The 288,358-nt window shown below is 26.9% G+C and overlaps 14 protein-coding genes across 20 annotated transcripts; 6 read left to right on the top strand and 8 right to left on the bottom strand.

Moving 5' to 3' along the window:
• Positions 1-14,143: 14,143 nt before the first annotated feature.
• LOC135926340 (small nuclear ribonucleoprotein-associated protein B-like) lies at positions 14,144-15,057 on the bottom strand. The gene is made up of 5 exons (XM_065462181.1): positions 14,923-15,057; positions 14,755-14,878; positions 14,572-14,711; positions 14,353-14,530; positions 14,144-14,309 (listed from the first exon to the last, which is right to left on the bottom strand). The coding sequence occupies exons 1-5, from the start codon at positions 14,923-14,925 to the stop codon at positions 14,281-14,283; spliced, it is 474 nt and encodes a 157-aa protein (XP_065318253.1). The 5' UTR covers positions 14,926-15,057; the 3' UTR covers positions 14,144-14,280.
• A 21,506-nt stretch (positions 15,058-36,563) lies between these two features.
• On the top strand, positions 36,564-39,168 carry LOC135926986 (replication factor C subunit 3-like). Its single transcript, XM_065462919.1, has 8 exons — positions 36,564-36,650; positions 36,695-36,900; positions 36,942-37,039; positions 37,083-37,264; positions 37,313-37,449; positions 37,492-37,590; positions 38,865-38,934; positions 38,986-39,168. Exons 1-8 carry the CDS (start codon positions 36,564-36,566, stop codon positions 39,166-39,168), a joined length of 1,062 nt encoding a protein of 353 aa, XP_065318991.1.
• Positions 39,169-50,634: 11,466 nt separating this feature from the next.
• Positions 50,635-63,649, bottom strand: LOC135925884 (uncharacterized). 5 transcript variants are annotated; one of them, XM_065461443.1, is made up of 9 exons: positions 62,850-63,649; positions 62,657-62,806; positions 56,612-56,751; positions 55,975-56,063; positions 54,915-54,997; positions 54,191-54,408; positions 52,029-52,209; positions 51,017-51,750; positions 50,635-50,932 (listed from the first exon to the last, which is right to left on the bottom strand). In XM_065461443.1, exons 4-8 carry the CDS (start codon positions 55,988-55,990, stop codon positions 51,715-51,717), a joined length of 534 nt encoding a protein of 177 aa, XP_065317515.1. In that variant the 5' UTR covers positions 55,991-56,063; positions 56,612-56,751; positions 62,657-62,806; positions 62,850-63,649; the 3' UTR covers positions 50,635-50,932; positions 51,017-51,714. The 5 variants fall into 5 exon arrangements, 4 of the variants coding, with proteins under 4 accessions (XP_065317515.1, XP_065317512.1, XP_065317513.1 ...); XM_065461440.1 differs by having other exon boundaries at positions 51,017-52,209; XM_065461441.1 differs by having other exon boundaries at positions 51,017-52,209; positions 54,203-54,408.
• Positions 63,650-69,493: 5,844 nt separating this feature from the next.
• LOC135926985 (intracellular coagulation inhibitor 2-like) lies at positions 69,494-72,469 on the top strand. The gene is made up of 4 exons (XM_065462918.1): positions 69,494-69,631; positions 71,203-71,656; positions 71,786-72,164; positions 72,231-72,469. The coding sequence occupies exons 2-4, from the start codon at positions 71,270-71,272 to the stop codon at positions 72,467-72,469; spliced, it is 1,005 nt and encodes a 334-aa protein (XP_065318990.1). The 5' UTR covers positions 69,494-69,631; positions 71,203-71,269.
• Positions 72,470-75,776: 3,307 nt separating this feature from the next.
• On the bottom strand, positions 75,777-76,748 carry LOC135926001 (large ribosomal subunit protein eL18-like). Its single transcript, XM_065461631.1, has 6 exons — positions 76,674-76,748; positions 76,545-76,631; positions 76,393-76,500; positions 76,259-76,351; positions 76,092-76,215; positions 75,777-76,049 (listed from the first exon to the last, which is right to left on the bottom strand). Exons 1-6 carry the CDS (start codon positions 76,674-76,676, stop codon positions 75,904-75,906), a joined length of 561 nt encoding a protein of 186 aa, XP_065317703.1. The 5' UTR covers positions 76,677-76,748; the 3' UTR covers positions 75,777-75,903.
• A 12,715-nt stretch (positions 76,749-89,463) lies between these two features.
• LOC135926984 (polypeptide N-acetylgalactosaminyltransferase 1-like) lies at positions 89,464-96,122 on the top strand. Its single transcript, XM_065462917.1, has 12 exons — positions 89,464-89,550; positions 89,892-89,960; positions 91,614-91,779; positions 91,966-92,132; positions 92,178-92,391; positions 92,521-92,691; positions 92,774-92,891; positions 94,254-94,434; positions 94,843-94,982; positions 95,394-95,489; positions 95,802-95,933; positions 95,985-96,122. The coding sequence occupies exons 2-12, from the start codon at positions 89,897-89,899 to the stop codon at positions 96,120-96,122; spliced, it is 1,587 nt and encodes a 528-aa protein (XP_065318989.1). The 5' UTR covers positions 89,464-89,550; positions 89,892-89,896.
• Positions 96,123-107,206: 11,084 nt separating this feature from the next.
• On the top strand, positions 107,207-115,559 carry LOC135926313 (palmitoyltransferase ZDHHC6-like). The gene is made up of 9 exons (XM_065462142.1): positions 107,207-107,435; positions 107,477-107,568; positions 107,616-107,772; positions 110,815-110,931; positions 110,995-111,048; positions 111,090-111,248; positions 113,714-113,901; positions 114,703-114,752; positions 115,299-115,559. Exons 1-9 carry the CDS (start codon positions 107,208-107,210, stop codon positions 115,385-115,387), a joined length of 1,134 nt encoding a protein of 377 aa, XP_065318214.1. The 5' UTR covers position 107,207; the 3' UTR covers positions 115,388-115,559.
• On the bottom strand, positions 115,084-117,724 carry LOC135926314 (trans-1,2-dihydrobenzene-1,2-diol dehydrogenase-like). Of its 2 annotated transcripts, none has more exons than XM_065462143.1 (8): positions 117,622-117,724; positions 117,532-117,577; positions 117,329-117,492; positions 117,134-117,286; positions 116,738-116,837; positions 116,568-116,692; positions 116,374-116,524; positions 115,084-115,613 (listed from the first exon to the last, which is right to left on the bottom strand). In XM_065462143.1, exons 1-8 carry the CDS (start codon positions 117,697-117,699, stop codon positions 115,525-115,527), a joined length of 906 nt encoding a protein of 301 aa, XP_065318215.1. In that variant the 5' UTR covers positions 117,700-117,724; the 3' UTR covers positions 115,084-115,524. The 2 variants fall into 2 exon arrangements, 1 of the variants encoding a protein (XP_065318215.1); XR_010571834.1 differs by having other exon boundaries at positions 115,509-115,613; positions 116,579-116,692.
• A 4,794-nt stretch (positions 117,725-122,518) lies between these two features.
• Positions 122,519-131,416, bottom strand: LOC135927521 (MOB kinase activator-like 1). Its single transcript, XM_065463546.1, has 5 exons — positions 131,342-131,416; positions 131,129-131,295; positions 124,327-124,554; positions 123,161-123,271; positions 122,519-122,851 (listed from the first exon to the last, which is right to left on the bottom strand). Exons 1-5 carry the CDS (start codon positions 131,353-131,355, stop codon positions 122,721-122,723), a joined length of 651 nt encoding a protein of 216 aa, XP_065319618.1. The 5' UTR covers positions 131,356-131,416; the 3' UTR covers positions 122,519-122,720.
• A 5,550-nt stretch (positions 131,417-136,966) lies between these two features.
• On the top strand, positions 136,967-164,970 carry LOC135927294 (polypeptide N-acetylgalactosaminyltransferase 13-like). The gene is made up of 12 exons (XM_065463259.1): positions 136,967-137,192; positions 142,491-142,610; positions 144,173-144,326; positions 152,188-152,357; positions 157,248-157,461; positions 157,686-157,856; positions 158,733-158,850; positions 160,248-160,428; positions 160,602-160,741; positions 162,018-162,116; positions 163,491-163,625; positions 164,097-164,970. Exons 1-12 carry the CDS (start codon positions 136,970-136,972, stop codon positions 164,229-164,231), a joined length of 1,860 nt encoding a protein of 619 aa, XP_065319331.1. The 5' UTR covers positions 136,967-136,969; the 3' UTR covers positions 164,232-164,970.
• Positions 164,971-165,887: 917 nt separating this feature from the next.
• LOC135926404 (2-oxoglutarate dehydrogenase complex component E1-like) lies at positions 165,888-197,212 on the bottom strand. Of its 2 annotated transcripts, none has more exons than XM_065462271.1 (23): positions 193,288-193,427; positions 189,359-189,491; positions 188,804-188,895; positions 187,820-187,922; positions 186,671-186,771; positions 185,647-185,801; positions 181,653-181,799; positions 181,392-181,479; positions 180,789-180,897; positions 180,025-180,095; positions 179,615-179,743; positions 179,284-179,463; positions 178,910-179,062; positions 177,998-178,100; positions 177,775-177,894; positions 177,227-177,377; positions 176,379-176,506; positions 172,709-172,959; positions 172,041-172,166; positions 171,807-171,879; positions 168,688-168,851; positions 168,384-168,538; positions 165,888-166,352 (listed from the first exon to the last, which is right to left on the bottom strand). In XM_065462271.1, the coding sequence occupies exons 1-23, from the start codon at positions 193,378-193,380 to the stop codon at positions 166,247-166,249; spliced, it is 2,931 nt and encodes a 976-aa protein (XP_065318343.1). In that variant the 5' UTR covers positions 193,381-193,427; the 3' UTR covers positions 165,888-166,246. The 2 variants fall into 2 exon arrangements, with proteins under 2 accessions (XP_065318343.1, XP_065318342.1); XM_065462270.1 differs by lacking the exon at positions 193,288-193,427 and adding an exon at positions 196,965-197,212 and having other exon boundaries at positions 165,889-166,352.
• A 4,401-nt stretch (positions 197,213-201,613) lies between these two features.
• On the bottom strand, positions 201,614-213,030 carry LOC135926405 (ADP-ribosylation factor 6). The gene is made up of 4 exons (XM_065462272.1): positions 212,877-213,030; positions 203,165-203,268; positions 202,462-202,660; positions 201,614-202,305 (listed from the first exon to the last, which is right to left on the bottom strand). Exons 1-4 carry the CDS (start codon positions 212,956-212,958, stop codon positions 202,163-202,165), a joined length of 528 nt encoding a protein of 175 aa, XP_065318344.1. The 5' UTR covers positions 212,959-213,030; the 3' UTR covers positions 201,614-202,162.
• Positions 213,031-218,405: 5,375 nt separating this feature from the next.
• LOC135926502 (A disintegrin and metalloproteinase with thrombospondin motifs 2-like) lies at positions 218,406-239,793 on the bottom strand. The gene is made up of 21 exons (XM_065462404.1): positions 239,725-239,793; positions 239,598-239,678; positions 239,492-239,543; positions 239,036-239,172; positions 237,672-237,828; positions 235,306-235,451; positions 234,933-235,016; positions 232,789-233,039; positions 231,776-231,910; positions 230,731-230,869; positions 224,678-224,797; positions 221,246-221,393; positions 220,995-221,069; positions 220,366-220,477; positions 220,100-220,272; positions 219,759-219,913; positions 219,487-219,610; positions 219,350-219,427; positions 219,103-219,260; positions 218,763-219,054; positions 218,406-218,631 (listed from the first exon to the last, which is right to left on the bottom strand). The coding sequence occupies exons 2-21, from the start codon at positions 239,640-239,642 to the stop codon at positions 218,510-218,512; spliced, it is 2,703 nt and encodes a 900-aa protein (XP_065318476.1). The 5' UTR covers positions 239,643-239,678; positions 239,725-239,793; the 3' UTR covers positions 218,406-218,509.
• An 18,311-nt stretch (positions 239,794-258,104) lies between these two features.
• Positions 258,105-283,811, top strand: LOC135926983 (protein regulator of cytokinesis 1-like). The gene is made up of 15 exons (XM_065462916.1): positions 258,105-258,186; positions 258,896-259,097; positions 267,873-268,128; positions 268,176-268,406; positions 268,453-268,623; positions 268,665-268,814; positions 270,496-270,643; positions 278,960-279,096; positions 279,584-279,679; positions 280,096-280,242; positions 280,544-280,708; positions 281,163-281,279; positions 281,390-281,647; positions 283,076-283,420; positions 283,595-283,811. The coding sequence occupies exons 1-15, from the start codon at positions 258,105-258,107 to the stop codon at positions 283,688-283,690; spliced, it is 2,601 nt and encodes an 866-aa protein (XP_065318988.1). The 3' UTR covers positions 283,691-283,811.
• Positions 283,812-288,358: the final 4,547 nt, after the last annotated feature.

Genomic DNA, 288,358 nt, shown 5'->3' with positions numbered 1-288,358 from the left:
ATCAATTTATCTAACATAATAAATACTGATATGGGTTACTATGACCTTTTGTCAATGTAACTTGCTAAAATTATATATCCTTATGTGGTTTTTAAAAACCATTACATTATCAATTGAGGCATATGTATGAATTAATTAACCTTTTTTTACTCAAAATTTTTTTATATCAGCAATGGAAAATATTTTATACTGTAATAAATAGATTTTGTATTAAAAAATATTATTTTTAGAAATTTATTGTATTGTTTTAATTATTTATATGCTAGTTTATTTTGTATGCAAAATATTATAAATGACAATATAATTCAGAATAATTGTCTAGAGTTAGCATATTTTAAAAATGTATAATAAATTAATATAAAATCCGGCCGAAGGCCGGGCAAAAGCAGACCAAAGGCCCCCAAATTGGGGGGTATGCGGGGCGAAGCCCTCCATAATTTTTTTTTAGCTGAGCCCCCTGAGATTATAAAGGCTAATGACGCCCCTAACAACAGTTGCTGTACTGCTGGTTTATTTGTAAGTATAAATTAAATTTTCTAATAACAATTTAATCATAAATTAATAATATGGTACGTGATAGTTAGGCATCTAGTCTTAAATAAAAAGAAAAACACATCAGATTATATAAATAAAAAAGTTGCTAAAAATAATATTAAACATATATATATGAATAAATAATTTTACTATCACTTTATTGCATGTTCCAACTTAATTATAAAATAACTAGCTAATAACCCGTCAAGAATGACGGGGTTGAGGGGTAATTAGTTAGTTTTTATCCCTACTTTTATTATAGTTGTTACCTGTTACTTGAAAATATTCTTTATAACCTCCTCCCCCCCTTCAGGCCAGGTCGCTAGGCCTGCTAAAAAATTTGTTTTAGGTAAATGTCTGATCCATAGTTTATAATAGAATTCCCAATCCAAGCTGATAATAATTTTGAAAATTTTTCCCTAAGCGTAGTCCAATATATTTCATAAAAATATTTTCCAAGCCCAGCCCCACCCATAATAATTTTAAAATTTTTTTCTCAAACCTGGCCAACGCGTAATAATTTTGAAATTTCAAGCCTGAAACCATATTCATTTTTATTTTTTTTAATCCCGCTCAATCCTACTTCACACCAAGACCAACTCATTAGGACTAATAGTGAATACTATTTTTTGAGTAAAAATATATTTAAATTAGCTTTTACCTGAGACCCATATAAATATTATGCCTAATATCTAATATAAAAAAACTCCCAGCAGGTTCATGCTCATAATCATGTTGAGAAAATTTCATCAAGCCCGCCAAAGACCATAATAATTTTGGTAGTTAAGAACTGAAATAAAATAATAATATTTTGATATCTTAATATTTTATGTTTAATCGTATATACGCAATGTACTATGGATTTTATGGAAGAAAAATGGTATGTTAATTGTGGAAGTATATGAGTATACGGGGCAAAGTGTTTGAGGTTTATGTATTTTCATTTTTGAATGAGTATTTAAATAATTTTAATTCATACATTATAGGGGAGCTATAGTTGTTCATTTTAATATTTGTATTAAAATTTTTAATTTATATCTTTATATTGGGGAACTGTAGATGTAAATTTTTATGAATTTAGAAGTAGGGGAGATTAAGTGTTAAGTAAATAATAATAAGATTGAAAGTATGTAAGGGTCACTAGGTGGCAGGATTGCATTTAATTAAAATAAGTTACACCAACATAAGAGGTGGGGGGTGTAACAGATATTGCTATCTCGTGTCAGCTAACTCTTTATTGTGTCAGTTTTTGTGTCAGCTACCATTAGATATGGTCAAATACCTATTACCTGACAATTTGGTGTCAGGTATTTTGGGAATAGGTTTTATTGGTGATTATTTTAAGCCTTAAGACTCTTTGAATGGAGGTAAAGGTCTTCCGTCAGAGGAAAATTCAGGACCTAATGATATGCAGGACAGAAAAGATTACTTAATATTTGAATTTTGGGGATTTTAATTAGCAGGAATAAATTTGGGTCTTGCAATGTAAATAAAGAAAAATAAGATACATATATATATATCTATACATAAATAATTACTTTTATATGGGTGATTTTTGTTTAAAAAAGAAGCAAATGTTGTTACATAAATTGGTAGAGTCAGAGTTTTTGTAACAAATATGTTTTGGATGATTATTGGAAATTTAATGAGAGGAAATAATTTGTAAATGGTGTACAAATTATGTGAAAAAGAAAATAGGTTTCAGTTGGATACTGGACATGTTTTTTTTTTAAATTTTATTTTATAAAATATACTTTCATAGTTTTATAACACATCACATTTTATTATATATATTCAATATAACAATAAGAGATTTTTGTTTGGTCTCACATTTTTTTAAATATATTTTTTCACATTGTAAATATTAAATGTATATGAAGGAAGTTTTATGATTAGGTTATTGAGTTGAATGAAGTTTATGGAATAATGTGGATGGACAATGGGTAAATGTGGGAAGGGATCCATTTACAGGTTGCATTGTTTTTGAACATTATTGGTGATGATATTAGCATGATTAATAGAATTTTTTTTATATTTTATTTTCACAATAAATATGTAACAATTTTTGATACTTATTTTATTTGTTTCAAAATTTAAATTTTAGGTTGTAATAAATATTTTCATTATGTTTATGTCAGACAATCATATATTTTAATATTTCCACCAATGTTAATAATTGAGTGAAATATTTTGCACTTTATTTTTAAAATCCAAGAGTTTATTGAGATAAACCATCACATTAATAACATATATATTAATCTTCAATGAAATGATATGTTGATATTGTTGTTTTCCTTGCATTATTCAAAAATATTTTTGTAAGTTGGGTAGTCATAATTCATTTAAAAATACAACCAGAATATGAAAGTTGCATGAGCCTTGGTTTTTTGATCAGGCCTAGCTATGTCTGCAAAAAAAAATTTCAGGCCAATGTCTAACCCATGTTTAAAATTCAAAAATCTTCAAACATTTCTATTTTAAATTTTATCCAATCTGGTTTCCATCATAAATTTAAATTTTAATATTTCTAATACTCTTAATGCTCACTTTATTGCAACAATTTTACCTCTTTTTCTGCTAAATTTTAAATATTTATTAATATTTAGTATACCATACACACAAACTAAATAATTATCCTTCAACACCGTCAGCTAGTTATGGTAATAAACGGCAGAATTTTAAAAATATCAGCTATTAATTAATATATATATAATTAATATTTTAAATATAATTATATTCGCCTTTGAAACGGGAGGTTTGTGGTTCGGCTCTCGTAGATAGCAAAAAATTAACATTACATTATATAGTCTCCTTAAATTTTAAATACATTAGGGAGATACGAAAATGATCGTGTTTTGATTATGAAGATTATATATATTAGATAAGAATCAAAAATATAAGTAATAAAAATTCTTTACCCTTCCCCTACCCCCCCCCCCCTTCCAAAAAAAAAAGAAGAAAAAAAGAGTAAAATTATATATATATTCTTTAAAATAGATATCTTCAAAATATCCTTATTTATAGAGTCTATAATATGAAATTAACCAACATCACATATAAATAATTTTTCTAATTTGAATAAGACATTTTTTGTCTAAAACTATTCATCTGATTACAATAGTGACAATAAGTAGATGGAACAAAAATTCAATAAAAACAAAATCTCATTAAAAAAGTGAAGAAATCAGTTGCCTTAAGATTCATAACAACGGATTTTGAAGATTTAATCAGTATCGAAAATAAGAAATGCTTTATCGGATATTTTAGATTTGGATGATAATGATTTTTTTACGAAGATCGTTCTGGGTTTGATGATGATAATGCAAATTAATAATCATGCGATAAAAAACATAAAACCTTAAAATTAATTACGCCTACACCTTGGCATAGTATTTTAATAATGCTAGGAAGTATGAGTGGTAATAACATCATCGATAATCTCATATTAATTTAGCCCATCTATTTCAATTGTGCATAATACTCGGATATTTTATTCTCTTGAAATGAGGTAAAACTTAATTGAAGGTCTCTTTCCAAAAAGTGTTTATCCATAGTGCGAAATAATATGGACAATAAACCCTTAAATTATTAAATAAAATGGCCTGCTCACAAATTATTTAACTCCGATTGGGAATTAGTGCATAAACTTTAAAATTTATCTAGAACCTTCAAAATCACTGTTGAAATTTTATCCGCCCAAAAAAGATATACCATAAATTTATCCTTGTTATTTCGTAGTGAAACTAAAAATCATTTAATCGTAAAAGAAAATAAGTTATTCCTTAAACAAAATATTCTTAATAAATTTGATCATAGATTTCCAATAACCGATCTTCAGGTAGTATTTAAAAAATTCGTTTTTTTATTTTTTTACTTAAGTGTTAGGGGCACTTTTGGATTCTAGCTTTCAGTCTATAAACATAGCAAATAAATATTTAAAGGAAAAAAATATTACTTAGATGAAATTTTTATGTCAACACGCTACCACTCTGTTGCCTTACACAGTAACTGAATGTGAAGTTGCTTCAGAATTCGACTATCTTAAGATATTATCTATCAAACATTCTTCACAAGAATCTGGAAGAATAAGACTATTACTAGCCTAGAAAAAGAGTTTTATTCATTGTTTTTGCCTTATAAAAATAAAAGATGTCTTAGATTTTTGGAAGATAAGAAATTTAGATCTTCATAGACTTTCAATAGTAACTAGAAAGTTCTATGTGTTCCAGCTATGAGCACACCCAACGAGAGCGTATTTTCCTTAGCTGGGCTCAGTGGCCCTACAACGGGGGGGGGGGGTCCGAAGCAACTGCTTCAGTAAATTTGAGTGGGGGTACTAATTTTTTATTTTAAAATTTTAAGTGGGGGTCCTTTTTTTTAAAAAATTTTATTTTAATATTTAAAAATTTTTTTTTTATTGTTTTGCTACATCCATCCATAACCAATTGATTTTTGGTTTATATATGTAATAATAAGACCCCCCCCCCCCCACTTATTTATTAATTTAATATGTATTGACGGAAATTTTAGATCGATGTTTAGTAATTTAGGTTGTTATCCGAGATTTCTTGCCATAAATTATTTTTCCAATTTCAAAATATGCCTAAAAATATTAACCAAAAATAATAAAATGTGTTAGAAAAAAATATAATATCTGACTCTTTTAATGATCATAAAATTTAATAGTGATATTATTGTCCATGAACACAGACAAATATGATGGCCGATTATGGAAAGCTTTCACACAACAAAAATTCCATATTACAATTTATAATACCCCAGAAAGAATGTGTGGATAATAACCGTTCTATCATAAGAATATTAATAAGATGTCTAGGTTATTTAATATCTCGTAACCAAGCCTTCTGGGGAACAGGCTACAAGAAGGCAATATGACGGGCCTTATTAAACTCATTCAGATTCTGAACCTGTACTGGGAGAAAAACAATAAGGGATTAAAAACGAAATCATATGCAAATATATTAACATATAATAACAAATATTCTCATTAAACCATGAAAAATATGGTTATAAAAAAAATTCAAAATGAGATTGAATTTAACAGGTGCTTTTCAATCATAGTTGATGGCACATATGATGTTTCGAAATCAGAAGCAATAGCTTTGACTAAGATATGTTGAAAATAGTGAGACGCCGAAGCTGTTGAAAGACTGATTGACATATATTATACGGGAAATACCACAGGTCTCGATATTAAGCATAATATAATGTCCAAACTTGGCTCGATGAATTTACCCCTTGAATTCCTAGTTGGGCAAAGTTATGATGGCGCCTCAAACATGAGTGGAAGTATCAATGGTGTGCAGGCCTTGATTAGAGCAGAGGCGCCAAAGGCAGCTTTTATTTGGTGTTATTGTCATTGATTAAATTTAATCATTGTTCAATTATGCCAATCAATTAAAGAACTTCAAATGTTCTAGGAATACTAGATGAGATTTATACCTATTTTAATGGTGTAAAAAGATATGAGGTACTCAAAAAATTTCAGTGTAATGATCTGAAAAAATCGCAACGATTTCTACGCATCAAGAATACCACTCGGTAATAGTACCTTATTTATTTATATTTAAAATATTTTTTTATTTAGAAGCTGGCTATCGTCATATAAAGCTATTGTAAATTTTTTTCTACTTTATGATGCCTTGAGGGCAACCTTAACAAATTTAAAGGATTCTGAAGATCTTGCCACTTCCACTATGGATAGTGCTATAGTCTTTAGAATAGAAAAATTTGATTTTATCTTATCACTTTGTGTTTTGGATAAAACATTGTTGATAACAAGTTTGGCTTGTACAAAATTGCAAACCATTTCGATGGATATAGGGTTTGCAATAAATCAAATTCAATTGGTAAAAGATTGCTTGATTAATTTGAGAAGTATAATATAAATTATTGTCAAGTATTTTTTAATCTAATAAATAATAACACTGAATTTTTGGATGTTTTTTCAAAGGCACAAGATTTTATGAAGAAGAGAAATCTACCTTTTGATTTTAAAAGTTCTAAACTTCAAACATTACAATCCAAAAAGCAGAGAAGGTATATATACTTTCATCATTAAATATAGAAATTTTTTTTAGCTTTAAAATAGGTGTGTTTTATGCTGCACTCTATTTAATTATTATGCAGTTTAACGAAAGATTTAATGATGATTCGATGAAGTTTTTACATCAAACATCATTTTTTACGCCAAATAATGTGGCAGAAAAATCATTTATTAAAGAAGATATCGAGGATATCTGTGAATTTTACAATTTAAATTCAAGTCAAATTTTCGAAGAAATGTTGAAGTTTAGAAATATTTATAAGATGGCCAAAATAGGGAATGTAATTATTACTCATAACCTAGAGGTTCAAGAATCTAAAGATTTGTCAGATTCTGATAATTGTAAATTTATTTAATTAAAATATTTTTACTAATACATTATTTAGCTTCTTCTGATGATGATGATAAATCAGGGACTTACGATTCAGATTGGAAAAACTATTCATTTATTTTACATTGTCGTCTACTTTAAAATTTTTCTGCTTTCCCTAATTTAAATTTATTAACCATTCCTACAACCTCATGTACTGCCGAAAGAGTCATGAGTAAAATTAAATTAATTAAAACATTAATTTCTCAATAATTTAACCATATTATCAATGGGAAAAATTTATTTAAACAATTAAATATTGATGAAATTATAAATTCTTTCGCTTTCTCTTTCCCTAATTTATCTAAATTACTAATTTAAAAATAATATTTATAAAGTATATATTTTTTGCATTTTATTTATATATATTAAAAATTTATAAAAAAATTATTTTTGAAATTTATGGGTGTCATAAAATAATTATAATTTTTTCGAGAGGGGGGGGGTACTTTTCAAGGGGGTACTTTTCAGGGGGGTATTCTGCTTCATTCGCTCAGAAAGTGTAGGGGCCACTGGCTGGGCTCATCTGAACTCTAAAAATCATGATTATGTCCTATAAATCTAAATAAAATAATATTATGCATGATAATTATAACTTAATAAAACCGTAAATTATAGTTATAATTTAATTCAAAATTTGCATAAAGAATTAATTTTATTTTAAAAGTGCTTCCAGTATATTTATAATTTTAATTAAAAAATTATATTTGACGTTGCCAATTTTTGTGGAGCGTCTAAATCGATTCGCCGCCGCCCGCCGATAGTTTTAAGAAAAGAAACGCCGCCCTCGATAATGCTGTCGACGCACAGGTCTACTTATTAGATAAAAAAATATTTGATTTATTTTGTATTTCATTGTTTCAATTTTTAACATAATTGTTAATTGTATAATTCTAATCTCAATGTAAAGAATTATTATTCAAAAAAAATAATTAGAAATTCAGGGCTTTGAACCTTCCTTATGAAAATAGGTTCGGTTCAGAACCTGGTTCGAAGTAAGGGTTTGCAGTCCATAAATATATAATATTATAAAATCTAGTAAAAAAATAACAGAAACATTAGTTTTTTTTTAAATTTATTTTACTATATTTAGAATTTACCATAAAATTAATTTTATCATTGTAATTAGAATACAAAAAAAAATATTTTATTTGTTTTTTAAAATTTTATAAGAAAATAATAACAATCGATGCTATTTGTGCCTAACTTTGACTGCAATGCAACTTTTCATGAACTCTACATAGGTATTTGTATTTTTAAAAGAAAAATAGTTTCTATAAGTTTAGAATAGATTCCATATGACGAAAATACTCCCTACTGAAGCTGTTGATTGTTTTACTAATTATGGTTCAGATGACCATCAATATACTTTTATTATTTCATCGGAAACCATATTTTATTAAACGGGTCAGAGGTAGCTTGAAATTTTACCATGATCGATAGATAAGAGAAAAATTAGCCACGCTCTAATTTTGATTTTATTATTCGAAAAATTTGGAACATATTAGGGGTTAAAAAAAATAGGATAAGAAATGTGTCGATGAAAGTATGTTGATTTTCGGGATGGTAGATTATAAAAATAACCATATAATAAGCTAATCTAATTTAGATGTAATTAAATTTTCTTAAATTTTGTCAAATAACCCAACATAATGATTAGATATCTTATTTGATTTGTGTAATAAACAATTTATTCTCAGAAAAGGGTTAATTAAACCATATTATCATAATATAATTTAAAAACTAGTTTCTATAAGAAAAAGAGAGGAGAGGAAGAGTTTTAAAAATGTTAATTTGGGACATACCAAACAATTGCCACAAACTAATATTAAAGATTATTTTAAATTAAGGGTATTACCGAATATTTTAAATTTGGCTAATGCATCAGGACACCTAATTTGGAAATAACAATTGTTAAATTAAAACCACCATTATTTGTAAAAAAAATAAATTTTTAAATTTGATTTAAGTTATATTTAAAGATATTCATAATAGTATTTGTTTAAGAAAATGAATGATTTTCTTTTCGACTCACTAATATCGATTAGATAAATTTTTTTTTAATAGTTTGCAGCACAAAGCGAATTTTTATTGAAAGTCGGCTTTTCATTTGACAAAATATCAAATTATCTCATGACTTATTAATATATAATTTTCTTACAAATAAATATTATATTAAGGTAAATAGATTATGGTTTTAAAAAAATTTAACCCGCCCGACCATAGTTTTCAAAAAAATATATACCCACCCGCCCCGACCATTTGTCTAAAATTTTTTACCCGCCCGCCCATTATTTATAAAAATTTTTAACCCAAACCCGCTTATAAATTTAATTATGGTCAATTTTTTAAGCATCTAATAAAAATATTTCAGCATTACACCTCTACAAAAAGTTTATAATTTAGGAAATTAATTTAATAAAAAAAATAATCAATTTAAATTATGGACAATTTATTTGATCAAATAGAATATTTATGAAAAAAATATAAATATAAAATTGATATTATATATAATTATAATACAAAAATAATAATGAATCGACATTTTATGGATTCAAACACGTTCTTCTTTCTTCTAAAAATCTTCCAACAATGCTAAATCCTCGTTCAGAAGAAGCACTAGTTGCAGAAATTGCCAATATTTTTCTTGCTAATCTTGATAGTTTTAGCAAATCTCTTTCTTGTCGTTTCCACCAAAGTAGTGTTGCATGTGCGCTATTATATATTTAAATACTTAAATAATTTATATTTTAAACTATTATATATTTAAATACTTAAATAATTTATATTTTAAACTATTATATATTTAAATACTTAAATAATTTATATTTAAAGTTCAGTGAAATTTATTTGTATATCTCAAGGCAACAAAATACATATACAAATTAATATATATTTTCATTTTGTTATTACTTGTTTTTCTTTCATGATAATAACTTGTTTTTTTCTGATTTTTAAAATAAATTATAAAAATATATTGGAATTCCTCCGTAACTTATTTAATACAATCACACACTTTATTCTATTCTATTCGTATTTTTATATTATTCATTATGGAGGAGGATAGGAATGATGTAAAGATCAAGGTATTATTGAAGACGTTGGATCTGATATTTCTTGCGGAGAATATTATAGATGAAGCTACAAAAAAATATAAATTATTCGAAACATTGGATAAAGAAATGGCTGTGAGTATCATGGATAACATTGATAATTTATCATATCAACAAATGAAAGATTTAGTACAAAAGAAAGTTGAAAAGAACAAGATCACGCGTATTTTGGAGTTGTTCAATACAAAACCGGACAGACTTGAGTCTTCCAGAGAGTATTTCGATAGACTGAAAGGGTGTTCGGGGCTCAATCCTGAATTTTTGTCGGTGCATTTTATGTTGAATTGTCGTAATGAAAAGCTAAAAACAAGGTTGATTGAAGAAAATCAGAGATTAATATTATAGAGGACATTGTTGTCAAATTTCAATCGTTGGAGATCAACAATAATAAAACATATGTAGAGAAAGATTCTTGGAGAAGAGAGGATAGAACCGATTGGCAAGGCTATTCGTCTTGGAAAGAGAACAAGCAGACTTTTAAGGCCAACACCAACAATTACAACAGCAACAACAACAGCAGCAACAACAACAGCAGCAACAACAACATCAATTACAACAATTTCAAAAAGACGGAGATGATACAAACCCCTTATAATTTAAGGCCAAGAAATAAAATTAATTTTATTAATGATATTATGATTGACCTTCAAGTTAATAATTAATTGAGCCCCGAACCATACCCTTTCAGTCTATCGAAATACTCTCTGGAAGACTCAAGTCTGTCCGGTTTTGTATTGAACAACTCCAAAATACGCGTAATCTTGTTCTTTTCAACTTTCTTTTGTACTAAATCTTTCATTTGTTGATATGATAAATTATCAATGTTATCCATGATACTCACAGCCATCTCTTTATCCAATGTTTCGAATAATTTTTATTTTTTTGTAGCTTCATCTATAATATTCTCCGCAAGAAATTTCAGATCCAACGTCTTCAATAATACCTTGATCTTTACATCATTCCTATCCTCCACCATAATGAATAATATAAAAATACGAATAGAATAGAATAAAGTGTGTTATTGTATTAAATAAGTTACGGAGGAATTCCAATATATTTTTATAATTTATTTTAAAAATCAGAAAAAAAACAAGTTATTATCATGAAAGAAAAACAAGTAATAACAAAATGAAAATATATATAGAGGTAAGGGGATCGATGCCCCTATCCTCCACCATAATGAATAATATAAAAATACGAATAGAATAGAATAAAGTGTGTGATTGTATTAAATAAGTTACGGAGGAATTCCAATATATTTTATAATTTATTTTAAAAATCAGAAAAAAACAAGTTATTATCATGAAAGAAAAACAAGTAATAACAAAATGAAAATATATATTAATTTATATATATATATTGTTGCCTTGAGATATACAAATAAATTTCACTGAACTTTAAATATAAATTATTTAAATATATAATAGTTTAACTGAATTTTAAATATAAATTATTTAAGTATTTAAATATATAATAGCGCACATGCAACAGTAGGTTATCCGGAAGTATATCCTATTCCTCAAGTGAAATGCGGATGTCCGGTATGTAATATACGTAAAACTCTTTTTTGAAGTGAGTACGGAATGATTAATCTGCCATTCCAAAATAAAATACCGTGCTATTTTTGTAATCATTTTTATGCTATTCGGAATAGTAATAGAACAAAATACTATAGTTTTATTAACTGGACTTCGAGTTAATATTAGAAACAGATGCATCCAAGGATTTGGAGCTGTACTCATGCATATGATAATGGTAATGAATTTCCAATAGCTCACACCTCAAGAACTTTAAAAGATGCTGAAAAGAATTATTCTACAATAGACAAAGCAATAATAAACGGCGTAGAAAAATTTCATAACTATTTGTATGGACGAAAATTTAAAATACGAGCTGACCACAAACCTTTAATAAAGATATATGGTAATAGCAGAGATTTAAGCTCATTAATAAACCAAAGATTATTACGTTGGGCTTTAAATGATCTGCATATGTTTATGATATAATGTACAAGAATGGCATTAATAATATAATTGCAGATGCTTTATAGCGAAACCCAATAGAGAAATGATGTTAGAATAACAATCGAAAATAAAACAGTGAAATATATAAGAAATCTAACTTACGACATATTAACTCTATCAAGAAGAGAACTTAAGAGGAAACCCCAAAAGATCGAATTATGAAATGTAAAAATATTAATAAATGGTACAAATATACAAAATCAAGCACCAGAATTACAAGCTTTTAGAACAAGAATAGATGAGAAAATGATGACGGTATTTTATTTTGGAATGGCAGATTAATCATTCCGTACTAACTTCAAAAAAGAGTTTTACATATATTGCATACGGGACATCCGGGTATTACATCAATGAAATCCAATATGAGACATTATATATGGTGGGAACAATTAGATAAAGATGTCGAAAAACTAGTAAAGTTTTCTTCACTTAAAAAAAACAATTGGTACAATAAAAAATCATTTAATTAATTATGATTTTTCTTTAGTTTGTTTTTGAACAAAAAATTTAAATTTCCTAAACCCACCTGCCAATTGTATAAATTAACCCGCCCGTAGTTTCAAAATTTTTTTTAACCCATCCATTTGACTGCCCATTCTCGAAAATTTTTTTACCCGCAGACCTATAATGTGTCTCATACCTAGATTTTTATTTTTTTAAAAAAATAATTTCCACTTTTTAAAATAAAAAAAATATGGATATTTAAAATTGTCTCATGTTGATGGCAGGAAAGAGTACAAATCCAAAATTTCAGTGTCAAGTAATTAGATTTGAATAATATATAACTATGAAAAACTTTGTTGCATAAAATTATAATACGATCTCTAATTTTTAGATATTATTTGCACTAATTTTTGTATCATCTGTTTGCCACAAAACTTATTAAAGAATAAAACAATTAAAAAATAGGAAAAAAAGCAAAAATTAAAGCCCAATAGTCATTAAAAAAATTAAGTTTTCTACTGTACTGCTTAACAAAAAAAAATTTTCATCCAATTATCAATCTTTTACTTAGACATTTATATATCTAATACAATATTAATTAATAACTATTTTAAATCTGAAAAGGGGAAAAATAGCGTTTTTAAAACATTTAGAACCCTCCATATCTTGGGTAATATAAAAGCTAGCAAGTTGAAATTTTGTTTGTTTTTGCTAAAACTCATATAATTGCTATATAAATTTTTGTCAGAATTGAAATAGTCAGCTAATTATGCTTTCTTTTGTCAGTTTGACATGTAATGACACTTATAATTTAAAAAAATGATAAGGAAATATGAAATGGAATGTCAGATGATGAATGATTTTATGCCCATTATAATTTTTAATCTAAATGATAATAAAGCTGTAATGAAAATATAAGTATATAATGCTACAATTTTTCATAAGAGATCTGCAATGCTCAGACAAGCCTTGAAATCTTTTTATTTGGACCAGATAAAACAAAAAAATACAGGCCACACTGGGCAAAATATAGATGACCAGTATACTTAATAGAAAAAAATTATTCTATATACTAATTTTGTTTAAAAAACATTTTTCATTTTGTTTATAATTTTAATGATTAAATGACCTCTACTATGTTGATTAATTCGTAAATGAAGTTTATTTTTCCTATATTCTGTCTCTAATGCTATAAATAAATCATAAAACCTCAACATCCTCGATCATTTTTTCATAATATTTCTGAATTTAAAAAATGATGGGGAGAGGGGCAGGAAACCTTAGTAAAAAAATTGAAGCCAGTCAATATAAATTTGGACCAGTCAGTCTGAGCAAAATCTAAATTTAGAACAGGCCTATACATTTTGCTATTTACAGAATTCTATTCTCCACTCACAATTAATTTATTATGTTTACCAAGTATAAAAACTTGTATTTTAAGGAAAATTTGAAAGAATAGATTCATGCATATCTTTATTATACTTTTTATAACACAAAACTCATTTTAAACAAATTTTGCTCAACATGCTTGAGCCTTGAAAAGAATCAAATTTAAAAATATTAACTCATTTATTAGATTATTCTTTATTATCATTTAAATGGCCATTCTATATATAATTTAAAATAATAGATTGCTTTTATTAACTAATTTAATATCATAAAGTATGGTACTACTATAATTATACAAAATTTACAATAAATGAATATAAATGATAATATATAATTAATTCACATTCCTATGCCTGGAGGTGGACCAGCTAAAAAATAAATTGTACATTATATTATGATAATAATATTAACCTCTTGCTTGTGGCATCATCATTTGTGGTGGTGGACCACCTAATCCAGCCACAGGACCTTGAAGGCCCATCATTGGTGGTGCACCCGGCATTGGTGGAATAATACCTCTGCCAGCAGCTCTACCCATTCCAGGTCCAGGTGGAACAACACCAGCAATAGGAACTTTTGGCCTACTGTCCTAAAATAAATGATTTATTATATATTAAATGTAAAATAAACTTCTGGAGGAGGAGGGCCATGAACTGTAACAGAGACGATATTTTCTCCTCTAAGCAAAACCAATCCTAAAGTGCGCTTTTCTTCCTTCTCAGGTTGATTTTCATCTTTCGTTTTAATAATTCTGAATTCCTCACAATCGCCTTAAATATATATTTATATAAAATTACCAGATGTGGATTAAACCTAATATCACATTCATGTGCTTATCGAATGCCTTAAAGGTTCCTATGAAGGATCGAGAATCCTGGAAGGTAATTCTCATCCTGTAGTTGATATAATTTATCATTTTATTTCCACGTCCTCCGCCCTACATAATTTTAAATATGTATATAATTGTAAAAGTTTAGTTACCATTCTTTTAAATTTTAAATATACTGGACGAAAAAAAAAATGTCAGACTAAGATATTATATTTTAGTAATAAATTTAATTTTAATATTTTTATCTTTTTAATTATATTGAACATACAGTAATATTATTTAATATTTTATTTATTTTTTTAAATTGAAATACTTTATTGATACAATATATTATAATATTTTTAATTAACTAATATATACTCAAATATTCCATATTCTTTTTTTATTCTGTAATTTGATAATCAAAAAAAAGTGTAAATAAACCTATGCACAACGTTTGTAACTAACTCAATACTTAGTAAAAGTTAATCTCATAGTATCTCAAACCTTTGTGATTACGTTTTATTCTCACAAGTTAAACATTCATATATTCTTAATAGCCTTATTCAATATTAAAAATTCTTAAGTAGAAAATGCTATACATTCCAAAGTCCTGAGCCATCTAGACCACTCTAGGCTAATAATGACACGGAGGCCCCCTGATTTGATGACTAGAATATAATTGTAATAATGAGTAATATTTTAAAAAACCAAACATTTTAGAAATTGATTATCATAATAATCTTAAATGTAAAAATTATTATATTTTATTAATTGTGAAGTTAAATACATTTATTTTTCATAATTTCGAAACTAACAAATTTACATAATAATCATTTAATATCATTCTAGAATATTAATAATATACTATATTATATATATTTCCCCCAAATTAATTTATATCATTCCGATCATTCCTCAATGGGTTATCATACTTAAGGAATCTTATCCTACATTACCACTTGAATCAGTAGTCTGCATTACCACTTGAATCAATAGCTTCTTTTCATCGTAGGGTCGCTTGCAGGTCCATCCAGGGAGTTATTAGGTGTCAACTCTTGGTGTTGTATAATAGGTGCGGGTTGACTCTGATTTCGTAAATTACGAGACATTTTGAGGACGTATAATTTTTATATCACAAATATAATGTAGTAATACCAACTACTAATTTATAAACAATACGACTACTAATTTATATTTCAATTTATTTTTAACATCAAATTTATATTAATTTATTTTCGAATATTCTATTCTATTTTTTATATAATATCTATAAATAATATTTTTTAATTTATTACATTTCCTTCAAACATTTTAAAATTAGATTTCTTCAATAAACCTCTTTGTAGGTTTACGGTTTCTTGATGAACAACGTAATGTGGTATTTGTATTTGTGTTTGTATTTGCTTCATTCACTGGCATAACCATTTCTGTAACTTCCAAAGAACTTTCATGATTTGGGATAACTAAACGATTTCTTAACTGATCTGCATGCTTCCGTAATGTTTTCCCGGAAGATTCAACAATATAAGAATAAAGTCCTATTCTTTCTTTAATTACTCCCTCTCTCCAACCATTGGTATTTTCATTATTTAACCATATAGGTTGTGAGATTTCAAATTCTCTTTCCTTTGAATGTAAATCATGATGAAGGCTTTGTTTATCATTGGCCCTTACTATTTCGTGTTCGGCATTTGGTCGGACCCAATCCAGACTTGTTTTCAATTGCCTCCCAAACATAATTTTAGCAGGAGATCTCCCTGTGGAACTATGCTCTCCCAATCGGTAGGTTGTTAAAACCTGTGTCATAGCTTCTTCGGGATCGCTAATTGAATCTCTCGTCGCATAATAACGACCTTTCAAAGTTCGTACTGTACGTTCAGCTAATCCATTAGTTTTTGGATGATATGGTGCCGAACGTATATGACGTATGTTATTTAAATCACAATACCTACGGAATTCCCCAGATAAGAATTGTGGTCCATTGTCTGACACAATGTACTTGGGTATTCCAAACCTAGCAAACCATATTTTTAGTCGTTTTATCATAGCATCAGCAGAGGTATTTTGCATTAGATCAACTTCTAACCATTTGGAGTAGGAATCGACACCTATTAGCCAATATCGCGAATCTACTGGTCCAGCAAAATCAATATGGATTCGCTCCCAAGATTCCTTCCGAACAGTCCAAGAATATAGAGGTACTTCTTGAATACTAGGTCTATTTTTCTGGCATCCAGAACATATTTTGATAAAATTTTCTATATCAACATCACATCTGGGCCACCAGCAATACAATCTAAAAATAGATTTCATTACATTTTCCCCAGGATGTCCCCGGTGAATCATTCCTAATACTGCATTTCTTAATTTATTAGGAATAACCAATCTCCCATTCCATTCTATAATATCACGATCGACAGAAAGCTCTTCCCGTCGATTATAAAAATTGACTATTTCTTTATCTTTATGACGATCAGAGTTTCGCCAACTTTGCTGAATATGTATTGCTACTTTTTTTAATATTAAATCTTGCTTCGACTCTTTTCGCAGAATATTTTCTGACAATTGAATATCATCCAAATTTATACTTCGAATATCCAAAGCATGTTTAGAATCTTGATTCTCTTCCGTGTCTAATATCGGAAGCCTTGATAATGCGTCGGCGATTACATTTTTATTACCAGGTCTATATTCTATTGTAAAATCATAAGAAGCCATCTTCCAGGCCCAACGTGTCAAACGATTATTAGAAATTTTAGGTAAATCGCGTTTCTCCCCAAATAATCGCTCTAATGGTTTATGATCAGTTCGAAGTAAAAATTTTCTACCATAAATAAATGAATGAAATTTTTCAATACCAAATAAAAGTGCTCGAGCTTCTTTATCAATCGGAGCGTAGTGTTTCTCTGATTCTAATAAAGTACGTGACGCGAACGAAATAGGTTTTGTTCTTCCGTCTACTAATTGATGTAACAACACAGCCCCTAATCCTGAATCAGATGCGTCGCATTTCAAAATTATAGGCAACTGCGCGTTATAAGGAATTAACGTTTCTTCGGATGACAATAATTTCTTAACCTCATCGAAGGAATTTTGTTCATCTTTCGACCACTGCCAAGGTACTTTCACGCTAGTTAATCTATGTAATAGAGCCGCTTTAGAATGTAGATTGCGAATAAAACGTTCATGATAATTAACTAGTCCTAGGAAAGATCTAAGTTGTTGTATATTTTTAGGTTTTGGTGCATTTCGGATAGCCTTCACCTTTTCCGGGTTAGGATGTATACCGAATTTATCAATTATCACCCCTAAAAATGAAACCGATTTTTGTAAAAATCTCACTTTTGTTAATTTCGCCTTAAGACCTGCTGCATGTAATCTGTCTAACACTATTCGCAAATTATTTAAGTTCTCCTCATCATTTTGACCAGAAATAATTACGTCACCTAAATAGACACCAGTCATTTGGCAATCTTTTAGTAACTCATCCATATATCTTTGAAATATAGTTGGTGCACTTGCCAATCCAAAGGGCAATCGTCGGTAACGGAAATAGCCCTTATGAGTCACTATCGTTAGTAGTTCCTGGGATTCCGATTCTACTTCCATCTGTAAATACGCATCTTTCAGATCTATCACGGTAAATTTATCACCACCTTGGATTTTCTCTAACAAATCATCTAAGGTAGGAATAACATGATGGTCATATAATAAACACGGATTGAGTGTAACTTTGAAATCAGCACAAATTCGAATATCGCCATTACTCTTGCGTACATTTACGGTTGGCGTTGACCACTGTACCCTGGTTATAGTCGAATCAATCTTTTCGATAATTCCTGCAGCTACTAATCGGTCTAATTCCATTTCAATTGCTTTGCGAAGTGGAAATGGTACCCTACGGGCTGGAAACGATCTTGGTACAGCGGTATCCTTTAAATGTATTCGCACTGCAAAATCACGTATATGTCCCATCTTATCATCAAAAATTTCTTGATGTTTATTAATCAAATCTCGAATTCTAGAATCTAGTGTTATGCAACATTTTTCTTTTTCAATATTGTTGACCAAATTGCGTACTTGTTTAATCATAACCTGACGAGGCATTTCTAAATTGAATGCTATAATCCATGGTAATCCGAAAAGAGGCACCCCAGTTGTATTCATTATTACCACTGGTAGAGTCCTTGTCTGTGATCCAATCCTAACATTGACTTGGGTCTCGCCCTTAACGTTTAACGGATGATCACCATATGCAGTCAATGGACTGGTTGGCCTAATTTTTGGTAGCCCAATATTTGTCCATATATCAATTCCTATCAATGACGCTTGTGCACCAGTGTCAAAATCAAATTCAACATCTAACCCATTTATCTCTGCAGTTAGTTTTGCTCGATTCTCTCGATTTTGTTGAATCTTCCAAATATTATGAATAGAATCACTTGATGACACTCTTATATAATTTAAATTCTTTGATTTACAGCAAACTGCAAAATAACCAATTTTTTTACATTTATTACATGCCGCATTTGTAGCTGGACATCTCACTTCTCGGTTATGAATAAAACCACATTTATAACATTTAAGTTTATTATAATCTTTATCATTATTATATTTGTATTTATTATCAAATGTAGTAGTCGTTTTAATTAGATGTTTATAATTATTATCATTATCATTTCTTTTTTTATTATCATTTATCTTATTAATAACAGGCATATTTTTATTTGCCATTTCTTTATCTGCTCGCTCAGAAGCTAATGCCAGATCAAGAATAAATTGAAAAGTCAGTACATTATTATCTCTATCAAGACCGTCGGGATATAGAGCTCTAAGATCTCTTTCCAATCCCGGTTTCCATGCCAACCATAAACTGATCACGTAAACGCTCGTCAATATCATTAAGATAATGACAACGCTTGCCAATTGTTCTAATTTTATCTGCAAATTCAGTTATGGTTTCAGTTGTTCTCCGTAATCTAACGAAATCAAATCTAGAAGCAAAAGCTGTTGACGTCGGTTTAAATAGTTTAAAACATATTGACTTAATTTCCTTAAAAGATAAAGTTTCGATCGAATCAGGATAACAAAAACGGTCCAATATTCTTATTGCCAAAAAATGTTAAAAATGTATCTTTATATTGACATTCAGATGGGCTTACGTTTTTTAACCGAAAACTGGCTTCCCATTGAGAAAAATATCTGTGGATTGAAGTGTCCAACTCGAATTTATCAAATTTAATCGTAGATAAATCCGCTATTTTTTTTGAATCTCCATTTAAGGAATTATTTTCTCCATTTAAGGAATTATTATCTCCATTTAAGGAATTATTTTCTCCATTTATCGTCGCCATTTGTAGTAATACCAACTACTAATTCATAAACAATACGACTACTAATTTATATTTCAATTTATTTTTAACATCAAATTTATATTAATTTATTTTCGAATATTCTATTCTATTTTTTATATAATATCTATAAATAATATTTTTTAATTTATTATACTTTTCATCTGTTTTATCAAGTTGTGATAAAACCACTCGTTCCTGCAACTGATCAGCGTGTTACCTAACCATCCTCAGAATCAACAATATATGAATAATTAGAACTTTTTGACTTATGCATTCCTTTCCGCCAGCCCTACATACTTTCTTTCTGTACCAACTCTGTTCCGAATCTTTAAAATCTTATATCTTACATTTTAAATAGTGATTAGTTTTGGTTAATTTTCCGACATCTACTCAATTGCGGGGACCCCTTATCTAAAAAACTAGATATTTTCTGCCTGCCTAACCTCATCTTAGCAGGATTTCGACCAGTGGTACTATGTTCACTCATAGGATATGTATCCAAAACATCTCTTAGATGAATCTGTTCCACTTTCCTTGAGTATGCAAATCATTCTTCTAAATTAGCCATTCGTCTTAGGATGATAAGTTGTTGACTTAATATAAATAATATTTTTTGATTGGCAAAACAACTCAAATTATGTCATATGAATTAGGGACCATTGTGGGGCACAATTAGCCTAGGTACCCCAAATCTTCTGAAAATAGTATCAGCCGTCGTCGTTTTCAACCCGGCTACCTCTACCCATTTTGAATAAGAATCAACCCAAATCTATGTACAATCTTTCCCATGGTTCTTGACATAAGTTCCAAGAAAACAAATGCAATTCCGCTATTTTAGGCTTATGAGTCTAACAACCAGCCAACCATTGATATACAACTATTTTTCATCGTCAAAATCCTGCCACCAACAATATAATCGAAAAATCGATTTCATAGCTCTCATTTCCGGATGACCTCAATGAGTATTACCTAAGACAATTTTCCGGAGTATTCTCATAACCATCCTGTAGTTCCACACAACAATATCTCGATCCACTGCTAATTCATTCCGGTGATAAAGTTTAATAGCTCGGGCTCACTAATTTTATCAAATGACTAGGATTAAAGAATTAGAAATTTGGACCGGGCATAAAAAGTGAAACAAAATAATCTTAACTCCTATACTTTGGCAAGTTGCTATTGTTTAAAATCTAGATATAAAGTAAGTTAAGAAAAATTATTAATTTGTCTAACTCCTATGGTTGTTCTCCCTATTATTCGATTTATTTCTCAAAAAATGGAGACATTAAAACATATTTTTAAATATAGCGGTTTATCATGTAAAAAGAATTGTCATATGACTAAATGTTAATAATAATCATCATCATGGGCGTACGGCCAATAAATTAAGCCATAGAAGTTGTGATAAGGACAACGTATTGAATGGTAAAGAGTTGAAGAATTATATCATAGAGAATAAATGTAAATTTTATATGTTTCTTTACTTTAATACTTCATTCTTACCTATTCTGATAGGAAAATTAAATATAAAAAGGTGAATAGTGTTTTTGGTTTCATTTTAAAAGTTTGAATCTTTATTTATTTTTGAATTTTTAATTGAATTATTTAAGAATTAAATAGTATCCTTTTTAAAAAAAATGTGAGCATTTTAACAGAATCGTATGGAGAAAGGCAATATTCCAAATAAAGTATACGAAAAGGAAGATGAATCTTCGATAAGATATCAGTTCAGAGTAAAAAGATTCAAAAATTAAATTTTATGTTAAAATTTTGTGATAAATTGTTTCCTTTGCATTAATAATTCAAAAACATAGAAAGAGAAAGTATTGTTAATATACTAGTCAGTTGTTCTTAATTCCTTGTTTATGATAAATTACCATTTAAAAGCAAAATTAAAGTTTATCAACTATTAGAACATAATTGGGTTCAAAAATTGGTATGGCTCATTATTTATTAACACATTATGATTCACATAGGGTATATTTATTACGTGATGCATTCTTCGAAATTATATTTAAAAACGAATTATACAGTTTTTTTTAAATATTCCTAACGCTTTTTTTATAAATATTTATAAAATATAAATAATTTGTAAATTTATTTTTCTAGGTGGCTAAACTCCAGAAACATGTATAATAATTTTCCAGAAAAATTTATCTACAGGTAGATGATATAAAACCTATAATTCCAAAATTATTTAACATTAATATAGATGGTTAAAGTAAACTCATCATTTCAGCAATGTTGTTAAAAATCTCTTTTTTTAAAAAAAAAATATATATAATAAAAATAATTTGAAATATTTAAAATCTCTGTTTTGAGCAAAGGTTTTCGGATCAAGAAAATTCAATTTTTTAAAATATTAGCTTTAATTATCCGATATTATAGGAAAATAAATACTACATATGGGATATTATTTTATTTTAGATAAAAAAAATGGATTTTGGCCAAAGTTTGTGCTTAACCCCAATAGATTGGGCTGATTACTTCCTATGGGTTTCTATTTAAATTATTAAAAATCAATTTGGTCTAAATGCATTAAGGTTTGTCTTTCCCCGATTCAATATATTTTTGAATCTTATGATTCTATGATCTTCATAGATGTTATTTTTTTCTTTCCAATTTGTTTAATAAATAGATAAGTAATTTTAAACAAGATAGAATGAAGTTCTAGAGACACAAAGCAATTAAAAAAATTAAATAAGCGAAATATCTAAAATAAGTTTTACTATTATTATCATTATAAAAATATCATTATTTTAAAATATGACTTGATATGGTTGCAACATTGATACTTTTATAAACAACTCGACTTGAGCCTATTTTTAAGAAAGGCTAACCAAATATACTACTTTTATATTTAATAGCGACATAACAAGGTAATCAAATAGACTTGTGGCTATCTGTGCTTAACATTTGTTGAAATAGGAATAAATTGATTGTTTATTCATAATGAAATTGTCAAAGTATATTTTTTTTAAAAGGAATATGACAAACTAGACAGGTTTTTCGCTCAATTGAAATTTATTATATAAATATTCAAATACTGTAGATCAAAATTCATAAAAATAGTTGTTCTTAAAATTTAAGCATTTATAATATCAATTTAATTAATTAAAGTAAAAAATTTTTAAAAAAATGTTTTCATTAGTATTCATGCCTTTGCCACAAGTTGTAAACAAAATAAAAATTATTTTATAAATAAAAAATAAAATGTTATCTTTGTTTATTTGATAAAATATCTTTCATTTGCATAGGGCCAGATAGTCTTCTTTAAATCTACGAATATTGCGAACAGTACATACATAAGTATTAAAACTTTTACCACATTCTCTTTGAGTATGATGATTTAGAAAACTCAGCCTAAATTTCTTTAATAAACGATAACTCGTTATATTCTTTTGAAATTTAATAATATAAATGAATACAACAAAAACATCAATGCCAACTTTATATAGGTCTTATCCAAATAGACAAAAAATTAAAAATCTGTCTCAAAGTAGATTGTTGGCAAATTTCTAAAGATATTTTTTAATAGTACTTAATATGAATTAGATTGGGTCTCAAAATTTTGGTTAAATTAGGGAGTTGCCTCAATTATCAAGAATCCAAATAAGACAGGTTTGATTTTATTTGTTGTAATGAAAAGAACGGTGCGGCACCTTTATTTAAACTCTACTTTATAGAATTAAGGCCATCATTAGCGCCAAAGCCCACGTAACGAAGTATTAGATTAGGCTGTCCGATATATCAATATAATCTTATCCGACATTAGTCATTTTTGAGTAAAATCAGATCGACGCATTATCATTTTAAAATCAATCTTTTTAAACGAATAAAAAATTGTATAATTATTTAAATTTGATTTGAAAAAATATTTCTATAAATAAACACTCTTTCCTTTATTTTCTTATTATATTTTATTTCTTTAAGATTGAATGAGAGTAGATAAGTAAAAAAACATTTAAAAAACTGTTTTTTAAACCTTATTTAACAAAATATGTCTGTTCCTAAAATTGTTAAACATAATTTTGTATCATTTAAATAATATATTCATGATAATAATTAGTATGTTGAGACAGCGTATACATGACAGGATTTTCACTGGATACAAACCCCCTTCAAAAACCTATGCCTACCCCCCTAAAAAATCTCCGCCACCTTCGGCGGCGATAGTTCCCCATTATTATTTTTACCCTTTAATTATAATGATACTCTTTTCAGAGAATTTATAAAGGGTAACTTAAATTAATTTATCTATACTATCAACTATCGATATTTTGTGAATATAACGGATTTATTTTTTAGATAATAAATTCAATTAAATCCTCCATTATTTACAATGAATTCATTATTATAACTTTATGAGCTTGCTGAAATATCTAAACCTTATAGCAGAAAGTTTTATTTGGAAAACAATGTGTATGATGGTTTGCAATATATAGATTTGGTCGATGAATTGTATTATAATAGTTCTATAATAAAAGTATTAATTTTTACAGTTGTCCTATTTCATCTCAAAATTCAATAGATAATCCCCCAAAAAATTTATCCTAAACCCTACCCCCTACCCTCCTCAAAAAAATACAAACTCTTCCTACCCCTCCCGCTTATGTAGACGCTGTGTTGAGATAAACCACACCGTAAAACTAAAATATGCTTATAATTTTCTTAACCAAAATTGACAGACCATTATAAGAAAATCTCAAAAAAAGAGAACCGAATCGTTATTAATACATCCGAACCCATGCATAACTACTTTAGAATTTAATTTATTTATTATAAATGAAGAGATAATTTCAATTATTTATATTCATTTTAATGAAATATATTTATAAAAATAATAGCACAAATTTATATGTGGTTATGTTACTTATTATATTTTATAATAAAATAAAGAAATGCAGTTTAATTTTCTTAAATTTTGATCAAAAATTAGATATCTACTGAATTTATTGCAACGTGATTTATGCTAAGGCTTGATAAATCTAAGTACTCGATTATGAGGAATAGTATGTTTTATTAAACATTCAACCCAATACATTCGGTAAACTTTAACAGATACTCAGGGCTGCTAAGGAGCGTTAAACAATATTGAATAGTAGTCACGAAATTGTTAAAGAATGTCTGGTGGTGGTGATGGCGTGACGCGGCGGGGCACAGTTCCAACTAAATAATGGTGAAATGGAACTTGTTAGAATATTTTAGATAAAATCTTTTTGAGAAAAGATTTGAAACTAAGAGCCTCTCTACAAATACTCAACTCGGCTATGCCAAAATTTTTATTTCAGGCTCAAGTCCTGCCAGAGATTTTAATTAAAAAATATAAATTAAATATTTATGAAGATATGGCAAATTTTTGTGTCCTTATCACATATACGTTTTATTTATCATTTTCTTTTGAAAAAAAGGAGAAATTTTTATGAGGTATTCCTTAATTTAAATATCTACTAGGACCGCTGGCCCGATTTTCATAAAAAAATTTACGCTTATGATTAGTCCTAAAATATTTTATTATATTTAACCCTAGCCAGGCCTAAATCCCTTTCCCTGCCCCCTCTTGATCTTGGATTTGGGTGGAGCCGGGCTTCGGGTCAACTTACAGGGTTTTAGTGTGAACTTTTGGCAATAATTAAAGATGGAAGTTGTTAAAAGGTTTTTAAATACATTTTAGAAAAGAATATTTGTAAGTGCAGAGAAAATCCTTGACAAAAAAATATAAGGTGAAAGTTCATAGAAAATTACTGGTAGATTCTATATTCAAATGCAAAAAAAATGTGGGGTAGATGTGACGTGAACCCATAAATGCAATGCAGGTTTGTTAATCGATCCTTTTAAAATGATCGAATCACGATCTTTTCAATAAAAGAAGATCGAATCCCAGGATCGACATTTTTTTAAATGCAGAATTAAATACAGTGAAACGAGAGTGTTAAAAATCAACTAACAATAAAAGGGGATAAATATAATAAAATTATATTTTAATTTAATACATATTGAAATTAAATATGGACAAGCAATTAATTAACAAGATTAATCGTTTTTAAATTAATAAAAAGAAATTATGTTGTAAATAGAAATTTGTGATAAAAAATGGAATTTTTTTTTGATCTTCTTTGAGAATGATCAAATAAGATTTTTGATTAAATTTCATCTAAAATTCTAAATCATTTTTTGTAAAAAGTTTTTTTGATATTTGAAAATATTTTCGAATTTCTTAAATGTAATCTATTTTAAAATTTTGCACCCATTTATTTCGATAAAAATATGATAATACTATAAATTTTTATAATAACTTCGATAAAATAATTAATACATAAAAAATATAATTATAATTTATCAAAATATTCTATTGTTCCACAAATTTGTTGATGGTACCTTTTTAGAAATTAAAAGAGTTAATATTATAATTATTAATACAAATCAATTAAAAGGATTACCTAATTAATCAGTTGCCCGCGATAACCCAACTCCAAATAGTTTTGCATGTGATTGTAAAAGTTAGTAAAATCATAAGGAATAAATCCGTGTAAGAGCTGAATAATATTCCCAATAATTTCATCTCTTGAGTTAGGGCGGGGGTTTATTGCTCGATATTTATTTTTCAGGACTCCAAAAAAATTTCCGATGGGATTTAGCTGAGGTGAAATATGGTGGTAGATATTTAATCCTATCTTTATATGCATCGATAAGATGGTTTCTATGGATAGATGCATTATCCATTACAATAATTGCATCTGGTGGTAAGACACTGATAAGCTCTGTCATAAAATTACGGAATAACAACCCATTATAAGCTCATTCGATTATTATGGATTACCCCTCCAATTCCAATTGTACAAAGTATGCTTACATTTTTACCCTTAGAGGATGGAATTTTTATTACTGGACGGACATTATATGGTGTCCAGGCGTAGATTGGTACAACGTACAAGTTTATTCCAGTTTCATCTAAGAAATATAATTTTTCTCTTGGGGTATTTAAGATCTTTACACAATAGATTTGATGAATATTGATTGCCCCAAGAGTATTTCTTCTATCAGGCTCCTTGCCAGTTTTTTTTTGACCAACCTATATTTTTAATATATTTACTAATCGTTGTTTTCGTTTTTGGACTAGGAGGTAAATTTTATATTATCTGCTGGATAGTAAGAGTATTATTATCCATATAAATATATGATGAGTCTTTCAATTATGGAAGTAACTTTTTTTTACTTCCTCTTTTTTGAATATTATATTCTTTTAAAGGTTCTCCATTTATATCTGGGAATGTGTCCCGTCTAAATGTATGAACTGATGCTGTAGACATTTCGGAGTATTTTTCAATGTCTTTAATTTTCATCTGTTCTCTTTCAGGCATTGATAACATTTTAGTAACTATATCTATTTATTCCAATATTTGTGTATTCTTTTTGGTCTTTGAATTCTCGACGAAGATTGGGAGTTTTCATTTAAATTGGAAAAATTAATATTATTATTGGATAATAAAGATTCTATATTAAACATTTTTTTTTATTATTTAAGAAAAATTTAAAAAATTAATTAATATTTTTTTTTACTTATTTAAGAAAAATTTAAAAAATTAATAAATGTATAACACATTTTTTTATTTTTAATTAAATTTCCAACACAACGATTAATCTTGTTAATTAATTACTTGTCCATATTTAATTTCAATATGTATTAAATTAAAATAAAACTTTATTATATTTACCAATTTTTATTGTTAGTTGATTTTTAACACTTGTTTCACTGTAATATAAAAATAAATTAAATATGATATAAATTTATTGTAATTGAATAATATAATATAAATATAACTGTTGTTGCAAATGATTATTATTATGCAAATGATTATTTTTAATATTTAAGCAAAAAAGAAAATATATTTGATAAAAGATAAGTTCAAGCATAGATGATTAAATTAAGAAAAGTATTATATTTTAGGAATTGTTATATGAACAAGTATAGAAATTATATTTTATAATATTATTATTCAAATTTAAAAGATTATATTTTATGCATAGATATATAAAGCAGAAAAAAATCAGAAAACGACCATTAAATTTTTTCTTATATACAAAATCTAATTTTATAAATTTAGTAATCGATTGTATTTTACATTAATTAGATTCATTATATATTATCTTTAAATAAATCAATTATTCTCAACCTCGTAGTCCTTCTCTAACACACACGACTCTTAAAAGTGGTGCCGGAGAGAGGAAAATATAAAATAAAATTGAACCAGGGAAGGAAAAGTTCACAAAGGAAAATTTAAGGTAAAAAATATTATAAATCAATGAAATATTTATATTATACGGTATTATTAATAATTATAGTTTTTCTATATTCGTTTAATGTCAGTAGAATAATTAAATTTTTTTAATTAAATTTTTATGAAGTACTCTGTAATGTATATTGCACAGATAAATATTGAAATTTTTTAATAGATAACATTTTGTTAATAGTTCTTGTTTTGATGTTTTTAGTTTTTGCATTAGGTATAACAATAGGAAGATTTACGGCTTATATTAAAATAGATAGTAGAGAAATAGAAAAATTGAGGGATTTAATAAGAGAAGAAGATAAGGTAAGACATATAGATAATTACTGACAGATAAGGTGCTATAGTTGTGATCAGCCGGGTCACATGTCGCGACAGTGTGAATTAACCAAAGATTTAAAATGCGCGAGATGTGGCAAGAATGGCCACGTAGCAATAAGATGTAGAATGAATAATTTGATCATGAGATGTACTAATTGTGGTCAGGAAGGACACACACAGGAAAGGTGTAAGATTTGACTAGAAAAGAATTTTGATTATTATGATAATTTTGTTAATAGTAATTTTTTTAATAAATCATGTAATAATAATAGAAGTAGAGATAAAATGAGAGATATAAAGATAGAAAATGGAAATTTTGAAATATATAGAACAAATATGTGATTGATGAAGAGGTATGAAATATAGAATTAGAAGGTTTTTTAAAGAAGAATAGACGCCCGAGAATTAATATAAAGATTAAGGAAGTAGAAATATGTTTTTTATTGGATACAGGAGCGGAGATTAGTCTGATGAGTATAAAGGATTTCAATAAATTTTGGCCAGAAGAAGAATTTGTTGTAAGAAAGATAAGAGCCAAACAATTAGATGGTAGCATTGTGAAAATTTTAGGTTATTTTAGGATAAGGTTGTCTGGAATTAATAAAGATATAACGTTATGGATAACTTCCTTAAAGATCGAGCCAATTTTAGGTTGGTGTGACATAAAAACGATAGGTCCTATTTATAATTGGTGGAATTTTTTTGGAACAGTTTCTGAAATTAATGAGACAAATAGCAATATAATAAAGAGTGATTTTTATAAAATTAAGTTATGATAAAAGATAAACAAGATGTAGTTCTCGATAAACTTAGAAATCGATCTCCAGAAATTTTGATTAGATATAGAGACAAAATAGAAGAGAATAAAGTATTAAAAGATATTAAATTAATAGAGGTAACTTCAGCTGAAAAAAAAGATAATGGTGAATAAAGTAGAACAGGATGAGACTGTTGAAGAGAAATGAATAAGGAAATATACATTATCTTAGATAAGTACAAGGAAGTTTTTAAAGAAGAATTAGGTACTCTAAAAAATGTTGAAATAGATATAAAGTTATTAGAAAATTACCAGGCTAAATTTTGTGGATTAATAAGATTACCGTTTTCTTGGATAGAAGAAATTGATAAGGAATTAAATATAGGTTAAAAGAAGGTATAATACGGCCAATAGTGCATAGTGAATGGGCCACACCTTTAGTCCCCGTAAGAAAACCAGATAATAGCTTAAGGTTATGCATAGATTATAGAATTTTGTTAAATCCTTGGATTATCAAAGTAAGGTATCCTTTACCGAGAATAGAAGAACTATTGGCAAATTTAAAAGGAGCAACATATTTTTCGAAGATAGATTTCTCTAACGCATATTTACAGATTAAGGCGAGTGAGAAAACAAGTAGAATGCTAACAATTACAACACATAGAGGTTTATTTGCTTTTTGTCGTTTACCATTTGGATCGAAAGCATCGGCTCCGATATTTCAAAGAACTATGGCTGCGTTATTTCAGGGATTAAAAGGAATTATTTAATATCTGGTAGAACAGAAGAAGAGCACAATACTAGATTAGTTAAAGTGTTAGGTATTATATTAGAAAATGGTTTAAAAGCTAATATGAATAAGAGTGTTTTTGGAGTAAGAGAAATAAAGTATTTAGGACATATTATAAAGGGAAATGAAATTACTCCAATTACAAAGAATATAGATAAGATAATGAACATGAGAGCACCAAATAATAAAACTGAATTACAGGCGTTTTTAGGAGCAACGAATTATTATGTTTTGTTCAAAATTTTGCAGAAATTGCCGCACCGTTGTATGAATTATTAAAAAAAAATAAAAGGTTTGAATGGGGAGAAGTACAGGAGGGAAGTTTCGAAAAATTGAAAATAAAGATGGTAGAGAATTCGATTTTAAATTGTTTTAATGAGAATTTAGATATTATATTAACAGTAGATGCTTCTAATGAAGGTATAGGAGGAGCTTTATTACAGATGAAAGATAATATTGAGAAACCGATTTTATTCTTATCGAGACGGTTTAGTAGCACTGAGAAAAATTACTCCACGATCGAGAAGGAGGCTCTTGCTGTGAAATTCGGGCTAGGGAAATGCAAAGAATATCTGATTGGAAGAAGGTTTGTCTTATATACCGATCATAAGCCTTTGGTAGATTTATTCAAGAAGGAAAATAAGAAACTTATGATTTCACCAAGGTTACAAAAATGGTTAATTTTAGTTGGTAATTTCAATTTTGAGATAAGATTCAGAGCGGGTAAACAAAATTGCTTACCAGATATATAATCGAGATTGTTTAATAAAGATATTGAAGACAAAGATCCAGTAATCAATAGTTTAGAATATATAGAAGAAGAAGAAGAATTAAATAGTAATGTTATAAGAGTTTTGAAGATAGATACAAAAGAAAAACCCATAACTTTTGAAATAGTAGGGGAGATATCCAAAAAAGATGAAGAATTTATAAGAATTAGAACTTGTTTGAAAGGAGATGCAGAATGGAAAAGTGAAGACAAAACATTTAAGAATATAAGGAGTGAATTAAATATAGATGACAATTGTTTATTGAGAGGATATCGATTAGTGATACCCAATAAGTTAAGAAAAGATACATTAGCTGTAATACATACAGGACATCAAGGCATAGAAAATATGAAGAATAAAGCAAGAGAATACATTTAATGGCCCAAGATGAATAGTGAAATAGAAGAATTAGCTAAGAGTTGTTAAACATGTAATATGGGGGCAAATTTACCAGCAAGAAATAAGGAAGATAAATGGCCAGAAATGTGCCTTGTGAAAGAATATACATAGATTTTTTAGAATATGAAAGAAAGAAATATTTTATTATGGTAGATGCAGGTGCAAAATATAAATTGCCAACAGGTATCAGGTCTATCAACAAAAATAGCTTTGGATAAAATAAAAGATTTTGTAAGTAAATATGGATTAATGAAGACTTTAGTATCCGATGGTGGTCCATTCAGAGGCAGAACATTTGATAAGTTATGTGATAGATGAAAAATTGAACATTTATTATCTCCACCACATTATCCAAGAAGTAATGGACAAGCTGAACGAATGGTAGCTATAGTGAAAAATTGGTTAAAAAAAGAAAAATACGGAGAGGGAAAATGGTGGTTATTATTATTAGCATATAACAATACTAAGACTAGCAAAGGGAATTCACCAGCAGAGATGTTTTTAGGTAGAAAAACAAGAACTGAAATAGATTTTTTGAAAGAAAAAATAAAACAAAAGGATTATACATATGAGGAGAAATTTAAAGTTGGAAGTTTAGTATGGATTCTACTTTTTGATGGTCCAATTAAATGGGGGAAGGATATAGTAAGTAAGAATATAGGAAGGAAAAAGGTAGAAATAGAAATTGAAGGACAAGAAGGAACATATGCAAGGCATATTAAGCAATTAAGACCTAGGTGTGTAGGTTAGGAACGATGAGTCTTAAAATTGATGATAAACATAATGGATTTGTTTGGTATATTAAGTGATAATTATGAGAATCTTAATTTTAAGTGTTGATGATAGACATAATTAATTTGTTTTAACAAGTTGGGTTAAATTATGAGAATCATAACTGAGGGTATTTGAAAATCGATGATAAACATAATACATTTGTTTTAGGTATAACAAGTGATAATTATGAGAATCATAATTTTGTGTTTTAAAATTGATGATAAATATAATTAATATGTTGATGAACAAGTGACAATTATGAGAATAATAATTTTAAATGTTAAAGATATACATAATGGATTAGTTTTGGTGTTAACAAAACTGAAAGAATTATGAGAATCATAGATGTGGAGAGTTTAAATTTTAAAAGAAAATCAGATTTAAGTGTATAAATAATATGTGGTATGATTATAGGGTAATATATATACGTATAGTTTAATTCTGTTTTAGATGGCTTCCTATTTTAAAGTAGGAAATAGGATTATAAAAATAGAGATTAGAGAAATCAATGGTTCAGTAGAATCTAGGAATTGGTTAAATGCAGCAAGGGAAGAAACTCAACATAGATATGGAGAGATTCTACAGGAACCCACAAAACGAATGATGGTCGATAAAAGATGGTACTCAGACATGGTGAAATAAAAACTAGAATGCTGGTTATGTGGAGGAAACCACATGATGTGCGTGCGCCTGAATATTTATGTGACTAATAATAATGCTTTATTATCATTATCGGCAGAAACAGGAGACAATAATACAATTCTAGATAAGGACTCAGGAAGAGGTGGAGGACTTCCTTAAGTGCGGGGGTGTTGTATTATGCAAATGATTATTTTTAATATTTAAGCAAAAAAGAAAATATATTTGAAAAAGATAAGTTCAAGCATAGATGATTATTCAAAATTAAGAAAAGTATTATATTTTAGGAATTGTTATATGAACAAGTATAGAAATTATATTTTGTAATATTATTATTCAAATTGAAAAGATTATATTTTATTCATAGATATATAAAGCAGAAAAAAATCAGAAAACGACCATTATGTTTTTTCTTATATACAAAACAATATCATTGATACAAAATCTAATTTTATAAATTTAGTAATCGATTGTATTTTACATTAATTAGATTCATTTTATATTATCTTTAAATAAATCAATTATTCTCAACCTAGTAGTCCTTCTCTAACATACACGACTATTAAAAATAACAATTAGTATAAATTTATTTATAGTTAAAATTAGCCTTTAATAATAAAAATTTTTCTAATTTATTATCATTTAAATATCCACGTCTTTCATTAAGCACATGTTTAGCTTTATTAAACAAGCGCTCCATATGAGCGCTTGATGGCAAATATTTTTTTAATTAGCATAAGTATTAAAAATATCTATTGAATCAGTTGCTTAGCTACGGGGGTGGTTTTCGGGTTTGGACCCCTCCCAGAGCAAAAATTTATTTTTAGATTATACGTTCAAAAGACTTATAAGTGGTGACTTTATATCAAATAAATACCAATAATATTTATATTTTTCTGGTTTTGATGTTTGTGAAAGAATATTATATTACTATTGAAACTATTCTGGATAGTATTATTATAAAGTCATTGAGAATAATCTACTAAATTATAAAACAAATTATTGATTAAAAATATATTTATTATATATTGTCGAAGATATGGTTATGATTTGTAAGATAAACCCAGCCGAAGGCCCGTTAAAGGGGGTCTGGGGGCGAAGCCCCCAGGCTTTTATATGTATGGACCCCTTCTAAGGAAAATTCCTAGCTACGCCACTGTATTGAATCATCATTTGAATAAAAAAAAATTATTAATAGAACAAGCATTTTGTGAAGAATTTTTCCCAAAAAATATATATTTCATCCATACATTTATTTGAAGCATCTGCTGCATGTGCTTGACCCTGCATATTTTCCAAATGGACAATTAACCTTTCTTTTACCAACAGATTTTGTTGCAGATTAATATAAGGCCAACATAGCTTAAATTTTGGGTGAATTAGTGCTGCCAATATGTTACTGTCATCACACAGTGAAGGAAATTTATATTAAGAAATGATAATTAATTTATTATTAAATAAGTGTTCATTCATATAAATCAGGTATCTGCAAAACTTAGCATTTTCAAATTTAACAGTCAGGCCTGGCCCATCATCTGTATCGTATTTATGGTCATAACATAAATATTGATCAAATTTAATATTTTTAGTCTTTTATGTTTAAAATACTAATCCTTGAAGATATTTTGTTCTTACATAAATATATTTTGCACCTATCATTGTATAGTTACTTCCATCCATTTCACATACAGAGTTGTGATGATTTAATGAAACATATTGACGATTAAATTTAAACCCATTCATATAAAATGATAATATTTGCAAAAATAATTAAAATATAGACAAAGCATTATTGAAATTTCTTTTATATTTCTTTTGTTGTACATTTGTAAAAATTATAATTATATATGCATGTGTTTAAATTAAATCGTCAATATGCTTCATTAAATCATCACAACACTGTAAAGTAAAATACATACGTAAATTATGAAATGGTAAAAGATACTCATTTTCACTTATATCTGCTGTCCATAGGCGTAGCTAGGGTTTTCCTAAGAAGGGAGGGAATTAAAAAATTAATGGGGTGCTTCACTCCAAGACCCCTTTTGGGCAGGCCTTTGGCCCCCTTTTGCCCGGCCTTCAACCGGGTTACCTTAATCTATATTATAGTTATAAAATATTTTTACAAGATAGGAGGTTAATTTTAATTTAAAAAAAGCCTGGAACAAATATGGAATATATTTTCATTAGTTTATATAAAATATAATGAATTACTTGTATATACATTAATATAAAAGCATGATAATAATTTATTCCAAACAAGTATAAGAAATTTATTTAAAAAAATTAGGGGTCATATAGTTGATATTCCTCTATTATATAAAATTAGTTACAAAAAACTAGGTAAAATTTCACTTATTTGACAGTTAGAGAATATATTACAGTTAATATTTTATCAAATTTTACTTCAATGCTCTTGATAATAAATATAGCAACAATTCGCATTTATTTATTTAACGCCTTATTTAAATAAAAAATGATATTAAAAATTAATCTTCATATTATTCATCCCACAATGTCTTTAAAAGATATTTTCTGATGTCCTTATCAATATTTTATAGTTTTCCGTAAAATATATAATTCGCTATATTGGTAAAAATTACTTGATTGTCATATGATAATTGATAAAATTAGATATACTGTAAATCTACGACATATAATATTCCACTGTTTGTATTGTGCTTTAATTTTTTTATTTAATTTATGATTTAATTTTATCAATAGTTTTATAATTATATTTTACTTTTATGAATAAATTAAAATTACTCACTTTATAAAAAATTATATTTAATATATAGCTTAAAATGATATTCACAAAAAGTGATAAATTTCTGAAGGGGGAGGGGAATTTCCCCTTCCCCCCTTCCCCCCACTGGCTACGCCTATATCGGTATATGATGTATTATATCTTTTAAATCTAAAAGGGACGACATTATTAAAACCTAAATTTATTTATATTATATAAAATATAATTAAATAAATAAAACTTGAAGGCTATAAATCACGTTTTAGATAAAATTTAGGAAAATAGAAATATATAATATGGTGCAATGGAATTCGATGAAATATGATGTAGATAGATATTTTTTTAAAAAATAATATTTTAATTTAATTTTCACAATTTTTATTTTATTATTGCTTTTTAAGTAAAAGATAAATTTGTATAAGGATCGGGATCGATTAAAAAAAAATGATCTCGATCACGATTACGATTCTCAATTTAAATCAGGATCATAAATCCAGGAAAATTGACAAATTTAGGATTGAATCCAGGTTCGGCGATCTTTTGATTTGATCTTTAACAAACAACTCTGCAAATAAATAACCGATATATAGGAAATCAATTCAAAAATATAAATAATTTATCTCAATTTAAACTCAAGAGATTACGCATTCTTTTTCTCCTAATTTTCCTTCTTGGCTACCCTATGAACTAAAAATATAAACTTGAATATCTAGGATAGATTTAAAATTTGAAATATAGGAGCGAAATTTATTTTAACTAAATTAAGTTTTAAAATAAAAATTAATTTTATCAATTATTGTAAGTTGAGCAATTTTATTTGCAAAATATCATGCCAACAACGTAAAGAATTTAATAAATTCACAAAAACTATCAACACTCTCAATAACTCTAATTTCGGTTAATTTAGTTAATCCCACTGACCAAAACCGCTAAATTTTCAAAATTCTGGTTGGATTTTATTAATATATTTTATATGGCACTCTGGGTTGATTATTATAGACCAAAATATTTTTCTGATTTAGATTATCATAAAGAAAAATCTCTTAAACTAAAAACTCTGGTTAAATATAATATAATTGTAATTTAATATAAATTTATTTCAAGATTGATTCTGGAGATTTCCCACATCTCTTATTTCATGGCCCATCTGGTGCAGGGAAAAAAACACGTATATCTTGTTTACTAAGGGAAATCTATGGGTTAAACGTTGATAAATTAAAATTAGAACAGTTCTCATTTACTACACCTTCCAATAAAAAATTAGAAATTGATACATTGTCTAGTAATTATCATATTGAATGCAATCCTAGGTATTTAACTATTATTCGTTTTAATTTAACCTTAAAATAAGTGAGGTTGGAATTTACGATAGAATTGTTATTCAAGAGCTAATTAAATCAACTGCTCAAACACAGCAATTAGATTTAGGAAAACAAAAATCATTCAAAGGTTTACATTAAATCTTCATATATATAAAATTATTATTATATAGTAATAGTTTTATCAGAAGTTAATAAATGCACTAAAGATGCACAATATGCTTTACGAAGGACTATGGAAAAATATATAACAACATGTAGAATGATATTGTGTACTAACTCACTAAGTAAAATTACACCTGCAATTAAGAGCCGGTGCTTATGTATTAGAATTTCATCACCTACCATAAATGAAGTTATTTATATTTCATTTTTTTTTTAATTGAAAATAAAAAACAAACAGATAAAAGATATTCTTTATAAAATAGCACAAAATGAAAATATTGAAATACCAGATGAATTTGCTATATCACTGGCAAAAAAATCTAATGGCAATCTAAGGAAATGTATACTTACTTTACAGGCTTGTAAAGTCCAAAAGTTATACCATTAATATAAAACATATTAATAATTATTTACAAGGTATCCATTTAAAAGTGCTCAACATATTGAATCTTTAGATTGGGAAATTTATATTGAAGAGACTGCAACTTTGATATTAAGTGAACAAACCCCTAAGAGGTAAGGTAATGTTTATTTTGCCATAGTTTTAGGTGGTAAATTTTCAGTTATTTATTGTAATCTAGATATTTAACAAATGTTGTTTTATTTTAAACTCATGATAGAAATGTAAAAATATCTGATGAAGGACATTTTTTAATTTTTATTAGTGATCTGCCTCTAATTTTACAGGCCTAGCTCAAAGTTATTTTGGAAAAAATTTTCAGGCCTGATCCAGAACAATTTTTTTAAATTTGATTTATTTAAATATAGAAAAAATTTATTATTTTTTAATTAATAAAGGAATATCCATGTTTCTTGCAAAATTTTTAAAATATATCAATTTATTTCCCAAAATTATATTATATTTAAAAATTTAAGCATGGCCTAGCCTGGTTCAAATTTTTAAAAAAATATAAGATCCAACCCTGACCAAGCCAATTTGTTTAAATATCTGGCTCGAAGCTTTGTACATCTCTAGCTCCTATTATTAATAGAGCTATAGATGTGACTTTAATTTCATTTTATTTTACATTACTTTGTAAGTAATACCATTACTAAAGTAACCCTTACCCACAACATTCATTTAAAAAAAATAATATCAAAGAATTGATTATTTGATTCATATTCGTTTTTGAATAGACAGAATAACAAGTATAGTTGGGTAGTAGCTAATTTTTTTTGGCTGAGGCTAAGCCTAAGTCTAATTTTTTGGCTACCAATTTATTTGCTTATCCTGAGCTGATATTTTGGCTAAGAAAGTTCTAAAATGTTGAATATGACAATTGTCACCCTTCTGAATTACATTATTATTGAATCCACTAAAACAAATTTTTTATTACCTATTTTCATTAAAAACAATGGAAAAGTTTTATAATGACAAATACAAAAATTATATTTAATTTTCAATATAGCAGATTTAAAATTCATTTTTACCTAATTTCATAAAAAAAATATTGGAAATTTTAAAATGATGATTATGACAATTGTCACCATTCTGAATTAAATTATTATAAAATTTACAGTAAAGCAGGCTAGCCAATCAAAATCGGCTTAAACTTAGTATTAAACTAAAAAAGAAATTTCTAGGCTGAAATAATTACCCAATATAGCAGCAATTAATAATAAAAAGCATCAACATTACTTTGTATTGTGTTGTGTTAGTATAGGGAACAAATTATTGATTCATTTTAACGTTTGGTATATAGAATAATCTTTTTAACATTTTTTAGATAAAATATACACTATTTTACTTGCAAATTATCAATAATTTTTTTTCTTATATTTATTATCAGATTGCTAGAAGTAAGGGATAGACTTTATGAATTACTTGTTCATTGCATACCTTCAGAAATAATAATTAGGGTAATTTATTTTAAACTACTACTTTTTATTTATAATATTTAAAAATTTCAGGAATTGTTAAAGCATTTAATTTTGAGCTGTGATGATTTAACAAAAGAAGAAACAATCAAATGGGCTGCTTTTTATGAACATCGATTGCAAAAAGGAAATAAAGCTATATTTCATTTGGAAGCATTTGTTGCAAAGTTTATGAGTTATTATAAAAAATTTATAGAGTCTTCATTTTTTGCTTAAATCTCTTTAAATTGATGATATAAAAATAATATGTTTTATTAAAAAATAATATTTGTAAATATAAGCCTGTATATATCTTTTTATATATAAATTGATTTATAAATGATCGTTTTATATAAAGGGCATCTTATGTTCCTTGTAGACTTCTAGTTGTTCTCACCTCAGGTAATATAATAAAGTTTAATTGTAACATCTATATATATTAAATTCAATCCAAAGTTAGGAATACCTCTATTTTATCCAAGGAAAAATTTTTATTTTTAACCTTGGATTCATTAATGGCTTGCGCTTTTATATTTAAAGTAAATAATTTAATTAGAATTTGGTAAAATATATCTTTAGATGTTAACTCCAACTTCTTATTTACTATTTCAAAATAGCTCAGTTACATTTTAATTTGTATTTACAGCAATGGCTATTCTAAGCCACAAAACAGATGCACTAATAGGGCTGTGCCAATATTTAATATTTTTGTAATGTTTAAAAAAATAGTTTAAAATTTTACACAATTTTTTGTTTCATTATCTGCAAAAAGGCAAGGATCTTAAAACATTTAACGAGTCACATTCAGTTGGTGTTTCTAAACGGCTCGATTTATCCAAGAATAAATTATTCATGCTTATTGATTTTTCCCACAGATATCAATAAGGTTTGGACTTCTATTGGCGAAATTTCGAGGCATATAGGCAATAATATTTTTGTTAAAATTTTGTTTGGCCCTTTTTTAAAATCGTCTAAATGAAGCTGTTTAACAAAATTACATTCACCCATAAACATTGCAAATATTTTGAATAGTATTTAACTTATGAAAAATATTCATTCATGAAAGTTAGTTAGTTTTTTTAAAGTAGAAAATATTGATATATTTATGACATTGACACAAAGATAGATGGTAAATAAAAATCAATATAAATATCAGAGTCGGATCGGTTTTTTTAGAATATCAGAAAATATCGGATCGGTGTAAAATTTGTGGATCGACACAGCCCTATGTTACTAATAACTTTATTTTATTTATATTGATATTAAAAATTTTTAATCCAAAAACTTTTTTTAAAGAAATTTTGTGGAAAATTGAAAGTATAGGTCTATACTAGGCCTATTCAAAAACGAATTCGAATCGAATAGTGCATTAAACGAATCGAATAATTTACTATTTGAATTCGTACGAATAATAAAATCTACTATTTGTATTCGATTCGAATTAATATAATAAATCATACTCAAATATATTGACAAATTTCTTCATTACAAATTTGATTTTGAACAGAAAAAATTATAATAATATGTAATCAATAATCTGATAATAAATAATATATAATCAAGTTATAAACAAAATTAAAATGTATATTATTAATTTAATTTATAATTTAAGCCAATTTTTAAGGCAAAGAGTTTTTCTTATATTTTCTTCCTTATATGACATGCGGTTTTTTGACAATAATTTAGTTCAAAATGAGAAAAGCCTTTCACAAGCAGTTGATGTTCCTTGTATAGATAGATAATCCCTTGCCATTTTCGAGAGTATGGGGATCCGATATGCATTTGCCTTCCACCACATTAACGGGTCAGTATCACTCTTTGCTCTTGGTTCACCCAGATAAAAATCTATTTCACACAGTTGAATATTATTTTGTTTAAAAACAATGTCTAGCCTGTTTTGTTGAATTTTATCCTTATTTGTTTGACAGTTATAATTATGAGCTTATAAAATAAAATCATATTTAAATGGGGGTAAATTAAATACCTGTATATCTATTGTAAATCTCGTTAAATTTGTCCATTAACTTGGATATATCAATATCATAATCAACAGATATTGATTTAAAATATTCTACTTTAAGCCTGGGATCTAATATTGTGGTTATTATTGCATCATCGGCAGTTAAATTATAATAGCCCAACAATTTATCACATGCTACTTTGAAACTATTGTTAAAGGATTTATGGAAACCAGGTTTTTTATTTTTTTAGATGTTCAAGAATTAAAATATAATAAGGTATAACCAAATTATAAGTAGGATAATTCTCCCCATATACCATATTTGTAGTTTCATATAAAGGCAATAGGATAGCTTTAATTTTTATAAGATCCTCCCATTCTTCCTATATGTTATCAAAGTATTATATTATTACCTAATTATAAATTTTAGTTTACCTCTGATATTTGTTTTTCTTGATGAATTTTAATGTTAGTTATTACTTCATTAACTAATTTTGTTATAGCAGGCTTTAACAATAAGCCCCTTTCAATCATTTGATAGGTGCTATTCTACCTTATTTCACAATCCAATTTTGGTTTTAAAAAATTTTGGGGAGCGTGTAGGGAACTACATATATTTTTTAATAAATTTAATTTTTTAGGGGAATTACGAATCATTCTAATAATGTTTCTTAGTTTTAGAATTGAAGGATCTAAAATTTTTAAAATTTCTTTCGATATTAAATTAATTACATGGGCAAAGCATCGGATGTGCCCTATTTTTATTCATGGATATTTCAAAGAAAATGTATCAATAAATGTTTTATTATTAGTTGCATTATCTAAAGTTATATAAAAATTTTATTCTCTAAATTATAATTTTTAATTATTTTAACAAAGGCTTTAAATATATTTTCACCTGAATGTGTTTCATTTATTGGGCTGACATCCAAAATTATGTTATTTATTTTAAAATTATCTTCAATAAAATGGGCTGTTAGCCCTAAAAAAGGAACCTGTGTTGGGCTAGTCCAAATGTCAGATGAAAAATTAATCTGACTTTTATTTTTAGATATTATTTCCTTTACCAACTGTTCTTTTTCTGCGAATGTATTATACATGTGCAATTTAAGAGTGGAGCATAATGATTTTACAGAACAATCAAGATCACTTATAAAATTTTAAAAATCATTTGAATTAATAATTTTAAAAGGTATATTATTATTTATAAATAATTTTAATAAATTATCCTTAAAATTAATTTTTTTTTGAAGAATTTGGTGTAGACTATAAAAAAATGTCAATTTTATTCTTTGTTTTATAAAGGTGTGAATGAAACCTATTATAATGATTATTAAGAGATGTTGGCCTTTACATTTTATAATACTGTTGCAATGATTGCATGCGCCTTTTCACCGTCTTTAAGGATTTGATATTGATCCCATATGATTGCTCACTTTTGTGAGGAAATTTTCTCATCTTCAACATCAAGCATAATTTTATCAGAAGCATTCTCCTCTAACATAATTAGGCTAGCTAACAATAATTATTGTAGAGATGTAATATATTTTTATATACCTCTGGTTTATGTAATTTTTAATATAATTTATTATGAGATTCAAAAAATAAACTTTTCGTGAGATTCGAAAAATGTGGCAAATAAAAATTTAAATTTTCACTAGAAATTTTTGAATTTGTGCTAGAATTTTTATAAACACAAACACATCACCTGTCAGATTGGCAGGTCAACAAATAGAAATGACAAATGTTAGATTTAATAAACAATTTATTAAATATTACGAATAATTCGTTTTATTCGAATCGAATAAATGATTATTCGTATTCAGATGAAACAAATAATTTATTATTCGTATTCGTAATTATTCGATTAGATTCGAATTATTTTTGAATAGGCCATACGGTGATACCATTTATGTGATCTTATGTGAATCCACGCTCCATCTTTTAGAATTCTTTTTAAGTTGGAAACTGACAATTATAAAATTTATTAGCACTCGCTGTAGCAATATCCCTTTTGGGCGAGTAAAACTTAAGTTCTATACCACAGAACCAATTATCAAAACACAATTTAAAATTGGAATGTAGTGGTACCAATAGTTGAAATACCATATTTCCTTTAGAATCAACTTTGATCTTGAATCAAGAATTTCTTCATCTGATGAGCCACTATGATTTGAATCAGAACTATCTTCTGGAATACAGTACATTTTGCCTATAGATAGCGAATAAAGAACATTTATTAATATAAAAAAATAATCAAAAAAGCCCTACCTTAAAATTTAAACACTATTAATGAATATAACAATCTATTATATATAAAACATTTCTTTTGCCTTTATTTAATAGGATTTTTAACTACCTGTTCCTTAAAAATTTGCACAAGAGAAATGACATAATTTATAAAATGGAAAAAATGCCACTATTCGAAAGTTGTAAACTATGTATTTTAGAATTTTTATATTGATAGCTGTCTTTCATTTTTGACAAAATTAACTATAGAAATAAATAAAAATGTGTATCTATTATACATCATGTGTATTAAACTGTAAAAAATTTCATATTATTTATTCCTTTTTATGGTATGTGTATTCAAATATGATATATGTAATAGAGGGTTAAAGCCTACCATTCACAGAGTTATATGTGTTATCACAAAATATTGAGTTTTTTAGCTCATCTAAATTTAAACTCGCAGCTTAACGAGCTGTTGCAAAAATTTCGGAATATAATGGTGGATAAATTTTAAATAGATTTATTCCACCAAATTCCGACATTTTTGGGCCCAAAATTTCAAGATATGAAAATTTTATCCCGAGAACATTATAAAAATTTGTGCGAACATATTAACACGTTGATGAATGCTGAGACGATCAATAGATATGATTGGACAAAAATCTATAAATACCAACTCACCATATTCATTAAATTAATAATAAAATTATCAATTAAAAAATAACAAAGTAAATATATATCTTTTAAAATTATTATTATATTATGAATATATTTTTTCTTAAGGAATAAGCAGATACGTTTTTGGATTTCTCTCTATGGGAGGCTGACAATGCGTTTTCTGTTGCTAGCGTTGAAGCTGGCGAACTTCAAAGATACCTAGATGCTAAATTGTATATTGAAAATGATAATATTTTAAATTGGTGGAAGACAAACCATAATGACTTTCCAAATTAGTGGGCTCGGGTCGGGTTGTGCTCGGGCTGCGAAAAAATCACTTTGCAGACTTCTAATTTTACTATCAATTTTATTTCCAAACAAAGGATAACAATTTGTCGAATTAATTTTTTTTATAAAATATAGTATTTGAAAAAAAAATCAGGATATAAATTTCAGACGTCATTTTCAAATATTATATTTTATAAAAAAATTAATTCGACAAATTACTATCATTTTGGAAATAAAAAAAATTGCCTGTTTACCCTAAAACCGCTTTGAAAAAACGTTCTGTCTGGAAATAGCCTTTTAATTAATAATTGTGTATTGCGTTTTTGGGACTTAATATTACTATATATGGGTTTGTAGTAGAAGCCAGGAAATTTTTTAAAGGGGTGGGGGTGGCAATTTTTGTTAGATATTTTTTTTATATTTCTAATTATTACATAAAAGCCAAATTATCTATGCTATAAATTTTATTATAATAAATTTTTTTTAAAAATATATATATATCTATATATAATGCGTATAATTAAGAATATTGAATAAGAACATTTAAAAAAAATTAAAATAAAGATTTATAATTTGTGTATAATGGAAATAAATTGAATAGATATAAATATCGCGTTGTATAATTTTATTGCAATTTTTTTAAATACTATATAATATAAATGACGTTATAAGAGATCTAGAGGTAATGAATGGCATTATTTAAATTTTGCATATCTTTAAAATGTTAAGTAGGCATTGATGATATCTGATGATTATTTATAAATTTATTAACAAATAATACCTACTACATTTGAATTTGAGAAGAAATTTATATAACTAATTTATGCTTATTTATTAAAGAAAATATTCTTATAATTAAATTCACAAATTATTACCTATTGACCTAGATAATTTATTATTTCCAAAGTATTGATTGATTCCGTTATTGGTAATCACTTAGTCTAGTATTCAGCTCTATTAACTTAGTATCATTCAATTCTATTTAATTATTTCTTCCTTATTTACAGCAATCATCATCGTTTATTTTGAACTGATTGGAATTAAATTTACATCCCTCTTTTATATGATAGTTTCTTATCTCTTCAAACAATAATCACCAAAAACCTTATTTATATCCGTAGGTTATGTTTTAAATGTTACCTTTTAAATCTGTTTAGGAACCATATAAACCAGACTGAGTTTTAAGTGATATAATGCCTTTTTAGTATTCCAATTCAACCTCGCCATTTCCTTTATAAAAAATTTCCTCTCATTATCTGAAGATCTCTTGGAAAGCTGAGAATCGAAATCTCAAGATTTTATTGAACTCGAGTCCATTTTTAAAATTTAAGGATTGAATCAGGAATTGTTTTTCTATTTTTACTATTAAAAACATGTTCATTGAATTATTTTTAATAGATTTTATGTAAAAAATTTTTAATTTAATTTTTACCACCATCATTTTGTAAAACTTTATATCATAAATAATATTTAGGAATATTTATTTTTGTTCGTTAAATTATTAAATTAAAAGTAAACCAAATAAAATAACAAAATCAAAGGGAAAAATTTATTAAAAACAAGTTGCCCTGCCAGCTAGGTTTTGGGCATCTAGAATTTATTTTAATTTTAACATTTAGCGTTTTTTTAAAGGTAGATTTCTTTAAAAGAGTGAATTGCTGGTATATCTACGATTTTTAAGTAATGTATGCTAATGATTTTTTAAAATGCCTTCCATTTTTAATTCACATAATAAAACAATTAACATATATTCGTTTTTACCAGGGATGTGAACCCTTCAACAAAAAAAAGGGTCCGGGTTCGGGTCCTGTAATAAATTTTTAAAGGACCCGGGTCCAGGGTTCGGGTCCGGGTCCAGGGAACATAAAAATAATGACTCAAAATAAGACTTTTTTTTCATTCATTTTTATTATACTTCAATATATATACACATTCATAATTCAAAATGAAATAATTTAAATTTTAAATATTTTATTCAATCGAACGATCATAATATCTTCTAAAATATCATCCTTGAGATTTCCACATAAATTAGACAATATGTATTTCAAAGAAGAAAATCCACGTTCTACGCTGACCTAAAATAGATAGTTATCTTTATAATATATAAATTATTGTACCTGTGTCGCCGGTACAGCCATGACGAATCTAGACAAGGTATACAATTCAGGATATATTAGAGAATTTTCCTCCCAGAATGTTAAAATATTTTTATCCCTATTAATTCTCTTAACTTCTGAGAATTTTTCAATTAAAGATACAATCGATATTTTTTTCACCTTTCTATCTGATCCTGATGATAATTTTATTTTTTTTTCTCTATCTAATAATATAATTTCGAGATCGTCAATATTACTATCATCATTACTATCGCTACAACCATTAGATGTTGAAGCCTCCAATATATTGTTAATAATAGAGTTATGGTTATGCCATAAATCGTCGAGATGGTCTATTGCCATTTGCTTTTGCTCAATACTTAATAGAACTTGATATCGAGGATCTAAATATATTGAGGCATACACAACACTATTTTTCAAATATTGTTGCTCTCGTATTTTCATGTTTTCTAATATTTCGTATGAAAAGGAACTTGTAAATTTTTCTAATTCTAATCGACATCTCACCCATATGCCATAAAAATCGGATAAACACAACTGTTCTGACTGCAATCATAATGTAGTAATTTTCAAAGGAACCAACACCCTAGTAAGGTCTTTGATTTGATTTCAATCATCCTCTGACAAAATGATTTCACATGATCCTATAATAAAATCATCACAGAAATCTTTTAAACTTATTAATCGCTCTAGCATCATACAGATAGAGGACCAACGGGTTGTGCAATCTAATATTGCCATTTGCCTTTCATGGATTTTAATATTCGTACAATTGTAGGAGTTCTTAAATATTTTGCAACATCCCTTGCTTTGTCAATTATAGTTTTAAAGATATTATTTTTGAGGGAATCATTAATAGCTAATTGTAGTGTGTGGGCTGCACATCTGATACAGTATATCTTCGTGGAAAAATCTTTTATTATCTCCGGTATGTCAAATTCACTTATGTCCTCAAAATTATTATCATCATTATTTATATCTATATCATCCATTTCGTCCAATGAACATTCATTTAATAATTTAATAGATTTGACTAGATTAGCACCATTATCCGTAGTAATGGTATAAACGTTTCTTAAAGGAATATGGAATTTATTTAAAGTTTCTATTATCATTCTTTTTATATTTTCAGAAGTTGAACTTTCTTTAATCTCCTTCATTGCTAAATTTCTTAAGATTATATTATTTCCTTTAATATATTGTATATTTATTCCTAAAATATTTTTCCCTAATCTTTGGGCGGAATCCATTTTTAATGAAATTAATTTGTTTTTTGTTTCTTTATAATTTTTGCTTGCATTTTTTTCGATTCATCAACCACTAAGTTCTTAATAAACGGTTAATTGATGTTCCAATTGCCTTACTAATAGGATCAATAATTTTTTTAAACCGGAATCCTCAATAATATTGAAAGGTCTTCCATTTATTGTAACAAGCTCAACTAAAGCATTCTTCAAATTTTCCTCAGACATTTGAATATGAATGCTTTTTTTTAGGCAAAAAGCATATTAATAAATTTACATAATAAAATATTATTACTTACACTAGAAAATAATTTATGGTATCAATCTCTAAATAAAATGAAATGAAGTTTAGGAAGAAAATCAAAAGAAAAGCGCGAATATAAAATAAATGATTCCACGAAAAAAATTAATAAAATTATAAAAATTTTATATTATTTTTTAAAAATAATATTTTTACATTATTTAAAAAAAAAAATTTATATGTTAAAATTTTTACCCTGAACCCTTGAACCCTCCACTTTTTAAAAGGGTTCGGGTCCGGGTTCGGGTTCAGCCAAAATACGAGGGTTCAGGGTCCGGGTCCGGGTTCACATCCCTGGTTTTTACATTCAAAAATTGTAGGAATAAATTAATAATATACCAAATATAATATTTGTTAATTTAAATAATATTTTTCTGTGCTCTCAACCAGGTTCAGGGATACTGAACCCAACCCAAACCTTTTTTATTGCATGGATTCACAACCCTAGGCGAAAGTGTAGAATAAGTATCGGAAATCATTATACATTTCTAATCCCACGTCAAATATTATACATTCAATAAACTATCAATTACTATGCCACTTGAAAAAAATACAATAAATATTTCTTTTAAAAATTAATCATTACATAATTTAATAATATTGTTTTGACGGGAAAGATTAAAAAGGATACTTTCTAAATAATTCTTAATAATTCGTAAATCATGAACGAAGTCGAAGAATTACTTGGGTGAGATTGAGCGAAAAATTCGCTATCTGTTATATTCACAAAAGTATACTTTTTATTTCGTAATTTTATTAATATCATAGGTCGTTGTTTTTGGAAAAGCGTCAGTCAAGACTAAAAATGTAATAGAATATTATTTCTTGGAATAGAACGAAAAGTATTTAGAAGGTGTACTAATTGGTAAATTCCCAAAAGGACAAATTCAGAATAAAATAATTACACATAATGATAATAACATTAGGAATCAGCCGAAAATTTACAAACTTCCTCAGCCGTTGGTCTTAGCAGTTTTAGCTTACAACTCAGTGTGGAGAGATTAATTTTTCCTTCATAATTTATGTAATTATCACCATAAAGATATAAAAGAATAATAATTTATAGGGAAGAAATCTCGTAACCGTAAATAAATTTCTAATTGCGGGGATTGGGGGAAAGTGGCTGATGAGGTAACAATATTTTTAATCTGTTTATTATATTTAAAATTTTTCAAATAAAGTTTGTGATTCTTTAATTTATGCGATCGAATACAGAATTCAAATCATATTTCCGTAAAAGATTTTCATTTTTTTACCCAATAAAAGTTAAATTTTCACAAAATGATCCGAATATGTTAATATTTTTACATTTAAGTGGCCAGCATATAGTCATTTAAAAGGTTCCACGTCAATTCGGCGCGGAAAATTCGGCGCACGACAATTCGCGCAGAAAACTCAGCGCATCGTCAATTCAGCGCGGCGACAATTCAGCGCAACGTCAATTCAGCGCGGCGACAATTCGGCGCAACGTCAATTCGACGCGTATCTAATACAGTTGCAATTTATTATAAATTTATTAGTATAAAAAAAAGGATGATTAAATAGAAATGATTTTGAATGTTGATCATTATTTCTTCGTATTTTTTTTTTACAAAAATCTCAATTTTATTTACTAAATGTGTAATATCAATAAAAAAAATTAACAACCAATATTTATACCGATTTCCTTGCTGGACCAATTTTCCACATTATAAGGTAGGGGAGACTGGGGTTAGTCGGACCGATTTTTACAAAATTTAGCTCCTGATTTTTTTAGATAATATAAAAAATAATATATGATTAGATACCTCCTAAAACTATACTCTATAAAGGTACCTTATAAAAATTTTAAGAATATAATCATTTTTTTTAAATTTTACTTTTTGAAAAAGAACAATTTTGTCCAACAAGCCCCAATAGCGGGTAAATTAAGGCAAGTTATATATAAAAATTGAAACTTAATTTTGGTTAATTAAATAAACATTTTGTATTTTTTTCATTATTAACTGCCATAATTGACGTGTATGGTTTAGCAAGCCCTGCTAACTCTAAATTTCTGGATATAATAAATACTCATAAAACTTTCCCAAATTATAAAAACTTCATCAATATTTTATTTCTTAAATAAAATTTTTAATAATTATTTCAAAAGATTTTTTGTCTATAGACGTAAACTAATAAAAACTATATTATGATAAAATTTTAACCTTCTGTTGTAATTAATTTTAAGAAGAGATTAAGTGGTTTGCCAAGCCCCTGATTAGTAGGCAATATTATGTAAGCCTGGAGATTTTGCGTGAACCTTTATCTCGATAAACATTTTGTATTTTTTTCATTATTAACTGCCATATATGGTTTAGCAAGCCCTGCTAACTCTAAATTTCTGGATATAATAAATACTCATAAAACTTTCCCAAATTATAAAAACTTCATCAATATTTTATTTCTTAAATAAAATTTTTAATAATTATTTCAAAAGATTTTTTGTCTATAGACGTAAACTAATAAAAACTATATTATGATAAAATTTTAACCTTCTGGTGTATTTAATTTTAAGATGAGATTAAGTGGTTTGCCAAGCCCCGGTACCTAACCCCAGTCTCCCCTATTTTGATTAGTAGCCAATATTATGTAAGCGAGATTTTGCGCTAAATGTAAGAAAAGTTTGGACTTCTATCTCTAATCTTACATGTTATTATGGCTAAAATCTTAATCGACCCAAAAAATTCAAATTAAGACTGATTCATTTTTTAGATTTATTAAAAATCCTTAAAATAATTCTATTAATCATTTTAAATATATATTATGTTTAACTAATTTTTTCTATTATAAAATAATCAAAAACGAATTAACGCACAATTTTTTTATTTATATATATAATGACAATAGAAAATACAAATATACTATATAAAACATGCCAAAAATATGTTTAAAAGAACATTTAAAAAAAATAGATAACATTAATTTGTTTGTAAATTAAAATTATATGCGATCCCTCTTAAATAATCATTAATCGGGCGATTTACATAGTCAGATACAATTAATATAATATTTTCAGCTGTATCCCGATACACCTTTCTTGATCTCGGGGGTTGCGTACCAGAAATATATTGTTCAATTTTTGCTTCGGTTAACGATTGTTCTAAACGTAGAGCATCTAAAAATTTCCAAATAGAGGGATGGTGCGATGATAGCAGAGATGAGAATGCTCTGTGCCAACCTTTAGAAAATAATTGCAAAGTAAATTATAAAAAATATTGTGTAATAATGATTAAAAAGATAGCAAATTTTAAAAATTTTTTACCTTCAACTGCATTATTTATCTTTGATTCCCTCCAATGTAGCAGCGTATTGATTCCAAAGGGGAATTGGAAACCTTGGTTCTTGTCTATCTCCATTACGAAGAATCTTGCCAATCCAGGTGGTCGTAATATGTTATAAGTTTGTCCAAGACACTTTCATTGTCTTGATAGAATTGTGTGTGTAATAGCCCATAAAAGGCATCAAACACGTCCTCCACGGGAACAAATGCAAGTGACACCATTTGTCTAATTTTTATAGACCAATCACTTCCCGCATCTCTATCTAAATAATGAGATAATAATTCGCTATCACTTTGGATGTGCCTCCAAATTGCTTGAGTCATATGAAAAAAACAGCCTCTTACTGTTATCGATGGAAATGAATGTGTAAAGGCATTTATTTCAGCCTACTCAAAATCGATCATTACCGATATAGGATTTACATTGTTTTGTAATCTTTTTATCTCACCCAAAGACCCTTATGTATGTAATCTGGGTTTTATTCGGTAATAGCGCAAAAATTGTGGGTATAACTGTTTTATTATATAGGACATGGAGGGTCCAAAGTTGGTAAAAAATTAAGGGGGTTGTCTTAAACGTGCCATCTGCATACCAGTGACTGCTTTCCGCCATCAATCTAAGGTTTTGGGCAGTGGCGAATATCAAAATTCTTGGTAGTTCCGGTAGCAAATGCTTGCTATCATATTGAAGGAATGGCAACCCCGAACATGTTTTTCTATAGATATCAGGTAAATCTAGATCATAAATGTTTGTCGGGGTAGGTAATGGAGAACTCATGAGCGATCTAGCTCGCTGGATGGTTCGTTTTATTGATGTGATGGGCGGAAGGGCAGCATGAAGGGATGGGGAACCCTCTGCTATTGCAATGCTTATAATTTTTTGAGGTGTATCAGTCACCTCAATAGCCCGTTTTTTAATGTTATTTAGGCATTCGGTTTTTAAGACCTTTATACCATCTATCACATGATTATGATTATCAATATGAAGAATTACCTCTTCATTTAATGTGTGGCATCGTCCTTTGCAACGGGTAGGTCTACTTTCCAATAATTTATAAGCCTCTACACATTTCCATATTGTTTTTTGATTTATAATTCTTTCTTTCCTGAATATGTATTGATCATGAACTAATTGTTTTGATCCACGTTCACTTATGACATAATTTAAAGGCATTCTTAAAAATAAAAGTAAACTATAATATAAAAAATTATAAATGATATACAAAAATAAGATTATTAATATTTACCTTTAAATAGGAATTCTCAATTTACAATGATTAAATTATGGAAAATAAAGATTAAATTACGGAAGGAAATGAAAAATATTAAAGTTTTTTTTACAGACTTTTAAAATGAAAAAAAAGGACAAAATTTTAAGATAAATAATTCTATTTATTAATTTGTTGTTCTTAAGTTAGGCGGGGAAAAAAAGAAAAAGGAGATTTGGATTTTATGTTTAATTTAGATTATAAAATTTATTGAGAAAAATAACGATTGAATTCTTTAAAATTATTGAACAAAAGGAATAAATCCGAAAATAAAATATATATTAATTTATTTTTGTTTCTAAAAATAGGCGGGAACAAGGGGAATTAAGATTTAACATAATTTTGAATCCGAAAATAAAATATATATTTATATATTTTTGTTGTCTAAAAATAGGAGGGAAAAAGGGGAATTAAGATTTAACATAATTTTGAATCTAGGAAATTTATTCCCCGGAAAAAAAATCCCCGGAAGATTAATCCCCGTAAAAAAAATCCCATGGAAAAAAATTCCCGGGAAAATAATCTCCTAATTTTTGATCCATATAAAATATTAAATTATTTTTAGAAAATTAACAAAATAGGAAAAAAAATCGCCCAAAAAAATCTTCGGAAAGAAATAATTATTAAAAATTTTATTTAAGAAATAAAATATTGATGAAGTTTTTATAATTTGGGAAAGTTTTATGAGTATTTATTATATCCAGAAATTTAGAGTTAGCAGGGCTTGCTAAACCATACACGTCAATTATGGCAGTTAATAATGAAAAAAATACAAAATGTTTATCGAGATAAAGGTTCACGCAAAATCTCCAGGCTTACATAATATTGCCTACTAATCAGGGGCTTGGCAAACCACTTAATCTCTTCTTAAAATTAATTACAACAGAAGGTTAAAATTTTATTATAATATAGTTTTATTAGTTTACGTCTATAGACAAAAAATCTTTTGAAATAATTATTAAAAATTTTATTTAAGAAATAAAATATTGATAAAATTTTCAAAAGATTTTTACATGACAGAAATTTTATTAAAATATATAATCATTTATATGTAAATTAAATTTTATAGCAAAGTTTAAACACTCTTCTATAATTTGGGAAAGTTTTATGAGTATTTATTATATCTAGAAATTTAGAGCTAGCAGGGCTTGCTAAACCATACACGTCAATTATGGCAGTTAATAAAAAAAATTACAAAATCTTGAAAAGGCAATTTCATGGCTGTTTATGATTGGTATTTAGGATTTATGCTAAGAAATCATAATATCTCCTTTATGTCCAAAATGTTTATTAAATTAACCTAAATTAAGTTTCAATTTTTATATATAATTTGCTTCAATTTATAAGTATTATGATATTTTTAACAATAAAACAATAAAATTATTCTATCCGTATCATTATTAATAAATAAAAATGCATTTCAATTTATTATGGCTAAAAAAACCAATGATTTAGGAAGCCCCTTGAATTTGCCTCACCCGGCTATTGGGGCTTTTTGGATATTATTTTTACTTTTTCAAAAAGTAAAATTTAAAAAAAATGATTATATTCTTAAAATTTTTATAAGGTACCTTTATAGAGTATAGTTTTAGGAGGTATCTAATCATATATTATTTTTTATATTATCTAAAAAAATCAGAAGATAAATTTTGTAAAAATCGGTTCGACTAACCCCAGACTACCCTACCTTATAATGTGGTAAATTGGTCCAGCAAGGAAATCGGTATAAATATTGGTTATTAATTTTTTTTATATCCTACACATTTAGTAAATAAAATTGAGATTTTTGTAAAAAAAAATACGAAGAAATAATTAATATGACCAACATTCAAAATCTTTTCTTAATCATCCTTTTTTGTATACTAATAAATTTATAATAAATTGCAACTGTATTAGATACGCGCCGAATTGACGCCGCGCCGAATCGACGTTGCGCCGAATTTCGCCGCGCTGAATTGACGATGCGCCGAATTGACGTTGCGCCGAGTTGTCGCCGTGCTGAATTGACGTTGCGCCGAGTTGTCGCCGCGCTGAATTGACGATGCGCCGAATTGTCGCCGCGCCTAGTTTTCTGCGCCGAATTGTCGTGCGCCGAATTTTCCGCGCCTAATTGACGTGTTACCCATTTAAAAGTATACCATTAAAATTTTTATAACTTTAAATTAGATGCACATTTAAAGAGATCAATTTACCAGGTTGTAGTTAATCAGATCAATCAATATATAATGAGCGGAAAAAGTATTTAATCCAATGAGATCATTTAGTTTTTATAAATTAATGAAATCCAAAATATTTTCTTATACACATATCTAAAAAAATTCTATTCTTTTTCTGCTGGACATTTAACAAGTTTGAAATAATAGACTTTAAGTTTAAAATGTTTCCAATGAAAGAATACACTAAGCTTAAAAGTGATGACACCACATCCTATTTTCGACCCTACTTCACATTATGAAAAAGCTCTGTAAAAGCAACCTAGGTTCTTGTAACTCGTCAATAACCACTTATTCAAATATCTAGTAATCTTTAAAGTCGATTTAAAACAACTTCCGTCATGATAATGCCTTTGAATATGCTCGAAACTCACCAAAACGATGTTTAAAGATATTTACCAACGTAAAAATAAATTCTTCTTGAATACGAATGTCCAATACAGATAAATCGAGCGTCTCACTTTCCTCACGGTACATGTTTACTATCGATATTTTAAGTTTGAAATGATATTATAAGGTATTATGCTATAAAAGTTGAATATGCCCAATATTATTTTTTTTATCTAAACTATTAAAATATAATGATAAACGAGTGCCAATTTTGTAAGACTATAAAATAAAATTGATCCTATTGTATAATGGATTAATATTGTGTTCCCTAAAATTTAATTAGTACAACATAATAAGACAGGGTTTGCCAAATAAGAATCTAAAGAATTAACTTTATTAACTTAATATTATACAAAAGAACAGCAATTACAAAATTAAAAACTTTAATTTAATTTTATTTAAAGGTGAAAAGTTAATAACAATTTTTTAAAACAATCGCGCTATATATATTAGTTTTTTTTATATATTGGCAAGAAACCAACATTTTTTCTTCTTTAATTTCGTTTAATATAACTATTGAATTTTTTTTATTAAAAAATTAATATATATATTAAAAATTTACATATAAAATTTAATAAAATCTATGTTAAAAAAGAACATGAAAATTATTTTAAAAAAATAATAAATATATAAAATTTTAAAAAAATTCAAAAAGGAATTTTTAACAATTTTTAATCGACCTTTCTTTTTTTCATTTTCAATTAACTCTACCAAAATAAAATTCACATACAAAACTTTTTTGTCGATGATAATAACGACATTCTTTTCCTTAATGTTTATCATAAGGCCCCGTATTTGTTCCTTGTTGATTCATTATATGTGGTACCCCCCCCCCTCCTCCATTACCGATTCATTGTTTATTGCCATCACAATCAACTTTTAAATCTAAGTTTTGCCGATAACCGCGTGGAGTATAGTTGATTATTATTCCAATATTTAAGTTAAAAATGAGTAAATTCAGGGGAGATCTAAGTTTGAAGCGAGAACGGAACGGGAAAGGTGATTTAGAAACAGTTCCATAAGATTTATTACATAGTTATAAATATAATATTTACACATAATAATATACTATTTTCCAATGTCATTTGCCGATCATGAATTGGAGTGCTTCACTTGACATTTAAATTTGTTGTGAGTGGATTTGAAATATAATTTCCACTAAATATATAAATAAAAACTTGATTTAAAAATATAAATTATAGGCCATGTTGTCAATTTTGGGCTATTTTAATAATTTTTGTTATATATGCATCATATGATATTAGCATATTTTATAATTACCCGTTGGGCACCTTTTTTAAATTTTATAAAAAAAATTACATTAAAATATATATTGGAAAAAATTATCAGTTAAATATTGGCATAATTTTTTAAAGTACTCATTTTGCTCTAATTACATTTTGATTATATATAAAATTCTCACCAAAAATTTTTGAGTAAATTTTTTCGAGGCTATCATTTGGAAAAATTTTTAATTTTTTACTTATATTAATCAATAAGTTTTTCTTATATTTGAATCTAAACTAATAAATTTTGACTATTGTTATAAAAATTAAGTGTTGAAAGATGTTATTCAACGGGCAATGGCATGTGTCGAACGTTATTGATTTTTCATATATTTTTATAAAAAATTTAAACAATCAGAAATTATTCTTATATACAAAGAAAGATTGTTTTAAGTAGAGTACAACTCAGACACTGGAAACCTTGATTAGGAATCACTCATAGCTTCGATCTCTATTGGAATTTAGGTAGAACTTGTTTTTTTCTGAAGTCAAGCTAGGTATTTCCGTGCCATTAGGTAGTAAATTAAAATCCAGAGAATAATTTGAACGAAGTATCCATCCTTTAATATATGTATATTAAAAATGGTTCTTATAGCATTTTAATAAAAATTTTGCTTTGCTTATCAAATTTCCTCGATTTTGAAATACACATTTCCTTGGTCGGACGGAAACGGAACACAATATTTCTTTTGTTAAGGGGTCCATGGTAAAAATGTAACTTCCACCAAAAGCCATTTAATTATCAAATTTTATTGTTTCATATTTTTATAATTCAAAAAACATTTTATCCAATGGATATTTCCTTTCCGATAATTTTTTTTATCTAATCAATAATATTTAAAAATATTTATGCAAAAATATTGGTTCACAATCTAATTAAAAAACCACAATTTAATAAATCTTGTGATAATTATAATTTGGAATGGAACATTCACTATAACCTTGAACGGAATTTATGATTATTTATCTAGATATTTTGATATAAAACCAGCCCATATTTACTTTTTCGATGAAAAAATTTATTTAATATTAATAGATTTTTTTCTTATCTAATTATTCATTTTTGCATTACAGATCAAAAACTAATTTTGGAAATTTTACAAAAAAAAACAGAAATCTAAACATACAAATTTCGATTATCCAGATGAAAAGAATATTTATCTCAAGTAAAATGATTTTTATATTGTTATTTATTTGTGGGTAAAGTTAAACAATTTTGAGAAAATAGGGACTTTTAACATTGATTAGCAGTTCCATAGAAGTAGAATAATTTTAATCAACATTAAAATGGATGGATAAATAAGATGACATTTTACGAAACTAATTTATAAAGAGCTATTTTTAAAAAAATTGTTGTAATTTTTTTTCAGGTGCATTCTTGTTAGCTTTTTGGGGAGTATCATTTACCCAAATGCAAGACGTACATTTTACCGATGAATACAAAGAAGTCATCGACGCCAATTGGAAGATAGCCATAGATTTATACAAGTTTGAATATTTTTTTTCCCTTCGCTCTCAATCAGAAAATGAGTAGTATGTCGTAGGGTTATAGTAAAATCCAGGACTGCGCTTTATTAATGGAAAGAAGGGAAGGGAGGTCACTTAAATTTTTTATAGCGTAATTTTTTTCTCTTAAGTTTTGAAAGATCCGATTTCATCGGAATTGTATTCCAATATGCATAGAGTATACTTACACATTCAGACAATTTAACCAATAATTTTTATGACCGCGCCCCTGTTCGTCTTATTTTTGAAACTTATATCTGTTTAGCACAGGGCTAAAAATTTAGAACTAGGACACCCTATTTTGGGTTTGTTTTAATTGTGTACATTAATTAAATATTATTTGTTATTTATATATTTTCTCGACAATATTTTTTATTTAAAATGATGATTTAACGTTGAATAAGAGAATATTTCTTTTTTTGGGGCTGTTTAGAGGAAGCTAATAAGAAGGTTAAACATAATACATATGGCCGTTTAGAAATGACACGACCTATGTTTTTTTTAAACAAAATTTATAATCAAAAAATATGAATATAAAAAAAATTGATCTAAATTTGAAAGAGTTCAAAGGTTTTATGACAGAATTGTTTGAAATTGCAGGGTACTCCATACATATTGAAATACAACTCTGATAAAATAAGGTAGATTAAAAGAAATCACATGATATGAAATGATATAAGTTTTATAAATTTGTTAAAGAAAATTTCGGTGTATAAAAAATAACCTTAAAATTTGATTATTTTGAAATCTTTATAAGGCTAAAACTTCTCATTCTTGTTTTTTTTATGAAATCTGTATTTTATTTAAATAAAGAATATAATATTCTTTAATAAATTATGGAATTTGATTATTAAAGAAAACTAGAGGTACGTTTTCTAGTCTAGGGGCAGAAATAAAAAAAACACACGAACATAACTACCATGCTCGAAAATTTAATTTCGTAATCTGACAGCGGCAGTTATTGTGTTTTTTGGTATTACAATTATGATTAAAAAGTTAAAAATTCGATAAAATCCCAAGGACCCGGAGTAAACCTAACCTAACTGTTATACCAGAGATAACCTTTATAATTTTTTGAACTCTAGCCGTAATTTATATTCTAAATCGTTAAAAGGAGCGAACCAAACCTTTGTAATTTTTTATACCGGGTTAAAATCGTTTTGATATATATATCTCTAGCATTGAAGAGTGTCAAAGTTTATATAAATATTTAAAGGGCCCAAAGGAATCTAATATTAAATTATTTGATTTTTTTCAGAGATTGTCTAGAAATATTGATCTAAAAATTATATCTATTTTTTTTAAATGAATATAAATAAAATAATTTATAATTTAAAATTTGTTATGTTGTGGTCATCCCATCCCGTAAAATAAAACTTATCTGGTATGTTTTTGTAATGGAATAAGCTCCGACATATTATTAAATGACTATTTTTTTGAATCTATTTTTAATAATAAATTTTTAGAAATTTTAAATAAAAATTATAATTATAAATTAGTATAATTTAATTTAATAAAATATATATATAACATTAATAATTTAAGTAAGCGAAAATTTGTGAATTCTTCACCTAAAAAGTAGTATTGACTTTTCTTTGATGGCCACTGATCTTCTGGACTTCTGCGCATCTTTATTCACGTTTTTCTGTCTTTTATCGCTTGAGATCTAAGTTCCTTTTTAGCGTCAACGTTATAATTAGGAGCAAAATAGCCTAAGCATATCCTATGCATATAATGTTCTATTAGGGGGTTTCGATCATTGAAAGTTAAAGCTGAGATGATTGCCCTTTATTATGTTTAGGGCCAACCTCTGACGCAGGTAGTATCCCTTGTTGGGATCCTCGGTCTTAACAGAGATCCCGTGCCCCAGCTCTTTAAAAAAGGCCAGGGCATGAGAGCCTAACGATATTAAAATCGTAGCGATTAATGGTAGGAATGCATAGTTGACAGGTAGCTATGGCGAATATTTAGAGAATTTATTCTGAGCTTCCAGTGGAGCATCCCTATTTATATTGAAAGGGGTAAAAGGATCGATGCATGAAAAATCCAAGGTTAGGAATTCCCCCCTCTTCCAGGAGATTATGGTAGAATTATCAGGCCATTTACTATCAAAATTGTAAAGGCCAGTGGGCTAGGGGTTGATGGGATCCCAAGAATTATAAAAATCACCCTCTAGTTTTTATTATTTAGACACAGAAATTTAAAAAAATTTGTATACATGTTCCTTAAAGTCGTAGCCATAAAATGAAATTTATCGGAAATTTATAGCTTGACTAGAAGTCAGCAATAACGATTTACACAATATATATATCACCTTGAGGTAAGGTTGCTATGGGTAAAACGGTTAAAATATTCCATCTGATTTAAGCTGTAAAAAAATATTTTTTAATTATTAACATCTATACTATATACATTTGTACTACTATGAACATTAATAAATTGTGTGTGTTCTTTGGAATAAATTTTGAATTGTTTGTGTGTTCTTTGGAATAAAATTTTATGAATAGTCGCAAAGGGGAAGAATAATTGAAATGCATGATGTGCCTAAAATAGGCAAAATGATTAAAAGTGATGAATAGATGTCAAAATTGCAATATTTTGTCCAATTTAACACTATAAAATTATGTTTAACCACTTTGCCTTGATGCTTGTCCACTTTAACCAAGGTATACAGTAAAATGGGGAAGATGGCATACTTCCCATAATTAATAACAGCTTCAAAAGTATTCTAGGTAGAGAGCTACACTTTTTTTATTTTGTAGATGAGGGATTTGACAACATATAAAAATAATTTGTTCCGTATTGTTAATTTTTCAAAATATTATGGTAAAAGTGCAAAATACCAATCGTTTTCGGTCTCCCTTACATATACTTTTTATAAGTGTATCAAGGTACCTATACCATATTTTTTATCTAAATACTTTAACAACTCTTGTTGAATATGTTTTTAAAGATTCTAAATCAAACATTATTAGAAAAAACTTTGAATATTTCTTGTATTTGAAGCGTTGCAGGGTAAGTTTGTCAAAATCTTAGCCTCATATTAAATTTTAAAAAATGAACATATTCGAAATAGAAATAGGGGAGACCGGGGTTATATTGTCCATAAAAAATTGAGAGGCTGTGTAAAGGAGGAGAAATAATTTATCAAAATAATTTTGATGTTATTTTATTCTTTATATAATTATCTACGGTAGAAATTAATATCTAATAAAAAAATATTATATATTTTTTTAAATTTAAATTTTAAAAAAATGAAAATTTTTGAGTTTTGTGGGGCATGTTTTAGACTATGATTTTCTAAGCATTTTATTCATATAAAAATCATAACAAACATATAATATTAACATACAACACATTTATTACATATAAAAAATGGATTAAAATAACAACATGATCCATGTGCCCATAAATGACAATCCAATCTTCATTATGGTGGTGAGTTTGATAGTTTTTGTGGCACACTAAACAAAATTCTTTTTTGCCAGCATTCATATTTAAACTTTTTTTATTATTGGTTTGATTTTTTTTTTCAGATTATTAGCCCTAGATCTGGCTATTTTTTTGTAAGGTGAAGAGGGGAGGGAGAGTCAATAGAACTATACCACTGTCAGAGCCCAGCTCAATGACTTCAATAGATTGGTGAGATTTATGATTATCTAATATAAGCAAAACTTTTTTATCTTGACTGGGCTTAGTGTATTTTATAAAATGATTTTAAAAATATATAAAATCTTCAGCCAGCATCCACCCAGAACCATTAGACACGCCAATGCATCCTACAGGGCCATCTCTTAAATAATGATCATAAAATTTTTTCCTGGGATATATAAACATAGGTGGAATAGAATTTCCTAGAGCATTGACAGCAATTGCCAAGGTCATAAGTGTACCACATTCTGATGTAGTAATTGCCACAACCTGTTTTTCGCCTTTCCTTGCAATAACTTTATTAGGCCGTTGAACTGTTGTTAATCCTATGAAAATATTAAAGATTTACTATCATATATATTTTAATTAACCAGTTTCATCCATATTATATATATCACATGGTAGAAAGTTATTTTCCCTTGTGACAGTCAAATAATTATTAAAAAATAAATCAACCATTTTCATATTAAAATTGGTAGCCCTGGCTATACTTGTAGCCACTGGTGTTCTCAAAGAAATAGTTGGATTTCTTTTAATAAATGCTCCAACCCAGTCTTCACCAGCTGATTGAGTTATTTCCCAAGATTTTGGTATTGTAAACTATACCTCTTGGCCATTTGATAAGCTAAAACTCTAACCTACATTTAAACATAAGTCATTAAATTATTTATATATTAAGGCAATCTAATTAAAATCCTAATTCTTAAATTTTATTCTGAATTTATTTAATAATTAATATAATAAAATATATCATACATAATTAAACCTCTAATGTATAGGTAAGAACCAAAATATGTTTTAATGCATGATATAATTTAATGCTAAACCAATGAATAAATCATTTTAAAATTAATATACATGGCAGCATCATTTTATTTTAAATATATATCATACACACATAATTAAATCTTTAATATATAGGTAAGATATGATTTAATGCATGATATAATATATATAATGCTACATTGAATAAATCATTTTAAAATTAATATTAATACATGGCAGCATCATTTTAAAATTAATATATATAGATGGCAGCATCATTTTATACATAAATGGCAGCAACATTTTATTTACATATATATCATACACACTTAAATAAATATCATTCTAATGTATAAGTTAAATTCTTACTTTAAAGTATTTTAAAATTAATAAAGATGTTTCATTAACATATAATGTAAATAATTTTAAAAAATTTTCTCAAGTTTATTATTATTTAACTAAAAAAATACCATGGCATAAATTTAAAGATTATAAAAAAAATCATTTTACAGAGATATATGATATAACAAAGGATTAAAATACTTGATTAGGGCATAATCCTGAAAATAATCTTGATCCTTTAATTAAATAATCTGTTAATTTAGCTTCTTGAATAGGAGAAAATACTGATCTGTGAATATATCGCTCTTGAAAATCTTCATTTCTTTTGAACAATTTATTATACCCCTAATGCTTAGTTTCTTAAATATATACTAATTTAAATATATAAATATACTTCCCATAACTTAAATTCGTATTCATGGTTATAACTGTCAAAGGTATCTTATATTTCAGCATTTGAAGAATACTTGCCTTTTGATTATCATTATTTTCTTTGTTAGTTTTTCTAATATATGTTCGAACCATTTTACAAAAACAGAACCAATATTTTAATGAATGTATGTAAAAGGAAAAGACGCACCCCGCTAATACCTTCCCCAGGTCCACAGGATCATTTAAAAATTAAATTTAGAATATTAAATTAACATAATGATTGTCAATATTTTTATATATGATAAAATGGAGATTTTTTTATCATTTAGAATTTATATTAAGTCTGAACAACTTTTATAAAAAAAGTTATTCGTGAAAATGTAAAATTTAAAAAAGTTACTTTGGGTATGTTGAAACTTAAATTTGCATTTAAAATTTTTCATGAGCAATTTTGTCCGAAACAATTTTGGACCTACTTAAGCACTTTATTATAATACATATTTGGCTTAAATTACAAATCTTAAACTTTATTAATTTTTAAATTATTTGAGAAGGAAATACCTACCCCGGGAACACACTATCCCCGGTCTCCCCACATCTGATATTGAATATAAAAATTTTATAGGAGATTAGCTGAAACCTTTAAAGGAAAAAGTATTTTCTTCTCACCTCAATGCGTTACATCGTCACTCATGCTTCTTTACGCCGGAGTTAGGAAAGAGACAGCGACTCAAATATTAAAGGTATTAGGATTTACTAAAGAGATTAACAGCAAGCATCATGATATACAGGACATCTTGTTCAAAAATAATACAAACAGTTCTGAAAGTATGTTTTATCGTGTTAAGGCAATATTCTTACAAAATGGCGCAAATGTAGAATACCAAATTAAAAATTTAACCATACAACACTATCAAACTAAAATTGAAATGATGGATTTTGATAAAAACCCTAAAGGATCCGTCGAAAAGATTAATAAATGGGTGGCTACCCATTCGAATGATCAAATGAAAGATTTGATTTTCAAGGATGTTACCATATACACCAATTTTTTGTTGGTTTCGGCTATTGAATTTCAGGTTTCATAATTTATAGTTTTTTCTTTTTAGTTTTTTTTTACTATAGAATAAATTATGCCGTCTCTTAAGAAATGTTTTGATTTTTGATATAATATTATATCGTCTTTTTTTCTGTATTTTAAGAAATAAATTATTTCAAAAAGTTTTTGTAGAATAATAAAACTTTATTTGTAATTAATATTATAATGGAATAAGAAGTTTATATAGTATATAAGTTATATATGGGATTAACTGATTATTGTAATATGTCTCAAAATCTGAACGTATATATATATTTGTAGAATTATATAATTATGGTAAATGGTGTTTTAACTTTTATATTGGATACAAGTAAAATATATTGAATATGTAATATGTTCGATTAAAATTATGATTATAGTATGTCCTGAAGTCTTAATTTTTTTTAAAGATAACATTACATTTAACGATGATTGGTATTATATAGTATTACTGCAGTTTTATACTATAAAATATATGATCGCTTGAGTAATATTTTACTCCTGAATATTACACAATGAGCTCAACAGATTAAAATTAGTTTTTTCTAGATAAACTCTTTATTTAATATTATAATGATTAATGAAAATATTTAATTTGGGAAAAAATTACAGAAACTTAGACTACTACGTAATTTAGTTGTAAATGATGAAACACTATAATAATTAACAAATAAAATATTTAGGAAAAACCAGAGTGTGTTGGAATCCGTCCGAACCACTAAGCCCGTTCGAGTAAAGCTGGGTTCGGGCCGGGCCTATCAAATCTTTAAATAAAACTACTATTTTCAAATAAGGTTTAAAATATCGTTGAAAAAATAGAACTTGATTATTTAAAAAAAAATATTTTGGAAAATATGGGCCCTTATTAAATAAGGTAACTCACCAGCCTCAGTCTCCCATATAATTTATATCTTACGAATAAGTGCATTATAGGGCTCAAAATGAGAGTTTAATATTAAAACTATAGTCCTACAAAATTAATTTCTTTGGACCGGACCCGTTAGAGGAAAAATTATAAAATTTTTGATCAAATGCAGTTATTATATTTCATAATCTATGTAAATGACGCTAGAAACAAATAGTCCTTCTTACATTTAAAATAAAATAAAGATATAAATAAGTATAAGTGATCTACAATATTATGGTCTTGTCAAATTTTTTTCAAAAATTATCAGATAGTTCATTTCACTCCAACACTAAATCCATATTCAAAAATTGATGTGGTATTAAATTAGTTCTATTAATATTAGTTTGAATAAAAGAATTTAGATCTGATATATTATAGATTAAATATTTAAATTTTTAAATAAAATTCCAAACCTCAATGAAAACTCATGATCACAACCCTGCATATATCTATATCTATTACACATTACTTAAAATTAAAATTTTAGGTTACCTTTTTTTTAAATTAAATTTTGATATGTACCACACAAGGCTAAATGGAATCATTTGATCTTTCCTAAAGATACAACTCTAAAAGCGTTCAACGGTATAGCCGGACCAACCAAGCCTATTCCAATGATGACCTTTAATGGAACTATAATGTATTTTATTGATCCTCTCGGCAAAGTTCAAGTTATGGAATTGCCTTATTTGGTAGATAATATAGGAGCTTACATAATCCTACCAAGTTCTGAATCTAATATCACGAATGTGGAAAGTAAATTGACAACGATGGGAGTCAGGTCTATCCTTACTCGCCTAATCCCCACAAATGTCAAAGTAATCTTACCAAAATTAGCTTTCAAATTAAATTACGATTTGGCCCCACAACTTCGTGAGATGGGAATGCCATTCATGTTCGATAAGCGCAAAGGTAAATTTTAATTCAAAATTCTCTCTTTTAACAATTCCTCCTGTCATTTAACATTGTATATTAAAAATTTAGGCAACGTGACCCTTGCAGAAATAGTCACAAGCTTTATGTTACCTTTAAACAACTTTTACCATCAATCAACAACCAGTTTTCAAGACGATGGAAAATTACTGGGTCAAGAAATGGCAGTTCCTTCGGGACTATCAAATATCTCCCCTCAAATTTTCAAGGCAGACAGACCATTTTTATTTTGCATTGTTTCTAAAAACACTCAAATTCCTATATTCATTGGGCGATATATGGGAGAGTAGTTTATATAATATTGATATAAAATGTTATTTTAGACTATTACTGTAATTCCATGTTACTTTTACTTATAATTATAATATTTCCATATTCTATATTATATTATGCTTAATTTATTATTTACTATAATTTAGAAAATATGTCATACTATAATTTTAGCAATCGCTTCTTATAATATTGTTGTTCCTTTATCGGAACACGGGGAACTTAAATATCTTACAAAGGGTAAATTTTTTTGATATTATTTTCAAATAACATTCATATAATATCAACATAAAACATAAATTACATAACTTTTATCTATTAACGTATAATATGATATATTCTAAAACAAGTTTCATATAGATTTTAGCTTCTAATAATCTATGGAAAAAAATAACCCCTAAAAATGTAGGCCCTTAGATAAACTTTTGGCTCCCTCGCCTCCCCCTCCCATAAGTAAAATTTCTTGGCTATCTGGGTTCACCACACCACTTTTTTTGCATGTCTTTCATCTATTTTTTTAAAGTATGATGCACATCAATTTGACTTTCTGATATAATACTACAATTATCCATTCTATCATATTTTATATTCTCTGGCACTCTGTACTAGAGATCGGCCATAGGCGGATAGCGCGCAAGCTGGCCCGTTAAATATTTTAAAAGATTTAACCCCCCCGCCAAACCAGCTAATATTTTTTATAAAAATATACCCGCCATTTAGTCTAAAATTCTTTGCCCGCCCGCCCATTTGTCTAACATTTTCACTCGCCCGCCCATATTAAAATTTTTTTAACCCACACCGTCAACCTAAAATTTCAATAAGTTCATCTTTCAATTTTTTCAAGCATCTATTAAAACAAAATCCTTTATTTAGCGCTATATCCAGGTGCGTAGCCAGGCAAAATGCAAACATTTTTTTTGAAAATAAAGGCGCGTTGCCAGTAGGGAGAGGGGAACTCCCCTCCCCAGATTCACCTAACTTAGCGATGTCTGATTCTTGTTCTCAGCCCTAAGAAATTGCTTAAGTATAATTCTTTTTAATTTATATTAACAACTATGATTGTGTAAATTTTCTAGGGTGTACGAAATATTCCTCCAAAGAAATAAAATTTATTTGTTTAATAGATTTATTTTTGAGCTTCTTGTACTACAAGAAAAAAGAGCAAGCCCAACCAGATGGAGTCTACTACATCAAGCGGTTACCTCATTTTTGAATCTAGAAGGGCTTATGTTGAGTGCCTTTGGAGAAATATCGGAATGGTCTGAATCTAACATTTCATCTGAAGCAGTTACTTTTTGGATTCAGTAACAGAACCAGTTCTTTTTTGTAATGGAATGTAAAAATAAGTTATTTAAAAACACAACAATTTTGTGCAATATTTTTCAAAAGAATAGTAGTAATATATCAGAAAATAATGGGTTAGCATTACTTAATATTCATCGAGATTCTTAAGCAGAGAAAAAATTATTCAAAAATTGATGCAATCACAAAGACGATTAAATTTTCACTTATGAACCATATATAACATTTTAAATAAATAAATTTTGTATGATGATTAGTTGCAATAAAAAATTTTAATGTTCCAAAAAAATTAATTTCAATAGTAAAATAATTATTCGCCCTCCCTAAAGAATTAAAACGTTTTTTTCTTAGTCTAGTTCATAAAATATTATGTTTAAATTTCCTGGTTCGGTTAATAATATTTTCTTTATGAAGGAAAAAATAATAATTCAAAATCCCAGGTCGACCGAAAAATATTTTATACAAGTTGCCCTAAATTTCACACAATATGTTTTATTCACAAATATTTAAAATGAAAATTGCCTTTAACAAAGTACTCTGCTTTTTGCAATTTCATAATGTCCCTTATTTAGATCTAGGTAAAAAAAAGAGACTCTAAGTGTTTGAATGGACTAGATGACCAAAGCCTTCAGCACACTTTTGATGGTATTTCTCGATAAGCTAAGATCCTACTTAGTCAATATTAAAATTACAAACAAATTTATAAATATTATGTGTATTGAGAGTCTTCCTTGTCAGCAATTATTTTACCTTAATAAAAAAAAATACCTCTTTTTTTAAACTAAATTTCTCATACATATTTTGGACTTTGCAGGTCTTGATAACTCCTCCATAAACGATTGCAGTTGAATCTTTTCTTAAGAAGAAGAGTTAAAATTGTATAACAAGGTTTAGGAGAAAGAGAAGGAGCAAGGGATCTCTCTTAATTACTCTACTGGGACAAAGAATTCTGGTAAAAATAACTTGGGAAAAAGTGATCGGAATATTATATATGTAGTATTTAAATATTGAACTTGCTGGAATTCCGAATCTATCAATTTTTAATTATTTACTGAAAGTAATTTTTAATTCTGATTTAACAGGAAATATATTTCAGTAGATATAAAGTTATCCTATATATTTTTGACCATTTTTTCCTCGAACATTTGTGTATATTTTGATGAAACTTTCACTCTATGACAATTTCTCAATAAATAATTAAGAATAATAATTCTTTTAAAACTAATCCATTATTTTGGGTTAATTTTTTTTATTTCCAAAATATAATATACAATTCTTTATTTGCTTAAAGCCATATGAAATTTAATTTTAAAGAAATCCAACAGGTATCAGGTAATTGGGCTTTCTTTTAGGGATGTGATCCCAAGTTAGTATTTAGAAATTTAAGAATGTTTGGTTAGCCCGTTTGCCACCAGAGATCACCCAGGGATCTATTTATGGATTATCAATCGAACCCGGGGTAATATAGACTAGGGACGGGTTTATAGCCCTTTCAGAAAATCGGTTCTGTGATAAAGATGTAGTTATCGAAATTTTCGATAAATAGAGTTGAAATTCGGGTAATCTTTTGTTAAAATTTACCAATAAATTTTGTATAAATAATTTTAATTTGGAACACTCATATATAGCCCGGGAATGATAATTATCTGGATTAAAAAATTTTTTTTAATTAAAATTAATAATAATTATTAAAAGCATAAGATGAAAATCATCATTTATAATATATTACCTGATTTTTTAAATAAAATTATAAAGGTTATATTAAATATTTAAAAATAGAATATGCATTTATAATATTGTGCTGACACATCCAATAAAAATACTTTATTATAATTGATTCATCATATCTAATTATTCATATTTTTTTAAATTTTTTTTACAAATAATTATTCTTGATATTAATTTTTTTTTCTTAAACATTTTTCAAAATATTCTCCAGATGAAGGAATTATTTTTTTCAAGTAAAATATTGTCATAAATTATTGTAAGATAAATTTTAAAAACATCTTGAAAAAAGTAGCATGCATGTAAGAAAGTATGCCAACCATTTATAATTCATCTTCATAAAACTAGAGATAATTTGACTAATAAAAAAAGTAGTTAAGATGGGATGGATTCTTTCAAAATAAATTTTTCAGTATAAAAATATCGAAAACCAATTTATAAAAGTCATTTTTATGTTTATATTTCTTTAAGGTGTCTTTTTGGTGGCGTTTTGGGGAACCTCATTTATCCAAACACAGCTCGTAAATCCTACTGTTGAGTCCAAAGAAGTTACCGATGCTAATTGGAAGATAGCCATCGATTTATACAAGTTTAAATATCTTTTCTTTTTACGTTAGAAAATGTACATTAACATAACAGTCAAATCGGCGCAATCAGTCAAAACGCATAATATCTTATAAAATTTATCTGAAATCTATAGGGTAGACATTTTAACACTTGATGGAATACATTTCCTAATAGCTTATTTACATTTACAAAACGCGTTAAAATAAATGATTTAAAGTTGTTAAATAGCGTTTTATTTGTTTAAAGACTTTTTATATTTTAATAATCCGCTTTTTTACAAAATTCTCCTTCAATTTTAATGATGATCATGCATCATTAGCTTCCCCCCTCCCCCCATGGCGAAGGAAGGCACTGGAATAAGTAAGAAACATTAATCATTATAAAATATTATACAAGTTTCTTAAAAAGGGGTGGGGGGAGGGTGGAGAAAATTTTTAGATACCACTACCCCAAATAAATTTTATCGGCCGGAGAACGTTAGACTATTATTTTTGACTGGTTTACATTTTTTTAAGGATAATTACGGTTTACATCTTTTTTTTCTGAAAATTTTTAATTAAAGAAATTATTGTTTATAATGAGATCTTATTTATTTTTTAGAAGAGAGAGTCTTGGTGGCTATGCCTATGATTTGGTTTAATGGCTGAAATTTTAAAAATAATAAATAAACTTTAAAAAATTTTAAAATATATATGAAAAAATTAATATTAAACAATAATATCTATTATTCGAATAGTGTAATTAAATGAATATATTCAAATAATAAGTGTTTTATATCTCATTGTGACCAAATATACAAATAAAAGTTACTAAAAATATTTTATATAAAAAGAATTAAAATTAAACTAATTTAAATAAGTTATACAATCATATTTTATTTACAAAGTATATAGCCAAATTATAAAAAAAAGAAAAATTATATATAAAAATTTGATCATTAAAAACTAAAAATGTCTATGAATTTCTTAATAATTTGATCCCGAATATATCCATCCAAATTGAATAATTTAATAAATTTACATAAACTACAAAATATAAATGATAATAATCAAAATAAACATGAAAATTCTCTAAGTATATTAAACTATCACAACAGTAAGAATATATAAAAATCAGTGACCTGCAGGCCCAGCCGGGGTTTTTTTAAAAAATACCGAGGGAGATCCAGGCCTAAAAATTTTCTTAAAAAAATATCGGGATAGGATCGAATAGTTTAAATTGCTATTATCATCTCTAAAAATTAAAATAAAATTTTAAAATATTTTTAAAAAAATTCAAAAAAATCCGGGCATAGAAGTGCAAATGATATCTCTGCAGGTCTCTTCTAAAAGTATTTAAATCGAAAATAATAAAATATTATCCGATTCCGATTCGAATATTTGTTAGGAGCACACTATGTTCTTTTATATTGTAATTATTAAATACACGAGAATCGTCTCGCAATTCAATATTTTATCAAAAAAAAACTTTAAGTATTTCATATTCATAAATGGTCTCACAATATCTTACAAAATCCTAATTGCATTGCACATAATAATATTTTCAAATTAAAAAAACGAATGTTGACAAATTCGAACAAATCTGATTTTGTAGGAAATTAGCCGAAACTTTTAAAGAAAAGAGTATTTTCTTCTCCCCTCAATGCGTTACAACTTCACTCATGCTTCTCCACGCTGGAGCTAGAGGAGAGACAGCGACACAAATATTCGCGGCCCTAGGGTTTCCTAACGAGATTAACCACAAGCATCATGATGCGCAGGATATGTTATTCAAAAATATTTCCAACGATTCTAGAAATATGTTTTCTTTGGTTAAAGCTTTGTTCTTACAAGAAGGCTTAAAAGTGGAACCAGAATTTCAAAATATAGCCACCCAATATTATCAAGCGAAAATTGAAATGATGGATTTCAGTAAAGACCCTAAGGAATCAAGAGAGATGGCCAATAAATGGATTGCTACTCAAACGAAAAGCCAAATAATGAATTTGATCTTTAAGGATGTCACTATATACACAAAATTTATATTGGCTTCGGCTATGGAATTTCAGGTTTAAAATTTTTTGCAGTTTATGCCAACTCTTTTATAAGAGGTTTGATATAATAATGTTGATAACTCCTATTTATTTTTTAAAATTAAAATGACAAAATGAATTTCTATATTCCATTTACATAATTAGGCAAAATGGAATCGTTTGATCTCTCCAAAATATACTACTTTAAAAGTATTCAATGGTATAAGTGGGCCAACCAAACCCATTCCAATGATGACATTCAGTGGAAATATGTTTTATTTTGTTGATCCTCTCAGCAAAGCACAAGTTATAGAGGTGCCTTATCTGGGAGATAATGTTGGAGCTTATGTAATCTTACCAAGCGCTGGATCGAGCATTATGGATTTGGAGAACAGATTGGCCGCAATGGGAACCAGAGCTATGCTTACTAACTTAAGCCCCATGAACAACGTCAAAGTTATCTTACCAAAATTAGCGTTTAACTTGACTTATGATTTGGCACCCCAATTAAAGGACATGGGAATGACATACATGTTCGACAAAAGTAAATTGTTTAATTAAAAATTCTTAGTTTATTTTAAATCATATAAACTTAACTAAAAAAACACAGATAAGGCCAACTTTTCGGGAATGGTATCGGGGCCTTGGTTACCTTTAGACAACTTTTACCATCAATCAAGAACGAATTTCCAAGATGAAGGATATTTATTGGGTCCAGATATTATGGTGCCTCAGGGACCATTAAATATCCCCCCACAGATTTTCGAGGCTAACAGACCATTTTTATTTTGCGTTATTTCTAAAATGACCCAAGTTCCTCTATTTATTGGACGATATATGGGAGAATAGAATTTATTCTAATATTTAGAACTATATTTTATTTTTAATAAAAAAAATTATATAATGTTAATTAGATTATTCATATTAGTATAATAAATATTAACCTTAACCATTTTACACATTATTGGTAATAACAAAAAAATTATTGGATAATAAGATATGAGTATTTGTAGGTTTAAGAAGGATCCCAATTTTAAACTACTATATACCAGTCATTAATTTATTTTTTGTTAAATTTAAAAAATATCTACTCAATATTTAGTAACAAAAAGACTTTAACATAAATAATAAATGAAACTGTTGAAGAGTCCAAAAAGCCTGAGGACACAATTTTAAAAATGGTCAATGTCTAGTCTTCAGTTCATACCTTTAAAAAATTGTAAATGCTTAATATTTTATAAATCAAATAAGATATAATTTTCAAAATTTCTCTGTACAGAAACGTTTAACTTAACTTCAAAATTTCACTGTACAGAAACGTTTAACTTAACAGTATATTTTTTTTTACCCCTTTTTTTTTTGAATATATTGGTTTTATTTTTCTTTAAAACAATAAATATATAAAAAAAATATAATTGATTAATAATAATGAATTTCCACTTTTTTTTTAGTTTATATAAGATTATTTTTTTTATAAATATTAAATTATTATTTATTTTTTTTTTTACATAATAAATATTAAAAATATTTATATAATGACGTTCAAGATGACTGCGCGAAACAAAAAAAAATATTAAAAATAAAATTTCAAACAAAAATAAATATTTCATGACTCATACAAAAAAATAATAAAACTATTTATAACAATAATAAATGTCTTATTTTAATTATATTCCTGCCAAAATAAAATGTCATATTAATGACCACCATTCCTTATCATCTTGACCTTTAACATAGTTCGCTCTGCTATTAATAATACCACCCTATAAAATGATTCACCTCTTTTCAAAATACAAATTTGGTTCTTCAAAATTATTGATATATAAAATCTATTTGTCATTTCTATTGATAATCTTTTAATCTGACAGATGATGGGTTAAGAAGCAACTGCTTTTCATAGTTGCAACTAATTAGCTGTCAAAATATTAATCATCTATAAAGAAACAATTAGAAAAATTTTGTCTTAAAAATTAAATATATGCATTATAATAATTTTCTGTTTAAAATTAGATGCAATAAAAATATTTGATATTTTCATATGAATTATTTTAAAAAACGAATTATAGGATTCATATTAGTTTTAGAATAGACCTAGCAGTATGAATGGCTGGGAAACATGCAAAAAATAAGAGAAAGGTGAATTTTATAAAAGAAACAATATTATAAAAGTGAATTTATTTTAAAAAAAAACAGCAAAAATAAGAAAACCAGGAGTGCATTGCAAAATATGCAAAGTCACCCTGCTAATTTTATCTTTAGCCTCTCCAAAATTTGAGGGAGTGAGCCCACTATCATAAAATTCAATGCGTTATTTGAATCCCTTTTCTCATTATTGTTTTAAGAATTAAAATTTTTATTCACATAAAAGATAGAGAAGCTAAGTTTTATTTTAATGGGCACTTGTGCTTTATTTAAAGTATAGTGAGTTCTAGCACCAAGTAGTAGTGATAAACAGCTGCATTATTAGCTGGTTTTGAGCCAATTCTAAAAATTATAAACAAAATTTTAAACATAAACTATTATCTTACCCTCAATTGAGATTTAAACTTAAAGGATATTTCAATCTTGAAAAAAAACTTTTTTTGTTAGGATTTAGCTGATTTATTAACATTTTCAGGCAAAAAACAGTCCAGTTTTTAACAAAATCTTAGAATCAGGGACCCGAACCATTATTTATAATGGTTCAGTATGTAAAAAATTATAATGGTTATGGTTCTTAAGAAATTTATAAAGGTTCAGTTCAGCTAATTATAAAGGTTCATTACGTTTATAAATTTTTTTTTTTATTAAACCAACACCATCTCCTAATTTATTTTTATTATAAGCATCTATGAATTATATAAAAAAAAATATATAAGATTCAAAATAACTCATTTTTAAATATATTATTTGAAAGTATAAGTAATATATTTTCTAATATGAATGGATTCCTTTTTGTTCATTGTGACGATAACACAAATTTTAGCCCTGAAAAAGCCCTTCTACAGAAACTTGTGTTGCAGGAAGCGCCAGTACTATAAGAGCAAGTTTATATAATTCTGGATATTCAAATTATTTCCATTCCTAAAATATAAAAACTAAACCGCTTTTTATAAAAGTTCTTTTTACTCCTTCAAAAAATAATTATATCGGTTCAGATATTTATGATTCACTCCGGGTCTCTGGTTTTAATAGAAATTTTCAAATAGGTAAGATATTGTAATTTACTATAAAAGAAATAATAGAGATATTTTTTATCAGGTTCTTCAGTGGCCCTTTGCCAATTAACCATTTTTATTGGTAACAAATATATAAAAAGTAAATCATTAGGAACAAATTACAATAAAATATTATGAAGGCAGCATTTAAATGAAAGAAAATTCATTGAGGCAAATATTCCAAAATGTACCCCTACCTAAGACAACAATATTTAACCACCCATCATGCCTTAACAACCCCATGATACTAATTTAAAAAATCTTATGAGCCACCATTTATTACCTCAAAACAATTCTAAATTAAAACTCTTTCAAGCCTCATGACTATTTAGGCTACTATTAACAAATAATCATTAGTTGGTGATAATCAAGTTGTTACTTATTGTATTCTATATTAGCCACACAAGCATCTATAACTTCAAAATGTACTAAAATCTTGTGTGAATGAATAATCACCCTCACAATGATTTTAAATACACCATTGAAGAAAACCAATAAGTAAAAAAATGTCATTTATATGCCCATTATTAAAATTAGTCAATTCTTTGAAATTATAAATCCCCAAAAGAGAAAAATAGAAAGCAAAACAAGTCAATAGAAGATATTTAGGTTCCTTTTTTTAATTATGAAGTTTAAAAACATTTAAAAAAATAATTACAGCTAATCTAAAATGCTTGATTAGTATTGTCAAACAGCTTGTTTTCATCAAATAATATTAATGTATTTAAATTTTGTAATAGATTATGATACCTTTGTCATATGAGCAAAATCTAAAAGTTCATATATTTTTTGGCTCAAATATTGTGGTAACAATAGATATTTCTATAGGATGAAATATTAAACATAGCGAGATAAGATAAATATTAAAGTGAGATATAATAATTTTAATATCAGATGAACCCCTCCCCCAAATTATATTGGAATAGAATAGTTATGTTGTCTAAATTTTTGCAATACTATTCAGCCCATAAGATGATATTTATTATAAACAAGGTTATATGTAAATACAATAATATAAAGAACCTTTCAATTTATTGTAATAACATAAAATTTTATTATATTTCAAGTGTAACATAAATAACATGTTTATGCTTTATATCCGCGACTCTTCCTTTTACCTCTAGCCTTTTCAAATTTCCTTCCCTTTGATCTGACATATGGTTTGGTATGGCTATGTGGAACCCCAGGTGCAGGTCCAAAATGTCTATAGACTTCTCTGGCTTTTCTAGGCCCTATTAAATACATAAATAATAACATTAAAATGTTTAAGTTACCTTGCAAGAGCATAGTATTTTTCCCTGTTGGAGCTTTCAGAGGTAGTTGATCCAAAGTAAAGAGTTGACCTCCTGCTTTTAAAATTCTTTGCCTAGCAGTTTTAGTGCAGGCCAAAGAACATATCTAAAGGTTATTATAAATTTAATATATAATAACAGAATTATACTTTTAAATTGGGAACTTTGTAAAGTCTCTTATCATCTGTTATTTTTCCTACTATAACAATTAATTTATTTTCTTCTCCTTTTGATTTACGTACCTATAAAAACTGTATAAATTCATAAATATAATATAAGTAACTATTCTAGCAAGTGAGATAGGTGCACGGTTAGTCCTACTCATTATAATGCGCTTTAAGATGATTCTGTTGAATTTCGAATTCGTCTTGGTCGCCAAACATTTATAAAGCTATTTTATAAACAGAATTACAAATAATAAAAGGAAGAAAATACCTTATATAATAAAACTATGTAAGGATTATCCGTCTTTGGAGTCCTTCGCACTGCTTTGCGAAGGTTATTATGTCGCATGTCAATACCCTAAAATAATCATAACTATAAATATAATTTATAAATTGTTACCATCTTTTATGCTAAAATGTTAACGATCAGATGTATTATAATGTCGGATTATAAGCATCCTTAACTCGGTTTGATTTTAACAATAAATTTTGATAAATTTTAATTTAAATTTATTGCACTACTAAAATAAATTCTCAAGATAATCCTTAAAATAACAATTTAAACTTATTTTCAATTGTTTTTTATCTTGCTAAACAATATTTTACCTCAAAATATCTGGCAATTGGAATTAATTTTAATTTAAAAACGGTATTCATCTTTTCAGTAAAAATTTCTAATTCCCTCCACGATAATAAACACTATATGTCCTGACAACATGGCAATTGTTTATTTTAATTTTCTTTTATTTCCGATTGTTTTTTTACATTTTGGATTAATAATTTCTAAAATTTGATTCAGGGGCGTCGCTAGCCTTTACAGTCTCTGCAGGGGCGTCGCTAGCCTTTACAATCTCAGGGGGCTCAATTAAAAAAAATTTATGGTGGGGGGCGAAGCCCCCCATATTCTCTGATTTCCTGGCCTTCGGCCGTGTTTTATATTAATATAGTATACATTATTAAAATTGCTAACTCTTAACAATTATTCTGATTTTCATATTTTGTCATTTATCATATTTTGCATACAGAATAAACTAGCATATAAATAATTAAAACAATAGAAGATATTTCTAAAAATATTATTTTACAATACAAAATCTATTTAATAATGTATAAATATTTTCGATTGCTGATATAAAAAATTTTGTAAGGAATTACAAGTAATAAAAAAGGTTAATTAATTCATACATATTCCTCAATTGATAATGAAAAAACCACGGCTATATAATTCTTAGCAAGTTCCATTGACATGAGGTAATGAAACTAATATAACTTGCTGTTACCATTTTTACGATGTTTTATAGAATTAAGGATACATCTATAGGCCTTACCAAATCAACAATTCTTGAAGAAGTGAATATAAACGACCAATCCAAATCATAAACCTATATGGTGGTTAGAGCTTCCTCTTAGATGATATGATGGAAGCTAGATAAGTAATCGAGAAAATTATTGGGAGATATTAAATTTCTAAAAGATTATATTCCATTTTTAATGATATATAAACGACTACGCAGTTGACCATTATTGCTTATCTAAAATATGCAATCATATGCTCTCAGCAGCTGTAGTAATAATCTTAAATTACATAGCCACACTAATAATAGATGCTATTTAATTTGCAATCATAACCATGATACTCATGATGGTAACCCATATCAGAATTTATTATGTTAGATAAATTGATAAAACAAAAACACAAATCTTTAAAAGATATTATGCAAATATTTTGAAGCCTTGAGTTATTTACACGTCAAAGATGCCATATTAGTAATGAAACATTTTGTAACTGTAAAATAAGAACCATAGAGATATCATGAAAGCAATTAAGATTTTATATATTATTGTCACACCACCTCTAGGTGGTACATTATATTTTAAAATAATAGTAGTTTGTAATAATATAAAAAATATATTCGTTTCAAAAATTTAATTCAAAACTGTTTTTCAAAGAAGAAAAAAATAGCTTTCCTAAAAACACATAAAAAAAGAGAAGAAAATATATTGAATTTATTACATCCATTGTGGAATGAATAATAAGACGTTTAATTTTAATAATATTTTAAATATATAAATGGTGTTAAATAATTGAATCCAAATTGTTACTTATATTTATTATCAAAATCATTTATTATTAAAATTTTAAAATTAATATATTTATAACTGTCAAATACGTCTGTAAAAGTGGCATTTTACCTAATATTTTATAAATAATTATATATTATAGAGGATTATAAACTATATGTCTACTTGCATTTATAAATAAATCTATACTTATTTGGATTTGGACCTTGAAAATAATTTTAGGAAGAGACATGATAATTATTTAAAAATCAATAATATAGTTGATTAATTATTTTGAACTCGACTAAATACATATTAAATTTGTTGATTTTCAATTAATAAATGATTATACTTATTTTTATTTAACTAGAGTTATATATAATTTAAATAATATAAGTCAATTAAGCTTCAACGGTTAATGCTAAATTAATATTTAGTGAGTGATATTGATATATTTTTAACACAGAATTTGATTGCAAGCTGACATAGTGAAAAATAATTTATATGTATTTAATCTAATAATTAATTTAATAAAAATTTAGATAAGTCTTATTAATTTTTAAATAATAAAATTAAATCTATATATTACACAATAGAATTATAAAAGAAATCGTTGAGGAGGCCATTAAAATTTTTAGTTCAAGGGGATATTAAGGAGCCATTAAAAAAAAATTTGCTTGGGGGCATTAAATTTTTCAGGGAACTTGAGCCCCTGCGTGTCTTCCCCCCCCCCCCCCAAAGTGACGCCAATGTTTTGATGAATATTTAAACATATTATTGTAAAAGTAAGAACATCATTTTGTATTTTCTCATTTTATTTTATATCAATAAACACTATATTTGCGACGATTAAGTATAAAGAGACATATTAAATTAAAGGTTAAAGAGATGAAGTTTATTATACTATGCCTATGGAAGACTCGAAGATAATTCTGAAGAAAAAGGAAGAAACATCAACATCTAGTCAATTCCATATTCCAGAATTCTTCAAAAAATTGAATGTTCAAGACTATGTGTTGATTGTAGCATAATAAAAAAAATGATGAAATAATTTTTATAATTTAGAAAGAGGCGGAGAAACTATTATAGATTTTTCGATCAAATTAAAAAGTATTTGTTCACTATGTAATTTTAAAACGCCTGTTGATGAACTTTTAAGAGATATTTTTTAGGAGTAGGGCTGCCCAATTTGGATAAATAGTTTCGGTCAAATTATACCGAATGCAATCTCACTTTTGAAGATACCGTGTGTTTAGCGATCGCGCTGTCTTCCTTGGAAAAGTTGACCTAGGTAATAGTTAACAAAATCATTAACATAAGCAGATGCAAGGTTCTAAAAACATGTATTTTAAGAATAATAGTTATAATAATTATAATAAATTATATAATTATAATAGTTATAATGTCAACAAATTAAATCATAATAATTATATTCCTAATAATTATAAATCTAGTTTTAAATAACTTGATACAAAATAAATTCATATATTTTAGATGTGGAAAGGCACATAGCAAATGATTGTAGAACTCATGCCTTACAGATGATTTTACCACGGTCACTTATCCTGTCATTTCCTATTAAAGCTACTAATGATGTGAAGATAAATGGTTTGCGGTTCACAAGGAAATCGTTACCGGTGTGCGTGCAGTGTGATATATGAAGTTGCCTGGAGACGCATTGACAAACCATCACTATCGCTTGCGTATAAACTTGTGGGGTATAATAATATAAAAGAGACCTGATAAAATAACAAATAACCCTTTAATACTGCGGGTTACCTCGCTAATAAATCACGACTCTGAGATAATTCATAGACTGGTAATTAAAACAAATTTGCCGACGCTCTGTCCAGTTTGGAAGTAAAAAAATTCGAAGATGAAACCAGAGAATTAAAAATTAATTTATTAGAAGATTTATCTTTCACTCGCACTAAAGTGTAAGTGAAACAAGCAATGATATCAATCTGGAAGAGATTATTAAATTAATTTAAAACATTGGTGTATTGATAACAGAAATAAATATTCAGAGATTTTAAAAAAAATTTATTTTATTAAAAATAATATTTGTTCGAAGAAGATTTATTATTTTATAATGATAGGATTATTATTCCTGATAATCTAAAGAAGGAAGTTTTAAATGTTATTTATCAATGGGATAATAAGGATGAAATCATTATGATACTATGTTTTTTGGGCAAATCTTGATCGTGATGTTGAAGATTTCGTTAAATGCTGTAAGAGTTGCCAGGAAAGACGACCGGGAGCCAGATTAGCGCCGTTATACAATTGAAACATTCTACCCGACCTTGGAACGAATACACATTGATTTGACAGGCCCCGTATCTGGAAAGTATTAGTTAATTTGCATAGTTGCCTCAACAAATGTGTTGAAGTGACAATTTCAACAAATTAATTCGGCTAGTGTAGTATATAATCTGCGTTAATATTTCCTTAAATTTGAGCTACCTCACTACATTGTTTTAGATAGCGGTACTCATACTGGATCTGAATTCCAAACGTTTCTTTTTAAAAACAACATAAAACATTTTTGATCAGAACCTTATAGCCTCAAATCAAATGGTCTGGTTAGCGTTATATACAAATGATAAAAACGAGTTTCTCTATTGAAGAAGATGTGAAACTCCGAGTTAAATTTAGCGAATGTTTTAATTACTCATCGAAATATTCAAAATGCAACTATCGGTAAATCCCCTGCCGAAATGGTGTTAGGAAGGCCGCTTAGAACGACGTCAGATCAATGGGAGAGAAAAAGGCTGAAAACGCATTATGGAAACCAAAATATTAAGATAGGGTCGTTGAACCCCGTGAATTTGAAAAGAAGCAAAAGGTTTGGGTAGAAAAAGAAAGGACTGTGGGATGGCATGTGATAGTGGTTCAACGAAAAGTTCAATAATGTATCATGATGAGTCTGAGGGTATTGTAAAAAGCATACCGACCAATTGAGAGATGCTCAGGTGCAAGCTAAGGAAATACCCATAACAATAACGAAAGATTTCGAAAATGCAGAACATAATGTAATAAAACTCTTAAAAACGTCTCGAAACCCCCACTACGTTATCATGACGAATTCAATTTTTAGTGGGGAGAATAGTAATGTATTAACTTTAAATAAATTGTATTTTGATATTTTGTTTAAGGATACAATTTATGTATGTTAATTGATTGATTATAGTAAATAAATAAAAGAATAATCATATATGCATAATTGAAATTCTTTTAAAATAGATTTTTTTTAAACCTGTATTTTATTTTATTTATTAAGCTTTACTACATCCCGTGGGTTGTCTATTGAAAAATGCAATACATTCAACATGACATCAGATATAATTATCACAACCATTATAATAAAAAACTAAAGGAATCAACCTCTTCAAGAGATAAGATGAATTACTCTTATCGCTGCCAATTTCTTGAGTTTTAAGGGCTAAATATTTTTTGATATTTTTTTCTTTTTATCACATTCTATTCATAGCTTTCTTATAATTTAGATTTGATAGAATAAAGAGACCCATTTATATTCGGTCATTATTCGTATATGATCATTTCTATAAGAAATGATAAATACCTGTTCATATTAAATATAAAAATAACCTTATGCTTTATAAAAACAATAATCATTTGTACTATTATTATTATTATATTATATTTAAAAAATTTTATCGAGACAAATTCCCAACAATCTTATATTTTACAATTATGAATGTTTTTAATCTTTTTATTCATCAATGTATATTCTTTCCATCGTATTAATTATATGAACGTAATTTTTTTTAAAAATATATATATTGAAAATATATTTATTATTATAGGAATTTCAAGTGCATCATTATATGAATATTACCGAATTAATAGATATATTTGGAGTGAGTGAAGTCAATAAAGGTTTTTTTTTAATGAATACAATTAGTTTTTAAAAACTTTTTACCCTTTTAGTTCCACCCTACAAAATGTCGATACTCAGAGATCCCTATTCAATACACCCAAACTTAAGTTTTTGTGATACCATTATCAGAAAAATATCCTTAGATATTCTAGATGACCCTAAGCCATCTCCTATAAACATATATCTTAAAAGAAGTTTGATATCTACTGAAATAACCTGGGATATAAATCAAGAAATGCGCGAAAAGATGGCATCGAATTTTAATTTGTTCTGCAATTACGAAGGATTTTTGGTGAATGATCACAGATCACCTTGCAGCTTTAGTTATTTAGATCGTTGGGTAATGTTTGATTAAAGATGGAAATTTTTTTTGAATATTATTATATATTACAGTTAGTTTCGATAATGATGTCAAGAAAATTTTAAATATTTAAATAAAATTATATGTTTTATCTTACAACCATTTATTGAGGCCAAAATAATTGCTATGACACTAATTTTATTTTGGCATTCTTGCCCTAACTTCTTCAAAGATCTAGGGAATCGTATTACAGCGAAGACCGAAAATACAAACAAAAGCTTTTACCATAGGCAAAGAATAGCAATGAATATAATTCGATCTAAATGCATCAGTTACATATTCTTCGTTAATAGATAAGAATAACTCTTTAAACTCATTTGTATAAGTGGTTTTTACTATAACAACTATAAAACAATTTAATGAGTTTGTGACTTTTTGCGAACTCTGGATATTAATTATGAAATTAATTTCGTTTTAATAGATTTTTAAAAATATTTTTAAAAGATTGGATTAATAACAATGGGAGGGACACACTATCACGTGTCTACGCTATCAGCAGATATTTCAAAATTGATATATTCAAAAGTAGGAAACGTATCAAAATACAAGCCATGGATGTTAACTTATTTTTGGGCTGTTATTTTTCGAGCAAGTTTCAATAAAGATTTACATGGTCCTAAAATGACTTTAAGTAATTAAAGTTAAATTAAGAAATATATATTTATAAAATCTAAACTATGGACCCTAAGAAAACATATATTTAATAAATTATTTTTGCTCAACATTCCAAAATATCAATTTAAATATTTCGTTTCTTCGTGTTTTTGAAATAAAAGATTTGATTAAAAAAAGTAGTAAAAAAAAATTTTTTTTTTTAATTTAAACTTATAATAAAGGTCCAACGCATTTCCATTTTAAGCGCTCAGATGGGCCTCCGAATCTTAATAAAAGTGCAAACGCGACAAGATTATATCTCATAGAAATCGCTATATTCTTAGATGTTTATTGCATGACTGATTCTTTTATCAACGGAGATTCAACAAAAGGACTTTTTTATGTGTCCGTTATTATGAATATGGTTAACACAATATATCGTCACCCTAGCATGAGTGAATTCTTCAATATTCAATTCAAAATTAAAAAAGTAGGGTTTTTTTTGGATCAACCTTCTCTGCTTAAAACAAGCGGAGAAATCAATAATTACGCCCTTAATTTTTGCCAGTACATAGTAAATAAATTTGGTACGACCTACGATAACAATAATCGTTCTTGGGAAGCGAGTTTGATGATATCTTCGTAATTCTTTTTTACAATCATTATAAATAATTTCGGATATTATTACTCTTTTTGTATTCGCCCAGAAGCTTATTGTTGTAAATTTAATATAGAAACAAAAAAAAATAAGAGATATAATCAAGTAATTATAAAGAATATATGGTTTGTAAATTTACACAACTCATTAGATTAGATTTGTGGTCTAGAAATGCTAGGCGTTCGGCTGATATTACCGGAGGTGCTTTTGGGCCCATATGCCAACTTTCAAAATCATGCGCTGTTGTTGAGGGTTGCCGAAGAACTGGTTATACTGCCTACGGTACTGTTGCACACGAAATGGGACATCTGTTAGTATTATACTAATTTGTGAATTTATTTTGTTTGCAAGCAAATTAATTAGCTAGTTAATTTCCAAACTAGAGATTTTACTAGTTATTTTCGATTTTTAAATATAATTTTACTATTTATTAAGCCAAATAAATAAAATAAATTGCAAATACATTTGGTTAATAGTAAAATTTATATTTGCTTATTATTCAATAAGAAAAATGTTTGATTACCTAAATTAGGTATTGGTTTTAAAGACAGAGGCGTACCTAGAACCAATACCATTTCTAGGTTAGGGGGGGGTGAATCGTGAAAACCCTAAAAATGGCCTAAAATTTTAATTTTGCATACCAAAAATGGCAAAATGGTAAGATTTTAAGACGAATATTTATTTATTATAAATCAGCATATAAAAGGAATAAGATATGAAATATAATTTTATGTAAGAAAATCAGACAAAATTGTTTATTTTACAATAAATTAATGCATATAACTTAAGATAAGTTGCGACAATCTGAATATATTTTATAATAAAAGATAAATATTTATTTTATAATTGGAAAAATATAATAGAAAAATTAATTTTATTAACTAATAAATACAAAAAATATTTTTTTTAATGATTTCATTGCAAGAAATTAAAATTGTTGGTTTAATTTGATAAATTAGGCTAGCAAAACTATTCTTGATTTCATTTGCACAAAATTGTTTATAAATAAATAATTTTTATAATCATTAAAATAAGCAAAATTGTGTATTTATATAATAATAGCATAAAAAATATATTCTTCCAGCAATAGTTTTTAATGAAGAGGCGGATTCCATATTCCCTCTCAAGTTTTGGCACTGTAAAAAAAACTGATGCAGGTTAGGATATGGGATAACATTGATTTAAATATAGATTAATTTTTTTATTTGCATAATTTAAATATAGATTAATTTTTTTATTTGCATAATTTAAATATAGATTAATTTTTTTATTTGCATAATTTAAATGAAATTTTTAAAAATCCATAAATTTTAGAAATAATTATTAGTTTGTGCATTAGTTAAGTAAGTTTGAACCTTACGCGTAGCAAGGGAGAGGGGGGGGGCAATAAGAAGTTAACCTCTCCCCTTTGGAAATCTGCCTGTTCTCTTTAAATATCATTCTAAACTGATAAAAATTATTCCCATACATAGCCCCCACTTTCCTCTCCCCCAAAAATGTATACAATACACTATAAACAAGGATTTAAAAAAATTAGCAAAATTTAACTTTTTAAAATAAAGACTATAATTTTAATTTTTTTTAAAAAAGAATTTTTATAAAAAGTTAAAAAACATTATTATTTTTGTAAAATTCTACCATAGCAAAAGGTCTATACTAAGTGGACCTAAAAACCTTCAAAGAAATTTCTTCTTTTTTTGGGGGGGGGGGACCAGTGTGCCCCCCCCCTAGCAAAATCCTGGTCACGCTTAGCTAATAGTATATAATTATCAAATGCATCAACCAAATTTATAATAAATAAAAATTAAAGTTTACAACTTTCTCACGATGAAGTAGTAAGGTGTGCAAATGGATCATACATTATGAGAGCGCAGGATACTTTGCTCTATTCGACATGGTCACCCTGTAGTCTTAAAACCTTGCGAGAGGTAATGCCTAGGAATATTTGCTTACTTAACAAGGTGTATACTCCTCCATTATTTGATCCTCAAAATACTCCTGGTCAATTAGTTTTAAGTCATCAACAATGTGAATCAGTATTGGGGCCCGGCTCCTATGCGTACAGCAATAATTTGAGTGCTATTTGCCAAGAATTAGTGTGTTATGTTCCGGGAAAGCCGATGATATATTACTATACCGGTGCATTGGAGGGAACATATTGTGGTAATCGTAAGTGGTGCAAGGAGGGTAGTTGCAAATCTTGGCCTAAAGATGTTGTCCTAGAATCCGTGGACGGAGAATACGGCCCCTGGAGAAAAGGTTTGCCAACTCAATGTATGAATCCTTGCATTGAAAATAGTATAGGAATACAAGAATGGAACAGAACTTGTAATAGTCCTTGGCATAAAAATGATGGAAAGCCATGTGAATATGGCCATGTGGATATCATGAGACTTAAGTGCTACGATTTTATAGTAATTAAACTTATTATTTTCATTGATAAAGTTTAAAAAATAAAAAAATGGATATCATAATTTTTTATTTGAGCTAATGTTTTTAAATATTTTTTAATAAAAGTATTTTAATTTCCACTATATTCCATTAATTAATTTTTCTATACCTTAATCAGCCATGCGATAAATTGCAGAAAATAGAAAATAATAATAGCTTTGACAAAATCGATTGTTTGAACAATACAAAGTTAGGAATATTTTTGACCGGCAAAAAAATTCATCAACCAACTAAATGTAGATTCATTTGCGAAGAAATTCGAAACTTTAATATCATCAATAAAAATGATAAGAGTTTTAGCGTAACTAAATCATCAAAAAAAAATCAACCCTTTATAATCAAATATCCTGAAGGGGCGTTTTGTAGCTATGAAAAGGAAACAGGGGAACCCATGTATTGCGTGTCTAATAAATGCCGTTTTACAAAAACATTCGCCGAAATAAAGAGTTTTCAGAATGATTTGAGTTATCACATCAATTATATTGCCACAACTAGTTCTAGGAATAGGGTGGTATTTAATCAAACCTATCCACCTCCTACTCCACCTTTTATGGATCCAAATAGTGGGTTATATGATATCTTGCTCAAAAGTAACCAAACATCCAATGAGTCCGAATTTCCTTTCGATGGAGGAACTTTTCAACCTAATAGATACGAGTTTATTGATGTTCCACTAAATCCTGAGCGAGATTATGATGAGGAAAAAATTCTTAAGAAAGAAAGAAAAAAAATATCTAGGCTTGAAGATAATTTTAATTTGTACAAAATGAGATCAAAAAATGATTATTTCACCAAAATATGGACATCTTGCGCCTTTATATTGGGGTTAGTGCTTATCGCCTCCTTGGTATATATTGTGTACCATTACCAATATGGAATTCTTCACAAAAATAGATCCAACTCAACTCAAAACTTAGCAGATTACGAAACCGAAAATGTTACAAAAGTTATGACGTTTGAAGAGAGCAGTAAGCAAGATACTTACACCGATAATATGGGACACGAATGTGTTTACAATCCAAATACCGAAAAACACAAATTTGATTATAAAACTTATGCAGATCATTACAAATAATGATTATTTTTAATGCATTCATTCAACCTAATAATGTTTTGATATAATAATGCTAAATAAAACTAATTTTTTTTCGTTTTAACTAAATTTCTATTCATTTGAACTATAACCCTAAGGAAAATTATTAATAAATTTTCTCTAGTTATTTTTTTTGTCAATGACGCTAATAAACCCAATAGTAACCTTAAACATGTATAAGGAAGAAGATATAAAAAACAAATATTGTTATTTGATACTACATAAATATTAAAATATAGTATGTAATATTCAATTTTAGTAATATTTTTTTTATTAACTTGAGCAGCCAAAAAAATACATCTAAAATTGTAGACCCTGCTTTTTAAAAGTTTTTAAATTTAATAAAATTTAATCCTTAAAGGTTTATTCCAATATGATCGATCAATATATCCGAAAAGATGTAAGCAATATTTAATTATATATATATTTCAGCAAGGCTAATTTAAAATACTTATTTTTGAAAGAATTTGTTAAGGTTATTTGGAATTAAAATGAAGTTTATTCTATGTGTCATTTAGTAAGTAGTGCTCTTTCTATTATTTACAAGGCATTGCTAAAATTTTATGGCCTCTTCTTCCGATTGCACGCATCTTATGAAATAAAATATATTCTATACAAAAAAATTTGCTAAAAACCCTTAACAACATAAAAAACCAAGCATGCAGAGTGAGTTGGGCAGGTCCATACTTAAAAAAGTCTATATACAGATTCTTTATTTAAAAAAGTGTATATTCGATACAAATATAAGTATCTTATTAAAATGATACGTAATATAAGATACTTGTATCTTAAAATATAACTGAGGTCTATAAATAATATCAATAATAATAATAAAATGCTGTTAGAATAGCTATTAATGGTAGCGCGGCTACTTTTATATAAAAATATAATTAATAACGGATAACTTCTTTAGAGTAGCCATAGCTAAAATTAATTACATATTTAGCTACATTAAAAAATAATAATACAATTAATATTTTATTATGATGTATATAATTAATTTTAAATTATTTAATTTTATAATTTGAATAAATAAAATGGCTATATTATAAAAAATAATATAAAATCCTTTCACTTCTAAATTTTGAAATCGGATTGATGACATCTTTTGGCTCCTGAATTTTTAAAAAAAGTTGGACATGGTTGAAACTAGAAATGAACAATAATAAAAGATAAGCTAATTTGTAGCTAAGAGCTATGCATCTCCTTATCTTCAATCATAACATCAAAAAAGAAAAAAAAATTTTAGACATAATTTTTAAAGTAGATTTATAATTTGCTTATTTAATAATAACTAATTTTCAAAATGTTTTGTATGCGAATACTGTCCGCCAAGAATAATTTCCCAAAAAGGTAATCATTATATTTCAGAATTCCTCTAATTTTGTGATAGAAACATTGGATTTCGAATGACGAATCTTGTTATATAGAAATTAATCGAAACTCAATATCTTTTGATGGTATCTCTAAATATGATGTATAGTTTATATATTATAATATAATTATTTTTTAATGTGGGCACTAAGATTGGGTGGAATAAAATATTCCCTTGATAATATTTTTTGGGCTGCATAAAATATAAATTCAGCTTATCTTTAAAAATGTACTATCTAGATAGAATTTTCATGCGAAATAGGAGATATCAAAGGATTACATAAGCATTTTATATATACTAACATTTTTTTTATAAAGAGAGCTTAACTGTTAATTTTTTAAAGTAAAGCTTACAGCACTGCTATTTATCTACCCTATTTGATGAAGTATAGGTTGAAGAATTAATAATTTATCCATAAATAAAAAATCTAATCAAAATAAAAATATATATCAGATACTCAAAAAATAAATTATGATTCTCTCTAAATTATAGTATATTTAATCTATTAAAAGAATTCCCATCCTTCTAAAGGTAAAAGAAAATCAAACATTTCCATGGGACGCAAATCAGCTTTCAAACGCGACTTATTTTACGCTATTATAATGACTTCTTTGGTGTGGATTCTGATAGATATATTCGTCTTGATGATCTTAGTTGAGAAAAATTTACTTCGTATATCAATGCGCAAAAAATGCGAAATTAATCTACACGATCTACATAATTATTATAATAGCACCCCTGAGTATGATCCGATATTAAACTATGACCCTCCATACGTAGGTAATGGGAATGATATTGAACGAAGTATATTTTATATACATATGCATATTTATATTTTATAAAAATAGATATTCATAGGAATAAAAGGATTTTATTAAATGATATAACAAGGATTAGCTCTTTTATATCTCAATTTTATTTTCAAAATATTATATGTTAAATTTAGTTTTCTTTTTTTGGCAACTTGTTTTTTCGCCCTACTTACCACTTAAGAGTTATTAAATGAAATATTTGATTAGCCATTGTAAGAAAATCATACTTACTAAGAAATATAAAGTAGTTAGCTTAATAAAATCAATTTAACGACTTACTTCAATGCTATTCATTCAAATAATTTGTAGTTGGTATGCCAGACGATAGCGATACGAATGTAACAACTAATAACCCCGAATTTAGGGTTATTCCTAAAAGTAAAATTATATATGTATGGTTCATAAATTACGCACCATAGGCACCTGCAAGAAGTTTTCTAGGAGATGTCATTTTATAAATTAAATTTTTTATTAATATTTATTAATTTACAACGCAATTTAACAAAATTGAATTTTATCCGGGATTCAGATATGAGGCGATGGATATGTCTAACATGGATAAAGATTAATTACACATTGTTTATAGAAGATAATTTTGACCAAAACAAATTTATAATTGGGAAAGATAAGACTTAAACTTAAAAAGGGTCTGATCTATTGATTTTTAAAAAACATTGTATTGTAATCAGGGTTTAATATTTTCTCAAAATTCAAGATCTTTAAAGATCCTTGCTCTTTTGAACAGAAAATGTGAAGATTTTTTTGTAAAAAAAAATTTTAAAAAAAATCCTCTTTTATTTTCCCTTTGTTGTTTCTTTTTGAAAAAGAATAAAAAAAATTTTGAGCATGCTCAAAGGAAGATTTTTTTACAAAATCATTTTTCATTTTGCTCAAAAATCTTTTAAAATTTTTTTTATGAAAAGATCCTCAATTTTTTTGATTTTTAAAGATTTCTTGCTCAAAATTTTGGGCACTGAAGATTTTTGTTAAACCCTGATTGTATTCATAGGAAAATATTGATTTATTTACAAATTGAAGTTGTGCTGACTTTCTCTCTCTTTCCACATTTGATATTATAAATTGTTGTGAAAATTGTTATGTAATGATTAAAAATATCTTATTGATATTTTTAGCGAACTAATTTTTAAACTTTAAATTAATGAGCGCGTTTTTTAAAATTTAAACAACCTGACTTTGCCGGAACTTGTTTCCAATTTAAATACCTAGCCTATAAATTTCAGATAATTTTGAAAAAAACTAATTTGGAAAAATTATTGAAAATTTATATAAATCAAAATTTTTTCAAAGGGTTTATTTTGTAAGTTGTCTGAAATTTATAGGAAAAGTATTCTGCCCATATTGGAATGCATTTCCGGAGTTTCAAATTCAAAAAACGCGTTCAATAAATTATTTAAAATAAAAAAAAAATAAAATAAAACTGTTAATTTAATTCGTAAACTTTGAAAACTTTATCAAATAACATGAAATAAGTGTTTTTTTAAATAAAGAAATAAACATAATTTTGGTTTCCTTAAAGTTTTAAAACTTTTGAAAGTTCTAAAACTTTTGAAAGTTCTAAAACTTTTGAAAGTTCTCAAACTTTTGAAAGTTCTCAAACTTTTGACTGCTTTAAAACAGGCTTTGAACGCTGCTTAAGGAGCCTTATGTTAAATAGACCCGCCCAATAAATATTTATTAAGGCCAAAATTTTTATAAAAAATAAACATTGTTTGTTTTAATATTATTTATTATTAAATATTTCTTTTTCATTTTTTGCGTTTATGTTTACAAATGGTAAAATTTGAAATATATATTTTACAATAGAAAGTTATATTTGTTCAGTTATAATAAATAATTCATTAGAAAGTGAACGTAAATTAGTTATTTTTAAAAAAGTAACTTGTAACTAGGTTACTTCATAAAATGTATTTTATAACTATAATCAGTTACTTTTCAAAAATAACTTTAATACTACTAACAAATGTCAATGTTACATTAAATATACAATAAATATTCGATAAATTTATGAAGAAACAGGTTATATAAGATTAGGTTTAGGAGAAAATGGATCCAAGATAATATTATCGGATGATTATAATGATGCGAGGGAAAAAAGATTTCACGAAAATCAATTTGATGTGTTTGTGAGTGAATTGATAGCTCTCAATAGGACTCTTCCAGACACTAGAGCACCAGGGTTATCATTAAATTATACCTTTCAAATAATGTAGCTAACAGAATTAATAATATATACTACACAAATTATTAAGCATTTAAATAAATCTTGCTTCATATTTTATGTTGTTAATATATTTACTTTCTATAAATTGAGTCACCAATTCTGGTATATTATCATTTCCTACTACTCAAAAAATCGTAACAGATGTTATGCCAAACAATACCCATGGAATTTACCCAATTCCAGTATTATCATAGTATATCACAACGAAGCTTGGACTACTTTGCTGCGAAATGTTCACAGCATAATCAATCGCACGCCTAAAGATCTATTAGTTGAAATCATTTTAGTAGATGATTTCAGTGATATGGGTAATTTATTATCATTTTCAATTTATCTTAAAATCTATGCAATAGCACATCTCGGAAGACCTTTAGATGATTATATAAAGACTTTAGAACAAATAACCAGAATAGTAATTATTCGATTACGAGAAAGATCGGGTATTATAAGAGCTAGATTGGCTGGATCGAGGATTGCTGTCGGTCAAGTTTTGACGTTTTTAGATGCTCATTGTGAAGTGAATGATGGATGGTTAGAGCCACTACTCAGTGAAATCTATGACGATAAGTAAATCCAAGAAACATTTGTAATTGAAGAGAAATTAGAAAAAATGGTGTAGAGGTTAAAAATGTTTGAGTGTATATTATTAAAAATAAGCCACTAACAAAATAAATAAACTATCATTTATATATGCAGAACAAAAGTAGTAGCGCCAATTATAGACGCAATAGATGCCCATTCATTTGAATATGTGCCTGGAAACGATTTAAAGATTGGAGGTCTTGACTGGTTCCTTAACTTTAGATGGTACGATTGCCCTGTTAAAGAAATGGAGAGACGTAATCATGACAGATCTCAACCTATATTGTAAACTATTTAATAAAAATCTCCCGTTCAATCAATATTCATATGTTTTAGAGTAATAATAAATGTTTATGTTATTTGTTAGAACGCCAACCCATGCAGGAGGCTTATTTTCTATTGACAGAGATTATTTTAAATATTTGGGAGAATATGATGAAGGAATGGAAGTATGGGGTTCCGAAAACTTGGAGTTATCGCTAAGAGTAATTTTATTTTTTGATACTTTTGTGAAAAACCCTAGTAAAATTTTGATTTAATAAAAATGAATATCAATTATTTTTCTCATGTAAAATTTTTTTAAGCCTTAGCTAAAATATCATAAAGTAGTCATTCCAAATTTCAGTCCTTACCAAAACCCCCATAAATAAACGCCCTGCAAGGATCTATCCGAGTTCGACCATTCTATTATCGTCTCGAGTGGGCGTCGATATTGATCTTAAAATTATTATTTGAAGCTCGCAACTAATGTTTTATAAATCTTTCTTTCTAGAAAAAAAAAATTAAAAATTTCTTATATTCCTTTACCGCCTTTATTCTTTCGCCTTTTCTTGAAGAATTTGAAAATTGTATGTTTTTCAAAGTTTTTTTTATCATGGAAATGGAATATAGAATTTTAGAGAGAAAATCGAGCCAGGTTATTCGATAAATTTTTTAAATAATATTTGTGGATGGTAATTTTTTTCAAAACTTGAATCATTCTGTTTTTCAATTTTTGTTAGCATTTACTAAATAAAATAATATAAGTCGTTTTACTTCCTGAGATGGAAAATTTTTCACTAACAATATTGTGTTTAGCGTAAATGTGTTTTTTTGTCAATATCTTATTTTCTCCAACGTGAAATCATTTTTAGAGCCACATTTTTTAGATTTAAAAATTTGATTTTAACAGAAATATACTCCAACATGTTTGAAATAACTACCCCTATGAATTCAGACAATTTTTTTGTAAACTCTTGGTAATATGATTTATATAAAATATCGATTAAAACTATTATAAATTATATTAAGTTCAAAAGTTCATGGCAAAGTTTCTAAAAATTGCAATATAGAATTTCTAAACGTGGAATGCATTTCCCTATCAAATTAGATTTTAAATTGTAAAAAATGCGCTCAAAATTATGATTTAAAAGTTTAAAAAAATAACACATTGACTGAAAAAACACTTAACACTAACATTGTATTGTTAAAAAGGCAGGTTCGAGTCGATTTTTAAATATGGCTCGATTAAGATTTTAGCCAAAATAATATTATGTAAGCCTCGAGATTTGGTAAATAGAGATCCAAGCCTTTCTGCCATCTATAAGTAAACTCTTCAGGCTTACATAATATTATTTTAGCTAAAATTATATTCGGGCCGGTTTTAAAACTTAATCCGAATCGAGTTATTGACAACACTACACTAACATATATACACAACATGTATTATATTTAATGGTCGAACTCGAATATACATTATCCATTTATTATTAGTTTATTTGCAAACTATTTATTTTTTAATAGTAATTTTAAATTTTTTCTAATGATATTTTAAAATTAAAAAGGTTACGAAAAATTTTATGTTATAGGTGTGGCTATGTGGAGGAACTTTAGAAATAATACCCTGTTCTAGAGTAGGTCACGTGTTTCGTGTTAATTCTCCTTACACATTTCCAGGTGGAGCTCTAAACGTAATCCACAGAAATCAGAAGCGTTTAGTGGAGGTTTGGTTTGATGAATGGAAAGATTTTTATTACAAAGCCAATAAGGGTAAAATGTTTAAAAAAATCGCTCAAAAAATTTGATTCTAATTTAAATTCCCAAATATTTAGCTTTAATCTCTGAGTTACTTTTTTTTAAATACTAGTGCACACAATTATATACAAGTCATTAAAACTTCAGGTAGGGGTAGGTGGGAGTAAACTAAGTTGTATCTTCTAAATTAACATACACAACCATTGTCCATTTATTCAAGTCAACTATAAGGGGAAGGTAGAGTAGTACCAAGATCATCGGCTTAGAGGATGTAGATCTAAAGGGCTCCAAATAATATTCATAAAGTCTTATTTTCATCTCATTTTTTTTGAAAATTGACTACTTATCATTTATTATATTTAAATTGAAATATTGAAACAATATATTTTCTAATTATATCTCTTCTTTTTTTCTATAAAATAGATAGTTTGAAAATCAATGCTGGTTATTTTGGCGAAAGACTGGAATTGAAGAAACGATTAAATTGCAAACCCTTTCGTTGGTTTTTGGAAAATATATACCGAGATTTTCAGATGCCTTTAAATTTGTCTTCTCTATACTATGTAATTAAATTGATTAATATTTTTTTTAAATTAAAATTTTTTTTTTTAGATATACCAATTAATAATTATCTAAATTTTTTTATGATTAAATTATATTGATTTATAGGTATAATACGTTATTCATACTTAGTATTTCAAAAACAATTTTTTTTTTAATTGCAAATAATGTTGACGGCTAGATTTGAGCCAATTTTTAAAAATGGCTATATTTTAAAGACAGAAAAATGTTACATAAGCCTGAAGATTTTGTCCATAGATATCATAAATGTTTGGACATATATTTGGGAAATCTCGAGACTTGTGCAATATTTTTAAGCAAAAATATTGAGTTAAAAAATTTTAAAAATCAGCTCAAATCAAGTCGCTTAACAACACAACTTGTAGATCATAAAAAAAATTAAAAAATGATAGATTCACGGAGAAAATTCATCTTTATGCATGGACAGTAGGAGGGGAGACGCAAAGGACGATTTGGAATTGTTTAAATGTCATGGTGGTCATGGTCAGGTTTTCCCTATTTTAGAAATTTTTTTCAATGATGTTTAGTTTGGTAATATAGTTAGTTATTTGCTTTATTTTTAACCTACTAAAAAAAACGGCGAAGCCTAGTTTTTAGCCCGAAAACTGTCACATTAATCTGGGATTTTCTTAATTTATGATTCAGTGCTTGATAAATTTGTTTTGCCGCGCGTCTGTAGACTGAATGAATTTGCCGATTTTTTTTTAGCAATTACTTAACTATTATATATGTAATCTGGGAATGGAATATAGAATTTATAAATTTTTTAGGATAAAAAAATAAGCATTTTACAAATTTAGATTTTTTATCATGACCATTATAATCAACTTCGAAACGATGATTTTTGCGTCGAATATTGGCCAATAAAACAATCTTTGAGGCTTAAATTTTGCAATAATCAAAATCCAAATCAAAAATGGTTCATAACAAAGGTAAAAGCATTAAAAATAAAAATATATATAATTTTTTTTTAAATTTGATAGACAGGGCATATCAAAAGTGCGTATAATGTTTCATTATGTATTAGCAGTGAGATTCGATTGGAGTTGAACTATGAAATTGGTGTTGTGTTATGCGAAGGTAGTAATAATATCAAATGGATCTTCGAAAACATCTTTTGATTTCCATTTTAAATAGAATAAATATTCGCTAATAGATTTTATTTTAAAAAATATTTATTTTTCAGTATTTTTGTTGTATTATAAATATCTCGGTATTGAACTCCATGCTCCTATTAATAAAGGATTAGTATTAATATTTTTTCCTACACAACAAAATGAATTTTCAATATAAAATATTGAAACAAGTATATATTTATAATGTCTTATTTTGAAAAAAAACATACTTTATTGATTCTTAATATATAATATTTTATGGCCAGATTTTGTCAATTATATAGCAATGCGGAATGAAATATTAAAAAAAATATATTTATATTGATCTGAGTGCAAATGTTTTATAGGGGTAAATTATAAAAGTGTATATAAAGGTCATAATTTTATCGTGATTAGCAGGCTTCTAATATAATTTTTTTTTAATATACGATGTTAAAGTTTGGAAAACTTGATAAAAAAAATGTTGGTTAATTAAAATATTCATGGGAGTCAGCCAAATATAATATTTTAATATTTAAAAAGTGATTTATACTTGTCAAGATAAAATTTAATTGTCAGTTTCATCCAACCAGGGTTGCCATGGCAGACAATAAATAATTTTATTAAAAGGCATGGGATTTTATTCTCTTATTAATATTACTAGAAACTATATTGATTGAGTGAAAGTCAAAAGTCGGGTTTTTTTCAGCTTGGACTACGATTTAGATAGAACCGTGAGGTTTGGTCTTTAGAATAGGTTCCATCGTTCTGTTCGATTTTTGCAATCGACAATTTGGCTACCAATCGATGAATTTTAAGGTATAACCTTTATCAAACCAAATTTAAATGAACATAAGAATTAACAAATGTAATAAAGCCATAAAAGGCAATTATATATTTTTAAATAAGTAAATAATTAAACATTATTACTAATCATCCTCCTCAGGTGATGATCAAGAATCTTTATATAATTTAATATGATGGCATATTTTAAAGATAATTTATCGTTTGATCGGAAAGGCGCTTGAATGTTTTCGGGCTCTTTTAGCTGATAAGTTGATGGGATTTATGAAATTAACAATATTAAAATGTTTTAGAGTTTTAGCACCTAACCAAGTGGTATTCATACTAGAGACCTTCATGGGCCGGGCCGGGCTTGGGCCTAATTATAAATTTTCTAGCGGGTCTGGGCCGGGCTTGGGTTCGTTGGAAATTTTTGCAATAGGGCTTGGGCCGGCCTTGGGCCTAAATTTTTAAATTCAAATTTAGCTTATTTTAAGGATATTTAATAGGACAAATATAACAAATCATTCTGATTTTATTAGCGTTATTTATCAAATTTCCTATACACCTTGGGAGAGTATATATTTTTTAAATCGGAAATTAATATAATTTTACTTAACTTAACACAACGGCCTGGGCACGAAACAGCGAAAAAAGAAACAGCGAAAATCAGGGAATATTCCCAAAAATGTTCCCAAAGATGGCCAAACTTCGAGGATTACTAGAGCTACCAGTAATTTATTCTTTATAAATCTTTTTAGCTATATAATATTTTTAGCTTCATCCTCATTATTGGATATGTCTTCATGGGAGGATGATACAATACTTCATAATGAGACGGATGCTGATGAGATTAATTTATATATGGATATTCAGCTAAATGAAGAGGATATCAACTATGATGACTGCATCCTAGATTGGTGGAAGAAGCATGAAAAAATATTGCCAAAATTGGCAAGATTAGTTAAAAAAATTTATGCAATTCCAGCATCTAATGTTTCCAGTGAACGGAATTTCAGTACTATTGGAAGGGTTATTGAAGAAAGAAGAACAAATTTAAATAACGAAATTGTAGATAATATATTATTTTTAAATGATTATTTGAAAATATAAATTAAAATTTTGTTTATATCATTTATTAATATTATATATATATATTATTACTAAATAAAATATTATATTTCTATTAGTATTACTTCAGCATAAGTGCTGGGCCTGGGCTTAAAAATTTTTTTTACGATTTAGGCTCATGAAGGTCTCTAATTCATACATAAATTTACTTATTTTTATTTTGGTTTTCAAATTCTGCATTTTATCATTATTTACTCCACTACCAAATATTATTTGCCTTTAAAGACGTTAATTATGTTATACAAAGTTCATAAATAGGAGATCCACGTGATCAACTGGTTCTAATATTTATTTATTATACACATTATTAATAGATTTCCTTGTATATCTCTACTAGCTTGATATTATTAAGCCATTCTAAAAATTCAAATTCAATTTTGTAATAACAGATATTTTGTTCAATAAAAATAGGTCCAAATCACGGTCCATTTAAGTCTTTAGGATGTGTCCTAGGTTGGTCTAATTTACTTAATTCTTTTTAGTATAGGCTAAAAGGGATTTGAACGTGGACAACCTAATTTAGCTTGTTTTAAGTACCAACAAGTTCGTCTTTTTTTAAATAAGTATACTTAAAAGCCTTAAAAGGTTAATTTTATCTGTATGTGACTATTGTTCAAAATCTTTGTTTTAATTCTTAATAGAGAGAAAATTGAATAGTAAATATCATAATTATATAGAATAAATATGCTAAACTAATTAGTAATATAAAATATATACAGTATATATTTTTGTAATGAATTTAATTTCTATGCACAAATAAACCTAATTATGTTTATTTTATTATAAAAGTCTTAACAATTATGGTAAAATGAGTAGATTAGAAACCAATACCATTTGGTTAATAACATATAAAAATTAAAAATATTTTATTCTATAAGTTGTCCTGGTCCTACTGTTAATGTCTGTCTAGCAATCCGAGATTTAGGGTTCAGCAAGGTGAAATTGTTTCACGTTTTTTTAAAATGAATTTGATACAAGATTTTATAATATCACAGGAACAGTAAAATTTTTTAAAATTTAATTAGTGTTGTTAAATTAGATTTATTGGAGATATAATTTTGTAAAAAAAACACTGTATACCAGATTGGCCTTGCACGTAAGAATAAAAGATATGAAACAAAAATCTAGCGTTGCCGAATGATAAAAAAAATTGTATATGTTATAGTTTGTACTTAATCTTTTAGGTTTTGAATATTAGAAGTTTAGTTAACATCATTATTATTATTAATTTGGGTTCTCTATTCAAATTTATATTTCAAATATTAGATTATAATTTTAATTATTATTATTACGATTAATTTTGTTCGCCATGCAAATTTATATTTCGTATATTAAATTATAATTTTAGTTAGCATTATTATTATTAATTTTTATTCGCCATGCAAATTTATAATTTTGAATTTTTATGAAAAAGGATTTTTAATGGCTAGCAAAAAATATATAAATAGCCAAGAAAAATAATTATAAAACACCGATGATATTTTGATTATTAATTTAATAAAAGATTTTACAGACGATATTTTGATTATTATTTTGGATTTGATAGAAGTTGAATAAAGAGTAAAAGTAGTGAATTAGTATTAGAAATTATTAATAATTATATATTTATTTATTTATTATTAGTTCCATAGATATTCAGTCTCTCCCACTAGCCTCAGCAATATAAATATCAATCCCATATTGGTACAGTATATTTTAAGTTTACATTGTAAATATTATTGTCTCTTTACTATTTATAATTTTATCGTCTGATATATATAAAAATTATTTTTCTTATAATAACTAATACTCTTTTTCACTCTCAATGACGTATTTTTTTATAACTAAAAATAGAGGAAATAATTTTCATGGAACTGTTGCCAATCTATGCTCTAGCAGCCTATGCTGATTCACAAGAAACATCTCAAATAAATGAAATATATTTAAATCGCCATGATATAGGATGGTTTCAAAATTCATTTAACGAATTATTTATGAGGATGAATATTTCAATCAATTTTATATGATTGCATCATTTATGCATCATATATCTATAAGATATACAATATGTAATCAAGAAAGACTGGCTATTAATCTATGGTATATTTTCTCATATAAATATAATTTAAACTAATTTAAAATTAAATGAGTGGCTTGCTCAAAGTCTTAATTTCTTCTTACTTAATCTTAATTTTTTCTTACTTTTTTGGCTATTAAGTATTAAGCCGACCTAGGACACAGCCTTACATTTTGATTTAAAATTTATTTAAATAAGCTCAGAATAAACATGATAAAATAAGGAAATTAATCAAATTCTTCTCTTTGAAATTAATCTTAAAATATTAATAATTTTAATAAAAATGTATAGCCAATCATATTTAATCGGATAATCTACCGCAAAATCATTTTCAGCTAATGCATGATGAATGGGCACAAATGTATTATTGCGCCGGAATTTTCAATCTGGATATGGAACCTGATTTTAATATTATGATTGTAAGTTTATTTTTAATAATTCCATTGAGTTCAGTAGTTATGATATATGACTTGCATTCCTTATCCGATCATGTTAATTAATTTTCCTGAAACAAATTGAAATTATAAGTTATTTTTCTTTTATCAAGTTGATACATATGGTCACAAGCGTAATTTATTTCAGCCAAAAAATTAATATAATATGCTTGCTCACAAAACACGAATAATTATATTTTAAAATTAATTAAATTCTTTTGTTTTGTAAGTGACTTTATCTTACAAACTATATTTTTTTATTTGACTTCCGCTTGCCATGTCCAAGGAAAGAGATAGCAATTGGTAAGGAAAACCTAATTTGTACATTTCGAATATTTAATCATTTTCTCGGCTATATTAATCGTAGAATTTAAATTTTTGGAATTGAAGAGACTCATATGAAGTCCCAAATTAAGAAGTTACCTAACGACCAAGGTAAAAAAGTTAAAAACCCTGGTCTCAGGCCTTCATCTGATTATCCCCTCTCTAACGGCTTTAAATTTTCCTTCCAAAATAGGCCTCGGAATTTGTCGTCTAATTTTCAGAGTTGTTAAACGTTATTTTTAAAAGTAGCGCGCTACCGCTTTCGCTATTTGTCAAAAAAAGTAGCGCGCTATTAGCTACTTTTAAGCTACTTTTTATAAAAAAAATTTTAGAAACAAATGAAACAATTTTTTTTATTTTTTTTTTGCTTATAATGTAAATGTATAATAAATAATATATAAAAATCAACATTTATAAATATAAAAATATAGTTAGTTTAGATTATAAAAAAATAAGCAATATAAATAAATATTTATTTTAATTTGTTGCATTTTAATAATAATATCATTTCAATATCATCATCCCCAAGTCTAGAGCGACGATCAGAAAGTATAAGCTTTGCTTTACTAAATAATCTCTCGACACCAGCACTTGAGGGCAAGGAATCTCTAAAAATATTTAATCAGATCAATTTATAAATATAAATAAGTTTTTACCTTCTGTTATGTGTCCAACTATCTGCCGGTGTACATACATAAATATATCTGATAACTCTACTATTAGAGCATCTTTCATCACTTTGAAGTTGTCGGCTATTTTATTCATAAGTGTCTGGCGACATAAAACTGTTGTGCCAGGGGATAAAGTTTTAATCATCATAGTAAATGATGGATTATCAACCAAGGACAATGGCTGAACTGTGTCAATAATAAAATCAACAATTACTTTATCAGCCAATTTTTGTGAAATATTGGCATGTTTATTATCAGTTAATTTGGTTTGGATAGTATTTGTCTTTTTGAATGAAAATTCTCTTATACCAAAATTTTTTATATGTTTCTCCATTTCCTTATAGCAATTGGCGTGAACAGTCTAATAAAATAAATAATATTATAATGTAAAAATAACAATTTACCTTTAGGTGTTTCTTCAGCTTATAGCTACTCGATTGATTTGATGATATATTTTTTTTACATTTTAAGCAAAGGAATTTGAATCCAGATTTTGTTTTAATATTTATTTTAAAAAATTTTTCAAATCTAGGGAATGGGAAATCGTTATTAGAGCTATTAAGTACATTTTCTTCCATTGAATCTTCCATGTCTGAATCACTTTCAAGGATTTGGATATCCATGGGCGATGCCATTTTAGATTATTAACACAGATTGAAATATAAATTAAAAATTGAAAATATATTTAAATTTCAAAATTAAATAATAAATTATAAAAATTATAATTAATTATGATATTATATTTAAATTTTCATGTTTCTACTTACATTCATTATATTTTTTTAAAGTAGCGAAGTAACGCGCTACTTAGCTACTTTTAAAAAAAGTAGCGCGCTAAAAAATTAATAAATTTAAAAAAAAGTAGCGGCTATTAGCTATAGCTACCAAAAAAGATAGCTCGCTAAGTAGCGCGCTACTTTAACAACTCTGCTAATTTTCCCTCGCAGTTTTTATGTCTTCAAAGTTTTCAACGTAGTTGTTAAGATCTCTTTCTTTAAAGCATGTGACTTAAATAAATATTCTCTTTCATGACGTCCCTACTGATTTTTAAAAACAGCTAACTCAATATTTTAGCCAAAGAAATATTGCTTAAGGCTCCAGATTTCGCTATATGTCTAGACCTTTGTGCCATCTATGAGCAAAATCTTAAGTCTTGGGTAATATTTTTCTGGATAAAATATTGAGTTAGCCATTTTTAAAAATTTTCTCAAATCGCCGTTTAACAACACTACCCTACTCGACACATGAAGAGCTCATTAATTGAATTTCGTTTTTAAATCAACAAAGGACACCACCAATTTTAAATTTGCACTGGATAGGGATAAATGGATCAAGGCTTTTTTCTTCCTCGGTCTGTACCTCAGTAGAACAATGGAGAATATCTATTGGGTTTCACAAATGAACACTCTCATTCCATAAATACACAATTTAGATAAAGAAACCCGCACGCCACCCTTTTTATGGTAAATTCTTTAAATATCGGCAAGGCTCTGAAAGGAGCCAACATTCTATGCTCCTCCAAACCCCTGGATTTCAGCATAACCGATGGTAAGAGACCAGGTTGACACTATTCCCTTGAGAGAATCTTCAATATGCATAAAAAATGGCAATCCTCCACTGAATATTACAAAATAATCTTTACTCATCAATATAAAACATAGACTTTGCCCCCACTAAATACCTCCACATTGGCCAACTTCGGTTATATATATCCTTAAAGAAAAATATTTTAAAAAATCTCTTTTCTTTCCAGGGGTCTCAAATATTATTTTATCTCTTCCCTAACATTGGCTTTTTACTGTTGTAAAAAGCCCGATTTTTAAAAACGACCCCCTTTTGATTTTAGAGAAAATAGTATTATGTAAGAAGATTTTGCCCATAGATGGCAGAAAGTTTGGACCTCTATTTGCCAAATCTAAAGGCTTACATACATTTTTGCTAAATTCTTAATCTGGCAGTTTTTAAAAATAGACCCATATTGAGTTTTATTTAACAACATTCGCTAAGTGTAATGTTGGCCAAAGTAGTGTTGTAATAATTTTTAAAATTTTTCTATAAACCTTATATATTTATTTTAGTTTCGTATTATTTTTTTAAAAAACATAGGTGTACTTTTATAACTTTTAATGTCAGAAAAATTATTAAAAAATACACAATTCCTTTAAAGATCAATCTAAACATTAAATTAAATTTTTTCTAAAATTACAAAATCGTTTTTCGGTTTGGCCCTAAACCAAATTTAGCTTTACAGTGAAAGTTAGATATTTTTATCAGATGTTGAAAACAAATAAAGCGATCCTATCATAGGCGTAACCGAGGGGGGGGGGGGAGGGGAAAGGGAAATCCCCTCTTCAGAAATTTATCCCTATTGTGAATATCATTTTAAGCTAATAAAAAATATCCCCCTTAGTCCTCCTCCCACACCACGACCCTCAAAAATGTAGAAAGAATGTAACAGTGGATATTTTTTTTATAAAACTATACATCATAATGTATAAATTTTTGGAAAAAAGCATTTATATATATAAAGTGAACCAAAAATGTTTTTTAGTAAATGGAATGTAAGCCAAAGATAAGTCTACAAAAGTGTAATGTATTTTAATTATTACTAATAGATCCATAAAATTATTAAATAATATAATATATCAAATATAACTTTTTATAAGTGAGTAATTTTAATTTATTTATCTTAATAAAAGTAAAATATAATTATAAAACTTTTGATAAAATTAAATCATAAATTAAATTAAAAAATTAAAGCACATTACAAGTAGTGGAATATTATATGTCGTAGATTTACAGTATAACTAATTTTATCAATTATCATATGATAATTAAGTAATTTTTACCAATATAGCGATTTATATTTTACAAAAAACTATAAAATATTGATAAGGACATCAGAAAATATCTTTTAAAGACAATGTGGGATAAATAATATGAAGATTAATTTTTAATATCATTTTTTATTTAAAATTAGATGGCCTTAAATAATTAAATTCTAATTGTATTTATTATCAAGAGCATTGATTAGTAAAATTTGTTAAAATATTAACTGTAATATATTCTCTAACTGTCAAATATGTCTGTAAAAGTGGAATTTTCCTAGTTTTTTGTAATTAATACTATAAAATAGAGGATTATCAACTATATGACTACTTACTTTTTATAAATAAATTTCTTATACTTGTTTGGAATAAATTATTACCATGCTTTTATATTAATGTATATACAAGTAATTCATTGTATTTTCTATAAACTAATGGAAATATATTTCATATTTATTCCAGGCTTTTTTTTTATTAAAATTACCTTGTATCTTGTAAAAATATTTTATAACTATATATAGACTAAGGTAACCTGGCCGAAGGCCGGGCAAAAGCGGGCCGCCCTCTCAAAGGGGGTCTGGGGGCGAAGCCCCAGTAATTTTTTAATTCCCCCCACCTTTAGGAAAATCATGGCCACGCCTATGGATCCTATTATATTTTTCATTTGCATATTTTAAACAATTATTAAATATTTTATTTAAAAAATGCCATACTTCATATTTGAAGTTAGTGCCATACTTGAGGTTAAGATATATAAAAAAAAATTTTTTTCTAAATAAAACCAATATATTTATAAATTTTTACAGTTTCTTTTTAAGAATTATTTCTCCCTCTTTATTTTTTCATATTTAACCTTTGAAAATGATATAAATTTAATTCAAAATTTTATTCAGTTAAGATATTACATAATAGGGATAACACATATATATATATATAATATGATATATAATGAAGGTGCTTGAGAATTTTAATTGTCATCTGTTAACTAAAGTATAATTATTTGTTGAGATAATTGCGGATGATTGATAATTGTTTTTCATTTCAGATAGACAAGAAAAATTTACATTTTGGAATAATTGGCAATGAATAAAAAATATTACTAGCGCTAAGTGATAGTATATAATCTATATTACACATATTAAAATAAAATAACACCACTTTTTAATTTTAAATCTATTACCGTTATTTACTTTTTTTAAACATAATTTTTCTTTTATTTACGATTTTTTTTATCATCTTTAGTATTTTATTAATTTTTTAATCGGTTACTTCTAATTATATCTATCTATTTTCATTTATAAATTTATTTATACTTTTTTAAAATTTTAAATTTATCATATCATGAATTTCCTTAATTAAAATTAAATCTTTGAAGGAAAATTGCCGATTTTTTCTTTGTTTATTTCGAAAGATTAATTATCAATTTTTGCAGATTTTATTTTATTAATTTCAGTAGGAGCACAATATAGCGAAAAACGCCACAGCAAAAAATTGGAAATCTGGCTTATATTTCTAATTTTTTTAAGTAAATTGAGATATTAATAGATGATTGTAAAGATCAAATTGAGGACAAAGATGATATTTCATCTATTTTTACCAGGGATGTGAACCCTTCGACAAAAAAAAGAGTCCGGGTTCGGTAATAAATTTAAAAAGGACCCGGGTCCAGGGTTCGGGTCCGGGTTCAGAGGAAACATAAAAATAATGACTCAAAATAAGACTTTTTTTCATTCATTTTTTATTATACAACATTATTTTGTAAATATTGTTGCTCTCTTATTTTCGTATTTTCTAATACTTCATTTGAAAAAGAACTTGTTAATTTCCCTAACAATCGACATCTTAACCATATGCTATAAAAATCCGATAAACATAATTGTTCAGCTTGCACTCTTAATGTTGTTATTTTTAAAGGAACCAGCACACTAGTAAGCTCTTTTATTTGATTTCAATCATCTTCTGACAAAATGATTTCACATGCTCCTATGATTAAATCATTACAGAAATCTTTCAAACTTAATAATCGCTCTAGCATCATACACATAGAGGACCAACGTGTTGTGCAATCTAAAATTGCCATTTACCTTTTCGTGGATTTTAATATTCTAACAATTGTGGGAGTTCTTAAATATTTTACAATATCCCTTGCTTTATCAATTATAGTTTTAAAGTGACTATTTTTTAAAAATTATATTTTTCATTAATTTAAAAAAAAAATTTTAAGTTAAAAATTTTTAACACCATGAACCTTTGGACCCTCCACTTTTTAAAAGGGTCCGGGTCCGGGTTCAGCCAAAATACGAGGGTCCAGGAGGGTTCAGGGTCCGAGTCCGGGTTCACATCCCTGATTTTTACAGATTTTTTTAAAAATTTAATTTTAATAGATGAATTTACTTAAAAATTTTCTAAGAGATATAAGCGATATTCCCAATTTTTCGCTCTTTGTTTTTCTATGTTTCACACTGAAGTCCTCTATTTTTCAATTTCGTTTTGTGTTTTCCACTATTTATCATTTTTAATCTGACGTTTCCTCTTCAGTCTTCACTACTGTAAAATATGGAATAATAATGATATTTAACTATATTTTATTAGATAAAAAGTTATCATTAAGTTAATGTTCCACAAAATTATAATATATATTAAAACAACATTCTATTTTCAAGTATGACATTTTTAGAAAAAATTGTTCAATATTTGATAAATATCATTTAATGTTTAAGTGTGAGAAATAGAAAAATATAATAAGATCGTTTCATTTGTTTTCATCATCTGATAAAAATATCTCCCACATCTTTATATATTAAAATTTATGACCAGCTAACATTTAGCACTATTTAATTACTTTTATATGCTAGGCTTCATCATATGCGCATTTTAAATTTTTTATGAAATACAAGAGGTTTCTTCACTGGGGACCTTTGATTGCTACTTTTATTATATCAACGCTAAGTTTTATTTGCATATACATTAATATCTATTATTTCCCACTATTTGCTTCAGCAAAAAATATTTTTTTAACTGCATTACTTTTATTGTGGACATTTTTAATATTCTCAAATTTCCTTAGCTGTATATTTATAGGCCCAGGTCTGGTTCCTTTGGAATGGAATAAAGTAAAGAATTTTAAGTTGTTTAATCTATTAGGTTTTTATAGAAAAATAAGAATAATATTGAATATCTGCAATGGTGCAATTTTTGTAAAGGTTATAAACCTCCTAGAGCTCATCATTGCAGAAGATGCCAAAGGTAATGTAAAAAAATATTATATTTCTTATTAATTAATTTGGTTATAGATGTGTTATGAAAATGGATCATCATTGTCCTTGGATAAATACTTGTGTTGGACATTTTAATCAAAAATATTTTATATATTTTTTGATTTCTGCTGTTCTAGGGTGTTTGCATTCATCAGTATTACTGATATACACACTTTATTTAATAATCAAAAATGTGAGTGATCTGAAAATTTATAACACTTTAATTTATATTACTAATCATTGCAATGATACCAAGGAACCTTTAATTTTTGTGGATACCACCAGAGTTGGGCAGTTCCACAAATACTTATTTTTAAGATGCAAGATCCTTTTGTATCTTGCTCACTGTGTCTTTTTGTTCACAATTAAATACCTATATTTGTAACCATAAAACTTTATTTATAAAAAATCCTGTATCTTTATTAATTTTCTTGTGATTCTTGGGCTTTCTTAATATTTTTATATTCACTGTTAACATTTTTCTGTAGAGCTTGCATTAATATTGTTATTTTTATTCCTGTCTTTATATTTTAAATTAATATTTATAAATATTTTTTATTCCATCCTATGAAATATGATGATGATGGTTTTAATACAATAATTAATATATATGGACAAGAAATCATAAAATTAATTTCTAAATTGAATACAATATTAAAGCTATCATGCTAAAATAAAAAATATTCATCTATATTTCAAAGTCCATTTTGGATAGCTTTGTACACACTATACTAAATATAAAAATTGCAATATTTAAAATTTTGATTTGGGCATTTGATACTTTAAAAATAATTTTAAATAATTTGAAAAATTTTGAGAAAACTTCTCTTGAGGAATAAATAAACTAATGGTTCTAATCTTATTTTTTAGTTCATTAAACAATTAAAATATATATGGTATTTCTCTATGTCTCATATTCATATATATTTTGATATAGGTAGGAATGATTAGGGATTAAGTAGCCATAATCCAACTGCAGGAGTACCATTTGCACAGACCAGCCTGGCCAGATTTTTTTGAAAAAATTTTTCTCAGCCTGGCCCAGGTTTTATATTTTCAGACCTGACTCAGATTTTTTAAAAAAATATTTTATTTATTTTTAATTTTTATAGCCACTAATGGCGATTTAAAATATACCCTGCTCTGGTATTTTAAATAAAATAATTCTCAGGCACATCCCGAGTGAACATATTTTATCTATTGCTGGCAATCAGGGACCCGAACCGTTATTTATAACGGTTCAGTATGTAAAAAATTATAATGGTTACGTTTTGGTTACGGTTCTTAAGAAGAAATTTATAAAGGTTCGGTTCGGTTCAGCTAATTATAAAGGTTTATAAAGGTTAATTTTTTTTTATTGAAGCAACACCATCTTCTAATTTATTTTTATTATTAAGCATCTGAAATATATATAAAAAAATATAAAAGATTCAAAATAACTCATTTTTAAATATATCATTTGAACGTATAAGTAATATATTTTCTAATATAAATGGATTCCTTTTTGTTCGTTGTAACGATAACACAAATTTTAGCCCCGAAAAAGCCCTTTCTACAGAAACTTGTGTTGCCGCCAGTACTATAAGAGCAAGTTTATATAATTCTGGATATTCAAATTATTTCCATTTCTAAAATATAAAAACTGAACAGGTTTAACTGTTTTTTATAAAGGTTCTTTTTACTCCTTCCAAAAATAATTATATCGGTTCGGTTACGGTTATGTTCAGATATTTATAACGCTTTATAATGGTTTAACGGTTCGTTACGGTTTACTCCGGGTCCCTGCTGGCAATTAAAAAAGATCTTCATTACATAACTTGGATAATATTTATAAATGATAACTACCATGATATATCATCTAATGTAAATTCAATTTGTATATTTAAATTTATATTTGTGTAAAATGCATTTATATTTGTGTAAAATGCATTTATATATATCCATTATAACCCTTTTCTAAAATAATATGCAATTTTTCAATTATCTTTTAGGCATTGTTTAAGTTGATGAGTCAATTATCTATCTTTTATTGAAGATATTTTAAAAACTTTTATAAATTTTTATGAAAATTTATTTATATTCAATGTGTAATAGAGATGTATTTACATTTTGATTTTATGCTTAATTTTGTTGGCAATAATATACAAATGAAATTTACACTCTTTTTCATATATTTTGTTTTATCGGCGCGCTATTACATCACCGATAAAAAATGCACACGTGCCGTCGCCGCTGAATAATAAATCGGCGCACGGGTCTGTGTTTTAGATAAATTTTTGTTCAAATACGCTAGCTAAACCGATAAGTATCGTAGGTTGAGAAACTGCCGTTTACAATCTTCAATAATCATTTCGAATTGAATGCTCTCGATGTTTATTGTTTTCCTATATTAATAATTATTATAATAGCAATAGGAATAATAATTTTAATACCTGATAGCTCATATTTTACTGATTTATTGTATGTTTTATTTTAATATTGTGGTTTTGGACATATTAAATTTTAAAATCAAAAATTAACTTTGGACGCACTAAAAAAAATTTTTGACTTTGGACGCGCTCCGAAAGATTTATTTTATTTAATCAAATTTAAACTTTAAAGATTAACAAATCACAAAAAAATATTTTTTTTAAATTATAAAAAAATGATCATAATTTAAATTTACAAAAAAAAAATAATTCTTGCTTACACAAAAACTCTTAGCATTTATTTCAGAGACCTGCTAAGGTACTATTTGCATGGCCCAGTCCGGATTTTAAAAAAAATTTCTGCCCGGAATGATTTTAAATATATTTTAAATTAATGACGGCGATTTAAAATATTCGGCCCGGGTATTTTTTTTATACCCGGCCTTGATATTTTAAAAATAATTAGCAGGCCGGGCAAGTCTCTGTTTTATATATAATTTATATTAGATAATTTGCATCTTCAAATATATTAAAATTTTAAATTAAAAGAATTTAATCTATAAATTTATATAAACTTGCAACAGACATAATTTTCTCTTTTTAAATTTCCCTCACGTGATTATTTTTAATAATGAAAAATTAGTTATATATTTTTTTAGAAATAAAATATTAAGCTCTTAACACCTTTAACGATGTAAAGATCGGCAGTATTGTATTTCTGGTCTAAATTAAATTTAAAAATCCCCAATTTTTTTTAACATGAATTAGTTAAAAGCTTAACAAATTATCTTTGCAAACATTACAATATTTTATATTCCTTTTTTTAGCCCTATGCATTTTATCTATTTCGACACACTGAATTTTACGTCTACTTACTGCATCTTTTCACTATTGGATTATCCATTGGTGTTGTATTATTTGTTTCCATCCTTTGTTATTTTCAAGTAAAGTTTAATTATTCATTTATATTAATGTATTTGCAAAATTTAATTATTTTTTTGTTAAAGTTAAAAGCTGTGCTCTACAACACCACAGAAATTGAAGATTGGATAATTAAAAAGGTTTTATAATAATATGCTCACTTATTTACAAAGATTTTTAGATACTGAGATTCGGTAATGAAAGGAATTCATTCAAAAATCCTTTTGATTTAGGAGTAAAGAAAAATCTTAAACAATTTTTTGGCTTGGATCATACAAATATTATATTAGACGGAATGAACTGGCCTGTAAGAGATGGATGCACTCTCTATTCATTATCGGTTAAATTTTAATTATTTTTAATTTTATTATAAATGTTTTTTTTAAAAAAAATATATAAGACAGCCATCTTTCTAAGAATGGACCCATCCTCGAATCTTTATTTTAAGCTTGCAAAATCAGGGTTGGTCAAATTCAAATAATCTAAAATATTATTTTCTATATTTTTGATTAAATATAACGATATAGAAAATTTTGAATAATTTATTTCCTGGAAAAAAATTAATCATTCAGAATTGATATTTTTAGATATGAATTATCCGAAAATATGTTATTTTTTAAATTAATATGTCGAAGACCATAAATGAAGGTTGCAGATATTATAAATAAAGCTCCCCTTTATCTATTGTTTCAGGGTGGAGCAATATCCAAAATGAAAGCATTATAAATTTTGTGGTAAGACACCGTTTCCCGTATTTTATAAGTAATCATCATACGGTAGATTATATTTACCAATTAAAAAAAATTGAACAATTAAATCCTACAGCAGTATATTCTTAAGTTTTGGATAATGTGGCTAATATGAAGGGAATTTTTCAAATCGGCCTTTAACCATATTCAATTATATGCATGTGCCGCACACATTACAATTATTTTTCGGGATTTTGAACTAGTAGTTATTTAATTCACATTTTTAGAAATAAACATATAGAAAGTACAGTATTTTTCTGCTACAGAAATCAATGTCATATCATCTACTATAAGTATAATTAGTTTAATTTCTTCTGCAACAAATACAAATTTTAAAAAAAAGCTTTAAAGGTGTCCGCCATTGAGATATACCTAACTCTATCTATACCATTGTTGAGAATTCAAGGGAACAAATGCACTTTGGTATTTTTAGAATATGTTATTTACTTGAGTCATGACCCAATTCTTCAGAAGAAAATAAAATATTTTCAAATAAGAAAAACTGATTTTAATACAAATGTTCATAAAGCTGCCTACTTATTAAATTTTCAATATGAAGGACAACTCATGAATAATGAAACGAAGCTTGTGATAATAAAGGAACTGGGAGTTCCTCAAGGTGGGAATAATTAATAATCTTAGGTGATATAATAAATTTCGCTGTCGGTATCTTTGATAGACAAAATATATGAAATGCGGTAGAATCCATTACCATTAATTAGATTTCGGCATCAATGGAATGAACTTTGGCCATCTTGCCCTTTAAGGAAATTAGCAAAATCTTATTAACCCTTCCAATTTAAACTCTTCTTCAGAAATAAATGGTTCCGTCTGAGATAATATTTATACAAAGAACTGAAATCTTTGATTACCGGAAAAATAGTTACGTTTATCATAATTTACGAATAATTAAGAAAAATGATGGTATAATTGAACCAGAAAACGAATCTATCACAGAAAGTGTATACGAAACAGTATCAAGAATGAATCAAAATATTACCAAATTTAAATATATGCATTTATGAATATATTTGTTATTACATATAATATACCTAATAAAATGAATACTATCATAAAAACATTTAATTGAATTTGACCTGTCATGCCAACCTTATATAAAATATAATGCCTACTTATATTCTAGAACCGTAAATTGACTTTAAAAAATAAAATTTTTGCAACTTAAAAAAATGCCTATATATATTTAAATTAAATATATAAAAACGCAATCTTTCATATGCATCCCATGGGAATATTGATATAAAAATGTGTTTTCAATTCATAAGGCTTTTATATTGTCATTATTCTTCTCTGCTTAATAAGTATCTTAGATACAATATAAACTCAAAAAATTTGTTATATTCAAACTTAGATATTTTTTTAATAGATATTATATTTCACCAGTTTTTTCGTCTCGTTGTCCATGAAATCAAGAAAGCTAAGATGGCTTATGGTTGTTTTCTGTTTTAGATAATAGGTCCCTTTTGATTCCCTTGTTCTGTAGCAAAAATTTCCTTAGTTCATTAAAAAACAATTCGACCTAGCTTAAGCCCTTCTAGAAGTCTCCGAGTCAAGGGCGTTTTTATTTTATTTTTAAAGCATATTAACATAAATTGTGAGCTCTTGGAACACATATAACTTATACATTCTAATTATGTTTAATGATAAATCTTAACTATTTATTACATTTTATTTTTCTCAATAAAATTATATTTGTTTAAAAATTTGATATAAATATTACAAAATCTAAATGAACTGGAACTTTTTCCAATTTTAAGCAACTGATATAATTTTTTGCCCCTGAGCTGTAACCTTTATAGTTAAAGAATGTAAATTTTATGATGAGTTTAATGAAAAAAATATTTATATATATTTACCATGAGCCCATTTTTTACGCCTATGGAATAAGGTAAACTTTTGCAATATTTTGTACATCAATAATTTTGAATCCGTAACACACTCATTAAGTGTTGTTAAATGGCCCGATTTGGGTCCATTTTTAAAAACGGCTCAATTTGTTTAAAATTATATTTCATTAATACTGTAATTTTATAAGATTGAGCAAAAAAAGCTAAAACAATTTAAAGAAGAATGCTCAATCCTCTATGTCTGCAAACATGACTACAACGCTAACCTATTTTCTTTACGGTTTGGGATTTTGACTTTCCTAAACGTTCCATGTACTAGTGAACCCCGATTATATTTGAGAAAAAATGATACCGTTCAAACTACTCGATGGAAAAAGTAAAACTAATTTTATCTTTTTTTATTTTAAAAGCAACTTAATTTTGTTTAATAATATTTTTTTTTAAAAAATCACCAGAATAAGGTTATATTTATGGATGGACCAATGATATCCAAAAACTTCAATATCAATAAACTAGAATACAAACGATTTTATGATTTAAAATCGAATAATAGACTCAGTTTTTTTAAAATATTGACTCAATTTAATGTTTTTGGCAAGAAGATTTTTTAAAAAAGTATTTGGATTGGTTGAGAAAAGATTTTAGAATTTAGGTAATAGAATTAGCCAGGATGAATGAAAAAAATCGAGCTTACGATAAAAGCTAAGTAGAAAATCAATATGGGTGATAAAGGAGAAAGAACAAAGGTCCCTTCCTTAGTTGGGTACTTAGGAAAAATGTTGCAAAATAGAAATAAATAGTTGAAGATACAAAAGGAACTGACTTATTGATATAATCTTTGATTAAAGACAGGGTAGAGGTAGTTGGTTATTTTTCTATATGAGACTATTTCAGGTTTCAGTTCTGAATATTTTAAAAAGACGATTCTGATATATGAATCACACAATATTTAAAAAATAATATAAATTAGTTATATACTTTTATTAGCACTGATTCAATAATTTTAGTTCCGGTTTCAATGCTAATATTATTGATTTTTTTTAAAAAAGGCGCTAATTTTTGAATAGTTTAAAATAAAAAAACTTATACCTTTAGTTTTTTCATAGATCTACAATGTGTAAAATTAAAATTATACACTTAAAATAAACTATTTTTTTTTAAATCGAATTTATTTTAGATATTGGCTTTACGGGAAAAAGTTGAATTCTATGGGTCAAAAAACGGCAGGTTATTTTTTATTACCAAAATTTAATTATTCCTATAACTATTTCTAAATTTTAACTAAATTGGTATTATAATATATTTTATTTTGGATTTATTTAAATTTTTTTGATAATTTTTATTTATAAATTATAGTGTAAATAAGAAAAAATTTTTTTTTAACTTTTTCTTAAGAAAATTATTGTTCCTTTATGGTAACATCAAGTATGTAAACATATTAAACGGCAAAAGAAAATCTCATTTCAATAGATGCATAGTTTATCTTTATGTAATCAAATTATATTTAATATAAAAAATTTATAGCATCTTTCCTAGTTGCTTACATTTCTAGCTTGAAATAATTATATAATTTAATCAATCATGTTTTTAGTGAAAATTATTTTAAAAAAAGACTAATATATATTAAAAAAGGATCAGTCAAAACGAGGGGAAAAAATTAAATAATAAGATTTTACAGATCAAAAGTTAATAAACGGTTATGATATCAGGAACATTGGGCAAAAATGTCGATTATTGATAGAAAATTTTTACATATTTATATTTATTTGAAAGATAAAACAGAATCTTTGGTAGTACAACAGTCTGATAACAAAGCAAAAGGTTGGTTTCCAAGAAATTTAGTAAAATTAAAAGAACTCTAATTTTAAAAAAACTTAAATATATATAATTTCTTTGATAATTGTATTTTTTTAAAAAATAATATTTATATTATTTATATAAAACTATAAAACATAATTTTATAATATTCTTGAACTATGAATTGTGATCAAGAAATATTTTAAATCTTTATTTTATTGATAAACATAGAATAAATTGAAGCTAAATCGATTGAATTTTGATGTGTCAACCAAGGGCTTTCAATTAAACCTTAATAAATAATAATAATAAATATATTATTAAATAAAATCTAATAAAATGATAGATTTTAATTTTTATAATAGGGAAAAAACAATGAAAGATATGGGTCAAGACCTGATGTGGGTTATTGTTGATCTAAGTTTATGAGTTTTTTTAAAAAATAATATTTATCAAAATATTTGTTGTTTTTTTTGCTTTGTAATTTATGGGAAGGAAAAGGTAGCTATAGCTAGGACCTGGGTTCCTTATTAGTTTCTAGATTGGATGATTAGGATAGTTCATTATTTATTGATTTTCCTTTTTCTTCAGAAACATGATTAAATGTGGTGCCTCCCTTTAGTGGGCTTGAGTGAGTTAAATTAGAAAATTTCAGAATTATGGGTTAGTTTATAAAAAATATTAGTCATAGAGTCCTCTTAAAAAATGGTGTATTTTCTTTTACTAGTTTAAGTATAAATATTTTTTAGCAGTTTGGATGCTTAAAGAACAATTTTAACATATTAGCTGTATTTTTTAAAATTAGTTAAAAATTTTTAAAATATATATAGTATAAATTAAATTATATTTTTTTATTGTATATATTTATTGTAAAATAGATGGGCTATAATAGTTTTAAGATGCAAGCCATTTTATTAATAAATATTTGAAATTTGGCATCTATTTTTTATATGTATATTTAGGGACTTTTTTAAAATTTTATGGTGCATCTTTTTTGAAGAGGGGGGGGGGGGTTAAGAGATAGTTTCTTTCAGGGGATAGTTAATTTTACCTGCTTGAATACATGCTTCAATTTCTTTGGCCATATATATAAAACCAACGTAGTTTTTATAAGTTGTATATGTCCCTTGAAAATCTAATGGGTAATCATAAACAACATCATTAATTATCATTTTGCTGGGTAGCCAGAATGGCTCGCATATCTTTTTTAAAATATATAAACAATTTTTAAAATACATTACTTACCTTAATATTACCTTTGGTACCACATATATAAGCTTCATTAGGCAAATGTAAATTAGATGATAATTGTGTAAAAGCAAATTTATCATTTGGATAAACCATAATTTTAGATATCATATGATTTTTACCTAAAATGATAAAGTTTATAAAAAAATAAATATTTATTTTAAAACTATTAACAGTAGAATTTAAAGTTACATTTTCTGGTAGTTGCTGATACACCATTTGTATTAGGTGAAGAGGGTAAATAAATGCTTCATCTAATTTTTTTACCTAATATTTAAAAAATGATATCAAAAAATTTTATCAAATGGAATAAATGACAAAAATTGTAGAAATAACGATTATGAATAATTACTAGTGGTGTTGATGACACACTTTGTTAAAACAAAAGAAATAATTCAAAATCCAGTAAAATGATTAACACCTAGAAGTCAAAGTGAATATTAGAGGAAGGAATACATTGTTTTTAATAGAATCAAAATAAATAATCCTTTAATGTTTATGTTAATTATTGTACAATTATATAATATTAACATGAATCACATATACTAAAATTAAAATATTACTGGTAATAATTTTTTATATGCAAAATATTTTTCAATATTTTTATAATTGCTAAAACTTATATTTGCTGATATAAAACTAATATTTCCAATGGTTTTCATTTTTAATTGATGTCTCAATCTTTGATATATTGGTAGAAATCTGCTTGGAATTACCTATTAATTAAATATTAGACTCTAATATTAATTTAACTTTACTTCCATAAAAAACCTTTTTTCTATATTTAATAATTTCAATATGTCAAGAAATTGATTACTATCCCATAATATAGGAGGTTCACATAATATGTGTTTTTTTTGTTGTATTAATTTTGATACTATATCATGTTTAAAATTATCAACGTTTCCAACATATGCTATATCTAAATGCAAATATTTATTATAATTTATTATATAAATACCAAATTTTTGATTTACAATGTCATCTAAGTTTTTAAGTATTAAAACCTAGAGAGGTATGTGTATATTATATCAATATAATTTAAACTCACTTTATGTGATATACATTTTAATATGTTAGCAATATCATTTGCCAGAGAATGATAAGTATTAATTATTCCCCAGATCATTAATAAAAATTAAAATTTTAAAAACTCACATTGTGCGTGCATGATTTAAATTTCAGTTTAATATTTATGTGGTTAAATAATGTTCCCGAATACTTTGTATTTTAATTTTAAATATTTATTATTCAGTTAATAGCCCAGAATACGATCTGCATTTTTAGTTTAAATTTTAATTATAAAAGATATAGATTAATATTACTTTACCTATTGAGCAGAAATGTCTAGGCCCCATTGCTCGATTAAGATTTTAGCGATTTGGCAAATAGAGGCCCAAACCTTTATGACATCTATGAGCCAAATGACCAAGCTTACATAAAAATTATTTTGGCTAAAATCTTAATCGGGGGTTTTTGAAAAATCAACACAAATCAGGTAGTTTTTAAAGTAAAAAAAAGTGATGTCAATATCATTAAGTTTTATATATTTATTATTCATACGTTAGTCATAAATGTAATATCACTAAATTATTATATTTAATATTTATAGACAATCATAAATGTCATAATCAATAAATTATTTATTTTATATTTATACGTTAGTCATAAATAAATATCATTAAATTTATTATATTTAATATTTAAGTGTCAGTCCTATACGTCAATGTCGCTAAAAATATTCTATTTAATGTTTATACGTCAGTCATATTTGTCAATATTACTAAAAAATATAATATTTAATTTATGCACGCCAATCGTAAATGTCAATATCACTAAATAAGTCAGTATATTTTATACAAAGTATAAATCACACGTTGCACCAGGCCTGAAATTTTTTTAAAAAAAAATACCCGGGCCGCACCCTATATTTAAAATTGCCAAATACAATATATTTTAAAAAAATCCGGCCGGGTCTAAAAATATAAACAGGGTATGGCCGAAAATAATTTGTAAAAAAAATCTAGGCCGCTGTGCAATTGGTACTTCTGCAGGTCTCTTGTTAAAATAAAGTAATGTTTCTAAAATAATGATGAAAAATCACTTGATTATATACGCTTACCAATTCGCACATTACCATTTAAAATACATTATTTGAATAAAACGAAAACATAAATTTATGAGCACTATAACTCTGGTCAACAATGGCGTATTAAGGACGGAAAGTTGAAAGGGAAATGAGACATGACGTTAGCCATACCCGCATATTTTTTTTAATATATATTAATGGAATCAGCGGTCGCCTCCGATATTTTATATATCATACCCCCAATCGCGATGCAAAGTAGGGATGTGAACCCGAACCCTCCTGAACCCTGATATTTTGGCTGTACCCGAAACCTGACCCTTTTTAAAAGTGGAGCGTCCAAGGGTTCTAGGTACCATAAAAAAAATTTAAAAACAAAAATATTTTTATATTGAGGTGTCATAGAAAATATTATAAATTTTATTAACCTTTTTCGTGGAATTATTTATTTTATCTTCGTGTTTTTCTTTCAATTCTTCCTATACTTTCATTTTATTTAGAATTTGATATCATAAATTATTTTCTAGTGTAAATAATATTTTATTATGCAAATTTATTAATAGATTTCCCCACAAATAAATATTACATCAGATGTGCAGCCCATACTCTATAATTGGCTATTAATGATTGCCTAAAAATAATCACTTTGAAACTATCATTGATAAAGCAAGAGTTGTTGCTAAATATTTATGAACTCTCATAATTGCAAGAATATTAAAATCAATAAAATGGTCAATGGCATTATTAGATTGTTGGTAGAACGATTATTAAGTTTGAAAGATTTCCGCAATGAACAAAAGAAGTCATTTTGTCGGAAAATGATAGTGCCAAATAAAGGTCTTTACGAGTGTATTAGTTCCTTTAAAAATAATGACATTAAGATTACAATTAGAACAATTATGATTATCTGATTATGGCATATGGATTAGATGCTGATTAGATTAAGAGAGATTTACTAGTCCTTTTCAAACGAAATATTAGAAAACATGTAAATTCGAGAGCAACAATATTTGTAACATAGTGTTGTATACGCTTCTATATATTTAGACTCTCGATATCAAGTTTTATTGAGTATTCAAAAACAAATGGCTAAAGACCATCTTAAGGATTATGGCATACGCAAAACTCCATTATTTACAATATATTGGAAGCTACGACAATAATACTTACTGGTAGTCGTGATAATAACGATAATGATGGCAACATTGATGATCTTGAAATTTTACTATTAGACAGAGAAAAAGAAAATCAAATTATCATCAGATAGAAAGGAGGATCAAAAAATGCCTATTGCATCTTTAATAAAAAAATTCTCATAATAAATAAGGATACAAATATTTTAAAGTTAAGGGAAGAAAATTCTTCAATGTATTCAGAATTATATATATCTTGTCTAGAGTAGTCATGGCTGTACCGGCGACATAAGTACAATAATTTATGTATTATAAAGATAACTATCTATTTTAGGTAAGCGTAGAAAGTAAATTTTCATCTTTGAATTATATATTATCTAAAGAAGGCTCAGGGATAATATTTTATAAGATATTATGATTGTGCGATTGAATAAAACATTTAAAATATAAATTATTTCATTTTTTATTTGTAAATTATGAATGTGTATACATTGAAATATAATAATAAATGAATAAAAAAAAGTCTTATTTAGAGTCATTTTTATATGTTCCCTGAACCTGTACCCCTTTTTAAATTTTATTACTGTACCCGGACCCTTTTTTTTGTCGAAGGGTTTACATAATGATACAGTCTTTTTACGTGAGCCGATTATTTTAAAAAGTTATCTCAATATTTTGGAGAAAATATTGTCTAGGCCTCGAGATTTTGCTAATATCTATATAAACCAATGTGTTATCTCTATGAACTAAATGTTCAGGTTTGCGTAATATTATTTTGGATAAAATGTTGAGTTAGCCATTTTTAAAAATCGACTCAAATGGAGCGATTTTGCTAACCACCAAGTCTTTCTTTCGCTAATAGATATACAAACCTATGTGTCATCTATGAGCAAAATATTCAAGTTTGCGTAATATAATTTTGGATAAAATACTGAGTTAGCCATTTTTAAAATTGACTCAAATAGATAGATTGTGCTAACCACCAAAAAAGGAACCACTTAATTGGCTTCAGAAAAAAGGTGGTATTTCTTAAGAAACCACAACTATTGGATTGTGATACACATACTGAATCGACTAGGCCACAAATGCAACTCGAAAATTTTTTTTTTCAATATATAAATATACAATTACAATGCTACCTTATATTTAAATAAAACACATAAAAATCAATAAACGTTCAAAGCTATACATTATTACCGGGAAATCCCCTTCCCTAGAAAATTTCCCAATTTTTACAGACTTATTAATCTAATAAAAATTTAAATGAATTAAATATCTCATTATGAATAATATATTTTTTTAAAAAAATGTTATCATTTTTTAAAATATGATTATTATTAAAATTTTTGAGAAAAAGAGTTTATAACCAAAATTATTTTTAAAAAAATAGTCTAGCAAAAGGTTTTCAAAAATCGAATCTAAAATATTCCGAAAAAAATTAATAACCCCCCCCCCCCCCTTACGAAAATCGTAGTTTAGCTAATATCTGTCGGTCAATTTTATATCTGACAGAAATCAACGGAAAATTTATATTCATGCACAATCAATTCCGGTATTTTCGGAAAAAGTCAATCAGGCGTCGAAATTCAAAATTTATTCACGCTGACGTGATTCATAATATAACTGAGATTTTTACGATCAGCAGAACTAAAAAAACAGGTTCAATTAATCCTACACATTCATTATCAACAATATCATTTTAGATAAATAACCATTCATTATAGTGAATAAGATTCAATAAGTTTTTATGTCTTATACAATTTTAAAATGGTTTGTAAATGGCTTATGTCTTATACAATTTTAAAATGGTTTGTAAATGGCTAGTTATGAACCTCTGAAAAATAGCACTTATCTTATTAATTTTTTATAGTAATTTATACAAATTTTTTCAAATAAATTGTACATTATAAAGAATAGGGTTGGATCTTTTAAATAAGATAAGTTCAGAGATCTGAGACAAATCTAGGAACTGAAATCCTATTTTAAAATTTCCAATGAATCGGTTAAAACAAAATAACAGTAAATTTTAACGTATTGTTCAAAAAGTTGTAATTCATTTTAGAAGCTTTATAAATTGATTAATTTTTTTTTGAATTTGAACTGAAACTATCAGAAGAGCGTCAAATTCGAACCGGATCCCACTCTTCAAAATTTTAGTAACCAGAACCACTTCTTTTAAAAAAAATATTCAGAATCAAAACCCCTTTTAGTTCAGGTTCTAAACTCTGAATAAGTTATTAGATAAATAAAAACCTCATTTTTTTTTTAATTTTTTAAAAATTGCAGCATTTGAAAAATTAGTCGTGGATCTGAGGGTAAAACACCATATATATTATATTATACAAATTATATATATATTTTTTTATTTGCTATTAAAATCCCAGGGCTCACAAGAACCCTAAACTCATAAGATCCCCGATCTACCCTAGGAAAAGCGCAAAGAGAGCCAATGATGATGCTCATATGTGGAAGGTGATGAAAAAGAATTAAAGGAAGAAAAGCCGTTTACCGAACAGAATGACCATTTGGTTTTTTATATTTAAAAGTAGAAATACAATTATTAATTGAACAAAAAACTTAAATCTTGTTGCAATTCAAGTGTAAATTGCTAAATTAATTTATGATATTAATAAATACAAATTGTAAAATAAGATTCCCACAATAACATATTATTTATATAAATATGTATAAAATATAAACACAATTTTTTAAAAAAATATGCAAATAACATGTTTTACTGAGTTGTCCAATTTTGTAGGCCGAATTGGAAATATATTTACAATAAAATTTCCGTAAAACCTTTTAAATACATTTATAATATCACAATTTTAAAGCTAATTTTCCACATTTAAAATTTATCCTTAATGACATTTTATCATGGGAATTAAATAAATAAATAATAAATAGTTAAATGTATTATATTTTTCCTTATTATCTATCTTTGTTAACAAGTTTATCGATCAACTCCTGCAAGGGCGCAAGTTCTCGTTTATCTATCATATTAAATTCTTGGGTGAAATATATGAAATGTTTGAAGGAAGTGTTCAAATGCGGTTCTTCTCCTTGGAATTATGTTTTTGATTAATTAACAACAAATATGATTTATTTTAATTCTAAAAATGATCAAATATATTCATATCAAACAAGTAGAGCCCTACGTGGACCTGTATCTGATCCGATCAAAATCGGATAGGTTGTATAGACAGACAAGTCAGAGCTTTTTAGACATATTTATATCTCCTCAACAAAATATATTTCATTATCAATAATTAATTCTTAAAAGATATAACTATTAAACATGTCTTTTATTTTTAAAGGAAATTAATAATCGGTAGTCTTTCTAAATAAATAATTACATTATAAATTTGAACCTAGTTTTATGATTTCCTGGAAATGTTGATAATAAATGTGGGCGTAAACTCGAAATAATCTTTTCAATATAACTTTTGCAGTCGATATAAAATTTTTGGGAAATGGAACACCTTAATTTGTAAAAGATTTTATTAGAATACCGAATGCTCAAGCAAGATGATATAGCATATATCTATTAAAGATTGATAATAAAAATAACTTACAGTAAAAAAAAAATAACATATAAAATTAGGTTATAATAAATTTATAATTTATAATTTTCTATTTTTTTTTTAATTTTTCAAAATTTCCGGTTAATTGAAACCATCATTTGGTTAAAATTTTCTTTCTTTCTTTCTTCATTAAATCTATTGATTATCTTATCAATCAATCTGTTTTATAAAATCTCTTGGCAGTAAATAAGGCTAGTACAATAGAACAGAACGGGCTTAATTAAAGATTTTGACTTTGGGTATGGTTTCTTATTTTTTGATTTTGAGATCATCAAAGTGTCGGGCATATTACAAAAAAATATTATAACAGATTGGTAAGAGAATCAATAAGAAAATAGCGAAAAGAAAGAAAATTTTGAACTGAGATGATAGCTCCAAGTAGCCGGAAATTGTTTTTTTGTACTAACATTTTTGTGAAAAAGTTTATATTTTTTTTAAAAATTTTTTTTATATTCTTTATATATGTAAATAATTCTTATTTGTAGATTTGATTGAAAAATGAAATTAGGTTATCAAAATATCTCGAAAATAAAAAACATTTATTTATTAGTAAAATACCCAATAGTAAGAATATATCTATGTAAAAATTTAAATATCATCAAAATAATTTTAACACTATAAAAATATCTTTCAAATGCACTGATATCAATTGTTTTTTGGTCTTAATGGATGGATCTAGGGGGAGTTGAAGGGGTTAAACTTATTTTTTTTAGAAATTTTGTTAAACCATCGCTCTATGTGAGGTTGGTCTAAATCTATAAATCATTATTGCTTTTTAAAAGGTATGTAATTAAAAATTTGAGGTGGATATCATTGAAAGCGAGTTATATTTTTTTTATTGCAATGTTAATCAACACAGTGGGCTGATCTAGTCTATAAAAAAATTATATTTATCGAAATATAGTAGATATATATTTAATTTAAATTTGTAAAACGAATGAATGCTTATGAACCTATCTTTGAAGGGAAAAGAGTTTCGTCGTCTAATTTTTCTTGTATCCATGTCATGAGAAAATCGATGTATTGGGGAGCTGAGCATTTAATAGGTTTTTTGACCGTCACCCCATCGGCCCAATGATATTCGTATTTGGGACCAGCGCTCATAAGAGGGCACTTTGTGGGCCTGCAAAATTCGGTTATGGTTCCGTACAACATGTTGATTTGATTAAAGAAATCGACAACTTAATAAAACATTTTTTTAAAAAATAAATCATAAATTTTGGATCATTTCCCGATTATAAGATATTTTTTCCCCGTAATCTCTATTTTCCGCAAAAAAATATTTTTTTTATTAATAATATTTAAGCTTATAAAAATGTCTTTTTCAAATGAAACTTGTAAATTCATCTTTTATTCTTCACAATTAAAAATTAATTCTGCAACATAAAAAAAAATGGGGAAAAAAAATTAACAAAATTTTCTTTCTGTCTTTTATAATCTGTTTAAAAAAATTTGTAAATCAATTTATGACTTGATTTAACCGATTTTATCATTTTAGCCAAAATAATATTATGCAAGCCTTAAAATTTCGTTAATAGCTGTCCAAACTAGTGGTCTGAAATGCAGGACCGGGTAAAAAAAAATAGAGCCGTTTAACAACACTAGATCAATTTTCCTTATCATTTGACGGCTTAATGTAAGCTAGGGATGTACCGATATTTTTTAGGATGGAATCGGGCGGATATTTCATCTTATCCGATAAAATAGTCTTAATTTTTAAAAAAATTAATAATACACTTATATTATTGTGTAAATATATTAATGTCATTATTAAATAAGTGTTTTATCAATATCGCTTCATTTGAGCCGATTTTTAAAAACGGCGAATTCATTATATTAGCCAAAAAAAATATTGCCTAAACCTTGAGATTCTTCTAATAGATGTCCAAATCTTTATGCCATCTATGAGCAATTTTCAGGCTTGCGTAATTTTTTTCTGGATAAAATGGTTAGTTGTTTTTAAAAATAGACTCAAATGTGATGATTTTGCAAACTAGATTTATGCATTAAGAATTAAAAAGATTAATATGTTTACAGAATACAAAATCAGATATGATATCGGATCGGTAATCGGCTGATATAAATTTGATATAGGTAATATCGGATCGGATAGCTCCAAAAAGTGGTATCGGCATAATGTAGGAATTTTTTTATAATTTATTAGGATTAATGATTATTTTGGATATCGGTCACTTGTATCAGTTAAAATTTTAAAAAATCAGCCAATTTCAGCCTTTATAAAAGTATCAGTACATCTCTGATCATTTTTAATGAGTAATATAAACTATTAATATAATGAAATGAGATGAGATTTTTTTTTAAAAAAAATTGTTTGGATATAAATATAAGATTTTTTAGGTTTAAAAATATATTATTAATAACTATTTTTTTTACAATTTATAATTTAATTACATTTTACCAGAGTTGTTAACGCTCCTTTTTAAAAGTAGCTAGCTCCCGCTCCTACCTTCTCAAAAGTAGCTAGCTCCCGCTCCTACCCTCTTAAGAGGAGCTAGCCCCCGCTCCAAGTAATGAAGTGCCACTCCATAACCGCTCCTTTGATTTTCATTTTTTGTACACGAAACAAAATCATATTTTTTTTTCAAAAAGTTTTATTTATATTAAATGATCTATCAAAATATATATAATCATTTATTAGCCTTAAAAGTAATAAATTTTTAAAATTAGAATCTAACAAACATCCACGCCTCTCCCCTAAGACGTGTTTTGCAATACTAAACAAGCGTTCCACATGAGCACTAGAGGGAAGCGGGGTATTGTATTTTATAAATATATTTTTTAATTCAGGTATAAAAAAGGAGGTTGAACAAGTAATGAGAAAATTAAAATAAATATTAAAATATATTTAAAAAAGCATCATATCTAACAACCCAAGCTCAACTATAATGAACTGCCCAAAAATAATTATAACCATTTTTAAAAAAATTATTCCAAAATAAAAAAAATATAGTTAGCATTTTGTATAGTTTTTTACATTAAGATGATTTTTCAGATTAAAGCTGCTCACTTTTGAAAATGAAATACTTTTACTTAAACACAAAATGCATTTTGCCCTTAGATTTGTTTGATCATTTGGATCAATATCTTTTAGAAGTTTAAAATATTTTTTGTATGATGGAAATGGAAATTCGATTTCTTCTTCTATGATCTCTAAATCCATAATATCTAAAACTATTTTTTATTATATATCTATAAAATGAATATTAATATGAGTTACAAGATTTTCCAAAAAAATTTCAATATAAAAATGAAAAACTTGATGTTTAATATTTAAAATAATTAGATGAAAACCCAATTTAAAACTCGGCTCAATATTTATTAATAGATAAATTTAAATAAAATAAAATTTCATTTTTATCGAATTTTAATTAACAAATATTATTAATATTTAAAAAATAAATTAATTTATACCTCCAGCCATAAAAAGATCTAGCTCCCGCTCCTCATTTTTAAAGCGCCGCTTATGTAGCTCCGCTCCTTAACAACTCTTTATTTTACATAAATGGGACTTGAAAATTATTTTAAAAATAACGAGAAAATTGATATCATACATTATAATTCTGGTGACAAGATAACAAAACTCAAAATATTTATTTTATTCTCTATTTTAAGTGTGTATTTTTTTTTCTCTTTAGCTTTCACCTTTTATGGTGGTAAGCTCCTTCAACATCTCTCTCCACTTTATGTTATTCATACAATCTCTTTTATCTAATTTATACTTCTTTATATTGGCTCTAACTTTATGACCCCATTGAAGTTTTGGCCTTCCTCTTATACGTTTGCCCATAACTTCCAAACTCTTAACTTTATTTCCTATGTAGTTCATAGACCTTCTCATTGTGTGCCCATATCACCTAAGTCTGTTTACCATTAACTTAGTCTTAATGGGCACAACCTTTAAACTACTTAGTATTCTTGTAATGCGCACTTTATCCTTTCTAGTTACCCCAGCTATCATCCTCCTCTCCAGTTTGTAGACTTCTCTCGTCTGATTCCTTGGTTGGCCATGTTTCCGAACTATATAGAATAGTTGATTATACTATGGAACTGTAAATTTTTCCCTTTAATTTGTGTGGGATTCTTTTGTCAAATAGCACTCCAGATAAAGATCTCCACTTTAACCACCCTTGATTAATTTTACTCTTTATTTCTTTTTCTACTGTGCCGCTTGTTTGTATAGTGGAGCCCAAATATTATCAGCTTTCAATTGCCGATATCTGCCATTCATTTATATCAATACTCTCTGTTTCATCTCCTCCTTCTTTTCTCTGTGTATTAAATTTAAATATTCAGCAAAAACTTGGATAATTTAATGTTTATTTTTTTCCCTATTTATTACAAAATATTATATGAGGCTGTATTCAAACCCATTTTAAATTTTTTTTAAAAGTTTTAAAATATCGCCAAATTTTAAAATTTTAATGAAATAGTATTTAAAAATTTATAAAATTTTCTAGAACTAATTTTTGAAAATGTTTATATTTTTATATTCAAAATAGCTTATTCATTTATTTTTCATTAAAGTTTCGAAAGTTGTGAATTTATTGATTGACACAGCCTGGAAAAAAATGAAATAGTAAATATTTCCCACCTCCTTATAATATTTTTTAAAAACTTTTCCCTTTTAAATTCATAATTCACTTTATAATTGCGATATTCAATCAGGCAAAAAAGGAAAAATAGGAAGAAAATATATAATCAATATTTTTAGAATATTACCGAATAATTTGATATAATGGATAAAAAAATTATTATATATTTCCATTATGTACTCAATTCAAATTTTCGATTCAAATAATTTTGTTATCTTAAAATAGAAATCCAATTAGAAGTAAACTAAATCGAATAACAAATAATTATTTTAAGTAAAAGTTTTGGCATCAGTATTTTTGAGGGTGAGAGAATATTAGAATTCGGTGCCGCATTGGAAATGTTGTATTCAATACCTATCGTGGATTTAGTTGTGGGTAATCTTATAGTCAAGTTATAAGAAAAGAAAGAGAAAATTTATCCCAAGGCGAAAGGTCTGGAAGCTGAAGGAGGTGAAATGATTATAATGCTTGATACGGTTTAGTTTCCAAAGCTTCGGGTGTAAATAACTACAAGCTCTTGATTGAAGGCAAAGGAAAAGGTCTGTAATTTGATAAAAGAATCACTAAGATACAAATAGATATGGTCGTGGAATGTTAGCGGGGTCTAGATCGTCGAGAGGGATGCTACTAAGAATGAAGAAAAACTATGGTGGAAAGTGGCATGCAGAATATAAGGCTAAAAAAATGGTTAGAGTACAAATGAGAATGGGAAAAGGATTAGCTTAGAATTGCAAAGCAGAGAGTGAAGGTGGCATAGGCATAGATGGGTTGAATGGAAGGCAAAAGATGATTGTATAAATAGATGCCAATGGGTGGAAGTGAAGGGAACACGATTTAGAGGGTGGCCAAAGACCAGTTAGATGAAAGTTGTAGATATGACAAGTAAATGTTAAGTTTGACAAGTGAAAATGTCCAGGGTGGTGTAAAGTGGAGAAAATGATTAGAGGGGAAACTGGCCTACCTGGGAAAAAATTAAATTATTCTATATTTAAATAAATTCGGGCCGGGAGGACAATTAATTTTTTATTTTGGGTCGGGTTTTTCGGGACAAATAAAAAAAAAATTCGTTTGGGATCGGGCCAAGCAGGACCAATTCTTTTTCAAAAAAATCGTGCCAAGCTGGGCTTGAAGAATTAGGTCTGATGCAGATCACTAATTTAAATGATAAATCTTAAGATTTATTGTGAAATTGATTGAAAAAAATAGAGAAGGTCAAGTGGCCATCCAGGACATTATTTTAACATGGATAAGATGTCTTCTCCTAATCATAGCATCCTTGGGAAACATGCGCTTAGGGGTTATACCCCATTTTTCAAAAAAGAGGGAATAATTGTATTTTAACCGAAATTTCCAATTTTTATATAAAACATTCAATATAGTAAAGGGAAATATTATAAGAAAACTAGTTAGTATTCATATTATTGCCGTTAAACGCATATTATTTTTATTTAAATAAATGTCAATCAAATTTAGTTAATTGTTGATTGGTAAAATTATATATTTTTTATTTATTAATTAAAATGTATTTATTCGATAATTATTGAGAATTCTCTTGTAATAGTTGTTTATTTAACTGGTAATTTTACCTATATTAAGGATAGTTCCTATTAATGAATTCTTAGACATGCACCTCATCATCTAGTAGGGGATTATACTGTACCGGCGTCTAAGCTGATAAATAGATCCTCAGTTACATATCATTTGATAAAAAAATTTTATTGCCGAATTCTGATGGAAAGACTTTAACAACTAGATTAATTCAAGAATCCAGAAAATTGGTGAGATTGGATGAAATAAATGCTTTGCCAAAATCAATAATTGAATATTCAAGATTTTGCAACCCCAATGAATAAAGTTATACAAGAGATATGTGGTATGAATATTCAAGAGAATCAATTTGGTATACAAGAACAGTCCTTTAACATGGCAAAAACGTCCATAAATTTAATACAAATAAAGTAAGACTATAAAACAATATAAAGGATTATATCAAACAAATCAAAAAATCTTATAAAAGTAAAATGTCTTTTAGTGATTTTATAATTAAAATCCTGAATAATAAAAATGAGGTGGAACAATGTCTAAAAATACAAACTTAGAATTCATTAATAGAAACTAATGTTTTTACAATAAAATTATGGTAAAAATATGAGTAGATAAAGATTAATTATTAAATAATTATAGAATGAATACACTTTAATTAATAAATGAAATATATATAATTTTACCAATCAACAACTTAATATGATTGGTATTTATATATTAAAATTTAAATAATTAAACAACTAAAAATATATGTGTTTTATGATATGCCACCCTTTTACAGCTAAGAGTATATGCAGCAAATTACTGGTGCAAATAAGTTCCATAGAGCATATCTGGTGTGAGGATTGATAGACATATAGTTTCTATGATTACTACTTATTACGCTGTTTTTAGTTTCAGAATCTGTGCAATTTATTGCATATAATGTGATTATGATATGTCATATAATTTTAAGAGCAATATTAAGATGTAATTCACATATTATTTTTAATTTATCTTTTAAATTTAACTTTTTCTCTCAAAATAAAATATTTCTATAAAACCTTTCATTTATTATTATCCTCTTCATGAAAACTATCATAATTATGATAATATATTGTGATTCCCATGAATCACTTTCCCTTTGTTTTATTCTTTCACTTTTTCTCAGTGTACAAATCACAATTTAAATGTTAATCAAAAGAATTGTAAATGAATCAACACACTAGTCACCCTTCTCTAGGATTTCTTTTGTCCAATAACTCCAATACTTATGAGGTAAACTTAATTGGAATATAATATTTTCTTGATATCATCAATTTTTAATCAATAAGGTTCTTGTTCCCAGTAAACCTATCAAATCTGGTCTAATATTTTTTTATAAAACTAATTGGATTCTGGTTCTATAATTCAGATTCCAGTTTATGATGGTCAGCTTTAATTCCTCATATAATAAGTGTAAAACATTTAATTTGTAAATTCATATTAATATTCTTCTAATTATTTATTAAAATCATGATGCATCAAAAAAAATTAATTTTTAGGATATGTTATATCTATATAATAATTTTTAATATTTAGGCAACCAATAAATGATAATCAAAATAGAATTTTATACCGTTAACGGCTATCCATTCGTTTAAATCTTCTCCTTCAGGTAATGCAACAGCTTGCCTTAAATTTCCACTACCTAATGTAGTGGCTGCATGCTTCATTAGGTCATATTGATGAGTTCCTTCAGGTATATTTTTCTTAGGCTTAAATGTTTTTGATGATCTAGAACCGCTATATTATATATAGATAATATTATTAAAATTTATTATTGACTTACAATAAAAAACTCATATGTCTCTATTTAGGATGGATGAAACATAGTAATTATTTTAATTCTAAACCATGACATGAATGCACATATAATGTCTTCAAATTATGTTATAATTTTATACAGGTGCATAAGTGAAGCTAAAAGAACAGAAGTCAATTAATTTCTGCCCCAGATATTAATATATTTTTCATTCATATTTTATTCCTTGATAACAGAAGTCAATTTCTGCCCCAGATTTTAATATATTTTTCATTCATATTTTATAATCCTCATTCTTACCCCTAATCACATATATATTCCAATTAACATTTATATGTCACATTTAGAGCAGTTATATATGCTATTAATTTATTTGAAAATTAATATAGAATTTGAAATTTTCCTAGGCGTTACATTTATCTATAATTTAAATTTCCATCAAATCATTTGATTTCTTCACTGTAAAGCCTAAGAAAAAATATTAAAAAAATGGCATTGATATGATTGAAACTACGAGGTTATATGAAAACATTAGAGAACTTATGGGAATTAGAACAAATATAAGACAAATTTCTAAATTATATGTCATTGTTAAATCAAAATCAAAGCCCTATAAATTTAATAATTCATCCCTCTTGTTTATAACTCTAATAAAATTACCAAAGAATAGTGCCATCTATTAACGAAATCTGGAAGCTTGCTCAATATTTTTTGTAAAAAATTGATTAACCACAAATGCTGAGAAATCTCGAATACTATTCCTTTCACATGAAAATCATGATTTTGACTTTGTCATTCATTTATCTTTTCAATTTTATAGGTTGATAGAAATTATATCAAAACCTCTTCTGGGTCAGAAATTGATCTCGTTGCGTGATACTTACCTTCCAAAGTTCGTATTGCACGCTAAACTAATCCATTAGTTTTAAGATGATAAGGTGTCGAACGTATATGTGGTATAATTAACTTCTAGCTATTTGGAATAAGAATTGACATCAATTAGCTAATATTGCGAATCCTATGATCCAGCAAAACCAATATAGACAAAATTCCTTACCTATAGTTAGACCTGTGCGTTTTTGGTTAGGCCGAAAACGCCGCCGATTTTCATATCGGCGGGGCATGGCCGGCGCAAAAATTTCTTTCATATTTCATACCTTTTTATTCTAATAATTGATCAACATCACTTTTAGTGTCAATCAGGATTTTGATGAATTTTTATTTTCGACTATTTTAAAATCATAATAATATTGACGTCATTATAGAACAAAAATCTAAAATTCCAAAAGTTACCATAATTTTACATATTTTTAAAATGGATGCAACTACATTTAATAATTTTATAAATAATTTTATTATCCTAACTCTGGATAATAAAAAATTCATAGTCTGGAAGTTTTTTTGCAAAAGAATTAGAGAAATTATTTCTGCTCTAAGATATAAAACTGCAGAGGGTGAAATTGAATATCAAAAAAATGTCTAAGTAAAATAGATTTAACATAAGACATGTTAAATCTAGACAGCGATCCATACCCAGATACCCGTTTTCAAATTGGCAATTCCAATGATAATTGTTGTAATATGTAAATTACTTTGAATTAAATTAGAGAAAAAAGAAGTAATATTCAAAAGAAGGAATATTCAAATCGATTGTTTAACAGAAAAACAAAATTTATTAGATTATTTGAGTAAAGACGATGCAAATGAATAGGAAAGAAAAGTATATATAATCGGGAATATTTTACTTAAGAAAATGATCATGATTTTATGAACTTAATTTTTAATTTTAATTTATATTAATTTTATTTTTCTTTTATTTTGATTATTTTTTCACCTTATATTTAAGTATTTAATAAAGATTTAGTATCATTTTAGTTCTAACTTTTCTTTATTTGACAACGGTTCTAATCTCCCAATCCTAAATTTTACTAAAATTTTACATTAATGTTGAAAATAGGAGGCGACAGGGCTATTACAACAATTCAGTCTAGTTAAACTCTGAAAATAAATTTTAAATAAAGGAGGAAGGAGATATATGAAATGACTATCGACACTAAGACAAAGAATGAGAGCAATAAAACAATGGTAACAATATTAATGGTCGTAATTCGGAAAAGAATAGAATTAGTCGTTTAGCAAAAAGAATTCGTCACAAGAGATCGTTATAGGTACAAGTAATCGTTTATATATAATATTAGGTTGTGGATTAACCAAAAATCTTCATAAAGAGAAACAGCTTTTCGTCATTAGAAATTTTATGCCGCAATCGAGCTCACGTAGAGATCGAATTTTTATTTGAGATCAAAAGATAAAAGAAATATTTGTCGTATAAGAGATCTTAAGACGAAGTTGATATAGTGACTAGTGACTAGGTAGAACAAGTGGTCAATACCAGGATGCAATCGTTAATCGTTGACAAATTATCGCCATTGCTTATCAAAACTTTAGTATAAGATACAAAATAGATGATCTAAGAAACAAAAATTCGTGAAAATGGCAGATCAAGCATCGCACATCCTTGATCGAGATAAAGCAATGATCATTAGTTACAAGATAACGTTAGAAACAAGCAAAAGACCAAAATTCATTAGGAGAACTTAAGACGTAGTTTAGATAATAGCAATCGTGTATCATTTAAAAGCATGCGTTAATCAAGTTGTCAGTGCTAATCGATCATAGACAAGAAACAGGAATATTGGTATTTCGCAGAATGTGGGGTCTAATCTAAGTGTGTTGTAATATGTAAATTACTTGGAATTAAATTAGAGAAAAAAGAAGTAATATTCAAATTGATTGTTTAACATAAAAACGAAGCGATTTATTAGATTATTTGAGTAAAGACGATGCAAATGAATAGAAAAGAAAAGTATATATAATCGGGAATATTCTACTATAGAAAATGATCACGATTTTACGAACTTTATTTATAATTGTAATTTATATTAATTTTATTTTTCTTCTATTTTGATTATGTTTTCACCTTATATTTAAGTATTTAATAAAGATTTAGTATCATTTTAGTTCTAACTTTTCTTTAATTGACAACGGTTCTAATATCCCAATCCTAAATTTTACTAAAATTTTACAATAATAATAACAATAATTCCACGCAAAAACCTTAAAATTAAATGTCCCAACACGTTGGCATAGTATATTAGTTATGCTAGAAAGCATATCTCGATTAAATAAGAATTTAATTAATAATAGGAAGCACTTTCTCAAATTATCAAATTATGAATCTGAGCTGGTAGAAGAACAATTAGCATTTCTTTCAAAATTTAACAAAACTGTCGAATTTCTTTCGCAAAAAGGGCCTACTTTAAACTTGGCGTTACTTTTTAGAAGTGAAATTGAAACAAATTTAATAGTAAATGATAGTGTCACTTAAGGAAAATATGCTAAAAAAACTTGCGTTATGATTTTCGGTGTGTAATCTGCAAGTAATAATATATAAGTATATTCTTTTATTTTTTATTTAAAATTATCTAGGTATTGGCTTCTCTTTTAGATCCAAGATTTCAAAAATTGACAATTGTGTCAAAGTATTTAATAGAGCAAAATTGTTCAGATTCAGAATTTATAATAAAACATCTTAAACTTACAGAGAATGATGATAATCAGGTAGTAAATATAGCTAATGAGGATCAAGATGAATTATTCAATTTAAGTTATTTGACAAAATTGGCAAATAAATATTCAACAAATATAAATTATGATTCCAAGTTAGGTGACTTAGAACAAGAATGCCACAGTTTTCTTGGGAAACGATATTCACAAGATATGTACGTTCTGAATTTGGAAATAAAAGAAGAGTAAACTTCCCAATCTTTCCAGGCTTGCCAAAAAATTCTTTGCATTCGGATGACTAGCACACCTAGTGAAAGAGTTTTCTTTACATCTGGATTGACGTTAAATTCAAGGGGATTATTATTATCCCGAAAATTTAAATAAAATAATTTTTATACATGATAATTATAAAATTACGAAATTTGGATTTATGAGTTTTCTATAATAAATATTAAAAAATATGCTGAGATATCTGTAAAGTAATGTATATTCGTTTTTTTTAAAATAATAAGCAATTAAAAAAAATTATGTTATAAAAATTTATAACTGCGCCGATTTACGCTGATTTTGCTGACGGCGCTAAAAATCGGCGCGCCGCCGGCCGTCGATAGGATTTTTTGAAAATTAGCCGGCCGCCGATAGTTTGTCGGCGCACAGGTCTACCTATAGTCAAAGAATACAGAGATACTTAAATTCCACGTTTATTTTTCTGTCACCCAAAGAATATTTTGATTAAATTTTCTCTATTAAATACCTAGGCTATCAACAATATAATCTAAAAATAGTCATATTTCATTACATTTTCCCCAGGATGTTTACGGTTAATCATTTCTAGTACTGTATTCCATAATTTTTTAAGTATAACCAATCTTCCGTGCTATTCGATAATATCACGATTAGATAACTCTTCCCCTTGATTATAAAAATTAACAATTTCTTTATCTTTATGACAAGTTTGGTCAACATTTCTGAATATGCGTTGCTATTATTTTTAAATTATCGTCTTTTTTGTAGAATATTTTTGCATGTTACCCAAATTAATACTTCAAATCTCCAGGGCATGTTTAAATCTTGATTTCCACATCTAATATCGGAAGCCTTGATAATGCTGCGATCACATATTTATTTTGAGGCCTATATTCCATTGTGAAGTTATAAGAAACAATTTCCAGACCCAACTAGCCAAACAATTATTAAAAATTTTAGGTAGATCGCATTTCCCCCTAAATAATTGCATATCATTGTTGCCAAAAAATGTTTATAATATATTTGTATATTGTCATTCAGTTGGACTTTTTTTTTTAACGAAAACTAGGTTCCTAAGTTGAAAAATAACGGGACATTAAACTTTCTCCATCAAATTTATCAAATTAAATATTGGATAGGCCTGCTAATATTCCTTTATCCGCAAAATTTAATCCATTTAAGGAATTACCATTTAAGGTCCATTTTAGATATTTCCATATAAGGCATTACCATCTAAGGTACTACCATTTAAGGTATTGCCCTAAAATATTCATATAAGAATGATTTTTTTATCATTTATTTTGTAGCCATTAATAAAATGACCAACGATTAAACTATATTGATTTTATTTTATTTTAAAATTATCACATTACATTTTAATTTTGTTCAATAGCCTCCTAAGCTAGGCAATTCTACCCGTCTCAAAAGCTTTACTCTCGACCCCATAGATTGTTCAACCCTATTTTCTCTAAAAACTTTCTACCCCCTCCCCCCCCCCCACCCCCATTACCCACATCTATTACCTACAAAATCATAATTCGAAATGAAGTAAAGTTTAATCAAAATAAGCAATAACTAATATATCGTAATCAAAACCCCAGCCCTCCTTCCTTACTTAAATGACGATAGTTTAATTTCGAATAATTTTGTATTATATCAACCCCCTAATATCCGGGTACTAATCACAGCTTAAACCAATATATTAGAGTCAAGTGGCATCTCTGGTTATCATATGATATCTGTCCACCATTTTAGGTAAAATTTACTTATATATATTTCTACGTAAATTTAAAGGTAGACATCATGCTAGCATAATTCACATAAGACATTAATGGATTCATCATGACCTTTAAAATGAAATACAAATATCGTTTTCGAACACCATTAATCATAATATTAACTTCTTTATTCTGGATATTTATTGATGTATTTCTTATCACGATTTTTACCGATAAAGCTCCTTATTGCATAAATTTTAAGAAGGAACTAAATTATTCAAAGCGATTTAATCCACTTTTCAGTGTTGACGTGAACCCAAAGATAATTCCAAATTTAGCTCTATCATGTAAATATTTATGATGAATTTAAATTATATATATAAAATAATAACTAATCATTGGTCTAACAAAATATAAAAGGAGATGTACTTATTTATATATAAAAATTAGAAAATGGAACTTGAATAAAATTGAGTTTTACTTCTGGTTCTGAATATTTTTTACAAGTGATTCTAGTTTTAAAAATTTTGAAAATGGGGTTCTAGTTCCAGTTATTAAATTTGATATGGTTCCAGTTCCAAACTCTGTTTAGGCAATCAAAAAAAATTCAAAAAATAAATAATATATAGACTATCTAGATTTAATCATGCAACATTTTTAAATATATATATGTAGAGTTTTGCCAATATTAAAACCTAGTTATAAACATGTATATTTTTGGAGTTGGCCCAAGATGGGCAGTAAATTTTTAATGCATAACCATTTGGAATATGATTAAAACTTTACAAATAAATAATATTTTATAGGATAGTCAGTGTCGATAAATGAAATTAACCTTTTTTGCGGATCAAATCCTTAACAAATTTTATACTGACCAATTCTGGCACCATAAGATAATTTTTTTATGACCAATTTTAATTTTATATCAATAACATGTTTATGCATAAAAAAAATTAGCTGCCATTTCTAAGACATGCACATATATAACCAGGTCCATTTAATATCAGCACACCCTAATCAATAAATTATTTGCACTTTTCTTATAACCAATTTCTGAAACTTTTAAATGAGTCCTTTATAAACCTTCTCATCATTTTGCCTTGGTTCAAGATTCTGGTTTCCAAATTTGATAAAAATATACCACTTCCATATTAGCAGAATTCTTCCCACAATATTTTCATGAAATGCCTGATAAATTTTGACTAACTAATTGTTAAATTTATATTTATATAATAAAATCATTAAATTTTTTTATTTGGTTGTTTTTTTTAAAAAAAAGATTTGATATTTAAATCAGATTAGATTGCAATTATTCTTTGAAAAAAATACTTTAAATATCAACTATTAGTTACCAGGAATGCATCAATACTACTCTTTTAGATGATACCAATACAAAAATGGTATTGGGCAATACCACAGATACTAATGTTAGCAAAAATTATGATTTTTATAAAAAAAAGAAATAATTATTTTTTGATGAAATCATGATTTTTTAAAATTTAAATTATATATTTTGTGAAATTTATAAAATAATGCTATTAAAGCTTATTACATTGATTGAAAAGTACTATATCATATATAATTATAAATTTAATATATGTCCATATATATTTAATTATAATTAATAATTATAATATAAACAATGCTTGATTTATTTTGATTTAATTGATATTTTATACACTAAAATTAAAAATAATATATAGAAATAGCTACATGAATAAATCTTCTTGGTATTAAAATATTGTAAATCAATATATTTAATAGGGTATATCAAAATAATTAAACTCATTATTATAGTGTAATTTTCAATGATTAAATTTACATTTAGTTAAACTTATATGCAAAATATTTTAAGAATAAATAATATATTATATATATAAAACTACAAAAAAAATCATTAATTTTATTTGAAAAAATAATAATATAATTTAATTATATTTATTCAAAAGAAAAACAGGGATATAATTCATCAATATTATTATTTAAATTTATAATTATTGAATGAAAGAGGAAATGGGAAATAAAGATTAACAGCACCTTCTTTCTTATTTTCAATTTAGAAATTTGAATGTGATTTTTTTTTATAAATTTATAGCCTAATTTTGACTATTTTTTTAAAAATTTGTGATGATTAATTTTGATCTTTGCTCATTGATCATTGCCAAATAAATCACTTTAATTAATTAATATATATTTTATTTTTAGTAAAAAAAATATATATGAGAATTTTAATTTATTTTAAAACATCCTTAATATGATAAACAAAAACTTCATTTAATTTATCAACTTATATCACTTGCACATTTAATATTGTATTTGTCTCTAATTATTATGATATCTTTAATAAAAAAAAGATTCTGGGGTGGGATTGGATTTAGTAAAATTCTGAGGGTTCGAGTTCTTAGCTTTAGCTATGATATATTTATTACCTAATTCACATTATAATCATAATCTACCCAAGTTTATTGAACCATATGGTTGAATCTAGTCAACATAAGAATTTTAGCACCCAGAGCCTACAATCCCCCCCCCAATAGAAATTCTAGCTGTAGAGTCCCAGTTAGAGGTCTGCACTGGGCGTGTTTTAGCCATCAAGAAAACCCACTCATTGTTCTTAAAGAAATTTTTTAACCAGCTCACCTACCCATAGTTTTTTTAAAATTTAGCCGCCCATTAACCCTTTTATCTAGAAATTTTATTTAGCCCGCCCGCCAAATGTTTAAAATTATTTTAGTGGCTGATTTAGCTCTTTATTTATTTATTATAATATATTTTTTATAAGGATATATAATAGGTAGGCAATATTATGAAATAAAAATATTATTTAATATATTGAAGTCTTTTCTACTCATTTCACAAGAAAAATATTAAAAATTGCCCACTCCTGCCCATTACTTAAAAAAGTATTATTAACCCGCCCGCATCTGTCCACGCCCGTAGTATGGGCGGGCAGGGTGAAAAACTAGCCCATTGCAGTGTTCCATATAAAAATGTTTTTAAATATTTGTAAAATGCGGGCTTTGTTATCATGTAGAAGTATAAGCAATTCAATTAAATACAAAGTTACAGCACCGTTTCTTCAAATTTGAGTGACGGAAACTCACTATCACAAATCAAGATAAATAGCCTAATTGATGGGTAACTCTAAAAATCAGAAAAATTAGGACATAGAATTTGAATTTTTATTAAATACATTTTATGCCTGCCTCTTTTCCTTCGTTTGAATTAAGTTATAAATCCAGGGTTCTGTCGTACTCGGATAGATATTTTCTCGGACTTTGGATCCGAAACTTCATTTTGGTATTTATTTTCGGATCCAACTTGAACCTCAACAAAACCTTTTAAAATATGTTTTCCTAAAATGTTTCTATGAACATTCATTTGCAAGGATGACACCACAAATTGTTTATTTATATTTTAAGCGCTAGGGCCATGTCCTAGTTAGTCTTATTTTAAACAATCGTCTGTTTAGTAGGTTCTAATATAGCTTCCTCTTAACAGCCTAGAAATAAAGAAGGGCTATTTAGATTAATATAAAAATGTCATTCATACATAATATGAATAACAAATACTATTTATTTAAGGCTGTGACTAAAAAATCATTTTGAAAATTTTCTAAAATTTCAAAACTTCAGCAAATTGTAAAATTTTAATGAAATCATTATGATAAATTTTTTCGAAATTTATAAAATATCCTTAGAATTATGTTTTTGGAAAGATGTCTTTTATTTTTATATTTAAAATAACTCATAAAAAATGTATCGGATTCGTTACCTATTTCTAAAATAAAATTTTGAATCGAACTAGGAAAATTTTCGAATCAGTTGGACAACAATTTCTAAAAAAATTTTCTCGGGTCGAGCTGGACCTGAAAAAATAGGTCAGGGACTCTACCCGATATTAATACGGTATTGTATTAAATATACTCCTATTTTTTTTTAAATTTAAATTTTTGGTTGGGGCACGCTAATTTACTTTTTTTTCTGGATCGTGCCATTGCTTGCTCCTCCTAAAACAGCGCCGCACATTTAAATGTGAATTAAAACATAATTTAAAAATATGACTTCTACTAGCCCCCCCCCCTTCCATTCTCTTCTTTAGACCCTTATTAACGATTAAAATTTTAGATTTTCTGGTAAAATATTAAACTACCTTTCCTTTCAATTTCTTTTAAGATATGTTTTTTTTATACTACAATAAAAATGTTTCCACTGTATTTTTTTTATTTTCTTTATACATAAGCGGACTTGGCCTAAAAAAATTTTTTTAAAAAAAAAACTCGGGCCGGACCGTATATAAATCACCATATTAGCTATAAAATTTAAAAATAAATAGAATATATTTAAAAAATTCGGGCCGGGCCGAAAAAGTTGAAAATTTTTTTTTGGAAAAAAAATTTGAGCCGAGCTGTGCAAATGGTACTTCTACATGTCTCATATTTTTACATTAGAAATAGCTTATGTTATTTTTTTCTTCAAAATTGATAAATTTAGTTATTTATATTTTTGATATTTTAGGCAGAGCCTAAAGAAAAGTCTTAAAAAAGATTTTTTTTTGCATAAAATTTTGGGACTCTTAAGGGGCTATAATAAAAAATAACTTCATATTATTCAAGTCAGTGTGATTATATAAAAAATGGAAAATAATTCGATAATTGCCTATAAGCGAATATAGAGATTAATAATGTCTACAAATTCAAGCGTTTTGGGTTACATTTTATTTCAAATAACGTATTTTAAATGGTAACGCACAAATTATAGTAAACCTTTTTTTTTGCGTTAAAAGTGCAAAATAGTTTGTTTCTAGCATTTAAAAAAAAATGAACACAATGCATAACTTCTGCTCAAAATGTAAGTACTATAACTTTATATAATAACTAAACATTTATTTTTGGTTACTCTTACTATCCCACCAGGACATAATTATTGATAGGATGAAATAAAGTTAAAAGGGAATTTGTAAAATTTTGAATTTGAAAAAAAATTACGGTATTACCCATTTACCTCTCCAAGATGCGCTATTACGTCATATTTAAATAAAATGTCTTTTTATGCTTGGAATTGCTTCAAAATCCACTCCCCGCTTATTTGACCTTAACTAATGTTAATTGTTACCAGAGATCTGCAATACCCAGCACGTTACGTCCAAAAAATATTTTTGAGCCGGGCAAAAATATAAACGGGCAGGGCAAATATATATATTGATTCTCATACTTCATAGAAGTGATAATCCATAAGTATAATGTTTTTAATTTAACCACCCAAGATTATAAATATTTGTTTATGTTGGTATTCAGCTACATATATTTAGGTTTAGGATTGTATTTGAAAACATAATTAAAACCGGGCCGGGTAAACTTAGTAAAAATTTGAACTGGTCGGTATTAACTAAACGCTGAAATTTTTACCATTTGCAGACTTCTGATTGTAACATTCCTTCTTAGCTCGACCCACACTGCACAGCCCGAAAACGTTGGGACTGATTTTTTTTTAGCACGGATTGGTAAATATTATTATTTTTTGAACGAAGATCATAAACTTGCATTATCAAAGATTTTATAAAAATTTTGGACCGGAACAAATGGATCTTCTATTTAATATATATATATTTATAATATATTATATATGTTACACGTGCATGCACAGATTCCTCTTCTTCCTCGAACGCTCATAAAGATGCTACTACTACCAAAAACAAATCGCGCTCATTCAAAACGATACAAGTTTTTAATTTAGACCTGGCTAGCGACAGGAACAAAGCTATGAGTTATTTTTTTTACAAATTCTCCAAAACATCAATAATTTATTATGGAAACTTTTAAAAAACCTATCGAAAAACACCTATAAACCTTTTTGTAAAAAAAATAAATAGAAATTGAAGTATATTTTTGAAGTATATTGCCCAAAACATATTTGTAAAATTCGCAAAACGTATCATTTAGGTTTCCTTAAAGTTTTAAAACTTAAAAAAAAATTTTCAAACAAGATTTGGACGCAGCCTTAATAAAGTCGCATTAATCCGGAATTTAATAATGAACGAAGAAGAAAGAAGGATGGCAAATAATTTTGGAAATTGAAATATATAAGGTTTTTTTTATCTCTTCTAGTAAGAATGTATTATTTTTCATTTTCAAATCTCCAATAATTCGTTGATTTTATACACGAAATCTTCTATAAATTATTTACGATTTCTCACCCAAATTTCACTGTGCTTTTTTTAAAAAAGTTATAATATGTCGTTGATGTCATCTTTTTTTATTATCAATTTTTTTTAAAAAAAGTGAACTCAATAATACTCACAAACTGGGACCTCTTGGCTCCCCCTAAGATAATGACGTAAGACCCACCTAAAAGATTACCATACCATTTCAATGACGCGGTAAGCTATCCCTCTTTGAGCCCCTTCCCCCCATCATCATAACAAATCTTATGAATTTTAATAGGTACCATACTAACTAACCAATCACCTAATTTTTTTAAAATTTAAATGACACATCATAACAACATCATCAAGGGCGTGCCGGACAGGGGAGGGGGGGGGGCTTTAAATTTTTGTAAAACAGGGATCTCAAGAATCTTCAAAATCATAGCTGAATATAGTCCAACTCAAATCCCACTCCTTACTTTAGACCAAATACCTGCAGGCCCGGCCCTAAGCCTGACCCGAATACACGGGCTGGGCCATATTTTAATCTTTTTAAAAATATCCTGGCCGGGCCTAAAAATATTATTTTTAAATATCCGGCCCTGACCGTATATTTTAAAACCAAATATTTTAAATCGTCATTATTAGCTATAAAAATTAGAAATAAATATAATATATTTTTAAAAAATTTGGGTCGGGCCTTTCAAATGGTATCTCTGCAGGTCTCAACTTTAGATACTTGTTTAAGATTAAATATATTTGATCTACTTAAAAAATTCCCTTCAGTTGAACATTCCTCGAGTTGGACGATTATGATTAATAGTAGGGTATAGTAGGATAATAAATTGCGAGATCCCTCCGAACATCACACGAACATGACTGGGAAGCATTGCGTTATCCTACAATATTTAAATTGCACAGTATAAAAGCACGTTGGATAATATCTAAATTTGTTATAAATTGAATCAAAAATATATAAAGTCAAAAAAAATCTTCCTATCTTTTCCATGATTATGCCCTTATTGCGTCACTTCCACCCTTCTCGATGCAAAATGGATCTGCTCGCGGAGTAAATTTAATATCATTCTTTAGAAAATAAGACTTAAATAAGTAGGCCATCCTATGAAAAGTTTCAAGGAAAAAACTAAAATAAAATAATTTATTCTTCGACTTTTTTTTATAGAGGTTTACGGTGCGGGCGCGTTTGGATTCCCTGTTCAAGTGCCCGAGAATTTAAAATCTCAAGAAAAGACCAAATTTTCCCTCAATCAATTCAACCTGGTGGCTAGTGAGATGATTCCACTCAACAGAACTCTCAAGGATTATAGGATTCCTGGGTACGTTAAATTTTAATTCTTCAAAAATATCTAAAATATAAACTAAAAAAAAATTATTTATCTTTTTTTATTTGCGAGAATATTTTTTGTTAAAGGATTTGAAAGAATAAAAATATTCTCAATTTTTAATATATTAATTATCATGATGTCCTTATGAAAGCCTTTTGAAGGAAATAAATTACCGTCCATCACATTATCAAATATTTTTAAAATCAAATTGCTAACATATGTTTAAGTTATTATTAACATTAACTAAGACCATTTCTAGACAGAACGTTTTTCAAAGCGGTTTTTGGGTAATGTTACCAGTTTTCCAAAATAAAACTAAAAACAATCCAAATCCCTATTTTTTTTAATCGTAAATAGAATACAAACTGGGTTGATTTTAATAACGATTAAATGGCTTCTTGATATGTGCTCCGGATTGTTATTTTTAAATATTATATTATATAAAAAAATTAATTAAACAAGTTAGTACCGCGTTTACATTTTGTGGCGAATATTTTGTCAAAATGGATATAAAAAAACTTAAATTTAAATATAAAACCATTTATCTTTTAAACGATGCTTTATAGATTCCCTCATTGGGAAGGTTTGTAAGCCTTTGATTCTTATAATATATTAATAATATATATTTGAGAAAGTTTTTATAAAAAAAAAGCATTTAGAAATCGATTAATTATTTGTAATTTTTTTTAAAATTCACAATTTATTTTTATTTTAATAAAAATCGAATCTAATCTTTCTTTCTTTCTGTTTGACCAATATTCACTTTTAAAAATAATGTGAAATGCCAAAATTTTATTTTTATTTACCAATGGTCCGACTGACAAATTTATTTGAATCTGGTTCAAATTAATTAATTTTATGAATTATATATATATATTTATTTTTTAAATGAAAGTTATAAATTGAAATACATTATACAATCCAAACAAATGCTTAAAATTAATATTTATGAATCCAATTAATTAACAATATAAAATACCAATATTCCATGATAAATCATATTTAAAAATTTTGATTTTATATTGAAAGAATTTTTATACATGAAAATTGCAAAAGATTTGAAAAGATTTTGGTATTTTCAGTTAAAATTTGATATCAAAAATCTATTCCTTCAACAACAAAAAATAGATTTTTGCTCAATTTTCGCTATTAAGAAAATTTTTAAATTTGTTCCAGACTGTTGATAAAATTTAGTCGGAAGATCTAATTTTACTCCTGGTTTGCATAATAGCCCCTTATTATAAATCATGGGCGTTTGGCATAAATATTGTAAAAAAAATCGTCAATAATTATTAGAGGCCTGCATAGGTCAAAATTTTCGGCTCGGATTATTATTTTCAAACCTAAATCAAACTCGAATTTTTATTTTAAAACCCTACCCGTCTTAAATTATTTTGGCCCGGTCCGGATTTATATTTTTGATTATTTTTCGGACCGATGTTTTTACTTTTCTTTATTTTGAAATAATTTTGATTTGTATTTTTGCAAATTATTTCAACGGAAAAAATTAAAAATATGACAAGTAAATGAATATTAAACGCTTCATTATATGATTTCCCAACTGAATAATACTTTATTAAAACTTTTTTAATTTAAAAAAAATTTGAAATCATATTTACATCTCGGATAAAAAAAAATTGACAGGAACATTATATATATATCTATATATTTAAGAAAAAATATAAGAGTGAAAAATTATAAATTTTTTTAAAAAAATCTCCTCAGTCTGTTTTTTAAGCTCATCCCAGATTTCTAAAATCACGCTATTTTTCGACTCGTTTTGGGTCGGGTATGCAGATCTCTTATAATTTGCATGTTCAGAAAATCTATGTTTTTTTAATCGGTTGCGCATTTATACTTTAAGGTGTTAATTAATTGCACTTTAATAGATTACGATTTTTTTCTTGAATACTATAGTTGGGTAATAAATTACTACATTTTTAGCTGTTTGAGCCAATTTTTAGCTCTCTAAAAAATCGGTTAAACCAAATTTTTAACCGAAAATTAACACTTTGGCCTCGGGGTTTTTCATAAAAAGATAGCAACTTAAATTGGGAAAAACTAATATAAATTACGCCTTAATGTTCACAGATTTTCTCCGGCAAGCGCCTGGAGATTGAACCGAATTTGCCGACATTTAGACATAGCATAACTATATTGATTACCAATCCAAGCGCTGGGATCTATGCCAAAATGGCGAAGAAGGTTTTTTTTTAAAAAAGAATATTTGCTTAGATACAATTGAACTCTTTTTTACAAATATAAATCATAACCTGTTTTCATTATAAATATTATTAAAGAAAAAAAATATACATTATATATTAATATCGATATACTACTAGGGGAGGGGTGATAATGAGCGAACTCACAATTAATTAAAAGCTATTATATTAATTGTTATTTAGGAGCGTATAAAGGGTTAATAAAAATAGAAAAAAATATATAATATCATAATAATCATTTTGTTATTGTCGTTTGTAATGACGGGGAAAGAAAAGTCAAGATATTCTGACTCGATTCGAATTTTTTCGGAGGATCTACCTACAAATTACACAACTATACATAATAATTAACACACCATTTAAGCGCGCATTCAATTATGTGTGAAAATTATTTAAACAATAATTTGATGCTTTTACAACAATAATGGAATCTGACGTTTTTTTTTTGCAATAAGATAAAATATGGAGTTAATTCATTATAATAAAGTTATATTGATCAAATCAAAAATTATTTTTATTTTTTTTCCAGGCGAAATGTCAAAATAATAACTTGATTATTTATACCATTTTACCATAAATTTATTTCCAGGTAAATGTCACCCCCTCCAAGGCATATAAATATAACTACCTTTTATAATTTATTATTAAATTTTAATAAAAATAATAATTTTTTTTTTCAATGTTTTTTAAAGTATTCATTGCAATATAAAAACTTGAGTAAATTTGTTTGCCATGGGTCTGTAATTCAGACGAATACTCATCAGGACCCTCCCCCCCTCTTTCAACTGTTAAAAAAGCCATAAAATTTTTGCAGGTTAATATAATTACTTGTTATCCTCTTCATATTTCTAAAAATGATAAATAATTATATTTATCATGTCTGTTAGAATTATATTTTTTTAATTATTTTAAAAAAGATTTTTATGTATACCTCTTTATGGCACACCAACTATGAAGAGGTGCACTGGCCTTTTCTATTTTTTAAATTTTAGAATTTGCTTATAAAAAAGTCAATCGTGATTTCTTTCTATGAAATGCTATTTTTAAAATTATTTAAAAAAAAAGTTTGAACATGCGCATGCCTGTTTTTTCTACTCAGTGGAGTTTTCCAACTTCTACCGCAATGCAGTGATATCGTGAAGAGAAAGATAGAAAACAATTTAGTATATAATTTTAATCTTTCTGATGTATAAGGGATGACAGAAATACGTTGTGATGATTATAATTATCAGTAATTTTTAATTTCGCTGAACAACTTTTGCTTCTTCTCTAATTAGTAAGCGATTCAAATGCAAACTCTTAATCATTTAAGCGGAATGGTTATTCGCCCTTTTTTCGATGATGATCTCTATTATTTTATATGCAGATCGAATGAATAGAATTGCTGATTTTTATTATTCCGATGCTGAAAGGATTTATAAGAGTTTTATAGTAGGTGTTACTATCTTCCTTAGAAGCAAATGTGGTCAAATATTATAGATATATCTGTCGTGATGACGTTTCACGATGATGACGTGTGACGTTGAAGAAGTGATATGTTGTCAATAATTATATTTTATATATATAGAGATACATTGTATATGCATATGGGAATATTATTCATACAATAAAAGATAATCTTTACGATCAACTACAAGATAATCAGTACATTTGGTGCGAAAACTATTCAATTTCTTTCTTTTTTTCAATCTTCAAATTATGTTTACCTTCTTTTCCATAATTTTCCTTTCCAACCATCATTAATCCTTTAGTTATCCGAGCCTTAAACGCTAAAAAAGATATATATTTATCATCTTTCTGTTTGATGTGCGTCTATAGAGTAACCACGAATTCACCACACAGGAATTTAATAAATGAAAGAAGATTCGCATGTAAAAGCGCTTCCATTTTATGTCAATTCTGTATAGTTCAATTAACATATCATGGAGATCCACTCCGCCCATACCAGCATTATTGTATTGATTATCTTGTAGTTGATCGTAAAGATTATAAAGATTATCTTTTATTGTATGAATAATATTCCCATATGCATATACAATGTATCTCTCTATATATATATAAAATATAATTATTGACAACATATCATTTCTTCAACGTCACACGTCATCATCGTGAAACGTCATCACGACAGTATCTATTGCGGAAAAAAACCTTCTCTCATACAAATTTAAAGCATAAAACAAAGTTATTTTAATTGCATTATCTAATGACGTTCTATAAAGCCAAATAAGATTTGGGACATTACAAAACATAGTCGATTTTTTCATAAATATTAATTTTTTTAAATTAGATTCGCGTAATAAATTGTTTTTTTTAAAGATTTTTATTTTTCGTGATTGAAGAAGTAACATTAATTTCTTTTCGATTTGATAAAATTTAGACGTTATTTAGCAAATTGCTATATGTTGACTTGGGTATGGTTTAACATCAACCGGAAATTAGTCAACGATCTTCTTCCTCTATACTTCATTATTTGATGTTGATGTTATTTTTTAAAATAATAAACCTAGATATTTTTTTCTCATAATTACCTATCACATGGAAACAAGAAATATATAACCCTGAGGTGTTTTAAAAAACAAATAATTATTTTATAATATAAAAATAAGTATAATTTTATTTTATCTGAGAGCTGCAGTCAAAATTTTAAGCCGCCAGGATTTGAATTGATTTATTTATTTCCAAGCCTGGACATGAATTTTTTTTAGCCAGGATCGGATTTTTATTTTCAATTTACCACCCAGCTAAAAAATTAAAAACCGGCCCAGCCCTGATTTTAAAATTATATTATTTTTCGACCCATTTCTTTAGCCGAGCCTGCAGGTCTCTGATATTTTATTCGAAGTCGTCAAAAGGAATATAAATTTAACTTTTCAAATAACAAAATTATAATTTTGTATTATATTAGAGGGAGAGTGTTCAATCTTAGAACTCTCCCCTCCCCCATCTTCCCAAATTACGTTACTGAAAGGGTTATCCACAATTTTGGAAAGATGATAGGAAAAAAGCAGATATTATTTTTACGGAACCCTGCCTTTAAAAAATCTGGGTGGCGCCCATTTAAAAAAAATGAAATTTAACTTTCATATCAATTGATCAGTTGGAAAATCATGGAATGAACCGTTTAATTATTCATTTTACCTCTTCATATTTTCAATTTACCCTTGAAACAATTTGCAAGATTACAGTCAAAATTATTTAAAATGGCGAAGTGTTTTTTTTAAATTACGGGCCGACCCGAAAAATAATCGAAAATAAAATATTTCGACCTATCCAGATCTCTGATATAATCCAACCCGAATTCTTTGAAATAAATTTAAAAATTATATTTTAAATTAATTTAAAATTTTCTGAGCCTTCATTTTTTATGTCGCAGTTTTTCTAATTCACTAAAATAGGAACAGAATGAAACAGAGCAACGAGAACATTACCATGTCTTGTATGACCTGATTTTTATTATTTATATATAATCTTATAGAAAGATATTTAAATAATTTATAAATAATATTAACAATTTTTTTAATGATTGTACTGTTATATATATAACATATTATAATATTTTATAGAGGTCATCATTTAATATAATATATTCTAGAGGGGTGTCATCGTATTTATTGAAATAATATTTGATTTGAATATAGAAGTTATCGTTATATAATATTATATCAATCACTATACTTAATATAAATGTAGAGGTCATTTAAATTTAATTATATTATCGTTGATCCAAAAAGCCAGACCCGGCATGTTTCAGTCCGTTAATATTTTTTTCACAAATTACTTAAATCCTTATTTAAATATTTGTTCAGCCCACCCAGGCCTAATTTTTTGACTAATTTACCCGACCGACCCATTAAAATTTTACGGGCCAGGACCGTTTAATTTCTTATAAACGAATTTACCGGCCAGAAGAGTTTTAACACCTTTAATAGTTATTTCCATTGTTAAATAAGGCTCTTTAACTCTAATCCATAGCTATCTGTACATATTTTTTTTAAACATTATTGTTATATTTACATTATCTCTTGTTATTTTTACATTATATTTTTACATATTTTCCAGAATTTGTCACATGCTCACACACGTCTTCTTGAGAAATAAAAGAAGAAAGAAAAATTAATAATTATACTTATACATATTTACGAAAGTTGAAAGCGTTTTTTCTTATCAAATTGATTAAGTAATAAATGGAAAAAACATTTGAAATCATTTACGTTGAATCGAGTATTATAAAATGTAAAAGTTAACCCCCCCCCCCACTCCTTCCATGTTTTATTTGAAAGCTATATAATAAACAGATCTTTTTTATAGTCACGCTATCTTATTATATCTTTTGTAAAAATATTAAAAAAATCATGTCAGAACTTTTGACTAAAAAAAAATTAGTTTTAAAATTGTAATATTTTCATTTTTCATTTATTATAATTACATTTATAATACTTATAATATAATATTGATTATTATTCATTATATTTAAAATGTACATTTTAATTTAGATCAAGATAAAACGGATTTTCGTTTTGTATTATTTAATATAATATTAAATTTTATTGTAACGAAAACAATGTCAAAAAAAGAAAAGATAGGATTTATAATATACTTTAATATTTTTATTATGAAGGATCCAATAATATAAATAATTTTATTCTACTTTTTTATCTCTTACCCTCACCCCCCCCCCCTTCTTCCCGTTCACTTTTAATTAATTAAAATCAAAATATATTTAATACATTTTATAATATCCTTAGAAGTATGAGTATTTTATTTATATTGATTTTGATCTACCAGTAAAATAGAAAAGTCAATATTTACACCTAAAAATCGATTGACACCCAATAAAAATTAATATAATTTTGATACAATTTAAATTTATATAATTATCCAGTAAATATAAAAAGAACTATAAATCCTCTTCATCTCAGAAATGCGTCTCACCGATATCCCTTTTTTTGCATATACTGATGGCGATGTATTGGACAGATACTATACTCAATTTTTTAAAATCCAGTGTTTTAAAAATAATCCAAATAATTTGAGCGTGGCATTTTTTTTTCATTTAAAAAAAGTCTTGAAAAAACTCCCGTAAATTATTACAAAGAAAGAAAGAAAGTAAGTTTTACATGTAATTTACCTGGTTAATGATGCTTACTACCAAGTGAATGTATGGAAATATTCTAAATACCAACCTAATTTGCAAAATACCGACCAAAATTTATTAAAATGTAATAAGACCCTTATTATTTTATATATTAATACGGAATCACGTGGTCGAGTCCGGCCTCCTATATATTATCCCCCCAAGGATGGACCACCAAGTTAGAATAAGAAAAAAAACATGATCATTACCGGGATTCGAACCCGGGACCATGGGATAAGTAAGCCAAGCTCTTGCCTACTAGGCCATAGAGGCTTTCCAAAAATCGCGATTTTTTAAATATATATTATAAATATATTTGGTAGTGCCTATCCAAATGAAAAATGAACAAAATTCAAATTTGATAGATAGTACCTTAAGGTAGTAAGCATCATTAACCTAATTTACCTCATCCCAATCAAAGCCTTGAGCCTTATTGTTTATTGCAAACATAAATCATTTAATCTTTATAATTTTTCGATATCTTCTCTAATAGCTGCGCTACCAAGCAATATCCAGTGGCGGATCTACCGCCCACGACCGTCATAATAGTATTCCACAACGAGGCTTGGACAACTTTACTTAGAACCATTATCAGCGTCATCAACAGATCTCCCCCACATCTTCTAGCTGGATTTGTTTTGGTCGACGATGCTAGCGATAGAGGTGGTATAGTTTAGTTAGAGTTTAAAGAAAAAGATAATCCAAGCTTATTATTATTAAGCATGTAAATGTAATGACCAGAATTATAACTCTGCTGGAGGTGATCCTTCGAAATTCTATTTTATATCCTTGATTTTATAAACGGATAACCCAATATTTTAGCCAATAAATCATTACATAAGCTTGGAGATTTTGCTCATAGATAGCAGATTTGGGCATCTATTAACAAAATTTTGAGGCTTGCATAATATTATTTTGGCTAAAATATTCATTTAAAATCAGTTAAATTTAGCCAATGAACAATTGGTCATTTGTATTTGTTTGGCGGAAGGAGGGTGGCATGGGGTTCGCTGATATGTATTCTTTTTATTTAAAACTAAGAAAAATAGTGGTATCGGCGCAACTCTGATTTAAATAAAGAATCATAACGCGTTACAAATTTTTTCGAAAAATCAGGTAACGGCGTTATTCGAACAAAGTAACATATTAAATTAGCACGTTACTTTTTACATTACTTAATATTTTATTGTAATATTTTGATCTTTTTTTATTATCGTTTAATGTTTAGATATAATATTTTTATATAAGGTGAATTCCATATCAAATCAACCAAGGTTTCAACCCGATCCGCTCAGAATTTTTTATAATTTTGTAAAAACTAAGAAAAAAATGAAATTTTACTTCCTTACAATAAATTTAAATATGATGATATTTTAGCCATATAAATGGTCATAACTTTTAGACCAATGTGTAGCCCAGTTTAAGATTTTATACAAATATAAAGCAATCTAGTATACATCTATTAAACATATTTGTAAAAAATTCTTTTTTTTCTATGGCCATATCTGTTGTACTTCTGGTATTTGGTATTAATCGGATTTCTATCGCATTTATTAATGTCATATTAAAGATATATTATTAAGCTATATAATAAATTTATTGCTCTAACTTAGTTTATTAAATTCGTGATGTATAAAACATGATAAAATAAAATAAAAAAATATTATATAAAAACCGTGGTGGGACTACAAGTTCCCAAAAAACAAAAATAATTATATTTTAAAATTATGCATAAGTTTAAAAATTAATAAAGGGCATTTTGTAAAAAAATGTACCATTTTTCCTCTTTTTAAACGCCCATATCTTAGCGAGTAAGTTGCATTTCATTTTTTTCGTAGTTATAAGTATATACTACCAATATACAAAATTAAAAAAGATTCTGAGGGGGTCGGTTGAAAATCGACTTTTTTTGTTGATTTGATATGGAATTCGCCATAAATAAATAAAAACACATATATATATATATATAAATCGGAGTTTTTAAAAGAAAGGGCACCTCATTTCATTTTATCTCTCAGCTATTATTTTTAATGGTCTGTTGCAGAGTTGTTAAACCTACTTTTAAAAGTAGTGCGCTACCGCTATCGCTATTTGTCAAAAAAGTAACACACTATCACTATCGCTAGTCATCAGAAAAAAATGCGCTTGGTTACTTTTTAGGCTACTTTTTATAAAAAAATTTGGAAATAAATTTGTTTTTTTATGTAACAAAAATAACTATTGTTAATATTCATTTTTATTTATTTCATTGCATTTTAATAATAAAATCATTTCTATAATATCATTCCCAAATCTAGAGCGACTATCAGAAAGTATAAGTTTCGCCTTACTAAATACTCTCTCAACACCAGCACTTGAGGGCAAGGCATTTAATTTATATACATATTATATAAGAAAAATTATCAAAAATACTCATTTAAAATTTTTTATATTTTTTTTTTCTCTTTAGCTTTTACCTTTTCTGGTGGTAAGCTCCTTCAACATCTCTCTCCACTTTATGTTATTCATACAATCTCTTTTATCTAATTTATACTTCTTTATATTGGCTCTAACTTTATGGCCCCATTGAAGTTTTGGCCTTCCTCTTTTACGTTTGCCCATCACTTCCAAACTCTCAACCTTATTTCCTATATAGTTCATAGGCCTTCTCATTGTGTGCCTATACCACCTAAGTCTGTTTACCATTAACTTAGTCTTAATGGGCACTACCTTTTAACTACTTAGTATTCTTGTACTGCGCACTTTATCCTTTCTTGTTACCCAAGAAATCATCCTCAGCATTCTCATCTCCATAGTTTGTAGACTTCTCTCGTCTGATTCTTTGGTTGGCCATGTTTCCGAACTATATAGAATAATTGGTTGTACTATGGAACTGTAAATTTTTCCCTTTAATTTGTGTGGGATTCTTTTGTCAAATAGCACTCCATGTAAAGATCTCCACTTTAACTACCCTTGATTAATTTTACTCTTTATTTTTTTTTCTATTGTGCCGTTTGTTTGTATAGTGGAGCCCAAATATTTGCAGCTTTCATTTGCCGATATCTGCCATTCATTTATATCAATACTCTCTGTTTCATCTCCTCTTATCACCATAACTCCGTCTTTTCTCTATTTACTTTTAGTCCATGCTTTTCTAGGATATTTATCCAACTCACTAATCTTTCTTTCATTTCATCCTTGGATTCGGCAAGTATCACAATATCATCTGCAAATATCATATTCCACGGGACTGTTTGAGGTATAGACTGTGCTAATACATCTATTACTGTAATGAAGAGAAGTGGGCTGAGAGCCGACCCTTGATGAACTCCTTCGGCTATTGTGAAGCCTACTGAAGTACCTGTTGTGCTACGGATATACATATCCCGTATTATTCTTATATATTTTTCAGGAACCTTTTTGTGGCGTAGCGCCCACCAGATAAGTTTTCTTGGGATTCTATTGAATTGAAGGCCTTTTCTAGATCGAGAAAGACCATATGTAGCTTTTTGTTCTTTTCCCTGTATTTTTCACTCATTTGCCTAATTGCGTGGATAGCATCAGTTGTTGATCTTCCAGGCATAAAGCCAAACTGAGTCTCTCCTATTTCGATTATGTCTCTTAATCTTTTTTCTATTATTTTTTCGTATAGTTTTAGACAGTGTGACATTAGTTTTATGCCCCTGTAATTTTGACAATTGTGTGGATCCCCTTTATTTTTGAAGATAGGAACTAGATAGCTCTGCCTCCATTTTTGGGGAACCTCTTCATTTCCAAGTATTTTATTGTACAGATTTGTGAGGAGATGTATTCCATCATCTCCTAGTGCTTTAAGGCTTTCTATTGGAATATCATCTGGACCCCTAGCTTTGTTGTTTTTCATATGCTTGAGGCATGTGATTATTTCTTGTTCTGTTATAGGTTGTACAAGGTTTTGACATGGGGAGTGTTCGTCTAGATGTAGTATGTGTGGATTAAAGTTGAGAAGCTCCTGAAAATATTCATTCCATCCATTTATTATTTCTTTTTCCATTATTATCAATTTCCCATCTTTATTTTTGATTACTTTCGGAGCTCCATTTATATCCCTACAATTCTTTTCTCGCTGTTTGGCTAATCTGTATATTTTATTTTGCCCTTCTTTGGTACATACATGTCATTGTATGCCATAGATTTGGCCCTAGCCACCGCCTTTGTAGCTAATCTCTTGGATTTTTCGTATCTTGTCTTGTCATCTGGGTTTTTGGATTTGTACCATATTTTATAAAGGGCTTTTTTCTCCTGTATAGTGGTTTGTACCTCTTCATTCCACCACCATAGTTCTTTGTATGATTTGTTGCCTCCCCTTGTCAAGCCTAGTGTCGATTTGGCAGTGTCTATTAATCTGGATGAAAGGTCTGTCCACATTTTTTCACTGACTTGTGAGGAATCTATTGTTTCAATGTTTGCATTGATTGCAAAGGCATCTGTCTTTGTTTTTAATTTGCCCCATTTGATACATGGTTCCAGTTTTATCTTGTTTTGAGTGGATTTATTTGAGATGTGTAAATCCATGACTAGTAGCTTGTGTTGCGCGGCGATATCTTCTCCTGGGATGACTTTGCAGTCTATTACATCTTTTAATCTTCTGCGAGAGATTAGCATGTAATCTATCTGTGTTTTCCTTGTACCACTTTCATATGTTATTAGATGACTGTGTTTTTTCCTATAGTAGGTGTTGGTTAAGGCAAGGTCGAAGGCTTGCGTAAATTTCAGTACATGCTCTCCTTCATTTTCTTTCTCCATATCCAAAACCACCATGATGCCTTTTGTAGCTATCTCTTGCCTTCCCCACATGCACATTTAAGTCACCACCAATTATGACTAGATCATCCTTAGGGATATCCATTACAGCTTCATCAAGGATAGCTCTAAAGTCATCTTTCTCATCTTCCTTGCAACCCGTTTGAGGAGCATATACTGAAAGGATGTGTAATATTGATTGAACAATCAGAGTTTTATCTTCATTAGTCTATCAGAGATCCTGTTGACTTCTACTACTGAGGAGGTTAGATCTTGAATGAGGATGATGCCAACACCGTTCCTATTGCTAACAATTCCATTATAGTACAATTTATACCCATCTCCAATCATCAAAGTCGTCCCTTCCATTTCGTCTCTTGTATGCACGCTATATCAACTTTTCTCTTGTTCAACATTGATGCCCATTCTCTCGTCTTACCTTAAAGATAGCGCACTACTTGTAGCGAGCTACTTTAACAACTCTGGTCTATTGGATGTCTTAAATTATATTAAAGTTTAGTGCTAGTGAGGATAATAATGTGTGAATTATCGTCTTCATTACCTTAAAGGCCAAATGAATATAATGCAGAGATCGACAGCTCGAATTTAAATTTAAAGCTTATCAGCCTTTTATAGATTTTTTCAAAGTGGTATTGTATGTCCTATTAGATACTTAATCAACATTATTATTAATTACAATACTTTGATAAGGCTTGTTAATAATTTAACCTTAATTCTTATATATATCTTAATACCATATTTAAATGCAAATTAACGCACATTTACCTTAAGACGTTATCAAAAGGCCATTAGACGACTTTCTTGATACTCTTAGATCCAAAGTAGACATAAAAATAGAGAGACTACAGAATCGATCGGGCCTCATAAAGGCCCGCCTTATAGGGGCGGATTTAGCCAAAGGACCCGTATTAACATTTTTAGACGCCCATTGCGAAGTTACCATAGGATGGCTAGAACCTTTACTTTATCAAATTTATCTCAACAAGTTATTAAAATACACGAAAATAAATAATCATTATAATATTCTACTAAGATGGAAACTACTTGGCTATACTTTTATTAACATTGTGCTAATAAATTTGAATACATCAAAAATTATAAAAATATATATTAAATATTCTCCTTTTTTATAGAAGGGAAAAGAGAAGATGCGAGATATTTATTTTATATATTAATTATATATTTAAAAATGAAATAAACACAAATTAGAAGCACGGCATCAATGCCCATAATAGATGTGATAAGCGACGACACGTTTGAGTACGTAGCAGCCTCGGATATGACTTGGGGTGGTTTTAATTGGCACCTCAATTTTAGGTGGTATAACGCACCCCGTAGGGAATTGGATCGAAGGAATGGAGATAGAACTATTCCTTTGAGGTATATATATTTATATATCAATGATTTTTTCTGGGGGCCAGGTTTGGGGGTTAACAATTTTTTTTTTGGGGGGGGGGCTACCCCTCGGACCCCTCTCCCCCCTTGGCTACGGCCCTGTGTTTTGGGGTATCTCTGTCCAATGTCTTTTTGTACTAGTATTTTTACGTGTTTTTTTTGTCCAGGACATTTCTGTATGTGATTCTTAATATAGATTAGTTCTTTTTTTTTAACATTACCTTTTGTTTTTGTTTTATTTTTGATTTTTGTTTATATAAAATATGATAGATATTTGACAGTTTTTAGTAGTTATATTAAAGTAAATAGTTTATTTTTTGCAGAAAAATAACTGTAACTAGGTACTTTTTCACTTATTATCTTTAGAATCATGATTTCCTCGAAATTTCTTTTTATTTAAATATAAAATCTTCATCAATATTAACGCTCATTGTATTATATTTACGTTATGCCCAAAATCAAATATATTTGTCACTTAGTTTCCTACAAATAAATAGAATTTACGAGATGCGTGATAAAAAAAGTTTTCCTAGTGGATACAATAGAGCTACGGCATTCTTCATTTCCATCAATCTGGATATTAATAAAATTTGGGGAATTTTTCAAAAAATATTAGACCTGACTGAGTTCGAAGCCTATTTATTTTTCAATTATAAATGTCTTACTAGGATTTTTTGTAGATTTATTTTTATTATTAATGTCTTACTGGGATTTTTGAGTAGATTCATTTTTATTATAAATTTTAAAATAATTATTTGTTATTTTTACAAAAGATTAATATTTTCCGACAATATAATCATACCTATATATATATCAATATCTAGTTTTTTATATATATTTAATATATCAATACACGCAAAGGTCTCCCACAATGGCTGGCGGCCTTTTTTCTATCGACAAAGAATATTTCAATCATATCGGTCGTTACGATTCAGGGATGGAAGTTTGGGGAGGCGAAAATTTGGAAATGTCTTTTCGAGTTAAAAATTTATTAATATTATACTTACCCCATATATCAAATAAATACAAAACATTGGATAACTTTATGTTTACCCCAATAGACATTTGGCCACATCTACCAGTGGACATTTTGCCACTAACAGATAATTAATTTTTTTAAATTCTTGTTCTTATTTAAGAATATCTTAAGTTACAAAAATCTATTAGTACTATTGACTATAAAGTATTAACAAATTCCTAATACTCAAATTCAAATAAAAATTAAAGATAAAATATTAAATGTTTATAATCTTTATAGAAAAGTATTTTTTAGATTTCAAATTTGATATATAAATTTAAATTATATTTTAAAAAAATTATTGGAAATATAGATTAATGTACAAAAATATTCTTAAAAATTTTGCCTGTATATATACAAATTATTCATGAAAAAAAAATTATTAAAATATGGGGAAATATATAATTAAGAAGCATATTATTAATTTATAAGTAAAATTCAATCTTTATGGATTTAGCTTAGCTAATTTTAAAATGATTTCATAAATGCTTGGCAACTCTCTAGGTACAATAGTTAATCTCTTTTCAGGGTTACTATTTCTCAGTAATATTGTTAATCTGTTCAAATCGTTTGACAACATACTTCTCAAGTATGTTTTAATGTTCTTTCATTTATAACATCCTCAATTATTTTTTTCTCTCTCAAGATTTAAAATATATTCGGAAGGATTCTGCGGTAATAATATTTGAAGATTTGTAAGTGCTGCCTAATTAATCAAAAACATTTTATTAATTTGAGTTATTAAAGAATCCAAAAGAGAGATGAAGTCATTTATTTTATAGTCCCTATATTAATATTAGAATGATTGGGCTCATCTTTATGAGGGTCGAGGAAGACAAAATTAAATTCATAAAGCTCTACTTTTGACTCAAGAATTACATTTAATTGTCAACTGCATTTGCCCTAATTTCCACAAGTCCCAATAATGCCTTCAGTAGGAATGTTAAACGGCTTGATTTGAGCCATATTTTATACAGAAAAATTTTACGCAAGCCTGAAAGTCTTACTCATAGGTGGCAGAAAGGTTTGGACATCTATTAGCTAAATCTCGAGACTTAGACAATAAGAGGTAGGAATCAGTATAATATTTTTGAAAAATATTTTAGCCGGCATCTGAGTTTTTTTGGCTGAGGAAGGGGGGGGGGGTTCTGAATACGCCAATGATAGAAATATTTAATATAATTATACTTACTGCGCCGTTTTAGGGACTCAATTATGTTTTTCATATCCCCCTCCCCCTCCCTTTTTAAAAAAATAATTTTGATTTTATACCATTTTTTAAAATAATACAATGGTCTTTAAATATTAAAATGTATATTTGAAATAGTAACTAATAAGTATATTATATTATAATTCAGATCTGGATGTGCGGGGGTACCATCGAACTCGTAACTTGTTCAAGAGTGGGCCACGTATTTCGCAAAACCAGCCCTTACTCCTTCCCAGGCGGCGTCAACATGGTTATCAATAAAAATCAGAGGCGGACGGCCGAGGTGTGGCTCGATGAATGGAAAAGTTTCTTCTACAAAATCAGCCCCTGTAAATAAAAATATTTTGCAAAATTTTAAATTATTTTTTGTTTTTGGTTATGTTTTGAAAATCAAAAAAATTTTTGTTTTAGTTTCTCATTCCATTTAAAGTATTTAGGAGAGAAGGGTAGTCGAGATAAATTTCCAAAGGGTTAACGTTTTTAATTTAAAAAAAATTTACAGCAACTTTAACCGTAGATGCTGGAGATTTGACGGAAAGGTTTCAATTGAGAGAGAGACTCAAATGCAAATCTTTCAAGTGGTATTTGGAGAATATTTACCCGGAAGCGCAAATGCCTAGACAATTTATCTCTTTGGGAGAGGTTATAAGAATGTATTAATAAATTTGGACATTTTATTCTATCACCCATATGTTCGGTTTAAGGCCCCCCCCCTACCATCTTATAAATCTCAGAAACAGTTTTTATAAATATTATTGATGATACCAATTTCTAACCTGATCGGAGTTTTGATTATATAGATTAATAATATTGTTATAATTAATAAACTAGAAATACATACCATATATTCTATATTCTATGAAATATTTTAAGATAACCAAATCTTAACCCCTTTAAGTAGATTTCCTGCCAAAAGATAATAGAAATGTTTACCAAAAGGTTACTGCCCTTGTGCTCACTGTTGAGAACCATTGCCTTATTAATTTTTAGTCTCTTAGACTTCATTTGTTTTTCACTCTATTCTTTTTATATCTTATATCATAGGAAATCTACATCTTTTTATAGCCTTCAATATATTTTATACACAATTTTTTATTATCCTATAATTTATTTTTGATGACAATTTTTTATTTATTTAGTCAATTCTTACGAAAATCTTTTTTTACACTTTATTAGAATTAAACATGAATTTCAAAATATGTATAATAATTAAATTCCATCTACGTTGTTAATTAATAAATATTGAAAAATAATCTAACTATAAAATATGAAATAAATGTATTCAAAATCTATGAATTATTGGTCAGCTTCTAACATAGCCTTCTCAGATAAAAATTTACTGATTACATTTTTTTATAATTCTAAAACTTCAACATTGTTCAGACAATTGTTCATTATTACCCAAGATCACGGGTGCGAATGCCATTGCTAAATCCATTAGATCTTTTGGAAATTTTACGGGCGATACCGGTCTTTATTATTGCCATTTGAGATCGCCCTCTTATATCTACCATAAGTCGTACAATATTAACAATATTGCTTATTAATTATAAATAGAGGAAAACTTTGATGGTAATATATTTAATAGATCTGCATTAGCTCAAAAATTATACAATAAATAATTAAATATACTATAACCATGTTACCCACCAAACAACAATGCGATAGCCCCATAAAAAAACTTTTGAAAATCCAATTAAGTCTAAGAGAATCAAATTTAATATAGTAACGGTTCTCAACATTATACCTTATGGAGGTTTCCTTTTGCTGTAATAATCCAAGATAATGTTAATAATTTTTGTTAAGCTTATAATATTAAAAAGTTGTGAAATTCAAATATTTGCGGTTTTGAGTTAGAACTTTTTGAAGGGTGTACGTAATCTTATTTAAATAAATTATTTTGTATTATCCACACCAGATAAGACAAAGTTCCCTTAATATGTGTATTGATACGATGGGTCGAAAATTATTGGAAAACGTTGGCTTATTCACTTGCCACGACCAAGGAGGAAATCAAGTTATATATATATAATGCCTCTGGATTGACTATAATATTAGTGCTATATTCTCCATTTTGCTTGCATCTAAGTTTTTTAGACGAATTTTGAACGTATTCCTTTTTTTGACAAACACGTTAAATTTTTATTTAAAGAAGCAAAAATATTTATTTTTTAATAAAATATTTTATTTACTTATCTGTTTTATTCAAGTATTTTTTAGCACGATTTCCTTTATGGCTATTGTCTTGCTCTAATATGGTTTATATTTTATGTTTAACTCGATCACCTAATTTATTGTATTTCAATTTGATTCTTAACAAATATTAAAACAAATTGAATGAAAATATTGAATAGTTTAATGCATTTTTCATTTTAGAAAATGACGATAACATGTTTTTGGGCTATTTACGATATCAAATTATAAATTATATATTTAACAATAGATTGGGTTGATAAAAGTTAAATTAACATTATCAACCAATTATACTTATATTTTGTAATCTTTTTAAATTTAATCTATGTATGAAGATCAGTATATTATTTCCCCCATAATAAATCAAGTATTAAAAATTGTATTGTTTTGGATAAAGCTTTCAAAGAATGAAAAAATCATAAATAATATTTAAAGAAAATCATAAAATTCTTATATGTAGAAGCTTCAGAACAGACTATTCCGAAATTTCTCTTCTTTTTTTTGACGAATTAGTAGAAAATGAAAATGATTTTCTATCGAAATTTTTTGAAACATAATTAATAGAAAAAATAAAATCTTTATTCATCAAACAACACTGCAATAAGCCCAACTCTAAGGGACGCCTTTTTATTGGTGCAAATTCAGTTTTAACTAGCAAAACGTTCTTGCTTATCGGATGCAAATTTTGAAAAACAAAATAAAGATGTTAAAGACGGCTCATTTAACTTAAATATTAAATGTATTTTTTAAAAAAATATATTTTTAACGCTGACGCGTTCACGAATTTTAATATATTCCTTTTTTTGTGAATGAATTTTGAACGCGAATGTCATTGAACCATGAATTCGTTTTTTTTAAATATTTACAGCATTAATTAGTAGCTTCATTTTTTGGCTTGATACATAAAATTTTAATTTTTTAAAATTTTACGCCAGACCTGTCCAAAATTTAAAATTATGAAGAATATTTTAATATTTGCACGCACTCATCTTGTTTATTAGACTTGGCATAATAAATCTCATCTTTTTTAAATATATGATTTTCTATTTTTATGATAAAAGATTTTTTGACAATAATTCTTCAGATGAAAACTTAACATGATCTCTATAAATTTTTAAAACATTATCAAATGTCATTTAATTTATAGAAGTGCAAGATAAATGAGTTACATATTGTTTTCCCGTAATTTATTCTCAAGGTATTTATGTATAGTCCGGAAAAGTTGATTTCAAATGACGACGTATGCCTACAACCCGATGATAATAATAAATTTTTAATTATGAACTCCTGTGATTCAACCGTTAAACTTCAACAATGGATATATGATAAAGAGGTTTAATTCATATATAAATATTAATATTCCTATTAATATATCATTCAATTGTACCCCCTCCCCCCTTCCCCCAAGCTTTTTCTAAAAGCGCAAATAATTTCTAAAACATACTATTTGACTGGATGATGATGGAAAATAATATATTTTAATGTTGTAACAAGATATCACGATATATGATTGCTTTCCATTTTTTTTATTTTCTATTGTATGCACTTTAAACATTTTTTTTCCCTTTTTCTATCATTCAGCATATCATCGGTTAGATTTGGGGTACTGTATGCCTTATTTCTTTACATAATTTCTGTTTTTAAGTATTTTATGATATTTCCATTTTTTTTCATTTGGAGGCCCTAATTTACCTTTATCTCCAACTTCTATCCTCTAATAAGAATTCGTTATATTTTATAAAATAATACATATAATGATTTACATCTATATTGAAATTATTTACATAAATAATAAAATACAAAGAGCAAACTATTACTGAATTCGGGGAGTGGATTATGCGCAACCATACACGTTAATTCATATGACAAAATACCGATGCAACAGTGTGACAAAAAAGACGATCTTCAAAAATGGCAATTTGTTAACCTTTCTTTATAGCCTTGACATTACATGCCAGCTTTTTATGCTCGAAAGAATTGAGTTTTATCACGTGATCGATGATTATATATATAATTTAAAAAATTATAAAAAAATGCTCTCGGAAAGTCGCTAAGCTCAAACTTATTTAATAAAATAAAAGATTCCATAATTTTCATTCCCGAAATTTATTATTTACTTTGAGTTTTTAAATCAAAATATAGATTTTTTAACGTTTCCTTAAGGTGCTGTAAAAAGTTTAAATTTAGTAAATGAGGCCTGATAAATGTATAAAATATAAGTAACTTAATGTAATATAAAGAAGACCATATAAGGTGCTGTAAAAAGATTAAATTTAGTAAATAAGGTCTGATAAAAGTATAAAATATAAGTAACTTAATGTAATATAAAAACCATATATATTTTAGTATTATTGTACACACTGTTATATATGCCTGGATCACTTGCACCCATTTATATTTATTATATGTATAATACATACGTATTTTGCAAAAACACTTATTTATTTAAATATTGATTAAATGAACATAATTATATGATTATGGATTTACTTTTTATTTATTATTAAACAAACTCGGTGAGTATTATAAATTCTAACTTTTTAAACTTAGATGTTAGACATTCGCATTTATATTATAATTTTATTAAATATATTTTTTTATACAAATATATTATATTCTTTAAGACATTTTTTATAGCCTATTTTTTTCCTAACTGTATCTCGTATAAATCTCTGTATGGTTGCTTAAATTTGTGAATATCTTGGGTATGAAAGAATAAAATAATTTTTAGCCTAAAATAGTCTCAATTTTAGATAAATATTTAATTAACAAGGCTTGGGTTTGATCATAATTTAAATTTATACTTACAAATATTCAAATAAATTAATTTCTTTATGTAGAGTAATTCTGCAATGCAATTTATTATAAAATGACAAGTTTATATTTTCTGATCCAATTATTTTTACAGAATTTATTGATCAGAGCGGAAACCGGTTCTCACAACTGATTATATATATATGACTCTTACAAAAATAACATAATCGAATTATACTCCGCCATAAAAATTAGAGCAAAAAACCCTGAAAACCCAACATTAAACCCTGACACTAGCTCAGATTCCCCCTTCCATTAAATCGAAAGGAGTTCGATTTATCTCACCCAATGAACAGATCAAAAAGGAAACTAATAGATAAATAAACATGTACCCATATAAATTTATTGAAGTTATAAACTCCTCAAATTCATAACTTATTACTACTAACCCTATTAACAAAAAAATAAATCTTATAATTAACTCATAGGAGACAGCCTGTCTTACTGCTCATATCCCCCCAAGTATAGAAATATTTTTAAAAAATGTTTTAGGCCATTTTCAGACATCTAAGGGGTTTTGGGGTAATGTTACCAACAAATTTTTTTTATTTCCAAACAAAGGATACTAACTTGTCTAATTAATTTTTTTATATAATATTTAAAAAAACAACAATTCTGAACCATATTTCAAGCGCCATTTAATCGTTATTAAAATCAAGCCATTTTGTTTTCTATTTACGATTAAAAAAAATGGGGATCTGGATTGTTTTTTTTTTCAAAATATTAAATTTAAAAAAATTAACTGTATCTAATTGATACAATTTAAAAGTTTCCGATAATTAAATTATTAATTTAATCAAATTCATTTAAATTACAAAAATTCTAATATATGTATTTAAATAGAGCTTTTGTTTATAAAAATGTTTTTTTTTATACATTATAAATATAATCATTGGCCCGTATGTATAATAGCTTTGAAATAATGACTCGGGGTAAAAAAAACATTCCATTTAAAAAAAATTAAATATAATAGTTATATGTGCGCGTGTTATGACTAAAAAATTAGTTTGTCGAAGAATAAAATAACTATATCATTATACAAATATTTTGTGGGTAATTTATATATTTAATTGCATTAAAAAAATTAAAGTATGGTTAGAGAGAGGCGAACAAATAAAAGATTAGATTTAAAAATTTAGTTTATTGTTTGATATCCAGACTATCTTTCATTAATTGATCAAATTCGCTTTGATGTTGGAATTTGTTACCCGTAGCTGGTGAAGATGCAACTTGTCTACCTATATACCTATAATTTCATATTTATTATAGTAACAAAATGAGATTAAGGCTCAGTTACTCACCTCAGAGACCTGCAGGTCCCGGCCTAGGCCGTATTTTAATTTTATAAAATATACCCGGGCCTGATCGAGTTTAAAAAAATTTAACCAGGGCAAGGAACTCTAAGTCGTGGATGCCTAGTCAATTGACCGAAGGAGTATTTGACCTAAAATGTTATTGGTGAATAAATATATTGATTTAATTAACATGTATTTAAAGCATGTTTACCAATCTAATTAGGTTACAATTTATTTAAAAATATATTTGTCATCAATGCATCGATTTAATTAAAATTTTATATTAAAATATAAGATTTTCTTATTAGAATATTAGAATTTCATTTTGAAATGTAAAAATTTGGATCTCAATATATAAATAATAATTCTGCTAAAGCATAAATTACCAATTTATATAATTATCCAAACAAGATGGGCATCATCAATAAAATGTAAGGAGCAAATATAAATCTGTAAGAAAGCTCTTAAAACAGCTGTTAAAGTTGAATATTTACCAGAAAGAAATTACCAAATATATTAAAAGAAGTTTTGGAAACCTTCCGGGAAATGTAGGAATATATTGTAATATGCTATTTATACATTATGAATTAATATATTCGTCAATTAGATATGGTTATGATTGTATATACATTTATGATTAATATAATGGATGAAGGTTAACAATACCTAGCATCCATAGCTTGTAATAAATGCCAGTATTTAAAGGCCCTTTATCAAGATGTAGAACTCAGCTGAAACTCTAAATACAATATGCTCTATAGTGTTTATTCACAAAATGAAAAAATTATAAAAGTTATTCAAGAACATGGGGGTTCGGAAAAGTATTATATTATGGACTTTCCGATTCTTGAGGATCTTGGAAATTTCCACAGAGCTATTGAGTTACAGTCGAACTCTTGCACTCTTTTTTAAAGCGGTTGGTATTATGAACTTCTTGAAGTTTGTAATACTTATCAAAGCGATAAAAGAAAGATAAAATTGATTCTACTTAATATAAAGCATTTTTTAATTGAAAAATTTGTTTTACATAAACATAAGTATCATTTTATCTCTTTTTCTCTGTCAGGCAATTACGTATGTTGTCAGGGGCAGATCGCGAGATGACGGAAAACTATATAAAAGACTAATAAATTACAAGAAGTTCAGGAAGTTAATGATTACCATCAGTCGAATTACCACTGTTGTTAAAAGTCAATCGTTTTACGATAAATGGGGCGATGGTAATTCTGATAATACCGAAGATGAATTTAATAATTACCTAAATGTAAACATAGATGAAATATTTATACCTTGAGTCCTGATATTTTTTTTTATCCAACATTTTATTATTTTTTTTACAATATGATATAATACAATTATTTTCTTTTGTTAATTCTCAAAATACTATTTTGAATTTCTTTAAATAGCGATTTATTTTTATTTTATAAATAGTAAATACAATATATTATATTCTCGAAATATTATTAACTTCCATTTTTATAAATATTAGTTTATTTTTATAAATGCATTATATAATATAGTATATTCTCAAAATATTATTTACTTCCATTTTTATAAATATCAGTTTTATTTTTTTTATAAATACAATATAATATAGTATATTATCAAAATATTAGCTTTACCATTCATTTTTTAAATACTAATCACAAATACAATATATTATATTCACAAAATATTATTTATACAAATTTTTATTGTATCAATTTGTAATATACTAAATATCTGTTTAGAATAAAAAAGATAAAATGTGTAATGATAATACTCGCTGAAAAATAAGGTAAAATACCGAATAGGTGAGTTTTTGTATACATCAGGTTAAATATAATTTTAAAAAATTAAACGCCAGGCTGTAAAAATTTTTTTTTTAAAATCCGGCCAGGGCCGTGCAAGTTATACCTCTGCAGATCTCTGACTCACCTTATGATTAATGATAGAAATATGTGAAAATTTATCTTAGTTAAAAATTGTAAAAAACTATAAACTTTATAGATTTTTGTTTCCTGAGAGCAGTTTTGATTCTAGGACATATGTACTGCCAAGCCCCCATATTTTTCGGTTCTTCTTGAACCCAGACTAGTTCGGCGTTTGGATATTTGAGAATTTCATCCTCAATAAGATCGAAGGGAAATGGAGAGAGCTATAAAATAATGAACCATAAAAGGCTTAAACGGCAAATATGTTTGCTATGACTTTAAAAGAAAAGAATGGATAGAAATGAGTTTATTATAATTTTTAAAATGTATAGTGGCTACATAATAATATACTTTCAATATTTGAAATTATTACTTGTTCGATTCGCGTTATAACAATATCTTTCTCTTTATTCTTGTCCTCTCTTTCCTTTTCCAAATCGAAATAAACTTTACCAGTACAAAGAATGTGTCTTTTAACCGATTCTGGACTACTCTGCCCCGCACCAATATCGGGTATTATACGTTTAAATGCCGTTCCTAAATTATAAGATTTAGATATTATTAATTTTTCTGTATAATATATTCTGGCTATAATAATATTTAAAATCGCAAAATTGAAATAATATATTTATAAGGGGATAATATTAAAAAAAGTACTAAAAGTACAAAATAATATTTGTTATTGTTGTAATATTTAAATCTACTTTTAAACAAAATCAAGAAAAACGAAAGAAATGTCTTATGCAAATTATTATATTATTTAATTTCAGACTATGTAAATGAATATTATAGAAAAAGATATATAATTGAGGATATTTTTACTTGTTACTAAACTTATTATTTTTCGCATATAATTTTTAGTATTTTACTTTTACTTTTTCTTATATTAATTTTCTTTTATTTTTGGTTATGTTTTCAATTTATATTTAATTATAATTAATTATTAGTATTTAATAAAAGATTTAGAATTTATATTTTAGTATTTAATTATATTTCTATTTTATTTTTAGACTCTAATTTATCAACTACAACAGTTATGTATGGATCGGGTTATGATGATTAAATTAGAAGGCTTATGCCAGATCTTAGGTCTTCTGTAGAAATCGATTTATACTAATTATTACAATAGAATCAATTAACTTTGTAATAAGATTAATTGTTATTCAAATAAATTTGTTAATTGTGTGTTATGATTAATTGATGTATTTATATTGATTTGTAAAAGATACATAAACTGACGAAATTAATTAGAAAGTTTCACGATAGTTCAATGGCGCACTTTCAAATGGAAAAATTCAATATAAAAGAGTACGAGATAGAAGTGTATTTATCAAAGATGGAATTGATTATCACAATCGCCATAATAGAGGACAAAAAACCGTTTTTATTAACAAATATTGGATTAGAAGTTTATTCAAAATTACTTTATGTTTAGCGAAGACATTAGCTGAAATATCATACGATGATGTAATTAAACTTTTAAAAATTTATTACTCGAAGAAAACTAATTTTATACAGGAGAGATATTATTTTTTCAAAACGGAACAAGGAAGAAGAAAAACCATTAAAGAATATATAGATAAATTAAAGACAGTGGCGTAGGCATGGGGGGTTTTAACCCCCCCCCCCCCAATGAAATTTTTTAATTTTAATTTACTAAATAGATAATAAATACTTGAAATATATAAAATATCTATTTTTATGTTTTTAATTTATTATATATATTGGATTCGTTTCTCGAACATTAAATGCCGCCGAACGAAATTACAGTCAGATTAAAGCGTGAGACTTTAGCAATCATATTTGGATTAATTAAATTTAAACAATATTTTTATGGGTAATCATTCTACTATAATAACTGATCATAAACCACTTATATCGCTACTTAACCCAATAAAAAAATAACAGAAAATCGTTAAGATTAGTAAGATTTATTTCAGCGTTAGACATAAAATCACACACAAGAAATGACCCGGTACTATCAAAAGTTTCACGTTAAATTACAACTGGGTGGCCACGCCGAAATGAACCAACGATGAAATCAGGATGTATATTTGGGGGTTTAGAACCAAAATTTCAAAAAAATTACAAGTAAATATTTTGTCTTTTTTACATATGGGGCATCAGGGTTATACTAAAACAAAATTATTGGCCCAGACATTTATTGCCTAATATTAACGAAGACATCGATAAACGGTAAGAATTGTGAATTATGTAAAACAAATAACTCTAGCGGTAAAACGATCATAAGGAAATGACCCTCTGCAAATAAACCTTAGGAAAGAATTCATTTAGATTTTGCCGGACCAATTAACGGAGATATATATCTAGTAATAATATAGTTTTAGTAAATGGCCTGAAATACAAAAATTTCGACAAATAATTTTACTGAAGTAAGAAAAATATTGTTAAGACTTTTTACTATTTTTGGTTACCCCAATACAATTGTTACGGATAATGGGCTCCCATTTTAAAGTAGAAAATTCAGTATATTTTGAAAACAATTAGCAATTAGAAATGTATATAGTGCCCCCTATCACCTATAAACCAACGGAGAAGCGGAGTGGTTAAAAGTTTTTTTAAAAAACAAAATGATTAAAATACAAGATTTTCTTTTTAATTATCGAAATACTATACAAATAACCACAAAACAATCACCAAGTTCCATTATGCTTAAATTTCAACCCATAGGACCCTCACAATTAATAAAACCAATTATCCACATATATGCACAATCCAGTTACCAGGTTTTTAAAAATATAAATGAGAAAATATAAGAATTTAAAAAAAGATATTTGGATACGAGGTATTATTGTAAGGAGAAACTACGCAAACCATACCACGAATGGATCTCATACAAAATTCGATAGCCAAAACATTGATTCTATAAAAGATTCGATAGCCAAATACATTGATCCGATACAAAACTCAGCCAAAGACAGTGATCCTATAAAAAACTCGATAGCCAAAGACATTGATCCTATACAATACTCCATAACCAAAGACACCATCATAAATGAAAAGATTGAAATCGATAGTATGGATCAACCCGCAATAGGGAACGAAAGTACAAGTAGTCATTATCCAAAACGGATAAGAAAACAATTTATATCGTTTCAAATAGAACCTAAAAAGGAGAGAATAGATGCAATAGAATTAATTAACGTTGAAAATAAAGGCACTTGGTAATAGGATTAATTGTTATTCAAATATATTTGTTAATTTTGTATTATGATTAATTGATGTTATATTGATTTGTAAAATATATATAAACTGAAGAAATTAATTACAAAAATAAATAAAATTATTCATTGTTTTCATGCTAGTTCAATTATAACCTCATGTAAATTAGCCTACCCTGACGTAACTTTAAGAGACGTTTTTTTAAACCTATAAGTTTAGAGGAAGAGTTAGTTAATTTGTATTTTATAGGAAAATTTATTTTTAAGAATTTATCAAAAATAAATAAATCTCATACATAGTATATTATACCTTCAAGCATATCATCAAAGCTCGACTTAGCCCTCGGATGTCTTAGTAGACTCTTAGGCGTAAATATAATTAGCTATTGTGTTTTTTTTTAATAATAATTATCTATTTAAAATACGTTAAAATTATTTAATGCTTTACTTCCTAAATGATAACATAATTATGTTATCTTGTATTTATGCATTATATTTAAAATATTCTTTCTTCTCAAAATGTATTTTATTATATAAGGAAAACCGGTTTTCGAAAGGGTAAAGCTAATTGCCGCCTCAATATATGGAAAAGATTGGCGGGGAGGGTGCAATTGGCAATGATCCAATTGATATCGTGCAATTGTTGCAAATCGAAGTTGGGATCTTTAGGCTAAGATAAAAAAAGAAAAGAAAGAAGCGTCTTTTAATAGTTTAACAAAAGATATTATGAATAATTTTTTTAAAATATGAAATGTTAGTTAATAATGGCAAAGTCAAATAAAATACAATATATTTATTAGCTTCTCTCAGTGTGTTTCAGAGCTAGAGGATAAGATAATGTAACACAATTTTTATTAAATTAATGTATATATGTCTACGTCGATAAACAAAATTAGACTTATAGATGGGAACCATAAAAACTGCATATGTGAATGAAATAGAATATATCGCCGAGTACAAAATTACATTTATACAACATGTATTTTCGAAAGGGAGGATCAGAATCAAATAAAATAAGGTTTAATTTTTTTTAGAAATATAAAGAAAAAATATAAAATAAAATAAATCACTAAAAATTTTAGATAAGTAAAGAAGGTCAAAAGTTCTCAAGCATTTAAATTTTATGGGGGCGCGTTCAAATGACACTTAGAAGGGTATAAAATGCCAAAGGAGAGGGAATGGTTAGCGTGAATTGTCAAAAATGAGAATTACGGGATAATAATCCTGGTCGTCGTTACAACCCTGTAAAAACCGTTCAATCCTAGCGCTGCTGTGTTCTGGTCCCAATCCTTCATATCCATGTGGCAACAAAAGCACTATGCCACTTTGTCTGACCCATTTAGCTTGCCCACTGCAAATGAACTGGTCTATTATACATTGGGCGGTATTGTTGAAGTCCCCGAATTGGGCTTCCCACATTATAAGAGAGTCAGGGTTGGTGAGAGAGTAGCCTAATTCGAACCCTATATTTTAAAAATAATAATGGCGCATTTTAAATCAGGTTTATTTTTAATTTTCACAAAGGGGAATTTAACAACTTATCAATTAAATTGACTTTAAAATTTGCGAAGTTTAGAATGGAGTTTGTTATAGGTCTCATCAATAGGATCTAAATAAATCATAAGTGGAAGCGAATTTAAGAAAGCCAATTTTTTTTGAAATAAGTTTGACTTTAAGCTTAAGTGGTGATGCCTTTTTCTTGTTATAAAAAATCATAGGACCTTTAACCTCTTGGAGATATGTTACTGGATGAGTCATTAATTTGTTAAATTTTTGTGAGGCAATCTGCTGAAAGTGTTATAACCAAGGTGAGAAATTTAAGACACACCTCTTCGCTATTAAAGTTTTTCAGTAAATATGATGCAATCAGAGAGACTTAGCGACTTGTAACCTAGTTCCTTTGACAATTCTTGATATGATGTTTGGTTTTGTGGTGTTAAGAAATGTGTCTGAGAAAGAGTCATTAGAAGAGCGAGTTGAGAGAAAGTTGTGACTAGAGCTCTGCAAAATTTTTTGCTGCCCGAGTCCAACCCGAGCCCTATTTAAAAATTCCGTTGTCCGAGTCCGATCCGAGAATTCAATCCCGACTAAAATTATTTTAGAATTTGGGTTAAAAAATTAAAAATGATCTGTATTTATTCACATATTTTTACCTTAAAAAAAGCATATTTAACCCCCATAAAGAGGCTACAATTATCAAAGATAGTTGCAAAACCGAGTATAGAATTTTATTTAATTTGTCACATAGACATATTAATCAGGGATGTGAGCCCGAACCATCATATTTTGACTATACCCGAACCCAGTTTTAAAAGTGGAGAGTCCAAGGGTTGTGTCAAAATATTTTTAGAAATAATATTTAAAAAAAAATTTTCACTTTATTAAAGAGAGTGAAACTTCTGAATATATAAAAAGAATGATACTAGAAACATTAAATAAATCACATATTTCTATAAGAAATGTTTATATAATTACTATAGATAATGGTGCTAATCTTGTAAAATCAATTGATGAAATTAATTTACAGGAAATAATAGATTTCTCCACAAATATATATTGCAACAAATGTGCAGCCCATACTCTACAATTGGCTGTTAATGATTACCTAAAAAATATTCACTTTAAAACTATCATTCATAAAGCAAGAGGTGTTGCAAAATATTTAAGACTCACCCAATTGCAAGAATTTTAAAATCAATGAAAAGGCTAATGACAATATGAGATCGTACAACACGTTAGTCCTTAATTTTTAAGCTAGACGAGTTTGAAAGATTGCTGTACTAATTTTATTAAAGCATGTGAAGTCGTTTTGTAGGAAGAGGATAGATGCCAAACAAAGAACCTTCCTAGTGTATTAGTTCCTTTAAAAATAAAAACTTTAAGATTACAATCAGAACAATCATGTTTATCTGATTCTTATGGCATATGGATTAGATGCCGATAAGATTTAGAAAGATTTAATAGTCCCTTTTTATAAGAAATATTAGAAAACACGAAAATTCAAGAGCAAAAATATTTGCAAAATAGTGTTGTATACGCTTCTATATATTTAGACCCTCGATATCAATTTTATTTGAGCAGAAAGATGGCTAAAGACCATCTTTAGGATTTATAGCATATGAAAAACTCCATTATTTACAACATATTGCAGCTACGACAATTAGTGTTCTGCATCGGGCCTAATTTTTCAAGCCCGGCCCGAAATTTCTTTTAAAAGTTTTGCCGGCCCAGCCAGGCCGGAATTTATTTAAATATAGAAATTAATTTTTATAATTATTTAAAATAAAAGACATATGTTATATAGCGTTTAGTTTCATTAAATTAAATCAAAATTTTTTATTTTACATAAAAAATACAATATAAAATTGATAAATTTAGATACATTTAATAAAATTTCCGCCTAACTGCAGATCTCTAATGACAATACCTACTGGTTGTAGTGATAATAATGATAATGATAGCAACATTGATGATCTTGAAACTTTACTTTTAGATGAAAAAAAAATCAATTATCATCAGATAGAAAGGAGGAAGAAAAAATACCTATTACATTTTTAATAGAAAAGTTCTCAGAAGTTAAGAGAATAAATAAGGATACAAATATTATAAAATACTGGGAAGAAAATTCTTAAATATATCCAGAATCATCTTGTCTAGAATCGTCATGGCTGTAACGAAGACACAAGTACAATAATTTATGAAAATAACTATCTATTTTAAGTCAGCATAGAACGTGCATTTTCTTTGAATTATTTTCATATTTACGTGGAAATTTCAAGTATGATATTTTAGAAGATATTATGATTGTGCGACAGAATAAAACATTTTATAAATTTCATTTTTATAATTTGTATATATGAAGTATAATAAATGAATGAAAAAATCTTATTTTAAGTCATTTTATTTTTATGTTATCTAAACCCTTATCCTTTTTTTAAATTTGATTCCTGCACCCAATCCCGGATTTTTTGTCCAAGGGTTCACATTCCTGATATTAATAGAATCAGAATATGAATATTATGACATATAAATAATGTCAAGTTTATCAGGCTTCGTGCTAGTCCTCCTTTTTTCAAAAGAACGACCCAACGAAAACGGCCTTAGCTGGGGTCAGGCTCAGGTCGGGCTACCTCTTACAGACATATCCCAAGTCCAAGAAAAAGTTTTCAATGTCCGATCGGGCAGCCCGTGCAGGTTTCTTGTGACTCTAGGATGCGGGTAGGCTCAGGAAGAGATTGAATGAAGTGGCACCTGTTAATTATAAGTCCATGAACCCGTTAATTATACGTCCATGAACCCGGAATAAACGTAAAATTTTTAAACAACAGATTTTGAGTTTAAAAGTGTTGATCATTGAAACGTATATGAAGCGAATGAAGAAAATCGACTGTAATATTAAAGGTGCTCTCAAATTGGATTCCACTCATGATTCACTTGCCCACAGATGGCGCCTATCTAGAATTCCTTCCCAAGCACCCTTTATCCACTTTATCTTTAATTAAGTAAATTGAAGATTGAAAATTTTTAATTTTATAATTTCACTTCTTAATATTTTAAAATATTTTCGTAAAGTTACTCATCATCCTAAAATTTATATTTCAATTTAAAAAACAAAAGAGTTACATAATCACAGATGTTAATGTGGTTAAACGGTTCGATATAGCCAATTTAAAATTTTGATTTTTGCCAAAATAATATTACGCAAGTCTCGAAATTTTGCTAATAGATGTCCAAACTTTTCTGACATCGATGAGCAAAATTTCTAGGCTTGCACGATAATTTTTGCTAAAATATTGGGTTAATCTTTTCTTAAAAATTAAGCCGTTTAACAACACTAACAGTTATATTAATTTTAAGATTATAAAAAAACGTATTTTAACACCTAAAACAGCGTACTCCGATAATGAACTATTGCAAACTGTGTACGGAGGTTGGTTAGGCCATAAATTTTGCAAAGGAACTACGGTTACTTTATCCCGCAATTGGTCGTGTAAGATGTGATGTCGATGGCTAGATGGGAGTGAGAAAAAATAAATAAAAATGTTAATTTAATGAGTGGGGAGATCCGCATCTAAAACAAATAAATATACTCCTCACGTTCTGGCTAACATATTATGTAGTTTTATATTGCATTTATCCTATATTTAAAAAAATAAATATATGTACTTTGAAAATTATACAAATATTCTTTGAAGCCTAATACCGAAAATAAAACTATCACATTCCCAGACCTTTTGTCTGTGGACATTCCCAGACCTTTTGTCTGTGGATATTCCCAGACCTTTTGTCTGTGGACATTCCCAGACCTTTTGTCTGTGGACATTCTCTTCTAACAGCAAAATTTTATTCACCATTAATGGTATTAATTTGATTTGTAATAATAGATTGGCCTAGTACCGGATTTAATATCTGGAATCCTAGCACCAAAATTTTATTGACCATATATTATATATCCCCAGTAATGGATTGATTTGATTTGTATAATAGATAGGCCTAGTACCGTCTGGAATATCTCTACTTAAATCTCTTTCAAATTACTTTAAGTAGATTTTAAACAGTTTTTCTAAAAATTTAGGGTAAATCTTCTGCCCAAACTATTTAATATAATCATTGGATTCCATACTTAATTCCTTTCTCCGACAGCATTTCTTACTGTCCTTAATTGCGATAATCATAATAACTTTTGTTGTACAATATATAAGAGCACATAAATTAGAAGCAAAGAATGACCTGAAGGTTCCCCTCTCGACATCTTGCCCACTAAGTCTGACCTGAACTCCGTCCTTTAAAAGTGAACCATAAGCAAAGGCCTCCGCCAGAGCCCAATCTGCTTTTCTTTCTGACATCATCTCAGCTCTTTGCTTCAAAACACGTTTAAGCCCTTTAAATTTAATATAAATAATATATATTTTTTTTAAATAATTTACTTTTAACAAGAGTAAAGTATTCAAAATAAATTAAGGAAAGTTCGATAAAACTAGGGAAGGCTAACGGTTCTTTGGTCTTAGATTAAACCAGAACAGTTAAATCGACCTATATAAAATAGGGCGGATTCTGACTAGATCAAAGACCTGGTTTGTAAACCAAAGGTATAATGATCGTGATATCTACATAAATAAAAATTAGCCAGAATTTCTTAAAAGTGAATGAATGACACAAATAATTATTTTTTTTAAATCTTTCCCGACTTATTTTATTTTAATTTGGTATAATGTTTTCTAATCCTCGTTCGTGTTTATTTAAGTAATATAAATATAATAATACGAATCATCGCTAACCGCTATGCAAACTAAAAGGAGCTGGTGGAAATTCAGAAAACTTTTGGCCAATGTGATTTAATACAGTTTCGGGAACACCGGTAGAGCGGGTTTTTAGCGGATCTTTACCTTTGAAGAAGCCTTTGAAATTATCGGATGGCAAGAGGGGGGGAATAAAAAAACATAAAGTAATAATGGTTTTCTGTTGTATTTTTCATTGTATATGTATTCATAATAGTAATACCATCCCAAGGAGAATCCAGCCATTGAGTGTGCATCATTTTAGTTATTTGCTTGACAGTGTTGTGCGAACCTTCGCATATCTTCTTGTATTCTTCTTTTTCCGTCTTAATTTATTTTTTTTAAATTTTTTGTTATAAAGAATAGATAAATTTTAAAATTTTTAGATGTACCTAATATTGATCGATCTTGAGGTCCATAAAAAAAATTACCCTTCTGAGGAAGTATAGAAAAACTTAGCTACCAAAAAAATGAAAATTTTCTAGGTTTAATATAGTCTTGTTTTACCACATTCGTCGAATTACAAATAGTGAAATTCATAATCGTTACCTATCGAATTTACCATGAAATTATTTTGCTCTTAAAAAAATTATATATTTTTCCGTATATTAAATTGTGCACCAGACATACGCCATCGGGAACAGTTATGTAATATATATGATGCGTAGAACTTAATGTATCGTTGAAATAAATGAGCGATTTGTTAAATTTCTTTAAATCCAAAGCAGCACCGACCAGGCCTTTGTAGGAACATTTTTGACATTAAAAAATTGGGACTAGAGATTAAAAAAAATTGGTGCGGACAAGGTTACAATATAGAATCAAATAGAGGATTCTATAAAAGGGTTCAAGCTCTAATATTTTTTTCAAGGATTATGTAATTGATTCTGCTTTAAAATCGTTATCTAAACAGTAAAGGTCATAAGATACCCAGTTCGTAATATTTATAATTCATTAATAAACGTATTCCAAATGCTGGAAGGAATTGGAAATAAGTTTTAAAGAGCAGTGCTTTCCTTCAATAACATCGATTCGAATATGATGAGTTCAAAAGCAATTTTCTTATATAGATAAATTAGCCTCCCACTTCCCTCATTATATCAATCCCAATTATTAAATGGCATAAAAGTATTACCTCGATTTCGGTGTTACTGACTATTCCCTGTTTTATGAGTTTTTGAGCGTATATTTGCAACTGCCTTGGATGTTTCCTTATCTTTTGGTACATCAACGGTTGAGTAAAACTGGGCTCGTCAACTTCATTATGGCCATGAAGCCTGTAACATATCTATATATACAATAAGTATTAAATAATATGAATTTTTACTGATGTTAGAGGTGGAAGAAATATAGAAAAGAGCTCATTCGTTTGGAATGAATTAATAATTATTCCGAAATCTTTTCCCATCAAATTAAGTTGTCATAAATACCTTTATTATTTTAAGATACCCAGTTGCTTTTAAATAATTTAAGCTGTTTAATTTAGAGAAATTCCATTAATAATCTTACCAAATCGACAACGACATCCTTCCCAAATGTGTACCTCCATTCGGCTGCGACTTTGCATACGTAGGCCACGGCCTCGGCATCGTCGGCATTCACGTGAAACACAGGCGCATTAACCACGCGAGCTACGTCCGTGCAGTATGGGGATGAGCGGGCTACACGCGGATCCGTCGTGAACCCGATCTGATTATTGTTATAAACAAGTTTTTTTTATTGAATATAGAAGTCATATTGTCAAGCTAGTCTCTAAATTATTCTTATAAATTCCATTGATATTAATGAATAATTCTTAGTCTTATTATAAAAGCCTATTTGATTTGTTAGGAATGAGAACCTGATTATTGACGACTATGTGAATTGTGCCTTTCGTGGTGTAATTGGGCAATTCGCTAAGATGGAAAGTTTCGTAAACGACTCCCTGACCTGCGAAGGCGGCATCTCCATGGATCAGAATGCTCATCACCTTATTTGAAAAATTTCATATAGAACACTTGATAATGAGCAATCTTTTTTCTTTTAAGGCAATGGTGGACCACCAATTTAAAAAAAAATGAATTAGTTAATGTAGAGCTAAATCAAGAATTCTTCTCTTACACAAGTTGCATTGCAATTTGTATTACCAGCCCAGAAATATCCTTAATTATTTTTAGGGATTAATAAATAGTTCAAACTATTTCTCGAAATTTTTAAGGAAAGATAGCATTGAGAGAGAAGAGAAAATAAATATATATATTCATGGCATACCTTTTTACCATGAGTATCGCCTCTGTAGAATTGCTCGGAATATGTTTTACCTTGCACTACTGCGTCAACGGCTATAAAAATATTTAATTGATTATAATGATTAAGAGTTCATATAATATAATTTAGAGAAAATGTATTTTAGGGGGGAGATAACGTAAAGCTCTGTTATTCTTAATCGAGAATTGTTATATTATATTTTAGTATATATTAATCGGTTATATCAGGTGAAAAGGAGGGTAAAATTTTAAGCAAAGCTAGAAGTTAGAAGTATACGTAGAAGTGGGCCAAATAAAAAAAAATAGCAGATTTGTTTATGAAAACTAATGGAGTCTAAGCCCAACTCATGGTATACGTAGATGGTTCAAATAAAAAAAAATGACAGGATTTGCTTGATGAAGATTAATAAAGTTTAAACCTAACAGATGCCTCGGAGTGAAAGAAGCGAATTGAGAACATGAACTGGGGGGAAGGGGGATCTAACCATTCGTTTGAAAGATATTAAAAAGGAGTGTTATAAATTACCTTGAAATTGGTCCTTAACATTAGGAGTTTTAATGAAATCCGTTTCTATGAATTCCACTACTTAAATAAATGTCGGTATAGGGGGGGGGGGGGGTTACAAAGTGAGCATCAGTCCAAATTTAAGAGTAAATTATGGATTCCTTTAAAAGTGTTTAAAAAGGAATAATTATATTGTAATCGGGTTTTACTTCTCCTAGCAAATCAATTCATAATACTGGTTCAATAAAAAATTTAAAAAAAACCTTCCAGGTGGGATGGATTGGCGACGACAGACATGCGGATTTTTTTGCCATTGATTCGATTTATGCGTTCGTGTGACATACCTAAATGGTATTTGACATCTCCTGAACCCTAAATAATATTATTTTTTTAACATTACGTCGTCACGGAAACTCATTACATAAGATAAAAGAATTTCTTTAGAATATAATTAGGTTAGCAATATTATTATATTAAATTTTTTAGAAAATAGATTGATCATAAAAAGTTTAGATTTATAACTAAATTAAATTATTTAAAAAATAACTTTTTTGCGAAAGATCTCATTTAAAAAATACTTTTTAATATAAATCTTACAGAATTGTAATAAATTATGATATTAACTAGTGAAGCAAAATCGCTCCATTTGAGCCGATTTTTACTCTGTATTTTATCCAGAAAAATATTATGCAAAATGAGAATTTTTCTCATAGATGGCACATTCGTTTGGGCATCTTTTAGCGGAACCACGAGGCTTAGGCAATATTTCTATGGCAAAATATTGAGTTAGCGGTTTTAAAAAATGCTCAAATGGAGCGATTTTACATCACTAATATTCAACATTAAATTTATAATGCTTATTATACCTCATCGACAGATTCAAGAGTTTGAAATTGAGAAAATATAGCTTCTAAAGGTTGTCTGCAGACGTTAGCTAATATGTTCAGTCTTCCTCTAGATAATGAAGAAGTAAGTAAAACTTATCATGTAGATATTTATTTCATAATATATACCATTTATTTTCTAAAAAATATCATTGTGAATCGTAAACCCCTTTTACAAAACGATATTTTTCGAATTTGAAGAATATCATTGAACTATAAAAAATAAATTAATAATAATTCAACCTATGTGGCATTCCCATAACGAAATTTTCGATTCCCAATGAACTTGAAGTGTCTATGATTTGTTTCAGACCCGGGATAAGCACTTCACAGCCTTCGAGCCCGAACCTTTTTTCGGACGGGTATTTCTTCTCCAAAAATTCTTCAAAACTTATTTAAGGGTTAATGAGTAATAAAATTCGATTTAAAATAAATATATCGACCACCTCCACTCATAAAGAGCCAATAATAATTCGTGTTGATGATTTGTGATTAGTTATGTTAGCATAATGCATATGAATGACCTTTTTTTTAAATCGTAAATATAAATAGATCATTGACTTGCACTCCTTGTATAATTTTTAATCTCAAGAAAGTGACAATTTGATTATCATTATTAAAACATTTTTTTGATGAAAATAGATTCAATAGATATTTTAAAAGTTTTATTCCTATAAATTTCAAATTTTTTCTTTATGAAGAAATTAAACCAAAACTTGTTTTAAAAATATATATTTGTATTTTCTCAACAACAAAAAAATTGAACTTTTTTAAAAATGATAATTACACCTAGGCTTCCTTAATTTTTTTTTATTATATGGCAATGGCCATAAGAGCGCCATATCTATGGCGAACAGAGATGTATGCATGAAAATTTGATAGCGTATAAGCTTCTAAAACCATAATGTCCAACAGAGTTGTTAAAAAATACTTTTTAGATGGATTTAGATACAGATACATCTTCTAAAAAATTATCTAGATACAGATACAGCTCTAAAAAGTTATCTTGTTACAGATACAATTAAAAATGTATATATTTACTCTTAAATAAGGTTTGAATAAACCTAAATTAGTATTATATTGTGAAAATTCTTGAAATGATCTAAAAAATTTATTGATTCGATATCACATTTATCAAAATATAACTAAAATAATGATTTTTAGATATTAATATAATATATGATTAATATAAATAATTATTATATATCATTAATAAAATAATATAATATATGATTAAAAGATTATAAATAATTATTAGATTTCAGTAATAAAATATTTTCAAAATTTTGGTCATTAAGACATCCTCGTTTATCTGTAAAGACATTTTTAGCTATACTAAAAAGTCATTCAACAGAGGCGCTGGAAGGGATTGTGGTGTTATATTTAATGAATAACATTTTTATATCAGGATATTGTATAAAAATACTAACATCTCGGCATTCATTTTTGAAAAAACTATTAAAAATTTGTGGATTATCAGAATTTAAATCATTAACAATCATATCTCCTGCTGTGGGATACTGAAAAAAATCGGATATTAAATTATTGGTTTTTTTTTCACAGGTTAATTTGCACTCATTTAAGACCTTGATAATTCCTCAACTAATCTTTGTATTAATTGTTTTTTTTATTAAAATTTTCATCCATTTGTAACCATGTCCAATCTAGTTTAAGTCAAATTATTTTCATCTTCAAAAATTGTCCCAATAAACCTAAAATTATTAAATATTGATTAATTTATTATTAATTTACCTATCTTCAATCCCTTTAGGTAAGGCATTTAAGAGTGGTAAACAAAATTTCAGGAATTTAGTCTTAATAAATTCTGACATTAATTGTAAAGCATTATAAGTGGAGTTCCATCTAGTTATATTGGGACATATAAAATATCGGCCAATATTGTTTTTTATCATCTCAGCTGAATTTTGAGATTTATTTTGTTCCATATATTTTGGTATTTAGACAATGTTGTGCTATATATCTTAGAAATAAAATTTAAATATTATAATTAAAATTATAGTTTTACCTTCTATTGTTTACACTGCAAGGCTCTATTTGCATCTACAGTGGCAACAAGATTCAATGTATGACTAGCACAACATTGATGATTAGGTAAAATATATGATTCTGATATTCCAAAATCCTGAGCAGTAGTATAAAGACCTGATATTGATATTGGTGCAACTGTTTCTTCATCTTCCAGATCATCAATGGATTCACTAATATTTGCAATTGGCTTGAAACCTCAATCATAAATAAGTAATATTATGTTTATATTTAAAATAAAATAAACCTAAAAGATTTAATAAAGTTTTTGACATTATCAGTAATGGTCTTTGAGATTTTATTTTGTATGCAATAATCCTTTGCTATATCTTGTAAATTTTTTGCTATTTTATTGTATGACTATCAGTCATTCTTTTACAAGCCAACGCTACATTTTTTCTTTCCAAACTAGTTGGATCTATATAGTTTGCAGTGACTCTTATGTATGAACTAAAAATTAACATTTCTTAAAACTGCTCAAATAAATTGTTTGTAATTAAATTATTATACAAATTTAAATGTTAGCTATACCGGCGATAGGCATTCCAACAATCTGCTGTTGTGCATAATAACGATGGTTCTATTCGACTTTTAATGATTTCTTTCTTCTCATTCTCCCATCTTTGGGAAATTCTAGAAACCACTGTCTATCGGCAAATTATATTTTTTTGTGAAGTTAATATTTGATCATTTTTATAAATGAAGGATTTTCAACAATTGAAAATGACTGAATGCTATCAATAATAAACTCAGTTATTAAATCATCTAAAGTGGTTTAAATTAAAGTCTGAAGTCTCTTGGGAAAAAAATCAATGGACGATGAGCCTAGTCCAATATTTTCTATAATAGATTTTTTCTCCTTCCCTTTTTTTATTTGGATTAAAAGTGTTTGATGTTTTCTCTTAAAATTTAAAATTGTAAACATTTATTTAGTATCTATACCCTTAAATGTTTTACAATGTTGCAAGTTGGGGTATTGCTAACTGAAATTTGCATATTTTTTGGTAGACATGGCATACATTTTACTAATAGAAATTTGTTTTCTTTATTTTGAGATATTATTTTAAAATATGGTCTATAAAAGAATGTCGTCATTTTCGTCATCAATATTAATCTTAAAAATTAATATAATAGAATAAAATAAATTACCAATTCCATTGCAATTAAAAATGGCAAATTCCTTGAGATGGATTGTAATATCAGAATTTGCTTGTTATTGATAACTCGGACATAATATTTAATTAATATTTAAATATTCTTTTTTATATATAAGTTTTAATATTTTACATATATATATAATTTTTTAATATATATATTAATGTTAAGTTATATGCTCATATGAAATAAAATAAATTTTACATTCAAATATTTTTATTTATAATATAAAAAAGCGTTAAATAGAAGTATATCAAAATGTATCTTAAAAATCTAAAAACAGATACAGATACCTCTAAAATAATATATACAGATACCACATTTTTATATCTAGATACTTTAACAACTCTGGTCCAAGAATAAATTATTTAAAAACCAATCCAATTAATGGTCATATAATTTGAATATAAATTATATCGTAAAGCTTTTAAAGCAGGCTCAAAATAAATTCAGACTTGATTAAAAAGCCTTCTGGGCCTCTCTACTAATGCTATTAGTTTATTATAATTATTCATTCTATTCCGTTTTTCAAAAAAACCCTGATTAAATCAATCCAATAAAATATTAATAACCTTGGCAATACATTCAATTTAACGATTTATATCTTTAAATAAATTAAAAATATATATTTAAAAAAAATATATATTAAAATATCAACATTTAAATAGCGTTATAAATAAAAATTCCTTTCTGATGACCAAGGATAAAGAATTCAAATATAATAAATATCCATAATTAAAAAAAATATTTAATATGCAGAACATAAACACAATTTTCAATGGTGCTATTCCATATATTAATATAATAAAAGTAGTAAATTTAATTTATGAAGCTTAAAACGAATATAAAGATCTTTTTTTAGCACAATGAAATTTTAACAAAGAACCTTATATCACGATCCGCAACCTATTTCTTTCCTTCCTTATATTTTATAACAATAACAACGAATATCTTTTTTTTGTGAATTTTTAAATTATTTGTTTGATAAATCAAAAATTACACAGGAAAAGAAAAAAATATTTTATTTTAAATATACCCCGTGGATCGAGTCAATCGCTTAAGTATGAGCTTTTTCTCATCATCACCTATCTTCGTGACCCCAGGTGTTTCAAATTTACTGCGTATCCAATCGCATTGTTCTATATTATTTATGAACATGAACTCTAGGCCGATGTGCTGACAGTATACCTCCTTATAGGTGCATTATTTTTTCATATAAATTCAAATAGTGTTGATTAATCCCCTAACTTTGGCAAACTCCAATATGGCTTAGTCAATAGCTTATACCTAAAAAATGACTTAAATCCAGGGACTCAAACCGTAACGAATATTGGCCCAATTCAGGTTCAGATAAAAAATAAAGGTTCACAATTCAGATTCGTTGGTAAAAAATAATAATATTGTCTTTTCACATACAAGCGTATTAGAATTATGTAAAGAAAAAATACACTTTTTAAAAAAAAAAATATTTATCACTATCTGAATAATATCCTTATACAATTAAAATATTTTCGAAATTCTCTTTTGTCAAATTATATCTATAAGATAGAAGTATAAATTTTATGGCCGAGTACACATATATGGGTTAAATTGGGAAGCTGGCACCATCAAATAGCAATATATAAAAATATCTAAAAATAATTAATGATACTTATCAGTCAAAACTGATTATTAATCAACTTTAAAAGTGTTAAAATATCAAAAGGTTCCAACAGGTTCATAGACCTTGTTAGAGGTTCGGTTCAGATTCGAATCTTTGCTTAAGCCTACAAGTTGAGCCTCAATTCGAAGATCGATATCTAGAATAAAAATTTGTGTAAGTTATGCCGTTTTGGAATTAGCCAGACGTTAGGTGATTTAACAACAGTTCATAAAATAGTTAATGCATTTTATTAAAAATTTTGTTAAGTAGTATAAAGCATCACTGAGAGATTTAACTTTTGTTTCTTACAAGAATAATTTTAAAAAATTACAACTTTTAAACCGATATAAACCCAATAATGAAAAAAAAATTTGTTTTATATAATTGCGTATATAATATTTGTATAACCATAACTAACCTCTAATCGACTTATGATATCTTTAAGAGGTAAGGATCTTTTTTCGCCTCCAATACACGTCGATAGTGGTAAAACGTAGACTTTGTTCATATCCATCGTTTCTATTATTTTATATTGTCAAATTTAACTAGATACTAACACACTAATTCTATGATTTAAAAAAATATAATGGGGACATATATGACATGATTAATAATCTTTATTTATTAATTATATGGCTAAATCAGACATTAAGATAACCTTCTAGGGATAAACATTTTTCCCCTTTATGCGGAATTAACCTAAAAGAATTTATACGATAGTTGACTGATAAACTCTTCAGATCAATTTCAAAGCTATTCTTATATTATTCAATAAAGTATCCAACATGTTACAGGTGGATTTTTATTTTTCTAAAATTAATAATTTAATACTATTTTTTTTAAACTTTTGACTCTACGTTTAAGGCTGTTTCTTAATACTATTAATCATTACCCTTGTAACGAAAGTGTTACATAAAAGTAGAACAGAGCCTAATGAAAGTAAAAAAATATTTAAAAAGTAACGGGTTAAATTAGTGTTATATAAAAGTAGAAGAGAGCCTAATGAAAGTAAAATAATATTTAAAAAGTAACGGGCTAAATTAGTGTTATATAAAAGTAGAACAGAGCCTAACGAAAAGAATAAGTTTTTTAAAAAAATTATCTTCGGTTTGATTTTTTTTTTTAAAAAATTTAATTTTTGAATAAAACCGTATAAATTATTCGATGCGTGTTTTTTATGATTATATATAATTATAATTAGGATTGTGCCGATGTTTAATTAACATGGTTATAAATGTGTATATCTCGGAATTGCCACAATAGTAAAAAAATTTACTGATAACCATCATTTTAAAATAATTTATCAAACAAGAATATTCTTAAAAAAAGTCAGCATCGGCAAATGAAATGAGCCGTTTTTAGATCGGATTTTAACAATAAAAAATATGCCGATCCCATCCAGGACAAATTTTTATCGACCGATGACTTCTCTTTAATAATAATTTTGTTTTATGACAATATGTCGATATTCTAAAGATAATTAGAGAGCAGCCTATTTGGCATGAATTCTAAGATATAGACATTTATAACTAGGTGATTATATTTAGAAAATAAACTTTATATAAACCTATATTGTAATTACGAAATATAATTTGTGCGGGATTCAATTTGTGATAAGAGGTAGAATTTATCTCTAACGGATCTAATTTGGAAATAAAGTGTCCTCTAATCTATTTTGTTTGTTTTAAAATTTGAAAAAAAAGATTACAAGAAAAGTTATTTGTAAATATTCATTTTTTTTGATCGTCAATTTAACATCATAAAAACTATATAAAAAAATGTCTACTTTAAAAACATATAATTAAAAAAAACTTACTATAAAAGGATAAAATATTATGGCCCTATTTTTAAGTTGGGTTTCCAAAAAGGAGCCATGATTATATATGAACATAAAAATTTGCATTTTTTTAAAAAATAGAAAATTTGAAAACCTGTCAAATAATTGTTTTTTTTTTAATTTTAGGATTATTTTAAAAAAAATATAGTGATATAAATTCGGGGTAATGATATACAACGAATTTTATTAAAATGCAATAAGATCCTTTTTTATTATAATATGTAATAACGAAATCACGAGGTCGCTTCCGACACCCAAAATTAAAACCCTATAGCACGGAACCAGTTAGTAAGTTTCACTAGCTAGCTATCGTATTAATTATTTATAACTATCAATATTTTTTTAAAAATCTAGTCGGGAGAGGAGGAGGGGAGGGCTGAATCCTTGGATGATTAATTATAGAATTCAAGATTATATTACAAATTAATAGTAGATATTTTTCTCTAATTTTTTTAGTAACTGCTACTTTATTATTAGAACTATATTTCTGTCATTAATTTTTATTAAGATACTTTTAAGATATATAATTCTTTGTAGGAGGCGGGAGTGTTCATTATATCCCCCTAAAGAACTAAAGAAACCTAATTATTAATAGCTTGATTTTTAAAATATGAAAAAAACAATAAATGTAGTTATGCTTTTATAGGCCCTAAGTATGAATAAATTAAAAAATTCTTTACAAAATTTGTAAATTATGATAAATTATTGTGAAACTTGATAAGATCTTATGATATCTTGGACGTTTAAATGTTCGTCTACAATACTCAAAATTTCTTTATCCTTCAGCAGCGGAGCTGTTCTTAGATCTATAAAAATATTAGTGTTTTATATTAAAAAAACAATAATTTTATTTTCCACAAAACAATTAAAAGTGATCGATTTTACTAGTCTTCATGTTAAGTTTTGACAAATAATTATAAAACTAATGGTTAATGGCAAATCTATAAAATGAAGTCAAGTTACTCGTGAAAAGATTAAAAATGTATTTTTAAAATTTTATATATCAAAGAAAAATGGCTCGATTTTTAAAAATGGATAACCCAATATTATTGGCAAAATAATATTACGTTAGCCAAAAGATTTTTCCTAGATGGCAGAAAGTTTTAAACATCTATTAAAAAAATCTCGAGGTTTTCCTAATATTATTTTGGCAAAACCTTAATTTCAAAATGGACAAAATCGAGCCGTTTAACAGCACTATTCCAAAATACTTTTTTACGTTAGACTGATTTCCGGAATATATCTAGTAAAAGTTTTTTTTAAAATTACCTCCGTTTTCAAGGATCAATGGTCTCTGTGCAGGTTTAATGTCTATGTTATAGGCCGAAAGAGTCGGAGGCGTTGAATAAGCGTCGGATGATCTTAAACCGTTAACTTTGTTGGTGAAGTAAGCGTCCCAAGACTGCATTTGTATATATATATAATAATTGGAGTATATTTTATAATAAAAACTCTCCTGTAGTGGTGAGGACTTATGAGCAACTTTTTTATAAATTAATTTTTTGGTTTGTAATTTATTTAGGAAAGGTCAATAATGGCCTAAAAACAGTAGCTATAATTAGCAAATAGCGGTTACCCTTGGACGGACATTTACTCATTCTTTTAGGAATACTATATATACAATCGCATGTGTTTTCAACTTAATTTGATTTTTTTATAAATTATAAATGACTCCGAAGATTAGCGGCAAAATTGCCTACAATTCATGAGATAAGTAATCTAAAGATGCTGAAATATTTCCCAGAAAAATCAAATTTTAAAAACGCTCAAAAAATGATTTAAAATTGAAAAGATAACACATTGCCGCTAACATATATAATATTTTAATTAAATAGTAAATTCCCAGATCAAAATTTGTACATTTTAATATATTATTATACTAACCAACCAAAATGAATTACTAATGACCATACTCATTATATATATAATATAACTAAATTATAATGATGATACAGTCAAATGTTATGAAAATCAAAATATATTTCAATTCATTTCACAGGGGTTTTATATTATATTTTTTCAAGCTTTTGATTTTTGATATATATTAATAAACCTAGGTAAATTCCATAATAAATCAATATTATGGGAAAACTAAACTCTGGATAGTTAATTATTGATTGTTTTTTATCTTTCTTTATTAGGTTATAGAATATAATATTTAGTAATTTAAGATATGATATTAGTTACATTCAAACTCTATTATATTTAATGACCCTATTATCAAAATTTTCCAAATAAAATATATTGGATGTGTTTTTTCCGGCAATATATTATTTTTTTCAAATTTAAAAATCTGATCTTACTAAAAATGTATTCCAGCATGTTTAGAATTCCTATCATATAAATAAATTATAGACAATTTTGCGGATAACCTTTAATTCAATTATAATTTATATAAAAAATCTGTGGGAAATTATGTTAAGTTCAAAAGTTCAAGACAAAATTGTCCAAAATTCATAGGGTAAGTATTCCAAACATGATGGAATACATTTCCGGTAATTTTTAAATTTTAAAAAACGAGCTAAAAAATTATTTATTATTGAAAAATGACATATTGCCGCCAACACATATATATATATATGGCTAAAACATCGTTCCAAGAATGGAAAAATTAGATAATGGGACGGAAAATATATTGAATTCTAAAATTCCTTTATGTTAATACTATATTTTTTTGGGAAAATAAAAAGGGGGAAATATTAAAATACATTCGAAACTTAATTTTGTTTTTTTTTCATTAATTTTAGAGAAAATACTCTTATAAAAATACAAAGCCTGAAAACAAATAATTCAAGTGAAATGTCATCCTTATCACCGATATTTTAATTTTTTATCATAATAAGCTTTTTGGCCTCGTATATCTTATTTATTCATTTTCGTTTCCCCTATAAAAGTTATTTAAATAATAAAAAGAGAAATGAATTATGAAAAAATTATGAATATGAACTATAATATGAAAGCCTTTATTAATATTTTATTTAATAAAATGCGAAAGGTATATATTATATATATAAATATATACTATATTATATTATGTTCCGTTAAAAAAAAGTCTAGAACTAGAAGTTTATAAAGTAACGAAATCTAACGTTAAGCTATTCCCATATATAATGGTTAGAGAGCTCTTAGTTACATTTCAAATATAATAGAATTACAGGAGGTCTAAGTTATGTACCAAAAACCTTTGCACATTCCTAAAATATTATCCCAAATATGAAATAGTATAAGGAGTGACCGGTGTTTCGAAAAATAATAGGGGGGGGGGGATATTTTTTTAACAATTGACAGTTTTAATAGTTAGGCTTAGATTAAAAATCGGCTAAGTCTAATTAGATTTAGCCTAAAAATTATTAAAGCAATTGAAAGTATTTCAACTATGAGCACATAAAAAAATTTTCAACAAAGATGTCTTAAAAATTATATAATATTGATCATCGGCTTATATAATTGGATAAATTTAAGACTCCTTAAAGTGTTTAAGATATTATAATGTAAATTTAAGCCTTGGGATATTTTGTGTATAATGAGTCCTGCCATACCATGGAATTACAAAACTAAAATATAATTTAAAAAAAGGTAGTAAAACATCCAATAAGTAAATTTTTAGTAATAAACTCGGAATCTGATGATGAAGATATAAATTTTATTTCTAAATTCACACTGGCATATCAAAGGGCGATAACGTACACATACAATATATCCCAGCACTTAAATCGTGACTAGAATATTTTAACAAATATTTCACCAATCGTAAGTCAGATGATCAATATTAGAGCTTTAAATAGTCGGGTATATTAGCACAACAAATCCTGAATGAATTGAATTTTAAGGAATATGTCAGCCTATCTGCAACAAAATTATCACATGGTTTCTCCCCGACATGTAGTAGGCGAATCGCATTCGCATTGATATGATAGAAAAAGCGATAACTTTTAAAATTTAATCTAGATTGAATGTCTAGGATAATGGCAGGTCATCTTGTGCTTTTTGACCATGTATTTGAATATTTTAGGGAATGTCTTAATACGACAATGTGCAAGAAATAAGCCAAACACCCAAATATCTTAAAGGTGTTTCTTTAAAGACAAGAGAATAGATCCTTGTTCGTATACTAGCTATGCTAACCCGTTACAAATGAAATGATGGAGAATCATAAACATTCTAAAAAATTTAATGCAAATCTAATCGTTTTTAAAGAAGGGCTTTCCCATTTTTATTAAAATAAAACTCGGTGAGCATATAAAATAAACTAAATCTATATTAATATGTTATGACTGGATTCGTTTTTAGCGCTTGCGCGTTCTTTTCTCAGCCCCCAGAACTTGAGAGAAGAGGAAGATAGTCTGATAATTTTAATGGTTAATAAAATTCTCGCCCTTTAGGCCCGCCACTAGGATGTATCGTGTCAATAATCGAATATTAATTAATTAATTAAATAAATATATATATAAATAATCCTATTATTAATAAAATTTAAAAAATATATATAATATATAATTTAGCAATCAATACTAAAGGGGGAAAAATAAAAATTGTAATACATATATTTGAATTTAGTCAGTAAGTGTTCTATAAAACATTCTCACTTATTTAAAAAAAATTGGCAAATTTATTCACATTTAATAGTCAAAATTGATTACTAACATAATCAATATTTTACCTATTTAATAAATAAAAATGCCCTATCCAAATTATTTAAAATATTGATATTATAAAGGTATTAGAATTATAGATCTGCAAATAACGCCCCAGTCCGTACCCGGGAGGGGTCTATTTTAAAAAAATATTAGGTTCGGGCTGGACGGGGCTTAATATTTTTTAAAAAATTTCGGGACGGGCTTAAATTTTTAAATATGATATTACATTTTGTCAAATAAATTGTATTTTAAAATTATTGCAAGAAACAAGGCGCTAATATTCTCAGTAGAATATTTATTTTATAATAAAAAAAATTTTTAATTTTTCAATATTTCAATAAATTAGGGACGGGCGAACAAATAATTTTTATTTATTTCAGGTCGGGTTTTTCGGGACAAATAAAAAATATTGTTCGGGATCGAGCCGGGAGGGACAAATTTTTTAAAATTTCGGGCCGGGCTTGAAAAATTAGGCCTGGTGCATATCGCTAATATGGATTAAATTTTATGTTTGATAAATTAACATAATATAATATTTTTTTCTAATTAAAAAAAATTAACCTTTCGAATTTGAATAGTTCTAATCGTGATACGAAGAGCCCTAGGCCGAGCCAGATCAAAAAATCCAGGGCCATGAATGTCGTGTATAAACATATTTAAAAAAATACTTTAAAAAATATAAACCGATAAATTATAAGAATCAAGATAGTTTATTATAAATATAACCGATTTGTTTTCGGTTACCAATATAGATATAATTTCAAATAAAATGTATCAATATACGATATTATTAACGATACATTTATCAGTTGTCAAAAAAGAAATTGGTTCGTATATTGATTTTAGATTATATTTAAAATTTGACAATTCAATCAATAAATTATTATAAAAGAAAATCTTATTTTCAAAAAAATTAAAATAAAGTTGGAAATCGTATACGTTTTAAAAATATTTTTTAACAAAATATGGCAATTTATCATTTAACTGTCTATTCAAAAAAAACAGTTATTATCAGCGAGGTGGAGGGAGAAAGTTTCTTTATTTTCTTTAATTTTAACTTATTTTTTACTCTTTTTTTAAACAAATCTTGTAAATTTTGAGTACATTTGCCAACCTTGTAATAGTGTCCTTATATTTAAATTTAATATAAAAAAAAATAATAATAACTTTAATGGCAGATTTCCAAATATATATAGATAGAGGCTGTTAAAAAACGTGATGAAAATTTATTCCATAGCTTTTGATTGTTTATATACAATATATGTCTTTTTAGTTTTATGTGGTGCTCGACTAATTATTTACCGTAATGTAAACAATAAGTCCAGTATTTCATCTATCAATTACAAGCAACAAAAACTGTCAATTCTCCTGCAACATATCAGTGTTGTTAAAGTAGCGCGCTATTTTTTTTAATATCGTAGGGAGCTACGTTTAAAAAAAATAACGATAGCGATATCTCGCTACTAATTTAGAAAGTAGCGAATAGCGCGCTACTTTTTTTGTAAAATAGACATATTGAAACTTTTATCGAATAAATAAGGGTAGCCGAGTCCGTAAGATTTTATAAATTATTTTTTTAGCAAGTATTCCATGAATTAAAGTATCTGTTGCAAGAGAATGCATACAGTCATTTTTTTGCTTATTATTTCTATAACGCGGGAAATGAATAAAATTGGGAAAACTTGTGAGGGCAATTTATTAATAGGTTGGCATTTGCAGAAAGGAAATATTTAAGAATATTTCGTGTATGATCGAACGATCAAAAAAAATATTCTTAATCGAATAGGACTTTGATCAGGGTGAATGCGAGTGTGAACATTGAATAGAGAAGGATCCTTCAGAATGATTGAGTTTAAGGTTATTAAAATCTTGGAAATCAAGGGGAACACTAATGAATATTTGGTTGTAGTTATCCTTTTGCAACAGATATTCTAGATTGTTTATTTGATTATTAGGTATCAGATAAGTTGGAAAATAAAACAATTTTGTTAAGAGAAGTCACAATCATTGTAAGATAGAGAATTATCTTTGAAAGAAAATATGAAATTATAGATCGAGCAGCTTATATCTAGTGTTGTTAAACGGCTCAATTTGAGCGATTTTTAAAAACGACTAACTCAATATTTTATTCAGAAAAATATTAAGCAAGCCTAAAGATTTTGCTCATAGATGGCAAATAGTATTGAACATCTATTGGCAGATCTCGATGCTTAGGCGATATTTTCCTGGCTATAATGTCGAGTTAGCCGTTTTTAAAAATCGGCTCAAATCGAGCCGTTTAACAACACTACTTATATCTATTAGGCAAAAAAAGAAGTGAACCATGAGCTTTGGCATATATGTATTTTGGTTTATGAATCATGATTGTGTGAGATTGCACAGTTTTTGATATTGGTAAATGATAATATTTGTTTGAATGTACATGTTTAGTATAATCTGTGGATTAATGGTGTTAAATAGCTAGATAACATGGGTAAAAATCGGTTAAAGGAGATGCCAAGGAAAATATGTTAAGCATTTGAAACACGAGTTAATCTATTTCTGCTTTCTTCAAAGCTGTGATTATAGTTGACAAAAATATATTTATTGTTATATAGCCATAAATTGAAATATACTGTAACAAAGTCCATTTTTACTGTTATAGTTGATGATAATTGTAAACATCCAATAATTTTAAAAAATATATAAGCAAAAAATGAATTTTTTTAAATGTTCATTGACAACTATGTAGATTCAAAATATTAGACATCAAAAATAACCCCCCCCCCCATAACTTTTACCACTATCCCCTAATGCCAAAATAAAATTAGCAAAAAAAATTCCAACATCTATTTCCCTACAATTTAATTCAAACTTTCAATTTCAATGAAGATCTTGTATCATATATCCCCCTCCCCCAAAGTATAGATCTCCATGGTATTGATAGATACCACCAATAGTGTATAAAATAATATCATTATATGTAGCATTCATTGGGAGGGGGGGGGGGGGGGTATATAATACCTCACTAATAACATTTTATTTATCAATTATTAATTTATAAATCAAAATAATTATAAGTATAAAGAAATAAGGGGGAAAAATTAACACCTTCTTTCCTAACAATTTAGAAATTAGTAGATAATTTTTTCTTTACAACTTCATAGCTTAATATAGGGTAAATAATTTATGAGAGTTCATTATCATTTTTGATTTGGCAACTATATTGGCTAAAATTAAAAATGGCTGGTACTAAAACTAACAAACACTGTGAGTATTAGTGCTAAATGTAGAGACAATAGGCTAAAATATTTTTGGTTGGGATTGACAATATGTTCAAAATACTGACCAATCCAAAGTTTTAAAAATATTTTAAAATTTCTTTTATTAAAAATTATTATAGGCTGGAATGGATAACTAGTACAAAATATATATAGGCTGGAATGGATAACTAGTACAAAATATAGTATATGGGCTGGTTTAGATAAAAATAATTATAGGCTGAGCCAAAATAACTCAAAAGAAAATTTCTAAGGATTTTTTTGGGCTAGGGCATGCTGACCTCTAATCAGTGCTTCCCATATTTAAATAACAATTTAATAATTGTAAATTTTATAAAAATTTTAACAATAAGTCATTTTTTTGCACATCCAAACATTTTAAAAAATATGGATAGTTTTGAATATAGAAAAATAAACAAGTTTGTATAAAAAGATATAATTATATGATGTATAAGTATATTGTGAAATATATCTACCAAATGTGTAAGAACTTTAAAAGCCCTTAAATGTATAAATAAACTACTAGTTAAGCTATCTGATATAAAATATCATATTTATAACATATATTTGAAAAGAACAATAAACAGCATAAATTAAATTATAGGCAATTAAGAATCTCTTATTAAATACAAAATATTGAGTTAGCCAAATTAATTGATCATTAAAATATATAATGTAGACCTGCCAACCTAGTGACCAGTCTAAAACCTATCTAAAAAAATGTTGGCTAAAAATTTGGGTGATAAAATTACATAACAATCATTATGTAAATCTTATAATTAAGCATTTACGATTTATTACTGATCATATTTTAAATTTCACTTTAAAAAATTTTGCAAATTTATCAAAAAATTCAAATTTCAGGTCAGGTTGTAAAATGATCAAAAATATAAATCCAGACAAAAAATTTGTTATTTTTTCCAAAACCAGTCTGGGACTTAAGTTTAGAAATCTGCAAATTTCTCATATAATACATACTTTATGAACACTCTGGGGGTTATTTTTCCAGGCAAAGTACATTTCTTCAACGTAAGTACTGGAAGTCCCATTTAAAAAAGGTTCAGCATGAGCTGTTGAGAAAAATTTCAAGGAATTTGCAAAAGGAATAACATGGGTTTTATGTCTGGTAAATCCCTTTGCTCCATATATAATAGTATTTAATAAAAATGGTGATGTTCGTATGATACAATCCATGCTAAAAAAAATTTGAAAAAACCATTCAGCAACACATATGAGAAAATAAACTATCACAAGAAAAACTTTAAAAAAAAATTATTATTTTATTTAGATGTTAAATTTTATTCAGCTTAAAGATCAAAAAATTAAAATAATTGTATAAAAAGTATTATGTTTTTCATTATTCCATCGAATTATTTTTTTTATTCATAAATATTTAATATTATTATTTAATATTTAAATGTTCCTTATGAAATTTTTTCTTATTACTATAATCATTTTTTTTAATTTTAATAATTCATTCTTACATATTAAAAATATTTTATAAAGAATTTATTTTCGAATCAAGTAATGATTTTACTATTCGTATGCATACGAATGAGGAATTATTCGATTCGTATATTTTAAAGACAGGGGCGGACTAAGACCAAGTGGGCATTTTGCTTGTGATGCGGCGAGAAAATATCAATTTTTGATGCCAGGCAAAAAAATGAAAAAAAGCCGATCAAATGATATGAAATATATGTTATCTTTTTATCATATTATGCTTTTTATCATATTATGCTTTTTATCATATTCATATATATTATATATTAAAAGTTATCACATTTTCTTTTTTGGCATTTGGAATATCGTATCAATACATCTCTTGAGGATTATCATTTAGATGCTATTATATGGGTTTTTTTTTTAATTTTCACAAAAAAATATTTCTGTTCAAGTTTTGATTAATTTACATTTTTATATCGTATTTATACCTCTAAATAAAGAGTGAAAAGATTCGAAATAATATTATGTAATAAAACGAATATTTGAGTACGGATTAGGCAACAATGAAGCACTTAGCAATCTTGAAAATGGAATCTAAATCATGGGAATTTCCTTGAGAGGATGCAAATTATATCGAAAAATGATAAAATACTTAGACACCATTTAGAACAGACTATTTTCAGGTGTAAACTTAAAAAAAGGAAAGCTAAAACCTTCCGATAAATTAAAGGAAGAAGTTCACTAATAATTAATAATCATTTTTCAAATAAAGCATCATCTTCGTCTTCTGTTTGGTACATTAATCAAATTTGCACATCAAAATAAGGGCTATAATGGATGGATAAATATATATAAGGAATAAATGTTTATACTATTGGATATTTATGCTGTAGATTGATTTCAAATGATGGATCAAGATATAGGAATTCTTCAATTTATTTTTTGACTACAACTGTGGAAATAAAAAAAATCATTTTTTATCGGTTCTATCTTGCAAATTATTATAATAAAAAGGTGATAATCTTTTTAAATGAAACTTAAATAATGTGTTTTTTACTCTATCATACAAAATTCGTTTTTACCAAAATACTATCATCGTTTTTTTATGCTAAAACTTTTTCAATAGCTGTCATTGTATAAGAAAATAAAAAACGGTATTTAGCTAACAATGGAAAGGTTTAAAAATAAAAAAATCTTATAGCAGTTGTATTGGATTTCCTTGTTTTCTAGTAACTATTACAATCACAGACATTCCATTTTAACATTTAATATATTTTTATATTAAAAAGTCATTTTTGTTTAAAAAATAGTAAAAAAAATGATTTAAAAGTAACGAGAAATAAACGGTACTTTAAGTTCACAAACAAATATTTATTTCTTTTTTAATTTTTTTTTCTTTTTAGCTATCTATCACCTTTTCTAGTGGTAAGCTCCTTCAATATCTCTCTCCTTAATCATGCTATCTATTTTTAATTTATATTTCTGATCGATTCCATTTGGATCTCCCACCGGTATCGCTATCAAGGCCAAAGTATCCTGATCTCACACCGAAGTATTTATATCGACAGATATCCCACAGGGAGTATTCTTATCGATTCCATTTCTCCCACCGGAGCATCAATCCCAATGGATCTCCCACCGGAGTATCGTTATCAAGTAAAGAAATCTTAAACAGTTGTATTGGATTCCCTTGTTTTCTAGTAACTAATACAATCACAGACATTCCATTTTAACATTTAATATATTTTTATATTAAAAAATCATTTTTGTTTAAAAAAATAGTAAAAAAAATGAAAAGTAACGAGAAATAAACGGTACTTTAAGTTCACACAAATATTTATTTATTTTTTAATTTTTTTTCCTTTTTAGCTATCTATCACCTTTTCTAGTGGTAAGCTCCTTCAATATCTCTCTCCTTAATTATGCTATCTATTTTTAATTTATATTTCTGATCGATTCCATTTGGATCTCCCACCGGAGTATCGTTATCAAATCCATTGTAGTTTGGTAGACATTGAGCTTGAACGGCCCTCGAGGTCACCATTGTCCTAGCGCTGGCCACGAAATTGTTATCATCCTTTAATGACCCACGAGTTCAGCTGACCGTCTTATTGGTTTTTGGACGTATCCTAGCACCCAGCTGTCCAAGCTTGTCGGTGACCGGGTGGCATTTCTCAACTCCGAAATTTATCATATTATATGTCTATACACATCCGTCATCGAAGAAAAACTCGAAAATTTTAGTTCCTTACCAGGATTGAACCAGGGACCTTCGGTTCCCAAGCCTACATCATATACCACTGGGCCACCCCGGCGACAAGTTTACAAGCAAATATCACGGCTACAAACTCCTCTTCGTTATATTTTTGAATTGGTAGATGTGTTATGTAACGTAACGCCTTTTGTTACTTTTTGCTCAAATTTGCACACAACTTAATACACTAATCTATTTTATCTAAAATATTAGTAAATTATGAAGAAAATCTAGTATAAATTTTGAACTATAAAATATATGCTGAAGGCAAATATGCGACGCGATTAATTGATGACATTTTTATTGATGCCTATTAAAGAGATTATATGGTTTTCGCTTAATTCATTTATTCAAACTCTATTTGGGAAACCATATTTACAGTATGCCTGATTTTTTTTGTACATTAATGTTTATTCTCGATGCAATATGATGTAATGTATGTAGATTTTATAGTGCAATATGTAAAAATTTTATATGAGTCTTTTTCTTTAAAAAAATGTGATATGCTTTCATATGAGTCTTTTTCTAAAAAAATGTAATAACTGTAATATTGTGCTTAACTTAATTTTAGATGTTTCTATCCAAATATATAAGAAATTGTAAAAACATATAAAATATGAATAAGCCATTTAGGAAGACTCGACCGAAGGTCGGTAGAGTATGGGGGCAAAGTCCCCTTAGAAATGAGGCCGCTAGAAAACATTTGTCCAAAAGGCCGAAGCTTAGTCAGTCCGCGCTGTTTAAAGATATACCTAAATAAAGATAAGTAATTTTCTTATAAAATATCATTCAATAAAATAAAAATTATAATTATAAGTTTTTTTGTGGAGAAAAAAAAAGTGGTTTACTCCAAACATGATACTCGGTGACAATTTTTTAAAAATAATTTAGGTTAAATAAAGTAAGATTAAAGGAGTTATAGAAATAAATTTGACCATCATTTCAAAAGATATCAAATTGATGCAATTTTTAAAAGGTTCACCTACATCTAACGATACAAAACATATTTTTAAAAGGAATTTAATGGCGATATCATCGATACATTTCCTATATAATTTTTTTATTAATCATTAACAATTACTCTAATAAATTTAAAAAAATGAACAATTAAATTTAATATATTTTAAAAATAAAATATTAATAATATTTGATTTTAAGTTTTACTTTTAACAATAATACATTTTCAAATTTTTTTTTATCAAGGATGTGAAATAAATTGTCAAATTGGTGTTTTAAATTTTTATCATATTGTAACGACGACTAATCAAAAAAATCAACATTTATTTTATTTTTTTGAATTTGTGAAACTTAAAAAGTCTATATTTTAACCAGTACTCATATTAGCTCCATTTTTTATAAATATCCCTTGAGTGTTGGATTCAACTCATTGCTCGAAATATGGGTAGATATATTTTTTTTATTTAAATTTAAATATGGTTATATATTTCCCTTTTTTAAAAAATTATCATGATAAAACTGTGGTGATACATCAAAATTTTAAAAGAATCTCAGGTATCTTTCGATACAGGTATAATATCGCGAGCTATGTAAATAATTAAAGTTCAAAATAAATATTTTCTTTATATAAAATGGTGTAGTAACGTTCAAACTCTTTATCCATTCATTTCATTAAGCTAAAAAAATGATAATTTTAAAAAAAATTTTGAGCCCCCTGAGATTATAAAGGTTAGTGACGCCCCTGACTACCTTTAAAAAAATATTACCAATAAAACATGAATAACTATTATTCTTTAATATTGTAATAAAAACTAATATTTTATTTATAAAATAAGTATAATTTTGATCACATAAATAAAATTTTAAAAAACCTGTACAAAATATATATAATTGATATAAACAATATCGTTATATTCGCAAAATATTTATAAAACTATAATAATTTGACCAGATATAACGTTCTTTAAAGAAACTAAATATATATATAATGTATCTAATACATTTTAGATGTATTCTATAAAAATCATTATTTTTTAAAAAAAACCAAATTTGTACATGATGAAGTATAAAAGGCATAAACTAAATGATTTATTTATTGAGTTTCTTTAAAATACTTATAGTATCATAAAATATAATTCAAATTTCGATTTAGTGCATTTAATCCATGCGCGCAAATATATATAAAAAATTGAATATTTTAATGCTGAGAATTTTTGTATTTTTCTAAAAATTAAATGCTCAAATATTTTCGTTAAAAGAGAGACCGGATATGAGAATTCAATGCAAAGATCATAAAGACATAAATGTGGGGTAATTGTTGATAGGAAATCTAACACAAGTTTATAGTGGAGCGGCATTAAATTTTTAGATCAATTAAAATATTTCTTGATAAGCCATTAAAAATTTTTTTAATAAACTTGTGGACAAAAACGCAATGTGATTCAATTCAATAACTACAATTTTTTTTAAAAAGTCAGCCGAATTCGTGATTATTGCCATAATTAATAACGCTTTAATTTTATAATTTTTGGTTAGAAATCAACCAAGTCAGGCCTTCAAACAAACCGTCACCCGCGGTCGCGCATGCCGGTTGGATGTACCAGGTTTTATCGCGAATTCTATTGAGTCCTAACTTCTCCTGAATTTCGCTGGGTTTCATGGCTTTACGATTTTTTTTTGATTATATTGGGGAATTATGTTTATGGATAAATTAGTTAAGCAAAAACTTTCAGTTATAATTAATGTTACGATATGTGATACAGATAAATGATCGACGTTAATTTATGATCACCTTAAAAAGTCGTAAAATGAAATTACCATCAGGGAGATCTTGTTTGTTCGCGTAAACTAGCACAATGGCCTCTTTCATTTCTCTATCGTTTATTATCCTATGAAGTTCTTGGCGGGCTTCATCTATCCGGTCCCGATCCGATGAGTCAATTACGAATATAAGTCCCTGAGTTCCGGTGTAGTAATGCCTCCATAGGGGCCGTATTTTGTCTTGACCACCTACATCCTATTTATATGACCATTTAGGGAGTGAGGGGAGGGGAATAGTTATAATTTACAAGCTTATGAACATTGTATGAATTTAATTAGTAAAGAAATAATGAATGAATTATCGTTAAAAGAATTATACAACTTGACTAATTCGACATGATTTAAAAAGTATATTCTTTTTCACATAATCGATAAGATAAAAAGATTATGTTGTCTTTATTTTCTTAAAAAACACCATTAGTGTCAAACACAATTACATAATGATGATCTATACTCCTGTCCATCCAGAGGCTTAATAGTGTACTATTTTTATGTCCATAATTGTGTCTAGAGTTGATATAACATGAGATTTTATTTCCCAAAATAAATCACTTTTTGGAGGTTGTGGAATGTGTTTGACACTTACAGGGGCAAGTATTAATTAATAACCAGGAATACAAAGACCTTTAAGGTATAAAAAAATTCTTATTAAATTGTATTAAGATTAGATTTTTTTAAATAAATAAAATGATAATATTACCCAAACACTGAATTTGACGTTTTTGTATTTGACAGTTTCGACGTTGAATCCAACGGTAGGGATGGTTGTGACGGATTGTCCCAATTTGAGCTTGTATAAAATTGCTAAAGCAAAAAATAATAATATAAAATTGAAAAATTCTAAGAAACGTTCAAGTTCTACTTATTCCGCGAAAAATATTTAAATTTAAAAAAATATATCACCAACCCTTTAGTGACAAAACCGCAGGACCAAACCCTTATCTCGCCTGAAAAGTTATTTAATTTTAAAAAAATCGGTCCCTCACAACCTAAAAATTCTGTCGCTTCAGAAGTCAAGCTGCGAAGTCGAAGGCAATAATCACTCAAATATCTATCCAATAAATCAACATTTAATGACCAAACTGCAGGACCGTACCCTTATCCCGCCTGAAAAGTTATTGAATTTTTAAAAAATCGGTCCCGCGAAAAAGCTATAAAAAAAATAGTTCAGGACGATTCTGGTTGGTAAGAAGGGGTAGATGATTAGGCCAGGATATGCAGAATCATTTCCCAAAAAAACTTGGTGAGATTTTAACCCGTTGTACTAACTATATAGTATAATGCATTTTAAAAGTTTGAAATAAAATTCGATTTTTATATTTATATTTCTTCTGCTTTATAAATAAATATAAAATATTTCTTGCGTAAATTCAGTAATTTATCCATGCATAAAATACTCAATATCTCGCGTGAGGTCGTAAAATATTATCGATAAATTTTATTTAAAAAAATTAAAATAATAAGAACGTCTGCCCATTTCGCATATAAAATATAGGATAAAAATGTAAATAATAAGAATCAAAATAAATGCTATTATTTTCTAAAGCCCATAGATATAAAAATCAGTGAGAATTTTACTTTCAAATATATCAGAGGTCTACAAATGGAAAAATTTTCAAGCCCGACCTGGCCAGATTAGAATTTAGTCAGCCCTTCCAAATTTGTAACTACCCCGGTTCCATCTTTTTACCATGGTTTCCCGACCATATCATTAAAAAATAATCTATAATGAAGAAGATTTCGGTTTCATGATTTTCTTATTTTCATAATAAACACCAAATGTCGAAAAAGGAAATCGCATTTATGAATGAATGATAATAGTGCAGGTCATTTAAATAATTATAAACAAAATAAAAAATATTATTTGAACAAAATTAGCGTGCAGGGCATCTCCATTTTTTGCTCGGCCCAAATAAAAACTTTTCAGATCACATGGGCCGAGCCAGGCATTGCATATTTCTAATAGCCGAATTTTAGGAAATCGTCAATCATTTTTAACATGGAGAGACCGAAACAATTTTACTGTTAATTTTTATTAGATTTATTATACAAATGCTATCGGTGTTCGATTAAACAAAATAAAAAATATTATTTTAACAAAATTAGCGTGCAGGGCATCTCCATTTTTTGCTCGGCCCAAATAAAAACTTTTCAGATCACATGGGCCGAGCCAGGCATTGCATATTTCTAATAGCCGAATTTTAGGAAATCGTCAATCATTTTTAGCATGGAGAGACCGACACAATTTTACTGTTAATTTTTATTAATTATACAAATGCTATCGGTGTTCGATCATTCTAATTTCTTCCTTCTGTATTTTTTGGTGGGAATGGGGGGGGGGGGGGGTGGCTTAAAAATTAAGGATTAAATTATACCTAACAATTTAAGAATTTTCATACTTTTTTTAAAATATCTTAATTAAATAATAATAAAAACCTGTTATCTAATAAATAACCCGCCTTATAGCGCAATCTTTAATTAGGAAAAATAATTATAATATAAAACAACGGAAAAAATAGAAATCACCATTTTCTATCAATTTGTAGAGCAAAAATTTCTAATATATGAGTTTTCTTCCTTTAAATGAGATAGACTCAATTGAAAACATCTGATATTCAATTATTTTCTAAATTTTTCCTCCATCTATCACTGCGAATATTATTATAATTATTGATTATTACTTTTTCAATTATTTCTATTTCTTATTATACTGACAATCTCAATTCTTAAATTTTAGTTTAATCGATGGTTACAGTATATTTTGTTTGCCAAAATAAAATTGGTCTGATTTTTTTTTAAATTTTGTTTATAAATGAGGGGTGGAGTAATTTTTTTTATCGCTCTCTATTTTCAGACTGGAACAGAATTTGGAATTTTAAAAAAATGCGTTATCGGTTCGAGTTCAGTGTAATCATTTAATTGATAAGATAATTTATGAGAAGAAAAAAAAATTATGCCGAAATAATCTTCATATATTTAACATTTAATTCCTACATTCCACATGGTTTAAAATTTGATAGACATAGTGATTTTTATTTTATCAATAAAGTAGTGTTTTATTCGAACCGCGTTCAAAGTGCTGTTTAAATTTAGGAAACCCGAATAAAAAACTTCACTGGTATAAAGCCCTGGTGTCAACAAGAGGCAAATGAGCGCTCTAATCCTTTTTTTTAACAATTAGAACGTTTAGTAAGATTAGAACTTAATCGGATAGTGTTCCATCTACATTTTTTTTTAAATTAAGTAATTTGATGTATTGTTTAAATTTCTTTTCCTTCGCTTTGTATAAAATCGTACTATACTTAACGATGCTCAAAATCTTCACGAATTCTTTTTCCGCTATGAGAAGCCCGGTTTCGAATCCCGAACCTCTTAGTTATGTAGAGATACACTCATACCAATTTTTTTATGAAATATGTAATCCAAAAACAAAATCCAGAATTTGAAAAAAAATCTGATAATTTATTTCAACTTGAAAGATCTTTTATACATAAAAATTAGAAAAGATTTTAGCATTTTTATGTAAAAAAAACATGTTTTTCAAAGATTTTTTTCAAACTGAAGAGAAAGAAACTTTAAAAATATTTTATGATTTTTTTTCCCACGTTCTCCATTTTCCTTAAAGAATTTTTTTTTAATTTTCATTTAATTTAAACCATAAAAATGTTTTCAATATTTAATAGTGTTGTGCTGATGAAAGTACCGTCATTACTAACGGCGTTTTTATGAGGAAAAGAAACGTCATTCATTACTTGCTTCAAAAGGTAGTAACGCGTTTATTTTTTTTGCGGTAATGCAAAACGTTTGCTTTAAATTTTTTCATAAAAAATTTGGAAAAAATATATTTTTATTAATATTAAATTTTTTTAAAATAACTTTAGTGGAGTTTTTAATTAGCGTCACCCACTAAAGTTCTTCAATTTTTATTTTATTTATTATATTTTGTTACTGAATTTTATATAGTCAAGATTGTTAATCTAGTGAATATTGAATCAATCAAGGTTATAATTTATTTTATATAGATTATATGTCAATAGTATTTTTATTTCTTCAGATGAAGATGATTTAACTTTGCCCTGATGAAACTTTTTTTAATACAAATAAAAATTAAGGAAAGTCCACACTTTGTAAGTGTGATTGTACCATAATTTAAATATGTCAGCCTCGATGTCCATCAGCTCCAATCTATAGAACATATGAAAGTAAAATGAATTTAGAGTAAATTCTGACAAGGATTTTTAGAAAAATTGATGAATGAAGATTCTTGTGAAGATGATCAAATTTTTTGAAAATAAAGAACATTCTTTAAATCTTTTTAATAAATTCCCACAATTAAAATTTTTATTAATTAAATATAATACATCCCCCCCCCCATCCTATGCGCCTGTTGAATATGTATTTAGCACAGCGAAAGCCTCTTACATATCTGATCAAAATTTTTCAAAATCAATTACTGTTAAAAATAAATAAAACTATTACAAAAAGATTTAGCATTTTTTTAAATAAGGAGTAACGCGTTTCTTTTTTGAGGTAACGTTTGTAGCGCTAATATTTAATGAAACAATTAGTCGTGATTTTTTTGTATTGTATTTTGTTTTCTCCATTATAAAATTTTAAAAAGTAAAATAGAAGAAATAGAAAAACAACCACACTTTCTCTTCTTTTTTTCATATCTGTCAATTTTTTTTATCTTATCAATTCTTGGCTTAAATATAGGCCAATTTTTTATTTTTTTCCCCAATTTATGAAGGTAAATTACTTCTTCGAGTATCGTCACTAGTATCGGTTAAAAGTAAAATATCGGCCGATACTCTCATATCGTGAGTTATAGGTTGCATCGTTGATGTTAAACGTCGAACGATTAAAATTAGGCTAACCTAAAATCTTCAATTATCATCAATAGAGATTGGTTTATGTGCACCGTTTTTATATTTAAAAAAAAATTAATATAACTTCAAACATATTTCTTTTTAAAAATACTCGTCTTTGAATTATTATAAGGCCGGGAGTTATCCCGTGCGATGCTAGCGAAAATTGTGAAAATAAGTCTACAAATTATTTTTTTATTTTTTTTAAACATTATTATTTAAAATATAACTTTTGATATCAAATCAAATGTAATAATAAATTTCGTTTTTCCTTCGATTATCTGTCATTCCATGGCTTTGAGCTAAGTGGTGGCTATATTTGAAAAAAAAACAACTTGTTTTTATCAAAAAATAAAATCAAAAGTCTAGCGGCTATATATTGATCATTTTAATCTCTTTTTTTTAAAAAAAGGAAAATATTGAAAATAAATAAGGAAAGAAAAATGTTAATCAATCACAAAGTTTCCAATCCATAAGAATTTTTCATTTTATGCTTTTTTAGGTCAATAAATTATGTCCCCGATTTCCCAAATAATGAAGGGTCAAAGAATCAATGAATCATTATAAATATAAAATTATTGCTTAGTATATTTTATAAAAAAAAGAAAGGTTGGTCAAATCCCTAACACTTCGAAAATATGTAATGAAAAGTTGAAACGTCACGAGACTTTAATTAAATTTAATAAGTAAGATAGTCGCCAATAGATAACGGCTATTTTCAGAAATTAAATGAACTCAACACATTTGGAATGGCAACAATCTAAATTTGATTGATTATTAAATAACAGCGCTATTAGAAATAATCATTTCGGTGAGTCTCCAATTTTTATAAGAGTTCCCACTGGAGAGCCGTATAGTCATTTATTTTCACGAGTCGCGACGATTTGATTTTTTTAAGTAAACGCCAAATAGTTGTTTGTTGGCTAATGGCTAAAAAACGGCTAATACGATACAATTTACTGGCACATGTCTAAGAAAATAAACTAGACATTGAGGCGCGACTTAATTTATCTATACTTTCTTTAAAGTTGTGATATATTTTCAACAAAAAAAACACAGAGCTGAGGTGATAGTTATTAGGCTAAAAATAGGTTTACCCGTTTTATTTGCTGAATAAAAATCTACTCTATATGTTTTTGTTGACAAGGGTTGTATAATGTATATATATATATATTAAATACCAAATAATTAAAAGTCGATAAAATTATTAATAGCTTACCTTTATTTATATTTTATGTATTTAAGTCAAGGTAAAATAAAAATTTATAACAATAAAAATCTACCATTCTTTATATTTTTTAAAAATAATAGGGTATAAAATATCTCTTAAAATATCTATTTAATAAAACATGACAAGTATAGATAATGTTATAGCATATGATGATAGTATCAAAAATTTAATTAAGATATCAATCTTATGTTAAAAAATTATAAATATAAATAAAAATTTTTGTATATTAAAATTTAAAAAATTAAATTTTGTTCCAATATATGATTAAAATATATGAAAAACTACATGGGAGGGTGGGGGGGGGGGTGATATTTTACAGAAGGTTTGAAAGAAGAATATACAGATTACATATACAATATAATAGTCCATAACAATAATTAATCCATGTCAAACAAACATCTTACACCTAAACCCTTCCAATTTTAAAATTTTGTAAGTTATATATGATCTAATTATTTCAAAAAGGGAATTAACTCATTAGCAATCATACCATAATGAAAATTGAAGGCACAAAAAATCAGCTTTAATAACAACGATCTGAGCCCAAATTTGAAAAATAGTATTCATTGATCTTCAAAGATAAAAATTTTCTAGATTTTTTTATTTTGAATAGTTGGGATCAGGGATCCAAAACCGAAACGAATATCGGTTCGGGTTCAGGTTCGGATAAAAATAACGGTTCGAGGTTCAGGTTTGGTTCATAAAAAATTAAAATATCGGGTCGGTTCGAACCTCTAAAAACCGGTGGTTTGAACACTTTTGTATTCAAACCTACATTTGAATTATGTATAGGGAAAATATTTTTTTTATTTTATCATTAATTTAAAAAAAACATATATAAAACCTTCATTTTTATTAATTGCACATTATAAATATAAAAATATATATCAATGATTAATTTTAATATGAACAATATTTTCCTTTATTTATTTAAATTTTTTTTATTAAGCCGCACAATTAATTTTCAAAATTCAGTTCACTCAAATTACATCTATAATGAGATAGCATAAAATTAATTGTTGAAACATTTTTCCACGCTAACTTGGGTAGCCGGCACTGCCAATGTGATATCAGATTTGATATGTCATTTATAATAATATTTTGGATTTAATTTTTCTCTAAGCATTATAGCTTAAAATATTTAAAAAATGTTGTAAAATAACAATATACTAAAGTTTATAAAAATTATTACCGACACTTAACATCAAATGTGATTGATGATAATCTTTAAAATAATTCGAATATAATTGAAATCTAATAATAACTTACATATTTTTTTATAAGCATAAAATCATGAGACTCGAACCAGTTCAGAGGCATTTTAGAGGTTCGGTTCAGGTATGGCTGGAATTTTTTTAGCAGTTTAGGTTTGGTTTGGATCCCTGGTTGGGAAACCCTTGACCAAATTTTTAGATACCAGGATATATAATTATCAGAATTTTTAAAAATCCAAAGGGTTATGACTTAAGAGTAATAAAGCCAAATAAGGCCATGATAATTTTTATATAAATGGGCCATAATTAATAATATAAAATTAAAAATTTTTTTCTAAAAATATATTATTCGCTAGAGGTCTGCAAATGGCAAAATTTTGAAGCCTAGCCAGGTTGGGTTCTAGCGTTTGCCCGGCCCACCAAATTTGTAGCTGGCCTGGCCCATTTTCAATTTTTTAATAAGGTTTCCCAGCACAACTTTTTTAAATATAAGGCCTAACCCAAAATTTATGTAGCTGAACACCAAAATAAACAAGTATTCATAATATTGAGGAGTGGTTAAATTAAAAACACTATAATTATAGATTTTCACTTCTATTAAATAGCAAAATCATCAATAATCCAGCTCAATAATTTTTTGCCTGACCCTGCCAATTAATTCTTCTGCCCTGCCTGGCCCAAATATTTTAAATGTTACCTGGCCTCAAGTATTGCAGACTTCTAATATCAATGCAGTGCCAATAGTGTATCACTAGCACTATTTATTACTTTGAAAAGTTTACACAAAATTTAAATAGAATTTATAAAAGTGGATTAATTAATATAATTTTAAAAAAAATTGTCTTTAAAATAATTAATATTAAAATATAAAACTTTCTATCATAGGCATATCCAGAATATAATTTTCTATCGGAGTAGGGCATTATTAGATGGGGTTTTTCATCATAAATTTTATTGGAGGTCTTTAGGTCCACTTATTGTAGGCCTTTGCAGAGGTCTTTGTGGGCCTTGATGTTATCACCAAGCTTGACCCAGGCTTGCCATAAAAAAATTTGTAGACATAGCCCAGCCCACATTTAATATTTAAAAAAATTTCCAAGCCTGGCCTAAACTCACAAAGAGTTTTAAAAAATTTCCCAAGTCCATTAAATCATTTTATATATACTTATGCTGAAATAATACTAATGGAAACATAATATTTTATTAGTAATTATATAATATTAATAAGAATGATATCAACAAAATTTTAATCAATTTATTATCATTTAAAAATAATATATTATTATCAATTGCTTTGTCATTTTTAATTGAATAAAAAGAAGATAATTTTATTACAGGATTTAATTTGCATTTATGTCTAAGTGAAGACCCTGCTTTCCAGAAATATGTAAATTAGTGATCTGCATCGGAACTAATCTTTCAAGCCTGTCCCAGTCTAAAATTTTTTTTAAAAAAGTTTTGCCGGCCTGGTCCGAATTTATTTGAATATAGAAATTAATTTTTATAATTACTCAAAATAAAAGACATATGATGTCGTTTAGTTTCAATAAATAAAATCAAATATTATTATTTTACATAAAAAATTCAATATAAAATTGATAAATTTAGATTTATTTAAAAAAAATTCCAAGGTCTGACCAGACCTGGTCCAAATTTTTTTTTAAATATTAGGCTTGGCCTGGCCCAAACCCGATTATTTAAAATAGAATTAGGCACGGGCTTTGGGCCAGGCTGGACTCGGGCCGGGCCTAACTTTACAGATCTCAAATGTAAATACCTGACATTTTTACATTGAACAAATTTTTTGATTATGGGTCTATTAGTATAATAAAATTTTCTCATGATCTTTAATAAATTATTTTCAATTATATTCCTTCCTGCAAATGTAATTTTAAAATATTACTTGAATTTTATTTATTAAAATCTAAAAAATTTAAAATAGTATAAATTATTTTATGTCATTTTTAATTTATAATATATAGAAAGAAAAGGGTTTAATATACCTGTTATAATAAAAAACTTTATTAAAATTAGTATATCTTAAAAATTTATCTCCCAGAAGTTTTAGAGATTGATATATTTTATTTTTTTATTCTATAATAATCATGACTATTACAATCTATTATATAAAGGAGCTACACGTAGATATGTACAAAATATGTTATTATTAATAAAATAGTATCCCTCAAAAAATAAATATTTATCACCTATTTATTTTAAATTTTATAGTTATTGTCAATTATAATTAAGATATACTAGATTTGTGATTTTAAATAAAATAAGCAATAAAAACAAAATTAACACTCAAGGTGTGTAGAATAGTGTAGTGTGATAAATAATATTAATGAAATTATAATGGTTTGTAGTATTAAATATCCTTAAAATAAGCTAAATTTAAATTAAAAAATTTTAGACACAAGCTCAGCCCATTAAAAAGCAAAAACCCAAGCCTGGACAGGCCTGCAATAAATATAATATTAAAGGCATGGCAGCTCTGACCCATGAAGGTATATGGGCCTTTGACTATATATTTTTAAAAAATAATTTTGGATTTTACTTATTTTGTTATGAAAATGCTGTTAAAAATTTTTTTTGTTAGTTTAAGAAATTATTAAATTTTACTAATTTTTCTTTCAAATTTCTTCACGATAGAGATATATTGTATACATGGAGAAGGGAGGGGTGGAACTTTTTATCGGCTTAAAATGATATATACAAGAACAGGCAAATTGATCATTCCTCCACTTGTGTTACACCTCTGATTTTTATTAAGGTATATTATAAGGATTTCGTTCAATACTAACTATAACGCAAAAATACTATAGAATTTTATCAATACAAAACTATAGGTCATGAATAAAATGTGATTAGAATATGAAAATATTTTAAAATGTTAATCATATACTGCCAATAGCTTTCTTATAAAATGTTAATCATATACTGCCAATAGCTTTTTAAAATAGTTTAAGTATTTCATGTCTTACGTTTTAAATATTTTCATTATTAGTGAAGGATTTTAGATTATAATAAGGAATTACATTCATAAATTGATAAGGTAATTATTTTAAAGCATAATGGCAAAACAATTAAAATTAATACTTGTCTTTCCAGATGCATCCAAACCCAGCATTAATATTCTCATTTCTTTACTTCCAAATAATTTGGATAAAAACTTACCCATTATGTTTTAAATTATAAGGTTTTTAAATTTCCAGCATTTAGCTGAGCAGAAATTCACAAAAAATATAATAAGGTTCTTTGATTCATAGATTGTACACGAGGAAAGCTTTATTTTTCATTTTGAATTTTAATTTGTGCTCGTTATAGAATAGAATTAAATCTATCATTATATAAATGTATTTAAGAAATTAAATAAATTGATTATATATTAGTTTTCAGACTTCAAATTAGATACTGATTCAATCGCACTACATACGCACTACATTTTATTTGTATTATGAAAAATCATATATAAAATATTATATACCTTAAATATATTGGGATACATTTAAAGCGATTCCCAAATAAATTGGAAGTATTACAAAGTTTTTTAAGTATATTGTCTAAAAATTAATGCATTTCGTTACTTTCATATTAAATTATAATTTATTTTCTATTTTTTTAAATAAATTTAGAAATATAAAAAAATATTCCGCTTTAACATATATCAAAATTTATAAAAATGAAGGAATATTTACATAATTAATATTTTAAAATAAAAATATTAAATTGTGTTTTTTTATTTGTTTAAATTAACTAATCGGAGTTATTTCACAATACCACTTCTTTTTTTCTCTATTTTTTATACAATAAAATTTTGTAGCTCATTAGTCAATCAAATTAATTTTGATAAGATAGTAAAGAAATTTAAAAATGTCTTTGTGTTTATGATTTAAAAAAAATATTCAAGACGCATTGTAGCTTTTAAGCAGCCATCTAGTGTTTTTAAACGGCTCGTACTCAATATTTTAGCCAAAAAAATAAGCCTTGAGATTTCGAACAGACCTTTGTTCCTTCTATGAGCAAAATCTTCAGGCTTGCGTAATACTGGATAAAATTATTGAGGAAGCGGTTTTTAAAAATCGGCTCAAACCGAACCGTTTAACAACACTACAGCCATTAAAATAAATAAATTGTATATCTTTTGAGTTTTCTGTCATAACTAAAATAAAAATAAAATTGAAGCTTCGAATGAAGAAAATAATTTTATTCACATTTTAACCAATATCTTTATAATCATAGGCATAATCTGGGGCTCTACAAAAATATGTCACTTTTAATGTATAACATTTTAAGTCAATAAAATATCCTCCTTAGTCATATACCTACCCATCTCCTGTCCCCCATGAATTTATTCATATATCTTAAACAATAATTTGAAAGATAGAGTGTAAAAGTTAATAATTTTTGAAACTAAAAATAATTATTATTATATATATTTTGATAAGCATTTAGACATAAATATATTAATGTATATATATATGTGGAATTTAATATATTTTATACAAACTAATAAAAATATTTTTTTTTGTTCCAGATTTAGCTAATTTTTGATACCATTTCGTCCATTTTAAAGATAACAAGTAGTTTTTATTAAAATTAACCTCCTATTCTATTAAAATATATTTTAGCTATATATATAGGCTAGGAAAACAGGGCCGGACTAGATAAAGGAGGGCCGTGGGCCACCCAAAAGTAGGGTCTGGGGGCGTTTTTTAATCCCCTTCTTTAAGAAAATCTTGGGTGCGCTTATGTTTATGATAATGACAATGGTGTCATTAGGAGGAGGCGTACAGGTGCTCGAACCCTTTGAAAAATTTGAATAGCCCTGTAGGAATTTTTTTAATCATTCAGTCACCTAAATAAAAAAAAATATTTGATGGAACAATTTTTTTTTGAATTCTATTATGTATTTTATATAGAATTGATATTATTTATAAAAAATTAATAAATATATAATTTTTTTTATTTAATTAATGCTTTTTTAATTATTAGATTAAAATGTAAATATTTTCACTGTAATTGCAAAAATTATATGTTAAAATGGAATATCAATATCACTCATAATGTCTAAATATTAATCAAGCATTAAAAGTTAAAGCTTAATTTATATAATATAATTTAAATTATATTACAATCCATATTAAATAAATATAATAATTTATTAATTTAAAATAAAATTAATTCAATTTAATATTTGATTTGTGTTTGCCGAATTCCAAATCACGAACAACTATATTACTCATTTTTATATTTAATTTACTATGCCCTGAGATGAATGTTTTTAATATTGGAACTGGAATTAATATTGATTTTAATGATATTTTAAACAAAAGAAGAGGAGACAATGAAGAAGTAGGAGTTCAACAAAGTACATTTAAAATACAGTTTTTAAATTTTAAACCATGCTTTAGATAAAAAAGAAGATTATTTGTAGTTCTGAGAGATATAAATAATGGAAGCAAACAAGGTAAATTAATTTATATATGAAATATTTTGTTTGTAAAATAATAGAGGCTATATATGATGTTGAATCTGATGATATGAACTAGAAGTGGGCACGGGCAGTGAAGTTATACGTGACCCATCGTGTCACGGTGGATCACGGTGTGAGTGTGAATAAATTTTAAATTATTGGGCGTGATGAGCCTTCCCAAAATTTTCCCCAGCGTGATCGGGCATGAACATAAATTTCCCGTGAATCAAAGAAATTTTAATTTTTAAATTGTTTTTTTATAAATATAAATTTGCAATTTTATAATTATAATATATTTTTTCTAATTAAATTAGTTCTTTTCTTAAAAAAGAATAATTTTTGAAAACAAAAAATATTTTGCATTTTATAAACAACATCCGGTATCAAGCTGCTAATTCTATTTTCTTTTTATGTCTAGATGTTTTATCGCGAGACTTTTTGCTAAATTTTGCTTTGGTCATTGCTAATTATCATTTATAACTTTCCTAATTCTTCCTACCTCATAAAAAACCGTATATTCTAAATGAAAAATTTAAAGAATTTCTAGATGATTCTGATGAAGCATCAACATCTATTAAGTGAGGATGAACTTAAAAAATTCATCGCTCATAAGACAAATAACAAGACATATTTTGAAGTTTTGGAAGCAGGATATTCATTTCCTTTTGAGAAAATTAGCGTATAAAATTTTGTCAGCTCCGGCAAGTTCGGCTTCTAGTGAAAGGTTATTTTCTGCAGCCAATCTCTTATTATAGGAAAGGCATACACAATTGAAATAAAAAAGCATGGACATTCTGATTTTTCTAAAAAAAAATATTTATATAATTGTATTTATTTTTTGTTATTAATATGGATTATGAAAGTAGAGAAATAAATATAATAAATTCAAAAAAATGTAAAATTATAGCAATAGTTTTAAAAAATATAAAACACTGTGAATTTTCGGGCGTGACGGGCGTGAATCAAAATTTTGATTTTCATGAGCGGGCTGGTCGGGTCGAAAATTTAGCGATAAGCGTAATTTTTTTGCCACCGTGAGCTGGCGGGCTATGAATAAAAAATTAACCCACGCCCACCTCTAATATGAACTATGACAGTAATAATTTTTTATTTATAGAAATTAGATATAGGCATGGAATCTGATGAGGAAGCTATAAAGTCTGGGTTTTTTTCTTTTAAATTATTTATGACATTTTGTATTATATTTTTGGGGAGAATGGGACAAGGAGATTATATGGGAATCATAATTTATGGAGATATTTATGAAAACTTATAAATTGGCCGGAAAGTGGAGGGGGTTACCCCTCCCTTTGTTAATCCTATGGTTCTAAAAAAATAATTCCTTACCAACACCCTCTGTTAAATTTGAAATAAATCCTAGAAAAACTAAAAATTTCATATTTACTTACTATATAAAAATTATTAAAAAAATACTTTCAATAGTAGCCAAGGTCATAATGAAATATTGAAGAAATTATTCCATCCGAAATGGATAGAAGTATTTTATTTTAAAATAGAATAAATGGTAAATATAGCCAGTCTTAATGTTCAAGAGATTACAGATTAGAATATTAAAAGTAGTCACCATTAATGCTTGTAGCACCTGCATAAAGTTGCAAAAGAATTTGTTTTAAAAGATTTAAAATAATTGTTACAGCGGTCAGATATTAAATATCTTGGTTGGAATCTGAAATTAAAGATTAGATTGATATCATAAATCTCGACAAAATAATTTAATCAGACTGGCCTGGTGAAGAATATTAGATTCAGATCCATTGGCGTATCCAGAATTTTCATAAGGGGAGGGGCAAAGAAATTTGGTAAAATGTGCTATTTATATTTAATGATTCCTCATTAGATTTTTAACAACGGCCAGCCCAATATTTTAGCCAAAAATTATTACCCAAACCTGTAGATTCTGCTCATACTACTAAATCAAAATTAGAAAAAAATAGAGATTCAAATCAAAATTAGCAAAAAAAACGAAATTAAAACTACCCCCCCCCCCCCCGCCACATCGCCCATATGTATGCTTTATTTAAATGATACTATTGTCGTAATTATCTAACCCTTCCAATTTTAAAAACGATCTTGCATTGTGCCCCCTTCCTCCACTGGAGTATAAGTCCCTGGCATCCTTAAATTGTAGTTATAACCTTAACTCATATTCTAAAAGTTATACTAAATATTTTTGAATATGGCTCAAAATATAGATTAAGCCATTTTATAACATATTAACATTTAATATAACAAATCATTCTTTATATTTTTAAAAAAATTCTATCAATGAATTTTTTTAAATAAAATTTATTATGTATAAATTTGACGCCATTTATAGTTTTAAAATTAATCGCTAAAAAGAGAAATCCATTGATATTATTTAATTGTTTATTGATAAATTTTAATTAAGATGATCTTATTTTATAACTCTTAAAAAGTTTTAAAAAATGGTATTTTAACTGAATTTTGCCCCCCCCCCCCCATCTAATATTATATAGGATTCAAGACTATAAGTCTAATATATTTGAATCGAGAATAAGTTAATATTATATTATGTTATATTTATGCATTCTTGTTGCCATTTTTTAAAGTATATAATATTTAAAATTTGATTTCACTGATTATGAATAATGAGCTTATATATACTAAATATATGTATGATTTCGATTCAATTGGCGGTTTTTTCATGTTATGTTTTCAAGATCATTTCTAAAAACCAAATATTTAAATAATTTTTATTTATAAAATAAATTTCAAAATACCTCTTTTTTAAAATATAATATTTCTATAAAAGTTGTAAATTAATTAAGATTAAATTTAGCATTAAAAAAATTAAAGAAAGAACGCATACATTATTTTTATAAAATAATCTTAAATTAAAATTTATTGTAGGAAGACATAATATGATCGTTCAAAATAGAAATAATCATTCACATTTCATCGGGTTGAATTAATGCGCATTTGAAAAAGTGTAAATATGATATATAAATTTTACCTAAATGTGTAAAAATATATTATATTACATAAAGTTATAATTTGTATAAAAAAAGTTATAAAATCAATATTTCGATACGTTTTATAAAAAATACAAAAATTTGGTTTAAAAAGTATAATATTTTAATACCAGGGATAAGAATTTAATTGTACCCAATTTGACCGAAAAGCATGTTATGTGGAAATATTTATAATGAGATCCCATGTATAAAAAAGTCAAGACAAAAATGATTTTAAAAAGAAAATATTTTCCAGCTTTTGGTTAACAATTTTCAACGCATAATTTATAACGTGGCTCTAGAATAGGGATATGACGGCAGTTTTCATGAGCTACTTTCTCATTATTTGATATGTTTACACATGATACAATAGCTTTAGAATAATCTAATTCAATAAATATATAATAAAAAATACAATATAATCACTTTTAAAAAACACATATTATAATTTATAATAAATAAAATCCTTAGTTTGAATGAAATGGGTTATTTAAATTAATTAGTCCAGGTAAAAACCTTTATGACATCCAGGCTTGCATGGGGTCCATGACACCAATATCCAGCTAAACTTTATACCTAACTTATTTCGATGTAATATATCATTATTCGAAATATCATTATTGTTGTCCTGCATTGATTTTGACCGGGAAGTATTTTGATTATTATTACTATTATATAAATAATTATTATAATTCCCATGATTCCTATGTAAAGAAGTGGTTGTGATTTCGTGTGCCACTGGACTAGTAGTCTTTGTATAATATTCCACAGAAATTCTGACCTTTTCTTTGGGATTCATTACGACTAACTAAATAACAAGAATATATTCATTAAATTATAAAAGGTACTAATTTACGTATAACATTAGATTGTTGTATAAGGGACCATGACTAGTTGTCATAACGATATCAGGGCTAATAGATTGCATATCGAAAATATCCTGTCCTAATTTCACGCTAAGTGATTTAGTGAATTTCTGAGGTATTATTTTAGAAGCCAATTCATTCCTTAAGGCTAAAATAATTTAATTATAATTTATACATGAGTACATATATATATATATACATGTACAAATAATTTTTCCAAACAGTTAATTATATTACCCAATGTATTTGAGTGCTTGACGAATGAGATCTTTATATTAGTAGATAATTGAGGTATTTTTAGCAAAGTTCTATAACCTTTACAATTTAAATATATACATAATAATTTATTGTGAATAACTTATTTTATTTTAAACCTGTTATTTTTGAGGAAACATAAAGAATTCTCTTGAATTTCTTACAATCATTACTTATCCCTCCACATATACCACAGGAGTCTTTTGTTATCTTAGAACCAACTACACCATCACAACCAATGGGCTATTTAGATATATTTTGGGTTATTTTAAATTCATTAGTTATAGAATTTAACTCTATTTCTTTTCTCTTTTATAATTTATCTATTAATTTATTCCTCTCACTGATTGATCTGTTTATTTTAGATTATATGTAAATATTATAAATTTACTTGACATTTCCCTCTAAGGCAAATGCGAAGATCATCAGAATCGTAGTTGTTTGATTTCCCATTCGAACTACAAATAAAGCCATCAGGAGCATCAATGCCGCGATGATTGCATATTAATTTGCAAGAATTTTCCGGGGAACGCTCAATTTTAGAACCTATGATTATAAATTTTATTTATTTTGTCTAACTTATTAAATTTATATATTATTTCTAAAAATTATTGATAAATTAATTTTAAAAATAAAATTTAGATATCATATAGTGTATTCTAATATTGTCTAAAATGTATAAAATTTACAAAACTATTATATTTTTATGAGCAATTAGTCAAGAAATATTACAGCTGTAAGCAATTTTTTCCAGGTGATTAGAAAATCGCGTGTTTCTGTTTCGACTAGGATTGATACTAAGCTTATCAGACAAGCAAGGGACTATAAAGTTTTCCATTCTTTGAGGAGAAGTGCATAATTTAAATAGATTAGACTGTTCATCGTTAGGAGCAGGGCACGCTTTACTGAAGATAAATATTTAAAGACATAAACTCTTTTATAAAAATATTATACCGGGCGAATAAAAAGTTTTAGAAATTTAATTAAAGTAGCAATACCTTTTATTGCATACTATTTTCCTATGTGCCAAATAACTGAAACAAGGATCGTGATGCTCATTGATTGGACATGCACTCCATTCACCCCATAGCCATGTATTTCTTTGTAAATCTTTAGCACATTATTTTTATATGTATACGCTATATTTAAAAGGATTTGGGTGCCTCCTTTCTATAAATTTTTAGGGTTGTATTTTTTTAAAAATAAATTTGGTTTTACAATTTTTTTTTAAATTTTTTTTCAGAAATTTTTTTTATTAATTATTTTGTAAAGTTTATATCTCATTTTTAGTCACATAATGTCCTCTTTCAAAATTGTAGAAAAAAAGTCACTATAATTTTAAAAAGATACATGTGACTAAAAATAAATTTATATACTTATTATTTTAAAAAATTATTGTATATAATTTACCCATTATTATTCCATTTTTAGGGATAGGGGTGAGAATTATGATGTTTAAGAAACTTACAAATTTTTAATGGGTTCCTAAAAAGTTGGGTGATAGGGAATAAGATATAAGCTATATTATATTTTATAAATAAAATTGGCAGGGCGTTGATAATTAAATATTTAAAAAAAACTACAATATATAATTCTTTATTCTAAAAAAGGAAAATGATTATATTACTTTGATCAAATGTAAGATATTGTGACCTGCCGGCATCGTGTTTTGATTTGTTGTAAAGAGAGATCTTATTTATTTCTAAAAATAAAACAATCTTTAAACAATATCGTTTGAATTTCAGAACATCTATAGGTGTCTAGAAAGTAAACTAAGATTCTATGTGTAGTGAACTAAATAGTCCACGTGAGCATAAAAAAATTAATTAGTAATTATATCTGATTTTTTTAAAAAAATAGTTATTTTTATAATATAACCTGATTGTTTATATTCGCTTTTGGTAATAATGGAATTCGAAATAGTTTCTTCTGGTGGCATTATGCCTTTAACTTCCATAACCCTTTCTTGAATGTGCTGTCTTTCAATAGCCCAAGTATCCGTTGTGCATTCCCTTCTTTGACACCACTTAAATTAGACAATATTGAGGGTAATAAGTTAGAAACTTAAAAAAATGAAGCCTTTAGTTAATAACTTATCTATTTACTGAAAATAAAATAAATTTTTTCAATATAAATTCAACTCTCAATTTTGAATGTCTCAATGGCATTATTATTTCCAAGAATGAAAGTAATATTAGAGCCCAACACAAATTTCCAGGATTTTATACCAAACATTCATCTATCCATCCTTTAATAATCCTGAATCACTAACCAGTTAAGATGTTAGAAGCAATGATATCATTTAAGAAAGTCTCTTCTTGTGGCATTGATGGCTTTCGGAGCCATATACCTACAAATTTTAATTAAACTCTCGATAACACCATATGAAAATCTACTATCACAACTTCCGGGTTGTTAAATCTACTTTTAAAAGTAGCACGCTATCGCTACCGCTATTTTACAAAAAAGTAGCGCTACTTTTTAAGCTATTTTAGAATTTTTTTTAAAATATGTTTTACATCTCTATTTCCATAATATAAAAAATATGACTAAAATTTCAAACATTTATATAATTTTTTTTTATTGCATCTCAATAATAATAGTAACATTTTCATACTATCATCTCTAAGTCTAAAGCGATGATCAGAAAGTATAAGCTATGACTAAATAATCGTTCAATACTATCACTTGAGAGCAATGCAGTATTAAATTTGATATACATATTTTTTATATAAGAAAAATCATCAAAAATATATATTTGAGTATTTTTAGTTTCAAAAAAATGCATCTAAATGATTCAATAGTATTATTATTTCATATCTAAGGTGGTATTTTTGATGTGGCTAGGGTGTCTAAAGTTAAAATAGTAATAATTTGAATAAAAATTATGCAGGGGATAAGTGGATGGTCATGTTTGCTAAATAGTCAGGCAACCAATATTTAACTTTTTATCTATTGAACCAATTTCTCTCGTTAAAATGTGAAAGGTGAAATAAGTATTTAGTGGTTAGTTACATCCAAATAATAATTTATAAAATATTATCATTAATAGATGAGTTTGATGATAGAATGAAATGTTAATATTGATTATTAATTGTAATTTAAATTTATAATATATTTCTTGAATAATATTTTATGGCCAGAAACATACCATGTTTGAACTGGGTAGGAAAATCAACTTTCACATAAACTCATCTAGCTAAAAAACTATTATAGATACAGATTTGATTCAACTTTTATTTTAAGGATTGGGTTACATGTTGATATTAAATTTGTTTGATATATCACTTTTACTGTTTCCTAGTTAAAACTACTAATCTTGTATGATGATAAAACCTTCCGTCACATCTTACAATAAAATTTATACCCCGTGTCAATTTTTTTTATCGAGATTATAATATTTTGCGAATTCAAGATAAGGAAATTCCATATTATCATCATTTTCCAGGAGAATTAATTTATCGATATGATCTATACCAAAATTATCTTCAGTATCAATTTCTATGGTTGACAATTTAAATTCTAAATTATTTTGAATAGTGTTGTTAAACGGCTCGATTTGAGCGGATTTTTTAAAACGGCTAACTCAATATTTTATCCAGAATAATATTACGCAAGCCTGAAGATTTTGCTCATAGATAGCACAAAAGTCTAGACATTTATTAGCGAAGTCTCGAGGTTTGGAGAATATTTTTCTGGCTAAAATATTGAGTTAGCTTTTTAAAAAATCTACTCAAAACGAGCCGTTTAACAACATAAAAAAATCATGATTTTAGAATTAATTTTTAATATATTTTAATAATTTTTATGTGTATTTATTATATAAAATTGAAAGTAGCGAGCTACCGCTATCACTAATTTTTTAATTGTAGCTACTTTAACAACACTGTACAAGTACAACTTACAATATTACTCAATCATTTTTTTTACAATAATTTATCATTCAATTAGACCTATATTTGAGTCTCTCTATAATTTTAAGCAAAAGATGGGGACTCAGATCCATGGTCAGTGTTCCGACAAATAATTTCTAATATATTTCGGATAAAATTCCGCTTGGCCTATCTATTAAAACCTAATCAGCATGCATTTAATATTCCTGAAGGATTAGAATGCTATATCTTCAGGGATCTATGAAATACTTTTAACTCATTTAGAATGGAATATTTTATACCGTTTTTCTGTGAAACCTTTCCAAAATATACAACTCTCAGCAAGTTATATTTTAAAATTTAATAATTAATAACTCAATCATTCTCTCGGTATTCAGAAAAGAAATTCGCTAGGTCCTGCATTATTTTGTCAAAGCATAAATTAGTCATAATAAATAATATCTCCAAAAATAGTGACCTTAAATTGAATGTTTGGTATCTAGATGATGATACTCTAGCTTTACCTTACGATGAGATCATAAAAATACCTGCAATCAAAATCGTTTAACCCCTAACCGGGACTATTAAAGCGATGCTCACCTTTAGAATTAGATAGTTAACAAAACTCATAGGCGTAAAGATTTTGCAAGGGGGAGGGGAGGTGTACTATTTGGCTAATTTTTTCCCTATAAATTTTATTGGAGGACGTAAAGTCCACATATTACAAGCATTTGGCTATGTTATATTTTCTAAAGAATAATCTTTGGTTCTTTAATATTTTAAAAATTTTGAATTATAGCCATTATTTTAAAAATTATTATCTTTATTTTACATTTCAATTTAATGTTTATAGTGATATATACCTGCAGAGATATGATTTGCATGGCCTGGCCTAGATATTTTATTTCAAAATTCGGGCCGGGCCTATCCGGGCTTAGGACTATTCCTGCAGGTCTGGAAATTTTAATGGGTTTAAATGATATTCATAAGGATAGATGAATTTCAGAAAGGGGGGTCCCCTCTACGTCTGACGGGGATAGACCTCTGACCCTCTAGATATCAATTGGTATGAAAATTTGCAAAATGACATTATTTTTAGAATACTCATGATCTCTATAACTAGCCTATTTCGTCCAATTTATAAATCCCAAATCCCAATTTAGAAATTTAGAAATCACAATTCTTTTTTAATTGTGCAAATTTTACTTTTAATTAACAAATTATTATTGAAATTTTATATACTGAACAAAAAATATTGACTAATTTTGTATTTAATACTGATATCTGAATATACCAATTATATATTCATTTTATACTAGTAAAAATCAAAAGATATATACCGATCTATAAAATACTATGAACTTCATGAAAAGACTGAAGGATTTACTTATTCGTCAAATAATATACTAAAAATTATTCTTTGATAAAAATAATTTACCATTTGATGTCCACATGTTGAACCAGCTAAAGGTGAAAATCCTTTTGTACGGCATATACCCGGGATATGAATGTGACTGCACCACAACCTGTCACAAGATACAGGGATGATCTTATGCCTCTAATAAAATGTAATATATTACAACCTTATATTCCTTTCAAAAAACAGTTTAGATCACAAGAGCTATATTACGTTTATTTCGTTCGAATAGCAAGAGTAATATACAATCTAAGGTTAGCCTCAAACTTAGCGATATTACGCAATTTCGTTTGTTAACATAAACTTATTTGAAAAGAAATTCTCCAAAATTTAGCCCGACCTCAAACTAAGCTATTTTTTTTTTAAATATTGAGATCGAAATAGTAAATAAATTACTTGAATTTAATATGTTAGCTTTATTTTATTAAATAAGAGTGAATATGTTATATTTAAATTTAATATAAAAGGAAGTAAACAACGGATGTTTTTTTGCTTGTAATGAAATGAAACTAAAAAAGGATTAGTAAATAACTAAACCTAAACTATCATGTTAAATGCTTTAAAAAAATAAGTATATGCTTAAATTGAATAAATCTTTGTAATCTATTTTATTATTATATTATGTTTGTGTTATTTTTCAATTAAAAAGCAACTAAATTATAATAAAAATATTCAATTTATAACAATAAACATAAAAATTCAATTATATTTAATATGATGGTTTAAATTTAGTTAATTACTAACTCCCCCTTTTTTTTACTATATAAATGTATTTCTAAAAAATATTTATCAAAGTATTTATATTTTAATTTGATATATATTGTTTTATATTTAAAATACATTTCAGTGTTGTGCAGATATAATTTAAAACAGTTCCAATATTTTTTAATTCGTTTGTAAATAAAATTATTGTATATTCAAATACTTTTTTTAAAGTGTATGTATTTATATTTGAATCTGTTTTTTTAATTGTTAAACCCTATACTGCCCAAACCAAGATAATAATACCAATGAAGGTTATGTATATAGTTATAATTTTTTTCACTATTTCGATTATTTATAATGAAGAATAATCAGTTTAAATGTTAGTTTACCTCTTAAAAAATAAATAAACTCTTAATAATTGCATGCAATTTTATTCTGAGATTAAAACTCACGCCCGCGTTATCCAGTCTCACCATATTATAGGTTTTATTAATCATAACTTAAAAAAAATACACTGGGCACCATGATCAGGGTTGCCATGTCTCCCCCCATCAGCGGGAAACTCCCGTAATTTTTTTGTTTACACGTAGACATCTCTTTCCCGCAAAACTACCGCAATTGGAAATCTCCCGCAAAATTCTACCGCAATTTTTTTTTTAAAATATTTTAACATTTTTAATATAAAGTAATAATTTTGAAAGACATTAATTGATTATTTTTATATTTTTAAAATAAATTTTAAATATTTTTTATAAAAACATGTCTAGTTTGTAAATTTCTTTCTATCCTGTTTCATTTTTATCCAATAATAAATCAACATCATTTCATTCATATAAGTCAGTACAGGGGAGTTAATCAACATCGATTGCAATACAAAAATATTCTCAAAAATAATAAATAATACAGATGCAACTACATTTGAGGAAATCGTATACATCTATCATGTAGTTCAACATTCACAGAGCTATATCATCACAATGTGGGTCGAATCTTTTTCTCATGATATTTAAAGACTCCAATATAAGTGCAAACTTTATTTGTGGCAGAACAAAAATGAGCACGGCTATCACAAGTATTTTAGTACCTGAATCCTAGAGGTCAATTCTAGACGATTTGAAAGATGGGCATCCATATGCAATTTTAACAGATGCATCTAATAAGGGAAATTTTAAAACATTTCCCTCTATCCTTAGCTATTTCAAGAAGAATATAAACATTTCAAAAAAACTTAAAATTTTTTCCTCGGATAGTGAAAAATTAAACGATGTGACTAGCCACATAATGGTAAATATAGCTGATTCAGGGTCATCAATGATTTGCATGTCAGCATTCTGCGTTGATAATGCATCTGTAAATTTTGGCAAAAACCAAAGTTACCGAATTGAGGCAGCACAATAATGAATTAATATCAATTGGCTGTATATGCCATATACTATATAATTCTTGTAAGAGGAGCTACGAAATTTATCTATACCTATCAGGTGGTTGTCATTAATACCTGCCATCGATAGAATTTTGAAATTGTACAAACCCTTAAAAAAATACTTCTTAAATAAAGATTTTAAAAGCTGTCCTAAAATTTTGAAAAATTTTTTCGAGTATGAAATGGCAAAAGCATATTTGGGATTCGTTTCACATAAAGGAAATCTACTTCATTCAGTTAATATTCAGTTGCAATCAGAATATTCTTTATTAAAAAGTTTCACAAAATCATGCTACAGCTCTGTTCATCTCTACAGTTAAAAATTGATAATAAATTTTATGGCGCTATTGCTAAAAATATTATATTAAAATGTTCAAATAATACTCTAATTAATACATTTTTAAATGAAACAGATATTTTTATTAAGACAATTTTAGATTATTTACAATCAAAATTTGATTTTAATAACTCTATTTACAAATGTATAAATATTATGACCTTGGAACAAAAACCATCAATTGATGGTTTTTATAATTTAATAAATATATTAAAAATACCCAAAGACATTGATTTCTTGTTTGAGGAGATTGTAATTCTCTCTATTTTTTATGATTCACTAAAATACTTAAAGTTAGATGGTCTAAAAACAGAGGAGAAATAGGTAAAATTTTTACGTAATAACGATAAATCCCCATGCTTGGAAAAAATATGCGAGTATGTCTTCTCCTTACCTCATTCTAATGCCTCATCTGAGCGCATTTTCAGCCTGATGAGGACTGCCTGGGAAAAGGAGAGAAATCGGATTGCTTTAACAATATTAGAGGCCGAGCAAATATATAATATGTCATGCCAGGAATTTTATAAATATCTCAATAACGACGGTAAACATTTAGTTCTATTATTTAAATCTCAAATAAAATATATTTAAGTTTTAGCAATGGCGCCATAAAATTTATTGTCAAATTTTAACTGTAAAGATGAACACATCTGCAGCATAATTTTGTGAATCTTTGTTAAGATTCTTCTGATTGCAAATAAACATTAACAGCATGTAGTACATTTCCTACAGTTGAAATCATTCCTAAATATACCTCTGCCATTCATTATTGAAAATGTTGGACAGCTTTTATAATTTTTATTTAAGAAATATTTTTTTAAAGGTTTATAAAATTTTAAAATTCTATCGATGGCAGGTATTAGAAACATATCGCAACCAAAATTGTGCTGACTCAATTCTGTAAATACACTCTGTTTTTACCAAATTCACTGAGACATTATTAGATAGATCAGAAAGCTGACATGCAATTTATAGATAATCTCGAATCTGCTATATTTATTACCATTATATAGTTAGCTATATCTTAAGATTTTGCACTATTTGAGGGGAAAAAATTTAATAGTTTTATTAAACAACCTTAATTTTGTTGAAATAACGGAGGATCAATATTTCCCTTTATAGATGCATTTGTTAGAATTGCATATGTGTTCCCATTTTTCAAATCGTCAAGAATTGACCTCCTGGATTTAGGAACATTGATGATAGCCTTGCTCAATTTTGTTCTACAAGTATAGTTTTCATTTATATTTGAGTCGTTATGGGAAAAAGATTCTACCAACATTGTGATGATAAGTATCTCTATAAATGTTGTACTACAAGATAAGTGATTACAGGCGCGTAACCAATGGGGGGGAAAGGGGGAAATTTCACCCCCCATAGCAAATTTGACTGTTTTTCTAAATATTATTTTAAGATAATAAAAAATTTTACCCCGACCCCCGGACCCCCTCCCCTATGCCCCAACAAAATTTTTCAATATCAAGCAGAGTTTATCCTTACTGCTAGTTGCATTAATAAATTATTTTCCTATAGCTCAATACTATGTAGAAATTTACAAAAACCAAATTTCAATTTGGTTCAAGATATTGATTTGGAGGAAAATGTGGACAGGAAGAATGAATGTAGTTGAATATTTCATAATATTTATATAGACATTGAATTAAATCTTATAAAATATCCAATTTCATTCCATTCTTAGATACTTTTTTATCGCAAATTAAAGTACGGTTTTTAGATAAAAAACAAGTCTTTGGTAATCTTCAAATTTTATTACCAAAAGACCCTTCTTCGTTTTCTGATGCCATTATTGGTATAATTAAATATTTAGCAAAATTTTATTCCTATGATGTTGATACTGAAATCAATTTAATCAGTGAATTCGAATTGTGGTATAAATATTTACTACGTTTATTATTTTACCTGAGCATGCTATTGATGCGCTCAATCGGTATAAGGAGGCTTAATTTATTTTGAAGGTATTCTTGCATGTTTGCCTATTACAACATATACGAATGAAAGGACCTTTTCCAAATTGAGAAGGTTGATAACTTATTTACAAAATACTACTTCTCGGCTAAATGGGTTAGCTATGTTAAATATCCACAGAGATTTATTTCCAACGACAAAGAAAATTCTTGATGAATTGGAAAAATTCCCACGCAAATTAAAAATCGCATTATAATTATAGTATTTAATAAATTTTTTATATAATATTGTATTTAATAAGTTATAAAAACTTGTTCTTTAAAAAATTTTCTAGTCAATATTTTATACTCACTACAATTAGAATTTTCAATAAAAAAAATTTTATATTTATATTATATGAGAATTTAAGCTGAGGCTAGTTTTTAAAGCAAATTTTATAAAAAAAAAATTGACACTAAACTTTATTTCAATTTTATATTTTTTTTAAAAAATTTATCTATAATATACCTAACTTAAAATAAAAATTGGGTTATAACTTTTATTTCTTCTTATATTCATAAGCGCGAATTAGTAATCAGGAGACCCAAAAGAAAGCGACTACTTACGTCAACGCATAGGAATTCAGATTATAAAATCTAATTTTACACGCCATAGGTTCATTCCCCGAGGAGCCGATTAATCTAGATTTTCTTCTTCTTCCCTAAATTATTTAACCCCCCCCCCCCCTTATTCTTCATATAATCATTTGCATTTATTATATTTCTATTATATCTATTATTATACTTTGTATTATGAAGTCCTTGTTTATTAAATTTCTTGAATTTTCTAGAATTATGTTTTAGACAGGATTTTATTTTTATACTATCATTTTGTCAGATTTAATTTGTCTTTATTAATAAATGTTAAATTTAAAAATTAAAAAAAAAATTTCTTAAATAATTAATTTATAAAAGGAACCAAAATTCAAATAAAAATTAAAAATATTAATATAATTATTATTGAATTATGAATAATTTAAAAGAATAGATCAAAGATATGACCCGGCCGAAGGTGAGGAAAAAGCTGGCCAAAGGGGGTTTGGAGGCTAAGCCCCCCAAAAAAATCCCCCTCCCCCTATAGGAAAATCCTGGATACGCCACTGAGTGATTACAATATACGCAACTGTAGTTGCATCTGTATTATTTCTTATTTTTGGAGTACCTTATGTATTTAAACGTGATACGTGATAATTAAATACCTATAATGTTACACACACACACACGGTAGATTTCCAATTTCGGTCGATTTGCGGGACATTCGTATAAATTATGTTTTTAATTGTAAAATTAAAATCGTTTTTTTAATAAAATTTTATCTTGTTTACATTCTTTTATATTTAAAAAAAGATCGTTGGTTTTTTTTAAAAATTAATATATTTTAATAAATCAAGATGTTATTTTACCCCCCCCTTCTCCACCCCCCCCCCCCGAGACCAAGTCACACGTTATCGACTTTGTATTTATAAAAAAAAAATTTAGCAATTTTTATATTTCTGCCGCAATTTTCATATTTCTCCCGCATAATACGAAATTTCTCCCGCAATTGAAAATTTTGACCTGGCAACCCTGACCATGATTATGAATATCAATATTTTTTTAATATAGCATATAATAATAGTTAAAGAATATAATTCTTATTATTTACCATTCTACAATGCTCGAATTCTTTTCCAAACTCTAATTGACATTGATTGGTAGGATCGTACCGTTTACCTAATTCAGTTAAGGAGAAATACTCGTAATGCTCGCGATTAGCAGTGGCATCTTTCAAACAATGAAACGAGCTATGATAAATTTGATTTTCACATTAAAAATATTAATATTTTTGCAGAATTGGCAAGTCAGACAATTGATCAGTCAAATAAGATCAATTTACCTATACCTGACCAGTTAAATATGGTTAAATACTCAGTAATATTTATTTTTGGGATTAAATCTTCACATAGTTATGGTTATACACTTTGATATAATAAAATAACATTTATAAACAGTTTCACTATGGGTCATCTGCCTTAGAAATGAAACCTTACCAAATCTGACCCCTAAAAAAACTATATTAACAAAATTAATGATCCACTTTTTTGCAAAATAATTTTTTTTGACAAATGAATTCCTCATAGTCCTATATTTGCACTATTAAAAATGCGAGAAATACTTTTTTAAAATGCTCTCCTGAAAATTTTTCTAGAATGAATATAGAACATTATAATATTCAGCCGACGAATTATAGTATAGTTTAAATCTAATGAAGAACTGAATCAAAATGAAAACCTCCTACTCAACTTAAGTGACAGTATTTTACTAAGTAAATATTATCACCCTATTTTACTTTTGATTAATCATAACAAACTCTGTATACTATTTAAAAAATAAAAATATGATAAAATTTTTGCAAAGTCGCAAGCAATTTCACAATAGTAAAATCCTTATAATTCATAAGTGTTGAAAACGGGTAGTCCTATTTAATTCACGAATAGGAGAGACTAAAGTCCCCATTAATATAAGTATTTTTTAAAGATTACCACTTATATTACGAAAACTAGGTTTTTTTTAGGATATTTTAAAAAAATTTTATGAATTTTTTAAACCTTATAATTACGTCTTCGATCCAATCTTAGCGAGGCCTTAAAAAAATAATTGGACCGTATAAGCGTATATATAATATATCTTTAAGCGTTGCTAATATAAACTTTAATAATTCATGCATTCCTCGTATACTGCATTCAGACCAGTGAAATTCTCCAAAACTTGCACTCAAAAATGGGGTCATTATGGTGTTGATCGAATAGCAACTATTATCGATGCCGTCATGTCCCAATCCCAATCTATTAGAATAATTAACGCGTTTAAAGATAGGGATGGTAAAATCATGATTTCATTTTTATAAAAAATAGAATTTGACTAAATTTCATATTTTAAAAAAACCGATTAGATGAAATTTCAATTTTTTTTGTTTGTTTTAAATCAAATTTTATAATAAGTTAAAAATAATTTTAATTAATCCAGAGAATAATTATTCCTGAGTCCTGAGACATATTTATTAATAGAACCTACATACATTTTATGACGATATTAAACATCTGTTTTCCTATGAAATTTATGAATAAAAAAAGGAATATTGAAAATGATTAAAACGTATTTTATCATAGATTTAATGTTAAATATTTATATTAATTTTATTAAAGTACACTGATTCTGAGTATATATTTTTTAGTTGACATTTTATAACTAGAATTTGGTTATATAGTGCATCTGAATTAATTAACCATAGCATGTCCTTTAAATTTAAACAATAAAAATAATTTTTATAGTTTATAATATAAAAATAAATTAAGGAATAAGGATTAATACAAACATATAGAATTTTTATTATAATAAAATTTACTTATATGCAAAATATTATAAAAATGAAAATATATTTTCACTATCATCCTTATTCCTTTAGCTAGTAAAAGCCACCTTTAATTAAAGATTATTATAGCTCGTTCAAAGTATGTTTCCATTTTTTCCTTTCCGCGTTATAACTAATATCTAATTGAATACTTTAAAAAATATCTTTGCCTTAATTTTTATAAAAACTGTTTTTAAAAAGCCATTATAACTATACTAAAATATATCAACACTATATATATAATTATAAAATCTTTAATAGATTAGGGTCCATTTTCAAAAAATTCCTCTCCACAGAAACATTATTCCTTACACGTGTGCGATCTCGTGAGCTATAACGATGGCCGAAGAAAATCCGCTATCTTTATTGATCGTGCACTTAAAGGATGAATCGCAAAGACTTGCCAGTGGAGCCAAGCCAGCCGGTCCAAAATCATCTCTCGTTATAAAAATCGCCGCATCGTAAACCGGCCTATGCCCTTTCCTCATAGCGTACACGGAATTTATTTTCATGCACACATCTTGGATACTCTCCCTGGGTCTTGATTGATGGATCAAATATCCCTTTTTTAGTTTTAAAGTTGTTTTTTTTTGTTTTGTGTAATTCAAAAATTTATGTTACATATTTATGTAATTCCCAGGAAAGAATATTCGGAGAGACCATGGTTATGGTGAGCCCCAAAACAAGTGTAAAAGTAAAACTTTACTTGATCTTCTAACAAATAATGTCTCGGCATTGACTTAATTTCCTTATAATAGGATTACATTTCAATAAAAAAAATTTTTTAAGTAATTTTTTTTAAATAAAAAAGATAAAAACTTTCCCAAGTTTTTTTTTCTTTCTTAAAATAAGCTAATATTTTCTATAAAATTAATGGGGTTTTTTTCTCTTGCCCTGTAGAAGATAGTTTGTTTATCATCAAATGTTTATTACTTTAGATTTTCAAATGATTTTTAAAAGTTAATTTTAATGGTTTAAATTTAAATCCTGAAGTTGTTGTAGCCAGAGAATTAGATTATTTCATATCCATTTTTGTCACCAAATATTTATAAAATAAATTAAATTTTAGCCAATATTACATCATCATATTAAAAATAATAGAATAATTTAAATTGCTCTCCTGTAAAATTAGAAAAACTGGAAATGGAATAATTATTCTCATGGGAAGAAGAGTGTAATTATAAAAAATTTATATGTTGTCCAATAAAAAATTTCTTAACCACATAATACCATTTTTTTCAGTGCAATTATTTCTTTATTTGAATGATAGCATATTTTCCATATTTTAGTTTTAAAAAAATTAGCCCTTAGGCCGCATTCTTCGATTTAATTTGTGACCTAATACAGAATTTTATTCACAATAGCAAAGCAGCCTAGCCAACATTTTTTTATTATTTTTTTAAATGATCAATTTTGACATTAGGTGTTGAAATTTTAAAAGTTATTGAATTTAAAAATTGCTATTACGAACAGATATATTTTTGAATTCTTAAAAGAAAAGACGAGCCGCCTAAAAAGGAAACAGCAACATTTATAAATTTGTAGCCTCCCCTCACCCCCTACTGTTAAATTTTCAACATTATTTCGTTCTTTTTTCTTAAATTGAATTTTCATTTCATACCCTTAAAGTTATAGTAGTTGAAAACAATGTTATATGCGAGATGTAATTAATATTGCAACTATAAATGTTATAATTTCAATTTTTTTCTTCAACGTCAAAGTTAAAGAGATTCTTTCTTCCTTATTAAATACCTATAATTTTTGGCTGATTTTTTAGACATTGTTTAAATTTGATATGAAAGTAAATGCGGGGTAACAAAGTATCCAAAGAGAGACTTCTAAATATTTTCTTTAATAGTGAATGAAATTTAAAAGTCTGTAATATCTTGTTTGCGAATTTGAAATGCAAAAAGAAATATTTTATATTTATGCATTTTAATAGGCCATAATCTAAATTTCATAAATTTGCGATATTACAAATAAAACTTTTAATCTATTAAAAAATATCGATTCCTATGTATTCCGCAAATTTAATGAAGCATTTGCTTCGTTTTCATACCCCCGCCGGCACAGGAGCGAATGTTGTTAAACGGGTGGATTTCGCTAATTTTTTAAAACGTCTAAATCAAGATTTAAGCTTAACCTTGTGATTTCTCCAATAGATGTCAAAACCTTTTTGCCATCTATGAGCCAAATATCCAAGCTTGCGTAATATATTTTTGACTAAAATTTTGAGTTAGCCGTTTTTTTTTAAATAGGCTTTGATCTTGAGACAAACCAATTATGTATGGGTGCCAATCCTGCTTTCATTATAAACAATAATGCCGTTTAACAAAACTAGCAGGAGCCACCCATAAACCCAGGCTTATTATAAAACTGACCACCTTTTATTACAAATAAATAAATAAATATATATATAAATATTTTATTTTTCTTATAATTAATTTTTTTATTACCAGGGATTCTTCTAGCAAGAAAATTTCCTTTACAACTACGTTTATCCTGATTATCATACTTTTGTCGTTGAATATTTGATTCACCTGAATTAGAATTAAAATAATTTATTGCGAGGATATAATAATGTATCGACTTTTCCTAAAGTGGCCTATTCTCACGTTGATCCCAACTAGAGCCCTCTGTCCTGTACGGCCTATTTTACAGGTCATAGAAATCAGATCTCGATTGAGTTCCAAGAGAATGTTACCCAATGCAACGATTGGGTTCAATGGGACAGATTCATTTTGGGCTCTAGTCCAGTTTTTATGTCCATAATAAAAAAACTATTTAAAAAATTAAATATTATCATTGATAAATAAAGCAAGGTTTCACCATTTTCATCAAGAATAAGAGGTAGGAATGAACGAAATCTTTTCCGTGAAAGTGTTGAACAGTTAAATCTGCGGCCACAATTACTTCTAACGTTTTATGGGCTAGAGGAGCTCTGAGATCCCGCGATCTTCTTCCCGAAGATCTAGCTTTATTAGAATTAACATGTAAAGAATAGAGTAAAAAATTTTTTTTAAAAATGGGAATATTGAGAAGACTAATTAGGAAGATCTATATTATATTCGGTCGTCTGTTCAGATAAATTTTTTAGGCTGGACCTGGTTTAAAAAAAAATCCTTTTCAAACCTGATCCGGTATTTAAATATTTTTTTCGGGCCCTATCTTGTTTAACGCCAAGCATGGATCGGATTTTTAAAATTTAATCCTTCAACCCTTATTTTAATTAAATTTGCTGTTTTTTTTAAAAAAAAATTTTGAAGGGAAATAGAAAAATATGAGCAGAAAATGAATGTTATAGTGCTATAAACGTTACTTCAAAAAAGAACCACGTTACTTGTTACATCTGAATAAAGGAACACGTTACCGTTACTCGTTACCTTGTGAAAAAAGGACGCGTTACTGGCTATTCAAAAAGTAACGGGTTACTCGTTATTTAAAAAATTAAATATTAAAAAATTTCCCCATATATATATAAATAAAATATGCAAAAAATAATTATCTTTTTATAATAATTTTTTTATATATAATTTATAAATAAAATAATATATTATATGATAAGATATTTTTGTAATAATTTTTTATTTATTTTTTAACAATAATTGATTTTTAAAATTTTGATCAGATAAAAAGAGTGCTTTGTATTAAACAAAGCTTTGACTGTCCTAAATACAAGTACAACTGGTGTAGAGGATGGGAGGATTGTATTATATTAGATAAATAAAAATTTTAATGGGGGATTTTATTAAAAATTAAAGAATAATCTTTATTTTAACATGATCAAAAGATACATTAGAACCTCATCCAATTTTTAAAAATCTTTATTAGAAAATAATCTGTACGTGTGTTGTTTTCAAGTCTGCCTTTTCTTTGTCAAAATCTTTTCTCAAACAAGAAATAAGTTCAAGCTTCCTTCTTATGCTGACATTTAGTTTTACGAGGGCCAATCTGATTTAAATAGCGGGTGAATTGTTGCTGATAACATATATTCAATTGAAATAAAATAAAATACTATCAAAATATAAATTATGAACTATACTTCAACTGTATACCTTTAAATGTCCTACAGAATTGCATTAATAAGTGGTTACAAAATGAAATTATTTAAAGCCATTTTTTAAAATAGTTATAGTGGGAGTAAAATTTCTCAAATGCATTTTTTCTTCGCTCTCTAAAATCGAAAGAGCCGTATGAAGAAGGTTCAATAACCTATAAAATCATATATAGCCATCAATATTCACATTATCTGAAAATCTTTGTAATTTGGATTAATCATAAGATTCGTCAAATCCATTCTCCTTAATAAGACTATATTAATTTCACGGAGTTATAGAAAGAGTTCCAAGGTTAACCAGATATCTTATTTTCCCTTTAATGGCTGCACAGTTTGGAGGATGCCCATGTTTTTCCCATCATGAGGTTAAAATATTTGAATTGGGACACAATTTACATTATAAAAGCTTTGTTGTAAAAAATGTTTCACATTGAATTACTCACCTTCATCTAAAGAAATTGGCATAATATTCTTTATGAAATAAATATAATATTAATAAGAATGGAAATTCACATACATTGATCGATTTAAATATTAATTAGATTAATAATCTTGATTGAAAATTTAACAACGAAAATTCAAAATAAAATGAAGGAATTTTGTAGTTGATGTACATAAAAATTCGGCTTAAATTTTTTATAAAGGTAGCATCGTTAGTAGCGACGTTACTTTTTGACGTTAATTTACAACACTAATGTTAAATAATCTATTATATAATTTTCCACCATTGATATAGGGCAGGCTTGCTAGTATCGGATCATTATTAGGCATTAGTTTTTATTATTATGCCTTGCAAATTTAAAAATTCTAATTTAATATAAATAATTGAAACTTTTTTTAGCGAAATAAGGGACTATTTGTTTTAATAAGTGGGGAATGGAGTTTTATAAATTAATTTTTAATTAATTTAAAATTTTTACACAATTCATTTTTAATTTTTAAATGGAAAATATGCCAGAAATTTATAAAATCCATTCCCCGCTTATTACAATAATTAATCCCTTCTTTCGCTTTTCAAACGAAAATTACATAAAAATCCCCTTTTCTGATTTGCGAACATGTCACATTTTTGGAGAAAAAAAACAATTATTTCTTTTATCGAATAGGGAATAATTTTTGTACGCAATCAAATTTTAACCTTTATTTCGGCGTTTTTTCGTATTTGTAATCGCGTTTTGGTTTGAAATGTGTCTTCTCTTCCTTTTAAACTTATAATTTTCAATGCTCTCATCGCTAGCACTTCGATAACGCCACTTTTCATAAAATTGATTCTCGCAAGCTTTCAGTTTTTTTTCCTTTTCGTATATAATAAGAATAATAAGAATTAGAAAATATTTGATCAGTACAAAAGGTCACAAAATGAAAAAAAACTAATCCCATCCTTCAAAAATTAAATAAATAAAAATCCTTATCTCGTCAGTGAAAATATAATTATAAAAAAAATATCCAATCTTATTTTGGACCAAATCTTTCCTCATTTAATTACAAAATATAAAAAAGCATTCAAAGGTCAAGTTTAAAAAAAATTAATACTCAGACTTTTTTATGCTGCATTCATATTTAGTGAGAATTCGTGGCGAAGTATATAAAAATACAGTATATTCTGCATATTTTGTGGCGAATTCACGCTACTGAGAATGCAGAGTAACTCCTCATTCACAGTTAGAGTAAATTTATAACGGAGAATATAAAAATGGAGCGTATTTTGTATAATTCACCGCGAATTACCGCTTATGAATGAGGGGTAATCTGACGTTTTAATCAATATATATTGAGATATTTATTAACATTTTAAATAAAATTTGGCAGAAAAAGACCCCACCCTTTGAAGGTCGATACCGAGGGAGTAATCTTTGGAGGTTTTCAAAATTATTATCGAGAATATAACAGAAAAAAATCAAAATTTATTTCTTTAAAATGGTTAAATTCTGTGTGGTGGGGGGTGGGGGGTAATTTTATCCCCTTCCTTACCTCCAGAGGCGTCACTGCATATGTTTGATTCAATTGAACAAAAAAAAATTTAATTAAGGCCACATTTATATTAAACGCGTTTTGATCAACCAATAGATATAAATTTATAAATATGAAGTATAATGATGATAACGTTATGATAAAATTTGAAAAACATATGTTGCGATGGGTTGATAAAAAATATGCGAGCCAATTATAAAAATAATAGCGAATTCGATAAAAGTGTATATGATTCTTCTTAAATATTGTATAAATTAATTATCTCTATCTTAAATTAGTTAAAACTGAATCAGCTGTAATAACGCTTGTTAAATGATTGAAGATACGCGTTTACTATAAACGCAGAGTAAGTTACGTTTAGAAAGAGTACATAACATTTATCTAATATTTTAGAGATCCAGAGTTTCCTCGCGGTAAACAGATTGCATTAGTTTTTCTATATATATATATCCTTCTACTTTATGTAATATAAGCATTTTATTTGAATAGAAAATCAAATTTATGAGATTGGTAAATTGATTAATATCTTACAATTTCGGATATCTCTAAAAGGCTCTTGGCCACTAAAATATGTCCTGTCGTATAGTTAAACGATGTAGAACCATTATATATGTGCGAATACTTATCGATGCTTCCGTCGATTAAATTCCATATGTTATCGCAATTAGCTTTTATAAAAAAAAAATTTTTTAAATTCATAATGAATAAATAAAAATAGGCTACTTAGGTTGAAGGGTACAATATTATAACCGTAATCCCCTCCTATTCGAGAAAGCAAATTATTAGAAATTTTAAGGAGCATCTCTCTAAACTTTTCAATTTATCAGGGGGGCTAGGTGCCAACAATATACAAATTTTATATATTTTATTTAAAAAATATCTTGAAGGAACTCTTCGAAATTGAAAGAGCTCTTCAAAATTCTGCCAATAGCCCTTCTTTAGTGACGCCACTCATAATTTCACTATTAAGTAAAATATAAATTATACTTGATATATGAGAGTTCGAATTCATCAGTTGTAGCGAATGTTTTATTGTAACCTATATATTTTTTTTTAAAATTAAACTTGTATTTTTTTTTGAAATTATATCTACCGTTAAAATTGAGCATAAGAAGATAAAGCAGGATTCCTTTGTCATAATGTCCTTTTTAACTCGCAGTCCTTTGATACTGTCCTATATTAAATGTTAAAAAATTAAAAATTAAAACTGATAATATCACCCTATAATCAAATCATTCAGTAAGAAGAAATGGTTTTCGAGAGTCTAACTAAGTTATGATTTTTTTTTAAATATAAAAAATAAATTACTTATATTCCCAAGAAAAAATTTGACTTGAAATTGCCAATTATAAAAAAAGAAAAGTAAAAATAAAACAAATAATCATAAAAAAATTTCGCCAAATTATTCTTATTTTATAATCCAACAAAATATTATTTTATGTATATTTGATTTAGTTTTAAATATACATAAAATAACACTTAAAAATTTATAATTTTTTTGACAATAAATCATATTGAGTGAAGAAAAAAAGATTATTAAGTATAAAATAAATATAATTGCTGCTTTATTAGTTTAGCTTGAGGTAAAAACATACTATAAAAGTATAACAATCGGTCATTAAAAATATTTAATGGGTTTGATTTTATTTTACACTTTATAATTATATCCCCCCCCCGCGACATTAAGGATTAATTTGTTCTCAAGTTTGGAAGGTCAGATTCAGAAAGAATCGTTTTAAGCCTTAGAAAAAGGAATAATCGAAATAATTTATTTATTTTTTGGGGAAGGAGAGGAAGCGTGTTATTAATACCATATATGTATATCGGTAGCACTGATTTAGGAGCGGGGGTGGGGTCAAAAAAATAAATCACATTATATTTTTATTTTTTAAATAATAAAATCCGATTTATAAATAAAAAATAAATTTTATAAAATATCACTTTGAAACCCCTTCTCTAAATACACCAATATATTTTAGTTTAAGATTTTGAAGAGAAAAAAAAATTGTTTTTAGAAATCATACTGTAATCACAATATATATGCTCTTTATAATGCTTAAGCTCTCAACCAAATATTACTATTGTTGGTGTTCACATTCTTTCTAAGCTTCTAAATTAAATAGTCCTGAGCAGTACGATCTTTATAGTACACTACTGATCCAACATTCATGTAAAGCCGGTAGGAAAAAAATAGGGTCTGTCCAATAATCTCTACCATATAATATTTACACCCATCAAAATGTAATTAATTCAATATCGATAAAAATGCAAAATTCTAAAGTAAATAGAATGAATATTAACAGCGAGAGGGTGTGGCAATGTCTTAAATTAATAGATTATCGGGTTGGACCGAGTTAAAAAAGGAAACATTTCTCTAAATAAATTTTTCTCCCATTTTAAAATTAATGAAAAGAAAAATATATTTAATAGTAAATATAGAATTCTTTTAGATTTCATATGTAAGGTATAATATATATCAGAGACCTGCCGAGGTATCATTTGCACGGCACGGCCCGGCCCGGATTTTTCTTTTAAAATTATTTACTGATCCGGTCCGGATTTTTTTAAAATATATTTTATTTATTTTTAATTTTTATAGCTAATCATGGTGATTTAAAATATTTGGTTTTAATATTTTTTTTATAAAATTTTCAGGCCCAGCCCGAGTATTTAAAAAAAAAATTTTAGGTCTGGCCAGGGTATATTTTAAAAAAATTAAAATGGCGTCATTTGTAAAATATAATTTCAAATTTGAAGTAATATCATTTCAAGTCTGTATAATCATTTTAAACTTATTTTGCAAAAAATACTGAAAAAATGTCCTAATACTGAAACGATATTCAACTTACTTGGTAAAATGATAAACATAAACGAAAATTTAAAATAGTTATAATTATTACCTTCTTTTTGAGTCTCGTCTCGTATATATATATAAATTACAAAAAAAACTTAATTATTTAAAATATAAAAAAAATGAAGCTAAATAGAATTAAATTTAAATTTATAAACTATATTTATATATGAATTAGTACAAAAACAATGAAGTCGAGGTGGGAGAAGTCGTAAGATCCTTCAAAGAGTGCATGACATGTCCAATTGAAAAAAAAAATTCCAAAATAATAATTAGTTAATTAATTTTTTTCAATAACTATACAAAACTTAGCTTGTAGGGGAAAATTATTCTTTTTATTAACGAGCTATCCATTCTCTTAAATTAACCGATATTGAAAAAAAAAGGCTAAGCAATCTATAATTATTCAATTCAAAAAAAAATTACTTTTAAATTTTTTAAATCATAATTAAACAAAATAGCCGCTATAAAAGATTTCGTAATCAAAAAGAAGCATATAATATACTATTAAGTCAAAATATAAATAATAAAGCAACTTGATTTTTGAAGAAAAGATGTTCCATTGATTATAATAATCATTTATTTAGAATTTTCTTCCTCCCGTTATCCAAGTGGAATTTTTTTTTTCTTACAAATATACTAACCAGGGGTTGATGATATCCCGAAATTAAATTTGCTATCGTTATAATATATCTCAAAATCGAATTAATTTTGTTCCCATTTTTTTTATAACATTAAATTAGATATAATCTTAAAGCTTGAACAATAATAACGTTTTGGAAGATATTTTATAGTTATATAGGTAGGTAGACAGAAATTATTGAGATTATCATCAAAAAATAAATAAAACGATTCTTAGCCCAAAATATAAACTCGTATTGAATCATATCAGTAGTGTCTTAGGGAGGAAATATTGAACGCCAGCACTTTATCCAAAATTTAGAGAGCTCCCCCAAAATTTAAAAAAATATTGATTTATAATTATTTTTTAGAGTTTGAGCATAGATTAAACCCCGAAAGTTTGAAAAGTCTAGTAACGTCCTTGAATCTGATCATGTTTAAAATTTATTGGTTGAACAGAAATCAGTGATATCTGAAATCTTCGAAATTTCAAACAAAAAACCAATTTTTGCTTGAATAATACTCTATATAGTCAAAGTTATTCAGTACAACTTAAAATAATAGATAAACAGATTTATTTTTTTAAAAAAAAATTTTTTTAATGAAGTTTCTTAATAAAAATAAATACATGCCGCATTCTCTTTCAAAACCGCTTTTAAAAATTAATTAAGAAATTTGAATAAATATAACTGGTTTTGTATTCTTTTTTAATAATCTTTTCCCGTTTTCATTTTACATTCTCTCTCATAGGCGTTGCCAGGATACGTGGGAGGGGGTAGAGAGTATACTATTATGCGGGGTTTTCCCCCATAAATTTTATTGGAGGTTTGTAGGTCCATATATTATAAGCCTATGGCTATGTTAGATTTTGTATAATTTTGGATTTCACTTTTTTTCTAAAAATCTATGAAAGGGGGATTAACCTCCTCACCCCTAGCTAGACCTATGTACTTTCTAAAATTTTAATGAAATATTCATCTATCGTACTCGGGTGGGATCTTCGTGGAGTTTAATTTTTATTTATAGCCAATTTGCATCACCGGCGCAATCGAGGGAGTGGGCCCAGTGTTGCCGAAATATTAGATTATTTTAGGACTGCAAAATTTCATTTTTGATTCGAGTTTTGAAAACGGCAAGAATAAAATTTTAGCCAAAATAATATTATGTAAGATACGAGATTTGGCAAACAGAGGTACATACCTTTTTGCCATCTATAAGCAAAATCTCCAAGCTCACATAATATTATTTTGGCTATAGGGGCGTTTTACAACACTAATTTAATTCATATTTTAAGCTGCATTTAAATAAAAAATTAGAAAAAAAATGGGGGCGGGGGGAAATTAGGATTTAGGAATAAATTTAAATTCTATCCTTATCAGAGACCTTCAGGCCCAGCCCTAAGCCCCGCCAGGGTACACAGGGCCACCCAAGCCGGGCCGTATATTTTAAAACCAAATATTTTAAATTATTTTCTATAAAATTAAAAAATAAACATGATAAATTTTTTTTAAATATGGGCCGAGCCGTGTAAATGGTATCTCTGCAGGTCTCTGCTTTTTATATTAGCTATTATATCCTTTCATTTCTTTTGATATTTTTACAAATGAAAGCTGCAAAAATTTTATAAATTAGAGCAATTCTCAAAATATTTATACAAAAATTCACTCCTATTTCTACCATACAAAACTACAATATTAATGTAAAAAATTCATCGATTTATCCCCCCAAAAATCATAAAAAATTATAAAAACATATGATGAATTTTTTTTTTAAAGATTTAGGCTGATTTTAAAAAAAAACACTCTTTAATAAAAAAATAATAGATTGATCTATTTATATTCCCCCTATAAAAATCAGTTTTATTATTTTAATTAGAAGTTGAACAAACTTTTGAGCACTTAAATATTTAATTATTTTTAAAAAAATAATTTAATTTTCAGAATAAATAAAAATATTATATCTATGATAATTATAAGATAAATATATAGAAATCTCTTGTTCTTTCTTTAAAAAAAATTAAATAATCTTTATGTGTTCTGTTTCACACTTTGGCAATCTTAACGTAAAAAACCAATTTTAAGAGAAATTTAATGGGCTAAAAAGTTTATAATTTTTTAAAAAAATAGCATCCAAATATTCGGGAAAAAGCATCACATGCTCAGGCACTTTTATCATGGGAGTGGAGCTGATATCGTCATTAAAACAATTGAATGAGAGTATAGGTACGGGTTTTTTTTTGCCAATTTAAATTTTCTATTTTAGGGAGGGAAGGGGGTTTGTAGAAGAGATTGATCATTACTCATACTAATGAAAATCTAACAATTAGGATGTCACATTTAATTTAGGCTCAAGTGGATCCATTAGAGCAAATTTTTTGTTTCCTCTCCTTGAATAATTTTGGAGAGAAAAAATAAATTTGACAGGCTAGATGTTACATATAATAATCAGAAACCTGCAGAGCTCGGACATTTTTTTTGAAGAATTTTTTTGGCTCAAACTGGCCTGAGTTTTATATTTTCAGGCTCGACCCGGATTTTTAATAATATTATGTTTATTTTATTTTTATAGTTAATAATGACTATTTAAAATATTTAGTTTTAAGATATATGGCCCGGCCCGAGTATTTTTTTAAAAAACTCGGACCATTGGGATATGGAATCCATAGAGATTCTGAATTAAATCTAAGATGATTTTGTATTATGTACTTTTGAATATTTTTTTAAAATTTACATGAAAAATATATAAAATTGATATAATTAAGAATAGTTGTAAAATTCACGGCAAAAGGGCCTATAATATAGATTTTCTATACATGATGGAATACATTTCCGGCTAAATCAGATTTCTCAAATTCATAAATGCCTCTTATTAAAGGATTCAAGGTTGAGATATTCCAACCACGAATTCCCGATTCAAATATACTATGTAATTTTTTTTTAAATAAAAATTTATGTATATTAATTATATATAAGCAAAGTCAGGGTTATGCATCATAGACCCGGGCTTTTAGTAAATTTCAAAAACTTAAATCATTGATAAGCGAGAGTTTTTTTCTTTAATTTTGAAAAACCTGACAATAACGTAAACATCTACATTAGTTTATTTTGTAATTTATTTGAAAAATCTATATTTAAGAAACTTATAAATTAAAGATAGTTCAAAAGTTCATGGCAAAAGTATCACAAAATGTAAGAAAAGGAAATTTTATGAATTTATGATTATAGTAGCAGGTCATTTAATCAATAAAATTACTATAAAGCACGCTGGGCATATCCTCTTTTTGCACTCCCCACTCGTTAATTTTTTAAAAAATCAGACGTTATCCTGCCCAACAAATCTTTAATAGTAATACAATTCAGGTAGAGTAAATATCTTACAAAATTAAAAACCCGCAATATAATATAAATGATTTACATTTTAAAGATTGATTGCTGGCGATTTTCTACACCCCTACTATATATAAAATTTGCATAATTTTGACCGTAAGTCGTCGTGGCTAAAAACTGTTCTTAAATAGAAAATCGACTAATGGTCAAAGTTATTAGTAAAATATTACATATTAAAACAAATTTACCTCTTTTTAGTGCACCAGAAGTTGACATAACATCTTTCCTTGTTTTTTATTGGAGAAAAAGTTCGTTTAAATTTTAGGATAAAGAAGATTTTTATTTTTAAAAAAAAAATTAGTCTAATAAATATGAAATATAAATAAGAAATATTTTTTTTCCTGAAAATATATATTCATTTTATAAAAAAAATTAGTTATTTTTTTTCTAAGAAACGCGACTATTGTCATTTTTATTTCAAAGAATTCCAATTTAGCGCGATTTTTTTTTGAAATTTAACAGTGATTTTTATAAAATGCGATTTTATTTTTAAAAAAAATAAGAAAAGTAATTAAAAGTAATTTAAAGTAATTTTTGATAATAAAATGAAAAAACTCTGTCTGACTGATAAGGGTATAAATATATCATCTCCAATTCTTAGAGGGTGGAGATGAAGCTCATTTTTATTTTAAAAAAATATTTAGATATTTGAAGTTTTAACTTTTAAAAATCTTCATTTTTTAAAAATTTATAATATCATTTATGATAAAAGATAAAAAGAATAATGATGATGAATTGAGATGAATGTTTCACTAAAAGCAATTTATATATATATTTGTTTACACACATTTTTTTTTTTGATTTAAGTTAATAATTTGCAACAAAAAAATGAAGATATTGGGCTAAAAATAAAATTTCCTATTTTTTACTGGTTTAATTCAATTTCGAAATTTATTTATACAAATTATTTATTACTAAAAAGCCTGTTTTTCCCCAATGTGAATGATATATTGCCTTGTAATGGAATATATGTGTGCTCTACTTGGGTAAGAATAATCTTTAAAAAATAAATAGATTATGATTAGGAAGATATAAAAGAGAAGGAATAGAGAAATAGGATTCATGCTTGAACTAAAGGAATGAAAATAGGAAAAATTAAACATATTTCGGGTAACAATCTAATGCTTTTAAAATTATTCTGAAGTTTTACAAAGAATTTTATCAAATTATAATGAATTTTAAAAATTTATTCATAGCCACTTATCCTTTTTATAATCTTAATATTCCTTTTATCACTAATATTATACTTTATTAATTACTCTTATTTTAGTGTTAGTGATGACTAGGGTTGTTAGAAAACCCCGATTCGGATAGATTTTAAAAAACTACCACATTAAAAATTTAGCTTTTTAATATAATGGATTCTATTTTTAAAAATCATATAAGAGAAATCTCAGATTAATATAAATGGATTATATCTGACTGGTTGTTTTAGAAGGGTTTTGCTCCTTATAGGTTGCCTAGTTTTGCTGTCTTCATTCCAGGACCAATAGTATTATTAAAAAATAATGAAACAGCTATGGGCTGCGCCTCAAAAATAATTAGACGAATATGCCAAAAAAATATAAAAAATAACGTGATAAAAAATATAAAATTTGTGAATTTTAAAAAATTTTTATTTTATGTGAACTTTAATATACCGAGTTAGGAGTTTGGCCGGCCAAATATGATTCAGTCATTTGACCGACATTTGACCAGTTCAATATGGTCCTCGATTTGAGCCGATTTTTAAAAACGTTTAACTCAAGATTTTAGCCAGAAAAAATATTGCCTAAGCCTTGAGATTTCCCTAATAATTGTCTAAACCTTTGTGCAATCTATGAGCAAAGTCTTTAGGCTGATTATATTTTTTTAGATAAAATATTGAATTACTTGCTTTAAAAATTGGCTCAAATCGAGCCGTTTAAGCAAACTACCAAAATTATTCATAAATAAATGCACATTATTAAATTTTGATTCATTCTTGAAATATTGTTTCGTTTTCACTTTCTGTGGCAGAGTCGTTTTCTGGTTCAATTGAATACTAATTTTTCCGCAGTCAAAGCTTTCAATCGATTGATTTCGGTTACATAAATGTTAATCCATGCGGACCAATTTTATCTGATGAATAAGTTGAACTCGGAAGAGTTAATAAGATATTTGCTACTTTCATTAAAAAGGAGGGCAAAGCCCCTTCCACCAGCTTGATGCCGAAATCTGATCAATGGTTATAGATTCTCTGGCATTCCACATATTTTGCTTGTCAAAGATACCGCTTTTACAGCGAAAATTTATTATATTACCTAATATGGATGGATTACCCCATTTTGCAGAATTCTCAATTCTTTTATCATATCACAAGTTTCGTCAAATCCATTCATGAGATGTTTTTCTTGATATTGGAGATAATAGCATTATGAGCAATAGTATTTAAATTATTTTTTATATTTCGAGCATATTTATATTTCTTCTTCTGATGGAGAAAATATGTGATAAAATCTCATTTTTTCCTTAGGACAAAGTGTACTTGTCCCTTTGAATTCTAAACAATGACATAGCTGGCAGAGGGTTAAGTACATTTATAAACTTAAACTTTTTTATCCAAAATTTTCCTCCGTCTAATATATGATAATTTATTTCTCTTAAGTATATATCATAAATAGTTTCTTCAACGGCTGACGCTTTTAAAGCTCTTTTGAAAATTTGTATTTGTTGCACACACTTTATTAAAGAAGCCCACTTCGTTAAATTAATTTTAAGGCATATTGATTTTTGTAGCGGAAAAATTCTGCATTTTTAAATTAATTACTCGTTTATGGTATAACATTTTAGAGTATTTGACCCTATTTAACCTGTCATCTTAATTCATACCAATCACGACATTAAGTTATTATATTATAAAACTATGATAAGGCCATCTGACTGGGCATGAGACTGGCCGGACATAATTTTAAAGACTTAAGTCCACTTGAGAATTAGAAAGATATTTGCCCAGCCACCGCGACATGTTAATTGTTATGATTTCATTTCTAAAATGTAAAGTAAAGCTTTTTTAAAGAATACCTTGTTTTCGATTCAATGCATTTTTTATATTTTAAAATCCTTTTAATAACCATTAGCATAATATTAATATACCTAAATAAATATACAAGCAAGAGTTGCCAGGTTCCTTATATTCAGTGGGAGACTGCTACAATTTAAAAACAAATATATAAAATTAATCAAACCTTCACAAAATCTCTCACAATTTTAAAATTTCTGCAGATATACCCCAAAATCTATCACAAATATATCCTTATTATATCAACCAAAGATATCACAGGTTGGATCCGTTCGAAGGCCGGGCAAAAGCGGGCCCATGGTCAGGAGTATGGAAGGTGTAGATAACCCCACAATAATAAGAAATGAATTATTTATATTTTTACGATGTTTCTTATCATTCATGCTCGTCATTCGTAGGTCTTACATGTATGAATCTAAAAGCATATGAAAATATTTGTGATTAAAATTGGAAATTCCTTCACTTAATACTAAAACAATTATTTTTAAATGTTCCGTTGTAATTGTAAATATATATTTACAAGTTTTGTAACATTTAGTAAATTGTAACTTGTATCTAGTATTGTTAAACGGCTCGTTTTGGGCCGATTTTTAAAAACGGCTAACTCAATATTTCATCCAGAAAAATATTACGCAAGCCTGAAGATTTTGCTCATAGAAGGAACAAAGGTCTAGACATATATTATCGAAATCTCGAGGCTCAGGAATATTTTTGGCTAAAAAATTGAGTTAGCCGTTTAACAAAATCGGGTTAAAACTAGCCGATTAGCACCACTACTTGTATCTCGATATAACATATGACATAGGTTTATGGCCAGCATTTTATTATAATCGTAATCCAAATTAGAGATCTGCAAAAGTAGACCATTTTAAAGAAAAAAATCGGGTTCGGGCTGGGTCAGGCCTTTTATTTTTTTTGAAAATTCGGGTCCTTTTAAATATTTTTAAATGTATCTAACTTTATTAATTTTATGTTGAATTATTTATGTAAAATAAAGATATTTGATTTTATTTATAGAAACTAGACGCCATATAACATATATCTTCTATTTTGACATAAAAATAAAATTCTATTTAAAAAATTCGGGTCGGGGTATATAAAAATCTCGGGTTCGGACTCGGACCTGACCGACAAAACTTATTTAAAAAATTTCGGGCCGGGCCGGGCTTGAAAAATTAGGCCCGATGCAGATCACTAATCCAAATTCATAAGAACTCATATTAATAGTATATTATAGAAAGGATTATTCTTTTTTTATATATTAAAATATCAATTCAATAAATATTTATAATATTAGTATTATTCAGGCTCAAGAAATGCGGTTCATAACAAAAAAAAAAATTTTATAGCTTTTATTAATATGTTAGAAAAATTATTTTGTTATAAATATTGTTCAATAAATATTTTATACATTTGTACTTTTTTTGTTATCTTGAATAGATATTAAAATGCCGCGATTTATGGATGTAAAAAGTTTTATAACTTTTTTTATTCTACTTTATAAATTGGGTTTAGAATCCAAGTGTCGCTATTCAAGAGGAAGACGCAAGAATTTTCCCACTAGAACACAAAATATTTTTTGTTTATTTTGAAGAAAAATTTATTTATTTGAACATGCCAAAAATAAAAATTAATTGGCCTTTTCTTGAGCACGCAATATAAAAAAATGTCGAATTTCTTGACCCTGTCCGGATTTGAAAAACAAATTGTTCTATAAATCAAGCCCGAGTTTTGAAATTTTATTATTTGATTTGAATAATTTTTGGCTGTATATTTGTTTTCTTTTCTATGATTGTATTTTATATATTAGCTTACCATTTACTTATACTTTGTTTTTGATTTGCCTTGTATCTAAAATCTTTCAATGGTAAGACCACCTTCAAAGTAACCACCAACAGATAGAGGGGAACAGCTTCTCAACATCTTGCTAACTCCTGATGACTCTGAAACAGGATTCAACACGCAGGGACCCCCGCTATCGTCAACGCCACCACTCAAGTTGGTACCTCCGGCATCCAACCAAGTGTTTTATCCGCACCTAGCAGCCTGGATCTCATGGCCAATGCTATTGCTACCCTGACCAACAAAATGAGAACGCTGTCCACTCTCGTTCACACCAGGGCGCACACTTCTAGACAGCGTCTACATGACAGGATTTTCACTGGATGCAAACTCCCTTCAAAAACTTTTGCCTATCACTCCCCCCCCCACCTAAAAAATTACTGCCGCCGCGGCGGTGTCTCTTTATCATTATTTTCACCTATTTATTTATTGATACTCTTTTCAAAGAATTTATAAAGGATAACTTAAATTAATCTATCTCTACTACCAACTATCGATATTTTATGAATATAAATAATTTATTTTTTAGAAAATAAATTCAATTAAAACCTCCATTATTTACAATGAATTTATTATTATGGCATTATGAGCTTGCTGAAATATCTAAACCTTTTAAATTACATTAAGGATAGTTTATTTTGTGTATGATTGTTTGCAATATATAGATTTGGTCGATGAATTGTATTATAATTGTCACAATGAGGCGATTGTCATTGTGCATCAAAACCTAAATATAAAAAGAAATATATATATAAAAAAGAAATTAATAATAATTAGGAATGTTGAAAGTGGGACTTTTGAAACCTAAAAATAAAAATAGAAAACAAATATATATATAAAAAAGAAATTAATAATAATTAGGAACCACGAAATCATAAAATCAATTTTAAGTCTTTATTCAAAATTATAACTGCAAAGAATAAAGTTCTTAACGATATAGGGCGAGCTTCGAGTCAGTAAAAATATATTTTATTAACTAATTTCTTTTTCTTTTCTTAAGGTATATATACATTTTCTATAAATATAAATTAGAATATAAACGAAATACAAAAAAGTAATATAAAAGTAAGGTTACGCCGTTTATAAAATAAAATTAGATTATAACACATAATAAAAATCAAATAATAAAAATTAGATTATAACAAAAAATAAGATAAAGAAATAACGCAACAATAACATTATCAAATTAACAAAATTATAATAGTAAAAATCATAAAAAAGAAAAATAAAATAAAAATAAAATACAAAAAAATTAATAAAATAAAAAAAAGATAATTTGTATCGTAAAAATTGGCCTTTTTATACTCTTAATATTCTTATAACTAATCATAACTATTCAAATATAATCTTTTTATCACGCGTTATAACAATAAATCCACAAGAATTCTTTATGCAAATTACATATAAAGTACAACAAAATCCGAAAGAAATCTTTATGCAAATTAAATCTAACATTTACAACACCTCCCTACTTAAATTAGACCCAACATTCTGCGAATAATCAATCTTCTTTCGATCTCGACTTATTCTTCTTAATTTTTGCTGTCTTCTAAGTTCTAACGAAGGCTTTGTCGCTTGAAATTTTGAATTCTATCTGTCGCTTGTCACCCTGTGAAACGATCAGCTTTTTATTGCTGTAAGCCACTGACGAACTTGATACACGCCTGTTTTCCACTATCCACGATTGATAACGATTATCGATGACATCCAGTTTCTTTTCCTCTCTTGTTTTTTGCTTATCTGTCTTAATCTTTTTTACAATTTATCGTAGCTTGTTTCCTATCAAGACTAAAGTCTCGGTAATAATTGGCTATTATTGGTCAGCGATTAACGATTGCAGCATAACGTCTTGACCCTACTTTCTATCAATTCGCTTGTTTTCCCCTTTTTCTTGTAATTTATTGGTTGTTGCCTCTAATTCTTGTAATCGTATCTATCTTTCAGACTTCCGGGTCTTCTACGACAGTTTGCCCTTGCTGAGATATCGGGTAATCACATCTAATCTACTTCTACCTAAAATAATCTATTTAAATAACTTCTGAAATATTTTATCACTTTCTTATATTTATTCTCAAATATAAACTACCTAATACAAATATACTAATAAAATATATAATTATACCAACCTTATCCTAATGTCTACATTTATCTCCTCTAAACTAATTCTGCCTTTAATAAATGGCGTAAATTATACTAAATCTTAAATTTATAATACGTAGCAAAATATAATAAATTATATAAATATATCAAATTCTATCACCCCTCTCCCCTTAATGAAGCCTAGACCCATATTTTCATTGAAAAATTTACTTGTACTCATCCTTTAGCTATTGATCCTCATCTTCTTTTCAGCCATGTCTATACTAAATTTATATCTAAAAATCCTATTCTAAAATATATATCAAAACCTATCTTTTTAAAAAAATTATCATTGTGTATTTATTTCCTCATGTACTCTTTGACACTCAAGTCTTTAAAAAAAAACTGCTGAAATATATAAATCTCTTTTCATACATACGTTGTTGAGAAATCAATGACATCTAATCATAAAAGTTTTCATACTTACGTTTATGAACAACCTCTTAACTCTAATCACTATGGTTTTCACCCCACGTCTTTGAAGAACTTATGAAATCTAATCATTATAATTTTTCGCACAACCGTTGTTGAAAACTGATATGTATATTTCTAAAGCATGTTTTTCCTTTTGTATTATTAGAATAATATTGTATAATTCTTCTTAAATCTTATTCAAGATTCAAAATAAAAATCCGATCTCAAATTGAGCTCGATTGCGGTATAAATTTTCTAATGACGAAAAGCCGATTCTCTCTATGAAGATTTTTTGGTTAATCTACAACCTAATATACTAATTCACATTAATCCTTGAGGCTGTTTCATCTCTCGCAGTCCTTAAAATAAAAGTTAAACGTAAATCTTCAATAAGAATTTAATCAACTATTTCCTAACAATAAATTTATATTCTACTCTTATTCGCCGAATTTTTAAATTATTTTAAAATCTAAAATATCAGTCTAAGTTTCAAAATTCAAATGGTTTTTAGTTTACCAATAACTTCTAAATATAAAATTCCTAATTATCACCTTTAAATAACTAAACACAATTATATCTTATCTACTATGCATGTTACCTTTGTCTTTAATTTTAGATTTTATATTCCTACATAAACCTAATCTTATCAAAATAATTTCTCTTTTTCAACCTACATTTTAAATATCATCTTGTCAAATTCATATTTTTCTTACCCCTTTTCCGTTTTGAATTTCTTTCTTTTGTATGGAGTTTGGTTGGCATTAGACTGAAGGTTGTAAAGGTTCTGTCGCATCCTCTCTCCAACACCATTGTCACAATGAGGCGATTGTCATTGTGCATCAAAACCTAAATATAAAAAGAAATATATATATAAAAAAGAAATTAATAATAATTAGGAATGTTGAAAGTGGGACTTTTGAAACCTAAAAATAAAAATAGAAAACAAATATATATATAAAAAAGAAATTAATAATAATTAGGACGAAATCATAAAATCAACTTTAAGTCTTTATTCAAAATTATAACATTATCAAATTAACAAAATTATAATAGTAAAAATTGTCACAACGACAGGTTGTCATTGTGCATCGAAATCTAAATATAAAATAGAAAACAAATATATATATGAAAAGGAAATTAATAATAATTAGGAATCACGAAATCATAAAATCAATTTTAATCCTTTATTTAAAATTATAACATTATCAAATTAACAAAATTATAATAGTAAAAATTATAATAGTAAAAATCATAAAAATAGAAAATAAAAAAAAAAATATAATTAAAAAAGTTAATGATCTAAAAAAAATCAAAGATCATTTGTATCGTAAAAATTTTCCTTTTTATACTCTTTTCAATCTTCTTATAACTAATCATAAATATTCAAATATAATCTTTTTATCACGCGTTATAACAATAAATCCACAAGAATTCTTTATGCAAATTACATATAAAGTACAACAAAATCCAAAAGAAATCTTTATGCAAATTAAATCTAACATTTACAACAAAAATCATAAAAAAGAAAAAGAAAATAAAAATAAAATACAAAAAAATTAATAAAATAAAAAAAAGATAATTTGTATCGTAAAAATTGGCCTTTTTATACTCTTAATCTTCTTATAATCATAACTATTCAAATATAATCTTTTTATCACGCGTTATAACAATAAATCCACAAGAATTCTTTATGCAAATTACATATAAAGTACAACAAAATCCAAAAGAAATCTTTATGCAAATTAAATCTAACATTTACAACAATAATAATACTATAATAAAAGTATTAATTTTTACAGCAATAAATTTTGTCCTATTTCATCTCAAAATTTAATAGATAACCCCTCAAAAAATTTATACTACCCCCATTAGAGCAGCTTACCCCATACCCCCTTAAAAAAATAGGATGCAAACAGTTCCTACCCCTCCCGCTCATGTAGACGCTGTTTCTAGAACAGCCTCGCTTGCACGTTCCACCATGATTGAAGCCGAACCGTCTTCTAGCAAAAGTGAAGAGGAACAAAGAAACGTCACTTCGAGATCCAGGGCCCCTACAATGTCCGTCGCCCAAGGCAGCCTCACGCCTGACCAAAAGGTAGCCAAACGCCTGTGGAAAGGCCTTACCTCGGACCTTAAGGAGCCCAAATGCAAGGACAACGACAGGGATAGGCACGAAGCATATCAGACATGAGTATTTGCGAAGCCTTGATTGACAGGGTCATATCATTACAATGGCCATACATTGGAATGATCCACAGCCCGTGCCAACGACATGTCCTTCTAAGAAAGGTATATGGACGCTCAAGAAATCAAGGCCATCCCTGACCGGCCTTTTCTTGACAAGGGACGACCCAGCCGAGCCGCTTCCGTTCATCGTCGTCCCATGAAGGAAGCGACCACTACAAGGGGTAAGAAAAGGAAGTAAACCCCTTGAAGGAGAAAACAATATACCCCATCCTTCCTTTCCTTCTCTTTCTCCCTCCTACACTCACAACTTCCCTCCTTCTAATCCTCTCCTAATACCCAAAGGCCCTTTTCATGGCTACCAACACTGGTCAATGTAGATGTTCAGATCCCGGTGAACGGGCTTCCGAACAGGAATGGCAGAACAGTGCAGTTCCCAATCTGGCTCAAAACGGTAATGTTTAACTTAGGGAACTGAGGAGTCAACTAATCTCGCCCGATGAAGGATCCGACGGAGAAGAAAACATAACCATTTCCCCTCCGCCGCCGGAAGCCGCTATCGTCATTCGCCTGCCCGAATCCTCATTTAATGTGCAATGTGGTTTCATTAAAGTCAGAGGATTCCGGAATCCAGGAATGGAGGATTGGCAACCAGTCCACAGTGTCCTGGTCTTCTCCGCGGTCTGATACGGAGGAGGAAGCCTCATATATCGTGGAGTCCCTCGAAAGCATGCTCTCAAGGGAAACCGACGATTCTAGTGCGCCCCAGGCGGGTTCGGTAGCCATCCCTCCGATCAATGGTATCCTTCAAGGTATCATTCGTGATGACGGCAACATACTTCCCATAGATGCAGCCTTCGAAGGCCACCTCATCCTGAACCTTGCCGAGGCTCGCAGTGGGGCCCTTCATGTCCCCGTTTACGAAAGCTATAGCCAAAAGGGGATTCAGACCCAGACTGAACCAGCTACGCATAGCTAACGACGGGAAAAGGTACTTCCGCCATATCCGCTCTAGCGAACCTGATGGCAGCCAACTCTTAGCCACAGGTGTAATCGAGGTTGGAGACAATGACCAAATTTGCTCTCCAATATATGTGATTCCCAAGTCGGATGGCTCATCCAGAGTGATTAGCGACTTCTCCGAAATATATATGAACTTCCTGCACTATCCATTCCGACTGAAATCTATCCCGCTAATGTCATCAAATCTCGAAAAGGCGAAGTTTGCATGTAAAATTGACATCAAATCGGCTTTCTTTTCGACCCTCTCGCAGCCCAAGTCCGCCGCTTCTTCGGTGTCCGTTTCTAGGGAGTCAAATACCGATATAAAGTACTTCCCATGGGAGCTTCATTCAGCCCATACTGTCTCCAGAGCATTATTCTGTATGCATGTGCCAAGACCGTTAGAAAAGCCTCCTACAACGTCTATCTGGACGACATCCTCATCTATAGGGACAATTTCAATGTCAAGTGGTCCACAAGATCGCTTAGATGTACTCGAACGATGCGGACTACAAATTTCTCTGAATAAGTTAGTCCTCGACCTTACGTCACACATCACTTATCTCGGAGTCCCCATAGATTTAGACGCTAAGACCACTATGGCCGATAACTCCAGATGTCTAGAAATCTTTCGTAATCAACCAACATCTGGACTAAGGTCGACTGCTTACCGCCCGGGTCCTCGGAGTAGTACTACTTCGCTTATACCATCATCGGGATGTCAAGGCTTTTCTCGCTTTACTGCACTACAATGAGCAATAGCACACTCATTCCGGTAGTGGACACCTATCTTGCCTTCAAAAAAGCGGAGGTAATCATCGATTTACTCCAACACCTCATTAGGCTGAAATCTCACGCCGCCAACCCTCTGTATGTCGATGCATCCAATGACTTCATCGGACTATCCTTCTGGGTGTACAACAATATGTCGGTAGTCTTTGCTGAAGCAGCACTCCTGTTTTGAATTTCAATGCACTTCCGCGCACATCAACGCTAAGAGAGTTATAACCGTCTGCGTCGGAGCCCTTTTTGCCATAAGCAAAAAGGGTATATCACCGATTATCTTCACGGTCTCTACTTTGTCCTACTCAGGGCGGATCTAGGTCCCCCGCGATCGAGATTGCTATCATCCAAATCCTGGACAAACTCGGACTCCCCAGTTTCGCGGTCGTATGCAACATCCAATGGATCTCTACGGACATCAAGACACTGGATCGGGGACCGTGCTAAATTAGACCTATTCTATCAACGACGCTATCTAACAAGTCGAAGCCAACGCCTCTCTCTCTTTGGATCAGAAACCGTCCACACCCCCTCGCTAATCTCACGAATGTCCGAACCCTCTACTACAACCTGGGCCCTTGAACATTCTTGGTCAATTCGTTAGATCTAACGCTTTAAAAACGAAAAATTCCGCAGTAATTTATATTAAGAACGATGCATCCCCATGCAAGATATATATCTCTAATCTATATCGCATTTTAAAATAACAATATGCCCTTCTTGGTATATGATAAAATCAGCCAGATTTATTGGTTTTTATGGCTTTTGAATCTGGATGCTTTATTGATAATAAATTCGAAAATTTTGGATACAAGGCAAATCAAAAACAAAGTATAAGTAATTGGTAAACGAATATATAAAATACAATCACAGAAAAGAAAACAGCAATGAGTATGTTATTTAAAATGCAATATATATATATATATTTTGCATGGGGATGCATCGTTCTTAACATTAATTGCTGTAGAATTTTTCGGTTTTAAGGCGTTAGATCTAACGAATTGATCGAGTGTTCAAGGGCCCAGGTTGTAGTAGAGGATTTTGACATTCCTGAGATTAGCGAGGGGGTGTGGACATTTTCTGATCCAAAGAGAAGGCGTTGGCTTTGACTTGTTGGATATAACAAATTTCGAAGTTATGCCAATTTATAGAAAAATATTTTAATTCGTAAATAACGCTGTCTTTTAATTTCGCGTTTTAACCGCTTTAAATGGTCATAACTAATCCTAAAATGAGGGTAAGATCATCTGCTTTTAGATGTCTGCAAAAACATAGTTAAGCTTTAGTTTTTCACAATTATTCTTGAATTTTAATTTTAAATGCCCCATGTTATACTAAATGAACGAATTATCCAGGAGGAAATTCTCGAATTTATATGGAGAAGAAATGAATAATTCAGAAGCCAAAAAACTTCATAAAGGTATAGAAACTATCAGAAATAATATTAATAAACTAATTCATTACTTCAAATCTGCTAAGGCGTCAAAATGTGCCAACATTTAGGGATAAATTCAGTTTGCAACAAATTATCAGAGAAAATCACGGATCCAATCTGTTGTGATATTCAAATGAGTTAAAGAAAAATGAATAAAAAAGATTTATTCAGATTAGATAAAGTTCAAGATTATTTAAGTTTGTTGTTTAAACACCATGTAAATGAGTGTTTGTTATGAAAAAAGAAAGATATATATGTAATTTTTTATATAATTATGCGTGGTTTTTCTTTCATTTTTTTGGAAGAACGCACTTTTTATTTTTTCACTTATTTCTTATTTTTATTTACTTTTACTTTTTCTTATATTAATTTTATTTTTCTTTTAATTTTTGTTAATTTTTCTTTTTATGTTAATTTATAATTGATTAATTTATATATAATTTAATAAAGAAATTAGAATTTGTATTTAATTTTAATTTTCTTCTATTTTATTTTTAGATACAAATCTTGTTTTCTACACAATCTTATTTAACTCAAAAATTAAGTGTTGATACAAAAAAAGACTTAATCTATCTCTACCTGCAATAGAATGATTCATGGTTTGGACCTTAAGTTTTATAAAGTGATTTTATACCGTAACTGTACTTTTTGGTTTAATGATATTGATAAGCTAAGAAAAAAAAATCTCTATTAGCAATTAACCAAAGAAGAAACGATACTATTTTGCAAAGAAATATAAAGATGGGCCTTACCGAATGGATAAGAGTAGCTTTTGGCCACGTGTCTAAGTTAATATTGAAATTTGAGAGTATTCGCAATAATGTGGTACGCAAGGCACATAAGGCATTACATCCTGATAAATCTAAAATGGTTGAGAAAAATCTAAGCACTACAAGGTAATGTTGTTAGATGGCTCGATTTTAGCCGATTTTTAAAAACGACTAAACAATATTTTAGCCAGAAAAATATTGTTTGTCCTCTAGATTTCATTAATATATGTCCAAACCTGTGCGATCTATGAGCAAAATCGTCAGGTTAGCGTAATATTTTTCTGGCTAAAATATTGAGTTAGCCGTTTTTTTTAATAGGCTCAAATCGAGCCATTTAATAACACTACTGCCAGGCATTTTTCGATGTGCTGCCTAGAAGGCTTTAATACTCTTAAAGCTAAAAGAGACGTTTTCATGGACCCATATTACTAAGTGTATCCAAAAATCAAAATAATAATTTTGTTTATGCAATAATTCTTGACATATTCAACCCTTTTTTAAAACAAATTATTGTTTATATTACCAATTGTATTGTATTTAATATTCTAATTTTGACAATAAATATAATATCTCACCCTATATTAATAGAGCTGCCAAAAAGTAAAAACTGACGTTATTTTTGCTTTTGGGTAATAGATTTTTAAAATCTTGGATCAAGTAGCTTAGTTTTTAAAGTATTTTAAATAATTTTAATTTGTAAAAATATAAAATAACAAAATAATATATTATAATATAAAATAAACGAAAATACTTGGAGATCGGTAATTTCAAAACTTATTAAGTTTGTTTGGCATATTTCCTTTAGGGAAATAATATTGTAGGTATAAGATTCATAGATTTAAATTGTTTTGTATTTTATTGCAATAAACCTGAATATATTGTAGATTCCTTTTGGGCGGAAAGAAATTCTATATATTCTTTGTTCTTTGAGCGTGTATATAGTTAGTAATGTGAGGATCATTTTGAACATTTTGATATTTTAATTCTTTTAAAGATTATTAATAATCAGTTTTGACTAAAAAGTACAGTATTCATTTTAAGATATTTTCAATATTACTATTTTACGGTGCCAACTAAACATTATAGCCCTAAAATTTATTCTTTCTCCTTATGAATATAATTTGACCGAAAACAATTTTGAAAATATTTTAATTGTATACCGCTTAATTTTGTTTTTTGAGAATAGTGATAAAATTTAAATAATTTTCCTTTTATAATTATAACAAATTTAAACCGGTTTTTAAATGTTCGAACCGAACCAATATTATTACTTTTTTGCGAACCGAACCTGAACCATGAACCGTTATTTTTTCTGAACCTAAACCGATATTCGTTACGGTTTGAATCCTTGATTTATTTCAAATTTTATTGAAGAGCTTTACCCCAATTTCCGGATTTTGGCCGGGTCAGGTATTTTAAAAATAATTTTGGTTATTTAGCCTTTTATTTATATTATCAACTCATATTCTTTTGAATAATTATTTAGTGAAATATTGGCATAATTTATACATATTTTGGGAAGGGGGGGGGAGTGTAAGAGGATAATTCATAATTTTATTCCCTCAAAATGATATTTACGAAGAAAAGCAAATTTCAGAAATTGGCTACGTTTATGCTATGCGATGTCTACTTAAATAGGGGCAGTGACTATTTATCAGGGACCCGGAATGAACCGTACCGTTAAACCATTATAAACCGTTATAAATATCTGAACCATAACCGTAACCGAACTGATATAAATATTCTTTGAAGGAGTAAAAAGAACCTTTATAAAAAATAACCGGTTCAGTTTTTACATTTAAAAATGGAAATAATTTGAATATCAAGAATTATATAAACTTGCTCTTATAGTACTGGAGGTTCCTGCAACACAAGTTTCTGTAGAAAGGTTTGTGTTATCGTCACAAGGAACAAAAAGGAATCCATTTATATTAGAAAATATTATACGTTCAAATAATATATTTAAAAATGAGTTATTTTTAATTTTATATATAATTCATAGATGCTTATAATAAAAATAAATTAGAAGATAGACTTGCTTCAATAAAAAAAAATTTCTAACCGTAATGAACCTTTATAAATCTTTATAAATCTTTATAATTAGCTGAACCGAACCTATATAAATTTCTTCTTAAGAACCGTAACCAAACTGAACCGTTATAAATAACGGTTCGGGTCCCTGCTATTTATCTCTATATAATAGCTATTATTAATGCAAGATAGATAATGTAATATCTAATTTGTAATATAAATTTTACTCCATATTTCACTATGAATAAATTAAGAATAAACATTTAAATTAAATATTAGAATTAAAAAATAAAAACATATCCATAACATAAATATATTTCATAAAAATGAAATGACTAAATAATAATATATACGAGTAATAATTGAAATAAATAATAGTTTTAGAAATATGTAAAATTTACCTGAACTAATAAGAATCGACAGGGTTCAATAATCTTAAAAAAATAGCCCCCACCTCCACCCTGAATTTTACTGAGAGGATTTATGGTCTTGTTAAGGACCCTTTTTGGTCCAGGTTTAAACTCGTTATATTTATATAATTAAAAATTCGCTTATAAAATTAGTAAATATACAGAAAAATCGAGAAAAATGTTAAGAATCATTTTAAAAATCCAATATATTTTAATATTTTTTATTCAAGGATAAAATATTTTAATACTATTTAGAGATGAGATGACTCTTTTACTCGCACTGACCTTAACCATAATTTAGTATAAGGAATTTGGTGTAAAAACTGGCAGGGGCGTCACTAGCCTTTACAATCTCGGTGGGCTCGACTAAAAAAAATTGGATGGGGGGTGGGCTTCTTACCCCATAACCCCTATTTGGGCCTTTGGCCCGGTTTTATATTAATATATTATACTTATCTAATTAAAATTTGCAAAGTCTGTACAATTATTCTGAATTTCATAGTTTGTCATTTATTACGCATACAAATAAAGTAAAACAATACAAGACATTTCTAAAGATAATATCCTTTAATACAAATATTTATCCATTTATTGCAAAATTAAATATTTTCGATTGCGGGTATAAAAAAAACTAGTGCTGTAAACATTTTTAAAAAAATTGAACGCGTTCGCGTTCAACGTTCATTGACAAAAATCGAACGCGTTCACGTTCAAATTCAAAAAAAGGAACGCGTTCAAGTTCATGAACGCGTTCATGCGTTCAAAATATTATAAATTTTTTTTTTAAAATTTAATATAAATAAATGCCTTATATTTTTCAACACAATATATTAGCCATGATAAAAAAATAATAGTTTTATTTTGATAATATAATTATAAATACAATATAATAGAGCGATAAAAAAATAAATTTATAAATTTTTTTTCTTAAATACTAATATTAAAATGCCTTATTATAATTAACTATATATATATATATTGTGTAATTATTTTTACTTAGAACAATTAAAATAAATTATTAACTGGCTATATAGTTGTACATATTATATAATATAAAATAAAATAATTAATGTTACAATCAGATGTCTTTTTAAATTGGAGCTTGAAGATGTTGACACTGATATAATACTTTTTGGACACATTTTACATTTGGTAACTATTGAATTACCTTTTGATTTTAAAACAGTAAAATATTTTTGATATTTGGGCCATGGTAATTCTAATTCATCTAATATTTAATTTTGATTTTCAGAATCTGATGATGAAATATTTATATCCATGCAAATGCTAATCTATTAAATTAAAATATAAAATATTCAAATTAATAAACTTTAATCTTATCTTCTCTAGCAGTAGCACGTTATGGTACGTTAATTGCAATATGAAAGAGGAAAAAGTAAAAACAGCTGATTAAAAATTATAAGACTTTTTTGTTAAAAAATTGGATTAAATATTAATTTTTCAAATAAATAAAAATATAAGACTTTTTTGTTAAAAAATGCGGATTAATATTAATTTTTCAAATAAATAAAAATAAAAAGTGTTTATAAAATTGAACGAACGTAAAATTGAACGCGTTCATCAAAGAAAAGGAACGCGTTCACGTTCAAAGTTCGTCAAAAAAAAAGGAACGCCGTTCATCACCTTTTCTCAAAAAAACGAACTTCGTTCACGAACGCGTTCATTTTGAACGCGTTCGTTTACAACACTAAAAAAAACTAAAGAATTACAAGTGATAAAAAAGGTTAATTAATTCATACACTGCCTCATTTGATAATGGTTTTTAAAAACCATACAGGGCATTATAATCCTTAGCAACCTACATTGACAAAAGGTCATGAAACGAATATAACGTTGTGCTATGATTTTATAATGTTTTATATAGTGGACTAATAAGGAAAATTTGTAGACCTAACCAAATCAATAATACTTGAAGAAGAGAATATAAACGACTAGCCCAAATCATAAAACTATATGGTAGTTAGAGCGTCCTCTTAGATGACATTATGGAAGCTAAATAAGTAATCGATAAAATTATTGTGAGATATTAAATTTATAAAAAATTATCTTCCATTTTTAATAATATATAAATGATTAGACAGTTGGCTGTTATTGCTTATCTAAATTATGCAATCAAATGCTCTCAGCAGCAGGACTAATAATCTTAAATTATATACCCATACAAATAATAGACTGATTAATTTTCAGTCATAGTCATGACACTCACGATAAAAATTCACATCAGAATTTATTATGTTAGATAAATTAATAAAACATAAATATTAAAAATCTTTAGAAGAAATAATTATGCAAATGTATTGAAGCCTTACGTTATTTATACGGTAAGGATGCCATATTATTGATTAGCACCACATTTTTCTTAAATTTGCACTTCATTTTTTAATAATTAGCTTATCACTCATTTAAACAAATGCATTATATTTAAATGGCTTTCATGCAAAATTTTAGCGCTTATTTTAAATAAATATTATTTCTCTTTTAGCATTAAATCATTTTATTATTACAATTTCCTTCTACGCCTTGAGAAAAAATGAATGGTAGCAGATTCGCATAAAAGTATATAAAAAAATACTGAAATTCAATAGAACATTTATTTTTGTATTGATTTTTGAGTATATAAATAGTTGTGTTTATTTTACACTTGTATCATTTTAAATTTGAAAAAAAAAATGCAAAACCAAAAGATAAACTTTGTAAAAATATTTTTCTATCTTTTATGACAAGAAAATCTAAAAAATGAAAACTTTAGATTGGAATTTTTTTTGTTATAAGGGGGGGGGACATTTTAATTAGATTTTGCGTACATGTAAGATATTGTTTTAATTAGCAAATTCCTGTTTTTATAACTGAATATGGTAGAACGAAGCAGGGACGTCATTCGCCATTACAATCTCAGGGTGCTCAAAAAAAATTTTAAAGTTATTTTTAAATTTTAGCTAACATTATTTAAAATTACCTTTTTTAAATTTACTTTTTTTTTAGTCGTATAAAAAAATTCAAAATTTTGAGGTGACTTTTTTTCAGGGGGCTCGAGCCTTAGCGCCCCATTCCAAATGATGCTATTGGAAAGAATATATAAATGTATGGTATAATCCTGTCGAAGGCCGGGTATAAACGGCAAATATAAATATGGGAACAAAACCACCCATAAATTATATATAGAGGTAAAAAAAATTATAGACGCTAGTTTTAAAATAAATTAACTCCTTTTTTGCATCCTTTTGCAAAAGACTAGCAGCGCCCCTTATAGAAAGATATTGAATCCGTTAATGGCGGGAGTAATTATTATTATTATTGTTTATGATCACATTCAACTTTAATATAAATGCTAAATTCAACATATATTAATTTGTAATGATATTATATAATTCACATTGAATTGTCATTGAGGATAAGTTATAAAAATATAGATAAAAAAAAATTGTCTATAACTAGTAACACAAATTTTTAATATTTATTTTATGTATAGAGAGAAAATTTTTTATTGTAGATGTTTAAAATACGTTAAGATAATAGTCAAAATCGCTTGCGCGAAAAAACGCATTTTGTTAAAATCTACAATGGCATAATGTTAAAATATATTTTTAAATACAAATCGGTTAATTGCTAAATAACGGTTAATTGCTAAATATCGGTCAAATGCAAAAAAATTTAAGACAAATTTCTCTGTTAACAACGTTATTTTTATCTGATAAATGGGTGATTTTTGAATTGGAGATTAGCACTAAATAATTTTAAAAAAAATATTTTAGAATTTACACTAAACCTAAAATGCTTAAATTGTTATCATTAAAATTAATTTATGGAGTCGAAAAGATGACAATGTCTTACAAATAAACCACCATCACAGCAACTAAGTAAATTAGCTTTCCGAAAACAGAGGCAGTTTAGGCTTGCATCGATATGGAGCACAAATTGTAGCCTGAATGGCCTTGTTATGTTAGAAAACGATAGCATTTACAGCAAAACATTTAGAGAGGTAGTTTTAAATTCTGCAGAGATTTAGAAAAAGACAAGATATTAATTTCACACAATTTACAATAAAAGGGAGGGCGCCGATCTTAGAAAGTTAATTTTTTTATGAATAATAAGATTTTGTTAGTTTTCTAGAAAGGCATTATAGTGCAGAAAATGATTACCTGAACGATGTTATAAAAGTTACCCGAATCTGTAACAAAAGCACTGCTATAAATGGATATGACATCTTTATGCATATGCTAATTTGAAACCAGGAATTATATAAGAAGGCTAGAAGTCATTGTAGAAGACCTATTTAAACATTCTTTATAAATTATTTCAAATTAATAAATTTCAATGAAGAATTATATTGTGTTACCATATATACAAAATTTCTACTTTATATAATATTATTTTGGAATATAAATTTAAAAATTAAACATTTTATTATTCATCCTGCAATAGATATAATAAATTTGATATCTTTTCTTCTCTTTTTTTACGTGTTTTTAGGAAAGCTATTTATTTCATTTTCGAAAAACAGTCTTGAGTTAAATTTTTAATACAAGTATATTTTTGATATTATTACAAACTACTATTATTTTAAGATATAATATACCAAGGTGGTGCGACAATTTATAAAATCTTAATTGTTTCATCATATTATTCTGGTCCTTATTTTATAGTTAGAAAACGTTTCATTTCTAATATGGCATTGCCGTATAAATAACTCCAGGCTTCAATATATTTGTATAATTATTCCTTCCAAAGATTTTTAGTGTTTTTATTTGAAAAGAATAAGGATGGTGACGATATGGCGCGAGGTTCGAGTCAGTAAAAATATATTTTATTAACTAACTTCTTTTTCTTTTCTTAAGGTATAAATACATTTTCTAAAATATAAATTAGAATATAAACGAAATACAAAAAAGTAAAATAATATTAAAAAAGTAAGGTTACGCCGTTTATAAAATAAAATTAGATTATAACAAAAAATAAAATTTATATTGTAATTAGAATAATGCAACATTATTTTATCAATTCCAACATACAACATAATAAATTCTGATATTAGTTTACATCGTGAGTGTCATGGCTATTACTGCAAATTAACCAGCATCTATTATTTGTGTTGCTATGTAATTTGAGATTATTACTATACGGCTGAGAGCATATAATTGCATATTTTAGATAAACAATAATGGTCAACTGTGTAGTGGTTTATATATCATTTAAAATGGAAGATAATCTTTTAGAAATTTAATACCTCACATTTTCTCGATTGCTTATCTAGCTTCCATCATGTCATCTATGAGGAAGCTCTAACCACCATATAGTTTTATGATTTGGATTGGTCGTTTATACTTTCTCCTTCAAAAATTGTTGATTGGGTTTAGGCCAATAAATTTTTCCTTATTAGTCCATTCTATAAAACATTTTCTAAAATGGTAACAGAGAGCTATACTAGTTTGATAACCTCTTGTCAATGTAAGTTGCTAAGAATTATATTATTGCATTATGTCGTTTTTTATATGCCAGTTTATTTTGTATACATAATATAAAAAATGACAAAATATGAAAATCAGAATAATTGTTCATAGTTATAGCAAATTGTAAAAAGTATAATACATCAATATAAAACCCGGCCGAATGTCGGGTAAAAGCGGAAGTATGGGGGGCGAAGCCCCCATAAAATTTTTTTTAGTTGAGCCTCCTGAGATTGTAAGGGCTAGCGACGCCCCTTATAAAAGGTCATTCGAATATTATTATATATTATTTTAATTAATATTATAATTTATTTTAATTAATATTGTAATTTTTTTTTAAGATTAATTTTATATTATATTTTTATAATTTATTATAATTATAATTATTATTTAAATTTATTTTATTTTATTTTAACAAAAATTAATTATTTTTTAGTATCCATAATAAAAAATATTTATAATAATTTTGAATTTATTTAATAAACGTAATATGTGTACATTAAAAGTGCCAAATTTGATAGCTTCCTTCAATACTTATAATATATATTAATAAAATATTATTAATAATAGCATAAAATTGGCTAAAAAATTATATTCAATCTTAAAATTGTAAACGGATAAATGTGAATAAATAATTTTTTATTAGTCCCAAAGCTTCGTAATTATCCGATTTTGACTCATATTGGAGATAAGAACTAGAATAAAATAAGTAAAGTAAACAAAATTAAATGTGATTTATAAACATTTTGTGCCTTTAAAATATTTAAAATTTTTATTTATACTTTATACAATCAATGAATCATATCACAACTCTCTATTATATAAAAATAAACCATTTTATGTTATTTTTATATGTATATTTGCCATTCCCCGTGAATATATAATAACACAAATGTTTTAAGAACCAATCATAAAATTCTATTTTTTTGAAATAACTTGTACTGTTAAAATGAGCAAGTAATAAAATAAAAATAGACTATATAAAATTTATTTAGTAGAGTCTCAGAAAACAATTTACTGAATTATGTCGAAAGTTCTCTTCTTAAATTATATGCGGTTTGGCAAGAAATTGGATTTGAAGAAGGTGTGATAGAAGATCGATCATCTCAGGTTTTCAAGCATTTTAAAGTCATACTAGATCGAATGATCGTAGAAGAAGGACAGTTGAAAGAGCACTACAAAAATAAATCTCAAGAGTTAACTAAAAAGATCTCAAAGCTCTGTCTTTTATTAGGGCATGAGCCATTTAAAGTTATTAGTTTATTTATTAATATTATCATCAACAACTTATATTTTAGCTTGAATGCAATCTTAATCTTATAGAAATGAATGATAATTTATCTTTAAAATTTGAAAAATTGTGCACAGAAAAAGCTACAAGATTAGAAGAGGTTATTGAATTGAAAAAACATGAAGAAAAATTATGTAAATGTATGGATATTAAGCCACATAAATTAGTTCACGAGATTCCTACAAAAGAAGAATTGCAAGAATTTAAAATTTTTATTAAAAAAATGGAAGATGAGAAAGTTAATCTTATATTATAATAATTTTATATTATATTTTTATATTTAGAGTACACGCATTTCTACATTTAATATTTTAAAACAATCCATTCTTGAATTGTATAAAATTTTGGAATATTCACCAAGTGATCCATTAGAAAAGCAAATCAAAGATGTGGAAGTTGAAAATTTTATATTAAGCTTAGCAAATATTAAAGATTTGAATGATATTCTAGAAAATGTAACAAATTAAACTTATATATCTAAAAGAATATATTATAGCTAAAATTTCAAAAAATTGAAAGAGAAACAAAATTATCTACAATAGTTGAAAAATTAAAAGAATTATGGCAGAGATTGGACATTAGTGCCAATCATCAAAACATTTTTTTAGCCAAATATAATAATATCAAACTAACAACTTACAAAGAGGTTATTTTTGAATTTTAATGTTTTATTTATTAAAATATTAATTTTCTAACTTATACTGATGTTTTCAAATTTATATAATTATCAGAGACCTGCAGAGGTACCATTTGCACGGCCTGACCAGGATTAAAAAATTGGGGGGCCTGGCCCAGCCAGGATTTAAAAAAAACAGGCCTGGCTCAGAATTTTTTAAAATTATATTCAACCTGGTATATACAAAAAATTTATCTATTTGGTATTTTATCATATTTTTCGGTGAGTATTATTATTTAATAAGCCAGCATATTATTTGGCTAATGTTAAATGGCTCGTTTTGAGCCGATTATTAAAAATGCCTAACTCAATATTTTGGCCAGAAAAATATTGACTAAGCCTCAAAATTTCGATACTATATGTCAAGACCTTTGCTCCTTCTATGAGCAAGATTTTCAGACTTGCATAATATTTTTCTGGATAAAAAACTGAGTTAGCCGGTTTTAAAAATTGGCTCAAAACGAGCCGTTTAACAACACTACTACATATTTTATTTATTTTTATTCTAAACAGATATTTAGTATATTACAAAGATTCTATAAAAAATTTGTATAACTAATATTTTGAGAATATACTATATTAATTGTATTTATAAAAAAAAAAATTTTAATTAATAAAAAATATAACATATATTATATAATAATCTATTTAATCCTTTGCATATCTATTTTCATGGCAGGAAAACTATAATTATATTATGTAATAGATACTATGAGTGTTAGCTAGTGTCAACTTTCACTCAACATTATATTAATCATAACTATATATAATCATTATAACCATATCTAATTGACAAATATAATAATTCATGTTGTATAAATTTTTAAAAAAATACAGCCCAGCCCGGGTATTTTAAAAAAAAATTTTTCAGGCTTGGCCTGTCCCAGGTATATTTTAAAAATTTAAAATGCGCCCCGGCTCTGGTACCCTTGCTGGGCTTAGGGCCGGGCCTGCAGATCTCTGATAATTAAAGTGCAACTTAATTGAGAGTTTTTGAAAAAGAGCAAACCAGCTTGTTATAAATTATTTTCAATTTGCACACCATCTGAAATGTATGTGTGCATTTTGTATTATGAAACACACACTCAATTTGGTTGCACTATTAGGGCTATGCCAATATCATATATTGGATCAGAACCAATATTTTCAAAAAAACTTATATTCTCAGTTTAATTTGTATTATTTAAATTTTGAAAGAAATATTAAGTTACATTCAGCCATAAACATTGCTCATATTTTAAATAAGATGATTAATTTTTGGGGGAAAAAAAACAAAATAGTTAATCATGAAATTTCAAAATGTATCTTGTTTTGCCCTTTTATTTAATTATTTTTTTTGCCTAGAAAATATTGAGTTTTTTATGATAATGGTTTAAAGACGTGAAAATTAATTTAAATGTGCTAAATATTTTTTATAGGCTGGATCAAAATATAATTTTTTTTTTACTAAGCTTAGAATTAGGCAAATTTATGTAGTTAGACTGGGCACAAAATTTGCAAGCTGAGCTAAAAAAACCTTTTATGGAAAGCTCCAATATATATTATAATAAATGGCATAAATTTTGACCATATTTTTTAATACCTACAATATTTTTTAAATAATAATAATTTAAAAGTTAGAATAATAACGATTTTTGATTTTATGTTTTAGATTGAAAATGAATATGATAAATGTCGAGCTACCTTAAATTCCAACCTTGAACTCTACATCGAAAAATTAAGATGGGAGTTAAAAGAATTATGGGAAGAATGTTATGTGCAAGAGGAAGCAAAGGCATCTTTCCCTCATTTTTATTCAAGTTTTATTTTTAATAAATTATATTTTAGAGTAAGGACCTGAAATGAACTTAATAATTAATAAATTAGATAATGATATTCTGAATTGAAACCCAACCTGCATTATTATTATTTTTAAACGATAATAAAAGGTTGTGATAGAGTCCCTTCCTTATAAATAGGGTTTTGTGAATTTCACAGATAGGACTGAACCAACTAAAGATTTACTAAAACTAGATTTATGACTGTTTTTGAAAATCTTTTGGTAATTAGTCCACCAAAATTAATTTTTGCTAAGTTTGTTAATCCTCATAAAGTTCCTCAGGGGACCACAATTTGGAACGTTAAAATTGAGAAACATAGTTTACTCAAAAAATAATTTTTTGTAAATATAAATTTATAATTATCAAATTTTTTTCTTGTATTTTATTCTTGAATTACTGTTAAAAACTTTTACTATCTTATTATAATAGAAAATATTTCGAAATTTATTAAAATTCCAAATGAATTGTTGATTAATATTCATTTCTTATTATTGTTCATTAATTCATGTGTCCATGGCTAGCCTATGATTTGATAAATGATGAGACTTCCAAATTGATAGAGGTTTGAATGAATCATGATAACATCCACTATAAACCACATAATCTTTTTTTGTCATTTTCCTTCTGAAAAAAATTGGAAAACATTTATTTGCAAGAAATATAAGTGCTGCATTCTCACGAGAACAATTATTTGGAGAGAACAGATCTATATTTACTAGTGCTGTAAACGTTACTTCAAAAAAGAAACTCCTTACGTTTGAAAAAAGGAACGCATTACTCTCTATTCAAAAAAGTAACGTCTTACTCGTGACATAAAAATTCCTTATTTTTCCCCCATATAAAAAAAATTATACAAATAATTTTTAAGATTCTATTTTCCATTCATAAAAGGAAAAGTTCCAAAGGCGTAAAGTACGATAAAAATAGGAAAAGTGTCAATCAATAATGGAAAAGTCTGAAAAGAAAAGGAAAATCGTTATTTTTTTAAAAAAATTTTTTTGTCAATTTTCTTAAATTTTTAGTTTTATTTTTCCTTCTCGTTTTATTTCTAACTTTTTGCAATCTCTTTAAAGTCATTTATCTTTATTTTTCTTTATCATTTCTCAATTTTTTTTCTTCTCATTTTTGATCATTCTTTTTTGCTTTTAAAAATAATTTATTAATTTCCCTTTCATTTTTCTTCACTTCTCTATTTTAATGTTATTTTCAATTCTTTCCTTTTTTTCATCCTACATAACAATTTTTTGACTTTTTAGTATTTTTTTCTCCTTATATTTTTAGTTTTTAAATTTCACTCTTTTTGTTTATCTTAGGCAAATTAAATTTTTTTACTAATATTTTTTGGCTCTAATAATTGACGCGTTAAAAGGATATTATCATGAATATAGCATCATTTTTTAAAATAAGCTATAAAACTGTGACAAATATAAAATATTCCTGTTGTAGTTTTGTATTATTATGATATATATTTGTACATATATATATTATAAAATGTCAATCAAAAAGAATATATTTTATTTATTAGTTATTTTATCGAGAATTGATATTCAAACACTTGGTATTTTTTTTGTTTACTTTTTGACTTTTGAAAAATATATTATAGGAGATTGATTTTTGATGTAATTTTTGATAATCAGTTGGTGATTTTTTATAAAATGGAGATGTAAAATTTAATTGATATTAAATCGCGAATAAATTGAATATGATTATGAAATATAATTATGATTATTATTATAAAATCTTGAAATGAAAAATATATGATTAAGAATAAAGAAAGTCATGGAAAATATTATTTAAATTCGTGGAAATTAATATTTTACATATAAAATATTGGTGCAGTGGTACCAGGATTCGTTAACACTTATTAGGGAAAAAATAAGTTTGAGAAAAATATAAAAATTGAAAAATTTAGAGAAAAAAATAAAACAAGAGAGTTTTATAAAAAATAAATTTCAGACGTTATTAATCAAGAAAAATATTTTCTAGGACCGGGTTCCTAAAAACATTAGTGGATTCCGGATATTTAAAGGTAAGAAATTTATTTTTATATTATAAATTACACAACGCAATAGTAGGATTTTTGGATTAAAATTAGAAATATATAAGATAAAATTTTAAATTTTGGATTAATGAAAAAATGGCTTTTTATTTTAATGATAATTATAATAAGCATAATATTAATAAAATGTCAAATTTTAATAAAATTTTAATTCAAATTTTAATAAAATTTTAATTCAAATTTTAATAAAATTTTAATTCAAATTTTAATAAAGTGGATATGACCAATAATGTCATTACTGCATTAATTTTTTTTGTGTTTTATGTAATCTTAATTATAATGAAACAATTAATAAGGAAAATAAAAAGAAGATCTCTTAAAAATAGAGAAAGTGATATAAAAAATACAAATACTGAAAATATAATTCCTAAAGTTTTGGTGAAATCTTCAGATATTAATGAAGATATAAAAAATAGTTTACATTTAATTTTGTTAGAATTAAAAAATTTAAATGTTAAAAAAAATGATAAAAATTTAGATACGGGTGACGTATTAAAATTTCTTCAAAACATTGAAATATCGGAGGATATCAATAAAAAAAATAGATTCAATTGTGATTGAATTTAAAGAGAAAATTTCTGAAATTTTGAGTAAAAAGCCAGAAGAAATTTTGAAAAATAATAAAACAGATAATACTTTGAGACAAAGTATCGACGAATCTATAATTTTACGTGAAATTAGAGAAATGAAAGAAAATATGAAAAATTTGTCCAGAGAAGTTTCCAACTTAAAAATCAAAAGTAATAATGTGATTGAAAGTTGTGAACTTTGTGGAAAAAAAGGACATATAAGTAAAAATTGTTATTCAAGAGTACGAAAAACTAATGAAAATGTGACTGCAAAACCAAGTGAAAAAAATGACATAGTGTGTCATAGATGTGGTTTTGTAGGACATATAAAAAGAAATTGCATGGTGAAAGAAGCCAATTTTAAAAGTGGATTTCCGCAAAGAACCTCGGTAGTGTTACAACCGGTGGTTAGAAATATACAAAATCCTATTATTAAAAATGTGGATAAAATTGAAAATTATAATACAGATCATGATAGAATGTGTTTCAAATGTGAAGAAATGGGACATATTGCTATACATTGTATTCAAAGTGTGAGTGGGTCACAGTGACTAAATGATTTGAAAGAGAATCATATAAAAATAGATAAATTATTTTTTGAAAATATTAATTTTTTGATATATATAATTTTATTAAAAATTTTGTGGATATAAATATTAAAATAGATAATCATCATGGGAATGAAGATTATACATTGAAATTTAACTTGAATAAAAAGAGTTGTAATGTTGGGAATTTTTATGGTCATTTCGATGAAATAAAAAAATTTAAATTAACCAATAATCTGAATAAAAAGGATTATTGTAATCAAATGAGTGATATATATCCAAGGGAAATTTTAAATAAAACATAAATGAGATTCAGAGACCTTTAAATTCTGAGATGAATTTAGGTATGAATATTAATTGTATTGAAAAAGAGATTAAAATAAATATCATTCAACCGATTAAATTGCCTAAAATTTTAATAACTGAGAGAGCAAAGGAACAGAGTTCATGTCCTCAATGTGATGATATCGTTTATAGTTTTAATAGTTATAATTATAAATTAAAATATTTTTTTTTATTTATCGGCATATCTTCATATTTTTTTTTGTAACATAAAAAATATGATTGTAGCGGCATATTATATATATTGTAATTTTGTATTTTTGTTATATGAAATGTCTTAGTATGTTTTTTTTGTGGTTCATATTATTTTCTTAATGATATAACGAAAATATATATGTAATTTTAATAGTGATAATTATAAATTATTTTTTATCCCTATTTGTATTCTTTTATTTTGTTTGTAGTCAATTATTTGTTTTATAATTGAACATTAAGAAAAAGAAAATAATTATAAAGGATTGTTGAATCCAAATTTATATGTATTATAAAACAAACAAAATATATTAATTATTATAATACATATGTCGAAAGAAGACAATTTAATAGTAAAAGGCGATGATATTCAAAGATAAGATTCGATAAATGACAAGGAAATAATCAATGTCCTTAAGAATGATAATTATATGGTATCTGGGTTTTTGAAGGGTGGGCGTGTTGTAGTTTTGTATTATGATATATATTTGTACATATATATATTATAAAATGTCAATCAAAAAGAATATATATTAGTTATTTTATCGAGAATTGATATTCAAACACTTGGTATTTTTTTTGTTTACTTTTTGACTTTTGAAAAATATATTATAGGAGATTGATTTTTGATGTAATTTTTTATAATCAGTTGGTGATTTTTTATAAAATGGAGATGCAAAATTTAATTGATATTAAATCGCGAATAAATTGAATATGATTATGATTATTATTATAAAATCTTGAAATGAAAAATATATGATTAAGAATAAAGAAAGTCATGGAAAATATTATTTAAATTCGTGGAAATTAATATTTTACATATAAAATAATTCCCATCTCAAAAATGGAATAAAGTATAGTTTGTCCAAAGGAGGCTCACATGCATGCACTTAAATCGAGCACAGGATGAATATATTTTAAGTTGAATAAATTTGGATTGCACTTTATGCTTAAAAATATTATGTGAAATGATTAAAGAGAGATATGATGTAGAAATTCAAAAAATTATTAAGGGTACTCTGGATTTAAATATAGTTTTAAAAGGGTATCACTACATTCAGTTATTGAAAATAGAATCAAATATCGAAATTCGCAAAGAATATTCAAATGGATTTGTGGATATAGCCTATGTGAAAGAAAATGTTGTTTTTATCTATGAGGGAGGTTTTTCAAAGTCAATGAGACGGTTTATGTGGATATGCACAAATAAATAAAAGGCTAATAAAAATGTCCAAGGGATAGAGACAATGAATTACATTGCTGCTCTCAAACTATTGCCGTAATATTCAGATTCGAGATTCTTGATGGCCCCTGCAATGCTATACACTTTAGCCACTGTGTAAATGAAATCCTAAATAATTGAGGAAAGTAATATGATGAATATGATTTTTGTGTTGGATAATATTCCATTTCATCATAACCATACAATTATGGAATCGATAGAATGGAGAGGGCATACAATGAAATATTTACCACTATACAGATATGTGTTTTCTCAATGGAAGATTTTGTCAGAAATCAAAATCCTAATAACCAGAAGGAATTAATTCGTTTTATAGAGCATGGAGAGAGAGGAATATCTGAGTAAAATGCAAAGAATTATTTTAAAAATATGGAGGCCTATATTCCAAAATGTAGAAGAGGAGACATTATTAATAATGATTAATATAAATTTTGTTTCTTACTATATATACCTCGTGTTTGTAATGAAATAATTTTACATGCAAAAAATATTAATAAAAAAACTGCCCAAGAGAAATAAAAATCTCAAAATTATAAGGGAAAAAAGTCAAAAAATTGTAAAATAAAGATTAAAAATGACTTAAAGCGATCACAAAAAGTTAGATATAAAATAAGAATGAAAAATAAAAAAAACTAAAAATTTAAGAAAATTGACAATAAAAAAAATTATTTGTAGTCTTTTTTAAATTTTTTTTGAAAACATCAACTGGCTCAGAGGATGGGAGGGTTGTATTATATTTAATAAATAAAATTTTAATTGGCAGAATTTATTAAAACGTTTAAAGAATGATCCTATATTTCGAAAAACCTATTAAATCATATTTTCGCAAGACTTTATTCAAATATCTTTATCTAAATTTATATTTTTGCCTTCTTATATTTTTTTAGAATTGAGCTGCTCGACACCGAGGTTTAAATATTTGAATTAAGACACAATCTATTCTTGCAAAGTGTGGACTTAATACCCTTAATTTTTTTTATTGGCAAGACTTTATTCAAATATCTTTATCTAAATTTATATTTTTGCCTTCTTATATTTTTTTAGAATTGAGCTGCTAGACACTGAGGTTTAAATATTTGAATTGTTTCATACTGGGGTCGGGACAAGATTAAATCATTTTCTTTATAAAATAAATTATAAAATTAAAGCTCCATGATTGATCGGTATTAATTAGATTAACATTCTTGACACATAAATAAAATTAAAATGAGAAACTTTGGTGGTTGATCTGATTTAAAAATTCGGTATAAATTATTTTTAAAATTTTAAAAATATAATATGTAATAAAATAAAAAATATTTTTTTTAACAAAAAATTTTAAGTAACGTTTTGCTTTACCGTTACTCAAGAAAAAGGCGTTACTCGTTACCTTTTAAAATAAGTATCGAAGACGTTCCATTTTCTAAAAAAAAGAAATCGATTTATTATTGTATTGAGTATTTAAAAATTTTAAACAATTGTAATTTTTGTTATCCTTTATACCATGGGTAAATTAGATTTTTAAGGGGCCGGGATTTTGGTTCTAATGAATTAAAAAGACTTTCCTTTTTGAGTTCAATTGTTATTATTGATTTGATTTCGTCTGGTTCTTTCCTTATTCGTAGTTGGTCGGAATGTTTTAATACGGTTTTGTACGTTTATTTTTTTCTTCTTCCCTTTTCCAGGATTGTGATGGCGATTCTAGTTTTTCGACATCTTTATTGTTCCATTTTCGCTTGTTATCCCTGTAGATCTATTTTTTGCGATTAATTCTTCAAACGTTGGTAGAATTATTCTCCACATAATCGTAGTTCACCTGAAGTTTTACGTACCACTACCATTGGAGTACTCCAGGTTACTCTATATAGTTTGTCAATATTCACGTTACCATTATCATTATATTGTTGATCATGTTAATTTCTATATATATTGGTAACGATAAGTCAAATTCTATAATCCCTGGAAATCCAAATAGGCTGTGTCAAATTCTATAATCCCCGGAAATCCAAATAGGCTGTATCAATCATTTAGTGCCCTTTATATCATAAATTCTATAATCCATGGAAATCTAAATAGGCTGCATCAATCATTTTGATAGTGCCCTTTATCATTATCAAATTCTATAATCCATGGAAATCTAAATAGGCTGCATCAATCATTTTGATAGTGCCCTTTATCCTTATTATAAATTCTATAATTCATGGAAATCCAAATAGGCTGTATCAATCATTTTGATAGTGCCCTTTATATCAAAAATTCTATAATCCATGGAAATCTAAATAGGCTGCATCTCCTTTTGTTAGTGCCCTTTATTATTATCATAAATTCTATAATTTTGTTTAAGTTTTAACGGTTGGTCTTCGTCTTTAGTATATGGGTATCGTAAACATAGTTCTCCGGCGATTAATTGATCGCGAATTCTTAGTTCTACGTTATCTTCAAATTCGCATCTGAGCTAGCTCCTTTATACATATATAAATTAGTGTTGTTAAACGGCTCGTTTTGAGCCGATTTTTAAAAATGGCTAACTCAATATTTCATCCAGAAAAATACCACGCAAGCCTGAAGATTTAGCTCATAGAAGGAACAAAGATCTAGAAATATATTAACGAAATCTCGAGGCTTCGGCAATATTTTTCTGGCTAAAATATTGAGTTAGCCGTTTTAAAAAATCGGCTCAAAACGAGCCATTTAACAACACTAATATATATCTCATTAAGGATTCAGTAGGGCCGCGACTTAATCTAATGAAATCAATTGCTCCTCTATCAATAGAAAATTTTGAGGATATTTTATGTGTCTATAGTCGTCAGTAGCCCATTTATCTCATTCATCTTTTATCCATAATTGCTAAATCAATTTATTTATTTATTTTTTAACAAAAAAAAAATTATAATTCTATATAATATTTAACTTGACCGAAAACCGTACGACCTTTTTCCTTGTCGCCAAATATTAAATCGATTAAAGTTTAAAAAACGATAATGAAATTTATTTGTAATTCTTTTGGTATATATACATTTATATAATTATCCAATTTAACTTCTAATAATATGCAATTTGATTAACCTCGATAATATAATAGTACATGTCGGAAAGTTATAATATATACAAATAACGTCCTTTTAAAATATATAACGTCACCTTTTAAAATATATCTTAACCTTTACAATAATAAATATTCAGATGTAACAGACTTAAGCCACAATGCATTTGACAAAAAATTGCTATTTAGCTAATACCATTAAATTTTAAATCATAAATAAAGACAGTAGTGGAATATTCACTTATGCATATAAATAGATATATCTTTATATTTGGATATTCTAAATTAACAAATATATTTATTTTGTCTTATAAAAGCGGAATATTGTGATACCCTAATTGAACTTCACGAGCAAGAGATACAAAAATGGAAAAAATATGCAATAGACACTCGCAATATTAGAGAACTGATACAAGAAAGAAATGATCTTTGGGATAGAATGATTCATATGGAAGTCATTTTTTTTAAAAAAAATTGCCTTTAGAAAAAAATTTATTTAAATTAAATATATATTTTGGTAGTTTATAATAACTAATAAATAGTTTAATTTTATAATCCTGAATCACTCTCATTAAATTATACATAATTGGAATAAACAATTTATTTTTAAGAAAAAAAAGTATTTAATAAGTTGTGAGTAGTATTATTAAACGGCTATATTTTAGCCGATTTTTAAAAATGGGCAACTCAATTATTTAGAATATTTTAGTCAGAAAATTATTACCTAAGCCTCGAGATTTCGCCAATAGATATTCTAACCTTTGTATAATCTGGGAGCAAAATCTTCAGGCTTGCGTAATATTTTTATAGATAAAATATTGAGTTTTCCTTTTTAAAATAATCGGCTCAAATCTAGCCTTTTAACAGCACTCGTTATAAGTTCCATATAACAAAATTTAATTTAAGTTTTTTTTCCTAAAATATATATATTTAAAATATAGCATCAAGCAAAAGATATTAACAGGTTTAAAAATAGGGGAGGGAATTTGTTGCAAGAAGAAAAGGAACGCAAAAGAGTAGCCATCAAATTGCCAAAAGTAATTTTTGATTCAATTTTAAACTATTTTTTTAAATAAAAATTTAAGTTTTGGATTAATCCAAAGTCTATAAACAATGAATCGAATAATTTTAAGTAACATTGAATACTACTGGACTCTATTTTTTTTAAATGCACTAGTTCATTCATTTTAAAGAGTTGCTTGATCGCGTAACTTTGGCCACTTCAATGTGGCTTGACTAAGCAATTTTTAGTCCAAAAAATTGACTTAAGACTTTAAGCCTCAAGACTAGCAGACTAATTTTTTTAGAATATAAAATTTGATTATGACGTTTTGGAGTTGGACTAAGTAAGGTGATTTAAACAACATTACATGCAGGCTAAATAACAAATTAAGAGCCATATTTTATGCAACCATTAAATTATTCGTTTTCTTTTTCCTCTTCTTTCAAATAGTTGGAATATCAGATAAACAGCATCATAAACGAATGGGGGAAAACTCACTCGAAAACATTTTTGTACCACGATACTACTTTCCTGGATTTCATACAACAACAATGGGCTCAGTACTATTATCACAAAGAGCAGGAAAAGGAAAATAGGGTTTATTTTTAGTAACAGTTTTTAATATTATTTAATTATGGTTCTCACCCATATCAAAAAGTTATTTTATTTTTTATTACTTTGTAAGCAGTAATTTATTATGGTCTTTTTCTTTTAAATTTTTTTAACACATGAGCATTTTGATACATTAACACCTTACAATGTTTTTTTTTAAAAAATGATAGCATATTTCTTATTGTTTTTTTTGAAATTTTAAAATATTTGAAATTTGTAAATCCGAATTAATATTAGATTAAACTTTGCAATAACTTACTTTTTTATTGTTTAACTTTTGCAATAGATCAAAGCTAAGAAAGAAGCAACGAAACTAGAAATGACTTATGGTACGAAATCAGTTACCCCCTATAGTAGTTCTAAAATGGGTAGTAGATTGAACAATATGTACGGTAGCAGTTATGTTAATAGCTTCTTACTCGGTACTTCTAATATGAGCAAGATCAAAAAGGTTAATTCATAACATTTATAATCTTTTTCGATTACATTAAATCCCAACTTATAGCATTATTATTATTCCTGTGGCAAAAAAAAAATTACTTGTTAGTTTTATTGACTTGCTGTGAATAATTAGGGCCTTTTTTCTCGACGAAAAAAACAAGCGAAAAATGACGTTGTTTTTTTTAATGTTTTACCGAATTTTATTTTAATTATTTCTTACAATCTTTGAAAATATAATTTACTTATTTTATTGCAAATTTTTCCTTAAAATGCAATCATTTTAAATATAAATTACCAATATTTTATAGTAAATTTTTATTATCGCAATTATTCATAATTCGCTCATTGTTAAATTTGAATTGTGAAAAATATATTTTTTTAAAAATTTTGCAAAGATAGATTTAAGCTTATTTTTTTACATCCCTACAATACAATACATAACCTTTTATTTTATTAATTAAAAGTTTTCTACTACCAATCTCAATTCTTCCAATTACAAATTTCAGCACAGCAGTCTCAAGAATTTACAGAATAGGCAAGTTATTAATCGTTACAAAAAACGTTCCTCGCGTATATTAAGGGTAATTAAATTTATTTTTATTTCGATATTTTATTTAAAAAAATTATATTAATCCTATTAAACTAAAATTAACTCATTAATCTACCATTTAACCTCTCTCTCCAAAAAAAGGGACACAACAATCCTAGAATATCAAAAAAGTTAGCCGAACAGAAAATGTCTAAACCATCTGGCATGAGTACTCCTTGTTCGAGAATGGATAATGATGCCTATTTACATGGCATAACGGCTTCGGCGCCGCCTAAGGACAAAAATTTTGTACCTAACAAACTATTTGAAAACAGTGTTTCGACTGTCCATCAACAGTTTTTAACCACTAACTATAGAACTAATCTCGGAATTTCGCCACTAGTTAATTCAACTAACAAAGTTTTTTTTTCTCCCTAATTTATAATTTTTTTCCTTATTAATGCTTCTAATATATATAATATCATATCAATGGCATCGCTAGCTTCTATTATTTTTAGAGCTGCGCCGATTTTTTGCCGATATTAAAATGGACCTGGTTATAAAATGTATATGTTTTAAAATTGGCACAAGATTGATAAATATATACATAACTATCTTGGAATGTTAATAACACTTCAAAGAAGGAGGTTGGTAAGCGGCAAATAAAATCAGTCAATGTTTTAGATCAGCAAAACCGATCTGATTTTGAACAAATTTTAAATCGTGCAATTTCTAAGCGCTTCTTTAAAATAATTTTGTTTTATAACAAGTTGTGATGTTATAATGGATATTTTATGATGTTTATGCATAAAAAATTAAGCTGCCGATCTCGTATTATACACTTTTATAGTTTAGTCATTTCAATATCGGCAAAAATATCGGTACGGCCCTAATTATTTTAGGCCTATTGCTCAAAGAAAACGTTTCATAATTTTAATTAAATTTAGGTATTCTGAGCATCCTTTTTGCCCCATCCTAGCGATGCTTTATAAAATAGGAGTAATCTTTCGATAACATTAATACATTACATTTTTTATAGAGTAATATGGAAATTTATAATTTTTTAGATATTTCGATAAACTTTAATTTTGTAAATAAATTATTTTAAGAATCTATAAAATTCTGGTAATTAAAAAAAACCATAATATAGCTATTAAAATTATTTTTTTCCTGCTATGTCAATGGATTCTCACAATTTTTATAATATTGGCAAAATTTTTTGGCGCTTTTTATAATTAACCATAAAAAAGTTTATAATTAGTAGAAGTATTTTTTTTTACAAGATTGATATTTATTATATTTTTATATTATTAAAAAACAGGTCGTATAAAAAAAACAATTTTTAAAAAATTACATTTAAAACAAATGTACAAAAATTAAATTTAAAAAAAAAACTAAGTGATCGGTATATTGCATTGCTATATGGAACCATGAATAGCAATGCAATTACTTTTACGATTAGCCATCGTAATGGCTTGTTTGAAATAGAAGGCTTCATTACGATCGCCATTTATTTGGCATAATTTTTGTTTTATTAGAATTGCTTGACAAAGATAACAAAATTACTGTTATCGAAATTTCCCAAAATATATACATTTATGAATTTCCATATTACCCCATATAAAAAAAGCCTAAGTGTCACTGAAACTAATGTTCATTAAGTCTAAACTAAACATTTAAATCCAACTTAATTTATTAACCAATTGAAACCTTTCATACTTATAAAATTTAAACTTATTCCTTTTATAATATAATATTAATAAAATCTTATGTTTTTTATAATTTTATACCCTTTTTTTTAAATTTAAAAAAAAGAATTAATTCATTTATAATTTTAAATCGTGATAGAAAAAGTCTCCATTCTCTAAAAAAATTCAGCTACTTGATTCTCCAGAAAGGCGCTTGGCACCTGTAACCCATACCATCCCTCGTAAAAAATTGTTCACTGGCCCATCTCCTTATCAATCTAGCAAGGCCTTGAATAGTCAAACAAAACTATTGCTTAATACTAATTGTAAGAGTGCAAAAAAGGATGAAACTAAAGGATTGCTTAAATTGAAACATATGGGTGGTAAAGAAAATTATGATAAAGATCATGTGCAAAGGAAAGTTGAGAGGCTTGCAAAAAGTCGCAAGGAAATGACTCAGATTCAAGAGAACAATACCATGACAGAATCTTACACCAATTTCACGGTTTGATCGAAAAAAAATCTTATAAGAAATTTTATTACTTTTTTTGAAAGAATGAAAAATTAGGAATTGATGCTTACTTAGTTATCAGATATAAAACATGATACCTTGATTATTATTATATTTCAGCATTACCTTTTTTTTTAGCATACCTAACTTTTTAATATATTTTATTAGAGCGGTCTAGATAAAAAAGAAGCTCCTTTTTGCCACAGCAGTCAAATGGAAGATTTTGAAGACACAGATCCATCTTCTAAAGATACTCCGCTTTAATGACATGCTTTAAAATTTGGTCGATAGTTTTAATTCAATACTCGTTTTGTTGAAAAAGAGATTAGAATGACAAATTATGCTGAATCATTACATCATATATTTTTAATTCCTGTATTTATAACAAGAGAAAAAACTATATTTTAACATTTATATATTTAATTAGACAAAACCATATTCTCAGAATTACTGTCATTTATCTTATCCTATATTTCATTTCATATTTATATTATATAAATAAATTTTGTAACAAATACAACCAAAAATGTTTAAACTTTTTAATTATATTTAAGAATCATATTAGTGCATGTGGTGATTTTAACTGTAATAAGTGTTAATCTGGAATTCTTCTGAGATAATTAGGGATTTCTCAATTTTTAAACCATTTGCTGAGATCAATTTGAGATGTTATTTTGTCGGAAATGAGTTTTAACATGTTGGTACCTATTAGAGGTCTGCAATGGGCGGGTTTTACCCCAAACGCCTGCCCGCCCGCCAATTAAAATTTTTTTATCCTACTCTGCCGCCTTGGTTTTTTTCTAAATTTCGCCCGCTCGCCCTTTTATCTAAAAATTATTTTATTGGTTGGTTTGGCCCTTTATTATTTTATTTTAATATATTTTTTAACTGGTCATCCTGGGTAAACCTAGAAATAAATAATTATTAAACCGAATAAAATTTTAATATATTTTTAATAAATAGAGGTCTATTCTTTTCGCCAAAAATACTTTTCAAATTCACCCGCCCATTGTTTTAAAACCATTTAGCCACCCGTAGAATGGCGGATAGGCTATCATCTCATTGCAGACCTCTAGTACCTACCCTATAAAATATCTAAAATTTTGGCTATCAACTTTTTAATATTCATTTCTATATGAAATCTATATAAAAATATAATGTTTGAAAACATGTATGATATTTAAACTTTAATATCAAAAAATTTGTTCCCCAAACTTTCGAAACCTTAATGAAAAATAAATAAGCTATTTTAAATACAAAAATAAAAACATGTCCAAAATATAATCCTAGAATATTTCAATTTAACATTACAATTTTATTAAATTGTTAAAAGTTAGAATTTTTCAAAGAGATTTTGGACATAGTCTTAAGCAAATAATATTTATAATTAATTACATCATTAAAATCGAACGCATTTTATTTTCTAGTTTTTATCCAATAAATATTGATTTTAACCTCAGGAGTTAACTTCAAGATATATAATTATACTCAAATACATATAAGAGACTTGCATGCTCAGAAGGGCAAAAATTAGTATGACTTTGAAAATCTGGACGAGGTTCTAAATTTTAAAAAATCCAAGCCGTGCATGTTACAAAAAAATTTTTTGGATTATATCAATCAGTAAGAAAATCACGAGCGTTTAATATATTTACTGCTCATATTTTTCATTTGAACCAATTAACAAATAAATCAAAAATTATTCGAAATATCAATAATGTGAAATTAAAACTTTTCACCCTGACCCCTCATTTACATTAAGCGCAAATTCACGTTATTCAAAATATGCTCTATTTCTATATTCCACGCCGTGAATTCGCACCAACTGTGAATGAGGGGTTACCATTCTTACACGAAACGAATTCGTGGCATGTATATAAAATAGGCTGTATTTTTATATACTTCGCTTCGTCGCGCTAACTTTAAATGAAGGGTGAGTCTGGTGTCATTTTTTTTTCAAATTCCTGCCTGAATAGTTAAAAAAGATCATAGGAAAGAAATCTCCAATTTAAGATATTTATTTTATTCTCTATTTAATGTTATGTCATCATAACTTTTTTAAAACTTTTCTTATTTTTTAAAATTCATTTTATAATTGTGATTCAATCAGTAGGAAGATAACAGAAATATTTTTTGGGTCATCTCATGGTTGCTAGGTCTACTTTATTGATTAGTAGATTACTACATTTTTTAAAAAAAGTCGTCTACCGCACTCAAATCAGTGGCATAATTCTACCACTTTTTTTTAATTTTAAAATCTTCCATGTTTTAATTTTTCAAAATTAATATAATATAAAAAATCTGGTACTCATCCTTTTACTATTTTTCAGTCTTGGTGTTTTTTAGCTTATTGATAGAGTGGCTCTATTTTGATTAATTTTACATGTCTTTGGATTCTTTTGTTTATACCGTAAATGTTTGATTAACGCAAACGGAATTTTCATGTTAAAATTCTGAGAATTTTTTTGGCATTCACAAATTTTTTAATCATTTTTAAGATGATAAATCCTAGACGATCGTTATAATTTTAATATACATAAAGGTCTCTATTTTTCATATTTGAAGAATATCTATACATATTAAGATAAATAATTTACGTTTGATATAATAAAAAAATTAAGATTTTATGTTCCCTCCCGTTTCAGGATATGAAAAGGATAGGTCCGGCCTAAACGGGATTAGGGCAGGGCTTATCTTTTAAAATAAAGCTCGTAATATTTTTGTAATATCAGGCCATGTCGGGCTTAAATTTTTTAAATAAAATTGAAATTTTTGCAATAAACGAGGTGCCATTATTCGTAAAGGTAAAACCCTAATTAAAAATAATAATAATAATTAAATAAATTCGGGCCGGGAGGACAAATAATTTTTATTTTGGTAATTTTCGGGACAAATAATATAAAAAATAATCGGATCTGGCTGGATAAGACAAATTATTTTTTTAAAAAATCGGGTCGGGTTTTATTGGCCCGATGCAGATCACTACTTCTAATAGGGTGATTTATCAAAAAATGTAACGCACTAATCGGACTACAAAATAATTTTATATAGATAAAAATCATAAAGATTTAATTTAAAATTTTTTAAACCAGAGGCGATATCGTTTCAGCTGCATTCTGATATATCATTTGACCTTTCTGCACAATATCCTTATGCAGATTTTGCAATACTATGATTAAAATGTTTAATTTTCGTTTATAAAAAAAGATAGGATATTTTAATTTAGGAGCGGCAGAACATCTGGGTCAAAGTATCATGGCGACATCTTTGGTATTTTCTTTGATCGATTTTTTTTCGGTTCAATTCGATGGGGGTACCAACAATCGATGCAAATGGGGATACAGTTGCATTAAAGCTAAGACGATTGTTCGTTAATCATGACAAGGAGGCCGAGATTGCAACTGCGGATGGCTTCTAATCATTCATAGAGTTTGCATTTAATATTATGTTATTTATTTCCTCAATAAGTTATTATCTATATAGTACAAAAAAATAAATACTTTTAATATTCCCGAAAATAGAAAAGACTATACTGAGAGTGGAGTTGTATTTTTGGTATAATTCTTAAGAAAATGATCGCAATTCGGGATTTTTTGCATTTAATGTATAAGTAGTATCAACAAAAAATTACTCATGAAAAAAAAATTAAAATTATATAATCCTTTTTATATTGCTAAAATACTATATTACTCCATCTAGCTAATATATTTTTATCAATATATATAATTATTGGATTCATGCAATTTTTTTTCTTGCAATCAAATACACCATTTATGCTTTAATATTAATCATATATAGTCCGATAACAACATCATAAAATTTTAATCATAGACATTCAATAAACATCCTCATCCTATTCCATAATCCCCTGCAATCATTCTCGAACTTTCCTCCATCTCCAAAAACCATATCCCGATTGATGATTCTCGTATATTAATCCCCATGATAGGTAGCTAATCACTACAGTTACCCTAATTTTTTTAAATAATATATCTTAACTTAATTTGTATAATTCTAAAAACAATCATCGGATAAACGATTATCTATTTACTAATTAAACAAATATATTTCAAAATCGATAATTTATCGAAATTTTATTTTTCAAATAATTGATAGATTTCCATTCTCAATTTAATTATACCCTTAATTTTAATAATTTACAATATTTTTAAATGCAGATTATTTTTTATTATAAAAAAATTATATTGAATTGAAAATGATAAGTTATATAAATAATTCACAATGTAAGGGTGTATCATTTATTTAATTTTCTCGCAGATCCTCTCTCTTTGTCTTCTAGTACCTTTTGCTTGTAACAAGTTTTTTTTAAAATATATCTTGAATATGTAGTTACTTTGTAAAAGTTATTTTTAACAAAACTAAATTCGCAGTGTTAAATAGTCAAATTTTTAAACCCCCGTTTTCATATGTTTTTTTAAATCAATAAATATTCGTAAATGTTTCTTGATTGCACTATTACTCAATTTACATCGGTCTTCCTGTTCATTGCCTAAATTCGCTTTACGTGGCTTGAAAACGGTAAACACTGGGAAATATTATTATATTACAATTTTAATATTAATTAACCCTATTGTTTTACCTTAGATATTTATACATAATAATAAAAAATTCTTTTTTATTTTTCAAAATCAAAAAATTTTAATCAGACTTATATAAATATAAGCATTCTTTCCATCTGTAAATGGGAAAAAAGCGGGTTCGTTATGTCTAAATAGGCTAACTTAAATAAATGTCCAAAATATCAAATACATATTCCAGTGTGAGATAATACTTTAAAATTGGGGATTAACTATGCCCGACCACTCACGATATTTTTTCACCCATTTTACGATACCACTCGCGTTATTTTTTTCCCCCCACTTTTATTATACCACTCAAGGATTAAAATGCTTTTTTCCTCAAAGAATTTCA

The sequence above is a fragment of the Gordionus sp. m RMFG-2023 genome, chromosome 3 (genome assembly GCF_954871325.1).
Source record: "Gordionus sp. m RMFG-2023 chromosome 3, tfGorSpeb1-WG-v2, whole genome shotgun sequence".
NCBI lineage: Eukaryota > Metazoa > Nematomorpha > Gordioida > Chordodea > Parachordodidae > Gordionus > Gordionus sp. m RMFG-2023.
Note: the sequence above shows the minus strand (reverse complement) of the source record. Positions and strands in the feature narration are given on the sequence as shown.

Bases quoted from the DNA above. Each gene is read 5' to 3' on its own strand.
- LOC135927521 (XM_065463546.1), bottom strand. The intron at 123,272-124,326 runs GTTCATAAGCAT...TTACAAATTAAG, and splicing joins TCTTTTCCCTTCAAAGATAG to GTGTTCCATTTCCCAAAAAT. The intron at 122,852-123,160 runs GTTCAAATTTAT...CATAATTCCAAG, and splicing joins CCAGGAAATCATAAAACTAG to GAGAAGAACCGCATTTGAAC.
- LOC135926313 (XM_065462142.1), top strand. From the start codon at position 107,208: ATGAAATACAAGAGGTTTCTTCACTGGGGACCTTTGATTGCTACTTTT. The intron at 107,569-107,615 runs GTAATGTAAAAA...ATTTGGTTATAG, and splicing joins CATTGCAGAAGATGCCAAAG to ATGTGTTATGAAAATGGATC. The intron at 111,249-113,713 runs GTTAAATTTTAA...TAATTTTATAAG, and splicing joins GCACTCTCTATTCATTATCG to ATTGAGCAAAAAAAGCTAAA.
- LOC135925884 (XM_065461440.1), bottom strand. The intron at 54,409-54,914 runs GTAAATATCTTT...CACGTCAATTAG, and splicing joins AAGAATTTATTTTTACGTTG to GCGCGGAAAATTCGGCGCAC. The intron at 52,210-54,190 runs GTTGCAATTTAT...TTTATTTTTAAG, and splicing joins TTCGGCGCGTATCTAATACA to AATGCCTTTAAATTATGTCA.
- LOC135926984 (XM_065462917.1), top strand. From the start codon at position 89,897: ATGCCAGACGATAGCGATACGAATGTAACAACTAATAACCCCGAATTT. The intron at 89,961-91,613 runs GTAAAATTATAT...AAATTTATGAAG, and splicing joins ATTTAGGGTTATTCCTAAAA to AAACAGGTTATATAAGATTA. The intron at 95,934-95,984 runs GTAAAAGCATTA...TAAATTTGATAG, and splicing joins AAAAATGGTTCATAACAAAG to ACAGGGCATATCAAAAGTGC.
- LOC135926502 (XM_065462404.1), bottom strand. From the start codon at position 239,642: ATGACAAAGGAATCCTGCTTTATCTTCTTATGCTCAATTTTAACG. The intron at 237,829-239,035 runs GTAAGATATTAA...ATATACGAAAAG, and splicing joins TTTTAGAGATATCCGAAATT to GAAAAAAAACTGAAAGCTTG. The intron at 221,070-221,245 runs GTTATATTATAA...TTTTATTTTTAG, and splicing joins AAGCGAATATAAACAATCAG to AAATAAATAAGATCTCTCTT.
- LOC135926985 (XM_065462918.1), top strand. From the start codon at position 71,270: ATGCTTCTCCACGCTGGAGCTAGAGGAGAGACAGCGACACAAATATTC. The intron at 71,657-71,785 runs GTTTAAAATTTT...TTACATAATTAG, and splicing joins CTTCGGCTATGGAATTTCAG to GCAAAATGGAATCGTTTGAT. The intron at 72,165-72,230 runs GTAAATTGTTTA...AAAAAAACACAG, and splicing joins GACATACATGTTCGACAAAA to ATAAGGCCAACTTTTCGGGA.
- LOC135926405 (XM_065462272.1), bottom strand. From the start codon at position 212,958: ATGGGTAAGTTTTTATCCAAATTATTTGGAAGTAAAGAAATGAGAATA. The intron at 202,661-203,164 runs GTAATATTATCA...TCATATAAATAG, and splicing joins ACGTCAAATTCAGTGTTTGG to GATGTAGGTGGTCAAGACAA. The intron at 202,306-202,461 runs GTAATTTCATTT...AAAATCGTAAAG, and splicing joins CAAACAAGATCTCCCTGATG to CCATGAAACCCAGCGAAATT.
- LOC135926340 (XM_065462181.1), bottom strand. The intron at 14,712-14,754 runs GTTTAATCCACA...TATATATTTAAG, and splicing joins GCACATGAATGTGATATTAG to GCGATTGTGAGGAATTCAGA. The intron at 14,310-14,352 runs GTTAATATTATT...TTTATTTTTTAG, and splicing joins GATGATGCCACAAGCAAGAG to CTGGTCCACCTCCAGGCATA.
- LOC135927294 (XM_065463259.1), top strand. From the start codon at position 136,970: ATGACCTTTAAAATGAAATACAAATATCGTTTTCGAACACCATTAATC. The intron at 152,358-157,247 runs GTGGTATAGTTT...ATTTACCTTAAG, and splicing joins CGACGATGCTAGCGATAGAG to ACGTTATCAAAAGGCCATTA. The intron at 160,742-162,017 runs GTTATAAGAATG...TATCCACACCAG, and splicing joins AATTTATCTCTTTGGGAGAG to ATAAGACAAAGTTCCCTTAA.
- LOC135926986 (XM_065462919.1), top strand. From the start codon at position 36,564: ATGGCACTCTGGGTTGATTATTATAGACCAAAATATTTTTCTGATTTA. The intron at 37,040-37,082 runs GTTTACATTAAA...ATTATTATATAG, and splicing joins AAAACAAAAATCATTCAAAG to TAATAGTTTTATCAGAAGTT. The intron at 37,591-38,864 runs GTAAGGTAATGT...ATTTATTATCAG, and splicing joins AGTGAACAAACCCCTAAGAG to ATTGCTAGAAGTAAGGGATA.
- LOC135926314 (XM_065462143.1), bottom strand. From the start codon at position 117,699: ATGATCTGGGGAATAATTAATACTTATCATTCTCTGGCAAATGATATT. The intron at 116,525-116,567 runs GTAAGTAATGTA...ATTTTAAAAAAG, and splicing joins GTACCAAAGGTAATATTAAG to ATATGCGAGCCATTCTGGCT. The intron at 115,614-116,373 runs GTAAAATTAACT...TTATTTATTAAG, and splicing joins TGAAGCATGTATTCAAGCAG to GTTTAATTGAAAGCCCTTGG.
- LOC135926983 (XM_065462916.1), top strand. From the start codon at position 258,105: ATGAACGAATTATCCAGGAGGAAATTCTCGAATTTATATGGAGAAGAA. The intron at 279,097-279,583 runs GTCATTTTTTTT...TTTAAAATATAG, and splicing joins ATAGAATGATTCATATGGAA to CATCAAGCAAAAGATATTAA. The intron at 281,280-281,389 runs GTAATTAAATTT...CTCCAAAAAAAG, and splicing joins GTTCCTCGCGTATATTAAGG to GGACACAACAATCCTAGAAT.
- LOC135926404 (XM_065462270.1), bottom strand. From the start codon at position 197,180: ATGGATTGTATCATACGAACATCACCATTTTTATTAAATACTATTATA. The intron at 179,063-179,283 runs GTAAGATTATTA...TTGTATATATAG, and splicing joins AGGATGTCGTTGTCGATTTG to ATATGTTACAGGCTTCATGG. The intron at 168,539-168,687 runs GTAATAATTTCA...ATTATTTTATAG, and splicing joins TTATAACGCGAATCGAACAA to CTCTCTCCATTTCCCTTCGA.
- LOC135926001 (XM_065461631.1), bottom strand. The intron at 76,501-76,544 runs GTATTTTCTTCC...TTTATAAAATAG, and splicing joins ACATAGTTTTATTATATAAG to CTTTATAAATGTTTGGCGAC. The intron at 76,352-76,392 runs GTTACTTATATT...CAGTTTTTATAG, and splicing joins CTATCTCACTTGCTAGAATA to GTACGTAAATCAAAAGGAGA.